The sequence below is a fragment of the Vipera berus genome (assembly GCF_964194415.1).
Source record: "Vipera berus genome assembly, chromosome: 3".
NCBI lineage: Eukaryota > Metazoa > Chordata > Lepidosauria > Squamata > Viperidae > Vipera > Vipera berus.
In genome coordinates, this window is record NC_138204.1 from 43,916,018 (window position 1) to 44,204,375 (window position 288,358).

General features: G+C 39.5%; 3 protein-coding genes across 3 annotated transcripts in view; 2 read left to right on the forward strand and 1 right to left on the reverse strand.

Annotated features, from left to right (window-relative positions):
* Positions 1-11,171: 11,171 nt before the first annotated feature.
* On the reverse strand, positions 11,172-239,896 carry SRGAP2 (SLIT-ROBO Rho GTPase activating protein 2). Its single transcript, XM_081324575.1, has 23 exons — positions 239,835-239,896; positions 237,352-237,921; positions 154,952-155,144; positions 128,441-128,603; positions 96,961-97,023; positions 85,297-85,512; positions 82,606-82,734; positions 77,872-78,096; positions 76,983-77,084; positions 75,648-75,845; positions 59,491-59,575; positions 56,451-56,478; positions 51,840-51,867; positions 44,718-44,778; positions 42,027-42,104; positions 39,705-39,839; positions 32,795-32,900; positions 29,391-29,615; positions 21,071-21,150; positions 19,900-20,080; positions 19,411-19,557; positions 17,244-17,577; positions 11,172-13,128 (listed from the first exon to the last, which is right to left on the reverse strand). The coding sequence occupies exons 2-23, from the start codon at positions 237,416-237,418 to the stop codon at positions 12,748-12,750; spliced, it is 3,225 nt and encodes a 1,074-aa protein (XP_081180701.1). The 5' UTR covers positions 237,419-237,921; positions 239,835-239,896; the 3' UTR covers positions 11,172-12,747.
* Positions 239,897-240,906: 1,010 nt separating this feature from the next.
* Positions 240,907-254,376, forward strand: FAM72A (family with sequence similarity 72 member A). Its single transcript, XM_081322541.1, has 4 exons — positions 240,907-241,257; positions 245,972-246,049; positions 247,553-247,677; positions 250,374-254,376. Exons 1-4 carry the CDS (start codon positions 241,106-241,108, stop codon positions 250,466-250,468), a joined length of 450 nt encoding a protein of 149 aa, XP_081178667.1. The 5' UTR covers positions 240,907-241,105; the 3' UTR covers positions 250,469-254,376.
* A 32,727-nt stretch (positions 254,377-287,103) lies between these two features.
* The window catches only part of AVPR1B (arginine vasopressin receptor 1B), a gene marked incomplete at both ends in the record, with an annotated part of 5,354 nt that continues 4,099 nt past the window's right edge, over positions 287,104-288,358 (forward strand). Inside the window, one exon of the mRNA XM_081325362.1 lies at positions 287,104-288,055. Within this exon, the coding sequence (XP_081181488.1) occupies positions 287,104-288,055 (952 nt within the window). The remainder of the gene's footprint in view (positions 288,056-288,358) is intronic.

A 288,358-nucleotide genomic window follows, 5' to 3' on the forward strand; every position in this document is an offset into this window, starting at 1 on the left:
GTGGTAAAGCGGCTGACGGCGAACGGCGAAGGAGGGCAAACTCTCGTCAGCTTCTGGGGCGGCTACTGCAGCTGCCGCCGTTGCTCTCTCTAGGACTGGCCATGCTAGCGCCTCCAATGCTGGCCGTCAGGTCCCCGATGAGAGGAGGGGCAGGCAGTCCCCAGAGGCGCCCCGCTCGACCATAGGAAGGGAGCACCTTTGCTCCCGCCGAGGCACCACCTGACTCGCGCTGACCAGAATTGCTTGCCCGGTCACGCCTCGGCTTCGCGCACTGCCGCTGCCTGTGAATTGTCTCCAGCGCGCGCGGCGCTCTTTTCAGCATGGTGAGTCTGCCAATCAATCTTCGGGTTTTGGGCGGCGGGAGGGTGGGGGGAAAGAGAGATGGAGCGCCTCTTGTCTGCAGCCACTTGGTGCCCCTTGCCCGGAACTGAGAGCAGCAGCGCACCAGGCGAGAGAGCTCAGAGAAAAGAAGGCGAGGCGCCCATTTGGCGGGGAAGGAGCAAAGCTGGGCAAATCACAGAGCAGGCGGAGCAGAGAAACGTTACAGGGGAAAAGGGGGTGGGGTTTAAAAGGCAAGGCGGGCAGGACGTGGAGACGTTCTGCAGTTAGAAGTAATGAAGGAGCCTCCGGGTGCTTTCTGGATTGGATTGTGCAAACTGAGCGTGCCGCTACAGTCCTCGTGTTTCCCAGGGTTGCCTGTCATGCCAGAGGTATTCCCCGTAGCCCCACATTCTTTAGCTCCCCACTTTCCTTAATTCGGGCGAATTTTGTGCTCCGTGGAGAAACATTAATACGCAAATGCCGTTTGTTTAACAGCGCAAAACTCGGGGGAAACCTTGGTATTTGGGAACAGAAAGGCTTAAGCCTTTTATTTTATTTTATTTTATTTATTTATTTTATTTTAATTCCATTTATATCCCGCCCTTCTCCGAAGACTCAGGGCGGCTTACAAGCTTAGCAGTAGGTTTTCATTTCTGTTTTATGCACGGGCTGGGAGGGTCACGAAGTTTACCTCTTTTATTTATTAACGAGTTGTTAATATGCAGATTGTGTGCCAGGAAGTGAAATATTGAGTTATTAGCCCAAACCCTATAATTTAACATGAAAAGTAGGGGGTCGTCTTATACGCCGGGTCGCCTTCGTTCGGGCCAGGCTGCTGAGAGAAGGGAGCGGCAGAGCCTTGCAGAGCTGCTCCCTTCGGCTCCTCTTTGTTCAGGCCAGGCAGCGGAGAGAAGGGGCGGCAGAGGCTTGCAGAGCTGGTAGAGGTGGCGGCAGTCCAGCGTTGTTTCTCCCCCTCGTGCGTGCGTGTGTGTGTCAGACCCATGGGAATGGCTGGTAGGGAAGCGGCATTCCGGCATTCCCCCCCTTCCTGTGTGTCGGGCCCACGGGGCTCGACACACAAAAAAATGCAAACGCCGGACTGCCGCCACCTCTACCAGCCGTTCCCGCAGGTCTCTCTCTCTCTCACACACACACACACACGCATGAGGAGGGAAACAACACTTGACTGCCGCCTCCCTAGCAGACCTTCCCTGCGGGATGTGCTGCCAGGAAGCCTGGCAGCCTGATGAGCGGACCCTGCGAACCGCGGCCCGAGCCAGCTCCGGGATGCTGCCAGAGTCAACGAGCGGCTCGGCGTGGCACAGAATATAGATGTGTTGCTAAGAAGGGGCCAAGCTTATACTTATACTCGGCTTATACTCGAGTCACTAACTTTTTCCAGTTTTTTGGGTAAAATTAGGGGTCTCGGCTTATACTCGAGTCGGCTTATACTCAAGTATATACGGTATCTTGGTTTTCAGTACCTTACATTTCAGTTTCATATGCCTGTGTCAATACACATCCTCGAATGGAAGCAAACACGAGTCTCCAGCAGGAACGTGTGAAAAAAGAGAGGTTGCTTTATTCAGCTCCAATGCACATAAAGTGAAAACAAAGTCAGCGATGGTAGCACATCGCTCCCAACGTTTACATAGCTATCAGGTACAGGGCTCCATCCTCAAGCTACAGACCAACATCTGCCCCCGTGTCCATATAATCCCTCCTCCCCCTACAGCTCTGTTTGCTGTTGTCTCCAGATGCCAACCTCACGCATGTTCGTCAGCCCGTCTCCCCCCTGTCCAGTAGCCCATCCCCAACCAGGTAAGGAGACCAGGTAACCCCCACCTATATTCCTAAATGCCCAGCCCCACCGTGCCCAGCTACACAAGGCATGCCACAGCACACACTACCCTCTGCAAATCCAAGGATGCCTGTATTTGGGCTCTTCTGTACAGCCGCGCCTCCTAGCATTTCTGGAAGCAGCTGGCAGTCGGCCCAAGAGGCAAGAAGCAGTTGGCAGTCGGCCGAAGAAGCGGGACACCCAGGAAGGCCGCCGGTGTCTGTAGAGCAGGGAGATGGACACGTCCGCCTGGCGGTAGGCCTCACAGGGAGGCAGTCAGAGGCAGGACCTGGGGGAGAAGGGCCGGTGTGAGAGGCCGCCTTCCCCACTGAATGTCGGGCCCACGGGGCTCGACAGCCTGGTTGCATCATCTGCCTATTATTTATTTATTTATTTATTTAATATTAAGCTATTAAGTTATAAATATATTAATGTCCCCAATTAATATAGCTCTATGATCACAAGCTCTCATTATTTATTAATAAATCAATCAAGGCAAGAGTATGACACAAGCTTTTCTTACTCCCTGCTCCAAGGTGAATGATATGCTAAGCATGCTATTCTAAAAACTGTTTCACTTCTATTTTGTAACACTGTTATTACACTCTGCAACCAATCAACTGAAGACATCACACACACACACACACACACACACACATGTATATTTGCCCGTTGTTATAGCTTCCAACTGAAATAAGATATAGAAGGAGTAGGAGGAAGTGTTCTGAAAACCACACATGTGAGTCAATGTACAAACAGTTCCAGATCTTCACATCACAAATCACACATTCACACATCACAATTGATTTGCAACGTGTGGAGTTTTGTTTTTTTACTCACTTTTGGTATAGTTGGTGCCTGAACCAATTATGTTATAGCACTACTATTTGTGTACCAAATCATTGTGTGTTATTTAAAGCATGATTTAATTGAACCATGGCTTAGTAATACAGCTTAGCATTTTATGTAAACCTAATATCTAATTTTGTTGCCCACTCTTTCCTTCTGTCTTCATTTTGCCTGCATGTCATCAGCATAAAGGGATGGCTATTCTATGGCTATTCTGCTGTTTGAAAAATTAGGTTGGTCCACTATTATTCTAAAAACTATCTTCCCAGAAGTAGATGATCATTTTTATATACATCTTGGAGTAATGCATACTATGAAGTACCTAAAAAATATTGTATGTTACTGTTTTATGTTTAGAGATGGCTTCTCTTATTGTTCAGACTAAACAACCAGTTGGATTGGACTAAAAGGAATGCTATATATTCACATTAACTTCTCAGTATGTGGGTTGATTGACATTCAAAGATTTTGAATGTCAGTGTCCGGATTTTTCCCCCACAAAAATGAGACTCGCATATTCTACCATTTATCTCAGATGGTCTTCCTAAAATGTCTTCTTATAACAGCATTGGAAGTGGATAATTGACAGAGGTTGCTGAAATCAGGGAAAGTCCTGGTGATGATTTAATATCCCCTGATATAATTAAGGATGATATAAAGTGGGAGGCTGTGTTGAAAATGCATTCATTCACCCAGAGTCCTTCTGGATTGAGGATGTTAATAAATCATATAAATAAGCAACCAACTGTTGAAATCCTCCAGTCCTCACTGATTTTAACTTGCCTTTTGATTTAATCCCACATTCAAGGCTTTGGAGGAAATGAATAAATTAAACTTTCATAGCCAAATATTTACTCCCACTTATTGTAGGTGGAAATAGCATGAAAATGTATAAGAATTTTATATTCTCAACAAGAGCCTTTTATAGAAGTGGTTCAAATGCAGAGAGGAATGAAACAGGATTATATTTTGACATGCTTTTTATTTATTAGGGCTATGCAATGATTTGAATTTGATTTGGAACCATGCGCTGGAACAAGTGGGAACATGAACACAGCATGTATCTGTGACTCATTAAAACAGCTGCCTCTTTTCCAAGGAACACGTGTCTGCTGCAGAGACTTTCTGAACTTCTTTACTCGATCTGCATGCATTGCACTATCACAGTATACAGACCTATCATGTCACTTCTCTATACTTGGTAAGTTGTTGTCCTATCCACAAGTGATGTGGAAAATCTCTCTCATCTGATAAATTGAGAAGAATTTTATTAGAAAGTGAAAGTAAAGGAAGGGGGAAATTATTATTTTTGGTGGAAAAGGAATAATAATGACTGAATAAGTGGGCATCTATAAGTATCTTGAGTTTTCTTTTTTCAGCATCACAAAAAGGAGACACATACATTGTTTAGTTGAAAATTCCATAGGAAGGTAACACTACTAGGACCAAAAATACATTAGTTTGTGGTCCTTAATGAGAAAGTTTCACGGTGGAATATTGAATTATATTTATAAATCAGCTCCATTTATTTTTAAATATATATGTACATTTGGGGTGCAGTTCAAAATAGTCTGTAGCTTTAATATTTCCTGGTAACATCCCATGAAATACTAAACTGAAAGGTATTTAACTTCTGAGCCTTGAGAAAGTTAACCAGATGCTACAACCCACTTTAGCTTTGGAGAGCAGGGAAGATAATGACCTAGCTCTAAATGTCCAGTCTAAGTCAGCAAGGAATCTTAATTGTTAAGATAGGGAGTCATTTTTATTATGATTTGCAGGATAGTCAGAGGTAATAATCCATTTTTTACCGATTGGGCGCGTAAAAGAGCTTCTTGTCTCTTTAAGCATTAAAAGATGCGGCTAGTAATGTGTTAATTAATTGAAAAGAGATTGCTGTACCAACTGCTCTCCATAATCGTGGGGAAAAATATGTGCTATGGGAGGGAATCTATTGCAGTTTTATTAGTCAATAGAAAGGCAGACTCTCTCACATCATTACCCCAGAACTTTAATCTTCCCCTTTCTATAAGTATATTTTTCTCCTAGAGAGTATATTTGTTTCTTTTTTGTTATTTTAAGAAAAGTACATGTAAGACCTGTTAACTGGGAAATTCTGGTGCTGGCATCCATGTATTTTAAAGTTGCTGAGGTTGAGAAACATTGTTATAAAAATACCAGTGATAAGTTGGCATCATATATTCACCCTGCGGGGAAATCAAACAGAAGGCGAAATTTGTATTATGTGAAATTTGTATTATTTGTTTTAACAGTTGATATGTCCTCCATTGGCCAAGGGTGCAACAATAGTTTCCATTTTGACCACTATGGCCAATTGTTATATAGAGGTTATGCTCTGTGCTACCAGGCCTTGTATTTTCAGCTTTTCCTTTTTCTTGGAGGACTAAGTAGGAAAACCTAAGGCAACAGACTGGGAGTTAGCATTCCCAAAGGACAACTATTACAAGGAACTTATAGCCAGCATTTTCAAGCATTTTTCATGCATAGGGGTTACCTTTTATTCTACTAGTATAGCATTGTGGAATATGTGGCTTTCCCACAGGATTTGGTGCTCCTGTTTAACATCTACATGAAACTACTGGATGAGATTATCCGTAGCCACAGGGTGAGGAATCATCAATATCGTTGATGATATTCAACTCTACTTCTTCACCCCTCCACCAAGATGAGCCTTGATGAGATGTTGATGTCGTGCCCTGCTGCCTGGAGACTGTAAAGAAAGGTATGAATGGGGAACAACAGGTTTCCATGAACTCTGGAAAGACTGAATGACTTTGGTTTTTATGGCTTCTTGAATCTGAGCTTTTACTATCTTTGGCACTACCACCTATAGACTAGGGTGCAACTTGGGGGTCCTCCTGAATTCATGAGTCTTGGTTGATGAGCAGGTGGCAAACATGGCAATGAGGGCCTTTGTGTTGTGCATCAGCTGCCCCCATTCCTGGATGGTGAGGCTCTGCTCAGGTACTCTCACTCTGATCAGCTCCTGAACAGACTACTGAAATGTGCTCTACATGGAGTTGCCCTTCAAGAGTATCCAGAAGCTCCAGCTGGTGCAAAATGCCTCTAGGACATGTTACACTTCTGTTCTGTGAGTTACATTAGTTACCAATTTACTTCATGGTCCAATTTAAAGTGGTTTTAAAGTCCTACGTGGCATGTCGCTGGGTTATCTGAGGGAGCCATCTCTCCCATATTACATCTACCCATTTCATCAGGCATGTTGTGGAGCTTGTCTACTAAAGATACTATCTGATGGGACCAAGAGGAGCCTTTTCCGTAGCAGCACCCACCCGTTGGGACATCATCCTTCTTGAGATGAGGCTAGCCTCAAACCTTATAGAAAGCTTTTAAAATATTATCAAACCTTGGGATCTTCTGGTAGCAGGGAACCCACACAATGGCTACATCATGCATAACATTCTGATTTTGACCCTCTCATCACCTTACTTTTAACCATTTGTTTGAATTGGTTTTTATTTGATTGAAAATGTACCAGAGGGAACAATTAGCAAAGTTTGTGAAGTGCAATGTGGCTTTTTGCCAGGCAGTGTGCAAAGAAAATTGTCTTCCACAGCTTATGGAGAAATGTATAAATACAAGAAGGGTAATAATATAGTGCACCCTGCCATCCTCTGCAATGTGGGAAAAACCACCAAGTTTTTCTTTTACTTCTATTCTCCCCCCCCCCCCCGAATTAAAACCGCTGAGAAATAATGTCCTTTCCATTTTAGATTGCAGGAAGGATGTTGCCTATTTCAGCAATCCTGTATGCAATTCAGAACTCAGAAGGCTGGCATGTGAAGGGGGTAAAGTAGGCTATTGCATTCTACTTTCCTATCAGTATGGAATTGATAGCTCTGTAGTAGTTGGATACTATTTTGAAATAGCTGTGAATAAACTCATTCAACCCCAGTTGAATCTATCAAAGTTTTACATATAAAAATATTTGTTGTTTCTTCCTTTTGCCTTTCCATTTTTTTTTTTAAAAAAAACACTTTCCACACAGAAAGTTTTACAAATTGCTCATATTTCCAGTAATATGGATTTCAAAACAGAAATCTTCTGTGCTTACAATATTTTATTTCCATGATTTAAAAAATGGCAGATTTGGCACAGTTTGCAGGGACCTACTTAGAATATAGTAGCAATTCTCAATGACAAACAGCTTACTCTCTGTATCTTTTGCAGAAATTAGACATCACACAATTTTATCTGTAGGCCAGCACTTCCACCATACCCAAACATTTATTTCTCCAAAAACTATTGCTAATGACGACAAATATTTGTTTTACTTCAGGAAGGATTTAACAGTTCCAACACATTTACTCTTCTAATACTGTACCAAAAGAAAGAAGAGATGTACCTCCAATATTGTACATAATAGTATATACAAAGTACAGGCTTCTTGTTTTGCTTTTTGACAGGAAAATATATACACCGCATGTAGAGATTGGTGTAGAACAGCGTTTCCCAACCTTAGGAACTTGAAGATGCGTGGACTTCAACTCCCAGAATTCCCCAGCCAGCTATGCTGGCTGGGGAATTCTGGGAGTTGAAGTCCACGCATCTTCAAGTTCCTAAGGTTGGGAAACGCTGGTGTAGAAGATACAGAACAATTGAAAATGGCTTTTAAAATAAAAAAAATATTTCATTCCAAACCCATTATAGCTGCAATTAATTAAAAATGCATTGCGTGTACTCAAACCTGACTTCACAGGATTAGATTTTAACACAAAAACTGAAAATTGCTTCACTGTGCAACTGAACTGTGTTACATACAGTAGAATAAACAGTGCTGCCCTTCTTTTTTAAAATACATTTGCTTCAGCATTTGCTGGGTTTTGGCTACATGGATTTCAGTCTGTCTTTTCCATTACCTGTTTGTATTTTAAATATATTGCTCTAACATTTTGGCACTCACAGAGCCCAATCCATGAGGCTCTCTCTGGGCAGATTACGCCCTCCTACTTCCAGAGACAGTGTGATTGAGCAGCAAAAGTCCTTTTAAAAATTATTAGAATGCTGCTACAATAATGAAGCTAATTTTCACTTCACTTGTTTAGAAGCAAAAATGGCCCCAAAGATACATATATAGATAGATAGATAGATATTTAAATATACAATCTGTTCTTGCAGTGTTAGTTTTAAAAAACTATCTCAAAAGTTTAAATGTTTTTCCACCCCATGCTTGCATGATCACCTAAGATGGAAACACTGATTAAATATTTTTTTCCTTTCCATTTAAGCAGGTGAATTGGAAGAGTTGTTAACATTTTTAAAAGCAGCTACTGCTCATGCATAGTTATTTGTGTGCTACGCTACAGAGAAAAAGTAGGTTATTTCTCCATGCCTTGTGCAGTCTGAGCAGAATTTCAGATTGGCTGACATTGGAAACATTTCGGAGAACTGTAAAGTTGTAAGCAATATAGAATGCTTGCTGTGAATAGTTGTGGGAGATTATTTAGCACCATGTTCATGCCAACACTGGGAAAATAACTCCCCAAATTCTCTTTGAGAAATTACAGCCTAAGGCCACCTCTTGATATTTTGTAGGTTGCAAATCTGACTGAGGGCTCATAATCAGGCCAACTAGCTTCTTTTCTTCCTGCTTCTTAAAAATGTTTATTAAACTTATATACGGTAGTTACTGAAAGCCATCTTAAACTGTACATTGCTTTCTAGAAAAGGTTCAGTGGAAATCAATTTTAGCCTTGGAAGGTTTTCAATCCTTTTGGGCTATGGTCTATTTAGAAAATAAGCAAATTGGCTATTAAGGAGTTTGCTTGCATCTATCATGCTGAGATGCTTTCTGGAATCAAGAACAAATCAGAACTTGGAAACTGGCGACTTCAGAATTTATTGTTTTTTAAGTTAGTGACAGTCCTCAGCAATCAAGCCTTTCTCTTGAAACTATTCAGAAAACTGGGGATACCCACCAAAGCAAAAGTAATATAAAAGTAGAGCTTTGCCTTTCTGGTATAATCCAAAAAGGAGAATAAAATTCAAGCATATACACTAATCCTTCCTCAACTCCCTTCCTCAGATAGCAGAGAAAAGTAGGATGATGGTAATTAAGGAGTGGGCTTGGCTGTCTTCCACTACATTCTGATTAGCCTAGAGAAGATAATCCTGGCTAGCTGGGACAAGGAAGGATTAAGATCAGTTGTGGAATAAAAACTCTTCTCAAGTTAGAAGAGTTTCAAGTAGGCAGGTAAAAGTTTTTGCAGCTCTGAATCTGACATGCAGCCATGATCCCATAGGAAAAATCAGTCTTTTAGTGAGTCAACAATTATTTTAGGGGCTCATTGTAAGTTGCCTATTGTTGAAGGGTCAAAACTGGAAAAGTTCCTGCCTGTTCTCTCCATGTCAGGGGAAAGTCTATTATCTCAACAGAACAATGTTCAAATGAAGAACTGTAGAGTAGTAAGAAAAATTATGTTTCATGCTCACAATACCAGCATTTTCCAGGATTTTCCACATTATCAGTGGCAAAGAGAGTATTAATTTAGTGTTCAGAATTCTGCTCAGAAAACTAACAGCTGTCTTTCTTTCAAATGTCCGCTTAGATTACTTTCATATATTTATCAAGTGATATTTTCATATTTCATACAAGACATTACTTAAAAAGCATGGTTCCAGTTATCAACTTTTGGCTTTAAAATCAGGAAGATTTTAACAAAAAAAGGGCAAACCTATGAATAAAATTCCAGTTCCATGAAACATTTTACGGGCAACTTGTGTTGCAAAAACTGGATAATCTTATGTTTACTTTGCAGGGAATCTTACTAAACTTATGGGACTTGTTTTCTAATTTTAACTGAATTTGGCTACAAAATATGATAAATGTAATGCATTTGTGGACATCTTATATTGAGAATGATTTGTTACATATTACACAGATTAATTACAGTAGCTAAAAGGGTTATTAATACGTCTAGTTATAAAGGTTTCTGTATCACTGCTTAATTTAGATTACATTGCTTATTGCATGACTTTGTTCATAGTAGCAGCCAAGAACAATGAAAGTTCTTGGCTGAAAGTTCTGCACTTCATCTGTTCCTGCTAGTAAAAGACCTTACAGATATAAGTTGCCACTAAATATACTGATGGATACAGATAAAAGAAACATTAATGTGCCATCCTAATCCTTTCTGGCCATTAGCATCGAAGTTAGAATTGTTCCAATTTCTTTTAAGAAGTCTTCTCTTCTATCCTCTGAATGACATCAGTACTTTCTTCTGTGTGTAAGTAGAAATAGGAACTTTTAAGTATCTTAAACTTTTCACTAAAGTAGAATGATAGAAATCCATGGCTATTAATTAACAATCAATGAAGGTTTGTCATGTCAATGTGGCCCAACTTAATTATATCTCTTTCTGCAATACTTTGCTCAGCACTTATCTGGGGAAAGCACTTTACTTTTGAAAATGCAGCAGAAGCTGTTCCCATGTCACCCACAGATTTTAAGATAGGTGATTTAAGTATTTATATATGCAATATAAATCTCCATGTACACTTAAGATTCCAGCTGAGGGACACTTAATTGCATGTAAGATGAGAATTCTGCCAATGGGGGGGAGGGGGAGCGGGAAAACATATACCCAAAGGATAGTGAAATAGACAAAAATTGCCAACTACTACCTGCATTAAAAACATTCTTAATGCACACACACATTCACACAACCCTGTTGGGCAACTTGAAGCTTTCCAGGGGTACAAAGCAGGGTATAAAACTAGGAAAAATGAAGCGTTATATAATTGAGTTATTTTGATTAACAAGGTTGCCCATCACTTTGCAAAAAAATATATGCCTATTCACAACATGTGCCAAGGCTTTTCATGTGCTCTTAATGAAAGGGACACGTTCAGTAGGCATTGGGATTTATTAATATCAGTGCTCTAGGAGAGACATAATGCTGATCCTCCCTCTGGCCACCACAGGCAAAAAACCCTTCTGTCTTAAAAATTGGCAGCAATAGTGTAAGCTTTAAAAAAAGTACTCTAAAATATCCAGTAGCTTTGCCTGAGTGAAACATAATAGGAAGAAAGGAGTTCTGACTAATCCTGAGAGTTAATTATCAGACTGCAGTACTCAAGTCTAAAAATTCAAGATGTAGAGGAAATATGCACACACACAAACAGGGAGAAAATGATCTCCCAAATCCATATGATTTAATTTTATCACTGAGATTGTGAGGCCTTTTATAGGCAATTAAATATCCAAGCATTTGAAAAAAGTAGGAAAATCAAAAGAAAAGATCAGTTTAAATAATAGCCATAATCTGAAAAGAACAGTCAATTTGTGCACAGAATTTTTTTTTTTAAAAAACCATAACTATTATCATAAGAAATACAGGCTGGAATTTGAAACCTAGAGCATAAAACAAACACATTTCAGTTTGTTATCTCAGCATCAGTTGACAAGAAGTGTGATAAAATCAACTTTAATTCAGAATCCCTTTGGAGAAAATAAATCGGCACATAAACTCATCCTGATGCTTTTCAGTGTGCAGTCTCTTTTGTTTTTAGGACGATCCTATCTGGAATAGGAGTTTATTTTCCAATAAATGAAAACAAAAGTCTGTGTCATTTGTTGGAATTTGGAACCACTATAATCCAACATATAAAATATCATATTAAGCTGATTCATTGGATCGTCTGTGGAATACTTGAAGAAAGGGTAATTTATCCCAGAAATATGGTACATACTGGACTTATATCTAACTCAAGACAGTTTTGATTTTCTTAAATTTAGGCTGCAAATTATATCTCAAACACTTAGCAGACTATGAATCAAAAAGAAGGATAGGAAGGGTGAGAGAGAGTGAGAAAACCAGAAAATGAACTGTAATAGCTTGTTTTAAATTTTTAACTTATTTTTTCAGTTTGTCTGCTGAGTCCCCATGAAAAAGGGCTATTTAATTGAAATCTCATTCTGAAATATTTGGGTTCCCTTATTTCTGGAAGCACCATGAAAGTATATACAGTAAATAAGAAGTGTTTTATATGTGTGAGATCACATACTTTTTCTCTCTCTCCCATAAGATTAGTTTAACTATAAATGAACATATAGGTCTGTATATAAATATGCCTGAATCAGCCCAGGACTAGGCTTTCCAGGCACATTTCATAAGGATTTTCAACCTAAGACTGAAAATACGGAACCTAGTGTTTGAGAATGGGTATGCCTGAAAAGAGATGGAAGAGAGTGGAAAGTTAATAAATCTTGTAGCACTACTGAGGACTGTAGTCATGCGCAAAACCCACTTAGTCCGTGGCAACAAAAACATCCAAAATAACAAACACCTTATTGTTTTCCCTGTAGTGGTTGAAGCAAGAAAATCCTTTCTACCAATTTCCAAGTCATGTGGTCATTGAAATGTCTCCCAGTGACCAGACACTTGAACAAGGCGTTGATTAGTTACCAGTAATAAGCTAATTAATTGTGCCTTTCCCTCATTGATTTCACAAGGATCTCAGGCTTTCTGTCTCAGGTTACACAGACTTTTGACATCCTAGTAAATGCCAATGGTGGTGTAATGCGAGGCTTAATTAGCTGGATCTTTCTTGGCGGGAACATTCCTGGCACCAGTAACTTATGAACTAATCTTTAGTAGAAATTCAATACTAATTAAATAGAAATTGTAAGGTCTCCTTAACAGAGTTCCCTAAGCTGAAACAAAAATGCTGTATTCACAGTAGGGTTTTCAGTTTTACACAGTACAAGACTTGTCAGTAGACTGTTGAGAAGCTGAGGCAACTGCAGCGCTTGAGGAATTTGTTTTGGGGAAAACTGCTGGCTTTGGCCTGGTGGCTGGAGGTTTGACCTGGGCAGCCGTTTTGACAGATTTTGCTGGCCTGAAGGCACAGGGAATGTCGCTTGCCATGCTGGCACTCCGCTGAAAGGCTGGTTCTGGGTCCTTGAGGATTTGAGTATGCAAAGGGCTGGAAGGCTCAGAGGTGGGTGCAACTACAGGGGACATTTTCAATGGCTCCAGCGTATCAAGAACAACATCTGGTGTGTGTTTCACATTGCTTTGCCTTTCCAGCTCTCGCAACTCATTCAGAGCAGAATTCATAGTAGCTTCAATATCCTGCAAAAAAAGAAGTTGGATATGACTGTTAAAAGCTGGGTTGATCAATTATCTATACTGAATAAGAAATATGAAGCAAAATGGACAGTGGTAGACTCAAAGGCATGGAAGGACTTGGAGCCAAAATTGATCTCCTTGGCAAGACTAGTATCATCCTTGCCTTGAACTAGAAAACTGCTAATATCTAAAAACCTGTCGCTAGCGTTTTAGATGGCAGACAGCTTAGATGTCAAAACGGCTGCAAGTTTTCATATAATTTATATAAGTGAGCTGTAGCTATTTTCTCTGAACTTCATCAACATTCGCAGTCTCATTTTTTTAATCCTTGAAACTAAAGCTCAGAAAATCAGTGAATTCCATGGTTTTATTCTGATTCTAAAGGATGATGATTTTTAAATGGAAGCTTTTTTAAAAAAGCTCTTGATTGGTAAACCTACTGCAGCAAAAAATCTCGAGCAGATTATAACAGAAGTTAGAAGGGCATACTGATTTATATTTTCCTCAAATCTGTTTCCTCAATCTATGAAACAGGAGAAATTACCCACATTTTGAGTATTTTTATCCATTCCTTTGATATACCAAGCTGAACCTTGAGAGTGGTGAGATTCCTGAAAAGAATGGAAACATGCTTAGCTGCATGCTAGCTTCATGGTTAATGAGTGGTATTCCACTTTGCATCTGGAGCGTGGCATATCTCAGCATCTCCTCATTGATGCTACATATTTTATGGTATTTTAAACATCCATAAGCTCTGGAGATGAATGAAAAATGTTGCTCCTATGACACTTGTCTGTTTATGTGGATAATGCAAGAGACAAGTAGGGAAATGTGTCAGGCCAATCTCTTGTTTCATTTTTAATTCTAAAAATTTACTTAGCATTTCAGCTATGGATGTGGGCTTCATTGGCATAATAGATTTTTGGACAGCTGAAATGATTTAACATTTCCATGACTCACAGTTTGGCTACAACATTTAAGTTTCCTCATAGATATTTTAAAAGGCACTAGGGAAGGTAAATCAGTCCAGGAGGAGAAAGAGGAGGAAGCAAAGACAGTAACCCAATGCCTTTGACTTTAGTCTGAAAAGATTTTAAAGCAAAATACAGATCTCTGAGAGATAGTGGTGTCAGATGAAAGATGAGTATCTTGCAGAGTTTGAAATCAGACCTGGGAGGATATGAAAGGGCAATTATAATTTAATGTAACCCTTTTTAGTTTTATTGATCGGATTCCCTTATAGAAACGATGAATTACATTTTGGCAGAAAGAGGATAAAAGCAGATTTTAATTGAAAGCAAAAAGATATAAGCCATTACAAACTTTGTAAAGAGATATCAAAGCCATGATATCCAAGTAAATGGCAAGGATAAAACACATTAGTAAAGAAGAGAACCATAACAGGTATTACCAATTAGACTACAAAACAGGAAATATAGACTCTTGTCCAGGTTGGTAAAAACCCAGCCATAACATCTACCTATTTTTTGGACAACATCATAGAATCGGAAACGATGTTAATATTAATTTAAGCCTGCAATTACATGTTTTTGAAATAAGTAATATAAGAATACATGATTAGTATAAGGTTATATCCCACTGGTCATCTGTTTATATCTTTTGCATTTCAACATAACTGGATAAGAATAACAAGTAAGACCTTCTTATATTTATATTCTATCCCTTGAGAATGGCACAAGACTCTACTTGCATTTAGCTAATCTAAAAAAAAAAAGCTAAGGTCAGAACTGTTTAGCACTTGGATGAGAGACCTCAAGGAAAGCCCATGGTTGTTGGCCATATTGGGAAGTTGGGAAAACATCCTGAAAGAATGGTAAGCCACTTTTGTACTGTTGCAAAGAAATTATATGAATATCCTTCAAAATTTGCTTGAAGCTACGAAATTAGTCAGGAAAAACAATGACATGAATTAGCTACAGAGGGAGTTAAAGGCTATGGCTTAGCCAATTAAATAGAAGAACTGCTACCATCCTAAAACCTTCTTTTCGGTGTGCTGCCATTTAGAATATGACAACATTATGACGTTTTCCCTTGATTCCAGTATAATTTCAGTTTTGGAATGCCTTGCTTTGTACTGTAATATTCTCAGTTTTTTTACAGACCTATCACATATTGGAAAAGGAAAAACTGGCCAAAAATCCAAGCATAACTGAAGAACAAACAATAGTGAAAACCTATTGTTTATGTGTAGTACACTGTTGTTGATGGAAGGGTTTTTTTTAAAAAAAAAAATTCCATCTGCTTTAGTATGGCTTATTTCTAATGTCTTTAAAATGTGGGCAGAGCTGCTAAAAAGAGCTAATCAAACAAAATTGCATACAAGGCCCTCCTGCTGAACTTAAGATTTTAAAGCATATTTATATTGGCTTGTATCTCATGCTGAACTACTTTAACCAGAATGCCGGACTATCGACCTTTTAATGAAAGCAATACATCAACAGTGAAGAGATGGAGAGCCCCATGTTTGTGCATGTTTTAAGGCAGGCTTCACCATTCAGCTTGGGAGAAACTTCCAGCTAAGAGACAAGATATTTCCCTGTGTGGGCTTGGTTTAAATGTCTCAGCATCCATATCCGGTCACAGCTGTGTATACACACATGCAGGGAATACCAGCCCATATTTCTGCCAACAGAAACAAAGAGAGCCGCTTTGTTCAAAGGATAGCTTCTTATCACAGACAGACACTGAGAAACACAAAAAAAGAATTAGGAAAGTCCTAAAAAACAAGGCAGGTGGCTGTTCTTCTTGATGTGTTCTCTTGTGACTCTTCAACATCTAACCAGTTAGGCACACACAGAATTGACTACAGTTTGAAAACAATGACAAAGAAAGCCCTGTTTTTCTAACATTTTGTGCTCAAGAGATTCAAATGCTGTTGGTAGAAAAGATGCTGGAATCTTAAAAAGCATCTTTTTAAAGAAGTGGCTCAGATTCCATAAGGTTCTTGCAAATATTTTCCCAGATGATTTATGAGAAGTAAAATGACATAGTAAAGCTTTATGAATAATAACAGTGGTCAGAAAGCCACAGATTGAAGAAATAAATCAAATCTTAATTCAGATAGCTATTCTGCAAAATAAGAGGAACTATACTGGTGAGCGTGATTATGATGCTAATATAGATTTTGTTCCCTTTCTGTTGGTCTAATTAGGACTTTCCTTTATTAGCTGCAGAAAACTAAAAGGATGTAAACATTTTCAGATCTATTTACATATAAGGTAGATTATATAAGACGTGATAAGAGATGGTCTTTGATTATATAGGGTAAAATGCAATTAACAAACATACGCTATGTAAGCATAAGATTTCCTGAATCTGTTTATAGGTAACTACAATTCTATGCTGTCAAATGTTTGAGCAATGCAAAGAGAAAAAATTGATTTTCTATTTATTGGTGCTACTTTAGTTAAAGGGAACATGAAAATCTGGCCAATTCCCTCAACAGTATTGACTATGAAAAGTTTTTCTGTTATATTACTTATAATAGAGAACATATTTTTAGCATTTGGGTTCACCTCCAGAAACAAAATAAGCTTCTCCCAAAGTTTAGGAAGTTACAAAGTTCTCAATAAAATATGTATGTCTCTATTTAGTGGAGATGCTTTTCGGCACAGGATATGGGTCTTTTCCGGCCTCCTTGAACCTGTGAATATTGATCCTACACAGACAAAATGTAGTAATTGTTTCATGCTTTGGGGACTGATTAAACATGCAGCAATCACAAACTGAGCTGATGTTTTAGAACTGAAAAGCAGACTTTCAAGGTTTTAAAAAATTGTAAAATATTCAGATTTGAATTTGAAATTCAAAATCAAAGGTTACCTCATAATTCAAAACTTGACTTGTTTTGATCACCTCTAAGGGGACGCTTCCTGATCTGAAGCAAATACTGAAGCAAAATATACATTATTGACATCAAATAACACTTGTTGCCCACATCAAAATATTCAGAGAATATCTGGAAAATATTTTGAGTATTCTATGAATGTAATGGATATCAACATCAAACTCACGCAAGAGATTTTTAAACGATTGCAGGAGATGAAAGAATCAATTTGCACCCCTTTGAAGGTTACCCTGGCCTAGAATTTCATTACCTGTGCAATGACTTCAGGATCCATGGGCCGGTGGTTGTTAAAGCTCTTTGATCTTCCTGCAGTCACGTTCTTCCGGATATGGGGGCTATCTATCCTGTTCTTCAGGGAGGCATGCCTACTGAGAGAATTGAGACTCCCATGGCCACTGATGGAGCATGCATCTGGGACTGGTGCATCCTTTGGGAGGCTTTGGCTCATAATGGGCTGTGAGGAAGGACGAGCGCTGGCTATAGCTCCAGGTGCTGTGGGTTCCCCCAGTGAGCTGGGTAATCCATGGCTGTCACTCTGACGGAATGCTCTTCGTATACTCCCTGACTCAGGCTTCTTTCTTTGTCTGTCATTATAAAAGCAACACAAAAACATATTTTTCAAACAACATGGATAGAAATAACTTCTGGACAAAGGAAATTTCAGAAAGGAAAGAAAGTTGCTCAGTAAGCATTCTGCAGAAACAACTACTCTAATTGTTAAGACACAACGTCCAGCCAGTGTGTGTATTAATTAGAATGGAATATGAACTAAAGTAGCTGGGGCCACAGGCACCGGCTATTGGCAGTAATATATGGAGGCCATGGATTCTTAAAATGTTAAATTAGTGTTTCACCACTGAGTTTGGTGTGTGATTTAGGATCTGTAAGCTTCCCTTCTTTGAAATAAGGAGGAAAAGAGTAATTATACATTCTGCTCTGATTTCTTTGAAATGATGAGTTACAAATGGGCAGCATTATAATTGTAGCAAATATTTGTAAACAAAATGTGGATTTCAACAGCAGATTTCAGCATTGGTGGCAATTTAAAGTATTCATCGCAGTAGAATACCTTGATGACAAATGCTGAAATAACAAATGGGCAAAAGATAAATTGGGATTCCTTCAAGATCTGAATGTGATGCTCCATCAGCTCAACAAATCAAGGCAGTTCAGGAATTCTTCAATTTTTAAAAACATTGTATGAACAAGATGGATATTCACAAGGTGAGAATAGATTATGTCAAAAGCATGTGTAAGTATTTAAATTTCCAATTATTCAGACTTTGGAACTTTCCATTTGGAGAGTGAAACAGTTGTTCTGAGTGTAAAAAGAAAATATTTCACTGTTGTTGAAGTAATTTAAATTCAAAACAGTTCCATTCTTAGTTCAAAACACTTTTTTCCAATCTATACATTTCTGGAATGCTTTCAAAATCTTTGCATTTCAAACACCTGCTTCACATTCAAACTCGGGCATTTCAAAATGGATGGAGTATATTTCACTCGCAGAACAGGTTGAACGTGCAACTTTTGCAGATCCATATTGTGTTGCACATAGTAAGAAACAGAAACTTTATCTAACCAAAACCTATTTTTATATTTTGGTATTTAAATAAAAAGCAATACTAGATACGAACTGCTATATCATATAATCATGTGAACTGCGCTAAAGAGAGCATCTTCCCTATGTGGAGCCCTTATAATAAATCAAAGATTTTATTTCTCTGCATGTGAGTTTACAGAAGCTAACCCTGGGAAAGTTATATAAATGGAAATCAAAGAACACAAGCCATGAAGAAAATAATGTGAATCCTTCTTTGACCCTGATGGGAGACAGTGAGAACACAGAATCAAGCAAGTGGCACGGTAAACTTTCCAGTGCTAAAAAGTGTAACCTAAATACTTGAAAAATTAATAACTCTCATCAACATTATAGATTTGGAGATCATAATAAAGGTAAAGGTAAAGGTTCCCCCGCACATGCGTGCTAGTCGTTTCCGACTCTAGGGGCCGGTGCTCATCTCTGTTTCAAAGCCGAAGAGCCAGCACTTGTCCAAGGACGTCTCCGTGGTCATGTGGCCGGCATGACTAGACGCCAAAGGCGCACGGAATGCTGTTACCTTCCCACTGTAGTGGTCCCTATTTTTCTACTTGCATTTTTACGTGCTTTCGAACTGCTAGGTTGGCAGAAGCTGGGACGAGTAACAGGCGCTCACTCTGTTACGCGGCACTCGGGATTCGACCCGCCAAACTGCCGACCTTCTGATCAACAAGCTCAGCGTCCTAACCCACTGAGCCACCGCGTCCCTTAGGGAGATCATAATAGCACCTGATTATTTTCAGTTCACAAAAAATAGTACTTTCTTCCTAACCAATGGACCATTTTTATGCTATAAAGAAATGCTGATATAGCTTACTTATTGATATTTGCAAGATAAATATCAGCCACATGGCTGCCGCTTGGACAATTTGAACCAGCTCTGGCTGTCACTTTTTCTTCAGGTGGCTCAGAGTTTATTTCTACTTCAGATTTTGGGCTTGATCTTTCAGACATCCCATCCTCACTAGGAAAGAAAGAAAGAAAAAAAGAACATACAACAACTCTGTTTTATCCTCAAGCTGCACTATTAGGGTATAAAACATAGGTGCCACAGACATTTTTTGCAACACAATTCTTTTGCTTCCCATTATCTCCTTTTACTCCCTTGCTTAAAGGGATCCTTCCTTAGAGGAGCCAAAAAGCAGTTTGAAAAACTATCAAGGAAGATTTTATTGATAAATTCAGAAACATAAAACATAGAACCAATGTTCACAAGACACTACATGAATGAATGAAAAACGTTTCAATGAATCATCTTCAAAAATAATGTTAAATTGATTCCTGCACAGCAGTAAAAATAACATACGTGTCCTGGACAACAATGTACTGATGAGGGATCAAACCATCAATGCCATTGTGACGGCCTTCCCACCAGTCGTCAGAAGCCCGGTGATAAAGCAGGAGGGACGCCCCCTTTTTAAAAGACAGCTCACGTGCGGTTCTGCCCGAGTAATCAAATTTGGCTATTGCTTCAATGGGTTCACATTCTACAACAAAATGAGAACATTTGAATTTGTATACAGTATGTGTGTATGCTCTCAGACTTGTTTATTTGGAGGCTGTAGGACATTGTGCATAAAGACATTAACAGAAGCACAATTTTATAACCCAGTGACCATTTTATAATCAGCTAGGTACCATCCACCTTAAAAAAGGGAAAGGTAATATAAATCAGCAAAATTAACATTGGCAACTAACAGAGTGACATCAGATTTTGAGGGCAGGTACAGCAAAGGTAATGCATGTCACCCCTTCTCTCCACTTCTTTCAGCAGCTTTCCATTGTGGCCTTTCCCACAGGCCACCCAATTTCCCAAACTTGGAAGCACCTTCCCTTCCTTCTATGTCCTCAAACACTGCTTCCACCAATGTGCTGGTCTATGCTTCTCTCTTTATTGCAATGATCTAAGGAGACTCAGTGTAACAATGGCCCATGAGCCCCTCTCCCCATAAAAGTCTTGCAGGATTTCCCTTTCTTTCCAATACATTTGCCAATATCCTTGGCTTTTCCTCTTCTTACCCTCCTGAACAATTTCTGTTCACTACCTTCCCTACAACAAAATACTCCTCATTTTGTTCCATCACATCCAAAATGTCTGTTTTGATTAAGGTGCAAACCATCCCAAAACAGTTGTTTCATGCACAAAAACACTGTGCACAGAAGGTTCTGCACATCTTTAACTAAAACACTTATAAATTTAATACCAATGTCCAGTGTGTTAAATATGCTGCCATCAGATAAAATGTGTGAATCTAAAAATATTGCTAATTGCCCAATAGCAGTGGAAGGAAAAGAGCTTTATTGCAAAAGGAATATAATGAAATCAATTTCCCTTATAGCTTATTTTTCAGAATTCATAATGCTGTTTTTCAGGTTTTGTGCAATATCCACAACAATGTTCTTCCAAGATATTTCACTATTTCATTCCAAATATGAGAAAAAATGGGACTGTGAAGAATCTATCAGACACAACTTACCATCATCACTTGTATGGTGTTCAATAGTTATATCCTGAGTGGCATCTTCTGTGGAGACACTCTCTCCATGGGGGCTTTCACTGCAGAAAAAGAAATACACAGAAAATTAGACTTATGGCTGCAATCTTTATAGTAACCACATCATTAAAATGATATGTGGTACTTCAGGTATCACCTTTTCACCTAACATTATCTTATCTTTACTTAATTCTGGTTTGAAAAGCAATGTTGAATAAAGCTACCGTATATACTTGAGTATAAGCCGACTCGAATATAAGCCGAGACCCCTAATTTTACCCCCCAAAAATGGAAAAAGTTAGTGACTCGAGTATAAGCCGAGGCTGGGAAATGCAGCAGCTCACCTTATGCTCCTCTCCAGAGATCTTCCCTCAGCAGCGGCCGGCAAAGTAGCTCGCACGCGAAACAAGCCTGGCAGAGGAGCCGGAGCAGCGAGCAGAGGTGCCCGGCCCAGATCCTGTAAGGCCCGGCCGAGATGCGCCCCCAGCAGCGGAGCTGCTCCGGCTCCTCTGCCGGGCTTGTTTTGCATGTGAGCTACTTTGCCTGACGCTGCTGGGGTCGCGTCTCGGCCGGGGCCTTTCAGGATCCGGCCCGGGCGCCTCTGCTCGCCCTCAGCAGCACCTGGCCCGGAATCACATGCGAAACAAGCCCGGCAGAGGAGCCGGAGCGGCGAGCAAAGACGCCCGCCCGGATCCTGCAAGGCCCCGGCCGAGACGCACCCCCAGCAACGGAGCCGCTCCGGCTCCTCTGCCGGGCTTGTTTCGCATGTGATTCCGGGCCAGGTGCTGCTGAGGGCGAGCAGAGGCGCCCGGGCGACCCCAGCAGCGTCAGGCAAAGTAGCTCGGCCGCGCGCAAGTCCTCGGTAAGTTCTTTTTTTTTGTTCACTGGAGTATAAGCCGAAGTGGATTTTTCAGCCCAAAAAGTGGGCTGAAAAATTCGGCTTATACTCAAGTATATACGGTATATATTATCAAGTACTTCAAACTAAATATGCTCATAGTTGAGGGAGTGATCATTTTTCTCTTTGATTTTATTTCTGAATGGGAAAAGAAGCTCCTTCATGACACCAGAGGATAGAGATGAAATGCTTCAGATAGCATGTGATATCCTGAAATAAGTGAGGTATGGTGAAAAATATCTACACTAGCAATAATGATCATGTGAATTTGTCTTAATCTGAGCCAAATCATTGATCCAAGTATCTCAGCATGATCTATTTTTTATGGCTGGTGGAAAAGGTTTTTCTCTATCAATGATGCCTGATAATTTTAAATCTAAATCTGTGGCATATGAGCTCTGTTAGTAAATTTTAACTTCTCTAACATTTTGCTGAAACATGCCTCGAATATGAAATGTTGGAGGCAAGGATCTTCAGTTCAGTATTGCTTTAACTCAGAAAAAAATACTTGTTAACCTAAGGTTCTGATAATCCTGAGGATCCAACTATTTCAGGGAGTGCTCCCCCATCTCCTCGTTGAATTCTTTTGTAGTTAATGGAAGGTGATTTTGTTGTTGTTGTTAGCTGCGAAGTCGTGTCCGACCCATCGCGACCCTATGGACAACATTCCTCCAGGCCTTCCTGTCCTCTACCATCTTCTGGAGTCCATTTAAGCTCACGCCTACTGCTTCAGTGACTCCATCCAGCCACCTCATTCTCTGTCGTCCCCTTCTTCTATTGCCCTCGATCTTTCCCAGCATTAGGCTCTTCTCCAGTGAGTCCTTCCTTCTCATTAGGTGGCCAAAGTACTTGAGTTTTAGCTTCAGGATCTGGCCTTCTAAAGAGCAGTCAGGATTGATCTCCTCTAGGACTGACCGGTTTGATCGCCTTGCGGTCCAAGGGACTCGCAGGAGTCTTCTCCAGCACCACAGTTCAAAGGCCTCAATTCTTTGGCGCTCAGCCTTTCTTATGGTCCAACTTTCACTGCCATACGTTGCAACTGGGAAGACCATAGCCTTGACTATACGCACTTTTGTTGACAGGGTGATGTCTCTGCTTTTTAGTGTGCTGTCTAGATTTGCCATGGCTTTCCTCCCCAGGAGCAAGCGTCTTTTAATTTCTTGGCTACAGTCCCCATCTGCAGTGATCTTGGAGCCCAGGAAAATAAAATCTGTCACTACCTCCATTTCTTCCCCATCTATTTGCCAGGAATTGAGAGGGCCAGATGCCATGATCTTGGTTTTCTTAATGTTAAGTTTCAACCCAAGTTTTGCACTCTTCTTCTTCACCTGCAACAAGAGGCTCTTTAGTTCTTCTTCACTTTCTGCCATTAGAGTGGTATCATCTGCGTATCTTAGGTTGTTGATATTTCTTCCGGCAATCTTAATTCCAACTTTTGATTCATCTAGCCCTGCCTTTCTCATGATGTGCTCTGCATATAAGTTAAATAGGCAGGGCGACAGTATACAGCCTTGCCGGACTCCTTTCCCAATTTTGAACCAATCAGTGGTTCCGTGTCCAGTTCTCACTGTTGCTTCTTGACCCGCATATAGGTTTCTCAAGAGACAAATAAGATGGTCTGGTACTCCCATCTCTTTAAGAACTTGCCACAGTTTGTTATGATCCACACAATCAAAGGCTTTAGCATAGTCAATGAAGCAGAAGTAGATGTTTTTCTGGAACTCCCTAGCTTTCTCCATGATCCAGCGTATGTTGGCAATTTGATCTCTAGTTCCTCTGCCTCTTCGAAATCCTGCCTGCACTTCTGGTAGTTCTCGATCCACATACTGCTGAAGTCTAGCTTGTAGGATTTTAAGCATGACTTTACTAGCATGAGAAATGAGTGCAATGGTGCGATAGTTTGAACATTCTTTGGCACTGCCTTTCTTTGGAATTGGAATGTAAACTGATCTTTTCCAATCCTGTGGCCATTGTTGAGTTTTCCAAATTTGCTGGCAAATTGAGTGTAGCACTTTTACTGCATTGTCTTTTAAGATTTTGAATAGCTCAGCTGGAATACTGTCACTTCCACTAGCTTTGTTGTTGCTCAGCTTTTCTAAGGCCCACTTCACTTCACATTCTAGGATGTCTGGCTCGAGGTCAGTGACCACCTCATTGTGATTATCAGGGACGTTAAGCTCATTCTTGTATAGTTCTTCTGTGTAATTTTGCCACCTCTTCTTAATCTCTTCTGCCTCTGTTAGGTCCCTGCCATTTTGGTCCTTTATCATGCCCATTTTTGCATTAAACGTTCCCTTCATATCTCCAATTTTCTTGAAAAGATCTCTGGTCCTCCCTATTCTATTATTTTCTTCTATTTCTTTGCACTGTTCATTTAAGAAGGCATTCTTATCTCTTCTAGCTATTCTCTGGAATTCTGCATTCATGGAAGGTGATAGAGAAAATCAAATGCAGAGGTCCCATGGCAAAATGCCACTTGAACTTGGAGATTCCACATTCCTGCTGTTATAATACAAAAGATTTTTCTAAAATGTATGATGGAAGTATCTTGTAGGTTTTGTTGCAACATGAAAGAGTTTAATTAAAAAAGGGACATCTATCTGTCTTGCAATGATTTTGCTATATAGTAAATATAGATTTCTTTCTATATTCTTTCTATATTTCTTTCTATATTCTATAAGTCCAAGGGCTCAGAAATAATTTGCTATGGAAAGGCATGTAAATACTTCAATTATGTTGGCTCACCTATCAATCTCTCTCCCCAAAACATAATAAAAAAATGTCTGTTTTCAAACCGCCTGGTATGTATGTATGTATGCATGCATGCTGTGTTGCATTGTATTTCATTTTTTAACCATCCATCTCTCTCAGAATAGCTTTCACCTTCTATTTTTCAGCAGGCTATTAAAAAACCCAAAAACCTAAAGTCCTAAAATCACATGTGAATATAGAGGAGACTTGGTACAAATTTGAAAAAGAGAGAGGTTAAAAGGATAATAAAAGTGAAATAGATGCCATCAGTATGATTCAAGATTCTGTTAGTACTGAGGTAGAAAACCAAATCTGAACCAAAGGCCCTTTTTTCCATACTGGGGTGGAGTAGATATTATCACAGTCAAAGCTTTGGTGATCAGTGTTTCTCATCCAACTGAGCAGACAAAGGCAGAAGTACTCAATCTTTTCCAGTACATTCCCTGTCTTAGTACTAAGGCGGAAAAACAAGCTTGTTGTTAATCAATCATAGATAACAAAGACCAGCCCTTTTCCACCGTGCAATGTCCTGTATTTCTTGTGATTGACTCACATGCTGGCATGTGGGTCTTTCTTGGTTAAGCAGTTATGAAGATGGGGAGGCTTAGGCATTCCTCCCACATTTCATTCCAACTCCCTTCTCTTTGTGAAGGAGCTCGTTTGTGTTGTTCTAGTGATGTGCAGCAGAAATAGGGGCAGAAGCATGCTATGGTGAATGTCTGTATTTGCAGAGGAAAAAAAAGACAGGACTCTGATATGGGAATGTTTCTCTGTGTTGACACTATTCCTACGGTGGAACAGATCAACTTTAAATTTTACAAGGATAAACAGAAACAAGAATGTGAAAACTGATATTTTCAATAATCTCAATAAATAGTAGATATAAGTTCATGATCTAGTATCAAAATACGTTCTTATACTTTATGCAAATGTCAAAATAATAGTTAAGGTCACTCAATTCCAAGAAGAGGTCTGTGTGGTCTAGAATAAGTCCAATACATAAATTAAAAACACATTAAAAACCACATATTGCCTAGACAATTCCTTTTTTCATTTTTTACAAAACCTAAATGGATATATTTAAATCTCCCCAAATCTTATGCACCAATATCTCCTTTAATCTTTCTAAAATTAAGCTGATTTTCTCTGTTTTTAAGAGGTTTAAAGGGCAAGGCTACTTAGAGTTGATTGATTGGAGTGATCTCTAAGCCATATAACAATAAAAAAAGGATGGCTTAAGATTTTGCAGTATTTCAGGCACCTATTTTGCCCCTTTGCTGTGGGAATCAAAAATGTTGGTCTCCATACTTTATTTCTGGGTGACTTCACCAATCATGTACCTTGGGAGGTAAAAGCAAAATCAAAAGATACCATCATTATAAATTGATTTTTTTCATCAATCAACTTATAGTAACATACTCCCTACAGTACTGTTAGACATTTTTGTTAGCTATTTTTAATAAAAGTGTATTTATTAGTGTTTGTACACACATTTAATAAAATTTAATCGCAATTACTGCATAGAAACTCACAAAATATTAGCTGCCCTAAAAATCTGCACCTTAAATTATGTTAATTATGAATACAAAATACATACATATGTTTCTGTATTTTCCAAGGAAGAATAAAATATATAAAACTAGTAACTGAAATTTCATAATTAATTTTAAATAAAGTATATAATTAAAATGTAATGACATGCAGTGGAGAAAAAAATTATACTTCCAAGTTAACATTTTACTGAAAAACGCTCCCTTTCTCTAAAAATATATTTTCTTTCTTACATGACCATTTATTTATATGCTGATATGGGAGATATGGAAGAATAACAAACAGAAATTACCGTACAAATGGAAAAATGTCTTTTTTTTTGTTTAAAGCAAATTTGTTTAGCTATTACCAGACTCCTGCTGCAAAGCTATGAAATCCAAGCAGTGCTGTAATTACGAGGTATCACAGATGGTGACCAGTTACTAAAGTTGATGATTCTCCAAATTCAATTACTTTGCACAGAAGAAATTTCCTGAATTTCTTAATCTTTGAAGAAAGAATTGTAGAATGTGTTGACATAGTAGTCTTTCCTCTTATCTTAAAGCTGTGTTGGGTAACTGCACACTTGTATCCTGGTATTATGGACATTACAACTTCCTCAGACTAATAAACCCACAATTTTCAGATGATTTTCAGAATCAAAATGTTCAGTACAATTTGTGTTGAGTAAGTGGATAAAGTTGTCATGTTTATGGATATCTGTGCCACCTGGAAAAATGGCTAAGTGATATTAGTACTACCCTCCAAGTGACAGAAACTAATGCTATGTAATCTAAAATGCAGGAAAAAAGGCAAAACTACAGTGTGAAAAGATCTTTCATAATCAGAATTAAAATACTGCTTGTGAACTGGCTTAATTTAGCTGCCTGTCTTCAGTAATTACTTTTTGTGCATCTAGCTTAAGAAGTTTTGATAAAGAATTTGCTCAAACTTTGTATTTTTCACTTAGGGATCATATATAACGTTGCTTTTAATCTTCAGTTAAAACTGGTGGATTTAGCAGGGCCATAATTATGAATTCAGCAAACTACTAATCTGAAAAATCTCTAGAAATACTCCTTGCTGTTCTTTCCGTACTCTTCCCTCACCTGAGGATTAGACACAAACCTCAGATTCTACACTATTTCTAAATCTTCTTATCATATGGAAAAATAAACACTGAATATAAGAAGCTCTCTTCTACTTCAAGTAGCATCAAACCTAGTGGTGCCAGCTGGATGCTTTGGTCTACTTAATGATTCAGCATATACTGTATAGAGGCAAAAGAATTAGAGCTCAAAAATGGTAACCCTGCTGTGAGTGCTAATCACTTCATGATTTAGAGAAGACCAAAGAAATTTAGAATCCACAAACATATCAGCAGCAATATAATTGCAAGGTAGTGGCCTGGGAGTTGGAGAAAACATGTTTCATCAGCAAGCAGGAGAAGCTAAAGGTTTGTTTTAGCTCCTTAAAATAAGCACTCCTGCATTTGGCAGCCAGTAAGTCTCACTGTAAGAAGATGGGTCTTCCTTAACATTAATTTCATGATCCCAAGAAGCACATTGCTTCTCAAGAACTCCTTGATCTACTGTTGAAAAAGAGTTATTCAGGGAAGGTTTGGAAAGATCTCTCAATGATTTGGACTTGTGATTCATCCAATTCTGAGCTGTTACTTCTTTTGGATAACTGTTACTTCTTTTTTGTGGGGAGCAAACATATTACATCCACGATCTTACAAATGTAAATTAACATAAATGATGGAGAATAATGGAAATTAAATTGCTTTTGAAACTACCAATTAGAGAGACTCAGTTTGCAAAAAACACACAAAAATATTAAACATTTTATATTGGCCTCCAATATTTTTTTTTCAAAATTGTATTTTATTTTCTTAAAATAGTATATACAGGTAAATGTCAAGCCAGAAACAACATTACAACTAAGCAAATGTATTTACACAACATTTAGAATGTCTTGGCAAACCTCTTTGGAAGATTTAATTCTATTCCAATGCAATGAGAAGTGTCTTCAACTGTCCATAGTTATAGATAAACTATTTACCCAAAGGAAAATTTCAAGCCAATTTTTCACAGTAGGTACTTCTGTTTCTTTTACTGTTTATCATAATTTAGAAGCTTTGTTAAAACTTGAACAGCTGAAGCAGTAGAAACCCATTTTCCAGGCCTTGTTCCCCTGCTGAGGATGCATGTTGTCCCTACAGGTTCCAAATAAAGACATTACCAGAAGCTCATTTTTATAGCTCTGTGACCATTTTATAATCAACTTAGGAACATTAATCTTTAAAGAAAGGGAAAGGCAATATAAAGAAAATTAAGACTGGCAGCTAATAGAGTGGCTTCAGCTTGGTGGAGAAAATGTGAAAATAAAATTTTTGGCTGATTGGGATGGCACTTCAGAAAAAGAAAAGTGAAACCAACCTAATTGATTGCCCAAAGGTGCAACTAAATCAGTTGGGGGGGGATCATTTTAACAGTCTTTCTTTCAATGAATGGAACAAACAAATCCCTTCCTGTTTCTAACTTCTTGTATCCCCCTCGGCATCACCAACCCTGATGAAAAAGGTTATTCCTGCTGAATTGTTTGCAAATGTTGGCTTCAGAATGAAGACACAAACAGGCCTCTTGTGTGTGGTATTAGAGAGAAAAGAAGGCTTTCTCCCTTGTTAATGCTACTCTGAAATTAAACCATTCTGAGCTTTCTTGGCTCACTTGCTATCAACTTTGCCTCTGAAGGAAAGCTGCTTGAGACATGCTGAGAAAAGTGATGGATGTCAATGATGGATCCAGGCAGTGTGCCGGTACAATATTTCCACAATCTGGCTATGGCGATTACCATAATATCATTAGACAGTTCCATGAACAAGACTGACTGGATTACTTTTCTATAATATAATAATAATGTGTAATCATGCCAGATACCTTCTGCCACTACAAGAGGTCTATATTTTAAGTGTGGGAAACCTGGTTGCATTTAAGTCTCTCAGCTCCAGCCATTTTGTCTTTACACAAATACAGATAACAAAAAGAGGATAAATCCTGGAACCAGCACTGAAGTAGCATACTGCTCCCTTCACTTCTCTCCGTTTACATCCTACCGTACCAGTAATCCTCAGTGCTTCCACCCCTGGTGTATACAGGTCCCTCCAGCTCTCTTGGTCCTGGGAAGACATTCTCATGTTGTATGATTATAGTTTTGATGAGCTCATTAACATGAGCTTGGCAGGAGACCTGATCATGGCCTTCAGGCACTGACATCAGTGTGGGTCCAAAGCAGATGGCTAAATTATAGGGGTCCATCATGTTCTCTTCACTGAACTGAGATAAACTGTAGGAAAAAAGAGAGAGAAGAGTGGCAATAGGGAACATTATCCCAAAGTCCCAGAAGTAGAGTAACTTTCTAAAATGGAAATCCGATCTAAAGTAGCAAGAATGTCTTGAGACTACTTAACTAAAGTTATGCTTAAAATCGACTACGTACAGCAGACAAGATGGAGCTTTTCTGCATTTGATACCTTACAAGAAGTTTAATTTTCTTTGTATGGATGATATTTCTCTAGCAGAAGACATTCAGAACGTTTTTTCTACTGGATAGCACATGGATTTCTTTATTTAACAGGAGGAACAATTTTCACTTTATGTTCAATTAACACAGAGAACATTTGTTAAAAGTATATGTGTGCGACTGTATGTAATGAGGAATGGAAGACTCATCATCTAGTTTCCTTTTAGTGCAGACTGCGCATTTTTGCCAGCATTTTTTTGGCATTTGTTCCATGCACCCTGCCTAGAGAACAGCTGCATCAGCCACACCTCATAAACAGCCAAGAGGCAGATGAAAGTGTGATTGAATATGATGCTGCATGGTTCACAGCACAACACCGTAAAGATTCTAACACACCCCTTTGATTCCCCCCCCCTATTTGCATCCATTCTTCACAGCTAAAATATATTTCTTTTTCAAAGAGAACACTAAAAGCTTCATGCCAATGTTCAACACGGAATGTCAATCGCAGGCATTTGAAACATTGGTGTGACACACTGAACATTCCTGAAGATAAACAAAAAGGCTCAGAAGAACAACTTTGCTTTAAAGATTGGGAAAGCTCACCCCTACATTCTCCATATTCCACTACCGTCATTTATAAAATAGTGCTTTCAACTGCCCAGGACACAGTTCAGTTGCTGATGTTTCACCTTTCAAACTCCAAAAAACAAAGGGAGATGCACTCTTACACTTAGGCAGCAATCTTTGAGTCTCACTTGAAAGCATTTCATAACCTTTCAATAAGAACTGGGTTTGACCACCTGAAATCAGGACTTAGCTGAGAAAAAATTGTTCCGTGTAAAAAAGTATTTTACTTGAATAATTTTTTCTTTTGTTTTTAACTGTAACTCTCCCTACAAAACTTGCAGAGGAAGCATGCCATAAATCCAGTACATTACTATTTATTTATCCATAAAAATAAAATAAACTTGGCTAGCCAACAAAATTCAGTATCTAGCACTTGTCCTTCAGCTTCTCTCATGCATATTTAACATTTTATGACATTCAAACTATAACATTCACTCCATGTCCTTTAATTAGAATATTTGCAGAATATTTTAAAGGCAGAATGACACAGTGGTTTTTGAAGAACAAAATGATTCTGCCTTCTGAAATTGAGGGGATGGACTCGGACTCAGGTCTTTTTCATGGTGACCCAGTCCCTAGGGAATATACTATCCCAACAACTGTAGGGTCCCCCACAGTTCTATCTTCTGATAAACTTAGAAAGATATAGATTTTTAGTGCAAGCTCTATTTTTTTATCTCGTGGATTTAATAAACAATATAAACATTAGGGGATAGAACTAAAAGAGAAATCCCTTTGCTGTACCCCTGGATTATATACCAGCAGCCACCTGTCTGTGTTTAAGAAAATATCTTTCCCAGCAGATTGCTTAGGGTATTTATTTGCTTAAAGATGAAACATCCTTTGAGTTGAGATCACCTCCTGATGATTTTATAAATATATTCATTTTGTTTCTTGGCAACAATAAAGAAATAGTTTGTCTCTGCCTATTTTGAAGATATTTGGCACTTTCTAATCTTGTATTTCCTAATGGTCTGCCATTCAAGGAATCCTATTTGTTTGTTTCTTCAAAATTAATCCAGATCGGTTAGATGCTGCCTTCTATCTAGGCATCGATTTATTTACTTACACAAATTACTCCAGTAAAAACATCTAGCATTAGCTGTCTAGAAATATATAAATTCACCAATGATAGCCTAAAAATGTATAAATAGCTTTATTAAAGAAATATTTTTGGATGTTCTCCCCTCTGTCATTTTAGAAGCATTACATGCTTCTAAACCATGTCATAACATGTATTGTCAACATCAACACCCCCAAAATTTGTAGCAGAGCACAAATGATAGCAAAGACAATGACAGTATTTGAATAGCCTATTTTTGGAGAAAGAGTACAGAAATACCCTTTATGAAAGCTTTTATTGAAATCATTTAATATCTATGGTAGACTGAGGAAGGTGCTCATTATATTTTAAGCACAAATTCCAATATTATGTCTCACTTACGTATATACTCTTAAAAAGACTGCATAAATGCACAGAAGTATCTCTGTGTAGGTGAGACACATGAAACAAGCATACAATATTCCAAATACAAAATACTGCCTACCAACAGCAGAAACGTACATTCCCTATATATCTGACAGAAAACTGGTTAATGGATACATACATCAGAATGTCAGTCTGCCCTTTTCTCTTAAAATAAGTCTGTTAGCTGTAAAAGCAGAATTAAAATCACATGCATCTGGCTAGTGAAATCTCAGGAATTAAAAAGTCAAACATGGGTGCATTTGTACTGTCTGCAACATTCTTTTCTCCTGTTACTAGTACTAGAAGGAAAATACTTGCTGCAACATGAGAAAATATACTTTTGTAATTTAAGCAGGACACAAAATTCTGTTGAAATTTCTGAGAATGATTTAAAGGGGGTTGGACTAGAAGACCTCCAAGATCCCTTCCAACTACTACTACTACTTCTCCTTCTTCTTCAACATCATCATCATCATCATCATCATCATCATCATCATCATCATCATCATCATCATCATCATCAATACCATAACAGTGAAATGGGCATTACACTTTCTTATATATTGCATTTCTAATATTCATATAGTTAGGTTCCTGAGGCCAATTAAATGGGAATGTTTGAAATTCAACAAAACAATTCTAAGGGACCATATTTATGACAGTTAACTTTTCAGATTATCTTGCAGCCTTATAAATGAAAATTTTAATGCAATGCATTAAGTTCTGATAGAAAGAATTTTAGCTGAAACAACTTTCTGATGGAGATGCTTTAGCTATAAACTTCATGCAAGAGGTAGGTGTGAGATTAGACAGTCCCCAAAGTGTCCTTCAACTTTAAGATTCTAATATTTCCCTCCAGAATACCAATGTAATAGCTACAGTATTCAATTACTCGAACACTTACTGGCTGAGGAATGCGAAGAGGTATCTCATTACAATCAATGTGGGTTTTGGCAAAGTCAGCAGGACTTTTCGGATGTGTAGAGCTCTCTCTTGCAGGTTGTCCATTGCTAAAGAAAAAGAGAACAGCTTCATAGACATGATAGGATAAAACTGAATAATGTGGTCACACTTTAACTTACTACTCTAAGTTCTGGTTGACATTTTCACAGATATAAGAATAATCTGGTTTTTAAATATTTTTATGTTTGAATGTGTGTAAATCTTATTTTATCACATGCAGAGACATTGGGAATTCACAGCATAGCAGAAGTGTGTATGTATACAGGTTGGTGGGTTATCTATCTATCTATCTATCTATCTATCTATCTATCTATCTATCTATCTATCTATCATCCATCTATCTATCTATCTATCTATCTATCTATCTATCTATCTATCTATCTATCTATCTATCTATCTATCTATCTATCTATCTATCTGCATCTCAGCAATGTGATTATGAAGGTCAAAAAAGAGACTCTCACATAAACTTATAAAACCAGGCAGGACACAAACTAGCTCTCAATAAAAATGTTGGTTATCATCAAGATGCTTTACAAAAATGAATGTTGTTTCTTAGCTGATCATTAGTGTGCTCTTATTTATTATGCATTTTCTATTTCTTATACTCTAACTTCCTCTTATCTGGTACCTATCCTAGAATTTGGTCCTATACAATAGCATGACTTTACTGCATTTCCCAAATTTGTTACACTAATCTTAATTCTAATCATTTGCAATTTCTTGGTCTTACAATCCAGGTCTATTCTTTGCTTGTAAATCTCCAGCTGGTCTAAGCAATACCCAAATGGTGTTAACCATTTCGTTTCTATCTCTCTTTGATCATTTACTGCTATATTTGGTTCTATATTCTCCTTTCTATCCATTCTTTTTATACCTGTATGCCACTGGGTCACTGTTTCAAAGATACTTTCTTACTTAAGGAAGGAAATTAGATAGCTAATCCTTCCTTTTATATTGCTTTCTGGAATTCCTTCCTTCCTTCCAACATCACATGGGGGGGGGCAAGATGTTCCAGAGGACAGGAACAACAGCAGAAAAGTCCCTCCTCCTGGACCCCACCAGCAGGAATAATCGGGCTGATGGGACCTGCAGCATGCCTCCTCTGCTGGCACGAGTGGTATGGGCCAATTTCAGTGGGTGAGAGGGTTCCTCAAGTAACCTGAACCCATGCCAGGAAGGGCTTTAAAGGTGCACCTGGAAGCAGACTGGTAACCAATGCAGCTCACAGAGCAGTGGTGTTACAGGGGGCATTTGGGGGGGGATAACTACCTGTGCTGCTGCACTCTGCACCAGCTGTAGCTTCCGAATGCTCTTCAAGGGAGCCCCATGTAGAGCACATTACAATAGTCCAGCCGTGAGAAGATTAGGGACTGAACGACTGAGTGCAGGGAATCCTAGTCCAGGAAAGGCCGCAACTGGTGCACAACTAGCTGAAGTATGGACCTCTCCCTAGCAATATCAGTTGGGACTGGCCAAAGAGAAAGAAGATGAACCAACACAGAACTATGCCATCTAGCCCCAGCCCCTATAGCCGGCCCAAAATGATAACATGGCCGATGGTATTGAAGCCGCCGAGAAGTCAAGGAGAGTGAGGATGGTTGCACTACCCCCATCTCACTCTCACCAGAGATCACTGACAAGCGCGACCAATGCCATTTCCATCCCATAACCAGGCCTGAATCCTGATTGAAAGGGGTCCATATAATTTGTTTCATCCAGGATCCTTTGCAGCTGCCAGGCCTTTTCCACAACCTTCCCTAAGAATGGGAGTTTGGAAACTGGATGAAAATTGTCCAGGCAGGTGGGATCCAGTCACGGTTTTAAAAGGAGGGGGTGAACTAGGGCTTGCTTAAAACCATCCGGAACTGTCCCTTTCTCTAGAGATGTATTAATCACTATTTGGACCCACCCGCTACTCATTATTCTGGAGGTTTTCTCCATCCAGGAGGGATAAGGATCTAAGTGACAGGTGGTGCCACTGACAGCATTAAGAGCCCTGTCCACTTCATCAGGGTCAACCGGATCAAACTGTTCCCAGATAATAGGGCAAGACCTCTCTCTGGGCATCTCACACAGACTATCTCTATGAATGGGGGCCAACAAATCCGAGCGACTTTGTCCATCAGGTGTTGAACAAACTCCCCTGCCTGGCTCCAAATCCTGACTTTAAAAGGAATTCAACAAGTTTAACTGGTGCAGAGTAGAACGTGGTTGTCCCAAAGATATTGTTGAAGTTGAATCGGGATGTACACAATGCTAACTGCACCAAGCCCATTTTAATGTGCTGGTTTAAATTTTAAAACTAATATTTGGAACCAAGTTATATGATGTAATCCATGCCTCCTTATCAACCTGCCTGTACTTTAAGGAGATCAACTGAAAATTCCTGTTACATGTCTGCTTGCTCAAAGAAATTAGAATTGTAGGTAGAAGGAAAGAACTTCTGCAATGGCTCCTACATCTCAAGAATGCATTGCCAGGAATATCTGCCATAGGCTTTTTGAAAAACATCAAAGAACTGTTTGTTTTTGGTGGCTTTTCTTAAATTTTTATTGGATTGCCCAATGCATTATATGATTTTTGATGGTATTTGGGGAGTGGAGATATTTTTGTTCCACTCAGCCCATTATTTTCCTACTGTTTAACTTTGCAGTGTCTTTTATTTATTTTGGAGAGTTCCTTGCTTCTGCTGTTACGCTTAGTGGTAGTCTATAAGTATTTTTTAAATAGAAAAATAAATATAAAATGCAGAATATGGTTGAGTGATATCAATATGTAACCCCTCCTTCACTCCTTCCCTTATGGGCACTTGCCCTCCTCCATCAGGCTTCACACCCATGCAGAATGTTTATTTTTAAATTTGTTTATTATTAATTTTAGAGAACAAGCTACAATGCCTCATGTGGTCATCTCAAGCATAACTTTTACTTCCAAAAATGTTTTGGGGGTTCCATATATGCTGTAGAAGCAGTTTTTTTGGGGGGAGAAGCTGATTAGGGCTTACAGTCTACTGCTTTCTATGGAAATATCTCAGCCAGAACAGGAAGACAGGGAAGATAGAGATAAAAATGGATCACCAGTCCCAATTTGCTATTAATGAGGCAATGCATTCACTTTTAAATCCTTACCATCTACAACGTTAAAATTGCTTAAAGTATGGAATGCTACATAATTTAAAACCAGAGAACTCTCTTCAATTTCACACCCAAACAGGCTCTCTTAAAAATTTTCTTGGCCCTCTTTAAGGTACTGTAATGATATAAGAGAATGATCTTGAGGAACAGGAAGAGTTGCAACCCAGAAAACAGTCAGAAGAGAAATCTGAGTCGAAAATAGAAATGTAATTTGAAGAAGTGTCTCAGATTCAACCCTCCCCACACCCTCTCCTTATTCAGTGACCATAGTTCATTCACTAAATCAGAAACAAAATGGTTGCTAAGCAAACACGATAGAGAAAAAGAGAGAGAGATGCTACTAAGAACACTAGTTGTTGCCATTTTGTTCAGGTAAAGTTCTCATGAAATCTACATCAGCATTAGTCTCCTTCTGGCACATGCTGTTGTCAGGGGCACACATCTGGATGTTAAGTGTGCATGTTGGTCAGAAAAGGATTTTTAAAAAAATACTGTATTTGTTCACTAAAGGAAGCCAGTAAACAGTGAGTGATTATAGTTCTCTTGAAAATAGAGGCAAGAAGAGGAGAGGCACTTTCAGACTTGCAAGATTCTGCTACAGTAATCTTATAATAAAAGTAGTACTAGCATTTATAACTTTGAACTCCTGTTTCTAGACTGAGTTTAAAGGACTATAATTAAATTGGTAGATATTAACATCTTTGGAACAGTGTCCATTTTGACAGAAAGTTTTGAGAATCTGAAATAATTGCACATTAGCCTTTAGTAATTAATATTAGTATGGCTTTCATGATCTTGTAAATATTGTTTCTTAGGATATACAAAATAAAGCAACACAAGAAATTAATGAAATATTTCTTATTAGTTGGCAAGGGACGCGGTGGCTCAGTGGGTTAGGACGCTGAGCTTGTCGATCAGAAGGTCGGCAGTTTGGCAGGTCGAATCCCGAGTGCCACGTAACAGAGTGAGCGCCTGTTACTCGTCCCAGCTTCTGCCAACCTAGCAGTTCGAAAGCACATAAAAATGCAAGTAGAAAAATAGGGACCACTATGGTGGGAAGGTAACAGCGTTCCATGTGCCTTTGGCGTCTAATCATGCCGGCCACATGACCACAGAGACGTCCTCGGACAAGCGCTGGCTCTTCGGCTTTGAAACGGAGATGAGCACCGGCCCTTAGAGTTGGAAACGACTAGCACGCACGTGCGGGGGAACCTTTACCTTTACCTTTACTTAACTATAGCAAAATATTTGAACATTAAAGGGCATATTTCTATGGTTCACTTGTATTTTTTAAGAATTGAATAAAAATCAATATAGCAGTAAATTCTTAAAGAATTCCCAATTGCTCTCCAAGTTTTTTGTAAAATCAAGAGGATATTCTTAATAAATCACCTTCATCTATACCAGAGGTTGGCAACCTTAAACACTCAAAGAGCCACTTGGACCTGTTTCCCAAAGGAAAAAAAACACTGGGAGCTGCAAAATGCACGTACACACGCAAGGGGGGGGGACCTTGATTGAAGAATTTAATTAAAAAGAAATAGAGGCTGCTGTGCATGAGTTCTCTCTCTCTCTCTCTCTCTCTCTCTCTCTCTCTCTCTCTCTCTCTCTCTCTCTCCCTCCCTCCCTCCCTCCCTCCGATCTTCTGCTCACCTGGCAAGCTGGCTTCACACTGTTCTTGGACAAGCTGACACACATTCTTATTGGGCTGCCTCTCCTGCCCTGCTTTTTGCTGCTTCCTGTGGAGACGCAGCAAAGGCAGGAGCTCTGCCCAATAAGCTTGTCAGTTTCTTGGAGAACAGCATGAGTTACACACACACACACACACACAGGGGGGGGGGGAGAAGGGAAGCACAAGTGCCTCTCTCCATCTCTCTCTTCAAACTGGGAGCCGCAGGAGGCTGAAAGAGCCGCATGCGGCTCCAGAGCCACGGGTTGCCGACCCGTGATCTATATAGATGAATATGGATATGGAAAAATATCCAAATCCATAACTTCATTAGAATTATAATTAAAAATGTAATGCCTTAATATTAATCCCATGTGAGACAAATCACATATTTGTTTTATGCTTCTGCTTTTATGTATTATTTATTTATTTATTTTATTGGATTTGTATACCGCCCTATTCCCGTAGGACTCACTCTTTACTGATCACTGTATGGTGGTTTTATTTTTTAAAAAGGCAGGCTGAGATAGTAGTAAGCATTCTGGTATGCAAGGGGTAGCAGGAGAGAGCAACCTCAGAATTTTGCTTTTGGTAGTTGGACATTTTTCTCTCCAAATTTCAGAATGGAACTACTGAGAATTATAGTTTTACAATGATTCATGCTTGTGTGGATGCATGTAATGTTTAATTATATTCTGGTTTAACAGAACACGACTTGAAAATCTGAAGCTGGTCAAGTGTGGAAGTACTGAATACTATCCATTGTAGCAATTACATCAGATAGTCTATTACACTTAGTTTCTTAAGGTGGGTGTTTCAAAAGAAATCTTTAGCTTAATATTCCACAGGCAGATTAGCATTCCTGAATGATGAGACAAAGAGCTATGTCTACAGCAATATAATGGGGAAAAAGTGGGCAGCACAAAGCCTTGGCTCTAGAAGTTTAGAATTATTTGGCAACAAGCTGCTCTTTTCATCTAACAGATGAAAAGTCTACTGAGTAGACTCATTTCTTGTGAAAATGAAACTGCAGATCTTTTTAAGAGGAGCTCTCCTATATCTCACTTCAAAGGCTTTTTCCAGCATGGTCCTTCTTATGCTTTGACAATGAATTCACTGTTTGCAATAGAAGTGAGTCAGCACCAAGAGGTTTACTATAAACCTATCAGTCCCAGGGAAAATATTAATACCCTTGAAACGATAAGGTGTAAATTACTAGCTTAATTTGTTTCCTACATGCTGCAGAAAAATACTGTGAGGAATGTCTATTATCTTTAAGGAAGATGCCCACCAACAGACAACTGTTGGCTGTCTTTCTGTCTCTCAAATAAATAATTAACTAAATGATGAAGCCATATTGATCCTATATTGCCTTCAAATGATAAAGATAAAAAAGGACAAAACAATTGCCTAAAGCACTCCCTTTAAAGTAAAAATATTCTGTATTGGATTATTTTCAGTTTACTAATTTACCTAGTCATCACTTTTCTTTAGTATAATCAAATGAAATGGCATTGGGAAGAATAAGCTAATAATATGGTGGGATGGGGAAGTCAAGAAAGACTGGATCAAACCCCAAAATAGAGAAATGTTTCAATTTTTTTTTTAAAAAACCCCTTTGTTTAAAAAGAAGGAAATAGATCTTTATGTCTTAAAATCTATATTGTTAATCCTATTCTGTCCGCATTAGGCTTACAAGCTATAATTATCACATTACAGTCTACTGGGGAAGCACACAGAATCACCTTTTTAATCAGTTAATCAAAAGGAAAGGCACAGATTAACAGAAATATGTGGTGGGATTCAGATGAACATTAAGATAAATACATATTGTTGAACTAATTTATGACCCAGTGAGAGGCAAATAATAATCTTTTATTCTGATTTTGTATATTTACTATCTCAGAAGCAAACTGACATGTTTCAGATCTCTAGTCTCCTGTGAGATACTGTCAGGATTAAGGAATGTTCTGAGAAGCCAGTGGTAAGGTTTCTAAAAGATAGCATTAAGTCCTAACTGGCTTGTGCATTTTTGTGCTACTTACTGACACAGGCAATCAGGTCATGAAAGATTTCCTTGGGGAAGAGGGGATGTTCTAGCCCACGAAAATAGAGCTTTAGGACACCCGCAATTGAATCCATATCATGGTCATTTTGGTCTCCAGCCAGTGGATCCTCTCCTGGTAACCACAAAACAAAGACAATAGCAACAGAGTAAATAGGATATTTGCATATTTAAAAAGAACAAACTGCAAAATATGGAAGGAAAGTCAAGTAAGATTTTGTTTTGAAAATAAAAACAAAAAACCTCCAACCCCCCCAAAATTAAATTCAGTAAAAAAATTAACTCCCATTCTTAAAAGTGACATTCAGCATAAGGCTAACACTACTGTAGTATTATTGTTATCTTTTTCATTTTCTCTACTACCCCTTCTTATTGGTATTATTGTTATGATACCCTGTAGCTTTGCATATACACTGAGAGCTTCTGCACTGTAGAAAAAAGACTTGTGTGTCCAATCGCACTTGGTCAAATAAAGCTATTCTATTCTATTCTATTCTATTCTATTCTATTCTATTCTATTCTATTCTATTCTATTCTATTCTATTCTATTCTATTCTATTCTATTCTATTCTATTCTATTCTATTCTATTCTATTCTATTCTATTATTCTATTCTATTGCACTCTACTTTACTTTACTCTACTTTACTCTACCCTAGTCTACTCTAATTATTATTCTATTCATAGCAACATAGTTCTAGCCAGTAGATGTTATAGGGCTACAACACAGGCAATCTGTACTCTGACTAAGGGGATAAACACTGTAATCTAATGCAAAGGCAAAGAGTTTAAAATGGAACATGTGAAAGTTCTACTTTGCAATGTTCTGGTTTCAGAATGATTGCAAAAATCTCACATAAACAATGTTAATAATCAGCCATGCCTAAAAAGCAGGAGCACATAGTTCTCCAGCCTACGGGAATCCATCTATTGCTATCATAAGAGCTAAAGAAAGAAAGTATTCCTATTAAGTTGGAAATAATTAATTTTGATTATTGGGTAAACTGTTAGTTATATATTTTTTCATGTAACTGAAACCATTGCAACTCAGCTGATATCAAAATAATTCTCATCAAGAGCCTTTTGATAGAACAACAAACATTAATAACAAGCATTGTTTTAGTATTGCATGTGCTTTGAAAAGACCATGAGAAATGGATGTAGAAAATTTAGTGTTTTGTACTGTACTGACATCAAAGATCTGGATCTGGAATTTAGAGCAACCCTTCACTGAAAGGTCAGACAGAAGAAGAATTGCTCCCATGACTGTATTGTCAGTAAATATAAGAAGGGTCTTCCGTTCTATAGGTAAACTATTTACCTTCTTTTTAGTTAAATATAATATTTACATAATAATGCTAGAACAATTTGATGTGTCTCTTAGAAACTTTTCATATGGCACCTGTAGACTTTCAGCTGTTGCTGAACACTAGTTCTCAGCAGTCCTTATCCTTGGCTATGCTAACTGAGGATGTTGAGAGGTATAAGGTACCAAGGTCCCTTGTTCTGTAAAATGCAGTATTTATAATTTGCATACGTTTACTTTGTCTCACAGACAAAAATGTTCCATCTTTCCACAACCATATTTATTAAGAAAAATCTCAAATTCAATTAATTTCAGTGATGTTACCCAATTTATCAAACAGCCAGCATACAAATGATTAAAAACAAAATAAGGTAAGCAATATATATATATAATCACAACATCAATACAAATAGAACTCCAAAGCCCAGCATATTCAAAATCCTAAACCAATTTTTCAAACCGGTTCATTTATTCTTCTCCCCTCCTGAAACTACTTGTGTTTAAAGAAAGGTGCAACCATGGAACGGAAGGATATTCTTTCCATTGTAGGATGAAATATGAGAATTTTCTGTGAGAGTTTTGCAGGACAAAATATGTGAGGAAACCTATGCCAGATTTGAAGAGTTCTCCCTTCAATCACTTCCATTGAACTGTCCTCCCATGAACTTCCTGCTGTCACTATCGCATTTACTTATGAAAATGTCACAACTTAAAGGAATTTAAAATAATTTATAAGGCCTTTTAGAAATTCCACACACCTTCAGTCTGAAATGTTTATATAGCGATGTGACAAGAAGCAGAAACCTAAGGGATTTAGATACCAAAGATTACTGAGCATTGGGGGATGGAGGTGGGGTAAGGATGTGAAATATATACTCATTACAGCAGCATGAGAACCATGGAAAAGAAGATCTTGTCCTCTTTTGCAACTTCAGTCTTAGCATCTCTTAAATCCTGAAGCACAAAGCAAATGCAGAGGCAAACATAATTGCTCTTACCTCTCTCAAATGCATTTTTTATATCATTCACTTCAACCTGAGATCCAGACACCCTGAATATTCCTTCATGCTGAAGTCCTGGGAAGAAAATAGGAAGCATACATGAAAACTGAAGGAACTACACAAATGATATCCTTCCACCTTTTTTTGATAAAGGAACCTAAGATACAGTCACTTGAAGTCAAAATTGTGGCATTATTATAGAACTTTCTAGGGTCCAATTACAGCATTCAATGATTTTGTACCTTAAATACATTGAAACAAAATGTCTTCCAGAAAAGATTGAGAGAATTGTTACACATATATTGTACAGAAATGCTACACATAAGTATATATATATGTATATTTGTATTTGTCAACACACACAATATATATATATACTGAATTTTTCAATCACTTCCAAACTTGAAACAATTGAAATTTTTTTACATCAACTAAGCCATAGTGAGTAATAAATACAGTCCAAAAACATTCTTAGGATCTCATGATTCCTATGCCCGTTTTATACAGTGTGAGTCCTCAACTTCTATGGAGGTTCTCCGTCATCCAGGTCATGGTTGTCCCAAAGGTGCTTTTTCAAAGGCAATTGCACTTTGATTTTCCTTGAAGATGTTTCGCTTCTCATCCAAGAAACTTCTTCAGTTCTAACTGAATGGTGGAGGATGGAAAGATTTAAATTCCTTGCAGTCATCTAGTCATTAGCATTCTTTCTGAGAGTTGCTGAGGTGACTTGGAGGTTTATCTGTGTCCTCAGGGTCACCTGAAGAGTGCAAATGGATGTGGAACCTTCTTGGAACTGCTGAAAGGACTGTGTTGTAAACAGGAGGTAGGTGGGATCATATCCGTCCCCCTCTGTTGAGAGACAGCTGTTCCCTCTTTCAAACCAGCACTCCTCTCTGTCCAGAATGTGGACTTTGCTGTCCTCAAAAGAGTGACCTTTGTGTTTCAAATGCAGATGGACTGCTAAATCCTGTCCTGATGAGTTTGTTCTCCTATGTTGTGCCATGCGTTTGTAAAATGGTTGTTTTGTTCCCCCAATGTACAGATCCGTACATGTCTTACTGCATTGTACTGCATATATTTGGGTCCTCAACATGTCTCTCAACACACGTGCCTCAGTTTTTAGATCTGTCAGACATTGTTATTTGTAACTAATTATGAGGATTTGCACATTATACATAGACACAAGATACATAATTTGGTTCTCTGATTGTGATGATCTCTCTATGTGAAGGCCAAGCTTGTACCAATGTTTATTTTGTTATGGTTAGGGTGCTATTCATCTAAGGTTCGTGGTTTCTGTGACAGTCTAGCCTCTATGGCTTTTTATCACAGTTGTTTTTCTTGCTTGGCTTTTATTTTTTTTCCTATCAGTTGAATCCTGTCAGATATCTAATTATTATAAGGTGAGTTTTAAAATAAATAATATTTGAACAGAAAACAGGTTAAATGTTGGTGTTCAGTTGTATATGGGATATTGATCCAATTTGTAGCGCACAGAATGATTAAATTATTACACTAATTACAAAATTGCTTGAATTTAGTACTCAATCCCTGGTGGAGGCTTTCAAGCTAGAGTAATCAGAAAACTTTTGAAAGTAAATCAGTCAAATCTTCTTTAAAGCAGCAGCCTGTATATATGCAATCCAGTTTCTAGAGAATGAGATACATGGGATATTATTTGGTTTATATTATACATGATTTAGATCTAAAATCTTTGTTTTTTTTAAATGAAAGAATCCTTTGATATGAAATAGAGAGTTTCTATTTATAATATGAATACTCTGGACACAGAAAAATCCAAGTCTCCCATAAAGGGTTTTTCGTAATGGAAGTTGTACCACAATCAATTAATTATTTTTAAACTGTTACTTCAAATGACTTCAGAGAAAATCTGTTATTTATTATCCAAGAGCAAAACATCTTCTATGGATATAATGGCATGCTTGCATTGGCCAGAAGGAAATTAGGTAAAAAATCTCTATATAAAACGTACAGCTTTGATCGGAGGCCATTTATTTTAACATTGGATTATCTATGAATTTATTATATTTCTCTTTTCCTCCACTGTTTTTCAATTATGTGAAAGGATACCTTATTTCCTGTGAATTAGTGTTTGTTCCATGCATCATTTAACTTGTCACAGCCTACAGATTTAAACAAACAGTCCTTTATTATGTAGATAAATGCATACTTCCCACTCTGATTGGAGCAAGTATACAGCAATGTGTGGGTAATGCCTAATGAAACCTTACAACTGGAAGGAGCTTCTTATATGTCATTAAGTGACAAAGAGGCATTTCTTTCACAGTAACATTACTTCTTGATTATTACAAATTACATTTGATATAAGAACTTTGATGCAAAACTGAATTATGTTGGCAAACATAACAGCTGATAATTAGCTCAACAGTCAAATGCCCATCTAAATAGGAATGTTTTTATTGGCCAATAAAGGCTAAAGAAGGGAAAAGCCCAGGCATAACCACTGCAAACTGCCTTTTTGAGCTGCATTTGGCAGAGATGTTAGGTCAAAAAAATCCTAAAACTTAACAGAGGAAGTTATGAATAAAAAAGTGATAACACTGTCCCTCTTGCAGACATTTGTTTTTAAATACCTTGAAACTGTCACTTTAGACATCCTCAACAATAAAGTAAAATCTTGGGATTTTTTTTTCTTTTCACACTTACCATGTCTGCTAATGAAACGAATACAGCTCTCTACCACCAAAGGAATTGCGTGGCTGGAATCCTGAATGACAAAATAGACAAAATGTGATGAAAACAACAGCTTGTCAGAAAGGAAGGGAGGGGGGGAGAGGGAGAGGAAATATATAAATTTCTGAACTTCACATACTTTGAAATAGTCTATCAAGGGACATCTATTTCCAAATGTAAGATTGCTATACAGTGAGCATCGTGCAAAAGAGATTATTAAATAAATATACACACTGGGAAGCTTGGAATAGATGCAGTATTTATATATGGTTAATGATGCATAATGACCCTATTAACACCCAAAAGAAAAATGTGTTTATAGAAAAAAACCTGCAATATACTACTAAATGAAATTAAGGCAGAATTTTAAGATTTTTTCCCTTAACATTAAGAAATTAACACAATATTAAGAAATGTTGTGATAGCCTTCAGAATATTTAAATACATTTTGTTTCTATTTCAATATACAGGTAGCCCTTGGTTTATGACCCCAATTGAGCCCAAAATTTGTATTTTTAAGTGAGACACATGTTAAGTGAGCTTTTACAACCTTTTTTGCCTCAGTTATTAAGTGAATCACTATAGTAACCTGGTTGTTAACTGAATCTGATTTCTCCATTGACTTTGCTTGGCAGAAGGTTGCAAAAGGTGATCACATGATCTTGGGACACAGCAGCCGTTATAAATATGAATCAGTTGCCAAGCACCTGAATTTTGATCATATGATCATGAGAATGCTGGAAAGGTCGTAACAGTGAAAAACGGTCATAAGTCACTTTTTTCAATGTTGTTGTAACTTTGAACAGTCACCACACAAACTGTGGTAAGTTGACGACTACCTGTATAGTCAGTTCCTTTAATAGTATCTCTTTGCCCACTCTCTCAAGATCTTTCCATGTATCATTACACCTTTTGTCTTACAGATCTGATGTCATCAATCCAGGAAAGATATGTCTCAATGGCTGCTTCTTTTTCCATTTTTTAGTCTGCTGGAGATAATAGAATCCCCATTTTGGAAAAGAGCTCCTAATGCTTTTCACAAACTGAGAGATATTTTGCTATTTTAAAATTACCAGTATTGTCATTAGTAAAAAAAAATAATCAAATAGTTACTTATCATTGCTTATATTACAGAACTGACTTGGGAATAGAAAAATAGAAATTTCTGGAAAAAATTATATATATATATATATATATGTAGGTCTAGAGTCTCGGGTTTCTTCCCGCGTTCCTTTCATCTTCAGAAAGTTGTGGCGACGTTTCGACGAAATCCCATCCGTCATCATCAGGCCGGAGTATTCCTCCTGCTGCTTTCAGGAGCAATGCGTGGTCTGTCTGTTCCTTTCCTTCCAACTGCCGGTGGGGCTGTGTTCCGACTGGGTGGAGGCGTGGCTGCTTTCTGATTGGGTGGGGGTGTCCTCCGACTGGGTGGAGGCGTGGTTGTCTTCTGATTGAGTGGAGGCGTGGCTGTCTTCTGATTGGGTGGATGTGTGGTTGTCTTCCGATTGGTTGGAGGCGTGGCTGTCTTCTGATTGGGTGGGGTGTGTTCTGAATGGGTGGGGTTTTTTGTTGTGTCGTAATATCCTGAGTGTTGTGATTTGGTGTCTTGAGGAGTGGGCTGTGTAGTGGCCTCCAGAGCTTTGGCTTGGCTCCGAGTTCGAGGACCCGCCATGCATCTCTGGTATGGGTCAGTCAGGTTCGTGTGTGCGTTCTTCTGCTTGGGTGATAGCACTTTTGCTTGACTTGTTGATGGAATCCCACTAAGACCCATAGTAAGTTCTATAGGCTCATCACTACAAAACTTAGCTAAATACCTAGCAAAACAATTACAACCTCTAGCAGAAATGGCAGCTTCATATGTCCAAAACTCATACCACTTTATAGAATTAGTGAAAAATCTACAGATAGACCAAAAAGACTTGCTAGTCAGCTTCGATGTGGTATCACTATTCACCCAGGTGCCAGTCCAAGAAGCTCTATCAACAAGAAGCAAATACCAACCACCAAACCATATTATAGAACTAGCAGAACACTGCTTATCAAACACATACTTCATACACAGAGGCCAGAGATACAAACAAATAGAAGGCACACCAATGGGATCCCCTCTATCACCAGTTATCGCCAACCTTTTCATGGAAGAATTTGAAACTAACGCTCTAGAAAAGACTACAAACAAACCAAAACTGTGGCTCAGATATGTGGATGACACCTTCGTGATCTGGCCCCACGGAAGAAAGGAGCTAGAAAACTTCCTAACACACCTGAATAGCCTACATCCCAAAATAAAATTCACCATGGAGATTGAAACAAACAACCAGTTACCTTTCCTGGATGTACTTATATACAAAAAACAAAACGGAACCCTAGGACACACAGTCTACCGAAAGAAAACACACACCAACCGTTACCTCAATGCGCAATCACATCATCACCCAGCACAAATAAATTCAGTAGCCAAAACACTAATAACAAGAACCAGACGCCTTGCAGATGAAACACATATACAAACAGAACTACACACCCTGACAGACATATTGACAGCAAACAAGTTCCAAAAAAACAAAATCACCAATATAATTCAGCAGCGGACTCCGAAACAGAAAAACATCCAAGAAGAAGAACAGAACAACGGACGAGCCATCTTGCCCTACATAAAAGGAACAACCGACAAAATCAGTAAAGTACTACGCAAACATAACATCAAAACCGCATTTAACACTGACAGAAAGATATCAACCATCCTGAGAAATCCCAAAGACAAAATAGAACTGGAAAACCAGGGCATATACCAAATCCCATGCGCCTCCTGTCCAGCAACATACATCGGACAGACTAACAGAAGAATAGAGGTACGTGTAGAAGAACATAAGAACTCAGTACAGAAGAAAGATCACACATCTTCACTAGTACAACACATAAACACTACGGGACACAACATCAATTTTGAAGGTACAAAAACAATCGCCAAAATAGAACATCTCAATATCAGAATAATCAGAGAAGCCATTGAAATAGAAAAACACCCAGACAGTATGAACAAGCGAGATGACACCTCCCGCCTACATGCCATTTGGAAACCAGCATTGATAGACAAACGAATTTCAGCAAACAAGGATTTAAAAAACCAACAAACAACCCCAAATGCCACCAGCCCCAGCAAGACTCATCCACACCCAGAACAAAAACTCTCCCACACAGAAGACAGAACAAGTCAAGCAAAAGTGCTATCACCCAAGCAGAAGAACGCACACACGAACCTGACTGACCCATACCAGAGATGCATGGCGGGTCCTCGAACTCGGAGCCAAGCCAAAGCTCTGGAGGCCACTACACAGCCCACTCCTCAAGACACCAAATCACAACACTCAGGATATTACGACACAACAAAAAACCCCACCCATTCAGAACACACCCCACCCAATCAGAAGACAGCCACGCCTCCACCCAGTCGGAGGACACCCCCACCCAATCAGAAAGCAGCCACGCCTCCACCCAGTCGGAACACAGCCCCACCGGCAGTTGGAAGGAAAGGAACAGACAGACCACGCATTGCTCCTGAAAGCAGCAGGAGGAATACTCTGGCCTGATGATGACGGATGGGATTTCGTCGAAACGTTGCCACAACTTTCTGAAGATGAAAGGAACGCGGGAAGAAACCCCAGACTCTAGACCTACATATATATATATATATATATATATATATATATATATATATATATATATATATATATATATATATATATATATATATATATATATATATATATTTGTTTTCTGAGGTTTTCGCGGGTGTTCGTATGTGGATCTTTGGTTATTCGGGTTTTTCCCCGCGTAGAACTAAAGGTGTAGGGGCGACGTTTCGACGGAATCCCATCCGTCATCATCAGGCTGGTGGCTTCTGCTTCCTTCTTCTGGGAGAAGCATGTGGCTGTTTGTTCCTCTTTTTTAAACTGCCAGAGGGGGTGTGTTCTGTGGGTGGAGGTGTGCTCTGATTGGGTGGGGGAGTAAGTGTGTTCTGATTGGGTGGGAGTGTGTTTTGAATGGTGGGTGTGTTCTGATTGGGTGGGGGTGTGTTTTGAGTGGATGGGCTGGTCTCAGCTGCCAGCCTTAGACCTGAGCTGGTCTAGGAACAGCCACATGCTTCTCCCAAAAGGAACAAACAGCCACATGCTTCTCCCAGAAGAAGGAAGCAGAAGCCACCAGCCTGATGATGACGGATGGGATTCCGTCGAAACGTCGCCCCTACACCTTTAGTTCTACGCGGGGAAAAACCCGAATAACCAAAGATCCATATATATATATATATATATATATATATATATATATATATATATATATATATATATATATATATATATATATATATATATATATATATATATATATATATATATATATATATATATATATATATATATATATATATATATGTTAAATGTTTGTTAAGTATTTAGAATGCACTTGCTTAGGCCCCAAACACGGGACAAATCTTATTTCCTGTTTCAGCCTAGCCCAAGGCCATCTACAGGCAGTAGCCACAGCAGTGGCAGCTCATATTTGTGTAAATTTTTTGGCTTGCTAACAAAGAATAAAGGGAGACAGATATAGATAGTGTACACTATCTATATCTGTCTCCTTTTATTCTTTGTTAGCAAGCCAAAAAAATTACACACACACACGTGTGTACACATATGTATGTATGTATATCTACATGTACACAGACACACACACACACACACTTTACAGTAAGTTAATAATTAAAACACAACAAACTACAATTGAAGCCTCAAATCAAAGCTGTTCTGGAAGGGGGGGGGAAAAGAAACCTCAATTTTTCACTTTACTGTGAACATATGTTATAGCTTCTAGTGCTCTATAAAGCATGCCGAGAGGTCTTTTACAAAGTATGACAGCATGCAGCATTAAAGCTGTTCCTCCTCTGGAAGGATCAGTATTGCTGCTTTGAATATTGTCCTTAGTGGTTTGTGTGCATGTACACATAACACTTCTGTTGTGACCATCAATGAACAAACCGCTGTATATGTACACACAGGGACAAAGAACCAGAATAGCTTCCTTTAACCCTGCAAATAAGGGATATTTTGTGCTAATAAGCATTGTAAACCAGCTCTTCTGAATGCAATTTTTACAGCCTAGTAGCTTTTCTAACATTATGTTAAAAATTAGCATGCTGTAAGTCATAGTGGATAGGGTCAAAAAGACACTAGAATTTCTCTTACGGGCACAGCACATCTCCCTCCCCCCTACAAAAACACACACACACACACACACACACACACACACACACACACACACACGCACACACCTACATAACAAACCAGAAAATAATGCAAGAGGTGCTGACAGTAGTGCTGAAATACACAATTACAGTGAAATGGAATAGTTAAAGAGTTATAAAAGTGAACCGAAGTGGAAGAGAACAAACTGCTCGAGTAAGTTCCAGCCATTAGAGGGCAACAGCTTCAAGTTCAAAAATTCCAAGCAGAAGAGATAAGAGAACAATGTGTATGGGTCCATTCACAGATAGAGAAACCTGGTCTTTTTTGTCTGATGCAAATTTTTTTAAAAAATCAACTATAGCACTATAGATAAATGATGGCCTCAAATGAAGTTCAGCAAATTCCAGCCTCAAAACAAATCAACAGATAATTTGCAAGGGCCTTTCATTTGCCTGAGTATTCACCTCCCTCCACGTCCTCTATGATTCAATGTTATATGCACAGCAACAACTGAACACAGTGCAGTCCTTTTCACATACTACAATTCAGTTGATATATTACTTCTAACCGGCAATTCACTCTAAATTGCTCCCTGGTCATCCAAAAGGTAACTGAACTTCATTCATAAATGTCTGGTCACCAATTAAGCTTAGAGAACAGGAGGTAGGAAAAATGGTATAAAACACAGATTCTGAGCTATTCTCCGACAAGTGATATTGGTGATCCTGATGAAACCTGATCTCAAAATAGGTTTCAATATTGTTGCTAATAATTCGTGAGATAAATTCTAACATAGAATAAGCATTAGTTGATTTCTCAGGAATCTAGTATCAGGTTATGCCTCATCCCCACAAATGTCCAAAAGAGGAGACAAATGCCCCTTTTACCTTCTATGTAGCAGCTTTTTTTATAATTAGAGAAGGGATTATTGATCTGCAAACTCCACTGAGTAGTTTTGACTGAGCTGCAAGGTATAAATGCTTTAAATAAATGAGTAATGTAAAGACTCTGTTGATTGCTATATATTCTGATAGTACTATACATTCTATCACTTGTTAAAATAAATTTGGCTTTGGTTTTTTTTCCATCTTAATCTCCCATTAAACTCTTGTACATTTATACAATATATGCTGATGATTATATATCTCTCTTTTAAGTTTTGCACTTATCCACTTTCTGGGTTTTTAAACGGTCCTTTTACCTTCTACTATAAAATCACAGAATCATAATGTTGTAAGGAACTATAGAGATTATCTAATTCAGCCGCTTTGCAATGCAGGAGAAATTAAAAATTTTTGTTTCAAGACCTCTAGAAAAGGAGAATTTGTCACAACATATGGCAGCCTGTTGTACTACTGATAGCTCAAACATTTAGCAAGTGCTGAAATACCTTTCTTCTAGTTTTAACTCAATGTTTCTGGCCCTACTCTCCATGGAAATGGAAAATAAATCATCTTCTGTGTGACAACCCTTCAGATATTTGAAGACTGCTTTCATATTTCACCTTAATTGTCCTTCTTATAAGATCCTTGTCCTTTAACTACTCTGGGTTTAGTTTCTAGATCCTTCATTCACTATCTTGGTTGTGCTCTGCTGAACTTAGTCAAATTGCTATACAGCCATTATTCTTTCAGATATGCAGTGTCCAGAACCAGACAGAATATTCCATGTGGGGTCTGACCAAGGCAAAGGAGATTTACTAATTAACAATTACTTTCCATGATCTGGACTCTCTGCTCCTTTTAAAGCATCCCATAAAATATTGCTGCAAAAGAAATCAGTCCAGAAACTACGGACAGCAACAGCTGACAACTATAGAATTATTTTATTGTCATTTAAGTAACTTCCTTACCTGCTTTCTTATGGCAGAACTGCGTCTGCTGTTGATCCAAGAATTCACACGAACCATTATCAATAGACGAGAGAGAACAGGAAGAGAAAACATGTTTCAAATAAATCATTTACAGTCAAAGTATCAATTTATTTGAAATATATAGAGTTCAGGGGGGTGGGGTTTGTAGAGAAGAATCAAATACAAGACATATTTCGATTAATTTACTTCTAAGTTTTAAAATCTAATTTAAAATAAAAGTACTGTAATGGTCAGGCACAGCGGGGACTTATTGCTAACAGATGGCTATACTTAACCTTTTACTTCCAATCTTAGAGAGCATCACTATAAAGCCCTTTCTTTCTGTAATATCATTTTGAAATTATTTAAAGGCAGCACCGTGCTAAGAAAGGCATGCTCTGCTGGGTGATTTACAGCCACAAGGGTGAGAAAATTCAAATTATTTTCTCTGAGACAAATTCAAACTTAATGTACTTTAATAAAACATGTCTTCAATAAAACAAAGGTAACAGGACTGAAATAACAAGAACAATTACAAACCATCTCATAAATATGTTTGTGATTTCTTATATATTACTAGGAGACTCAGAGTAGAATGACCATTTAAACATTTGTTTAGGTGTTCTCATGTGGAACACCTTGTCACTCATTTTAAATATAATGGAGTACCATCATATCTGCTCAGAACGTCACTTGAGGCAGAGGATTAATGGGTTTCTCTGATCATAGAGAAATGACTAAGGAATGTAGTGATATTAGAAGTTAGCTAGAAGATTTATGCAGTGTATCTATGGTGGCAGCTAACCTAATGATATTTCTCAGGAGTCCTTAAGACGAACAGAAATTTAGTTTGCCTTTATAACTTATCTACAGATCCAAGGCACTTAAATTTAATCATTTGGATGGCTCTCCTGAGGACCTGTGGAACTATACCTTGAACTGATGTGATTGAAATCCTTCCTATGGGAAAACAGAGTTGTCTCTAGACTGACTTATGACTTCTAAAATAACTTTGAAGAAAAAAAAAACCTGGAGTACATGACACATTCACTCCAAACAATTTTTTGGATGAGATAGCACGTAATGCTAGTATTTGTTGTATATAGAAAGTCTAATTTCAAGCAGTAACTTTTCCAGGTGAACTATCACAGACAGAGTCACTACTAGCTGAAGTAAACACCTCCAGATAATATCGAGCAGTAGTCTGTGAAAGAATAAGGTAGTTTTCCATTTCCATTTTCTTCTTGTTTGTTTATTGCTCTGGTGTCCTATCAACCTTAGTATATAAATACAATCCACACATTTTAAATCTTAACACTCAATTTTCTTACTCTGACAACAGATCCATAGTGGTTAACAATAAATAACCTGATGTTATTGCCCCAAATCAATGGTGAATGATACAAAAAATGATTGATCTTAATTACTGCCTATATGTATATACTATTATATGCTTATTTGCACTTACAATGGACAAATAGATGCTTGCAATCACAATGTGATGCCCAGTTGTTTTTCTTGAAGTTTAGTTAGAACCCCAGGGGGTTATGCTCACTTTTCCCTATTATCCATAACTGAAAGCAAGTTAATAGAGGCTGCTTTCCTGCTGTTTATGTTGTCAAATAAACATAAATCTTGATAAAGAAGATTGGAAGGGATGGACAAAAATATAAGGATTAAATCTTGTTTCCTTCTTAGTCTCCTCTTTGAGACATCAATGAAAAGTGTCATTAGGGTGCGAGATAACATAAGTGATAGTTTATATATTATGGTTAGCCAGAATATGATTGATTTGCTTTGCTCATAACCTCCTGTGTTGTCAATCTATTATGCATTGGCAAACAAACTATGCTTTAAATATAATGGTCTAGTGAAAAGTGGGAACTCAGTCAAAATACAAACACAGAGAACACAAAAGTCCCTGTTCTTCCAACCCAATTCAGAATATTGATCCATTTAGCTTAGAATGGTCTATGCTGGCTGGCAGAAGCCATCTATTCAGATTCAACCAGAAGTTTTTCCAAACTCTCTTTAAAATGAAGCAATTTTCCGATAGCAGTGCACCATTGGTAGACGGCAACACCAACCAAGGATTAGTAGTTAAAAGACTTCATCTCAAACAGATAATATAAATGGATTCTCTCAAAATGATAACAACTTTCTCTTAAAATGTGAACAACTACCATACAACCTTGTCTTAGAACTGGAGAACTTGAAATGACAAATATGGAGCATCGTGGCAATATACTATTGAGATAATTTGGCTAGATATGAACCATCAGCCTGCCATACATTTATCATCTTGCTCATTGTTCCTTGATTTTATAACTAAAATCATTTCAGCTGTCCATGTTCAACTCAATTTAAAAGTAATGGAAGCAGCTGGTGATAGGTCAAACTGACTTGTGTGTTGTTTACAGGTTTGTTTCAGTGTATGGTTTTATTACTTTATGAGTGTAATCCATCTAGAATCATGAGGGGGTGGCAAACAAATGGCTGCATCAATAAATAATTGCAAAAAGGAATACCCCATTTTATCTTTTTGGAAGTCAGCTCCGATAGCCTCCCCCCTGCTTTTACTTCCAAGTTGGTTAATCCCGTTCTGACAAATGAATTGCTGGAAATAAAGGTTACTGGAAAAAATCCCTTATATAATTCAATTCCTTGCCAAAACAGATGGATGATAAATTTGAAAGAAAAGCAACTTCTCTTGTGCTTAAGATACATATTTTTAATTTTGTGGTATTTTTTAAAAATAATAAAGACAAGAATCAAGAAAGAATCTAGATGATTCCTCTGTTGTTCTTCTGTCTTGTGCTGTTTTTGTCTGTTTTTCCCCCAGTCTTCGTTTTTAAATGTTTTAAAAATTATAAGCCATGAGAAGTTGCTGGGTGTTGAGTGGTGTATAAATTTAATGAATTATTATTACCGGTATTAACACATTGCAAGGATTGGGATAGCAATGGAATTCCAATGTAGTCCCAATAATAGATTAATTATTATTAATAAGGATTAAATGAAAATGGTGGCGATGCAGGTTCTTCTCACAGGCAATCTAAGGTATTTTCAAATTTTGGTCTCAATACTACTGTTATATTTAATACTGTACCACAATGAATCGTATCAGCTGAACTTCATTTTTTATTTTATTTATTTATTTACTTGATGTATATCCTATCGTTCTTTCCACAGGGATATGTAAATCAAAGTAATTATTCTAGACCAGTTAACCTTTTTTAAAAAAAATATAGTCATGGACATACATCTTGGCTTCTAGGCCAACAATAATAGCAATTTGGAGTTTTGTAACATTCCACAGACCACCTATAAAAAGTCATTTTTTTCAATTATTATTTCCACATCTGCAGTGACATTTATGATAGAATGATTGATGTTGGGCCCAGTTATAACAAAACGTTTATTCTCTTCACTGATTTAATCCAATTCTTTGTCAGACCAGATGAGGTCAGTGGGGCAAAATGGAAGAAAACCTCTGTATGATTGATCTCTCCCCTCCTCCGTTAGGCAATCAAAAGCACTTCAATAATTTTTTTTAGGGCTTTTTATCCTACTGGATAGAGATGAATCTACCAGAGCACAGTGCCAGCCTGAGAAAATCTAGAGAACCTATAATATACTATTAGCTAAATAGTCAAATCACAATAAGCTCACAATGAGCTAAGCCAGAATCAAATCAATCAACAATTAGGGTTTATAAGATTCATGGCTTAGCATGATGTGAGAATGCAGCCAGTTAAAAAATGCAGCACAGTAAAATGTATTAATTTGGATCTCTTTCTTGTTCATTTTCTCAAGTGCATTTGGTAATTAGAGCATGATGACAGGCTTAATGTGGGGCTCTCCCAAGTTAAATTTTGCTTTTCATTTAATTTGAAATTCGGTACCTGTGTTTCCTTCTAAGAAAGGCTATGGCATACCACTTCTATATCTTAGACAAGAAAATGTACAGACATATCCATTATGTGTCTAAGTCAATCAGAAGAGGACTTTATCTTTTACCTGTATGTCCCCATTTTCTACTTGCAAAAAAGTTCTGGATTTTAGGTGAGGAAGTGCATGGTATTATGGCCCTGAAATACTTATACAAGTGTCACAAACTTGTGTGGCTAGCTGAACAATTGAACAAAGGCATTATAAAGTATAATAGCTACTTCTGCCCTTAGACTGACAGTCAAACGATATGATCAATACTATGCAAATCTCTGTAATGACCTAGTTGTAATCCTTCAAAATTGCAGTGGATCCAAATTCCCCAATGCACACCAGAGGGAATAAATGGCATGATAACAATTTTTCACTGTGTACCAAAGCTAATACTTTTGTTTTTGATGAATATTCTAGTTTATAAATGGACTCATTTCCTAACATCATGTTTTTTTTTGTGGGGGGGGGAGAGAATAAACTACTCAAAGATTTCTAAACAAAACCAACATTTCCATGAACATTTTATAAAAGAGCATTGAAATCCTGTGGTGCCATCAAAACAATGATTGTTTGGAAGTGAATTAGTTAACATTTGGTTTGCAGGAAACTCCTGCTTTGCCTGTTGGAAGATATTCAAATAAGGAAGCTGCTTGCTGCCACACCTACCTCGCAAGAGAGCAGTCAGTCCTTTGACCTGTGATGAGAAAAATGAAAACAAATTATGTTTTTAAACAGGAAAAAAATATGAAGAAGGCATGTGAAAAAATGTGAAAGGGAACTGGAATAAACTATTATGGGAGGGAGGGAAGAAGGCTCAGTGGCTGATTCCCCTCCAGAACAATCATTTTGATCAAGATGATCAGCAGCAAATTAGGAAATATGGAGGTGCTCCGAACTTGCTCTACCAGTTTTAGTGGAGATGTGATAGAGTAAATAGGACAAATTACTACATATAAATAGGCAGCAAACCTCACACTCACTTACTTTGATGTTACCTAGCTGAATATTGAAAGGCAAGCAAACAACCAAACTTGGAGAATACCAAAATCTCAATAGTTCAACCCCGAGCTACAAATATTCTCTCCTACTAGATCAGGAAAGGCACAAAACAGTTTTAGCTGCCTGAGGACTTACCTTGCTCTTTAGACATTGACTTGCTATAGCTGCTAGAATGGTTGAAGTGTAATAAAAAGGCATGGCAGGAAGCATGGCATTTCTTTCTCTATCTCAGCAAGAGATTACTATTTTTCAGAAATTGCTCAGAAAATGTACACAACATTTTCAGATTTATTAGCGTGGAATGTTTTGTCCAATCTGGTCATGCTGGCTGTGGATTAACTGATCTTTCATGCCATACCTCTGGAGAGCTGCTGGTTGCTCTACAAGTTACAATGCACTAGCACACTAGCTAGTTCAGAAGTCCATGGTTTTATTATTTCCTGTCTTTTTATTATTTTTTAAAAATCCACAAGTATTTCAAATGAGGAAAAAGACACCAAACAGCAATGCCTGGGGGCATTATGGGCAATATTTAAAAGGAGCTCAATTTACAGTAACAGAGAAGACACACATTATCGGACAGATAACAAAACTAAGATAGCTTTCTCTATTGGAATGGTATTGATTTATATCAGCAACAGTTTTTCCCCCAAGATCAGAAATGAAATGAATCAAATATTGTTAATTATTAACCATGGGCAATAAATAACACATTTTAAACAATCACTTTTTCCCCCCCACTCACAGCAAAAAATCTCAATTATTCAAAACAGTTCATATTTTATAATAACATTATACTAAACCAGAGTTTCTTACCATCTGCCCAATTTCCATTACAGAATATTAACATAACATGGCTTTAACAACATCAAAAGGCTTTAGTATTAAATTAACATATACAGGTAAAAGATAGGAAATAATTATTCTGTACCAAAAGACCTATTTTCTATTAATGGAATCTGCCATGTCCAGAGTAAAATCATTTACAAGTCGGAAATAGAATGGGACAGAGAAAACAAATCAATACTGTTTCCCCACAAAACTAGATAACCAGTTGAATCGTGCATTCTGCCAAGCAATCTCTAACAAAGAAACAATTCCAAAGACTTCAAGCATGCAGTTTTTGGTCCAACAACATTTATCGATAGTGGTTAAGATTAACATCTAAACCCATTTCAATTTATAGCATTTTGCTTTGGGTTAGAAAGCAATGTATTCTTCTAACATTCTTGCTCAGCCAGATAACTGCATTTATCTCTTTTTAAATAGCTTAGATTTGGGACTGGGATCTTTGTGAGCAATGTGAATTTCACAAAAGCATCACTAACTAACTACCAGAAAAAAGAGGTTTTCTGATTTTATGAAATCAGGCAAAAAATACCTTAAGTGTTTCTGATGCTCCCCCAGCAGGGAGTCAGTTAAAGGAGCAAGTAGGTTAAGAGAAGCGGTATGCTGGAATGCAGAAATCAGCAATAACTCAAGAATGTGGTTTGTCGTAGGATCAGCTTGAGTATTGTATGATGATACTCAAAGGGAGGGAAAATGCTCAAAGGAAATAACCTTTCTGACTTGTTTTACTTTACATGATAGCTGAATAATTTCTTTAACTGAAAAATCTAAAAAAAAATTATGCATACTGCTTCATTTGACTTCCAGTGGGATGAAGAATAACAATTTTGGCTATGTTTTTGGTTTCAAATAACAAATAATTTCATCCACATTCATTTGTATATTCTGGCCAGAGCATTTTCCAAGTCATTTGCATTACTTCTTTTAGACTTCTTCACAGTATGAAGAAATAAAAATGTCAGGTCTCTATAATAATTCCCCAAATATAAAATATATACTCAAAGCTACTTGTTCTTGGCCAGAGGAACCCAGCCATATGGTTCAGGATAAGATTTTATAAGAATCAAAGAAAGTTCTGTAAAATATTGGTTCATTGCATATTGCAGTTTAGAAAAAATTCTGTGGTTTACATTCTCTCTCCAAAGACTTCAATCCTGTAGGTGCAACACAGATCAATATGAAGAGCTACTTTATTGTCTGGAGTTGATTCTTGCAGTTAAATTAAAAGTGAAAGCTATTCTGCTAACTTATTTAGATTACCTGTCCTTGCTCTTCCCAGATTCTGGAATGGGTTTTTCATGAGTGTTCATATCCATCATTTCTGATGACATCTTTGATTTGGTCACTGGCACCAGACAATTAATTCCAGCAATAACCACTGGCAATCCATTCATTTTATTAAAGTGCCAACAGGCTATATGCATGCCAGAGTGCATTTTAATTCTACTTGAAAACACCCAGTTTTCCTGTGTGACTAAAAAATCCATACAGACATGGGAAGCAACCTAGTTCAACAATAAAAGTGCTTCCCTAATGATAGAATATTTGCAGACCATGAGAAAAAAATGATTAATTGCAAAAATTAACCTAATTTGATTCTGTAGATATGCTGAAATGGGAGGGGAGTGGAGAGAAAATGGTTTCACTTAAACAAATAGATGTTGCACATTATTGGCTCATTAAGCACTTCCCTTTTGCCATTACTTAAGCTGCACTGCAGGGATGGAATAATAAATCCATAAAACATGACTTTGTCCACTTAGCATTGATAATCCAAGATTGTTATGCTCAGTCAGCTGCCTAATTTAGTAATTACAAAGGCTGGGCTGATATAGTGACAAGCAATTCTCATGCTTACTTTCTCCCAGAGTCTTCTGGAGGAGGTCATGCTTGGCCTGGAGCTTGGTGATGAGATTTCTCCCTTCCAGATATTCCTTCAATTTCTAAAAGAAGAAAGAAAGAAAAATATATTTGAAGAATTAAAATATATTTCTCAAATATCTGAGAGTAATAAACCAAGGAATCAGAGAGACTCAAAAAGTCAACATTCTGCCATGTTGCATTTGAACACTATTTTGTGAGAACGAATTTGGAACAAATCAACCACTGGGTTTGCTGTTTAATAACTAAAACCAATATAATTAAATGCTTTCAATCAGAGATCCCTTAATGGCACAGTAGTATAAGCAAACCTTCATGGATCAGATTAGAGATGGCAGTGTTGCTTCATATAAGAACCAATCAACACTAGTAACCTTAATTTCTTTGCTTCATTGAATGATTTCATATTCTACTCTATGGCTTTTAAAATAGGATTAACAATATATTCAGACTAAGAATGGTAAAGTGTACATGTGTAACCCCATTAATAATGACGCAAAAATATTTGTATGCTGACTGAATTTCTTTTTTTAAAAAAGAGCTCCATGTAATCCAAATAAAACATACAATGCTTTAAAAGAAACTACATATAATCCCTGGAATATTTGAGGTTAAAAGCCCTCTCAGATCATTGAACATTCATCTAGTCATTCAATTAGGACTCAATTGTTTCTGGAGGAACATAAACTGTAATTGCTATTCAATAATTAAAGATATGTTGCCCATAAATATGAGGTTGCCCCAAAGGGGCAGAGCTTCCAGTGTGACATTGCAACATTACTTTTGTCATTTGGTGAAAGTAGTGAATTCCTGTGGATGCCCTCTCTTTGCATTTTGTGTAATTTGTGTGATGATATTATTAATAAGTAACATAAATGGACACAAGTGATTTTATTTACTTATTATATTTGTACACTGCCAAAACGTGCTGTTCAAACAGATACAACAATAAAAACATAAAAGAACAAATTACATGAAAAGAGAAACCAATTATGAATATAATAATAACCTCAGTCACCATTACTTCGACAGTTAATGAAATAGTTAATATGTAAAATATATTTATTTTAACAATTTATTGAAGGATGTCTGGGTTGGCTATACAGGGAGAGGCAGTTCCAGAAACTGAGGTCCATCACAGATAAATGTTGCCTACAGTTTCCATCATTCTCACCTCTGATGCATATGGGATACTCAGCACCACAGCTAGGGCAATTATATTTGGCAGGTGTGTATATGTAAAGAAGGTCTTTAAGATATGTAGGGCTTTAAAAACTAAAGCCAATACTTGAAATTATAAATATTGCTATAATTCAGTAAACTACAAAATGAGTGTGAACATAAAGTTGTATGCATACATTAATATCACATCAGAATTGGTAAAGCACTGAATATTTGGATATCCACCAACTTTTGGGAGATGGGAGGTTAGCTTTTTGAGAGGTTTTTCTCTCTTTTTTTAAAAATATAAATCTTTATTAACATTTTGTGTTAAAACACACCATACACCAACAAAGACAAAAAAACCATTTACAATAAACAAAAAACAAAATCAAAAAATTGAAAACCATTTCAAAAATTTCACATTATATCTACTTCTAAACTAACAATTATATTCTACTCATTAAGTCTTTTATAACCATCCAACTCCAAAGCTTATTCATTAACAAAGACTATATCACTTCATTTTTGACCAACCTCCAAGCCACCCTCATTTCTTTAATCTTTTATCCATCCAAATATACCATTTATTCCATGATAGAAATGCTGGTGTCTCTTCTTTACCCTTCAACTTCTTGGTCAATGTGTCTGCTTCTGCACAATCAAGTATTCTCCTAATTATAACTTCATCCGGCGGGTTATGATTTGCCTTCCAAAATTGAGCATACCCCATCCTTGCTGCCGTTAAGATATGTAAAACCAAATACCATATATCCTTCTTAGTATTTCCAGGCCTGGAGCCAAGCAGATACGTCTCTGGTTTAAGATCAACTAAACACCCTGTGATTTCCTCTATCCATTTTTGGATCCTCATCCAATATCTAACCACTTCCGGACATGTCCACCATAAGTGATAGTATGTGCCAATCCCTTTACCACACTTCCAACAATCGGCCGACAATCCGGGGAACATTTTGGAAAGTCTGGCCGGAGGGAGATGCCATGTATAAAGCATTTTGTATATGTTCTCCTTATATGACGTGGAAACCACCAGCCTCATATTAGTCCACCAAATCTCTTCCCATTTCTCAAGTGGAAATGCATAACCAAAATTCTTCCCCCAGGCAATCATCGGATCTTTTACCACCTCCTCCCCTACTACCCTAGTTAGCAGCAGTTTATAGCACTTAGATATCATCCCTTTCTCCGGACCCAGCAGAATCTTATCTAATTCCTGCAGATTCAGATAAATACCCCTTCCTTCCTTATCCTTCTTATACCTTGACTGGATCTGCAGGTAGGCCCACCACTCCAATTGAAACCCTTGCTGAGCCAGATCTTGTTGTGTTTTGAGTTCTCCCCCGCTATCTAAAAGTTCTTTGTAAGTTGGTCTTCTTCCCTTCTTGAGTAGGGTCGGATGGGTCAAGGCTTCCAAGGTTGATAACCAACACGGAATTTGCGCATAGTACTTAGCCCTTATCTTATCCCAATTCCGAATCAGTATATCCCTTATGTAGTGGCAAGTAAACTGTTTGCTTGGAGGAGTACCTTCCCGCCAAAGAGCTGCATGCCATCCCTGCAGCAAATAAAATCCTTCCAGACTCAACAATCGATTATTCCTTAAACTTATCCATTCCTTGCCCCAAACTAAGAGGGCAGCCTGATAGTAAAGTTCCCAGTTCGGTAGGCCAAGGCCCCCTCTTTCCTTAATTTCTTGCATCATTTTTTCCCCAATCTTGGGCCGTTTCCCCTGCCATACGAATCTAGAAACTACCCCCTCTAACTCTTTTAAAAATGTCAGCAAAAGTTTAACTGGTGCTGTCTGGAAAAGAAAATTCCATTTCGGCAAAACATAAGATTTCACCGTGGCTACCCTTCCTATTAATGACAACTGTATCCTACCCCATTTCCCCAGGTCCATTTTTGTTTGTATCAGTAATTTAGAATAATTATCCTCCCTAATACTTGAACATCTTCCCGTCAACCAGATTCCTAAATATTTCACCTTCTTCACGATTTTAAACCCTGTAGTGTCCTCTAGCATCTGTTTACTTCTATTTGAAAGATTTTTCGTATATATTCGTCTTATCTTTATTTACTTGTAGACCAGCCACGTTTCCAAATTCCTCAATCCTTTTTAGTAATTCCGTGCTGGATTCCAGAGGGTTTTCCAAAACGAAGACCATATCATCTGCAAACGCCTGCAATTTATAAATTTGGTCTCTTATCTGAAGCCCAGTAATCTCCTCATCTTTCCTTATTATTCTCAATAGGGGTTCTAAGGTTAGGATAAATAAAAGTGGGGAGAGTGGACAACCCTGCCTAGTGCCCTTACAGATATCAAATTTGTCAGTTAAATTCCCATTTATCCACAGTCTCGCTTCCTGCTTAGTATAGATTGCTTTAATCATATTACGGAATTTAGCCCCAAACTCCATATGTTCCAACTGACACATTAGGAAATCCCAATTAACCCTATCGAATGCTTTTAGAGCATCGATAAATATTAAAGCTAATTGTTTATCTGGTCGGCTTTCATAATACTCCAGAACATTTAATATAATTCTGAGATTATCTTTTATTTGTCTAGTGGGAAGGAACCCATTCTGGTCTGTATGTATGAATTGGTTTAAGTAAATTTTTAATCTATCCGCAATTATTTTTATTTATTTATTTATTTTATTTTAATTCCATTTATATCCCGCCCTTCTCCGAAGACTCAGGACGCAAATATTATTGTCGCAAATATTTTATAATCTGAATTAAGAAGGGATATTGGCCTATAATTTTTAATATGCTTCGAAGGGAAGTCATCCTTAGGAATCAAACTAATATTTGCCTCCAACCAAGTTTGCGGGACTATAGCCTCATCCAAAATTTCATTAAATAGATCTTTCATATGTTTTCCCAATGCTTCCACTAATACCTTATACAATTCTGCAGGAATTCCGTCAGTGCCTGGGTTTTTTTGACATTTCTGTTGTCTGACCACTTTTTCAATTTCTGCTATTGTTATCTCCTGATCTAAAGCCTCTTTCTCATTAGGAAATAACTTAGGAAGGTCTGACTCCGTCAGGTATTGTTTAATCCTCTCCTCAGGAACCTTTTCTTCCTGACATAATTCTGTAAAAAACTCAATCGCTATCTTTTCTATCCCTTCTTTATCCCCTATCAGTGTCCCCCTCTTATCCTCTAACTGCTCAATTCTTCTACTTTCCTTCTCTTTCCTTATTCTATAGCTAAGCCATCTCCCTGGCTTATTGGCATATTCAAAATAGTTCTGCCTCACCACCCTAATTTGACGTGCTATTTTCTCTTGGTCCACAAGGTTGAGTTTATGACTCCAAAAATCCACCTGCTCCTTCCCATACACTTTCTGTGGGTTTACCTGGAGAGCCTTCTCTGCCTTAGTAAGTTGCTCAGCAATTTCCCCCCCTACTTTCCTCCTCCTTCCTATGTTTAACTGCCATCTGTTTTATTATCAAGCCTCTCAAATAAGCTTTAGCCGTATCCCAAACTATTTTTTTTAAGCTGGAGTCCGAGATGGCGCTGCCTTGGGAGGAGAGGCGATAGACGGCCGAGCCTCTTGTTGTTTTTCAGGCCTCCTGCGGCGATATTCTGCCGTTTCCAGCCCTGGAGAGGCTGGGAGAAGCTGAGGGGGCATCTTTGGAGGCGAGGTGTGATGCAATCACTTCGCTGGAAAAAGGAAAGCACCCCGAGGATCCGGAGGCTTGAAAGAGGGCCGCGGTTTGGCAGCCCAGAAGCCAATGACTCGCCAGTTTGAGAAGAAGCAGGGAAGTGAGAAAGAGTGGAAGAGAATTTAAAGACTTTCTGAGTGAGCGCGCCGGTGGGGTGCTAAGCAGATGTGAAAGGAGCAGCAGCCAGTTATCGGGGGTGGTTTTGGCAACAAATATTTTTCTTTCTTTCTTTTCTTTTCTCTTTTTTTTGTTACCCCTTTTGTCTTTTGCTGCCATGAATGCTGATTAGAGGCTTAAATGGACTTGTCTACAAATATGACATGATTGGTGGAAGCTTTCTCTTCCCTGAAAAAGTTAGTGTATTGATTTGCGGACTTATAGAAACTGACGGATATTGATAGACAGACTACCAAATCTAAGGCCCCATGTAAGTAAGGATGTGTCAAGGGGTGAATTTTTTGACACTCAATGTTAATGGTCTCAATGCTCCTGTTAAGAGAAAAAATATCTTAACCAGATTAAGGAAATGTGGAGCTGATGTATTATGCCTTCAGGAAACTCATATTAAGAAAAGCCAAATTAATTTGTTGAGTTACCTTAAAGTAGGGAAATTATTTGTAGCATCTGCTGAGGAGAAAAAGAAAGGTGTAACAATGTATGTTAAGGAGTACTTGTGTCCTAAAGAATTATGGGTGGACCCGGAGGGGAGAAGCCTGATGCTGGAGATAGAAATGGTGGGAAGCAAAGTGTTACTGGTAGGCATATATGCACCTAATAATAATCAGGGAGACTTTTTCCAGAAAATATATCGGAAAATATTAGATCTGGAGTATGAGCAGATGTGTCTCTTGGGGGACTTTAATGCGGTGGTAGATAGGGCTAAGGATAATAAAACAGGGAGGGTTGATTTGAAGAAGAAAAAAAGGAAAGATAGGAGGGTCTTACCCAAAGTATTTAGGGATATGTGTGAAGAATTTGGCCTTAGGGATATATGGCGTGTGATTAACCCAGCCTCTCAACGTTATACCTACTACTCCCCCAGGCATAACTCATGGTCTAGGTTGGATATGGTATGGTTGTCGGATGGGCTGATACCTTATGCAAAAGATGCCATGATTTTGACGAACGAATGGGCGGACCACAACCCGGTGGCTATTACATTGATAAGGGGGAGTAGAGTGAGGAGTAGATGGATGATGAGCCTGGAGACCCTGAAGGATACGGTTTTTGTACAAAGAATTAAACAAGAGATGAGTCTGGTTTTTTTTTAGAAAATAGGATGGAAGGGATGCCCCTATGAATAGAGAGGTTTTTCTCAATTGCTTTGTTTAGGTTTATCCTTGGCAACCACTGTATGCTTTTACCTTATTATTTTTAACATGTTAGGTTCCCAGAGTCAAATTTGTGAAATCCACAGCCATATAAATTGATTTAATACATGTATACATTTAGGGCCCACTGGTCAAACTGAAATTTCAATTAATCCCCAAGTGAAAAGAAGCTGACACAATGGCAATGGAGTGGGTGCGTTTTCGCTATGATGCATCCAACCCGCGGGACGGCAGTTTGACACCCTGGGTTATAAGAACAAATAGGTTCATTTGACTAACTTTAAATATTTGGAATTACTTTGCTGAACTTCAAGGTTACAGCTCTTTTCTTCTTACAATATGTATGAAAAAGTTATGTGAATTTCAAAAGAACATAAAAGCTTTATTCAAGTACACTTTTCTTGAAAAGCGCTCAGCGGAAACTCCTTAATCTTCTTAACTGACACAGAGTTCATTAAATATCAGAGGTGTCTAAGTATCTATACTATTGACATTTTGATGTGTGTATTCCTTATTCAGTATTAATTTAAATGTTTTATATTTCAGTGAACTGATTAATTACAGAATTACAGGTGATGGCTTGTCAAAGTTTAAATAAATAGGATTAACCCCACTGCTTTAAAGTGCAAATCAGAGCAATTAGGTTTTTAAAAGGCAGTAGGAACACATTTTGAATGGGAAAAAAAACACACCAAAATTTCTATATTGTGTAATGCAAAATTAAATAACTCTCAAGATAAGGATAAATGAACACTAAAGCTATCTGTACTTCCCTGAGAGATTCAGGAAACAGTATGCCAAAGCAGTGATTGGAGCACCTTTCAGCACTGATATGTTCACAGTTCAGTGGCTTACTCCCTGCTGTCAGTCAAGACTCCCTTAAAATAAATAACCACCTGATAATAAGGCAGGACAATTGCCTGCCTGGAGCCAATTTAAATTGAAAGTGATATTCTGAACCCTAAACTATTAGGTCACCTTATGAAGATATTTTTAAAAGTCCACAATGGACTCCTATTATTCCAAGCACTTTGCTTCCAAATAACGCATAACCTGATGCTGGTTTATAAGTAAATGTGGCCTGAGAAAAAATAAATCATACTTTGCCCCATTTGGGGACAGCAACAAATTAAGATTGAAACCTAACTAGAAAGATAGTGTTTTCTCATTCTTTCATCACCCACAAAGGAAAACCTTTATCTGTTGCTGATTTCCAATCTAAGATGTTACGATCAAATAATAAGAATAAGAACAACAACAACAATAATAAGTTGGAGGGGACCTTGGAGGTCATATAGTCCAACCACCTGCTCAGGCAGGAAACCTTATACCATTTCAGACAAATGGCTGTCTAGTCTCTTCTTAAAAACTTCCAGTGTTGGAGCATTCACAGCTTCTGGAGGCACTGATAATAATCCACTGATTAATTGTTCTAACTGTCAGAAAATTTCTCCTTAATTCTAGGTTGCTTGTCTCTTTGATTAGTTTCCATCCGTTGCTTCTTGTCCTGCCTTCAGGTGCTTAAGAGAATAGCTTGACTCCCTCTTCTTTGGGGCAGCCGCTGAGATATTGGAACACTGCTATTATGTCATCACTCGTCCTTCTCTTCATTAGACTAGACATACCCAATTCCAACAACCGTTCCTTATATGTTTTAGCTTCCAGTCCCCTGATCATCTTTGTTGCTCTTCTCTGTACTCTTTCTAGAGTCTCAACATCTTTTTTACATCATGGTGACCAAATCTGATTGCAGCCACTGTCATTCAGAAATCAACACTTCTGTCCCTTTAAAATGTGACTGATCAATGTTTTACAATGAAAAGGTCTATTATATTCACTTTGAAGGACAGGACAAGACAAGCAGTTGAAGCTGGTCAGCAGGAATTTTTGATTCTATAGCCAAAGACAGAAATTTTATAAACAAGGGACAAAAAGCAGAAACAAGGCTTGGAAATGAGTAACCAAATGGTTGTTGATTCAAAAAGGAAGATTGGCAAGATTCACACCTTAGGACTTGCAATATATAAAGGGGGAGGAGCCTACTACTAGGTAATGTGCAGAGAAAGAAATTTAGATTCACTCAAATTATTCAGGCAATAAAAAAAGATGACGGGAGAGTTATGCTTTCAGACTTGCAAGATTACCTGTTACTGTAGTCTTACAATAAAGGAGACTTCACTTGTCTTTTTTTTTCTTGTTTGGTCTATCTGGGAGGTTGACAAGGGCAAAATTCCTGGGTCTGGTTAGACAGCAAATTACCTGAATATATGGCTTCCTAATTCTCTGCAATAAATCTACTTACCTAACATTTTAAGTCTGCTTTCTAATGTGGAGCCGGGAGGGAGCCTAACTGCCATTCCTGCTATGAAGCCTTGCAGTATGTTTTGCCTCTCTGGCCCCTGACTAGAGAAGGACAGCCTGACTTCACCCCAGAGATTAAAAAACCCACAGACTATGATTTAGATCACCAGTGGCCTTATTCCAGTATGAGAATGAAGTTGCAATGCAAATGGACCAATTAATCCAGACAATGAAACAAGAGGTAGTGCCACTAGTATTACCTCAAGGCCTTCAGTTTCTGCTTTCGAAACCCTCCAATGCCTTCCCTTCCTGACTAGCATAATAGAAATGTACACAAATTTATTAACTTCCTCACTCATTGTGACTTATATGTATCTCTCTAAGACTTGAAGATTTTCTAACCAATTGCCCTCGTATAGGATTTAAAATCAATCTGATGGACCAAAAAAAGCTGCAGAATGAAGAGTTTGCTTTCTGAGATAGAATGCCCTGGACTTGGACAACAATTTCATGACACTCTTTAGGACTAACATTTGGCAATTCTATTAAACAGATGACTACCAACTGTGAAATGTGCTGCCTATAACACAATAGATATTCTCAGTGTGGCAATACCTTACAGACTTTGGCTGCATTAATACACAATCTGTTTGAGATTGATGGAAGACTTGTATAGGAGGGAGAGGAAGACTCCACTAATTTCTTTCTTATCTTCCTCCCTTCCACCCTGACTTCAGAATCTGCAGAAGCAGAAGCAGTTTAGCAAAGCTGTATTTTCCGCCATGAAAACCTGTACCAATACCTGAGCTCTCATCTGCTAAATATCATAGTTGTGAAGGAAGGGGATACTTTGCAAGCAGGTGCCCAGATTGCTCCAAATATAAATTTAATCAAATCAAATCAAATCTAAAAGCCTAGCCTGGTCTTTGCCTTCAGTAGAGGACTCTGTGAAAGTTGCCAGGAATGATTACAGGAGTGATTAAGTGACTGAATCCTGTAATGCTACTGACCTAGAAGGGCTCAGAAATAAAACTGCATGTCCTAATAGCAGTGCCAGTCTGGTGCCCCTGGCAACTTACAGAGTTCTCTACTGAAGGCAAATATGCTCTTGGTAGGCTTAATTAATTCCTGAAGCTCAGGCCTATGAACACTTAAAGATGTCAGTTGATGAAACAATGAAAGGACGGACATAACACCTTTTAATCCTTCCTAACTGGATGGAGAAGGCATGTTCAGGTCCAAAGGAGGAGAAGATGGAGGGGGCAGTATAAGGAGATTCCCATATCCCCCCCCCACACACAAAACCCACATTTTGTAAACTAGGGACAAACATCAGAAATCTTCAAGCTGAGAAACAAGTAGCCAAATGGCCATTGCCTCAAAAAGATAGAAGAAAGAGAGACAGGATGTAAACCTTAAGACTAGCATATATACAGGGTGGGGTTCTTGGTTATTAATAGATGATTCTTATTTCTCTACAATGAATTAACTTTGTTGAGTTTGTTTGGGAATTGGGAATAGGAAGACCATCTAAGAGCTGTACCCTGTATGAAGCAAGACAATAAGGGACTGTAACACTGTCTCCCTGGTGCAGTATTACAGATAAAATTACATACGAACCTAGGCATTAAAATGCTGACACAGGAGACGCCAAAATTGAGAAGTATGCCATTTATTCAAAATGCACCGGATGAAACATTAATCTCAATTGTTGGATGCCAATTTGGTATCAATTACATTTTATGTCCTCCTTATGCCGGTATATACAAGCAACATTTTGAAATATGCATTTTGAACTCCAAATGATAACAATGCTAATCCAGCTACAACCTGTTCAAAGTCAAGTGAAAGGAGTTTAAATTATAGTGCGGTTTATCTGCTAGCAAGTTCTCTGATTAAAAAAAATGTGTTATCCTATACCATGGGAATCTTGCAGTGGTCTTCCTCTATAACTGCAGAGCTATGAATATCATCCTCCTACTTTGGTATTCACTTGTAGGAAGCAGCTGTCAGGAAGAATAAATAATAGGTTAATGTGTAAACCAGTGTAGGTCTTCCTGCTGGGCTTTTAAAACTACCGGTAAATGGAAATACTACCTTATGTCCCATATTCCTCTCACTTTGGTTTACAAACATATATACATAAGATATATTTCTGGAATCAAGAAAGCCACTTCCTTTTTAAAATAAAGCAACATGAACACTAAAATAGATATTCTGCTTCAGCAGAGATATTCCTAGAATGCAATGGGAGAAGACTAGAGTATCACAAAGCTGCACTGTTGTCAGTGAGTAAACAAGGGAGAGATAATTGCATGCTGATAAAAAGCAGCACGGAACTGATTACAGTCATGGTTACAAATACCGGTACTTCCATAAATTTTGTGGCTCTCGTGAAGACTAACAAAATAAATTAAATTTGTTAATTAATGTATTAGTTATTTCAAATTCTTTAAAATATTCCTCATTTATTTCATTTTATTTTCTTCATTATTCTGTAAGAACACTGAATAAAGGTTTGGTGCATACTTTTTGATTTTTTTTATTAAGGTTTATTATAGCATAAAATACAATGAAAATGCAGATTAAATAAAGGGACTATGCAGAATGAAGAATAAAGGACAGAAGGAAAAAAGGGTAGACTTTTGACTTTCCAACATGACACCATACTAATACAATTATGACCTTATTTTTTACAGTACCTATAATTATTAAAAGCCAGTTCTATAAGTACACAATCATTAAATCTTCAAACTAAATTCTGAATTTCATTTTTTCTATTTCAAACAAAAACCAGAAGCAATATCCCAACAGAAACAAGATCAAATAATATCTCTATTTAAAACAGTTTATATCACCAAAAATCCATTTTTTTCTCCCCCCTCTCTTGTCAGAAGTGATATATATTTCTATTTACACATTAATCTTTCTAAGTTATCTTCATTTATATTAACAAAAATCATTATATGCTTTCAAATTCTTTAACTTTAAAGGGAAAACTCTATTATATTCATTTTAAGACTCTAAACATTTCTTTAAAAGTTTCATCTTTATAATTTAAATCAATTAATTCTAATGCATCTTTTAAAACTTTCTTTTAACACACATACTTTCAAATTCACTTTCAATAATATTTTGCAAACTGTAGGAATTACTCAAAATTATAAATGATATAAATAGTTGATAGATAAGAAAGAGAGAGGTGATATAGAAACAACTCACTTTATAAGCACAAAACAAAGCACTGGGAATATTACGTATGAAGAATCAGGACCACATGTTAAGTTCCAGTTTAACTGATTAATTGCTGATGCCTATACGTAGAAATCTAATCAATTAATGGCGAGCACCAAATTGGCACTAGATAAGAGTTAACAGAATTCAAGAAGACTAGGATTGCTTGTAGTAATATAACGATTCCAGGTTGATTCCTCTTTTAACTCTTCCCCAGAGTCTGCCTCTCCTTCTCCTACAGGAACTTTCTTTTAATTTCATATGTCAAATAAATAGAAAACCCGTCCTAATTCCAATTAGTTTATTAAATTTAAGTAACACCCTCCATCTTGTCCTAATAAAATAAAATATTTTTCTTCTTTGGAAACCTATTAAATAAATACCAAGTTCTCTTTTTCTCAAGAGATCCTCCAATATGATTTTTTAAACCAATATGGATTTTTGGTGCCATCTTGAATAGCTACTATTAAAGTATAAAGAAAGAAATACTCTTCTTTGTCGCTTATACTTAAAAGCTGAGGTTGCTTACATTATTCAGTTTCAAAGACCTGCCTGGCCATTTCAAATTCATTTGTAAATATATATTTTATGCTACTTCAATTGGCAAGTTGCTTCTTCTGAACATTATAGAGTTCAGATGATTCAAATAGTTTTTAAAAGGTCTCTTAAAATTCAACAGCACCCATAACTGTAACTATCTCCCTCATAATCAATATTCAAAATATGATGCTGACTGCATGAGAAGATCTAAGTCACACATTGGAAAATATTGCTGCAGCTGCATGTTAAAACAGATCCCAATCTCATACATCTAGAAATAAACCCTGCCGGCTTCAAAAAGAAACCTAAGTCGCCAGTACATCTGTTTTGGATTATATCTTAAATTTGGAATTCACAATATAGACTCATTACCAGAAACATTAATGCAAACCAAATTAAGAAGATATGCATTTCCAAGATGGCAGATGCTATACTTTGGTTTATTTATTAAACTTGCTTATAATGCCTCAATCTAATAATTGTAGGCAATATGCACAATACATTATCAAAAATAATATGATAACCATCTTAGCTGCCATACTCTGCACCAATCACAGCCCTCTTCAAAGGCATTCCCATATAGTTTGTTGCAAAGCGAACCTATCCAGAATGTCAACTGAAAACAATGTTTCAAGGGGTGAAGATAGGAGGGCAATTCGGAAATAAAACTCCGTTTGGTTTTCAAAGACAGACACTCGCAGATACAAACTTGTATTATACACATTAGAAAACTGAATAGCAGCTCCACAGTGAGGAATTTAGTCTGAGTTTTCTTTGTTCCCTGTGAACTCCTGACACCAATTCAAAACCTCACAGGATCTCAGGTCTGGCTGAGTATTATGAACATGCTGATGATACTTTATCTGAAAACAACAGTGCTAGGCTGCATTAACAGAGGGATACAATCAAGATCACACGAAGTATTAATACCACTTTACAATGGCTTGGTAAGGCCAAACTTGGAATACTGCATCCAGTTTTGGTCACCACGATGTAAAAAAGATGTTGAGACCCTAGACAGAGCACAGAGAAGAGCAACGAAGATGATTAGGGGACTGGAGGCTAAAACACATAAGGAACAGTTGATGGAACTGGCTATGTCTAGTTTAATGAAGAGAAGGACAAGGGGGGACATGATAGCAGTGTTCCAATATCTCAGGGGCTGCCACAAAGAAGAGGGAGTCAAGCTATTCTCCAAAGCACCTGAAAGCAGGACAAGAAACAACAGATGGAAACTAATCAAGGAGAGAAACAACCTAGAACTAAAGGGAAACTTTCTGACAGTTAGAACAATTAACCAGTGGAACGACCTGCCTCCAGAAGCTGTGAATGCTCCAACACTGAAAGTTTTTAAAAAGAGACTGGACAGCCATTTGTCTGAAATGATATAGGGTTTCCTGCCTGAGCAGGGGGTTGGACTAGATGACCTCCAAGGTCCTTTCCAACTTATCATCATCATCATCTTAGAGGCTTAGTTTATATAGATATTAAATAACATCAGAAAGAGTACTGAGCCCTGTAGTCTCCACAATGAAGTGTTTCCCTCATGACTACAGACTGGAACTCGGATAAAAGTGGGCCCACCATAAAATTTGCCTCTAACCCCAGAAGCAGGAATCCAAAGTAGCATAGAAATATACATGTGTTGATATTTTACTGCCATTATGTAAGCTGAAATTCAAGCATGTATCAGTGCTTGGTTGTGTTTGTTCATAGTTTTCAATATTGTATTTTATTTATTAATAAAAAATTATTAAATTTGTTTGCCACCTATTTCGCTACAATTTTACTTCATTTGCATTTCCTTGGAGGACTAATGATCCACTTGGTATTCTTGAGTAGAAAGTAGCCTGTGAGAAAAAGATCACTGGTTGCCTTCACAATCATTGGGCAATACCCAAAGTACCCTCTAGAAAACCTCAGGATCCATTAAGCTCTGGGGTGAATTATCCTAATAGGTCTATTGCCCCAAGGGGTCCTGTTTGCTCATATGATTCTGAGCTTCAGAGGATATTTTGAAATACTAAAAGCATTCTAAGCCCTCTAATTCTGTCAGATTCCCCAAAGCATAGAAAAATTGATAATGGGCCAGATCAACTAATCCGATGAGCTGACAGAACAGGCTTGTATAATGCAATATCTTTCTTGTTCAGACCTAACATAAAACCCACCTAGGAACATTGCAAACCTAGGTAGACTGCCTTTTACCTTGCTCACAAAAGTGTATCTTATTAAAATGCACAGTAATGTAATAGTTCATGTTCTTGTTTCCTTGCATTTATTTTCTCCCACCATTATTGCTCAGTCACAACTATTTTCAGGTTGCACAAATCATATGATACTTTTAACTAAAGCCTGAAATTCATATTAAGGGTACCTGTAAGCTGGAAGATCATATGGAAGTTTATTTATCCTGAATATATGAATATGACATGATTAATGGCATATGCATTTCCTAGAGGCAGAAGGTTAATGTCACTGCCATTGGTTGAGAGCAAGAATACGGTAGTTACACAATGTGAAGAAAAAAAGCACTGATAAAATTCATATTTATTTGAAAAGGATTGAGTTTTTTTCCTAAAAACAACAACATGGAAGCTCATTTAATAACCATTGACAATCAGGAGACCTCAACTGCTTGTTAATTGAATCAATTCTTTTTTTTTTTGCTTACATTCATCTTCCATTCAAACCTTTTAATTTAATAAGGCTTTTGAAGCATTTTTATTTCTTATCTAAAAGAATGATATACTCTCCAATAAATCTATTACTAAACCAAATCCAGCATAAACCACTTTATCTGCTTAAGTAATATGCAGAGTAGGCAGCACTTTTTAAAAAAGTCCCATGATCCCTATAAGAGGAACATAGCAATTTAAAACATGCAGCCACAAAGCAATGAAGCAAAGCTTCTTTACATATGTGCCAATTCACATGGGGCCACATTCCACCAGTTGGCTGGGGGAAAATTAAGAAGGGAGATGAAGCAAGTCTAAACAATAGGCCACAGGCCACATCACAGAGGCAACAACTGAGGGAGTGTCACTTTCTGTCTTGCTGACTGGTTGAAATGTATACAAGAAATGAAACACATCAAGGATTAGAAGCTGTGTATCCGGAATGAATAAGCAGAATGACAAGATTGATACTGACAGTATTCTAATCACTCTCTGTTCTCAAATGAAGGTTTTTCTGTTACCTCCAGAGTTTCAACCCAACATCAGCTGCTGCTTAAAAGTTGGCTGTAAATTGATCAATTATTTCCAAGGATCCCTTCCTAGGGACAGAGCACGTCTGCCTCTCTCTAAATCTTGAGACATGAGCATTCTCAGGGATTTAGTTAATATTTGGCTGCCTCAATCCAAGTTGTCTTAGAAGATGGGCCCAGCACAGCCTCCCCTGCAGGTCCCGAGGTTTGTGCTTGTGGAACTCTACCCTTGTCTTTGAATGTAGACAATTCCAGTGGAATACGATAAATAGACTTACATTTTCTTTAGCAAACATCCAGTCTTTCAGAAGTTTTAAGTACAGAATTAAGAAGAAACATTTCCATTATACTCAGCTGCATGTGCATTTTTTTTCTAGAAGTCTGCTGATGATTGCTTTCATTTGCTCTGTTGTACTATCTAAATTAGGCATGGCATTTTACCAGTTTTTAGTAAAGTTTTAAGAAAATATGTATCAAAATAATCTTTGAATATATTTTAAAATAATATTGATTTCAGCAAAATTGTAAAATTCAGTATTACCAGCTTTAGATTTTTTTTTCCTCACCAGCCAAATTCATTTGACTGAACTTTGAATATATTCCAACTCTAAAATATTACGGTTTTAACACATGAAAGATGAAGAAAATTCAGGGCTCTTACTGTGAAGTAGAACTGTTCAGTCTCCTGTTGATTGGCCCGTCTCTTGGCAATGCTTGGCTTACTCATGAAGGTTTCAGAAACTGTGGATTTTACAGACTCCATAGAATTGCTATACTGGAAGCAATCAGATACATCAAAATCTTCAATAGTGACAATATCTTGAATAGTCTGTAGTGTGGCTTCCATTGTTTTTTTAACCTGGCATAGAAAATGAAGAAGGAAAAAAAATATAAAAAGTGAGGCTGAAGCATAACTAATCATATATTAGATACTGTTTCAATACAAAGACCTTTTGTAGAGATGCTGAGAAAGAACAAATCTAATTATGTACCTTATATGCCATGAGAGGGATCACGTCCTATTTCTAGGACATGATTTCTAGATCTAGAGCAACTCCTTTTTAAGAGGGATTTCAATACATCATCTTTAGGGCAGGTGACATGTGCCTAACCCCAAAGAAGCATTGGCAATCTCCTGCTTCCAGTCACTTGCGCCTGACTTTGCAGCCCACAGAAGACAAGAAGAGATTGAATTAAACAGGTTGTTTAATTGTTGGCTTAGTATTAATCTTGATATTAATGTCTGCTTATCTGGGTATTGATTGTGGGCAAGTAGATGTTCTGATCTTTCAGCTTTTTGATTTTCTCTTTTGAATGTATGTTGATGTTGCTTGTCTCTGTGTGCCTGTTGATGGCTGATTTGTCTGAGTGTATCTGGACTTAACTTGGTCTGGGATGTTCACAGTTTCACATCTGAAACTATGGCTGTGTCTATCCATCTGTTGTATAATTAAGGACTTTTCATGATGTCCTGTGACTGCTAATTGGTGTTGCTTGTTTTGAAAAAGTAAGGTGGTATTAAAGCATTTTTTATATGTGATTTAGCCAATTTAGCTGTTCTAGGTCCTGGGTGTCCATCCTTTTGGCTTGCATGAGCTGAATTGATTGAAGAGGAAATTTCTTGGGCGGCATATAAAATATTTAATATAGTTAATATAAATAAATCACATAATATTATAATGTTGAGATCTTGTGGGACAGCATGATTAGCTATCCAGGGCCACATGTGGCCTGTTGGGTTGGACATACCTGTTTTAGATGTTTAGGTGGGCAAGGACCTCATAGCTAAACTACATCTACTCTAACTTCATATAGTCATCTCTAACACTGGAAGGTTGATAGAGATCTTACCCTGCCCACCAAGGTGGGTGTTGGTCCACTGATGTCCAACCGAGAATGGGTACTAAATTCATGCAGTCAGGCTTTAGGCTAAATGTCATGGAGAAACAGGAATATGGAGATATATCAACGAAAAGAGGGAAATTCTTATTCTTACCTCTTCATTTTCAATCTTCAGAGTGGATAGCCTAGACTGCAGCTGCTGACATCTTTGTACCAACTCACTCTGCACTGGTTGCTGGGCACAAAGCTGGAATACCTAGAAAAGAATAGGCTGTTTTTCAACTTTCCAGATACTTGCTTCTAGTTCTTCACTTTTGTTAAAACTCATAATCAGGTATGAGATATCTACACTGGGCCATAGAACAAAGGATTGCTAAACAAACCAGGAAACAAATTATTTTTAATTCAAATTCAATAAACAACAATTGCCTGGATGTTCACAACTAGTCATAAACCACAGTTTACCTTATACAATGGTTAGGCTCACACACTGGAATAAACCAAAAGGGCAGAGGACGGAGGGGAGTTAAGTGTGTGTGGAGAATCCCTTTCCTTACAGAGGAAAAGGGAGTCCCTTTCCTTAGAGGTTTGTGGCTAGAATGGACCAAACCAGGAATGACCTTGGTTCATTCATTGCCTAATGATCAGTGGGGTTTGGTTAATTGTGGTAATGGGGACTTGCCATTGCAGAAACAATGCAGTCAGGTTACATTGCGCTTTATGACTACACCGCTTAGTGACATAAATTTTGGTCCCAATCACTTTTGTTAACCAAGGGCTACCTGTATATATACAGAAATGTCCACAGTGAATATGGAATAGATGTTTGTTTGGAAACTGGAAGAGCACTGCATCACAATGAGCACAGCTAGGTTAATTGGGCTTATAGCATGCATTCAGTATTGAAGAATTGTTCATATTGCTGTAGAATCCTTGGCCAATCATGATTATAGTTTTTTTCTGTTTCTTATACAGACTTTTTTAATTATGTCTGGAGTGAAGTTTGCAATGAAAACAGAAAATGGGGGTGGGGGGAAACTAACCATGTCACCCATGTGGGGCTGAAACTCAAACTTCATGGGTGGACAGAAGACACTGTTACACATTTCCATCAGACGCTGCTTGTCACTGTTGGCATCTAGATTTTCAACGGCATTCTCAATGGCATCCAGGCCTTCGTGCTTTGATTGTTCTAGATTCAGCTCTGCTGACAGGAATGTTCTAAGTGCCCTACCAAGGCTGGCATGATATCCTAGGTCACAGCACTGCTGGAAAAAAAATAGGAAAGTAAAAACCATGTAAAATTCAAAATGTTGAAAGAAAAATTATAAATGATACAATATACAGATAAATAAAATAGACAAATATTCATCTCAAAGGATTTATTGTTTTCTGGAAATCAATGGTGTTTACACCAAAACATAAATTTATTTAATAAATATAGAGGCTTCCCAGGTTGTAGGAGATCTGATTTATATAAATTCAACTTTACACAAATGTTTTTATAAGCCACATTTAAGGTGAGAAAAAAAGTGTTACACTGGTAGTGCAAAGTAGAACAGCTCACAGTTGAATATCTTATTTACACAGTTTGAATTTGTAAAGCTTTCCATAACTGATCAGATATGAAAGTCAGGAAGCACATGCAATAAGCACAATTTGAATTGTGCCAGACTGGTCAATCAATTGCTTAAATTCCAGAAGTGGTGAATGCTCCAACACTGGAAGTTTTTAAGAAGAGACTGGACAGCCATTTGCCTGAAACGGTATAGGGTTTCCTGCCTGAGCAGGGGGTTGGACTAGATGACCTCCAAGGTCCCTTCCAACTACTTCTTCTTCTTCTTCTTCTTCTTCTTCTTCTTCTTCTTCATTATTATTATTATTATTATTATTATTATTATTATTATTATTATTATTATTATTATTATTATTATTATTATTATTATTTATAGATGGTGGAATTATAAAACACAGTTCAATCTGATGTAACAGAATCTCCTGCTTCAGACTGATTTATCCACTGATCCAGCCCACAATAACGTATCCTCTTAGATCTATATATCTATATGAAATGGGACCATTCTCTGCTCTTTCGCTCCCAGTCTCTCACCTCTGGTATTGTATTGTATGGTATTGTATGAATAAATGATGTGGGCAGGGTATCAAAATAAATATATTTTATCACATGAGCATGTGGTCCTTGCTCATGCTGGCTAATTATATCAAGAGGTTGCTAACTGGGTCTATAAAATAATAAATACACTTCTGCAAAAAAGGGCTTTAAGGTACTTCAAAAGAGGAGCCTACAAAGCCTCTCTTGAAGAAATCAGTCCTGCAATTCAAAAATGCTTTTCCCACTATGGAAGAAACACAAATATTCTTCTGTCTGCTTCCAGAGAAAGATGCCTATTATAGGATGCTCTGATGCCAATGTAGGAGCATGTAAAAGAGCATAAACTTGTTAAATAAGATATGTAATCAAGTAGCTGCTGATAAAGAAACAGATACTTACTACAACATCCAAACCAGAAATCTGAAGTATTTTCTACATTATATGTAGAATACATATAATAACAACAACAAATCTGCCAAAGCCAAATCATATGAAAATAAACTCCTGCCATCACTTGATGAGAAAAAAAACTATATATCAATAGAAGAGGAACAATGGTTTCAGCTGGTGAGAGGAAAGGAGGGAGGGAGGGAGGGAGGGAGGGAGGGAGGGAAGGAAGGAAGGAAGGAAGGAAGGAAGGAAGGAAGGAAGGGAGGGAGGGAGGGAGGGAGGGAGGGAGGGAGGGAGGAAGGAAGGAAGGAAGGAAGGAAGGAAGGAAGGAAGGAAGGAAGGAAGGAAGGAAGGAAGGAAGGAAGGAAGGAAGGAAATCTTCTGAATGGACAAGTATCCATTTGTTTGACAGAAGTCACAAGCTTACATCTGCCCTACTAGACAAGTATTGCACATAATGGTGGAACAGAAATGCCATGAATGAAATGAACATGTGCCACAGAGAGGAACAGGAAAGACAGGAGAGAAACATAAATGAATGCAGTCCTGAGTCCTGCAATAACCTGCTCACTGTCATATGACTGGGTACAGTGCCAAAAGTCTGGGGCAGGTGTGGACAGTCTGCTTTGTAAAGCAGCAATTGTTGGTTTTACTGGAAGCAGGCAATGAAAGAACAATAAATTTAGTCAAGAAGCATAAAAACTAAATAGGGGTTAAAACAAAAACAAAAAATGGTTGATTGAGAATCTGCATATGTCAAGGCTATTTTAATTCATAAATATTCAGTAGTTTCAGCTTTGCAACCAAATTAACATTCCGTGTTTTTCACAGATCATGGAAGAGAAATCACGAGAATCTTGCCAATGAGGGAAGTCACCAGAAATTTCAAAATGACTGATATTCATCTGTATTAATATATGTTTTACTCTGTCAGAGTTGGAGCCTTATGAATGTAGCTTTCTCAGGTGCAGGTTTCTCTTTCATAGAATAGTTTCCCACCATTGCATTCCTCTGTATAAAACCAGCACTCCTTATTTTTTTGCATTTTAAAATATCCCTTAAATTACATGTACAAGTATATCAGTCTCACTCATGTTTCTTGGTTATATAAATACTTGATCCATGCTTTTTCCAAAGATTTCTTTTTTAAAAAAAATAAGAATTCAAATAAATTAAATTCTCAACATGACAAATTAACGCTTCATCCACTAAAATAATCTTGAAATACAAAGCTGGTAGTATAAGAAAATGTCCAACAAGCCAAAATTCAGCTTAAAAATATGTTTGTCCACACTTTTACAGGTTGCACGTTTATTGTGTAAAAGTACATTGATGAATATAAAGATACAAATTCAGTAAATGAAGTTTACTGCCTATAAAAGTGTCAAGATATTTAAATTTATAACCGGAAAAGTGAGGGTTGTGTAAAGAGTTAGAACACACAGTTATAGCTGATTGCTTGGACAGATGTCTCCTTGCACGAGGCAATCTAAGCTGTGATTGCTTGCTTTGAGTAAAAAGGGGGAGTCTCCTTGATTCCCACCTTTTTGCCCTGTGTGTCCTGTATGCTCTCTGTTGATTTACCTGATGATGTTGCTGCTGCGTTGATTTACCTGACTATGCTCCTGGTTTGCCTCTCTTATTTACTGTAAATATATTTATTTACATAAAACCCCAAGTAAAGGTAAAGGTAAAGGTTCCCCCGCAGATGCGTGCTAGTCGTTTCCGACTCTAGGGGCCGGTGCTCATCTCCGTTTCAAAGCCGAAGAGCCAGCGCTTGTCTGAGGACGTCTCCGTGGTCATGTGGCCGGCATGACTAGACGCCAAAGGCGCACAGAACGCTGTTACCTTCCCACCGTAGTGGTCCCTATTTTTCTACTTGCATTTTTACGTGCTTTCGAACTGCTAGGTTGGCAGAAGCTGGGACGAGTAGCAGGCGCTCACTCTGCTACGCAGCACTCGGGATTCGACCCGTCAAACTGCCGACCTGATCGACAAGCTCAGCACCCTAACCCACTGAGCCACCGCGTCCCCAAGTACTTGTCAGCATTCTCTGAGTCCATTTGGACACTGGCTGCACAATTCCCTGACAAAGAGATTCCTCCTTTTTTTGTTTTGATTGCTCTTTATAATTAATCTTGCATTATTTTCTTCATTTTATCATATAGATGGTTTAAAGTAAAGCATTGTAATTTATACTTTTGGGGACCGATGCAAAAATAAAACACAGATCAGAATTCTGGAATACTCAAATACTTCATCCAAAAATGGATAAAACAGTTAATAAAAAGTTGAAAATTAGAAAAAGTTGTATATGAAGTACATTTGAATTTTTATGAATCATATAGATATTATCAATATAGATTTAGCCCAACCCAGACTTAAATTCAATAAATGCTAGCCTGACAAAACTAGAAAAGATGGATGTGTCTGTCCCTACTACTAGCCTTCTATGGGCACTGTAGTGAAGGAGGAGGCCAATGATTTGTTTGTTTGAACATGTATTTCACATACCTTCCTTAATGTGTTGAATTGGGACTAAAAAGACAAATTATACTTATGAACATTTTCTGTTTCTCAGCTCAATCTTATAGGACTGACTGCTATGGTGAAAAACGACAGTAAGGCATGTTAAATATGCCAGCATGTGTATCCTAGAAGAAAGACCAGCTGTAGATCCATTGAATAAGGAGAAATGTTGATATATTCTTTGTGTAAACTTCATGCATTCCTATATAACCTTAAGAAAATTCACCATTCATCTCAACAAATTGAGTTGGTTTCAAGATCATTTGGATAAATGAGGTTGTCTAAATCTTTCAGACATTTAAGATGAACTGCAAACTATTTTACGCATTCTGTTGTAATTCCTGGAAATCATTCAAGCAGTAAGTCAACACATAAAATAAGAAGAAAACGTAAGGTATTTATAAAAAAAACCTATGAGATGAAGATGTATTTTATAGTATGTCCCACTGGTGCATGCAAATTAAGATTGTTCCCAAAGCTTTCTAGAAAAGTTGAGGAGTGTGCACACTGCAAATATTAAAATAATGAAAATACCTGACAATTGTAGAATTTGGTTTGGCTATTTAATTAGTGCTGTGTTTAAATGCTGTTGTCCTTCAATAATTAAATGAAACACAGATGGAACACAGATAAAAGATAAAATCTCCATATGGACTTCTGTCACTGAAGAAATTAACTGAGGAGAACAACATAATGAGGCTTGAAGCAGAAACATTCTGGAAATACACCACCAAAGTACACTTACATCAATGAGGTCTGACAGGTCATGGATATAATACTTGAATACAGATGCATTGGTGGCTTCCAGAGCCAACAGATATTCATTTCTTGCCTTAATAGCCTTCAGTTTATTTTCTGTGTATTTTGCTTGGCGCTGAAAAATATACAAATGGATTTTTATTATAAAATAATTAAAATGAAGAAAGCAGTCACCTTGAAAGAAGGAAAAAATATTTTGCAAAATCAAGAAATTATTTCACTTTCTTTTTAACTCGGACTAAGAAATCTTAACACTTTCAGGCAAAACAAATGCATCATCATATAACAACGATTCAAGGAATTGTTGAGTCCTGAAGAGACAGGAAGGTGATCTAATCCATAGATGGCTAAAAAGTGGCTCACAGGAACACATAAAGTTAATATATCCAATCCGAGAAGCATGTTTGCAACCTGAAGATCCCTGCAGAATTTTATTTGGCTCTGATATGGACACACAGGACTGACATCAGCAGAAGGCACTAAAGAGCCAAGTGTAAACAAAGGTCTGATACCCAAATCCTCCAAATTATAGGGACCGATCATGTATCACTAGAATTTAATATATCGTCTGCACTAGGCAGCTGGAAACCTAGGCCCACACACATTCCTGTGCCCAGAAGAATAGGAAACAGGCCTTCCTGACCTAATCCAATCAATATGTGAATACTGTATATATGGAACATTAATAATTTAAACTTTCATCATAAAGTTAAAACTAATTCAATATTTATTGACTGATTTCATTATTTGAAAAAATTCAAAGTGGGTAACATTTAAAAATATTTTACAATAAATTAGAATAATTAGAATTAAGCTCTATGGCTCTAATTATTTATTAAAAATTGAAATCCTAAATACAATGCAGTATAATCCAGAACCAGATGGGAAGGCACAGCAGCACCTGTCTACCCAAATATTTGATGAAGAGGTCTTAAACTGTCACCAAAGGTTTACGATGGTAACTGTCAACAGCATCTAAAACAAAAGGAAATTCCACAGCTGAGACTGTGGAATCAAGACTCTCATTCACAACTCACTGCATAGCAAATAGCCAGTGGATGCAATAACCCAGTATGTCACCTCCAATAAATCTTCCTATAAGGGCAAATTACATGTAGTCCTTGAGTTATTGGGACCAGGACTGCTATTGTTAAGCGATGAGATCGTAATGTGTGAAGTCATGTGACCACATCATTTAGTGATGATGATCCAGGCAGTCCCAGTTGCTGTCATAATCTCAAGATGTGTGGGTCATTAAGCAGGCAGGAAATAACAGGAGCCACAGGTAATGAGAGCAACAGTGCCACACAGGGACGGGGAAGATCCACCCTGTGCAAGCTGCATGCAAGATGAAGAAGGGAGTGCTACAGTGTGGCACAAGAGCAGGAAGGCTGGAAAAGGAGGGCACAGAGTGCATGTGAGAATAGAGGCTCAAGGAAGGAGAATGCTGGTGGCTGAAAATGTAGGGAAGTCCAGGTGAACGCTGATGGGGGCATGCTTGCAAGAGCAGGTCTGGGAAAGGAAGATGCTGGTGTGTGTGTGTGTGTGTGTGTGAGAGAGAGAGAGAGAGAGAGAGAGAGAGAGAGAGAATGGGGAAAGGAGGACACTGGTGGGTGTGTGCATGCGAGTGCAGGGGAAAGAGATGTAGTGTGTGCAAATGAGCAAAGAGGGAGGAAGGGGGGGGGTAGGACACCACACTGCATGCAAGTAAAGAAAGGCAGGGGTGGGGGAGACTTACCCAAGCAATTTGTGACCTTCCCTGCAGGTTTCCCCATTGACTTTGCTCTTGGTAAGTCAGCAGGGAAGGTTGCAAATGGCAATCAAGTGACCATGGAACACTGGAATTGGTCACATAGTAAGTGTAAGTGGTTTTCAAGTGTTCAAATGTTATTCATGTAATTGTAGGGGTGCTACAAAGGCTGGAACTTTAAGGGCCAGTTGTAAGTCCCTTTGTTCAGTGTCACTCCATCTTTGAAAATCAATGGTCAGTCACTGAACGAATGGTCATAACTCGAGAACTATCTGTATACTATATTGAGGAACAAAAGAGGGGGAAAAACCATTGGCTGTACTTATTTTACTTGCTTCGTGCATGATCCTATCCAAAGTGTGCTTGTATTTCTGTATCTCAGTACAATGAACATTTCCAATTAAGAATATCACTTCTTAAAACAACATATCCAAGGTAGCCTTCTGCAAATATTAAGCCTTTTCCCCAACTTTTTAAATAGTCTCTCTGCCTATGCCACTATGTTACATTACCTCTTCAAGTTTTAACTTGAATTTAATTTAAGATTTAAATATCAAATTGCTAACTGTTTGATACACAGTATCTTTATGTACCATGCAAATCAGTTTCAATTCGAACACATTTACATAGTTGACTAGGGATAAGAAGAAATGGATCAGTGCCAAAACAACCTCCTTGCACTTTTGATTCCTGTACCTCCTCATTCCATCTCATGAATACTCATACCTAAATATAGTTTCTAGACCTCAGGATAATCCCTGAGCCATTAGGTCAGTATTTCTGCTATTTCCCCATTAAATAGCTCTTCTCCCTTAACGCCCTGATAGATATTCTATTGTGTATTAGATTCCCAGCAAACACTCAGCAGCTGCTCTTGGTAAAGAGAGCTTTGCAATTACCTAGCAGTTAACCCTGTTGCGCACTCACCTTCTCTTTCATTTTCTCAATCTTCTTGACTGAGCTCCGACGGACATGCTTTTCTTCAAACTTGACACTGGAGGCTGAATCAGGGGAGCGTGGAGTTTGCTTTTCCTCCTGCTTCACAGACTTACCAATCTGTTTTTCTTCTTGCTTCTCTGCCTCTTTCAGCTTGCTTTGGGCACTGATGCTGTCAGCATTGTACATATGGTAGGTCTTCATTACCTGCAAAGGAAATTCTCACTTAAAAACACCTTACTTTTTTTTAAAAAAAAATCCCACTTGGAAACACCTGAACATTAATCAACCAGTGCCTTCAAAGTAAACTTAACCTATAACTATTCTACACACCTACTATACAGGCAGTCCCTAACTTATGATGGCAACTGGGACCAGAACTTCCACTGCTAAATGACGTAAAGCGTGACCGCATTGCTTAGCAACAGAAATCCCTGCAGTCCCAATTGCCATCTTTAATCAAATCCCATCGTTGTTAGGCAAGGCAACCTCTTGCCAGTTCCCACAATCAAGTCAGTGGGGAAGCTGGCAGGACTTTGTAAGTCCCAGGTGACTTACGAGCAGGCTGGGAGGCAGGTTAAATGGCTACTGCAGGGTGGGGGAAAGGCACGAGGGGGTACACAAAGGTGTGAGGAAGGTGTGGCAAGGCTTGGGAAAAGTGGAAAGGAGGCGAGATACGACTCGTGGAGAGTGTGCAAGAGTACGAGGGAGGCATAGCAAGGGTTAAGGTGGGTCCACGAGGGTGCAATGAAGATGCAAGGGGGTGAAAAGGGGAGCAAGGAAGGTGTGGTTACGGGCAGGAAAGGTATGTAAGAGGTGAAGCAAGGGTCAGTGAAGGTACGCAAGGGAGGCCCAAGGGAGGACCGGTGAGGCTCAGGAGGGGGCACGATTAGTTGGTGCAGTATGAGCAGATGGGCTAAGGGAGGATATGTGGATGGGGAAGACTTATCCCAGTGAATTTGATCACGGGGTGCTGCAACTGGTCTTGAGTGCGAACTGCTTGCTAAGCACCAGATCATAATCATGTGACCATGGGATTTATGGGATGGCCTGAACCCTCAAGGATCAGCCATAACCAATGCTCGTTCAGCACCATCGTAACTCTGAATGGTTGCTGAAAGAATGGTCACAAGAAATACCTATAAAACTCAAAATGATCAGCAAAGGTATGGAACATTTTAAAACTCTCATGTGATTCTGATGGCTAAACCAGGGCCTCCACTACTTTATTCTAACTCTGCTTGTCAAGGTTTGCTGGGATTTTTCTTTCTTATTAACATATAATTTTTATTAAAGAAAAAGTTTTAAAAGAAAAAGAACAATACCAACTTTGGGAAAAAAAAACCTGAAGTAATAAGTGAAAAAGTGCAAAGAAATAGAGAAGGAAAGGGGAAAAAAGTTATAAAGAAGCAGATTTTGATATTGGAAACAGAAGTACATTTATATTTTACTCTCTCTTTCTAAGGTTACAGTATAATCTTCTTTTCATATTCTACCTTTTTAAATCATCAAACACATAAATCACGTTCATTTTTTAGCAAAAAGTCCATAAGGAGTTTCTAGTCAGTAATAAATATGGGTTTTGTTCTTAGTCAGACAAGTCAACCTTGCATCTTTGCTAATTGCATCATCTTCAGCAGCTGTTCCTCCATTGTGGTTATTTCAGATTCTTTCCACTTTTGTGCATGAAATAATCTAGCAGTTATTACATATAAAATAGCTTTCCATAATGCTTTTCTAACTGTTTATCCATTAGTTATAAAAAGAAAATTTCTGCTTTCAAATGAATATTAATCTTTAAAATTCTTTATTTGTTAACACTACTTGAACCCCATTTTTTGCCATAATAAAATGACCCTTCATGTTTTCCGCATTTCCAACATAAATTGAAAATACCTTTATACATCCTAAACAATTTTTCTGGAGCCTGCACCTCTTTATAAAATTCTCTTTTAAAGTATAACATAATGTAAATTTCAGTCCCTTCAGCCATGTATTTCCTACTGTTCCCTCAATACATTATGTCCAAATTTCTTAGGAACGTTTCTGATATTTGTTTGAATATCAGTAGATGTGGGTCATTATGCATAGTGCAAATCTCTATTGTAGTCCATACAACAGAGCTCCAATGATGTTAACTTCTACTGCATGAAGTGAAACACCCTATTGGCACAAGGCTATAAAAGGCCAGATGAAAATAGGAAAGAGAGATGAACAGATAAGAAAGAAGTACAAGAATAATTCTATTTTCAACTGGAATGTGACAATGTGGGGATAAGGACAAGGAGAAAAAGGTCATTAAATAGTATTCCTTTGTTTCCCCCAGGAAGTTGATATCTTTACTTTAAAAAGCAATTACTAGAAGAGAGACCACTTTTTAACTGACCGCATAGCACTCCATGCCCTATCAGTGCTAATCCTGCTCAGCAATACAAAAGGCAACATAGACAGCAGAGGCTGACTCTGCTAACAATCAGCCTTTCTTTTTGTTTCTCTACAGTCCCTCCATTGTTTCGGATCAATACTGACTTTTCCCTTTCTCACTGGCATTTGTTACAAATAAATGAGCTCTAATAGTTGAACCACATATTTTGATTCCTGTCCTTCTTTGTATTTTGGCCCTCCTGATAACCTTTTGAACTTGGCAAAGATCAAATATCAAAAGTTTAAGAATCTCTAATTTGTCTCATTAGGCTAATTAACACATCATCTAGACAGGTTTAAAACAACATACATAGATAGGTAGGTAGGTAGATAGATAGATAGATAGATAGATAGATAGATAGATAGATAGATAGATAGATAGATAGATAGATAGGAAGGAAGGAAGGAAGGAAGATAGGAAGGAAGGAAGGAAGGAAGGAAGGAAGGAAGGAAGGAAGGAAGGAAGGAAGGAAGGAAGGTGATAGGGATTTATTTACTGAAAATCAGTTTTATCCTCTCTTTCCCACAGATTCTGATCAAGGTAGCTTACATAATAAAATTTAAAAACTGACTTGAAAAAATGGTATGCACTCTTCCAATTACATCATAGACCTTCATGAAATATTAATAACTATAATAACTGCTTTGTAAATGTGTGCTCAAACAGAGAAGAGATCTATGTTCCAATTTTAAAATCCTGCTGCAAGCCAACTCTGGCCTCAAATCCTTCCAGTTTGCAAGCACCAAGCCCCTGAGTCTTCTTTCACCTCAATTTGAACTTGACCGTAATTTTTGTTAGGTGGAATATATGCTCTCATTTTGTTACTCCTTCTGGAGCAATTAAATCAACACTCCTTAGTTACAGGAAAAAGTAACAGTTAAAAATGCTAACCCACTTAGTATTAAAGGAAGCATAATTTATGTATATGATAACTCTGAATTATTATCAATGAACAGAATTAAAGGTGACATTTGGAATTGCCTTAAACAGGAAGTAGAGGTATTCTTTCCATGTACCCGTATTCCCATTACATCTACTGAAAGACATCTGGCACAAGGCATCAAAATCATGTAAGTCCCAGTTTTAATGGTTTCATATATTTAAGGATGTGTCAACATGGTCGATCCATATCTTTCTGCCAAGACTGACATCAAGGTCCAGGGTCAAAGCAATTACATAAGGATTCAGTCCGGAAGTCTAAGTATTATAAATACCACACGCTATTCCCATCAAGGGATTATATTAAGATGCTAGATGAGCATATATTTTGTTAGTCCTGCCTTGTCTTTCCCCCCATCTCTCTTTTAATTAGAACTCTCACACCTACCTATAGGAATGAGCAAAGGAGTTTGTTTTGAGTAGCCCAACTGAATAAAGAAAATAAAACTCATAATTTTTTTAAAAAAACCTCCACTCTTGATTATCCTATAATTAACACTGTTTAGAAAACAGGAACTTGATCAATTGCCTCCTTAACAGAAAAACTTGCCTCTGACCATGACACAGCCCTGCCTATTTTGCAATACTGTACCACTTCAGATTTTGTCCTTGAAAAGTTGCTCGGGTATGATGTAAAACCAGGATTCATGGAGGAACTTCACTTTGTTGGTATTTTAAGAAAATAACTGCTAAGAATTTGTACACAGATTTGGAGATACTGGACGTAAGACCTTATCAGTATGACACTCAGATAGAAGGATTATCTGAAGGAGACTCTTCAAAATGTTAAACAAGAATGCACAAAAATGATACCAACATTTTGGAATGGACTACTTCCTTCTATTTTTTTCTTCTGTTCAGTCATTGTCTGATTTTCAGAGACTGCCTGGACAAGTCCTTTTTTGGCAAGTTTTTCATAAGTGGCTTGCCACTGTCTCCTTTCTAGGGCTGACAAAAAGTGACTGGCCCAAGATCACTCAGCTGGTTTTGTGACTAAACAGTTTCCTGGTTTCAAGCCTAATGCCTTAACCACTATACCAAATTGCCTTTACTTCCCTATATATTATTTGCCTATAGAGAAGTGTCATAGGCATTTAGGGGATTCAGTCCTTTTGATCTGCTACACGGAAAAAAAGGGGATTCAGTCCTTTTGATCTGCTACACGGAAAAAAACAAGAGGAGTCCTGGATCAAATGAACTTCCAGGACCAAAGATTCTGATTATGTTCTCTCTCTCTCTCTCTCTCTCTCTCTCTCTCTCTCTCTCTCTCTCTCTCTCTCTCTCTCTCTCTCTCTCTCTCTCCCTCCCTCTCCCTCTCTCTCCCTCTCCCTCTCTCTCTCTCTCTCTCTCACACACACACACACACACACACACCACACACAAAGGGCAAAAAATTCAATGGCATATTTCAGGAACACCTGCACAATAAGACTGTTATCATATAAGGCTCTCAAGAAAAAGAGTTGCTTTTTGTTGCCTACTCAAGAATGCAAGTTTAAGCGAGGTGGCAAAGCTCACTTTTGATGATCAAAAATGGAGTCCATAAGTCACAAAGTAGACTTGGAAATGGAAAAACCATCTAGTCATAAAATTTTAAGAACGTGCATTGCTTCATTAGGAGTATATAGATTAAAAGATCTAGCGAAACAAATTTATAGCTATTTGCCAGATGCACAGAAAGTATGAAGAGACACATATCTTATCTTTGTAACAAAAGCAAACTTAGAACCACCATGTCAAGTAAATATTTACAATCAATCCAGGTGCTGCTACATTAGTACAACACAAAAATGCTACCAGAGATGCAAGCACAATAAAGCAGAAACATCTATTCTAGAACAGGGGTCCCCAAACCCCAGTTCATGGACTGGGACTGGTCCGCAGCATGCCAAAAACCAGGCCACACAGAGATGCAGGCAGCATACGAAACCGCACCACCTCCAATTTGTGGAAAAACCTCTCTCCATGGAACCGATCCCTGGTGTCCAAAAGGTTGGGGCCACTGTTCTAGAGTTAGAGATACACTGAAGAAAGAAATACAAAACATGCTAGAATTAAGTTTTATTGCACTTTCATACTGTGAATTCAGTGAATATAGCTATAGTGATTTCTCCTAAGTCAAATGGAAAAGTAAATTTTTGTGCAGACCTAAGATATTTTAACCAAGTTTGATTAGTACTTTATAATAAGAAAAAATGACCAACTAGAAGAGTTAAGTAAGGCAAAATACTTATCTACTTTAGTCTAAAGCAAGGACTATTAGCAAACGCCTTTCTTGGAAATCTTCAAAGAGAAACCAGGCTTTATTATAGTTCAAGGACTGTCCCAATTTTTTAAGAATGTTTTTCATCTGAAATGGAGCGCCAATGACCTGACTCATGGGCAAAAAATTTTACAGACTGGGGAAAAAGTATCTGAAATAAATCTGAACAACATTATCATTTCAACAGTATCTGGGAAGAATACATGCAACATTTAAATGATGTTATTTCCACTCTTGAGGTGGCAGGCATAAACATCAATGCAGTGGAATGTTATCAAAGATTTTCTGAATTAGATTATATTTTTGGTGTCAGAAAGAAGTTAGCCAGAAGAGAAGAAGATGCAGATTATTTAATAGATGCAGCCGTCAACTACCAAGAAAAACTAAGATCATTACAGGAGTTGTGGGATACCATGGGAAGGGGTCTATAACTCATTTTTAAAATCAAAACTAAAGCCCTCGCAGTCTTAATCAACAAGAGCTTGCCTAACAAAGCTTAATGGACTCCTGAGTATAAAGAAACTTCTTAAGAATTAAAAATTACTTTGTATAATCTTCCCATATATAAGACTAACAGATTTCAGTCTTCTTTCTGCTTTGAACATAGATGCCTTTGATGTATAATTGAGTGATAACACAAAACTCTGAAAGAGGAAACATGTAATTCTTTATATTTCTGAAAAACTTTTATCAATAGAAAATAAATAAATTGAAGACTGGGAATCTGAATGGGAGAAAATCCACTCAACACAAATGGCCTTCAATGGAATTGAAGGGATGACAATCCAATATGTTATATATAACATAGAGAAAAGCCAGCTGCTAACCTGACTGAGAGAAAATTGACACAGGACTTTGTAATCAATTCCTTAACTCTTAATTTAGGAAATAGGTAGACTGAGAAATAGAGCAGGACACACATAAATCAAATTCACATCATGATCCTAAAATATGCAGGCTTAGATTTGTTTTTTGCTGTCTTTAATACAGGAAAAAAAATCCTTGGCTGTTTAAAATTGCTAATCAAACAAGGTTTGAAAATTCATGGAGGAATGCAGTGCAATTAATTTGCTTGCCAGCTAAGGCTAAAAAACCAAAACTGCTTATGCAACATAGTTTAATATGCATCTTAATTAGAGGGGGGAAAAGCTATCTGTTCAATGTATCATTCCAACTCCTAAAAATCCAGAAAACAGTCTTTGTCCTTGAAAAGTTGCTCAGATCTGATTTAGGACATGCTTGTTTGGATTTCTCATTTCGCTTTTCTGGAAGATTAAAAGTGATAGCCAGAAATCCTTGCTTATCTCCTGTAAATAAGCCAGAGATTCATTAGTAGAATGAGATATACATTCTGCCTATTCCATGTTTTCTTGTTGTCATCCACAAGGATGAGCAATGTAGATCTTACTGAACCTTAATTCCCAACACAAATCAGCATAATCATGGCTAATTGATGCTGTGAGTTATAATCCAGCAACACCTAGAAAACCACAGACTTCTGACTTTATATGAACTCTATGCTAGCATATTTAATTTGCTGTAAAAATTTAAATAGATAAATAAGGATACTGCAAATGTTACTGCCTTCCAGAATGTGGTTAACAATCAGCCCTTCTTGCAGGCACAGCACAAGAATGAGAGTTGAGCCCAGCACAAGTAGTTTTGCAATAGGAATGTAACAGCAATTTGATTGTGTGAAATGAATTAATGGTCATTAAGCAAGGACTACTGTATGTTGTTGATCAGAGTTATGCTGCATAAGGTAGGTGAGAATACATAGCTAATCAATCAATAAAGAAAGAATTATCCAGATTAATAAATCTGTGCCATACCCCCATCATTGTTTCAACTTGTTTTGGAATTAATCTTCCTATTCTCAAAAGGCAACAAGTAAGTAAAGCTTTCTATTTGGTCAAGGGTTATTATTCTTTCACAGTACAAATCTAGATTTTTTTAAAAAGATCATTTGTAATGACATGTGCGGATGACTTTATGGAAAGAGGTGAAGAGATGCTGCCTAGGAAACAATCAGGCAAGAGAGGCATAAGCCCCAGGGGCTTAGTGGTCAGAGAAAGAAACTTAGGAAGGAAGTGCCGTGAAGGATCAAGCAGTTAAAAGTGATAGTGGGAACTTTGTACTTTCAGACTTGTAAGATTGTTGTCAGTCTTCCCAGGTAAACCAGACAGGAAACACAAACTAATAGTGAATTAATTCTACTTTATTATAATTATTATAATGCTATATTAACAGAAAGTACAAATTTCCGACCATCCATTGAAAAATATAATTGATTTCTATAGGTTTCTTTCTCCCATACTTACAAACGTACTCAGCGTGGCACCTTTATATAAAGTTATCTCTGCTCTGGATACACCACTAAAATTTGGCAATCCTCAGTTTACCATTATTTTCAATAACTTGCATAGCTTTCCCCCAGATGTTCATTAGTATTACTCATTCTCACGTAAAAGTATCTCACAGTCAAAATTGACAGGTGATATGTATATATCTATGTACATTCATAAAGGGAAAAAACAAATCAATATTCTTAAAATTCCTAGCAGTCACACTCACTGGACCCTAGCAATTACATTCCTTCAATGAATTTGTTACAAACAGTATAAAATCCTTCCAACAGGAATTCTCTAGTGCAGGGGTGTCAAACTGCCAGCCATAGGCTGGATGCATCACAGCAAAACTGTGCCCACCCCATTGCCGGCAATGGAAAAAAAAGTCACGATATGTCGCGAAATGTCACGTGAGGTTGCGAGTTTGACACCACTGCTCTAGTGGCCTTATTAGGTTAACTATTCCTTTTTTTGTAAAAAGCAAGGTTGAAAGCCACAAACAAGGCACACCCTCTATTCATTTTTAGAGCATTTCTACAATGTCACCAAACCAGTTGTTATGTTCAAAATGATGAACATCTGCAGCTGGAATTCAGTTGAATAATAATAATAAAAAACACCATATAAAGGTTTTAGGCTTTGCAGCTGCCAGAAGGCAGTTCCCAACATTTGCCTATAATAAGATATAAACTTTATCCCTGTGTGATTTGCTGATTCATATAAATTAGACAAAATTGCAAAATCAGCCTGTATCTATGCCATCTTGATTACTAGTTCTACTTCATGGCAGGGTCTCATTGCGTTTGCCTCAAGAGTTTCTGTGAAACATCTTTTCATGTGGCAACTGGGTGTGGAGAAAAGTATTTGCCAATGCAATCACCCTAGCTGACCAAACAAAATCCAGAAACCTTCTGCTGTTTGGGGAAATGCCACAAAGAAAACATTCAAAGAGCCTAAATTTCAAAATAGAAGTAATTTGCTCTAAGTTGCAAAGTTTAACAAACCTGAAACAGGTTTAATAAACATTAAACGTTTCCAATTCTAGCATGAAAGAAGAGATGCCCAGAATTTTTACGAGCACATGCCTCCTTTTGTGCCAGTCAGATTCTTCCCTGAGGTTTGTGTCATCTAAATTACAGAAAAGAAATTCTTCACAAGTGAAAACAAATACAACACCTAAGAACTGCTCTCCCCAACTACCGTATTTTCCAGCGTATAAGACGACTTTTGAACCCCTGAAAATCTTCTCAAAAGTTGGGGGGTCGTCTTATACGCCCAGTCGCCTTATACGCCGGAAAATCAGTGGGTGGCGTCTGGCGGGAGCCCGGCAGGTCAGTCCTGCGCACGCGCGCACTCCCCGGCTGCTCCTTAGCAGCTGGGGAGTGCGCGTGTGTGCAGGACTGCCCTGCCGACTCCCGTCCGACGCTCTTCGCTCTTGAGGCAGCTGCTGCCTCAAGAGGGAAGAGCCGGCTCGCTCTTCCCTCTTGAGGCAGCAGCTGCCTCAAGAGCGAAGAGCGTGGAGCCGGCAGGGCAGTCCTGCGCACGTGCGCACTCCCCGGCTGCTCCTTAGCAGCTGGGGAGTGCGCGCGTGTGCAGGACTGCCCTGCCGACTCCCGTCCGACGCTCTTCGCTCTTGAGGCAGCTGCTGCCTCAAGAGCGAAGAGCGTGGAGCCCGCAGGGAAGTCCTGCGTGCGCGTGCGTTTGCAGGACTTCCCTGCCGGCTCGCTCTTCCCTAAGAGCGTTGGACGGGAGCCGGCAGGGAAGTCCTGCTCCTGTCCGACGCTGCGCTTCCGCCGGGCGGTGCTGGCCGAGACGAGCCAGCAGGCAGCCGCCGTGAGCGTGGCGCTGAGGGGCAGCAGCCCCACGCGCAGCAGCCGGCTCAGCAACAGGTCCGAGCGCAGGAGCCGCACCGCCAGGCTGCCCAGGAAAAGCAGCCACACCGAGAGGCTGCACGCCCAGTCCAGCTCCATGAGGGGCAGGGCGGGAAGCCGGTCGGGAAGAGGGACCGGGAGCCCGGGCCGAGCGCGCCTCGGCCGACGGTGAGAGGGAAGCGGCACATGAAAAGGAGGCTGCGGGCGGAGCTGCCCCGCCCTGCGCCGAATGGGAGAAGTTCAAGGCCTGGGGGGGAAAGCAGGAGGGGCGCTGGCCGTGGCGGGTGGCGGCTGCCCTCCGGCGCTGCCTGCCGCCCGGGAAACGCTGCGTCTCGGGGGCCAGAAGAAGCGCGGGAGCAGTGGGAGGGCCGGCGGGGCCAGTCGGGCCTTCGCCTCCTCTGCGACGGACAGGGAGGGCAGGGCATGTAAGTATTTTCCGGCGTATAAGACAAAAAACCTTGAAAAACTTCTTAAAAGTAGGGGGTCGTCTTATACGCCGGTTCGTCTTATACGCCGGAAAATACGGTACTGATGTCCAGAGAGGATGAAAATAAATCACCATAATTTCCATAATTTCCTAACTGTAAACTGAAAAAAAACCCCAATAAACACAATTAGAACCTTACCTTAATTATTAGCTCACTAGAGGGTGATTTTAAATAACTAGCAAGATAAGAGATAACTAGCAAGAAAATTAACCAACAATTGTTAAAAGAAAATAATATGAATGAGTCTAGATGATGAGTAAACAAATGAACTTTAGATAATGTGCCTGATATGTGGCACATGCAACCATCTTATTAGACCTGAAATTTCAGATCTCAGAGGAAGGGAAAAAAGGACAGCAATGGAAAGCAAGTGGAATGTTGTGGAATGTTTTATGTAGCAATGCATTATTTTAATTAGCAAAATAAATAAAAGAATGCTTCATGTCATTTTATATAGTTTCCCTTGCTATTTCCTTTAATGCTTCATTCAATGCTACTTATCAATTAGTAAACAACATCTTTGAAAAATAAAGACAATATGATTCAAAATGTTACTCTGAGAATTAAAAACGGCACAACACTTGTGTAACTTGTAATCCTCTTTATTTATGATGCAGTAGTCATACTCAGTAAAAATAAGCTGCCTTTTTACTGGCTTTGTACTAGTATTCTAAGGCTGGAGCATTTCTGAATATTCAGTTGACAAAAGGCTGGGTCTCAACAGACTCTCTTAACTTTCTTCCCTGGGGACCAGGGCTGGGCTGTAGATAATATGCTTGTTTTTACTTATTGTGTGACTGATAGAGGCAGGTTTAAATATGTTCCTAGCTTTGGGGCTCCCATTTATGCTGTAAAGTTTGCTAAATCAAAACCTAGTTTTCTAAATCAAAACTTACTGCTACCAGCCTTCTAAAAAGCCAAATTAAAAAAAGTTATACAAGCATCTAATGCAAATAATTATTGCATGTGTATTGCAGGACAAAAGCTTGTGCTTCATGCATTCCTACATTTGTGATGAAAGAAACCATTGTATTTTGGTCCATTTGCAGCCAAAACTGACCTCAAAGCTGATACTATCTTTCAATAAAGAGCCCAGTGATTTAACTAAACACTCACCAATGTTCACTCAATGTAGAAAGTAATCCCACACCAGCAGCAAAGGCAACAGAGATGAAACCAGAGAATTAAAATGAAACAATAGAAGAAAATAATTTCTGGTGCTTTATTGCCATTTTTGTAACACAGAGAGGAAAGTCAAACTTTTTAATTTGTCACTACTTTCTAAAAAGAGCAAAAGAAAAAAAAAGGCAAATGGATTTACCGTGTAGAGCTCATTCAGGACTTTCATCAGGTCTTCTTGGAGCTGCTGTCCAACTTCTTTACTCTGCAATGCAAAAGGAACAACAGAAAGTTAGCTGGAAAAAAGATATGCTGGCTACACGCATGTTACAACATTCACAAATTAACTGTTGAGAGTGAAGTGTTTGTTCTCCAAGCTTGTGGGTTGGTTTCTGAACGTTTCATTATCAGGCTAGTTAACATCTTCAGTGGAGTCTCCTAAATTCAGCTGAAGATGTTATCTAGCCTGGTAACGAAATGTTTGGAAACCAATACACAAGCTCGGAGAATGAAGCTTCACCCTCATCAGACACCTGAGCTACAGATATTCACCACTATTTTCAAATTGGCACAGACATTTAGCTCCTATTATGCCCAAATTAAAGAAACATTTTTAATAAAGTGAAATGGGCTGTGTCCAAAACCAGCCAAATATTGGTACTGTTTTGGCAAAGGAAAGCAATCTTTTCTACAGAAAACTAGTTCTACTGTTTCTTGAATGTTGAACCATGGTAATTGAATTTTATCAGGCAGGAAGAAAGGAGTTTGTGGGACCGAGTAACGTGCATCTAAGAGAATGCAGTGATCTTCACAGCTATGAACTAAGCTGAAACAACCTTACGTGCTCCCAAAATATCTGTGGTGCCTCTGTAATTCTAGGTATATTTTAGCACAAGGCAGCCCCTGTAAGTCATAGCTTTACAGCATAAATGGGAGCCTCCAAGGAACATATTTAAACCTGCTTCTATCAGTCACACAGTAAGAACAAGCATATTACAACACATTCCCATGTCTTCTAGACTCTAAGAATCCTCCTTCACTCTACTTCTTAGAGCTAAAAGTGCAAGCAGTTATATTACTTGATTTGGCCAGAGGAGATTGCCCAGATGGGTGACACTTATATGCTGAAACAAACAGTTCAGTGTCTATTATTTGATAAACTTTTGCTCTATAGGCATTCATTATCAAAAAAAAATCTAATTTTGAAGGAAACACATATGTATGTGGTATTTTAATACAAGGTTAATTCCAAATGCAAAGTTTTCACTATGTTTTGCAATAAAGCCAGTTTATCAATCCAGCTAAGTAAAATAAAAAGTTTTATAAGATAAATGTTCTGGTTGCTCCATGGAGATAGCCAATAGGTATTAGAATTCCACTGCTTTCTTCCAGAATGGTTTTCTATTTCACAATCTAGCTTATTCTTCTGAAATGTCCTAGTATAGTCCCACCTGTGTGAGATCAGATAGGTAATTTAGGTGCTGTCATCATTTGGGCATCCATTCAAGCATCAAATTATGAATCAGATTGCATCAACACTTCATTTTGCAATAAAGGGGGATTAACAACAACCTAATGAGATGAAATCATACTATTTAAGCCAAAATCTGTCTGGTTCTGCTGTTCTGCTCTGGGTGATACCAGAAAAAAAAAAGGTTTCAGTTAAACATGGGTGGAATTCACAATATGAAATCATTCCAGCAGTTAAAAATTTGGGCATGCTTTATATGTACTGTACGGATGCAGAGTTCTTGAACGAGAGTATCCAGTATTGGGATCTGAAATCTATACTTTAAAATGATACTTAGATTAGGGAAGGTGTTTTAGGTTAATGTAAGCATGCAGCCCTGGGATTCCAGATTCCCTACTGTTACCCAGGCTTGTTCCACCTGTTAGAGGTAACTCTACTGAGGACAAAAGGCATTCCATTCAAGGTTATGGGACTGACGAGGAACAAATTTAAATGTTTCTCCTGTTTTTGCTTTACATGAGAGAGAAAAACAGCTTGTGATAAATTACATTTTTTCTGTGGCTCGATTAATACCCATAGAGACAATTTTAATTCTAAACTCTTCTGACTGTGTCCATTAGAACCTGAAGAGGAAGTCTTGCTTTTTTACAATCCTTGCTGAATGTACATTGTGCAGTTTACAAGACCTGCTACTTTGCCTTATTTTAGACTACAGTTTCATTGCCAAGATTCAACACAAAAGAAACCCCACCCAGTGTACTTCATATTCATACACAGTCAACTCTCAGCATGCCTTCCAAGACTCAGATGTGTCATTGTCTTCACTTCACAATACTGTCATCTATTTTTATCAGCAAATAATCATAATACAGTTATGTTTGTACAAATACACAACATTCCATAGTTAGGAGAGCCTGGACTTCTGAACTACCATGTTAAATCCGAGGCATCATGACTCATGCATTTGTTTGCTTTAGTAAGAATTATTAATGTAATAAACTAATCAAATAAAATTCTTCCCAATATGGATTTTACATGGAATTTTTACATGGACTATAAAACAGATCTGCCTAAAATATACTTTAAGAACGATTTTTCAACTTAATCAGGTATTAATAAACTATTCTTTACTTGCTTTAATTGGTCATATAATCCAAGGCTTTTCACCCTTTTCATCCATTGTAGCACATTTAGGATACGGCAACATCCAAGTTCCACCAGTTGCCTAGCAAGGTGTCAAAAACTTGACGACCAAAAAAAAAAAAAAAAGGAAAAAAGTGATGAAGTGCAGGTAGTCCTCGACTTACAACAGTTCACTTAGTGACTGTTCGAAGTTACAATTGCACTGAAAAAATGCCCCCCAAGCCACAGCCGAGCAAGACACCTGCCCGGCAGCGCTCTTCCTCCTGTCCGAGGTTTTCATTGTTGAGAGCATTTCTGTTGAGGATTGACAGCGGGGATGGGGTGGGGGGTGTTTGGTTTTTATTCCCCCCTGTCTGCTGGGTGGTTGCAGCAGGTTTTGGTCACTTCACATGACCCTGGGACACTGAGACTGTCATAAATATGAATCAGTTGCCAAGCATCTGAATGTAAATCACAAGACCCTGGAGATGCTGCAATATTCCAGCTGATCGGCACTTCTTCTGGGCTCAGAAGTGCCAGGATCAGCGCCAAGCTCCAGCTGGAGCCTGGCGCTGATCCTGGCACTTCCACTGAGCCCTTACAGCTCCAGCCATCTCTCGCTCAGGCTTGTGTGGTACTGCCACCGGTTCAGCTCATTCCCCTCCCCCGCTGCCACTTTTCTAGGATGGTCGCGTACCACCTGCCAGGTGCCAATGTACCACAGGTGGTACCCGTACCACTGGTTGAAAAGCCCTGATATAATCCACACTCAGAACTGCTAAATAAAAGAACATCTTTATCCAATTTTTATAGCAGCAGCAATACATTCAGAATCAACATTACTAAAATCTATTCAGAAATTTCCTTCTACGTAAAAGGCTAAAACCATGGACCGAGGCACGATAACCTCTGAAGCCTACTCATTAAGCATGGAGATGTTTATTTATGAAATGTACAAACTGCTTTAACCCCAAGGGATTCTAAACTCTGAATAAGAGGAACAGCGCTGCAGACAGTGCAGAATAGTACAATAAAACACAATATAAAATCTAATAATAATATTTAGACGAAGTGAAGAATAGAAAAAAGAGACATGGTAAGGCAAAGTATTACATGACTAGTATCTTTAAAAAGTAGCAGGCAAATCAGATTACAAGACCCAGCAGTGGCTAAGAACAGGGAAGCTGAAGAAACAGAGGGACTAATTCTGGCTGCACAAGGCCAAGCATTAAAAACAAATGTGCACAAAGACAGCATTGAGAAGACAGCAACAGACAACTAACGCCGCCTCTTCAAATAAGCTGAAGAAACAGTGGACCACCTAGTTAGCTGCTGCAAGATCAGTTAGTTGCTGCAAGATCACACAAACTGACTACAAACGGAAGGCATGACAAAGTAATAACAGTGGTGCATTGGAAGAGCTACAAGAAATGCCACTTGCCTGCAAGCAAGAATGGTGGGACCACGAAATAAAGTAATAGAAAATGAAGAAGCTAAAGTAGGACTGGGACTTTAGAATTCAAACAGACAAGCACCTGCTACATAATACAGTACTCCAGAAAGAAAAGTCTGGACAGTGAATGTGGCACTACCTGGAGACAGCAGAAGAGAAGAGAAAGAAAATCACAAAAATGCAAAGACCTGCAAATAGAAGTAGAATGACTGTGGCAAAAGAAAGCAAAGACAGTAGCAATAATAATAGGTGGCCTGAGTGTCATCCCAAAACATCTGGAGTAGCACTTGAACACTACTGGCATTGCCAAAATCATCACAAGTCAATCACAAAAGGCAGCTTTATTTGGACCAGCATACCTGCCTGGCTAATACATCTAGCAACATTTGTCTATCCCAGCTTCTTGGGAAGGACTTGTTAGGTTGCTAATAATGTCAAATCCATCTAAACATCTGATTAACAAAGCAACAGACCATAATGCTAATTGCATCTGGAATCATTAGGGCTACAACAACCAGATCTTATAAACAGACTGGAATTATATATTGTATTTCCATTGTATTTACTGTTTCCATAATCTGTTCTTTGTGGAAGAAAAAATATGAATAAACTTTAGGTTCATATCTTCTCTTTTCATATGAATTCTAATACTCTGATTTTAGTAGCCTTTGACTTATTTGCAGCTGTCTGTTCACCTAATAGAAAATGATGCATATGATATACACATATACGCAGTACACCAATGTGTACACATGAGCGTGTGTGTGCGTGTGTGTGCGCGCGCACACACACACACACACGGCTCTGATTGGACATTTTTTTACTATTCTGAAACGTCTTCACTTTCTAAAGCACCAAATTAGTGGTATCAAAGACCAAGAGAAATCTCTTTATATTTATTGAATAGTTTATAATACTTGCACAATGATGCAATCCCACCATTGAATGAATGACACTAGGAAGACAATGAAACCAGTAAAAGAACAATTAATGCAAGCAGATGTTTCCTCCTAATAACAGTTCTGAGAAGGGATGTAACATGCATTATCCCTGTTTATTTCAGCAGCCTGCTGAATTGAGTGTGACTTACTCCTTTAGTCCTGGTTCCCTATGGAAATTTGTATTGTGCTTTACAAAGGAGCATGAAACTTTATGTTGTTTAAAGTAAAAAAGAGATCTGTGGAAATCCAAAGCTTTACCTACACCAAATCACAATCCACAATCACTGAATAAAAAAAAAATCCAGGAATAGGTTAATAACAATGAGCTCAACTGCAGACAAAAATATATATAAAAAACAAATCCTATGGTATGGATTGTTAGGAAAGGGACTGAAAATAAACATGCAAAATTTTGTAATGATCACATCAAAGCAAAACAAAATACAACCATACAATTTTAAAAAGATATTTTACAATTGGAAAGAAAGCAGATTGGATCACTACAAGTAAAGGTTTAAAAAATGTTCAATGTTTTTATTTTAAGGAATTAAGCAGATTATAAAAGCAACAGAAATTTAAGATTTATGAAATTATGCATTTTGCAAATCTGGAATAGTTAGGCCATTCTACAAAAATGACTAGATCAGAAAAAAAGAAAATACTTGACTCTACAATTCTGTTAATTTTTTTGGAATTCATTGATTGTAAAATATGGTCTTGTTTATGAAGAACTGAATATTCAGTACACTGCAATGAAAAGTTGCTACAGCTAGCATGACTGCTGAAAGATCTGTTTTCCATAAACAAGAGATTAAAGCTATTTAATCATTAGATGACAAAGAAGGAAAAGGGGATGCTCAAAGAGGATATGGAGAATGCATAATGAATTCTTTGCCTAAGTCTGCTCTGATTTGTAACAACTAAAGACAATGGAGGGGGACAACAGAACACATTATAGGATATTTTCAGAAAATACAAAGTTAACAAATCTCTGGATCCTGATGGCATCCACCTGGGAATTCTTAAGTTCTCAAATCAAAAACTGATGACCACTTAGCAAAAATATCTAACCTCTCAGGCATAGTATTAACAGACTGGAAAGGAAAATGTAGTCAAATCCAACATTTAATATATAAGGTCAGAAGCAAGTTTTTAGGAAAACTTATTACTCCACAGTAGAGCCTAATATTTGTCTCCCAGAAGAATATAAATGCTTCCTTCTAATAATCAACTCAGGAGTCTAAGTCTCTGGGAATGTATTGGGACAATTCTGTGAGCTACCTAAGAATGCTTTATCTTTTATATTTGTCAGTTACAAGTATTGTCATACAGCGTCCAAGACTCACAGAATGTTGACAATTAAATAGACAGAACCAGATTTTTAAAATAATCCCTTTGGCAATAAACAGAATGTTATGTTTCTTGATGTTTTTCTGGGCTGAACATGCATTGCAACACTCACATATAAGCTAGAGCAGGGATCCCCAACCCCGTCTGTGGACCAACACTGGGCCACATCATGCCAGCAACTGGGCCGCACAAACAAGTGAAGCCCCATCCGTGGGATGCAGGCGGCATACGAAACCACGCCCCCTCTGGTCCCTGGAAAAATCTTTCTCCATAGAACCGGTCCCTGGTGCCCAAAAGGTTGGGGGCCTCTGAGCTAGAGCCTTGATTTTCTTTTAAAAAAGGAAATAATTGGGTGGGGTGGGGGATGGATTTAAAGTATTAAAGATTTAAAGGCTGAGAGGTTTAAAGAATTTACCTGCTCAAGAGTCTTAAAATTATACTGGGATTCTTGGGAAAGATTGTATGTGGGTAGTTGTGTACCTATTACAGATATAACATCTTCCCTCTTTATACTACCCAAGACATGTATGAAAGAAATTGGTCGATGTTTTATAAATTAATAGGGAAATACAAATGACAAACCAAGACAGTGACCTAGATAGTTTTTCTTACTGAATTTACAAAAGAGGTTGTTAATGTATCACTTAAGGAATATCCAGTTAAAAATTCTAGAATAAAATAATAAAAGATAAAATCAATATTAAAATCACATCCCCTTTGTCAGTTACAGATAAGCAAAACACAGCATGGCCAACTATACTATAATATCAATCTTTAAACTGTGAGCCCCATAGTCATTAAATACTAAAATGCAAAAGAGTAGTAATGCAAAAGGGTTTGCTGCATTAATTTGTGAAAAATAGCTATGATGGATTAATCACGTGTTTCAACTTGACTTGATTTGACTCTGAAAAAGGTACTTATGACCCAGATTCCTCTCAGGTTATATGACAAATATTTTGTTCAGTTATGCCTTGTTCAGATGCTTCAAAATGCCTTAATTCTTTAACTTTGCCTTTCTATTTTTTTCCCAACCCAACAGAATGTCACATAGGAATTACATAACATAAGAATTACATAAAGGGGTTCAGGACTGTCAATCTATTTGTCTATCAGCAAGATCATTTTCTAAAAACAAGATGTTTGCATAGTTGGAGAAGCCAACAAAAGATAATTTTGAGTTCAAAATTGGGTTGGATTTGGCTGGGGTTGTAGAAGGGGGGGGAATCCTCCAATGCATTCCTACAGTCTGGGAGACACTTGAATAGTGGTTGAGAATGCCTATGGCTGCTGTATTCCTAAGGCCCAGTCCTCATGATACAAATGATACAAAGCAGAGCTACTACAAATCTAAAAGCCATTCTCTTTATGTTCTCCATACCTTGCTTCTCTCCCCACTCCCCCCCACAGCCGGCGTTCTTTCTGTTTCTTAAATACTTCAAAGTCCTTCACTGTGCCAGCCTTTTTTGTCTGCAGACTGGAGTAGGCTTCCTTATTTGATATTACTATGGATTGAAAACTATGATTACACACCACTCCTAGTTAGGGAAAATGAACAGTGCAGGTATATTTCTTTTAATTGTTGATCATGCCTAGGAGGTCAGACTGAATCATATCTACTCAGGGAAAATGTGGACACAATGCATAATCCATGGGGAGCAGGGCAAAATTTCCTTACAGCACAATTTAGCTCAGGTTAATAATACTGAGGAACAGTGGAGGAAGAAAACATAATATAACTCTAAATATTTTTTCCTAATTGATCATCTATTTATAAAAGAGGCAGGAGAAAAACCTCTATGAAATTGGCTACTTTTGTTTCAAAAGAATAATCTTAACAAAAATAGTAATCCTGCTGTTTATTAATCTGTATTTAACAAAAGTTACTCTCAGTCACACAAAGAAATGTGTGTCAGTTCTTTTATGTGCAGTCATGAGGTTTATTTTATTTTAATTTATTTTGCTGTCATATAAGACTGATAACTCGTCCAACCAATATAAAATTCTCTTATTACTGAACACTGGGCTATCATTTAGTAAATGGCTGGAGAATGAATATGCCTAAAGAAACTAATACTAGAAACAGTATGGACTGGGAGGTCATTCACTAGGTCATGCTTTCCTCTTTCAATGAGCCTATTAATTATGATTTTGCTCTAAGTGTTCATTCCAACAAGATATGCAGCTTTGGGGGAAAATATGTAATCTGATGTGATCTGTTGCCTGTGTCCAGATAAGTTATAAACTTTTCACAGTTTATGATTAGCTGAATTGACTCTCTAAACTCTTCACCAAATATAAAAATAAGCAGGAGAATCAGAATGTTGAAATGATTTAAATTTTTACATTCAATTTTAATATATGCCCTCAGGTCCCACATAACCATCCATAGGTGGCCAGATTAATTGCTAAGTAAATAAATCAAAGCTGGAAATTGACAAAGGAAACCTTTTATGAAAGAGAAAAAAACTACTGTATAGTGCCCCAGTAAATAAGAAATTCTGCAACTATATTCAAAAAAAACAAGGAAATTAGAACTGTTTTAACCATTGCTACTATGAAAGATGCCCAAAATATGTCATAGATGTAATTTCCTTAATAGGAATTATTTTAAAAAACCAAATGACATTCAAAGCATCCCAGAGCTTTAATTTTTAACCAAAATATTCCGTGTTGGTGCTCAGCTTCATGACTATATGGTCATTTACTGTCCAAGCTGTTCATTTTTTAGAATGTGGCTGATTTTACACTCTTTTATTCCACATTGACAGCTTATGCACTCATGCAAAAATGCTCAAGTGGAACTTTTTAAATAACTGTGGAAAAGATGCTTTTGAAATGCTGAAGTATGCTGGTTCAGGGAAAAGAGGAAAGATATGCACAAAAGGAAATCAGGCTAGCTGTTAACCTGGGCTACACTGAAATTAATGCATATACAGCATTAAACAGGAAATGTCATGGTTACAAAGTCAATTTTGTAATCTATAGATCTGAATTATGGAATTAGGAGTCAGTGCATATGGTGGCAAAAACACTAGCTAAAATGGTCAGAAGGGAGATTTCACTGAATATGAAGAGATAGTAAAAACAGACAATATCCAAAGTTTTCCAAACAGTCACACACATACAGTTCTATAAGTAAAAGTGGTGTTCTTGGATTCACAGGAAGCAGTCAAATAAAGATACCTTTTGCCAATAGTGCAAACATAAAAGAGAGACTTACACTGAGTAAATAATGGAAAGACAAAGAAGAGTGCCACACTAAAAAAATAAAACCCTTTTAAAAAACAAAATGAATCTACCTTTTTTAGTGGTAGACTATAATTCATATACATAGCATTTACAAAAAGTCTGAAGGATAAGCTGACATTCTTGACCTAAGATCAAAATCTTGCTTAATTGAATAACTTTTTTCAGAACAAAACAAGAATGTTAAAAGAAGCCACGAGTATGTGTGTGTGCGTGCACACACACACACACATAAGTCTTGTACACATACTCACACTCAGTCTTCTCCCACTGTCTTAAAGCTTTGGTCTGTACATGATTCATGGACAGAACTGTAGGTCATTACCACAACTGACTGGAACGTTAACTCTCAGAAGCTAGTCAAGGCTCTCTTTGTTCACCCAACCCTGCCTGCATTTAATTTAATCATTATTTTGGGGGAGGTAGGGAATCCTGGGCAATGGTTGCTTGACTGTTCCACATTCCACTGAAAATTACAGCAGCAGCTTCAAAATATTTAGAAGAATGAAGAAGGCAAGTTAGATTATATTGTCCAGATTTTACAGCCTAAATAAAACATACTTTTAAAGCATCATAATGTATGGTAGAAAAACAAATTTAGCTTCAGTAGCCTTTACCCTATTTCAAAAATCAAAAGGATTTTTCCACACTATTTGGTCATTATGAGGGCAATTAAGTGTCCCATTAGCTGAAGCTCTGATTACTTTCACTTGTTTGATTTTTAAAAAAGATCAATAGTCCCAAATTATCAACTGCAGTTATAAACTGTGCATTACACAGACAATTAGAATTAGATTTTAGGATTCAAGGCAAGACTTGTGAAAGTTTAAATAACAGAATAAAAATCAAATGGATGATGAAACAAAACCAAAATAATATCTACTGATCAGTATGCATTTTCCTCCATTGTTAAAAAAATCTCCACCTCTTTTTAACATTTTCTATTAGAATCTATTTAGAGTATTAAGACTTAAGGACTTAAGAGAGCATGCCCAAGATGGCGGACGTGCAGGGCTGAGCTCCGTTAGGAGCTTCGGCAATTTTAGCAATGTGGCGACCCTGGGGAGCTTCACAGTGATATTTGGGTCCTGTGAAGGTTTCGGGTGAGGAGGAGGAGGACGAGGGAGCTGAGCTTTGGTATCTGCCTTAAGAACGCCTACATGGTTTGCCTGGCTCTGGGAGCCTGGACTCACCGAGGGCTCCGAGGACTCCGAGGACTCTCTGAGGACTTTCTGAGGATTGCCAGCTGAGCCCGGAGGAGCCTGGCGGAGCCCGGGGGAGTTTCGGGAGTTTCTGGACGGCTTGGTGGACGTGGAGGAGCTGAACAGAGCCCCGTGTTGTGTGGCGCCGATCAGCTGTTTATCGGTGCCGCAGGGACCCGGCGAACTCCGATGGAGGCTGTTGGAGGCGGAGGAGCTGGGCGGAGCCCCGAGGGAGACTGCGGAGGCTGCTGAGGCGCCTGGAAAGACCTTGATTTTTTGCTGAAGCTCCGCTCAGTGTGGCTCCGACCGGCTGACCGTTTGTGCATCGGAGGTCCCGAGACCCCTTCCACGGAGCCTGGTGGTGTTCCTGAGATCTGTGACGCCCGGATTAATTGTTTACAGCTCGGTGATGCTCCGGAACGCCTTCCTGCTGCTTGGGAAGCTGCGTGTTGTTAGAATGACTATGAATCGCGGCTTGGAGCGGCGGGGGCGCGAAAATGCTGGAGTGGTGGAGACGTCGTTTAGCTGGTTTCCGAGATGGCTGACAGTGAAGGGAGCGGGCCTCTCTGATATGGTGACCTGGCCTGGTGGTGGAACGCGGACGCTGTTGCCTCGGACATTTGTGAGGCAAAACTTAATTTCTGCGCCGCCAGAAAATCATTGGACCATGTTGTGGTTTCCCTCCTTGACTGACTATCATCCAGTCTTTTTTGCAACATGGAAGTGACTTATGTAACCAGAATCCCTCCTACCATTTTGTGACCATGCCGGCTTATTAATCCTGATATATTTCATAGATTCTTTGCTCTAACTCCCTCCCCTTCTCCCCCCTCCCCTATAATAGAAGGCCCGGGTTGTAACCACTGTGGGAGAGTGGTTAAGTTTTTACATCTGCTGCCTCCCAGAGGTGAGAGCTCTGGGGGGTATTGCTCCCCCGGTTTGTATGTACCAGGTTGCCCCCCGGCTTTGACCGCCGTGAGAGGGCGGGATTCGATCTATCCCGGGATTTCCCAGCTCCAGTGGCAGTGGAGCTGGGCTGGCTCTCTGGACACTTGCCTTCGATTTATTTATTTTGAGATCCTCCCATGTTGAGTTGATCTGGTCTGCCTTGCTGTTTTTTTTGTCGGACTTGTTAAGATCATGCGTCTGACTTATTCGAGCACGACCTTATACGCTCTCAGGGGGCCCCCCCCCATCCTGGGAGCGACCCGCCTTACTTTTTACACCTCCTCTTGATGAAGGGCCCGAGTGTTGGGACCCTGAGAGATGGCTGGGCATGGGTAGGGGCCTCCGATATAAGCCAAATAGGAGGCCCCTGGTTAGTTTTTTGGTTAAATTTTTTAGGAGGTTAGGGAGGGGGGTGGGAACTTCTTTTGGTTGTTCGGATATGGGGGGCAGTCCAGCAACCACTGTTCAGGCCAGGGCCGGGATTGATCACGGAGGGGAGGAGCGGAGGTCGGTCGCCCCCGGGGCTCCAGGGCAAGTCGTGGGAATGCCTATTCCCACGACGTTAGGGAATGGCAGCAGGTGCAGGAACAGAGGGCCGTATCGACTCCAGGGAAGGCCTCTCCGCTACTTGCAAGCGGTGAGGCGTTCCGACCCTCTTGTTCTACCCCGAGGCCCCGGGAGTGAGGATGTGCAGCCTCCTGAGCTCCGGCTGGTGTACCTGAATGCCAGGTCTGTCGTTAATAAAGCTCCTCTCGTCCGTGACTTGGTCGAGGGTGAGCAGGCGGACCTGGCTTGCATCACGGAGACTTGGTTGGGCCCAGAGGGCGGTATTCCTCTGGCTGATCTCTGCCCACCAGGTTTCCGGGTGCTACACCGGCCTCGGGGTAGGGGTGGGGGAGTGGCTGTTGTTATGAGGGAGACCTTAGCTCCGCGGGAGGCCACCGTTCCGCAGATAGTCGGTTGTGAGTCTCTCTTTTTGAGATGCGGCCCTGGTGCGCAGTTGGGCTTGCTGCTGGTGTACCTTTCGCCTAGTCACGCAGCAGCAGCCCTGCCTGAGCTTCTCGATGTCCTCTCTGGGTTGGTGGTTGAGTTCCCGAAACTTATAGTTTTGGGGGACTTCAATCTACCATCTCTGGGAGGATCATCTGAGTTGGCTCGGGAGTTCATGGCTTCCATGACGGCCATGGACCTGACGCAAGTAATTTCAGGGCCGACTCATGAGGGAGGCCACACCCTTGACCTAGTTTTCTTATCTGGGCGGTGGTTAGATGATCTTGGTGGGGGCTCCCCAATTATTATGCCCCTGTCATGGACCGATCATCATCTCCTGCGGCTGGTCTTCCGTTTTGCCACCCCCCGCCGTGGGTGTGTGGAACCAGTTAGATGGTACCGCCCCAGACGCTTAATGGATTCCGCGAGATTCCAGGCAGCGCTGGGGTCCCCACCTGCCTCCCCCACTCACAGCTCGGCAGATGCCTTAGTGGAAGCTTGGGAAAGGGCAGCCACTGAGGCTCTTGACCGAGTTGTACCCTTGCGGCCCCTGACCCGATGCAGATCCCGTCGAGCTCCATGGTTCTCCGCGGAGCTCCGGGAGATGAAGCGCCGGAGACGGGGCCTAGAGAGCGGTTGGAGGTCCAGCCGATCCGAATCCGACCGATTGCGACTAAGAACCCATATTAGGTCTTATCTCGCTGCGATAAGGGTGGCGAGGTCTAATCACTTCGCTACCCTTATCGCGTCCGCAGATAATCGCCCGGCCGCTCTGTTTAGGGTGACTCGCTCCCTCCTTAATCAGGAGGTGAGGGAGGAACCCTTGCAGGGTCGTGCCGAGGAGTTTAACAATTATCTGTCGGACAAAATCACTCGGATTCGGACCGGTCTGGACTCCGACTGGGCAGAGTCTGGCGATCAGGACGCGGGTGGTCTTGTCGATATCACTTGGGAGGAGTTTGATTCTGTGACTCCGGAGGAAGTGGACAGGATTATGGGGAGACTGAGCTCCACCACATGTTTATTGGACCCGTGCCCTTCCTGGCTGATTTATGCAGCCCGGGAGAGGACACGCAGCTGGTTCCAGGCAGTTATATCAGCTTCTTTGAGTGAGGGTAGCTTCCCTGCCGTCTTGAAAGAGGCGGTGGTGAGGCCCCTCCTCAAGAAGCCTGCCTTGGACCCAGCTGTATTGAACAACTTTCGTCCGGTCTCCAACCTTCGCTTTCTTGCGAAGGTTGTTGAGAGTGTGGTGGCGCATCAGCTCCCTTTGGTCCTGGATGAAGCGGATTATCTAGACCCGTACCAATCGGGTTTCAGGCCCGGGCACAGCACGGAGACGGCATTGGTCGCGCTGGTGAATGATCTCTGGAGGGCTCGGGACAGGGGTCATTCCTCTGTTCTAGTCCTATTGGACCTCTCAGCGGCTTTCGATACCATCGACCATGGTATCCTGCTGCGGCGTCTCAGGGGATTGGGAGTGGGAGGCACGGTTTTACAGTGGTTCTCCTCCTATCTCCAGGGACGCTCGCAGTCGGTGTTGACAGGAGGGCAGAGGTCGACCGCGAGGTCTCTCGTTTGTGGAGTTCCTCAGGGGTCGGTCCTCTCGCCTCTCCTGTTCAACATCTATATGAAACCGCTGGGTGAGATCATTCGTGGCTTTGGAGTTGGGTATCATCAGTACGCTGATGATACCCAGCTTTTTCTTTCTACCCCAAACCACCCCAGTGATGCCCTCAACGTGATGTCCCGTTGCCTGGAGGCGGTTCGGGTCTGGATGGGGAGGAACAGACTTCAACTCAACCCCGACAAGACCGAGTGGCTTTGCATACCTTCATCCCGGGTCTATTCGGATATTCCATCTCTTTCTATGGGGGGTGAATTATTACCCCCCGTAGATAGGGCTCGCAACTTGGGAGTCCTCCTAGATTCGCGGCTTACCTTGGAAGATCACATGGTGGCCGTGACTAGGGGGGCTTTCGCCCAGGTTCGCCTGGTGCGCCAGTTGCGGCCCTATCTAAGCCGGGATGATTTATGCACGGTCACTCACGCGCTCGTGACCTCTCGTCTAGACTACTGCAACGCCCTCTACATGGGGCTTCCCTTGAGGACCACCCGGAGGCTCCAACTGGTACAGAATGCAGCCGCGAGAGTTGTGTTGGGAGTTTCCCGATACTCCCACGTGACACCTCTGCTCCGTGAGCTGCATTGGTTGCCAGTTGTCTTCCGGGTGAGATTCAAGGTGCTAGTAATGGTGTTCAAAGCCCTCCATGGCATGGGGCCGGAGTACCTCAGGGAACATCTGCTGCCGGCATCAAGCTCCCTGCGCCCTGTGCGTTCCCACAGAGAGGGCCTCCTCAGGGTGCCACCGATCAGAGAATGTCGATTGGTGGCCCCCAGGGGGAGATCCTTCTCTGTGGGCGCTCCGGAGTTATGGAACCAGTTACCGGTTGAGCTCCGGACGGCGCCCGATCTGCGCTCCTTTCGCCGCGATCTGAAAACATACTTGTTCGAGCAAGCCGGCCTGGCCTGAGGGGGGATTGGTGGGGTTTTTTATCATTCTTATTGGGGTTTTTACTATGTATTTATTGTATTTTAATCGGGCATGTATTTAATTATCTTTTAATTTTTGTAAATTTCTGTGTTTTATTCTTGCCCTGTACACCGCCCTGAGTCCTTCGGGAGAAGGGCGGTATAGAAATGATAATAAATTAAATTAAATTAAATTAAATTAAATTATTTTCTTAGCCCCCTTTGCATGAAATGCTTCACATATATCCTGTACCTTTATAATATATCACAACATCGAGGCATCATAGGATCGAGAACCATTTAGATTACTTTGGCAAGTAATTTATCTCCATTTTCCAGGCAACAATGAAGTATATTTCCCTACATTGCATGATTCTACCTCTTTCTTCTCTCTTACTTACTCTGTCTCCACCTTCCCCTGCCAATATCTTTATGTTTATATCTATTCCCAGGTACTCCTGTGTATATATAGAAGCAAAACTACTGTTCTACAGTGAGTGTCCAGTTAGGTCAAAAATTGCCAGACAACCAAGTACCTTTATTTGTGAAGCCTGCTTATGAGTAACAACCACGCACAGGTCAATTTAATTCTTTATATTTTTCTTTGAGAAATATAATGAAGGGCCATTTCTTAATGATGTTCATTGAAGATGATGGTAAACCACTGAGAGTCAATGACAGCCACTGGTATCATAAATAGATATTGTTTCCACAGTTTCATTAGTTTTAATTTAAATGTGTTATTGACTCTGACAATTTAATTTACCTCTATAAAAGATTAATTCAGTATAAAATAATCATAGCTTTGCTGTTTATTTCTTTGACTCATAAAGTTGGCTCCAAATATTGCCTTAAATGCTGTGAAACATACAATGTTTCATCATCCATATGAATGAAATGAACCATGAAGACTGTTTCAAGAGGTGGCATACTTTACCAGCTGCCTGGAATACTAGCAGAACACCAGATATTATGTCCTGTAATTTATCTTGCACAATTCCAATTCTCCTTACAAGATACCCTTGCACTCTACCTTCACTGATGCCCTTTTTCAAACTGCTAAGCAGAATGTATGTTGACCGACTTGTCACTTAGAGTGCTGCTGCCAATCCTTTAGCTGATCTGAAACTAAACAGGCAAAAGCAAATTGCTCCAAAAAGGTCAATACAGATTCTCAGTAAGTCCATAAGTTTCCCCCCCTCTAAATAAATTATACAACATACTTCTGCTGTTCATAACTTTGCAGCAGCTATTCTCAGCAGCTATTTTTCCCCTCATCTATGTCGTCTTTCACAGCATTCCACAAAGCATTCTTGGATCTCCACACCATTCTGTGGCACTCCATAAAATAATTACTTTCTCATTCCAAACATTTTCCGCAACTACTTTTCATTTATTCTGTTAATGGGATTGATCTATATTTCTCTTGCTGCAGTAATTCTTTTTATATTTCACTTGCTTTCAACATACATTTTAATGCTTTCATTCATAATAAAATTTACACCTTCATTTTTCTACATGTATTTGTTAATGGTATCTAAGATCAGACCACTTTCATTCAGCTCTATTTCAGACTTCTCCTTTCTCTTAGTTTCACAGACAGATAACAAACACATTCTAATTTGAGGGGTCTTTGGTACTGTCTGAGCTTGCTTGTTTTCTTGCAGATGTTTCATTACCCAAACTAGGTAACAATATCAGTGTTAGTCTGATGATTTAATGTCTGCAAGAAAACAGCCAAGCTTCTCCTTGGCATCCTATTTTTCTTACTTTCAACTTTATTTTGTAAAAATGTTGCCTTATAGCGAGTGACTTTTGTTTAATTAAACAACCTTTGGTTGACTGATTGTTAGGAAAAGCCTCTTACACTTCCTGATTTACAGTTTTATATAACAATTCATGATCAAATCTGCTATACTCTAGTAATCAAGCAAGAAAGGACTGAAGTAAATGAACAGAGGCATTTTTAAAAATGAACAAATTTTAAAGCAGAGATTAGGCTAAAAAATACAAAAATATTTATGAACAGGTTTTTAAATGTCTCAGTCTATACATGCATATATTATAATATCAATGACGATATTATATTTTTCAATCTTTTACTGTTACTGTTACATGACATCAAGAAGATTTTAAAGGAAAGGAAAGAGAATTAGCTTATTAGAGTTGAGATATTTTTGGTTGCAAAGCTAAATGGCCCATACAGGCAACCTTCTTGCTACCAAGAGAGAATCATAATATGTCAGTTTATTTGAGAAGGAAACTCGACACTTGGTTTCTCTTTCTCAGAGAGCCATCTTGAAATCTGGAAAGAGACTAAAGATAACTGTAGGATTCAGATAGAAATTTTTGGACGAAATAGCATTTTAATATAACCCAGGCTCAACTTATTTACAGCATAAAACCAACACCGAACTGGATTTAAAAACAGATTGACAAGTGCAGATTAGAAGACACTGAATTTTGTAACTTATTTATTTATTTACTGAACTGAATTAACCAGTCTCAGTGAATAATCTTGCCAAACTATTTTGGGCCAGCTGAAACGTCCAGCTTGCTTGAAAGGATAGCTGCACAAACAATGTGCTGCACTGATCCAATCTCTAAGTTACTGGAGCGTGGACTATTTCTGCCCAGGTACTGCTGCAATTGGTATAACAACTCAAACTAATGAAAATGGCTTTATGCCACTAAAGCCACTTGCTGTTTCAGTGACCGTAAAACATCAGAAAGACCCTAAAACTACAAAAGTGACCCTTTAGTTTGAGTGCAAATTGCATCAGAACAGAATGAAAATTGTTCCATGATGGAACTTCATTTCCAGTATTGGAAGACTAACTGTCCTCCATTTTCTCTGTGTATATGTGTGTTTGTATATGCAGTCTCTCTGTCTCTCTCTCTCTCTCTCTCTGTCTCTCTCTGTCTCTCTCTGTCTCTCTCTCTGTCTCTCTCTCTGTCTCTCTCTCTCTCTCTCTCTCTCTCTCTCTCTCTCTCTCTCTCTCTCTCTCTCTCTCTGTGTGTGTGTGTGTGTGTGTGTGTGTTAGGAAAGAAATCGAACACCAGGATAAAAATATAAGCAAAACTGTTTAATATACAAATCTACTTAGCTTTTCTCGGCTAACTGCCAACGTCGTCAGAGTGAAAACAACAGTTCTGGGAATTTGCTTATGTAGCCGGTTGCTTTTGCGCCCTGCTCATTGAGCGGGTCACCAGTCTACCCGCCCCAATCGACCGTAACATTTCTAATCGTCCCGCATCCATCTGCTTGTTTGTGGAATCGCGAGTTGTTTTCTCGCTTGTAGTCACTCTCCTGGCACGTGTACGAACACCCAAGGGCTGGCTCCCTGGCTGCTCTTGTTCCATGCCTCCCCTTTTTTGCTGGGTCTGAGAGCCTGTCCCTAGATCTTGTTCAGGACGCGCTGGGGATTCTTCCTGAAGACCACAGTTGTTTCACATGTAGCCACGCCATTCCGATCCTGCAAGGGACAAACTCATTGCGCCCGTTGTGAGTCGTAGCACTGTTCCTCCCACCCCGAGTGCCTGATAAGCAGGCAATAGGTCTATGTGACGATTGATCAAATTTTCATCAGACAACAAGGCCTCCTTGAGCAATCGGCCGCCGTTGGTGGCATCTCGGGCTATGGCCTCAGCGTTTGCAAGATCAAACATATGGTCATGGCTGGCCATATGTGCCCATACTTGTGAGAGTTGCTCTTGTCTTCTGATCGCCAGCTCATGCTCGTGGATCCTAGTTTTCAGCCTTTTGGTTGTTTCCCCAACGTAACTGCATTCGCAATTCTTACACTTAATTTTGCATATTATTGAAGATCTTTCCTCATTGGGGAGTGGCTCTTTAGGATGCATTATCATGGTACGCAGCGTTTGATCTGGTTTGTGGGCAACATTGATGTTGAAAGGAGCTAGCAACCGTGCCGTTGCCTCGGACATACCATTAATATATGGGAGCGTCGTTCGTGTTGTAAGCGTTGTGGACATGCTAATGTGTGGGCTACCACGGGGTTCGTATGGTCTGTTGTACTTCCTAACGAACTCCATTGGATAGCCATTGTGTCTGCAGATACAGTAAAGATGGTTCTTCTCAACTCTGGCCCTATCCATATTGCTGTGAGAGCTGAATCGCTTAAACAATGTCCTGATGCAGCTGATCTTTTTTTTATTGAAAAGTTTTACAATACATTTTTAAATACAAAAAAGCCCCCCCTCCTCCCCAACCCCTCCCTCCCCTCCCCCTCCCCGACTTCCCAGAGCTGAATACAGGGTATAAAAATACAAACAAACATAATCTAAAATATGCTAACAACAATAAAACATTAAGTTCTATCGCACTTTAACTCTCCATCGTCAAATTATTAATAAAATAACTATTAACTAATTATACATCATATAGATCCACTACTTATTCAAATGCTAAATGAAACTTTTTAGTCCCATATTTATTCTGAATATATTCAATCCATCTCCTCCATTCCACAATGTATCTCTGTTGCGATTGGTCTTTCAAATACGCTGAAATCTTTGCCATTTCCTGATGCAGCTGATCTTATGTGCCACGGGATGGTTGCTCCTATAATGTAGGATCCTATCAGTGTGAGTTGGCTTGCAGTGGACGGTCGTATGGAGGGTGCTGTTAGGTTGGCGGCTGACTAGTACATCCAAGAAGGCAAAAGTACCCTTGGTCTCCTCCTCCGCTGTAAAACGAATGTCAGGATAGACCGAGTTCAGCTCGTCCATAAAACTGCCACTATCTTGTTTCTTAATGACTACAAATGTGTCGTCCACGTATCTAGCCCAGAACTTGGGGCGGTGCTTGGTCATCACCACAGCCTCTAACTGATGTAGGACCGCCTCCGCAATGATTCCCAAAATAGGGGATCCCATTGGTGTACATTTTCTTTGTTCATAAATAGCGTCCTGGAAGGTGAAATACATTATGAGGCACAAAGTCGTAAGTTGTATGAGATCTTCAATATGGAGTGAGTCCTGGTGCTGTCCTTGCTCTTGTTATAAGCGGCTCCTTATGACCGCAACCCGCCAGATTTTGTGGGACAGAGGTGAAGAGTGAGGTGACATCAAAGGATACCATTATCTCATCATCCTCTATCCTTAGGGGTTTTATCCTTTCCAGGAACTCCTCTGCTGACTTCACTGTAGTCTTATTGTTTTTGACCAAATATCCAATATGACCGCTCAACCATTTGGCCAATCCCGAGGTTGGTGTACCTCTAAATGACACAATAGGACGCAGAGGAATCCACCCTCCTTGTGGATTTTCGGAAGTCCATAAAATCTGGCCATGGCTGAATATCCAGGGTGTATTGTCCTCAATGTGTCATCACTGATCTTCCCCTGCCATTTGAGATTGTGTGCCACACATGGGAAGACTTTATAATTTTACCTTGTATTTTTATATAGCACGAGTAAATTCCATAACAATTATCAAGCAACAATGTAATAGTTCACTAGCATCAATGAACTAGTGAACATAAAAAGGACCCCATATCATATATTCACATTATCTGTCAAGAGGCATGCTGGGGTTTATGAAATGGAAGTCCAACTGTTTGAATAAAACTGCACTCTCCACTTCCCTTTCTTGAGCCCAGGCAGCTTTCATTCTCACCAGCCTTAAAATTAGACTGAAACTTATCTAGACCAGGGTTTTTCAATCAGTGGTACAGGTACCACCTGTGGTACATTGGCACCTGGCAGGTGGTACGCAACCATCCTAGAAAGGTGGAGGGGAATGGCAGTACCACACAAGCCTGAGTGAGAGATGGCTGGAGCTGCAGGGCTGTCAGGGCTCAGTGGAAGTGCCAGGATCAGCGCTTCTTTGGGGCTCAGTGGAAGTGTCAGGATCAGCGCCAGGCTCCAGCTGGAGTTCGGTGCTGATCATGGCACTTCTGAGTCCAGAAGAAGCACCGATCAGCTGGAATGTTGCAGCATCTCCAGGGTCTTGTGATTTACATTCAGATGCTTGGCAACTGATTCATATTTATGACGGTCACAGTGTCCCAGGGTCATGTGAAGTGACCAAAACCTGCTGCAACCATCCAGCAGACGGGGGAATAAAAACCAAACACCACCCCACCCCACCACTGCTGCCAATCCTCAACAGAAATGCTCACAACAATGAAAACCTCGGACAGGAGGAAGAGCACCGCTGGGCAGTCAGGCAGGAGACTTGCTCGGCTGTGGCTTGGGGGCACTTTTTTCAGTGCCATTGTAACTTCGAAAAGTCACTAAGTGAACTATTGTAGATCGAGGACTACCTGTACTTCATCACTTTTTCCCTTTTTTTTTGGTCATCAAGTTTTTGACACCTTGCTATGTGACTGGTGGTACTCGGATGTTGCCATATCCTAAAAGTGGTACAATGGGTGAAAAGGTTGAAAAGCCCTGATCTAGACAATTTATTTCATCTAAGAATGTAACTGGATGTAACTATAACTGAATTCTGAACCCAAATATTACACGGCTGTGCATCTAATCATGCTGACAGTAAATAAAATAAGAGATGATTCTGTGATTTTTGTCTTTAGCAAGTACTATTCTCCAAAGTGCCTGAAGGCAGGACAAGAAGCAATAGATGGAAACTAACCAAGGAGAGAAGCAACCTAGAACTAAGGAGAAACTTCCAGACAGAACAATTAATCAGTGGAACAACTGCCTCCAGAAGCTGTGAATGCTCCAACACTGGAAGTTTTTAAGAAGAGACTAGACAGTCATTTGTCTGAAATAGTATAGGGTTTCCTGCCTGAGCAGTGGGGTTGGACTAGATGAACTCCAAGGTCCCTTCCAACTTCTTCTTCTTCTTCTTCTTCTTCTTCTTCTTCTTCTTCTTCTTCTTCTTCTTCTTCTTCTTCTTCTTCTTCTTCTTCTTATTATTATTATTATTATTATTATTATTATTATTATTATTATTATTATTATTTATTAGTTGATAGGCTTGAGACAAGGACAATATTTTGAATTAGAACTTTGGACCTGTATATAATTTCCTGATAATAAAGGAGTTCAGTCTTAGAAAGAATGCCAGTCTCAGAGATTCATGCAACAGAATTGCAGCAAACTTTTATAACACAATTGGAACTCAGCCACTAGCTGAGCATATGGAGGAAACAGTGTTATGGGAAGTGAGATTCTGGTGACCCAGAAGACTCCAGTGGAGAAACAGAAGTAAAGCCAGACACACTGAGAAGATTATCCCAGCTTCCTTCTAGATATAGTATTGCTGAGATGGTAGTTACATGTTAATGTACCTTTTTAGTTGTTTTTCAACAAAAATAAAATGTACATGGCCCAGAAGTAGGAAATTTAAACTGACGTCACTTTTCAGTTTTGTCTGTTATGATGCATGTTATAGTTGGTCAATTAATAAAAAAAAATCTACAGAAGATGTATCTCATCAATAACAGGAAAGAATAGAAAAAAAGATAATTGTTGACAGTTTAAACACAAACTGCTGTCCTTCAGCAAGGCCTTAAAAACCTGATTCTTCCAGAAGAATTTTTGTATCTCCTAGATCAGGGGTAGGCAACCTCGGCTCTTTTATGACTCATGGACTTCAACTCCCAGAATTCCTGAGTCAGCTAGCTGACTCAGGAATTCTGGGAGTTGAAGTCCATGAGTCATAAAAGAGCCGAGGTTGCCTACCCCTGTCCTAGATGATTGTCTATTATTTTGTGTTTCTCATATTCCACCTTGAGTTGTTGTATGACAATTAAATGGCTTTAAAAATCGAGTAAGTTGATTAAAAAGACCAAAAGCACAGCAATTTTTTCTTTAAAAGTCAATGTGTAAAAAAACAACAAAAAACAAAAACAGAAGAAGTGGTTCAACATCCAATTTTGGATCCATGTAGAGTTACTTCAGGCCCACATTAAAAAAAGACAACAGGAGAGTTGGAATGAGAAGTGAAGAATTTTCTTTCCCAAACTAGGCTTCATTTAAATGCCTTACCTTCAAATTTTACAGAGTTTAAAAAAGAGCACTTCATTTACAAAAGAAAAAAGAAACATTACCAATGCTTGAAAAGGTGCTCACATCTCTCTCAGCGAGATGCATTAAGATCTGTGGGATCCAGAAGGAATACAGGGCAAGTAATTACCCTTTTAAGTCCTTTACACCTCTAAATATTTAACCATTCTTACAATAATGGCCTCTTCATCTCATTTCAATCTCACTATACTTCAGTCATAACTTCTGTCATTATTCTTATAATTTCATCTGTTGTACAGCAGAAGTGTGTGTGTCTGTGTGCACGTCCGTGTGTGCATGCACATACACCCAATATGCACACATAAACAACTGAAAGAAGCAACATCCCTGTTCAAAGTTTACACATAAAGAATGCCAACCCTACATTTATTAGAATTTGAACACTGATACAGAACAGAATTATCAGAACACATTCTGATGGCAGAATTTATAATTTATATTCAATTAATATAATATACAGTTAGTCCTCAACTTACTAGTAGTAGTTTAGTGTCTGTTTGAAAATATGACGGACCTCTCATGGCTACATGGACCCAGATTTGAAGTCCTCATGGCTGCCCCCACCCCATGGTCATGGGATTACATTATGAGCACTTGGTAACTGGCCCACATTTACAGACATTTGCAGCATCCTAAGGTCACATGACTGAGATTTATAACTTTTTTTCCTCTGGAAACTGGTATTTACTTCCAGGTTCCACCCAAGAATACCCATTGTGGAAAATGGGTATTGTGGAAAATGGATTCACTTAACTGTTGTGCTTAACTATTGTAACATTTGCTTAATGACAGCCACAAAAAATCAGAAAATAGGGGATAGTGTTGTTGGGACCCACTTAACAATCCACATGACTTACTACTATAATTCTAAGTTCAATTAGGGTCATTTGTTCAAGGACTATCTCTATTTGGAAACATCTCTTGGCTGGAAAAAATTGAATAATGGAATGTCACCCCTATAAAACCTTATATTTTGTTCTTTATTCATTGCTTTTCTCCCTTATAATATTCCAAGACCAGTCCCACATTCAACAGCAAACACTAGTGTTCCAACTCATTAAATAAACTTGCTATGATGAAAAAAATCTTAACCAGCAAACAGCATTTTGAGTAAATTAAAAGCACTGACAGTACATTCTACATACCACCCAATTTTTAGCTTTGGCAGTCAACCTGACTTCCTTTATCATTAGAGATACTTTTGAAGTGGTTGGCAGCCTTCCATCCATAGCTCAAATAAATAAGTCCCTTCTTCTTATCATAGTCTTGAAAAGAATCTCTTCATCATGTTATACATATATAAATCCTTAATCGGATTATATTAAACCATCTTGCAAGCTGTTTCTAATAGCAAACAAATTTAACAACAGAGGCTGAAAACTGTCTTCTGAAAAGCTTCACAAGACCTAAATATATAAATTGCTTCTGGAAGTTTGGAAGTTAATCATGTAAAACAGGGTGTAAAACAGGGGTGTCAAACTGCCGGTCCACGGGCTGGACACGTCATCCGGAAGCCATGCCCACCCCATTGCCGGCAATGGCAAAACCGTCCTGATATGTTGCGCAATGTCACGTGACGTTGTGGGTTTGACATGTCTGATGTAAAAGGAAACTGATGACAAAGGATGACAGGCAGAATCCATGAACTATCTTTATGACATCTTCATTTTAAAGCAAGAAAGATCTTTCAGTAAACTACAAGAGAATTTGTTGTGGCCTGCTAAAGGCTAAATTATCCATTTATTTTGCATTTGTTCTACAGAAAATTTAAACTATTCTTTGATGCATTGTTGAAAGAATCAAGAGGCGGCCACTTTTCCTCATGGAATCCATGACTATGTCAGGGTTCATTAACTGTCAATAACTGTGACAGGATGCATCTTTCCTTCTCTGCGATAAGCGTTAAGGCACAACTGTGTCTCACACATACCTTATCACACTCACAGGCCCATGTAGCCGGAAGGCCGGATTATAGTGGCAGGCATGTCTTAGAACTATCCTTGAAAGGGAGTTGCTTCATCTAGCACACTAGCAGTTCATCTCTTCAGCTTCTCAGTTTATCATGACCATGCTTCACATTTAGTATTAGCAATTCTCTAAACATGTTGGTGTGATCTGAATCAAAATGAACTTTTGGAACTTGTAAACCAGGCGTAATTGTAAACTTCTTTTCTCAGGCTTTACTAGGCTCCTGTAATAAGCCACTTATTCATGCTTATTTGTTTATTAACAATGATTTGCATATATGTACATTAAGTATCTTTCATTTATTAATGTTTGTGCTTATTAGATGCAAGCTCTACATTATATATGCATTTACCCTCCAGATGCAAACTCTCATAAATTATCTCATAAACGAAGCATAGCACAGAGGCAATAAAGTTTTGCTTCTACATGCTTACATTGTCTGTTTATTTTTATTGTCCCTACTTTTTAAATGTAAGCAGCTCAGAGTCACATAAAGTTGGATGACCTCTAAATTGTAGTAAATAAATAAATAAATAAGAAAAGAACTACAAGGAAACTCAAAGGAAACAGTATTGTCTTTCTAGCTCTGACAAGTTATTTAACAATGTTATAAACATCCTTATAATGCTCTTAGGCAACATAGCTTTAAAGCTTATTCAGGATAAAACATGGATGAGAAGATGAATAGCCAATGAACGTATAAATATTCATAGCTCTACACAAATGTTTTCTAGTAGTATGAGCATTTTTTCATTCAGCGCAGATAGACTAGGTTATTGCAAACACGCATGCAAAAGTGACTTTAATTTGTGTAACATGAGATTTCGTATATCTTCCCCTAAGGACAGCATTAATAGAAAAGGACTATCCTTCACAAACAAATAAATTTCAGTTACCTCACATACCATATAACATATCTGCATCTAAATGAGATACAAAAATCCATGCACTTGGAAACTATCCAAATAAGACAGTATTGGTGGAGCAGTGGGCTAATGCCTCCTTAAGTAATACCAGCTGCCTGCAATTATTGCAGGTTCGCATCCCACCAGGCTCAAGGTTGACTCAGCCTTCCATCCTTCCAAGGTAGGTAAAATGAGGACCCAGATTGTTGGGGGCAATAGGCTGACTTTGTAATAATGCCACTTGGGGGGGGGGGGCGCGAAAGCCCTAATAAGCAGGCATATACATAGAATGAAGGCTATTGCTAAGCACATTGATTTGTGCTTTAGATTGTAAGCCGCCCTGAGTCTTCGGAGAAGGGCGGGATATAAATGAGATTAAAATTAAAAATTAAAAAAAATTATTATAAAACTACATAAAATCATGAACAACCATCATAAATTTACACTATAAAACAATGAACCAAAAAGCCTACAATTATTTTATTTATTTTTATTTTATTTTAATTCCATTTATATCCCGCCCTTCTCCGAAGACTCAGGGCGGCTTACAAGCTTAGCAGTAGCCTTCATTCTATGTATATGCCTGCTTATTAGGGCTTTCACACACACCCCAAGCAGCATTATTACAAAGTCAGCTTATTGCCCCCAACAATCTGGGTCCTCATTTTACCTACCTCGGAAGGATGGAAGGCTGAGTCAACCTTGAGCCTGGTGGGATGCGAACCTGCACTAATTACAGGCAGCTGGTGTTACTTAAGGAGGCATTAGCCCACTGCTCCACCAAGGCTCTTGGTGGATACATAAATACATAAAAGATACATGGCATCAGCCATTAAAATCCAACAGCAAATTAAGTACTATTTGAGAAGGCTAAGGAATAAAAATATTTCTGAAAGGTTTCTTGTAGAGCTTGACAAAGAAAAGATTCTCCAAACTAACAATCAACAGCATATTTCATTCAGCAGAGCAGGATTTCATGCATACAAAATCTAAAGAGACCCTTGAGTCAAGCTCAGTTTCTGGTGCTTGTATTCATGCTGTTTTCTTGGCAGTGTTGTCTTACATTGTCCAAAACACACAGTGGGGACCAATCTGATCTCTGTGGGAAAAATGTTCCACAGGAAGGGAGCCACCACAGAGAAGTTTCTTCCTCTTGTTGTTGTTGTTGTTGTTGTTGTTAGTTGCGAAGTCGTGTCCGACCCATCGCGACCCTATGGACAATGTTCCTCCAGGCCTTCCTGTCCTCTACCATCTTCTGGAGTCCATTTAAGCTCACGCCTACTGCTTCAGTGACTCCATCCAGCCACCTCATTCTCTGTCGTCCCCTTCTTCTATTGCCCTCAATCTTTCCCAGCATTAGGCTCTTCTCCAGTGAGTCCTTCCTTCTCATTAGGTGGCCAAAGTATTTGAGTTTTAGCTTCTGGCCTTCTAAAGAGCAGTCAGGGTTGATCTCCTCTAGGACTGACCGGTTTGATCGCCTTGCAGTCCAAGGGACTCGCAGGAGTCTTCTCCAGCACCATAGTTCAAAGGCTTTAATTCTTTGGCGCTCAGCCTTTCTTATGGTCCAGCTTTCACTGCCATACATTGCAACTGGGAAGACCATAGCCTTGACTATACGCAAGGCTCTTGGTCCTGCTAAATGGGCCTCCTTAAAGAGACGGGATCTTTAGCACACTACCTCCCTGGTCTGGTAGGTCAGGTAGATGTAACTGGAGAAAAGATAGTCCTTCAAATAATCTGGCCCCCAAGGTTTCCCTTCCCTACCTTTATCATCATGAGAACTACGTAGGATCATGTACCTGAGATGCTTACTCAAATTATGTTTTTGCCGCAGCCTCATTTGTCTTTTACCCGATAATTTCTTTGGTTAAAGTTCTTTCTCTTGTTCCTCAAGACTATTCCCACTGCCCATTACATACATAGCCTTACAACTGAGCTGAATGAACCTTCCCCTCCTAATTTTCAAAGAACCGATGTCTCATTATTCATGGTTTGTTTATTCTTGGTTTTATATTAGAACAGAACCTCCAAGGGCTGCTAGCATATATTCTTGTACGTCTGCATTCCTCAAATTAAAGTACAGATGGTTACAATTTTGGAAAAAAGTTATTATTTGATCGGCAAGTGCTAATTTAGCCTTACACAAGTAACCAACGTTAATTTGCAGGCCAAACTCCAGGAGAAATTTCAATAATTTTCACTGCAACAACAGATTTCTTATTTTATAAAATTACAATGGTAATATGTTTTGAATGGAAATTATTAGCAAAGAACCAAATAAAGTGATGAAACTAGAATATTCTTAATTGTTGGATCACTTGTAGCTAATCATCTATGATGTAGGTTGACACAATTACTTCAAAGGGTTTTCCCCTGATTTGACAATTATTTTTACACAGCTAATGTTTGTTATTACTATTATAAGCCCAAATTAATCCACTGTAGGATGAAGATTCCTTCACTAAAGCTTATGGATCATAACCTACTATGCTGTTCCAGTGAGGTTAATAGATAGACGCTTTTCAACTTTCCAGCCAAGGGCTGAGAGAAATTGACTAGGTCAAAGTCACCCAGCCAGGTTTCCTACATAACACTTGGGTCTCTAGTGCAGGGGTGTCAAACTCAATTTCATTGAGGGCCACATCAGCATTGCGGTTGCCCTCAGGGGGCCGGGGTGGGTGTGGCCTGGGTGGGTGTGGCCTACTGGGTGGACGTGGCCAGCTCTACATCGTTTGCATCAAGGGTGCCAATGGGGGCCTGGGCAGGAGTGGGACAGATCTGAGGGTCTCTGGCAGGAGGAGGGTCTCTGGGCCAGGGCCAAGACAGTGGGGGCCGTTCCCTCACTGTTTCCAGGATGGCTTCACGGGCCACATGAAACCACTTCGCGGGCCGCATCCGGCCCCCGGGCCTTGTGTTTGACATGTCTGCTCTAGTGTCACTTCTTTTTATAATTTGTTCTGTGGTTAAACAGGTTAGCTACTTGCTTGTTAACAAATCTGCCACTTATGAGCTTTGATACTCGGCCTTTATCAGTTGCCTTGTGCTAGTTCACACTTTTCAGATTGATCGTAACACTAAAGGAAGTTTCCAGCAAAGAAGACAATCAGGAGAGGTTATGGGTACAGTCACATAGCATTTCCATTTCACATATCATATGTCACTTGAGGAAAGATTCCCCAGGAGAGAATGATACAAAGAGCGATAGACTAGCGACACACAACAAGCCGAAAGTGAGTTTATATATGAAACTGTCTTGGCATTTGACCAAGTTGGCAGGGTTGTTACTTAGATACTAAACTTATGCTTTTTGTTTCCTGACAAGTAACAGCTCCTGCCTAGGCATATTTGAGCAGGGAGGGGGAAGAGAGAAAGAAAATGTATTATTAGTTAGAAGATAAATAATGAAATAGTTATACCTATATTTAAATTTTCATTGTAGCTACTCTAAAATTTAATGAAGATAGCAAACTTATTTTAAATCCCCATGATAAGTTACTGTACTTTTATGTTTTTATAGCAATTTCATTGTTACTTCAATTAACAAATTAAGGTACTGTGATCCTTCTGGGTTTTACTGAACTCTGACATTGGCCAAATTGGCCCAGAAAAACTGACAATTTTAGTAAAGGTTTTTAAAAAAAAACACTCAACCACCAGTTACTGCACATTTGCTTATAAGCAAGCCCCATTGATCTTATTCTCAAGAACAAACATATTAGTTTTCAGCCTCCTTTGAATCTTCCCAATGTCTAGTACAGGGCTTTTCAACCTTTTCACCCATTGTACCACTTTTAGGACATGGCAACATCCGAGTACCACCAGTCACATAGCAAGGTGTCAAAAATTTGATGACCAAAAAAAGGGGGGGGGGAAAGTGATGAAGTACAGGTAGTCCTCGATTTACAATAGTTTGCTTAGTGACTTTTCGAAGTTACAATGGCACTGAAAAAAGTGCCCCCAAGCCGCAGCTGAGCAAGACTCCTGCCTGACTGCCCGGCAGCGCTCTTCCTCTTGTCTGAGGTTTTCATTGTTGTGAGCATTTCTGTTGAGGATTGGCGGCGGTGGTGGGGTGTTTGGTTTTTATTTCCCCGTCTGCTGGGTGGTTGCAGCAGGTTTTGGTCACTTCACATGACCCTGGGACACTGTGACCATCATAAATATGAATCAGTTGCCAAGCATCTGAATGTAAATCACAAGACCCTGGAGATGCTGCAACATTCCAGCTGATCGGTGCTTCTTCTGGACTCAGAAGTGCCATGATCAGCACCGAACTCCAGCTGGAGCCTGGCGCTGATCCTGACGCTTCCACTGAGCTCTGACAGCCCCAAAGAAGCGCTGATCCTGGCGCTTCTGCTGAGCCCTGACAGCCCTGCAGCTCCAGCCATCTCTCACTCAGGCTTGTGTGGTACTGCCATTCCCCTCCCCCGCTACCTTTCTAGGATGGTTGTGTACCACCTGCCAGGTGCCAATGTACCAAAGGTGGTACCTGTACCACTGGTTGAAAAGCCCTAGTCTAGTAGAACGAAATTTCAAAATAGCACCTTATTTTCCTAAATACAGGTAGTTCTCGACTTAGGACCACAATTGAGCCCAACATTTCTGTTGCTAAGTGAATCACTGGTTAAGTGACTTTTGCCCCATTTTACAACATTTCTTTCCCCAGTTTTTAAGTGAATCACTGCAGTTAGATTCTTTGAAAACACACTCTGTGTCAGATGCCATTGCTGTCCCTACATTTGTTAGCGCTAGTGCTGATTATAGCAAAAATGAATTGTTTTGCTTATAAATAAACAAGGTCATAAAATGCTACTTTAGATTTGGCCCCAACATGAAAAGTGAGTATGTTCAATTCTTCATTGTTTATGTATTTTTATTAAGTAAAAAAAATGAAATCAGAGCATAAAAGAATAAATAGGGAATGAAAGGTCTCATTAAAAGAAAACAAGCAATGCAACTTGCTAAATCAGCAACAACAAACTCAAAATTGTCACTGTGCCTTGGAACAATTATGACTAGCTCAGACTACTAATAATTAGCTCAAAACAGTGAAAATTGTTTCTCTAATGTTTCTCTGGAAAAAATATGTTTTCACCAGCCATTGAATATAGCAAGCACAGAGAGAGCCAATGGACCTTCCTTAGGAAGTTATTCCACAACCTTGATGCCAGGATAGAAAAGACCTCTGCAGACATCCCTCTGGTTAGATAAGATAGAGAAAAAGAAGGGAAGACTCCATGTTAAAAGATAGTAACTTTTAAAATTTCTAACCCTGCCACATTATGAGTTTAACATTCTTCAAATCAACACTATAAACTGAGCCAGAAGCAAATTGGCAGCTAAATGAAAAATAACATGACATCAGAGTGACATGTTCCAACCTGCATGCTCCGATCAGCAGCCAGGCAGCTGCCTTTTGAACCAAGTTATGCATTAAACACAACTAGACAAGAAACAATAGTGGCCAGATGCCCATCTACATTTGCTTCAGCCATGTCTGGAGCCATAAAGAAGTGCACGCCACAATAAAATCATTACCTTTTTGAAAAGTCGTCCAGAGTCTTCACTGACTTGAACAAACCGAGGGATTATATTGTTCAGATAGATGTCACTCAAAGTAGTGTGGTCCCTGCTCTCTCTCTTCACCTGATTTAATAGGAGGTTCCAGCAATTGACCGGAGAAAGAACATTTTGATCCTTCCTACAGGAGAAACAAAACCATAATATGACTTTTCACCCACTGTATTATTTTACACAGTGAAGTTTTCAAATACAAACATTGTTGCAGTTATCAGGGAAGGGAAGGAAAATGTTGGTAAACTATCATTCTGTAATCAAGACATGAATAGACAATCTACAAGAACTGTAAAAAAAACCAACCCTGTAGTCCCCTTGGTATTCATTATTTTTTACGCAAAACATATCAAATTAGCTCCTTCCCAGCTTATGTGAAGTCATAACAAAAAAACTGCTAATCACCAAGCTTTCGAAAATAAAAAAAATAAAACTGTAATGTAAGAAAGAATATGATTAAATGCTGCCACGTCCTATAGGATAATGACCTTTACACAGAAGTATCATCAGAGTTTTGTTTGGGTTTGTCACTATGTAAAATCAAAAGGTTTCTCACTCAGTGAAGAAACATTGAATGACACGAAAGGAGGAAGTTAAAGCCTGCAAGCTGATGACCTTGTGAACTGTAGTTTTCCAGAAAGTGAACACTCAGGGAACAGAAAATAGCATTGTACTCTTCTCGGAACATAGCCATGCCCCATTCCCATCACAGTAACCATGAGAATTATCTCATGACAGGATATTACACAAATATTCACCCAATCATCATTTATCTCAACAAAAAAGAAACAATATTACAAGAAACTTTTAAAGAGAGGAAGCTTCCAGCATAACCATCTCTGACCAGCATAAACAACTGTCCTGTGAGCTTTTAGGGCATATGTTAATGGATGATGATGATGATGATGATTACTAGGCCATGAGGGTAAAGCAGAAGTCCCCAACCTTTCTGGGTTGGCAACCCAGTGGGAAAGAGAGGGACAGGCACCTTTATGCATGCATATGCACACACGCTAATGTGGATGCGTGCATGTGTACACGAACAGGGCTGCAAGCACATGTGCTCCGCAAATGGGGCTGCTAGCATCGGTGCACGGCTCAGCTAGTGCCAGTGCGATGTGCGCAGCTTGAGTCTCACAGCTCAACTAGCACTGGCATGAGTCTCACAGCTCGGCTAACATCGGCGCGAGACTTGTGGCTCGCAGCTTGGCTAGCACTCGGCTAGTGCTGGCACAAGGCTCAGCTGGTGCCGACACGAGGCTCATAGCTTGCTGCTCCACTAGCACCAGTGCAAGGGTTGAGCGTGCGCGCGCACTTGCCAGCCACTCAAGAGGCCACGGCCTGGGAGTGGGCTGCGGCCCATAGGTTGGGGACCTCTGGGGTAAAGTATTTATATGGCACATTTTTCAGATGTAATAGCCTCACTCAACCTGATGTGATGGACTGTAATTCTGATAATTCCAGGTTTACATAATTTTTAGCTAACAGTTGTAAGAGATGGAGAAGGTGGGAGGAAAGTTCGGCAAAAATAAATGAATAAATAAATCTAAAGTTTTAAATGTCTTTAATTGTCTTTAAATGTCTTGTATATGCCCCAAAATATTTAATTTGAAGTTAATCAATTTAAATCCAATTTTTGTCCTTCAAAGATCAAGAAAGATCTTTACTATCCTCCAAGACTGCATAATACTGCTATAAAGAGTAGTAAAAGTTTTCACGTCTTCAGAAATCTCTCTCTTTCTCTCTCTCTCACTCACACTTTCTGAAACACCAGTTATTCTACTTTCATGACTAATATTCAATTCCTTACTTAATTATATTTTATATCACATTTCAGTTGACACATTTTTCCACTGCAGTGCAAATTGAATCCCATCCTCCTAAACAAGTAAAGCACATTCACACACACATTTCCACCAGGCTTCTCCTTCAGGGTAAGCAATGCAATCCCAATAAATAAATGCCACTGTACAGTGAATAAATAACAGAGGTTTCCTACCACAATACTCCTGGAAATATCAGAAATATAAATGAAATTTGATTTCCACAGTAAGCAAGACTGGATCTGCAGTAAGATGCAGGTTAATTTAATTTAAACAAAACAGCAAAATACAAGAATCCCATTTTCAAAGCAGGTGATTTGACAGTTTATTGATGAAAAATGCCACGGGAAGTTTGCAATCTGGATTGCTTCAGGAATTCATATATAAAGGAAGTGAGACAGTTTGACTGATTCAAAGCAACCATTAGTTCTAATTGCCAAAAAGAAGTAGTGTGCTCAAGGAGAAATACTTTTATTCTGTGGTCTTGTGTTTGTATGCTGCTACTGCACAGAAAAGTTTGAGACAAAGATCAAAAGGCAGCACCACGGAATGTAACAATGAGCTGGCCGCGGAACAAACACTCTCTCTTGCATACAAATATAAAAATAGTAAAAGGTCTGCAGAGCTGTATTTATGCTCTTCCATAAAAGACAGCATATGCTAAGCCTAACCTGTGGCTCCCTAGATGCGTAATACCATATCTCAAGTCAGTGCAATCAGGAGAAGGAATGATGGGGGATGTAGTTCCATTGCATATGCTGAGTTTCAATTTTGATTAGTGGATCCTACAGGCTTTGCAATTCTTAAGACATCATGCTACAAAATTTCAAATGACATTGCATTGATACAAAATGATACAATATTGCTTCTTGGGGCAAATGATTGATTGGTTCCTCCACAGCAAAAGGCAGGATCTATTTTAGTTGCTGTAATAGCACAGGCTTAGGCAGCCTAGGGCAATACAATAGTCAAATACTAAGGGGCAACGTGGGGACCTTACAAATTGCCTACAGGCTATGGATTTTAAACACCAGCTTTTCTGTTATAAAGACTAGGTGCAGCCTTTTGTTTATGAATAGCAGGCAATATCTGCTTGTTTGTTTGTGACCAAGTAATTCTTTTCAGCAATCCAAATATAATCAAATTGGCCACACGGGAAAAAAAAATCTAACCACACCATAAAGTCAAAAACTCTGAATGGAAAAATAGAATGAAATGCATTCTATTATTAGAATTGTAGGATTACAGAACTGTATACCCCTGAACATTAAAGAGAATGCATGTTCTGCTCTTTGCCTCCTCCTCCTCCTTCTGAAAGGGCTAGAATTTGACAAGTATGCACATTTTTCTAGCTATTCAACCAAAGTGATAAATTGAATAAGGTAATGATTTTAGCTCCAGGGGACTGAGATTGAGGATGGCTTATTTGTACTTTTGGACTATTATTGCATACATTTCTTATTAGAATTACCTAACATTTAGCATTCTCCAATCCCCCCAAACAAGTCTTACTGTGCTAACTCACTGTGGCAGCAGTTACAATAACTCATATTGGGTAGCAGTGAAGTAGGAAGATGCTGGAGGCAGATAATCACTTCAGTGCATTGGCATCAATTCATACTGTGTAGGAAAAAGCAGTAGTAAATCATTCCTATGTATTACAACCAAGAAAATCACCTAGACAATATGAAATGGTTGACGATATATTATTGGACAATGGCTCCTCAGATCGGATGGCCCTCAACATTCCAGGATTACAGTCTTCAAGATATTCAGTTGTTGATATTGCCATACAGAAAAAGAAAATCCAAAACTGCAAAAACAGAATTTACAGTGGGAACCCGAAACTTGAGAAGATAAATTCAGGAAAACTCAACACCATGGGAGATGAAGTAAAATGAGCACAGATTTAACTTCCTAGGCAGTAGCAAAGCAAGATGGACTGAAATTGGACACCTTCAGTCAGAAGATTGTACTGTTTACTACTCAGGACATAAAAACCAAAAGGGAATGGCACTGTTTTTATACATGGGAAAAGTATAGCAAGAAGAGTACCGGTATTTGGCTACAATGAAATCAATGACCAAATAATATCAATTAGACTTTATGGACCTGACCCTGTAATATGATGATCGTCCATGTTTATGCTCCAATCACTGATGCAGAAGAAGATCAAGCTGATGAGCTTAATGCTCAAGTTGAATTTGAAATAACGAAGCATTCAAGCAAGATGTGCTGCTTATGACTAGAGTCTGGAATGCCAAAGTTGAATACATTAGGGATGAAACTGAGGTTGAATTGTATAGAATTGAAACAAAGTAGGAGACCAAGTTAGTAAGTTTTGCCCTCCAATTATTTCTTCACAGCATACACTGTCCTCAAACAACTAACACAACACCTGTATAAATAGACATCACTAGATGGTGTATACAGAAATCAAATTGATTATATTATTAAAAGGAGGTGGAATACCTCAACTGCAGCATCAAAGTCTAGGTATAGAACACAAGCTGTTCAAGTGCAAGTTCCAAGTCAAGATAAAGAAGAAAGCCATCAGTTTCCATAATATGATCTTGAACATATATCCACCACTTTCAAGGGGAATATGAGGAGTCACTTTGAAGTCCTGAACATCATCAGTAAAGAACCAGAGGAGCAGGGAAGGAACAAGTCATTAAGATGAATGTGACATACAGGCCAGGAAGTCACAGTGTGAACAGAATGGGGCAAAACAGGTTGACTGCAGGTTGGCAAAGGAGTCTTTATAGGCTGTAGAACTTCCACTTATGTACTCAAACCTACAATAAATGTTGAATATATATTAAGAGAAGCTGAATGTGGCTTTAAAACTGGAGAAAGAAACATTGATAACTTGCAGTATACTGATGACATTACTCTAACAGTTGAAAATGAAAGGATCTGAAAACTCTAATAATAGAGGTCAAGAAGCACGGTTAAAAAAAGGGAGTACATTTAAAGATAAAGATAACAACAGGTTTAACAGCCTAGCTTTACAACGGAAGATATTACAGAGGTAGATGGCTTCTGCCTTTTAGGATCAACAGTATAGATCAGAAGTCCCCAGCCTTTCAAGCTTGGCAGCCTGGAGTGGGTGGGGCGGAAGGCAGGGGATGGTTCTGTGCGAGGGTCAGGACTACGCACAAGTGGACCTGTGCTCATGCACCACTTGCACAGCCCAATTCCGAATGAGCCACAGCCCAGCATTGGGCCACGGCCCCGGGGTAGGGAATAGATGACAGTATAGATGACAGTACTATAGTACATGTGTGGTGTTTTTTAATTAAAAAGAACAGAGGGCATCTTTCCCATGTATAAAATCCCAGTGTAGTTCGCTGACAGTTTTAATTTCAGCACAGGTGCATTTTAGACTAAATACTGTACTTGCCTTTTGAATGGAATGTGCAGGGCTAATTGAGGACCTCTCTATAGCAAAGGAAGGGACGCGGTGGCTCAGTGGGTTAGGACGCTGAGCTTGTTGATCAGAAGGTCGGCAGTTTGGTGGGTCGAATCCCGAGTGCCGCGTAACAGAGTGAGTGCCTGTTACTCGTCCCAGCTTCTGCCAACCTAGCAGTTCGAAAGCACGTAAAAATGCAAGTAGAAAAATAGGGACCACTACGGTGGGAAGGTAACAGCATTCCGTGCGCCTTTGGCGTCTAGTCATGCCGGCCACATGACCACGGAGACATCCTTGGACAAGTGCTGGCTCTTTGGCTTTGAAACGGAGATGAGCACTGGCCCCTAGAGTTGGAAACGACTAGCATGCATGTGCGGGGGAACCTTTACCTTTACCTTACCTATAGCAAAGGAAGCCTATATGTCTAAAGTCTTAGAAATAACTAAAAAGTTAGGTGTCATCTATTTTGTATGAACCTGTAAACCAGACACCTGGCTTTGAAAACCTAATTCCAAAGCTGTGAGAGCAGCGTCATTGCCAGGAGGCTGAGGAAGATGAAGAACCATTCACACCCACACACAAACACAAGCTTTATATAGCAAGACTCTTTGTTATTCTTTGTGAATAAAAAGTATTTGGAGTCAGAAATTCCTCCATGGAAACTAATTAGTCCTGGGTGAATTTAGGTGGAGTTCTCAACTGTTTCTGAATGTAAACAATGAATTTTGGAAGAAATGTCCAAAGGCGAGAGAATATAAGATTTCAGGCAAGTGTTACAAACCTGCCTGGCCATACCAGAAAGGTTCCAACAACTTTATCCTGTGCATATTCCCTACTCTCACGCTCATCATATGCAGACCCTAGAGCATATGCCCAAAGTTTATTTAGTTCTTAGCTCAAAGTAAAATCTTCATCCCTAACTAAAACTATTCTAAAATGCATAATACATTTTAGTTGTGTAAGATTCAGCCACATATGTTTCTTGGATGAACTAAACTAGGCAGTAAGAATTTTATATACAAGGTATAAAGTAAGAAGTTGTTTAAGAGATAAATAGACAGACAGACAGACATTCCACTCTGAATATCAGAACTGAGAATGAGCATACTTAAAATTACTGCTCAAGGGCAGCTAAACGCTCTAGTAAGGATATCTAAATTATTGAACACTGAACTTTTTAGGGAAGATGGTCCAGACGGTCTTGGATAAAACAGTTTATCTGGACTCTTTCCAGTGGGGCTTCAGGCCCTGATACAGGACAGCAATGGTACTGGTTGTATTTTTGGATGATCTCTGGTAGGAGTGGGAGTTAATACACACATCTTGGCTCTCCTTGACCTCTCCGCAGTCTTCAGTACATCAATCATGGTATTCTTTTGTGTGGGGTTCTGGGAGTCACCTCTTTCTTCTGTGATCAGTCCCAATCAATATTGATAGGAAGCGAGAGATCCAGTCCATGTCCCCCACTTTGCAGGGTGCTGCAGGGCTCAGGGCTCTCTCTGCTCCTTTTCAACATCTACATGAAACCACTGAATGAGATCCTATATAGCCATGGAAGGAGCGACCATTAGTATGCAAATGATATGCAATTGTATATAACTAAGCAATGCTATTGATGTTCTTTTGTTGTGCCTGGTGGCTGTAGGGTTCAGGATGGGGAACAGGCTTCAACTGAACCTTGGTAAGATAGAGAGGCTATAGGTGGTGGGCTCTTACCATTGTTGGTTATGGATAAAGTTGTACTACCCCAGATGGACTCGGTGTATAATCTGGGCATCCGCCTAGATTCATCATTCTTGCTTGAGGAGCAGGTGGCAATTGTGGCTAGGAAGATCTTTGCTTCTTTCATGTTATACGCTAGTTGTGTCCCTTCCTAGTCAGGAAGCCCTTCTCTCCGTCACTGGTAAACTCTCATATGGATTAATGCAACATGCTCTTCAGAGGCAGCAGCTGGTGCAGAATGCCATGGGATAAGCAGAGAGCATTCCAAAAAAGCTCTGCTCCGACCAACTTCTGGTAGTCCAACAGTGTTTAGGCAAACCATATTTTCTATAGAATGCTATTCTACAAAGTTGGGTATGTGTGCAATATTATACTTGCTTCCTCACATGGAACTTCCACAGACTGAGCTACAGAGGGAAGGTGTGTGATAATATTAGCCAATAGCAATAGAGTCAGCTCAGCATCTTCCCATACCAAACAAGATTTCCTTTAACAATAAGAAAGCAGATAAGGCCCTCCAATAGAAATGCATATGCCCTTTGTTCTGCATCCACTGACATTTCAGAAACAGATTTGAAATGGTATCATAACTTGTCGACAGTAAATTCTATTGGACTTCCCAAAGTCTTTCGTTCAAACCTTTTATCTGAAATAGTAAGGTACTGGGATTTATTTCAGAAGTAGACGGGTTTTTTCAAGATAGCTTGCACTAATCTTAAAAACTCATTTTAATTGAATTTGAACTGAAATTGGAAATCATGTGAATAACAATAAAACTGTAAATTAAATAAATAAGTTACACTAATTAAAACAGCTTCAGATAAAACAATTAAAAATACATAGACATAATAACAAAGCAACCTTAAAAGAGATGAAAGAATTTTCTCTGGAAAGGCATTCTAAAGTCAAGGGGTCACCATGGGCTATTTTCTATGGTTATTCTTTCTATAATGATCAAGAAAAATAATCAGTCGAGGGTACTGTTTTTATTTTATATTATGAACATGTTTACAGCAGATGGCATACTTACATACATACCATCACACTATTTCCTTTCATAGTAAGCAATACTATATATGCATGGCTGTTCATGCTACAATGGATCTCTAGGAAACTAAGAATAACATACTAGGATGCTATTCCTATGGCAGCTTAGCAAAAGAAAAAAAAATAAGTTTCTCAAGCAATTTGACCCAAATCTTACATAGTCTAGTTTACCCAATTACTTTCAAACTTTGTTTCAAATTGTCATTTAGCAGAACTTGGTATTTCAAATCACTGGTGATCGACAGATGGCAGGTGACACAAACAGCTGAGATTGAAAGCATGGCTCTCTGAAGTATAACAGCCTTATCTTGAGATGAGAAAAAAACAATGCCAGCATATTTTAAAAGATCATGTCTGACTGCTGCAAATATGTCAAAATTAGAAATAGTTGCTACTGCCACAACTAAGAGGATTCTGAACTTAAATTCCCAACCTACAGGAACTAATTCTCTGTAGAACCAGCACATGCTACAAACTGGCTTCTTTATATCCTCTCTAAAGAAATTTAAAATTCCACTGAAAATCAAAGAGTTTATGAATTTTGCAGAAACTCCTGATTGATATGTCAGTCAGTTCTTTCCAAGAAAGAAATATGCCTTGCTCGCCATACCACAATACGCTAAGGAGAATGCTAAGGAGTGTATGTTCCATTGTGGCACTTAATATGTGAAATGATTTTCATACCAAGTTTAGATGATTTTTCTGCTGACAAAAATTTATTTCTCTGGGCATTTCCCTTTCAACATAACTACAGTCATTTTCAATTGCTTCAAGAATCATACATGGAACACAGATTACAACAAAATAGATTTACATAGAGTAACCTGGTAGATTCTTAATTAAAAGGCATATAACATTTTTAAATGCATAAAATGTTCAATTACAAGAGACACCTAAATAATTTTTAAATGGAAAATTCTGCATGGTTTTTTGTTGTTGTTTGTTTTGCTAATAGCAAAGTGGGGGGGGGGAGAAAAAGTAATAAAATTCTCATTATACCTCTTCTTGACATGAAGCTGATGAAGAAGAAGCTTTTCTTTTCTGGCCGTAGGAAAGATCCTGACATTTGCTTTGAGCCAACTCAAAATCCCATGCTATCATCTAATAGCAGCCAGTCAATCTGCCACAGCAGAAGGCGAGATGGAAGTCAGGGCCCACTATCAAGTTGGTTGAGAGACTGTCTTCAGTTGGCTTTTTTCCCCTCCTTTAACCATCACCCAAACAGAAGTTACAGCAGAGGGTGAGCTGGTGAAAAAAAGCTACAGAAATGGCACTGCTCAAAGACCAGCTGAATTGCTTCCCATTCCCAGAGATAACAATAAGAACTGCTTTCTCTTCCTCCTTGAATACATTTTTAGTTTTGTATTATGGAGGGCAAGGAGGGTTTCTCTTATGTAAGCTGGTCTGATACTTTTCAAATGAACACACTGAGGTTAAAAGAAAATTAAAATAAAGAAATCGTGAATAAATAAATTTGCTACTTCTTGTACTACTGAGTGCACAGAATTAAAAAAAACATTCATATTCCTTTCTAAATGCTAATAAACTTTAATAAATCATATGCTTTTATCTCTATAGCAGGCCTATAATTCCAAAGCATCTTAGCCTATAGCATGGGTGTCAAACTTGCTGTGTCACGTGACCTGTCGCAACGTATCGCGACTTTTTTCGCACTGCCGGAGCTGGGGTGGGCGCGGCCTCCGCATGATGCAACCAGCCCACGAGCCGGCAGTTTGACACTTGTGGCCTATAGCCTCTAGTAAGCCAATAATATTCACCTGACTGAATCAGTTGAGTGTTGAGATTTTTTTAAGCAAAACTATACTGAACAGTCAGATATTTAGCCTCACAGAACAAATAAATAATTAAAATAATCTAAGAACAATGGACCTATATGACAATTTCAGTTCAACTACCTAACTTATTTAACAGTACAGTCCTATAATGATGCAAACAAAGGTTACAAATATGCACTTATCTGCTTCCTTCAGAAAGGTTATACTTTTTTTTAAAAAAAAGACCAAAGTTCTCAACTTAAAATACATGTAAAAGTATTAAAAATTACTGAGCGGTTAGTACAACTAAAAGTTTCAAATAAAAAGTTTACAACAGTTTCTAAAATTAAAGGGGAAGAAAACGAAGACAAAGTGATGCTGGAAGTAATTTTGCATTTCGGAAGACAAAGCCTCTAAGACACGAGTATCAAACTCGCCACGTCACATGACATGTCATGACTTTTTTTGCATTGTCAGAGCTAGGGTGGCCGCAGCCTCTGTAAGATGCAACTGGCCCGTGGGCCGGCAGTTTGACACCCCCACTCTAAGATGACATAAGTTGCAATTAACTAAGAAAGGGCTTCTTGGTCAAGGTGCTGGAAAATTGTTCTACTTTATCTCTCTCTCTCTCTCTCTCTCTCTCTCTCTCTCTCTCTCTCTCTCTCTCTCTGTGTGTGTGTGTGTGTGTGTGTTGTTGTTGTTGTTGTTGTTTTTTAACTCAAGGGAGGTCTACATTGTTCTGGAAGATATCAGGATTTTCACAATTAATTGTCTCTTTCCCTGGGTACTCTGCTATGTTATTGTTTTCTGCTAATTTGCAGGTTTTGCTTTCACCTAATTGAAAACAGATGTTGATCAACTTCTTAGCACATAGTCTCTGTTGTTGCTTTTAATATGGAATTGTTATCCGTATGAAAGATCTTTTAGAATAACCAAAAATGCTTAAGCAAATGAACTAAAACACAGTTCAATTTTCCTAGTGTAATTGGGAAAAGAGAGAGAAGGAATGTGGCCTCTTATAATAACGAGTTTTCATATATGCAATATTGGCCAAATATGGGTTTCTAAAATATATATTTTCTCATTCTAATGTGAATATGGGGAAACAGTTACAAACAGTAGATACAGATAACCTTGTTTCAGCTTTCTGACTTTTTTACTGCCTCTCCTTCTGGAAATAAGCTAAGATAGAGGGAGGAAATGATATCCTGCCTAAATTATTTAATTAGAAAAGTTACAATCTACTTACTTCTATCTTGGTCACCTCAGATATATCACTGAATATATCCTTCAACTGTTTTTCCTCTACACCCCTGCTCATTTTCTTCAGGAGCATGTTCCAAATCCGTGTTTACTGGGGCAATAGTTTGAAACAATGAGGGGTAAAGAAGGTGTTTTTACAAAAGAATTTTAAGAAAAAAATGCATTTTCCTGCCCATTGTTTTTCACATTAATCATATTACCCTTGCTAAGGAAAAGTGGAAGGAATGGTTAAATCCCTAAGATACTTCCTGAACCTCTCAAATGCCTAAATATGGCTTCACAATTAGCATTATCTTGTTGGGTTTTATGCTTCTTAAATAAAATGTCTTGGAATCCATATCTTGGATTCTTCAAACTGGATGAAAGCTTTACACAGAGAAATCCAAACATGAAATAAGGAGGAACTTACTGATGGTGAAAGTGAGTGACCAATGGAACCATGTGGAATTGTGGGTTCTCCATTACTGGAGATTTTCAAGCAAGGCTGAAAATCAGTGAATTAGGCTAGAAGACCTCCAAGGTCCTTTCCAATTCTGTGATTCTCTGACACTGGAGAGGTAGCATTCAATGGGGAAGAAGACAAGGAAATGGAATGGGACAACTTGCTGTGGTCAACTTGCCACAGCCGATGTGCCACAGCCAATTCATCATAGCCAACTAGGCACGGGACAACTCGCCCCTGGAAAATTCAACAATTCAATTTAATTATTTAAAATAATTTTTAAAAAAATATTTTAATTTTTGTCATTCACATTTCTTTCTTCATTTTGCATTCTTTCTTTAATGATTCTATTCCATCATTTCTTCGATACTTTATTATTTACTTATTTATTTATTTTATTAAATTTATATACCGCCCTATTCCCATAGGACTCAGGGCGGTTTACAGGGAGAGTTAAAAACAGAGATACAAAAATTAAAATCAGATTAAAATTAATTAAATCAAGTCCCCAATATTTAAACTAAACCCAATAAAATTAAAACCCCTCAGCCTGGGCCAGACAGCTCGAAGAGCCAAGTTTTCAGGTCCCAGCGAAATGAGCGAAGGTCGGGGGCAGTCCTAAGTTCCATGGGGAGTTGGTTCCAAAGTGCCGGCGCACCCACAGAGAACGCCCTTCCCCTGGGAGTAACCCGCCGGCATTCCCTAACCGGTGGTACCCTGAGAAGGCCCTCCCTGTGGGAGCGCACTGGATGAAGGGAGCTTGATGCCGGCAGCAGGTGTCCCCTCAGATAACCCAGACCCAAGCCATTTAGGGCTTTATAGGTCATCACCAGCACCTTGAATCTCACCCGAACGGCAACCAGAAGCCAATGCAGCTCGTGGAGTAGAGGTGTTACATGGGAGTATCGGGAAACCCCCATCACAACTTGCGCGGCCGCATTCTGCACCAGTTGAAGCCTCCGAGTGGTCCTCAAGGGCAGCCCCATGTAGAGAGCGTTGCAGTAGTCTAAACGGGAGGTCACGAGCGCATGAGTGACTGTGCGTAGGGCATCTCGGTCCAGATAGGGTCGCAACTGGCGCACCAGGCGAACCTGGGCAAAAGCCCCCCTGGTCACAGCTCCTATATGATCTTCAAAATTGAGCTGTGAATCCAGGAGGACGCCCAGGTTGCGAGCCCTATCAACGGGGGGGGGTAACACCTCACCCCCCCCATCGTTAAAGATGGAATAGTCTGGTTGATCCGAGATGCCGGTATGCACAGCCACTCAGTCTTGGCAGGATTGAGACGAAGCCTGTTTCTCCCCATCCAGACCCGGACCGCTTCCAGGCAACGGGACATCACGGCGAGGGCATCAATGGGTTGGTTCAGGGTGGAGAAAATAAGTTGGGTATTATCAGCATACTGATGATACCCCACTGAAACCATGAATGATCTCGCCCAGCAGCTTCATATAGATGTTGAACAGGAGGGGAGAGAGAACCGACCCCTGAGGAACTCCACAAACGAGAGGCCTCGGGGCAGACCTCTGCCCTCCCGTCAACACCGACTGCGAGCGGCCCAGGAGATAGGAGAACCACTGCAAAACAGTGCCTCCCACTCCCAACCCCCTGAGACGCCGCAGTAGGATACCATGGTCGTTGGTATTGGTGTTACTCTTGTTCTGTGGTGAATTGCTGACTTGCCCATGGCAAGTTGTCCCACAGCAAACTGGCCACAATGAGTGGCCTGTGGCAAGTTGTCTTAGACACCAAAGAAAAGCACTTGGTAAGAAGTTTATATCTGGTAGGGCAAATTTCTAGACCTTCTCACTTTCTAGGAGGAAAAAGAAGTCTAAGCATTTTGAGAAACTGGCCTTGGTAGTGATGGTGAGTATAGGAAGTTTTGAAGGTAAAAGAATCACAGTTGTGTTCAATTTCTGAAAATGTGGATTTGCCACATCTGACTCCAGAGATGCTGTATATCCATCCTTAGGGCTAGCGATCACATGTGGATTTTTAAAAAGTGTACTCTGACAAATGGGTGAGAGAGTAGCTTAACAGACAAATATCCACTTAACAGACATAAATTTGTAATTTTACTGGCTGCCATCACTCCCTAACATTTTCTCTATCCACCCACCCGCCCAGGTTTTGGGAGCAGTTCGGTATACTCTTCAGCAATCACTTTTGTTTCTTTTTTTTTCACTGAAGGGACAACTAATGGAGCTTATATGTTGAAAATAAAGATGCTGGGACCTAGTGCTTTGTTTGTAGAATGAAAGCTCATTATTTTATTTAAAAGAATCTAAAAATCTTTGTGGTACAGCACTAAAAGCCTAAACAATTGCTCAAAACATAATGAGGGTTTCTGAACACAAAGGGAGGATGGAAAACAATAGGGATGAGAATAAATATTAGTAAACGGCAAAACCATTTGCAAATTAAAAGGCTATACATTCCAAATTCAAGCTGCTGAGAATTGCAACTCCATAATTCTTTTGCTATCACTGACATTTGAAGTTAGCTTATATAAGATAGGAGTAGCCAATTAATCCCCACAAAACACATCAATCATATAAGGTAGTACATATTTCTTTTGCCGTTATCTGTCTGTTTTTGTTTCCTGGTTACAATCAGTTTTGCAACAAGTCCCCAATGCTACTTTCTTACTTTTAGGGACCTCCAATCTCCCTGTTCAACATATGTCTGAATTAAAAGTTGTTGCTAGAACGACAATTTCCTTTGTCTCTGTTTCCTGTTATTTGCCAAAATTTGGCAGCAAAGTTAAGTAATAATGAGAGCATCTGGGAGAACATATTTTTCCATCACCCACCTCCTGTTCACTCTGCTTTTCCCACCTCAAGATTTACCATAGAATCGAAAGCTTTACACACACACACACACACACACACACACACACACACACACACACACACACACACAAATAAAAATCCTGCAATAAAATAAGATAGAGAAAGCCTGCACACAGCAGACCTTCTGGAATTCTTTCCAGCACTTTATCAGAACTGGGTATAGGAAGCATCAGTATCACTTTTTGTGTAATGAAATAACATGTTGTGTCTTTGTATGGCTGTTTCTCTTCTCTTGTCATGCTGCCTAGTGTGTGTTTGTGTGTATAAGTGTACAGGAAAACACACGGTAGTCTGCATATGTTCTACTATTGATCACAGGACTAAAATGAAGGAGAGTCTGTCTGAATGAAACAGTTGGCAATACAGTATGTCTCTCCCATAGGAATACACTGGGGAAAAGGTTTGTTTGGAATATTTTCTCTGAAGCCCCAGACTGATTTCAAACATGGTCTTTCTTTTTCCAGTATTTCTTTCTTGATTAAATCTTCTTCCATTATAGACATGGCTAGTTTATACTATGTAAAAGCAAAAAGTTGAAGTTTGATGTTAGCTTATTCTACTGCACCAAAGGGAGTCGGAAGTCAACGGCTTTCCCCCCCCCCATTTTTCTACACTTTTCCCTTCCCTTTTCCTTCCCCTATTTTTCCTAACATTTTCTTTTGTATTTTTGTATTTTATATTATAAAATACTAAAAAGGAAGAGGTAGATTAAATCTTGTTCCATTCTGCCCAGTTTAATTTATTTAATACAATTTGAAGGCCACCCGATTCTCCATAATTATGGGTGGCTTACACTTTGAAAAATTATGAACAATTAAAAAGAAGCCACTCATAAGTATTCAGAAGGCCAATTCTGTGACAAACAGTTAATCCGCTGATAGACAACATCGATGAACAGGCAGGCAGGTGGAACGACAAAAGGAATCCTACATCCCTCTGCACAATTTCTTTCTAACATGCCATGAGGTTGGAAAGATTGAAAACATCCCTTCTATTTCCTGTTTATTTTTCACGAACACTCTAGCTTTATTCTCTGCTACCAGAGTTGCAGCATTCTCTGATCTGCAGAAGGGTCCTTTCTCTATGCACTGTCTATGAAAGCAGGCAGAACTTGCTGCCAAGAGGAAGATGAGGCGACTTCTTAAAAAAAACAACAGGAAAAGACTATTAGGGAGTGATGGAATGACTGTAATAACAACAGAAATTAGCGAGAGTCTGCAAAAAAAAAAAAAAAAAAGCATGTGAACAATACTATCTGCATTTGTTTCCCTAGCCCTTTTGCTTGCTCTTGCCCTCTTTTGAAAATTTAGTCCATGAACTGATGGCCCACTCACAGTATATATAATTACTTAAGAGTCTGTGGAGTCTTTGATGCTCTCAAAGCTTGGTTGTTTGTTTGCTGATGTTTCATTATCCAACCAGGTAACATCACTTATGCCATTACCTAGTTCACGGGTCGGCAACCCGCGGCTCTGGAGCCGCATGCGGCTCTTTGAGCCATCTCCTGCGGCTCCCAGTCGCCCGGTGTGCGCGCACCTCTTTGAACGGGCAGTGGTGCGCGCGCACCTCTTCAAATGGAGAGTGACACCGCCCGTTTGCACAGCTGCTGCGTTCGTCCATGTTTGACGAACGCGGCAGGTCTCCGAAAGGGACGGCGGCAGCTTGGGAGAGGTGCGCGCACACCTCTCCCAAGCCGCCGCCATCCCGTTTGCACAGCTGCCGCGTTCGTCCATGTTTGACGAACGCGGCAGGTCTCCGAAAGGGACGGCACGCACCTCTCCAAAGGGGAGACCCGTCGCCATGCAGGTGCCTCCCATTTTGCGCATGCGCAAAATGTTTTTTGCGCATGCACGTGAGTGGACGCACGCGCACACACTTTTTGCGGTTCCCACTTTTTTGTTTGTGTGATGGAACCAGTTCTGACTGGCTCTTTTCCTTTTTCCGGTTGCCGACCCCTGACCTAGTTGGATAATGAAACATCTGCAAGCCATTAACCATGCTCAGAGAATACCAAGGACTCCAAAGTTCAACCTTGAGCTATGTATACTGTCTTCTATGGGACCTTAAGACTTTGTTTTAAAAACCAGTAATCTCACTCTTTTCAGTGATATACCTTGCAGCATCAATCAAAATCTTGCTAGGTCGCTTAGGTCATTTCCATGTCAACGCTGCTAACATCGAATGTTATTGCTTGACAAGAGATGAAGAAGTAGCTATTTCAATGTTAAACTTGTGTATTGCTTTAAGAGTTGTGTATTGTTTTAGTTTAAAATTGGGGGAAGAGTAGGAATGCACTTTCAAGGCCATTTGTCTCTCTAAAGAAGATAAGATTTTGGCAGTTCTTCTAACGGAAGAGAAACTGATTCTTTAAATTAATTGGAGAATATGATTAATGACAAAATTAGAAAGGTGGAGAATTGTGTTTTAATATATTGTGCAAGGGGCGGAGATTTCAGATTCCAGCTTCCTTCGAGCAAGCATTTGCCGGTGTATTAGGCTAATAAAGGACTTTTAAGGTAAACAATGCCTCAGAGTCACTTGAAAAGCCCATAGGTTGGAAACTTGACATCCCATACTGATATTCAGTTGAACATTTCAGAAAGAAAGCAGAAATTTAAGTTATGGTTGTAATGAGAGGGATTTATATTAATGAAATTTAATGGCATCATGAAATGGAAGCTCATTCTTTGTTAGGGGGAAAAATGAATTCCTAATTACAGAAACACCTTTTGCTTTCTTTGTTTTCTGTCCTATATAACAAAGTCAGATCTGGCCAATACTTGGATAGGACAACTCCAGGGAACAGCAGTGCTGCAGTCCAGACAGGGAAGAAGAAAAGAGAAAACATTCCAGAAGAAGGTAAAGACAAATCACTGTTGTATTACAGCCAAGGAAACTACATGGACATATAATCAATCAATAACTTGAAGGTGAATTTACTTTTCCGTATTCTGTAGCAAACTTGGTATTAATATATTTGACAGACTGGTAACAGATCCTGGGGGAAAAGTCTTTCTAAAGGTATTTCAAAAGCAGAAAAGTTTAGAATTACACATGAGAGTTTGACTCACCTTGCCAATTATCTGTTTCTGTTATTTTAAGGTGTAATCGGCCATCATATTAAAAAAGCTGAAGGTCAGAAATATTTTAAGGTGAACATATATTTTCTAGGATTTTGATAAGAATCCTACATTCCATAAAAGCAACTCTATAGTAATAAAGCTAGTTTTTGTTTCCTATAAAACCCAGCAATTCTGTTCCAATTTTTTTTCCTTATGTACAATAAAAAACTGCAGCCCTGTAAAAGTCCATATTTGGTATTTTAACATACTGTAGATATGGTCAAAGGAAAAGAAGACTCACCCCTTTGCACAAGTTATCTCATCATCCTAAAAGTCTGGAAAGTAAACATAAACACCAAGCCTTAACAGGACAGCAAGGATAATTTAAATATCCTTTTTTTCAAACAATAATTAAATTTACATTGGGTCCTGCATTTTGATTCCATGATCACATACCATATTATAAACAGCATTAAAGAATACAAATCATTTACTGTACATTAGGTTTGATGAAAGAAAAAATAAAAAGGTAAAGACTGGCATATACGACTTAAATTGTAATTGAGAGACAATTTCCTTTTTAAGACATCCATTTTCAAACATCCAATGATGCTTAAATGTTTGTGAGCTTTTTTCAATTTTCAGTATTTCTGCATAAATATGACCTAAAACATGATTTATTCTTTACACAAGTCCTAAAAACTAGATAGGGAACCCAATTAAATTAATGAGTGAAAAATAGTAGTTCACCTTTAGTTGTCACAAATGGAATCGGTACCTCAATCATTAAGTGTGTGAAGAACAAATCACATTTTAGGTCACATTTATGCAGAAATGGGGCGTTGTCTTACCTGAATGCCTTTTCTCAGCATGATGATGGAGAATCCACGAATCAACTCTGTCTTCCCACCCAATTAGACTATGTCAGTCAAACTTGCCACGCCTCTCCTGGGCCAGGACACCTCTCAGTCACAACAAAGGCAAAGCAAATGATGACAGTCCGACGTGTTGGCTCCCATACCCCTGACACAGGACCTGACGGACACTAAGGGGTGGGTGTGGATTCTCCATCATCATGCTAAGAAAAGACGTTCAGGTAAGACAACGCCCCTTCTCCAGCATGATAGATGGAGAATCCACGAATGGGACATACCAAAGCTGCCCTGTCCCTATGGGAGGGAATCAGTCTGGGCCTGTGTCCCACCCTGTGGCACTACCTGTTGTAGCACTCTCCGGCCAAATGAGGCGTCTGCGGAGGCAAACCTATCCAGTTTATAATGCCTCACGAAAGGGGAAGGCGAGGACCATGTCGCCGACCTACAATCTAAATAATAAATAAATAATAAAATGTCCTCAATGAACGCCTGTGTCACCCAAGCCGCAGAAGTTGCAGCACTAAGAGTGGAGTGAGCAGTGATACGCCTGGGAACTGACAGGGAATGAGATTGGTACGCCCTGCAATACAAGCCCTGATCCACCTGCCTATAGTGGAGTCAGAAACTTTCCGCCCCATAGTAGAGGGTTGAAAGGAAACAAAGAGGGCTTCTGATTTGCGAAAAGACGCTGTCCGCTTAATATAGTGGCGCAAAGCCCTGCGGACGTCCACAGTGTGCCATTGCCGTTCCAAGGCAAGAGATGGATGAGGACAAAAATCTGGCAAAATGACTTCCTGCGCTCTATGAAACAAGGTATTGACCTTAGGAATAAAGGAGGGATCCAAACGAAGGACCACCCTGTCAGCATGAAAAACGCATTAAGTCCTCTCTGACAGAGAGAGCTGCCAATTCAGAAATGTGTCTAGCCGACATGACGGCTATCAAGAAGGCCACCTTAATTGTCAAGAACCGCATAGTACAGGTCCTGATGGGTTTAAATGGAGGAGAGGTAAGGGCCTGCAAGACCCGTGACAAATCCCAAGAGGGATACTAGTGAACCACTGGAGGTTTGGTGTTGGTCGCTCCTTTGAGAAATGAGCGTACCATAGGATGTTGAGCCAATGCCTCTGAATTGCCCCAAGTAAATATGGTGGAGAGAGCTGCTACTTGTCAGTGGATGGTATTGGGCGCCAAGCCCTTGTTAAGCCCCTCCAATAAATAGTCCAAGATCCTCGGGATAGTAATAGCTGAAAGATCTAACTGGCTCTTATCACACCAACTACAGAAACTCTTCCAAGTGGAGTCATAGATCCTGTTTGTTGTAGGCCATCTGGAGGCCTGAATCATTGTAATTACCTCCGATGAATAAGACCCATGTGTCAGGAGCCGCCGTTCAAGTGCCAGGTGGTCAACTGGAACCACTGGGGTTCTAGATGATGCAGAGCTCCCTGGATGAGTGAAATGCAATCTGAAGGAATCCTCCATGGGGGAGAGATTGACAGACTCACGAGGTCAGCAAACCATGGCCGTCTTGGCCAGTGTGGTACAACAAGTATCACCTCTGTCCGCTCTTGCAGTAACTTGCGGATGACTGCCAGGATCAGAGGGAGAGGCAGAAAGGTATACAGCAAGCCCCTGGGCCAAGGGCTGTGGAGGGCATCCATCCCCACTGCCCCCAGAGAGGGGAACCCGGAGGAAAACCTTGGGAGCTGGGAATTCATCGGAGAAGCGAACAGATCCAGTACTGGCCGACCTAACCTCTCTGATATCTCCTCGAAGAGACCGGGATGCAGGCGCCATTCGGAATGATCCACTGTCGACCTGTTGAGAAAGTCCGCCTGCTGATTTGCCTCTCCCGAGATGTGCTTGGCCCTGAGTAATGAGAGGTTGGTCTCTGCCCAAGAGCCCAACAGTTGGGCCTTGGCCATAAAGGACCTGGAACCCTAACCCCCTTGCCGGTTCACATGGGCTTTTGCCACTACATTGTCTGTGAGGACCAGGACATATTGTCTTGCCACCTTGTTGAGGAAGTGGCATAGGACCAGATGTATGGCTCTGAGCTCCAACCAATTTATGTTGTGCTTCAGGCCCTAAGCCAACTGAGACCCTAGATGCGTCCCCCAGCCAAACAGGCTGGCGTCCATAGTCAGGGTGATCCGAATGGGTTCCTGGAACAAAGAGCCCCTGGCTACCGTGGCGAGGTCCACCACTGGAGGGAATTTAGGGTCCAAGATGGAACCCTTACCCTTTGGTTGGAGGAGCTGGTGCCCAGTCTCTGAAACGGGAGCAAAAACCATTGCAGGTCCCTGGAATGTAGTCTGGCCCATGGGACTATTCCCATGCAGGAAACCAACTTCCCTAACAGTTGGGAAAGAATGGCCAGGGTGACTACACGCTCCCTCTGGACCTGAAGGACCAGGGCTCTGATTCTGTCCTGAGATAAATAGACCCTGCACAGTTTGGTGTCTATGACCATGCCCAAATGAAGAAGGCGGGTTGAGGGAACTGTCTGGCTCTTTTGAAAGTTCACCGAGAACCCGTGGTCCTGGAGAGTCTTGAGAGACAAAGCCAGGTCCGATTGAGCCGCCTGGACCAATAGGGACTGGATGAGAATGTCGTCCAGATAGCACTGGATGTGTACGGGGACGGACCTCAAATGTGCGGTCAGCACCGCCAAGATCTTGGTAAACGCTCTTGGGGTCTACTAAAGGCCGAACGGTAAGACTCTGTACTGATAATGGTGAGTCTTGTAGCAAAACATGAGGAACCTCCGGTGGGCAGGAAGGATGGGAATGTGAAGGTATGCTTTCGTGAGGTCGATGGACGTCAGGAAGTCTCCCCTCCTGATGCTGACCAAGATGGACTGTAGTGTTTGCATCTTGAACTTCTTCTTCTTCTTCTTCTTCTTCTTCTTCTTCTTCTTCTTCTTCTTCTTCATAATAATAATAATAATAATTATTATTATTATTATTATTATTATTATTATTATTATTATTATTATTATTATTATTATTATTATTATTATTATTATTATTATTAATTTTATTTGTATACCGCCCTTCTCCCGAAGGACTCAGGGCGGTGAACAGGGCAATACATGTTAAAAAACAAGAATACAAATATTAAAAGAGATTAAACAAGATGCCCAAAAACTACAGCAATAAGTTAAAATACATTAAACAACAGTAAAACCCAAACCCATCACCCATCAGGCCAGGCCGGCTTGTTCGAACTTCTTGTATGCGAGATGAGTGTTCAGCCCCTTTAAATCGAGTATTGCCCCCCATCCTCCAGACGTCTTCAGAATGATGAAGAGGATGGAATAGAACCCCCTTCCTAGATGCCCATCCAGGACTGGTTCTATGGCCCTTATTTCTAAGAGGTGCTGAATAGCCTCTGACATGAGAGCCTTCCTGACCACATTTTTTGATAGCGGACAAGGAATGAAGCGCTCTGGGGGGACGGACATGAATTCTAGGGACAGACCACTCCTGATAGTGTTGAGGACCCAAGCATCTGTGGTGGTGGTCTCCCATTTTTGAACAAACAACGTCAGTCTGCCACCAATTGGGGAGACCGCCCTGAAGTCATTTAGACTTTCTGAAGGGACAGCCCCCGTGCATCGAAATGGCTGCTTTGCTTGGAATTGTGACCTGGGTCTGTCTCTGGTTCCCGGTTGTTTGAATTGATGGTAAGGCCTGGGAGGGAAGGAACGGGGGGGAGCTGAGCAAACTCCGATCCTGACCCTGACCGGAAAAATTGTCTGCAGACGTACGGGGTAGGCTGTCTATCTGCCCGTCTAAGAAGATGAGACATCACCTTACGCTTGTCCTTGTTTTCCAACAAATAAGGTGTCAAAGCCTCCCCCAAAAGCTGACCACCATGGTAAGGGGCAGCCGCCAAGCGCCACTTAGATTTAACATCCTCTCGCCAGTGTTTGAGCCACAGGAGTCTGCGAGCAGTAATATTGGAGGCTATGGCCCTAGAAGAGAACCTGGCAGCATGTAGAGATGCGTCCGCCATGTACTCCGAAGCAGCCACTAACTTGGCTAAGTCCTGGTGCATTCGGACCTCCTCCAGGGGTACTCTGGCCTGAAGTTGACGGAGCCAGAGAAGGGAGGTTCTGGCAAAGAAAGAGGTGCATGTGGCCACCCTCACTGACCATGCTGAGGCCTGGTGGGTCCTGCGGAAGGAAAGTTCAGATTTCCTGACCTCCACCTTCAAGGTCTCAGCCATATCACTGGACACCGTGGAGAAGAGTGGAGTCAGAGGTTCATCCACAGAAGGAACCTCTAGCACTTCCAACAAGGCCGGGTCAACATTAAAGAGATTCTTCTCTGTCCCCCCTGGAGAGGGAAAGGTGCCAGGTGGTTCCCATTGCTTCTGTACCATGTTGAGAAAGAGAGGGGGACAGGGGATGTGATGCTCAGTGACCACATGCTCTGAAAATACCGGCCTTGTGTCTTGGCTGGTGGATGGACCAGGATGGGGAACCTGGTCAGGACCAATCTTAGCAGTAGCGCTGGCCTTATGAAGCAGAGATTTAAAGAGCACCGGATTGAATAGACCAACAAAGGGAGGAGGGTTCGGAGTAAGATCCTCATCCTCTGAGAGCAGCATGTCCATCAGGTCGTACTCCTCAGAAAAAGATACTCCGCTGTGAGGAGACCAGGCGGGAGAAATAGGGCCAGAATATTCTGGTGCTTCCAACTGGGGGAGATAAGGTGGTGTCACTGAGGCCACCGATTCAAGTGCATATCTTTGTTGACGTTGTAAGGCCAATCCCTGGGCGACCGCCTGGGAGATCAGAGATCAGAGCCTGAAACTGCTCTGGCGACCACACTCCTTGCGCCTCTGCACAAGCCCGGCTGCTATGGACGTAAAGGTGGCCTCGGGCCTGGACTGTGTTGCTCTTGGGACTGGAGGCGTCAGTCAGATACCTGGTCCCTGGGTAAAGGAAACCATCTGCTCCTGCTCAGCCCTGGGAAGATAAGGTTGGTCATCATCATCCCCCTCCGGAGACCAGACCCTCTGGGCAGATGAGGGAGAAGGAGCAAGCTGCGCCCCAAATATAGATTCCTCTGCCAGGGGAGAAGAGACCTATTCAGCACCCATCATGTCCTGTTTCTGGGCCTTGGCAAACTGCCTTTCTAAGGCCTGGTGCCTCCTGCTGGCCTCTTTCTCTGCCGCCTTGGAGGACCTTTTGCCAGAGATGGCCTTGGCTTTGGCCTTGAGCTTTCCAGCAGTTTTGAGGACTTATGCTTTGATTGCGCAGGAGTGTTGGAGCACCGTGTGAAGCCTGAGGTGCGGTGTTGTCTATCATCACAATTGGGAGATATCTCTGTGCAATGCTAAGAGGGATCTCAAACAGAGCAGAGTACTGATCTGAGGCTGTGTGCCACTCCCAGGGATCGATAAGTACTCTATGGCAATGGTGGCTGCAGGACCAACTTAATGGACAACTGGCACACCTGCAAAGCTCCTGATGGACGTAAGACCAGTTGAAGCACCTTTGGAGCACAGGCCAAGTCTACTGTGGTGGCAGATCACCTCGGTGATAACAGCCAGCTCACATGTAGAAACCTAGTGGCGACAGATCACCTCGGTGATAACAGCCAGCTCACTAGTCCTAGTTGGTGGTGGCGAGGCGAAGAATGGCATGGCCAGCACACATCTTCTGTTGGAATGGACAATGAGACAGCTAGGTTGAGGCCTACAGCTACAGTTGAAGCCTCCTGTACTTGACCATCCACTTTGAAAGGTTTCAGGCAAGGCAAACAATGATTGTGCTACAGTCAGAAGGGATTTGAACTCAGAACCCTCTGCAATGATTGGGAGAGGAGGAGCCTGAAAAAGGACCCCTGCGAACTGACCAGAGGCTCAGGGACCAACTTCCCTGAGCTGGAAGGCAAGGTAAGCACTTTTGAAGTCTGTGGGGTTTTGGGGGGGGGCTGAAATCTCCCCCGCCATTCTCAGAAGCTAGCAAAGAAGGCTGCACAAGCCTTTTCAAAGGAAAAGCAATGTGATCGTGGCACCCAAAATGGCGGCCGCTACTGCTGGTAGTAAAAAAAGAGAAGCAACCTGTCCTTCCCCCTTAATTCAGGAGAGAAGGCAGGCAGTTCTGAGAGTCTTCGCATGCCTCTGATGCTATCAGCATGCTTAAAAAGGCTTTCTGACAAAGAGCCTCCTTTTGGCCAGCTGCTGGTAAGCTGGAATTCAAAATGGTGGCCACAACTAGTGTGCCGTGAAAGAACCGCCTGGGGCTTCTGAGAGAAAGATAAGATCCTGAAAAGAACTACAGCGAAAGCTATCTAATTGAGAAACCTTCCCCATGGACTTGCAACAGTGAAACAGTTGTCTGGAAGGCTGAAGCTCAATCAGAGCTACAACTCAATCATAGCTACAGCTGGAAGGAGAAAAGCAAACTCCGTATCCTGAGAAGAATGCTATCTAATTGAAGATCCACAAAGGGGGAAAATATATATATATATATACATACGACCTGCTTAATTACTCAGAAGAGATGACTCAGCAAGATTCTGGGAGCCAAAATTACCACGTCTATTCTGGGCACAGACTAAGTCGTGACTGGGAGGTGTCCTGGCCCAGGAGAGGCATGGCAAGTTTGACTGACTTAAGTCTAATTGGGCAGGAAGACAGAGTTAACCCATTCGTGGATTCTCCATCTATCATGCTGGAGAAATTCAAAATGCAAAAGGATTAAAAATGTTTAAGCAGATAGCTTTAAAAGTGTATAAATAACTCCAAAAATAGCCATCACTGAGAGTACAACGTGAATTACATCCTAGATATGCTTGTTTTTATCCTTAAGAGAATAATATATTATGTCTATAGAATATTTTAAGAGAATCTAATATCCTTCAAACATTTGGAATACAAATTTCTTGGGAACAGATGACTATCTTCATACTGTTGTTTCAATATAAGCCTCGGGCAAATTTAAATATCTATGTGTGTGTACAACCAAGTCAGCTGAATCTCAAATACTTTGGCCACCAAATGAGAAGAGAGGACTCATTGGAAAAGAACCTGATGTTGGGGGAAGATTGAAGGCAAAAGGAGAAAGTGACAGAAGAGGTTGAAATGGTTAGTGTCATCAATGCAATGAGCATGAATTTCGACAAACTGCAGGAGATAGTGGAGGATGGGGGGGACTGGCATAGTATGGTCCATAGGGTTGCGAAGAATTGGATACAACTCAGTGACTGAACAACAACAACGACAAATACAACAATGACACAATTAAGTCTCCACTTGTTTAGAGCCAAGGGAATAACCTTGAGGGACTGCATTAAGAGCACTATCAAAATAAGGTGCCTGAATCCAGAGCAAAAAATGTACTGCAACATGAGTAGTCCCTAGTTCTCATGAACATAAATGAAAGGAGAGAGAAGCATATTCAGACTTACAAAATTCTGTACTATAGCTTTACAATAAAAGCATAACTGACTTACACGGCACTAGTTTCTTGGTCTGATCTAACTTGAAATCTACCCAAAACTGAGCCTCTACAGTGATCTAGAGCAACATTTCCTCTCAGTTTCAAAAGAGTCACAATAACTGACTCAGCCACACCATCTTCCTACAGAGAGAAGCTTATTTCCAGTTCCTCCTTTACAGCAGACAACCATCATCCATATATTTGCATATTATAGTTGAAAAGGACAGAAGTTGTGTGTTTAAAATTCTTCTTGGGTGTCAAAGCCAAACTATTTCAAACTGACAATAACTAGAAATAGTCATGATTAACAACAAAATGCAGTTGTAAAGTTTAAAAAACATTGTTTAATCGTGTCTTCTATAGAAGGATGCGAGTTATGTCTACAATCTGGATCAGAACTTTCTGCATTTTCAGGTCAAACCTTATTTTATTGCACCAGTTACAGAAAGCTGTTCACATAGAAACACTAGATTTCACAGGATCTTCTAATCTTTCCATTATGCAAGCCATCAAGACCTGAGCACAAATGCTGACCCCTGCACTTTAGCTAACACTGGAATTGAGGGAAAATGGAACTCTCTGATATTTGCATTGTAAATGAAATATAAACCAACAATAACCTGACTATGACATTCATAAAGCAATGTGATTTGCATGCTGATAACTGGCATCTTCCCAGTTTTATGGCTTCCCCCTCGCTCCCCAGATCCCATTTCCTCCAAGAAGAAATGATTTACTTGAATTGCTGGTCTTTGGTGCTCCTTGTTTTTGCCAGAAATCGTTCAGCCAGCTTCTCCAAGTTCCTGGAGTAATCCATTTCAATTTCAGCTTTCTTGCGAAAAAAATCCTGCAAATCCTGGAGTAGTTGGACTCTTAGTTCACATTGCTGGTCAAGACATTTCAGTTGTTCAATAAGCTGGGCTCGAATCTCTGCAAAATAGGGGAGGGAGGGACTTATTCATGAAAATAGCATTAACACAGAAAATGCTATGAACGACCTGAATATATTTGCTGCCTGTAATTGTTAAAACTAAATCTCTCTAAAGTCAAATAGCAACCAGAATAACCATTCTGAGCTTCCTAAAGAAAAAAACAACTAAATATATATAGTGGTGTGAGAGACATAAATTCTAAGTTGTTAAAGGTAAAGGTTCCCCCGCACATGCGTGCTAGTCGTTTCCAACTCTAGGGGCCGGTGCTCATCTCCGTTTCAAAGCCGAAGAGCCAGCGCTTGTCCGAGGACATCTCCGTGGTCATGTGGCCGGCATGACTAGACACCAAAGGCGCACGGAACGCTGTTACCTTCCCACCGTAGTGGTCCCTATTTTTCTACTTGCATTTTTACGTGCTTTCGAACTGCTAGGTTGGCAGAAGCTGGGACGAGTAACAGGCGCTCACTCTGTTACGCGGCACTCGGGATTCGACCCGCCAAACTGCCGACCTTCCGATCGACAAGTTGTTACATAGGTTTAAACTCAATCAGTTTCTGAAGCACATAGAATGATCAAGATTTCTAACATTGTAAGGTTCTGAAGATAAACTGGAATAACCTCATAGTCACTACTCTCAACTCTTTGGAGAAAGGGCAAAATATAAGTTAAAAAAAGGATATTAAAAACAATTTTTAAAATGAAAGTTAAAGTTCCTCTTGATCTTCATATCCCAATGGAGCTTAATTAAATATTAACTAAAAATCCCCTTTCCTCACTTGCTCAGCTGATTTTTTTTAAAAAAATCCACCAATTACTATTGTGCATTAGACACAGTAGCCAATGAATAACAAAACAACCTGATTCCAATGCAATCTACTTATAAGGATGATTTTCACTGGTAAAGATTCTATTAATAAGATATGTCAAGGATACATTAGCAGTCATTTTCCAAATATGCACTGAATCTCAATCTAGATAAAGGCCACAGGGTTGGATAATGCTCCAATTCTCCACTCTTAGCTCAAATTTCCTCTAGAGACACTATTAAATTCCTTTGCAGACTACTCCTACGGCAAAACCAAAGCACTGATCATGCCATACATTTCCCAGAAGATACCAATTTGGGACTATTCACGCTGAGTCTCCAACTGCGACATTGCAATTAAGCACAGCACATCAAATTGTGAATGGTTTGCCTTTGAAAAGTCCAACAAATTTGCATGCCCAGTTGGGAAAGGTCACAAGAAAGACAGTTTCATTTTTCATGGAAAGAATGCCTTTGAGCAAAATTTGCAAGCAGATTATTTTTAACTGCATGCAGGGTGTTTTGAGTGCAGATGATGCTGGTGGTTAACACACCATTTTTTAAAAATCTAGCCTTAAAATATTTCAAAAAGATCACCCAATGTTTGCAGTATAATTTCAGAATTTACCCTGACACATTCCCAGTATATGGAAAAACTAATTTTGCTAACTATGTGGTACTGAATCTCAAAATTCACAGCATTTTTCTTGGACTCTACAATGAAATTCTACATATTATTGCTTTTTGCTAAGGAATGCTAAGTTTTTCCATGCCATGAATATCTCCATATTATTCTCCAATCCCTCTTCTTCAAATTATCAAATGATATCATTTCTTTTTCACATCCCTGAGCTCAGAAATGCTAATCAAAGATGCCTGATATTGCTGGATGTTTGCTGCAATCTTTCTGAGCTTGTTCAAAATTGAATTTATATTAAATACAAGTAGTCCTTGACTTACGACCACAATTGGGAGTAGAATTTCCATTGCTAAGCAAGGCAGTGGTTAAATGAGTCACACCCAATTTTACAACGTTTTTGTCACAGTTGTTAAGCGGATCACTGCATTAGATAAGTGAATCAAACAAATTTGGCTTCTCCCATTGGCTTTGCTTGTCAGAAGCTGGCTGGGAAGATAGCAAATAGTGATCATATGACCCCGGGACTCTGCAACCTTATAAATACATGCCAGTTGCCAAGTGCCTGAATTTCGTTCATATGGCCATGGGGAAGCTACATCCGTAGTAAGTGCAAGGACCGATTATAAGTAATCTTTTTCAGTGCCATTGTAACTTTGAACAGTTGCTAAAAGAATGGTTGTAAATTGAGTTCTATCTGTAGTACAAGTAACACAACATTTAACATTCAGTATATTTCTGCCTTTTTTATAGATACAGATCATCTATGTAAAAAACTTGATGGAAATTGTTCCATTCAGGAAAAGATGTGTTTTCCAAATATTTTACTTTATAAACTGTCTCTCTTTTTTTCCTTTCTTGTACTCAAGAAACACACAAATTATAAATTTTATCCAGATGAGACATAATTACTGACAAAGAGCCTACAGCAGCATTTCTTAACTTGTTGCTTTTCACATAAAACACCTGGTCAGGAATTGCATCAGGCCTCTTAGTAAAGAAATCCACATTGCACACCAATTTTCTGAGTCCTGGATTGTAATTTCGCTTGGAAGGACAGTTTGAAAAGATAAACTGTCTTTCTTTGGGACAAGGATCAAGTGTTAAAGCCAATCCAGGAAGAAAATGCACTTCATCCATCAATTCTTTTAAAAACTGATCAGAACAAATGAATTTAGCTGCTCAAAATTTCTCATATTATAGATACAGCTTCATAGTTATCCATTATCAAAATCACATGAGAAAAAGTTGTAACTCCATCAAATCTTAATGTGTCAATACAATAATCCAACGTAAACAGATTCAAAATTCACATTTGACCGAATTGTAACATGCTCTTTATTTATCCTTTTATCTTGTGGGCTTGTTGTTTATAAGAAAATCAAAATCCAACGTATAACACATCTGAAGTTAAAGCATGAACTACTAATGTCAGATCAATGATATACCCCAACCAATGAGCTATTTTAAGTATTCCAATTTATTTTAGATCCAGCCATCTATTTTCTCCTAAGTATGTTTAGACATGAGTTTCAAAAGAGAGCCAGTTTCATCTAATGGTTAAGGCACCAGGCTAAGCACATTTGCTGCCTTGAGTTATTTATAGGAAAAAAAAATGCAGGAAATAAATCAATAACTATATCACAAGGTATACATGACACATGCAGAGATCCCATACATAGCTTCTCATACACAGTTTGTCCTTCCTTTGCTTTTCACTGATTTTCTCATAAAATTAGTAATTCATCAAGCACAATAATTTCAATAGTTAAATAACAAGTATGTATCTGCTGCACATTTGTATTTGGGCACTACTAGAGAAGTGATAAGGGACGCGGTGGCTCAGTGGGTTAGGACGCTGAGCTTGTCGATCAGATGGTCGGCAGTTTGGCGGGTCGAATCCCGAGTGCCGCGAAGCAGAGTGAGCGCCTGTTACTCATCCCAGCTTCTGCCAACCTAGCAGTTCAAAAGCATGTAAAAATGCAAGTAGAAAAATAGGGACCGCTACGGTGGGAAGGTAACAGCGTTCCGTGCGCCTTTGGCGTCTAGTCATGCCGGCCACATGACCACGGAGACGTCCTCGGACAAGCGCTGGCTCTTCGGCTTTGAAACAGAGATGAGCACCGGCCCCTAGAGTCGGAAACGACTAGCACGCATGTGCGGGGGAACCTTTACCTTTACCTTACCTTTTAGAGAAGTGATTAAGAGATCTGATTCTTGGGCAACCAGATCCAATGGAAATGCTGAAGTGTTAGATTTTACTACTTATAGTATGAATAAATGAGATCTTTTATCTTTTGAAGCCCAAGCAGAATATAAACAGCTAATTACACTATTTAATTAAGTTTGTTTAGAAGTTTTTTCTGCTAATTAATATGCTATCCAAAACATTCCAATTGTTAGCTCTAGAAAGAATTCACTGTAATATTCAGCACTAACCTCTATCTTCAGTGGACTATGTTTCAGATAATAATAAACATCGTAATAATGATATTATATATATTATTAATCATAATAATAAAGAACATCCAATAATAATTTCAATGACTTTCAAATTAAATATTCAATCATAATTTGCCAAGGCAAGAGAAATCATTTTGAAAAAGTTTACAATACATTTAATACAATATATTTCAGAAGAATCTACTATATTACAAAGCAGCATGTATTAAGAAGAATGTTATTTCAAGAGCCCACGCCTTACTCACTCCACAATGTGTCCTCTGAATTATTAACAAGTCTTGATTATGTAAACTAACATGTGTAGCTAATCTGACATGCATATACAAGAGCAAAGTTCTAAATGAAGCAGATAAGCTCTTTTGCTTCTTCAGATATCTATTATGTCAAGACACGTACTTTACAATAATCAACACTGTATTACTGTTTGCATAAATCCACCCGATCCGAATCTGACCGATTGCAGTTAAGAACCTTTATAAGGTCTTATCTTGCGGCGATGAGGACGGCGAAGGCTAATTACTTCGCTGCCCTTATTGCGTCCGCAGATAATCGCCCGGCCGCCCTGTTTAGGGTGACTCGCTCCCTTCTTAACCAGGAGGTGAGGGAGGATCCCTTGCAGGGGTGGGCCGAGGAGTTTAGTCATCATCTGACGGACAAAATCGCTCAGATCCGGGCCGGTTTGGACTCTGACTGGGCAGAGTCTGACGTGGAGGAATCGGACGGTCTTGAGCATGTTATCTGGACTGAGTTCGATCCTGTTTCCCCTGATGATGTGGACAGGATGAGGAGGAGGCTGAGCTCCACCACCTGTTTGTTGGACCCGTGCCCCTCCTGGCTGGTTTATGCGGCTCGGGAAGAGACACGAGGCTGGTTCCAGGCAGTAATAACTGCTTCCTTGAAGGAGGGTGTCTTCCCCACCTCCCTGAAGGAGGCGGTGGTGAGACCCCTCCTCAAGAAGCCTGCCCTGGACCCAGCTGTTTTAAATAACTATCGTCCGGTCTGCAACCTCCGCTTTCTGGCGAAGGTTGTTGAGAGTGTGGTGGCTCATCAGCTTCCTCTGTTCCTGGATGAAACTGATTATCTGGACCCGTACCAATCGGGTTTCAGGCCTGGGCACAGCACGGAGACGGCATTGGTCATGCTGGTGAATGATCTCTGGCGGGCTCGGGACAGGGGTTGTTCCTCTGTCCTAGTCCTATTAGATCTCTCAGCAGCTTTCGATACCATCGACCATGGTATCCTACTGCGGCGTCTCAGGGGGTTGGGAGTGGGAGGCACTGTTTTGCGGTGGTTCTCCTATCTCCTGGGCCGCTCGCAGTCGGTGTTGACGGGAGGGCAGAGGTCCGCCCCGAGGCCTCTCGTTTGTGGAGTTCCTCAGGGGTCGGTTCTCTCGCCCCTCCTGTTCAACATCTATATGAAGCCGCTGGGCGAGATCATTCGTGGTTTCGGGGTGGGGTATCATCAGTACGCTGATGATACCCAACTTTTTTTTCTCCACCCCAAACCAACCCAGTGATGCACTCGACGTGATGTCCCGTTGCCTGGAAGCAGCCCGGGTCTGGATGGGGAGAAACAGGCTTCGTCTCAATCCTACCAAGACTGAGTGGCTGTGCATACCGGCATCTCGGGTCAACCAGACTATTCCATCTCTAACGATGGGGGGTGAGGTGTTACCCCCCATTGATAGGGCTCGCAACTTGGGCGTCCTCCTGGATTCGCGGCTCAATTTTGAAGATCATATAGGAGCCGTGACCAGGGGGGCTTTTGCCCAGGTTCGCCTGGTGCGCCAGTTGCGACCCTACCTGGACCGAGATGCCCTACGCAGTCACTCATGCGCTCATGACCTCCCGTTTAGACTACTGCAACGCTCTCTACATGGGGCTGCCCTTGAGGACCACCCGGAGGCTTCAGCTGGTGCAAAATGCGGCCGCGTGAGTCGTGATGGGGGTCTCCCGATACTCCCATGTAACACCTCTACTCCGTGAGCTGCATTGGCTTCCGGTTGCCCTTCGGGTGAGATTCAAGGTGCTAGTGATGACCTATAAAGCCCTAAATGGCGAGGGTCCGGGATATTTGAGGGAACACCTGCTGCCAGCATCAAGCTCCCTTCATCCAGTGCGCTCCCACAGGGAGGGTCTTCTCAGGGTGCCGCCGGTTAAAGATTGCCGGCGGGTAACACCCAGGGGTAGGGCCTTCTCAGTGGGCGCGCCTGCCCTTTGGAACCAGCTGCCTGCGGAGCTTAGGACTGCCCCCGACCTCCGTTCATTCCGCCGGGACCTGAAGACCTGGCTCTTCGAGCTCTCTGGCCCAGGCTGAGAATTTTTTAATTTTTAATTTTAACTGGGTTTTTATTTTTTCTCAGGGTTTCATTTAATCTTTTTTAATTTGTTTTAACTTTTGTATTGATTTTCTTTTAAATACCCTGTAAACCGCCCTGAGTCCTTCGGGAAAGGGCGGTATATAAATCTAAATAAATAAATAAATAAATAAATAAATAAATAAATAAATAAATAAATAAATAAATAAATAAATAAATAAATAAATAAATAAATAAATAAATGGGAAAGTAACGGCTGACAGTTCGTGGCAGTGGCATATAAGAGTTCATTGAAAATCTATATATCCTACTACAGAAATATGAAGTATAGAACACTGGGTCTTGTTCATAACTTTCTCTTTTTCAGCAATGTTTTGTTCTGGTTCCACATAAAGAATATCAAGAGTGTCGGTATTTCCTGAAACTCAGGTAACTTCTAGGGATATATAATGTCTTTTTGTAATTCTTTCACTTATGTAAACAAGAGGGATATCCAGTCTACTGTTAGAACAAACTGCAGCTAGTGGATCACAATACAGTTTGCAGAAAAAAATGCCCTTGCAAGTTCAATATGAAGACTCAAAAAACTTGGAACTTGAACTATTAGAGGCAATTTAAATTAAATTGGAATGGACTGTATCTCTATTTTTTAAGAATTCTGAATCCATTTATGAAGATGATATTTTAACACCTACCATAAATTACAGAGAACAAATAAGGAAAAGACCTAATTTCAAGCATGAAGTTTAATAATATAAATAACAACTTAGCCTAGAACACACATAATAAGCCTTTCCTGGTGATACTGAAAAACTTTCCTATCTATTTACATTTAGGGAGATTATGGACAAGTTGCAAAAGGGCAGGGCTGGGGTTATTCTCCATGAATATATATTGATAGTTTGCAATGGAGAACCTCTTCTACTCATTTGGTTTCTCCATGCAGTAGAAGACGTAGAGAACTAAGGGTTTTGCAAACAAACCTCTTGTGCACTGAATCAAGAACTTCCATAGTTCAAATCAGTCATAGGGAACTTCCTGCCTATGACCTAATGCAAGTCATCTCTTGCATTTAATAAATAAAATATAGCAGGAGTGTATTTTTTTCTTTTTCTTTTTTTGTAAACATAAACAATCGTTTGAATACTGAGGGAAAATTAAGTTTAAATAAAAATTTTGAAAATAGGACACATACTGACCTAACAAGATGATTTTTACAAATACAATTGAAACATAAATTAATTAGAAAATATGTTATATATGGATGTTATTGTTATTTGTATAAACACAAAAATGTTTTTATCCAACCTTGTATGTATAGAAAATATTATTATATTTATCTAATGTTGGCAAGGGAGAATAACATTGGAAGAAGGGAAGATCAAGGAATTATAGAAATTATTATTGATTTTTTTTCAAATATATCAACCCAGACAACACAGTTTACTAAGCACTAAAGATTGTTATTGCAAAAAAATCAATAAAATATATTTTTTTAAAAACTTCCATAGTTCAGATTAGTCATAGGGTACTTCCTGCCTATGACCTAATGCAAGTCATCTATTGCATTTAATAAATAAAATATAGCAGGAGTGTATTTTTTCTTTTTCTTTTTTTAATAAACAAAGAATTATAGGTGAAAGGGAAAAAAACAGCAAATAAGTCTTCTTCCCTCATTCCACCAGTAAAAAAGAGCTATGCTGGATCAAAAGTCTCTCAATGTCAAAAGGGGCCTTTTCATCTGAAGAATGACAGCTCTAGATCTAAAGGAGAGGGGAGGGAGACAGCATAGCTTGTATCTGATATTTTTAAAAAAAGAAGCAAAAAGAAAAGGACTCAAGGTGCCAACTATGAGGAGAGAACTCAGAGGCAGTCTAACACAGAGTGGTAGGGTTAAGAAGCAAGCAGGAACAACATAGCCTGAATCGCACAATCAAGTACCTGGCATTGTGTACAGAAACATCTGTACAGAATATGGGCTAACTAGACCTTCCTAACTCTAGATGGGAGAGCTCACAGAAGGTTGTGGCTAAGGTCCTGTGGGATTTTCAGATCCAGACAGACAGGCAGGAAGTGGCCCATCAACCAGACATTATGGCAAGAGACAAAGACCAGTGACAACTGTGGTGATAGACATAGCGGTGCCAAGTGACAACAGTATCAGGAAGGAGTATGAAAAACTGTTGAAGTACAAGGATGTGGAAAGTAAAGGCCGAAGTGATCCCAGTAATGGTAGGAGCACTCAGGGCTGTGACTCCTAAGCTGAGAAGAATGGCTCCAACAGATCCCAGAACATCACAGCTCTCTATCCAGAAGAGTGGGCAGTGCTAGGAACACAGTGCAGAACCCTCAAACTCCCAGGTTTCTGATAGAGAAGCCAGGATTGAGGAAGACACAGACCACCCATAAAGGGAGGGAGGGAAGGAGGGAGGGAGAGAGAGAGAGAGAATGAATACATATACATATATGTGTGTGTGTGTGTGTGCGCGCACACACACACACACACAGATACCAATCTCCAGAGGAAGGTATTAATATGTAATAACAACTTTTTTTTTTATTGATTAGCCCTTGGGCCATATCAAAGTACAAAGTTCCAGCAACAAACCATCACCAAAACTAGATAAAAGCAATCCGAAATGGAATTTGATAAAATACAATTTAAAATGGAATTAAAACACAATTTAAGTTAAAATAGTAATAAAATGCAAATTTAAGATATAGATAAAATATGGAAACATTATATTTCGGAGTCGCCCTTACAATCTACCCCAATCAGTCCCACATATGCAGATCTTAACTGGATCATTTTGTTCAAATACTGTGCTACGTTGGATGTTATTTTCAAGTTCTGGCCGGACATAAGCTAAGTTATTTTGATATGGGGATCCCAATGGGTCATTCGTTTGGTATATAGACCAAGATACCTGTCTCTCACCCTCTTATACAAACAACAGTCAAATAGGATGTGAGCCAGGTCCTCTACCTCTGCCGCTCCGCAAATGCAGAGACGCTCATTGTACGGTATAGCATGAAATCTCCCATATCTGACCATTGTGTCCAGCTGTTCAAATCTTGCTCTCGTAAATATCTCCCTAAGATGTTTTGGGAGTTGTGACTTCAAATAACTGTCCACTTGAAAAGTACATTTGTATTTACTCAGCCATTTCAAGTTACCCACCTTACTAAGGATAGCTATATCAGTTTGTGCTTCTATATCCTTAATTCTTTGGGCAACTCTTTTTTTAGATTGTTCTCCTGTTACGCAAGAAACAGGAAGGCCACAGCTTCTTACAAAATTTGTTAGTTTGGTGATCCAGGAGATTTGTGATTGTAGTTTTATTTGCTCTAGTAGGCATAATTTGGGGAGTCTATCAGTCTCCATTTCATTAACTTTGCACCAGTAGTTATAAGCTCTAATTTTAGATAATGCCTGAATTGTATGAATTCCCAATTCAGCTCTAACTGCTGCAGCAGATGTTCTTGGATCTACACCCAAAATGCATCTCAGATGCTGGGACTGTGTTCGTTCTAAAGCTGTGGTTGAATAAAGACCCCAAATTTCTGCTCCATACAAGAGCATTGTCGTAACCTTAGCCTTATAAACTTTGAGTAGTGGAGCTAGGGACCCTGGGTAACTATGATTCTTTAGTTTGAGCAATAAATTCAAACGGGCTTTTGCTCTAAATGTACTTCGTTGATGATGGCAGGCCCAAGATCCAGTCTTGGAAAAAGTTACTCCCAAATATACAAAGGTATTAACCTGTTCAATTGGTTCACCGTCTAATTGCCACTTATGTCTCTGATGGTTTCTTCCAAACACCATTATTTTCGATTTGGATTTACTAATAATTAGGGAGTTATCCTGGCAATAAGAGCTGAATCTTCTTAATAGCCTACGTAATCCTACTTGTGAGTATGATAATAAAATCATATCATCAGCATAAAGCAAGCTGTTACAGTAAGTATTTAGGATCATCGGCATGTGTACCATGGTATCCTTCATTAACCCTGGCAAATCATTGATGTATAAATTAAATAATAATGGGGCCAGGATACACCCTTGCCTTATCCCTTTATTTGTGTGAATCCTATTAGTCAGGGCCCCATTAACCCCATACCGCACCCTCAAACAGGTACTTGTGTAAAGGGCTTTAATCAAAGCCAGAAGTCTGGGTTCTATTTTAAGAGATATCAATTTACTCCATAGTACGTCTCTATTTACCATATCAAATGCTGCTGTAAGGTCTATAAAAGCAGCAAACAGGGGTCTCCTCTTATAGGCATATTTGGCAATTAGATGGTTCAAAACAAAGCAGTTATCAATAGTAGATCTGTTCTGTCTAAAACCTGCTTGTTCTTCTGTGAGGATGTTGTTTTCCTCTACCCAGATTTCAATTCTGTTCAAAAGGTACCTAGCATATATTTTTGCTACAATGTCAATCAGGCTGATGGGCCTATAATTACTAGGATCCTTTTTATTCCCTTTTTTATATATAGGGACAACCATTGCCATCTTCCACCCATCTGGTATATGGCAGGTGTTATTTATGTGTGTAAAAAGACCTGCTAATACAGGGCCCCACCAGTTGGGAAATTTCTTAAATAATTCTGCTGGTAAAAAATCCTCGCCTGGGGCTTTATTGCTCTTTAAGCTTTTAATGATGGACTGTATCTCCTTTTCTGAAACTGGTGGCCAAGGGGGGAGGGTTCTAGGATTTACCAAATCACTGTTTAAAAATAATTTCTTTACCGGTTCAGTGGGGGCAAACAAGCACTGATAATAATTCTCCCAGTCCGCAGCAGAGATTGGTATGTCAAATGCAAATCTCCGTTCCTTCAGAATACCTGCTACTGAGTGCCAAAATAATACTGAATTATGACTTCTGGCAGCCAACTCAAGTTCTGACCAGATTGAAATGGCAAAACGTTTTTTCTTTAATGTTATAGTTTTTTTATATTCCCTTCTTGTGTGCAGCATCTTAGCTTGTATATGGGCAGTAGGATTCCTCTGGGCAAGCCTCATGGCTGCCTTCAATTTCTTTTTCTGTCGCTGGCAATCAGGATCAAACCAGCGAGGTCTACCCACTTGGGCTCTTTTTGTAGTAGGTTTAGCTGTTAGGTGTTTCTTCAGTATGTTACACAGATTGGAGAATGCATTGAAGGCTGACATCCAGTCAGTAGTAGATGACTGTATTGTTCTAGCCCACTTAGTAGCATTCTCTGTTTTAAGGCATTCTAATATTGCCTTAGTATCAACTTTGGCCCAAATTAACCTTTTATTTTGGGTCACCTCTACCTTTTTGGTGAGCCATCTGTCAGCCATGTTATATGGTCTTAAATCTGAGCGGCCTCGCAATGTCACACTTACAGGCTGATGGTCGCTATTGTCGCTAAGGTGTACTGTGACCTCTGAGAAGAGGTCAGCCTTATCTCTAGACACACAAAAGAGATCCAGTACACTACTTGAATTGGCTGAATGGTATGTATAAGGGTATGTATAATCCTTGTCCTTACCTCCCAAAATTTGGAGATTACCCTTAAAAATTAAGGAGACTAGGAGCAGGCCAGCGGCATTACTTTTACAGTCTCTTGAGAGCCACTGATTAATATGTAAAACTAGTACCTCCATCTTATTTTCAAAACATTTCAGCAAATTCTCACAAGACTCAATACTATGTGAGTATATGAATTTTTTTAAACAGAAGAAACAGAACTAACTCTGCTTTATATAAATTAATAAAATAATCATGTTACTTGTTTTTGCTTAGTTTGATATGCAAACCAGACACTTGTGACTTTTGTCCTGCTTCATTTGTTCAAACCATAGCTTACTGCTGACTATAGATGGATTCAAATATCAGGTTTAACCTAATCAAAAACAAACCAACCACATAATATTATTTTTCAAGATTGCATCTTAAAATATCCTTAGGTTAGTAAAATCCTGCCTTATAAAAGCAATGCATGCAATTTGAGAAAAAAATGAGATCATTTGTAATTCTGATATTTAAATGAGTAATATTAATATATTAATTTTTTGAGTTAGACTTTTTCACTTGATTCTTGTTTCAAACAGATTTTTTAATTCCATTACTTTATAATTTACAGTTTCAGTGGTTTCAAAGAAGCTAACAAGGATGGGTGCAAAGAACGTCTGTGTCCTTAACATAAGCTCAGCATGTAGTGAATTTAAAATCTTCAATCCCTGCTGAGCCTATTTCACGTAGGTAGAACTGGAAGCTGCCTTATACAATTGAAAATTCTGTAGCATTTTAGTAATCCATTGTCTATGAACATACATGTTCCATTTAACAAATATTAAGACAGTCAGCTATACTGAACTTTTTACTCCTCTCTTGGAATTCAACCTCTCGCTCCATGATAACAATTAGTTGCACTTACCCATGTTTCCCCCCCAAATAAGACCCGTTTTTCATACTTCTTCCAGATACTGTTGTTACTTGGCACCGCTACGACTATCACCACAGTTGTCTCTGGTCTTTGTCTCCTGCCATAATGTCTGGTTGATGTGCCACTTCCTGCCTGTCTGTCTGCATCTGAAAATCCCACAGGACCTTAGCACTTTTATTTTCTACAACCTTCTGTGAGCTCTCCCATCTAGAGGCACTAGGTTTTATTTTCAGGGGATGTCTTATTTTTCCCACCATGGCCTCCACCCTACTTCTGCGGCCACTTTGGCCCACTCGCAGGACGGTGCCACTGCCATGAGGGTTGGCAGGTGACGGGGGGAAATGGGCTCCATGCGTCCTGCTTACTGTGCCATAGGCTCCCATAGCCAGGTCTCTCACGCCGCCCCATTTATTCGTGTAGCCACTTTTGGCTGCTTGCAGCAGGACGTTGTGTGTCACGCGCATCAATGCTGCTGCCATGAGGCATGGCAGATCCCAGCCCATCTGCTCTGCATGCCACCTGCTTTCCAGCTCTGTCACACTTCTCTGCCACCACGGAGCTGGAGAGCTTGTGCACTACCGCCCAAATGCCCTTGATTCCCCCAAACATTTCTTTGCTAATCTAATTTCCAGCTCTGTCACGTTTCTCTGTCAGTTTCTCCATCACATTTCTCTGCCACCACATGCAGTGAAGTAAAACAAGTTTGTGGAACTAAAAAAAAAAGTTCAGATCTTCAGATCTTCCAACTGGAAAGCAGGTGGCAAGGCAACCCCCCCCCCCAGTGCTGAAATGGGCCCTTCTCTCCCTAGCAGCTGCCCAGACCCGCTGGAGAGAAGGCCGGCATCTATTGAAATGCAGCAGCATTCCGGCTCTGGCAGGGAAGAGGTAGCTGGCATGGGCACTGCAGGCAGGATGTCCAATTGCTTCACCACCCTCCCTGACCCGCTGGGGCTCTGCCTGCCACTTTGGTGGCTGTGTTGGCTCAGCTGCAAAGGGGGCCAGGGGGCCAAAAATATCTGCAATCTGGCTCAGAAGGGGAGTGAAGGGGAAGAGGCAGGTGGGTTGGCGGAGTCTTAAATAGGGCTTATTTTGGGGTAGGGCTTATATTAGGCCCACCCCCCAAAAAAATCAAGGTAGGGCTTATTTTCAGGGTAAGTTTTATTTTTGGGGAAACACGGTAGTTCTGTCTTAAAAAATGGTCACTACTGTATTTTTACCCAGCTATGTGGATGCTAACAAAAATTCAAGAAGAAATGAAATACACTTGCCTGTCTTTTACTGGAAAATACAATTTTTTAAGTCCTTGTGCTTTTCTTCTCTTATTTTTCATATCTTTTATCTCATCTTTTATATTTCATATCTTTAATCTGTTTTACTATGTTCAAATAACTGGACATCTGGTTTAATCATTCTCAAAAAGGCACAGAGTGTTTTAGAATTTTACATATAGATCATCTATTTTGCATGGAGATATAGTTCTACTGTTTCCCCACTGCTGCATTCATTAAATACCAGTTGGAGAGAAGTTTAAAAACATGCTTTATGAATAAAAAGCTCATTAAATTTAGATTCATGTATTTATCAGGAGCACAAAGGTGCCTGTGCTGGCTCTAAGAAAGAATCCATAGAAGAAAAATATCCATGATAGATTTTTCTTAGAATAGTCAGAAAGAGCCATTTTGGTCACTGAGTTCAGCTCCATGCTCAATGTAGGGATCCTAATCAAAACATTAACAGTCTCTGCAGCATAGAGAGACTCCTCACCTCTCTGGATTATGGTACCCCCAGGCAAGAAGAATTTTTTCCTACATTCAAACAGAACCTGCCTTAAATCCATTATCCCATCAACTGTACTCTAAAAAGTAGATCATGGTCTTCTTCTATATGATTCCTTTCAGATATTTGAAGCACCCCAATGTGTGTTTTCTCAAGATTAAACATACACAGCTCCTTTAATCTCCTCAATGATCACTGCATTTCTCTGAACAAAAGTTTAGCATCCAGGATTACGTATTGTACTTCAGGTGTGGTTTTAGCAAGGACAGAATGAAGTTATAACTTCCCTTAATTTGGAAATTCTATTTCTGTTGATGCAGAATAAAACTGGATTTGTCTTCTTCGTAGCCACATCCTTCTGTTAGTTCGTATTCAATTTACAATCAACTGCTATTTAAAACCAGTTACCAAACTAAGTTTATGCACATGTACTTTGGAAATTTGCTTTTGCTTTCTAAATGAAGAACTCTGTTGACCACTGTGCTACTTTTGGTTGATTTTTCCAAACTAGTAAAACAGCTTTGAATTCTTGGTATTAACTATACACCCAATTTTGTAAAGCCTGAAAATAAAACAACAACAAAATAATTAAATTTAAAAATTTAAAAACTCTCTTCATCCAAATCACTAATAAAAAGCATTAAAAATACAGGACCTAGAATTGATTTTGGTGGCATCCCACTTGATACCTCTGAAGGTTCCCCAGACTTGCTAATCAACATGTAATGGAATACTTTGTCTTTGATGAAGCTGAATTTCAGCAAATGATTTGCTGAAGTAGAGGCACAGCAGGCAACATAAAAATGCCGAATGAATGAATGAATGAATGAATGAATGAATGAATGAATGAATGAATGAATGAATGTCTAAAGCTCTTCCCAAACTGATCAACAAATGAGAAAGATTACTCTCACAAGATTTGTTGACATTAATCCATGCTAATTTCTGGCCAGTTCCCTGCATCCAGTTTTGGTCACCACAATATAAAAAAGATGTTGAGACTATGGAAAGAGTGCAGAGAAGAGCAACAAGAATAATTAGGGGGCTGGAGGTTAAAATATATGAAGAATGGTTGCTGGAATTGGGGATATCTGGACTAATGAAAAGAAGAATTAGGGGCAACATGATAGCAGTGTTCTAATATTTGAGAGTCTGCCATAAAGAAAAGGGGGGTCAATGTATTTTGCAAAGCACCAGAAAGCACAAGACAAGAAGCAACGGATGGAAACTAATCAAGGAGAGAAGCAACCTAAAACAATAAACTAATGGAACAGCTTGCCTTCAGAAGCTGTGGGTGCTTCATCACTGGAAGCTTTTAAAAAGAGACTGGACAGCCAATTGTCGAAATACTATATACTGCTTGAACCCTAACCCTTTGTTTTTGTTGGAGAAAACTGGTCTCAATTGGAGTTGAATTGTCTGTAAGTTCTTTATTACCCATTATCAAAGAAATCAAACTTTAATTGTTGAAAAGCAACAGTGGAAAATTTACTTCTGAAAGGAAAAGGACAATAGGAACTATGACACAGAGGATACAAATCTGTCACTCCCCTGGTTTCATGAATCTATAAATTCCTTACCTGTCTGCTTTAGCCATAACATTGCTAAAGAAATACACTAGGTGAATCTAGGGTTTTAGTGTCCCAGCAGCATTCTAAGCCCTTTCAACTGAGTAATTAAAAGTAAAAAAATACATTTTTCCCCAGCTCAAACTATAATTTAAGCTAGAATAGTAACACATTTTAGTATGTGCATTTACTATATGAATACACCAATCATTCTTCAATGTAGTAATTTCAAAACTCAAAAATCATACCAATGCAGTATACAGTTTATGAGAAACATGGCTTCTCTTGTTGCACCTAAAATATATGCAACCTGCCATAATTAACACAAAATAAAATTCTTTCAAAAGTCTTAAGAATGCTGATTTGCCAAAAGGATTCTGGGTGAGATTTTACTTCATATGTCAGGGATGAGGTCTGGAACTTGTTTTCTTTTTTTAAAAAAATCAATTTTTGGAGCCACCAAGCCATTGCATAATGGTAGCTAGGATTTTAAGGATTAATACTGGTAAGAAAGCAGAACTTTTCTTATGGGAATTTATGGATAATGAATTTAAAAAGACTCATAGTAAATTGACACTGATAATAGCAACAAGATTATTGTGTACACCAGAGATCCCCAGCTTTTGGGCACCAGGGACCGGTTCCGTGGAGAGGTTTTTCCGTGGACCAGAGAGTGCGTGGTTTTGTGTGCTGCCTGGATCTCGCAGATGGGGCTTTGCTTGTTTGTGCGGACCAATTGCTGACATGCCACGGAGCGGGGGTTGGGGACCCTTGGTGTACACAACAGTAAAAAATAATGGAATGAATTGTAAAAATGTCAGAATTTGCAGAAATTGTGAAGCTAACAAGTTTGGTCAGAGAACAAACAACAAACACTTGTTTGAAAGACTGGAAGCCTTATAAAAACATTTCTCTGAAAAGAAGAAAAAAATAAAGATGAATTCTGGATTTGAACTAAGAAAGATGAGGACTAAATGAAGAGGTGACAGGACTTGTTAATATATTTAAGAAGAAGGAGGGACAATAAGAATGTAATTATCTGTTGAAAAGAAGACTGGAAGTTATCTATATGTTTCTTAACTTTGGTTTTCTTTTTTTCTTGCACTTCTGTTTTTTTCCTTTCGTTTATTATTATATACAAATTTTCAATAATTTTGTTATTATTATATACAAATTTTCAATAATGATAGCTGGGATCTAAAAAGTTGCCTGTGCAATTGTTTATTCAATAAAAAAATACGTGTTTCTACTATTTTTCTTAAAAATCCTTTTTAATACCTGTGCTGCATCAAGAAAATAAACAATAAAACATGATATATATTTACTAGATGTAGCACAGGCATTAAGAAGCAAATAAGTCTTAGCTTACTATAGCACAGTGCATCTAAACAATTGTAAAGCAAAATGCTTGGGAAGAAAGAATTCCTTGACACCAATTTATCTTACCACAAGAGAGGAATTACAAGATGTTTTTATTTTAATCCCAACATTTATAACTGAGATAAAAATAATTTACTCCATGTCTTGGCCCTTCTCACAATGAAGAAGAGCAACAGCAAACATTGTTCTTCCTTCCAGCCACCACAATGGCTCATAACACATAATTTGTGGTATGGGTGAGCTGTGGCTGAGCTGCTAACGTTTCTCTCTCAAGTGTCTCAGCAGCAGGTCAAAATGTTCCAGAATGAATAGCAAGCCATATTTATAGTTAGCTGAAGTAGCAATTTTAGATACTAGCTTTCATTGGCAATTAGCATCTAAAGTAAAACAGAAACTTATGTCTCATAAAACTATAAATAACTTACACTCAGGATTTCACAATCTGGACAGTTTAAGATTTATGCTTTAGTCTAAAAATGAATTTAAACTCATCATTTAAGAACACATCCAAACAAAAATCTGAGGCAAATAAAATTTTAAAAAATAAACTATCATATTTGGGAAGATCAGTTGGATTTCCAAATGTCTATGGACACTCTCAACAATCCAGGTCACGGTTGTGCCAAAGGTGCTTCTTCTGAAAGGAAACTGGGCTTTCATGGGTTTTTTTTTCTCTGAAAAGGTTTCACTTAGCTTCTTGGATGCAAGGTGAAATGATTTCAAAAGAAAAAACAGAGGAAGTCCAGTTGCCTTTTGGAAAAAGCACTGTTGGCACGTTAGGTTTCCAAGTTAATCAGATTTAGGTGTTCTAGGACAGGGCTTTTCAACCAGTGGTACGGGTACCACCTGTGGTACATTGGCACCTGGCAGGTGGTACGTGACCATCCTAGAAAAGTAGCAGGGGAAGGGAATGGCAGTACCACACAAGCCTGAGCAAGAGATGGCTGGAGCTGCAGGGCTGTCAGGGCTCAGCGGAAGTGCCAGGATCAGCGCTTCTTTGGGGCTGTCAGGGCTCAGTGGAAGCGTCAGGATCTTCGCCAGGCTCCAGCTGGAGTTCGGTGCTGATCATGGCACTTCTGAGTCCAGAAGAAGCACCGATCAGCTGGAATGTTGCAGCATCTCCAGGGTCTTGTGATTTACATTCAGATGCTTGGCAACTGATTCTGTTTATGATAGTCACAGTGTCCCAGGGTCATGTGAAGTGACCAAAACCTGCTGCAACCACCCAGCAGAGGGGGGGGGAAATAAAAACCAAACACCCCCCCACCCCACCACTGCTGCCAATCCTCAACAGAAACGCTCACAACAATGAAAACCTCGGACAAGAGGAAGAGCGTCGCCAGGCGGGTAGGCAGGAGTCTTGCTCGGCTGCGGCTTGGGGGCACTTTTTCCAGTGCCAGTGTAACTTTGAAAAGTCACTAAGCGAACTGTTGTAAGCCGAGGACTACCTGCACTTCATCACTTTTTTCCTTTTTTTTTGGTCATCAAGTTTTTGACACCTTGCTAGGTGACTGGTGGTACTTGGATGTTGCCATATCCTAAAAGTGGTACAATGGGTGAAAAGGTTGAAAACCCCTATTCTAGGAATCAATGTAGTTTTCCTAGTAACATTATGGACAGGTTTGCCACAGCCTTCTTTTGGATATTTTCCCATCCCCTCAGTTCATCATTCTACGTTAGTTCTCATCCAATTTTAGTCACACAAGGGAATCCTTAAGTTTTCAAAATCAGCCAAGGTCAGATAAGAGCTGCCATTCAGAGTAGGTTACGCTGAAATGGAAAGCTCTTCATTGCTACTAGTAACCAATCCACATTGGTGAACGTGAACAAAACTGAAATTGGCAAATGGGAGAAATATTTCTGAGAAATGATGAAGGTACTTGAAGCCCAAGATTTATAGAAGTATTAAGAAAACTATCATAAAAATCAGAAAAAAGCAATGTTCCATAAACTCAAAGAGCTCAATTAGGGTCGACATGTTAATTCATCACAGAACATTAAGTGCTAGAGAAAATAATGGAAAACTGGGGAGAGAACAGTATGTAGTAGAAGAACCCTTTTGCTATTCTGCTCTCTGAAATAAGAGCTCATTGAAACAATAAAATTATTCTGATGAAATGTATTCAATCAGTTTTTCCTTTTTCCCATCTTGATAATAGGTTACTGCCAGAGCTAACACTGAAAAAAACTTTCTGAAAAGAAGTATCATTAGATTTATATATACAGTAACAAAAACATTCACAACCCAACTTTGGGGAAAGTCAGTCAATTGCTTGTATTTGTATTAAGTTACGTACAATGGATTCATCCTCACCAAGTAAAAAAATTGTTGTTGTTAGTTGCGAAGTCGTGTCCGACCCATCGCGACCCTATGGACAATGTTCCTCCAGGCCTTCCTGTCCTCTACCATCTTCTGGAGTCCATCTAAGCTCACGCCTACCGCTTCGGTGACTCCATCCAGCCACCTCATTCTCTGTCGTCCCCTTCTTCTATTGCCCTCAATCTTTCCCAGCATTAGGCTCTTCTCCAGTGAGTCCTTCCTTCTCATTAGGTGGCCAAAGTATTTGAGTTTTAGCTTCAGGATCTGGCCTTCTAAAGAGCAGTCAGGGTTGATCTCCTCTAGGACTGACCGGTTTGATCGCCTTGCAGTCCAAGGGACTCGCAGGAGTCTTCTCCAGCACCATAGTTCAAAGGCTTCAATGCTTTGGCGCTCAGCCTTTCTTGTGGTCCAGCTTTCACTGCCATACATTGCAAAAGTAAAAAAATACCTTTCATATTTAATAGAACTTAAATTTCTAATAAATTGTACCAGCCAGGGACATTGCATATGGACATTGCAAATCTGCAATCTACAAAAATATCCCCTTCATATTTTCCTCCTCACATTATTTTATTCATTTAAAACATTTATATGGTTGCCAATTTTTCAACCAATTCTGGGTGGCTCGCAATCAAAAACTAAAAGTCACATAAAATCATTTTTAAAAACTGTAAAACAGCCACTTAAAACTTAAAGCATTAAAGCAACAAAGTCCTGGCACCAATCCATGTTAATGTGCCATCATCTAATCCAGGGATCCCCAATCTGTGGGCTGTGGGCCGCTGGCCACCAGGCCACGGTACAAGCTAGCCAGTGAGTGCACGTGTGCATGCACACACACACACTTGCACCGCAGCTGCGAAAATAGGCCGATGCCATGCCACAGGGTGCGAAAATGGGATGCCACCGCACCTCGATGTGTGAAAACGGGCCAATGCCAAGCCTCAGGGCAAGAAAACAGGATGATGCTGTGCCTCATGACATGAAAATGAGACTCCTCTCTGGGGCGTGAAAACGAGATGCTGTGCCACCGCGCTGCATGAAAACGGGCCAACGCTGCACCTGAGGGCACAAAAATTGGGTGCCGCTGTACCTTGGTGTGCAAAAATGGGCCAATGCCTCGCCTTGGGGCGCAGAAACAGGACCCTGTGCACAAAAACAGGGCAGGGCTAGTGAGTATCATACAAGTACTAGCCCTGCCCCGTTTGCATCACGCGCATGCTTATGGCACCCTGTGCGTATAATGCTTCTCCTTCCCTTTCCCTCCAGTCCGCCAACCATGAAAGGTTGGTAACCTCTGGTCTAATCCACTCCTAACACCTGAGGGAGAAAGGGCAGGTCTTTAGATCCTTACAAAAGGCTAAAAGGATGGAATCCTGGCAAACCTCAGGCCAGACAAAGTGTTCAATAGGGCAGGGATTATTATGGAAAAGGCATGTTTATTTTTGGGTGAGGGAACCAGTAGCATGCCTACCCTGTTTACTAAGATGTTCTTAGTAAAAGGCAATCATACAGCCTGGCCCATATAGGGCTTTCATATTGATGGCCAGAAACTTCATATTGAATATATGAAGTAACAGTAGTAAGTGGCTCCAATATAGGAAACATTGTGAATCATTTTTATTAGTTTGATAGGATGTACCTAGAAGTCCCATGTAAAATTTCTAAAGTAGATATAAGGCTCATCTATAGATAGGCTAAAATCTAAATTACACTTAATGCAATCTTTCAAATGTGCATTTGAATACCAACATATTAGTATCAAAACTTTCAGATTCACTCAAATAGGAAAGCACATGTTACATATCCCCAAATTATTCTGTTCTTGTTTAAAACTCTAGAAAACAACATAAAACCACATTTAACCACAGTTAGTGTAGGACAGTGTCTCCCCATAGCTTTTCAAGATAGAACAATACATATACACGCATATTCAGACAGAATTCCCACCCCATGCTGATTTTCTGATTGTTTTTGATTTGGGTTCACAACAACTTCCAGAGCCACATTATATTTGAAATACATGAGGCTCCAGTAAAATAAGAATTTGAATATAGTTTTGCTATTTTTGCATTAGCATTTGACTTGATTGTACATTCTGAACATTAATTTTAACACCCACTAACATCACACTGTGAATGGCCTGGACTACTCGTTCTCAATTTCTTGGTTAATTAATGAAACATGTTAAAAGAAAATAATTCATCTTCAATCTATGCATTTCCAGGAAACATGAAGAGATTCTTTTAAAAGTCTTCAGCACATAGATCATCTTTATAACTCTATAACCACTACTTCAGTCTACAAATAAAACTATTTTTGATTTTCTCTTACTGTAAAAAGTGAGTGCTATTTATAAATAAAAACAGAACACACCGAGACACACACTCAAAAAAAGAATTGGAGCTACACAGTGCATTTTTTCCCCATTACCAGACCACTTCAGGTGTTCAGAATCAAGGATACCTCCTGCAGAAGAAAATTCTACGACAAGATTGCATCCTACTCTTACCATCCTTGCTGACACAATTCTTAACAGAAGAATGAAGTGTCAGAGAGAATGAACTTTCACCCCTCCACTTCAATATACGGTTAAGGACACAATGCTGAAAAAGGCTGCATTCAAGCCAGCAGAGCTCTATCTTTTTTAAAATTCTCTTTGATAAAAGGCTTCAGTGTTCAAGAATGTCAATCTGGTATCTTTCAGACAGATTTTAGTCCCTTAAAAGAAATATAAATAAAAGGTTACAGAGGGATTGATGTCAGGTGTAAGAAGCTGAAAGACATTCTCATAGAGACAGCTCCCACTATGTTTCATTGATGAACCCACAAAGGAATGAATATCTGATCTTGTCTTTAGTTGTCTTGACACACTGTGCTCAGATAACAACCAGAACCTGATTAAGATTATATTCAGGTTTCTTTGGAGAGAAGGGGAAGGAAAAAGAAGGTAGTGTACCATACAGTCTATGCCAAAATATTTGCAGACACAAAGATACTTGTGTTTCCCCATTTACATATTCAAATATACATGATGCAACATTGATATGGGACACATTTATCTGTACATATAAAAATATAAATATAGAATACTGGCCATATCCTGCTGCATAGTATGTCAAAATTTGTGAATATGAAAACAACAGATGTCTAAATATCACTACTTTAACGGTCATAAATCTGCAAACTCTGGCTAGCTGATGAAGACTTGAGTCCCTCCCTCAGTATCTGACCTTAAGGAATGTTTCCAAGATGAATGTCGCTGCAATGTAAGTCTCGGTCCTTTCTTTTTCCCAAATTCTGGGAATGCACTTCCTTATTTTACGTAGAGTCTGACACCACAAGTTGTCTTAGTGGCTTAATAATATAAACGCAACATTAAAACACGTAAAGGAAGATAAAATAGTAATTCAGGTAAATTTAAAATGTGAGATTCAAATAATTCTTTGCTTAAAATGCTGGGTTGAATAAAAAGGGGTTTACCACACATTAAATAGTAAATAATAATAATAATAATAATAATAATAATAATAATAATAATAATAATAATAATAATAATAATAATAATAATAATAATAATAATAATTTAATTTTTATACCGCCCTTCTCCCGAAGGACTCAGGGCGGTGTACAGGGCAATACAATAAAATACAATATATAAAAATTAAAAGAAATATTAAATACAGTAGCCCAATTAAATAAATTAATACAAAATGTTAAAATATCCCTAAACCCATCAGACCAGGCCAATAAAGACAATAACAGGCTAGCCATCTCATTAAAAAAAATTCTTTGGAATTCCACTTCTAAAAGCAAGTTACCTGCTCTCCTTCTTTTGATGGGATTATTCAAGAGTTAAAATCAACCCTTTTAATTTGATGTAGAAATGAACCGGGAGCTGACAAAGCACAGATGGGAAGTGGTCAAAACACTATATACCAACCCATTTGTAATCTTTCCATACTAATCTAAGTCAATTGCAATTTTTAAACAACAGAAAAGGCAGCCACATTTCCAATGAACTGCCAAGGTTAAATCACTAGAACATGAACAATTATGACTAGGCTATCAACTAAGCTACTAAAAGGAAGGATAGAAGTCATTCAAATATAGAATAACACCAGATCAGTAAAACAAGATCCAGGATGAGAACTGGATCTTATGGGACAGAGGGATTTAAGCTAAAATCCAGTGCTATAAAGAGTATACACAACCTCAGATTCAGCCTCTTCAAAAACTGTACTTTTTAGTGTGTTACCTTAAATTCATCAAGAATAATCATATGGATTGCATTTTTAAGTTAATGCAGTTTTCCATTAAATCAGATTTTATTTCTGGATGCATTCACTTCTTTGTCTTGGCTTAACCTACTTTTTGAAGTGCCTCCTCCCAGCATGCCATCCAAAGTATAGTTCTGGGATGGAAAAAAACCCAGGCTACCCTGTGTTAGGGAGAGTACAAATCCATCTAGTTACTAAGATGGATAGTCTTCATTATGGCTTAGTCCAAGCTGGGAATAAACAATATGGTGACTGCTTTAGAAAGAAGGTTGCAGTTTATTGAAGAGGAGAGCCAGACAGAAAGATGGCTATGGAAGAAAGAGAGTGAGCAGATGTAGGGAGTGGGTTTTTATACCCTCTGGAACCTTTTGTTTGGAGTTGTTTCCTGTTCTTGTTTGAGGCTTTGTATTTCCTGTGTCATGTATTTTGACCTGAGTCTGAGTGTGCCCCTTTGGCATCTGTGAGTTAATGCTATTATGTTGTCTTCTTAATCTTCTAGCTTCAACTTTCCTGAATGGTTTATAGAGCTGGTTTCTGCTTGGGGGAGGGAGACTTGGGGCTGTTAAGAAAAACTGGGCATGCTTTTCTGCCTCTTTAAGATCCTTTGAGGAAATATATTTTTCTGCCGTTTTAATATTTCCTTCTCTGGGGGGCTGACTTCCCACAATAGAATTTCAGTGTATTTGTTCCCACCATATCTATGAAACTGATTCAGAATAGCTGCAAACTCTATGTAAGCATTCGGCCTGTTCATCTGAGATCTAAAAATGTAAGGATGCAAATCTCTCTTCCAAAATCTTCCCATGCTCAGGATATCCTTTTAGCGTTCAGCCTTTTGCCTGTTTCATTTTTAAGTGTCCAAATAAAATATATTCCAAAGAGTGACATATTCACCTATGTCAAATAAAAAAAGACAAAATTGGGATACCAGTGTCCATATCCCCACAATCAAAAGGGCAGAAATTTGTTCTTAAACTTGCAGTGAACAATGTAAGGATTCAAGACATTCATAGTGATAAACTTCTAGTATTCTCCAAGATACGAGTTTAGCAGAAGGTAAGAGCCCATCCTACTTTCATGCTGATGGAGACACTTGGAAGCTGTGATACCATGCTACCTCCAAACCTCAGCAAGGAACTTAAAGCTGAGCCTCTGTTAATCATTGACAACTTAGTTATTAAAATAATCTAGATGAATTTGGAGTCCAATGTTCATGTTATGTGTGTTGTCTCTGGCTTGCCTATTCTTTAAAAGTGTGAGAATAAAATATTCATTCTATTAGGACCACTGCCACAACCTAGAGATATCAATGCATATATGCCCCATTTCTTCCTACTGAATTGTCTAGGCTTGAAAAAAATATTCTTAAGGCAGTTCCAAACAAGTGAACTGTCAGATTTTTTTTTACTCCTTTTCATCATACTTTGCCTGCTGCAATACATGTAATCATATAGAAAATATTTAGTGTCTTAAAAGAGACACAGCCTGCAACCATTTCTGTCACTGCCATAGCTGCTAACATATTACGGTAATTCAGCATTTGGAAAAAGCTATGTAAGAGTTTGATATATGATTTTTGGGGATATCTGTCAATATTTTATTTAAATATTGTTTTATTGGAGGTAGCATTTTTTCTCTAAGAGAAAAGCATAGAGATTGCATCAAAAGTCACCTATAAGCAAATGCAAAAAATCAGGATATTTACCCCTAGTTATGATTCACTTGTTTTTGCCCATGGCTAACCAATCATCTCTTAAAAATTTAAACAAACAAAAGCGAAGGCAGGAAGTACCTTTCTCTCCTTTCAATACAAAATCAATCATGCTTGAAGGCCAGGACACTACCAGAAACTCTATTAATTTATACCAGATTTATTGTGCTTAAAATCATTCAAAAGTCTTCAGAATAAATTTCATTCTTCTCTCATTTTCAAGTCATTCCATAGAGAAATCATTCTCATGTATCCAAGGAAAATGTAACCCCTTATTTCAAGAATCTTCAGCCAAATCAGGGCCCTAAGTCTCCTGAGAAATGATAAACATGTTGCATTAATGGATATTGAACTATTCTGCATTCTAGCCAGAAATTCAATACCTTCAATTCCTACAAAAAGTGCTTTCATAATGCTAAAAACTGTTCTAGTGTTAGAGAAGGAAAGATATGGAAGGGTGGAAAAGAAAAAAAAATCTATTATTTTACAATGAGGCGATTCACTCTATAAAGCAAATAAAATCTGAAAATCACTTCACAACCCAGTAAATAACTAAAAGAACTTTTCCTAGCATTTCTTTTTACATTCCAAAAAGTAAAATGTATTCCTTATGAATTGTTCATTTTCAGCTTTTTCTTATGCTTCCCATTTTACTTCCAAACTGTAAATATGGCTGAGAAACAAACATCTTAACTCTTTAGTCTTAGTCTGTCAAATTCTATGTGCTGAATAAATGCTTTTTACAAATCTTTCCTATCACATCCTTCACTTCTATTGAGATCTAACTTTGAAAGTGTGTGATACTGCTGGGGGAGAACTCATCCTACAGTAGAAAAAGTACAAAGGGAAGCTTCTGGGGAATGCAATCTAACAGAAACAATTGTTTTCATAAGGTAATTTATAAAATATTAAAAATGGAGTAAATGTTAATCCAATTTGCAAAATCATTTTCCTGAAATCAATTGTTAAATCTCATATTTCTAAAACTCTAAGAAAAGAGACCAACAAGCTAAGCAGTCTCCCACTTATATGCTGCTTGAATAAGTGAATGCTTTTTCTGGCTTAACAATTGCAATGATTTACTTAACAAATGTGGCAAGAAAAGTGATATAGTGGGGGCAAAACTCATTTAATAAATTTCTCACCCCTTCTCCTTTTATATCCTCTCTTCTCTTTCCTCTCCATCTTTTATATCCTCTCTTCTCTCCCCCCTCCTTTTTTAATATCCTCTCCTCTTCCCCCCCCCCTTTTTCTTCGCTGCACCTCCAGCTGATTTCTCTCCTCAAGGCTGCGCTTCTCCCTCTTTCACTTCTCCCTCTTTCACCATCCCCTTCTTCCCCCCATTGTCTTTTTTTCTCTCCCTCTTCTGTCAAAACCTGCTCCTTTTATAACCTCTCCTCTCTCCCTCCTCCTCCTAGTCTCTTCTGGGTGTACCAGAAGCGCCAATCCTGGAGCCTCTTGTCTCGCCCCTGCAGCCTGCAGAAGCGCGCACCGATCCTAGGGCTTCTGCCGAGCCCTGCAGAAGCGCCGATCAGCATATAGCTGTGCACACCAATCCTGGGGCTTCTGTCAAACCCTGCAGCTCCAGCTGACTTTCCCTCAGGCTTCTGTGGTGCTGTCGCTGCTTCAGCTCATTTCCCTCCCCAGCTACACTTGTCTAGGACGGTCATGTACTACCTGCCAGGTGCCAAAGTACCATCAGTGGTACGTGTACCACCGGTTGAAAAGCCCTGTTCTAGTGATCTCAGCTGGGCAAAGAAGAAAGAAAGAAACATAACAGTAAAACAGAAATAATGACACTGCCTGCACAAATGAAAATATTGGACAATTCACTTTTCTGGCTCTCCTTTGAGCATTCCTTAGTAAATGGGAGAAAAAATCTTGCTATTAAGCCATTAGATATAAACACTGCTATTACATTTGGTTTGTGATTCCATAGCATCCTGAGAGCCTTTCTTTTTAAATAAGTAATTATTAAATAAACATAAAGCATTTTTAAAATGTACATGCAGCAAGATAAAATGCTAATAGTTTAAAAGTATCTGAAAAGCATGGCATCAAAGGCTGCAATCAATTAGATCAAATAGGTGTATTGATTGCCATACAAAGGAAAGAGAACAAAAAGGCAATGTGCCAAATCTATCACAACTTATGTCAGCAATTAAAAGAGCTTACATTCGCATAAGAACTTTTCCCTCATTTTGGACATTGTTTATTCAGCCTGAACACAACACTCCTAATCATATTCCCAATAGATAACTGGAACCATAATAGGGTTCTTTTCAGTGAAGTAGTTATGGTTGTCTATGGAAAGATAACCGCACACTACCAAAACTCTGTTCTTGTTGCCATGGCAACTTACACTTTTTTCCCTTGAGTCTGTTCAGGTTTCCTACAGCCACAGAATCTACTTTGATTTAATAAAATTGTGCACTTCTTGGTGCTCTCTGAGCTGGTTGTTTGCTTGTAGACATTTCATTAGCCGACTAGGTAACATCATTAGTGATAGTGAGTGTAGATTTGCTCCCTGCTTACGTATAGTAGCTTGCCCTGCCAGTGTAGGTGGGGTATGGTTTTCTTCTTGGTGGTTCCTTGATTAGGGTATTGTTTGCTGCTTGACTGATTGTCTAGCATTAATCCCTGATTATCTGGGTGTAATTGCTGGAGAAGGGTGTGTTCTGGTTTATCCACGTGTTGTGAAATTAAGAAGTTTTATCATATCTTCTGATTACTAGTTGGTGTTCATGGATGCATTCCGTTTTGTTTTTTGCTTGTTCTACGTAACGGTAGTAGCTGTTACAGTCCTTATGCTATATGTTGTAGATGAGTCCTTTTTTTTCTTCTTGGACTACTGGGTCTTTTGGTTTACTTAAGATGTTCTGGAGGGCTTTAGTTGGTTTGCGTTCTATGGTGATGGCGTGTGCTTGTAATGTAGTCTGTTGGTTATTTCTGAAATGTTTTTGATGTATGGTAGTGTTATCCTTTTCATAGCTTGTGTTGGTTGTGCTGTAGTGGACTGAGTGATAAGACCTGCTTGATAAAGTTTCATAGGTATCCATTTTGTTGGAAGATGTTGTACAGGAAGTCTGACTCCTTTTTGTGAAGTTTGGGTTACTGCAGTATGTTTAAACTTGTCTGACTGTGTTCTTACATAGTTTCCATATAGGAAGTTGGGTTGTCCTTTAAGATGCTGTTCGTTTCATGTGTCTTTAATTGTTCTTTTTTATTATGATAAAGGTATGCTCTATATACCCCACCATACATCCACCAATACTGCCTGGCTTAGCCATGGTATATAAAGAGGAGGAAACCCACATTGACTAGCACTGATATTACCTATGGTAGTCAAGTAGTGAAATATATGCTAGCAAACAGCAAAGTTCAAGGAGCATCAAGGACTCCACAGTTCAACCCCGAGGTATATGTATTTTCTTCTATTTAATAACTACTCAAGGTATGCTGAACCTATATCCTTTCTTAGATCTCATCCTAACCAGACCAAATTTTACTCTGCCCATTCCCTTTACAAAAATATTCTACATCACTTCAGAATTTTTTTTTTAATCCTATTAAAATCGCTTAACACTTTTTAGTAAATTACAGAAAGATTACCAGGCTTGGTTATACTATTATCTATAAAATATAAAATGCAAGTAGAAAAATAGGGGCCACTACAGTGGGAAGGTAACAGCGTTCCGTGCGCCTTTGGCGTCTAGTCATGCCGGCCACATGACCACGGAGATGTCCTCGGACAAACGCTGGCTCTTTGGCTTTGAAACAGAGATGAGCACTGGCCCCTAGAGTTGGAAATGACTAGCACGCATGTGCGGGGGAACCTTTACCTTTACCTTTTATAAAATATGCAGCATTTCTTGAAAACTGGTATGCTGAACCTATATCCTTTCTTAGATCTCATCCTAACCAGACCAAATTTTACTCTGCCCATTCCCTTTACAAAAATATTCTACATCACTTCAGAATTTTTTTTTAATCCTATTAAAATCGCTTAACACTTTTTAGTAAATTACAGAAAGATTACCAGGCTTGGTTATACTATTATCTATAAAATATAAAATGCAAGTAGAAAAATAGGGGCCACTACAGTGGGAAGGTAACAGCGTTCCGTGCGCCTTTGGCGTCTAGTCATGCCGGCCACATGACCACGGAGATGTCCTCGGACAAACGCTGGCTCTTTGGCTTTGAAACAGAGATGAGCACTGGCCCCTAGAGTTGGAAATGACTAGCACGCATGTGCGGGGGAACCTTTACCTTTACCTTTTATAAAATATGCAGCATTTCTTGAAAACTGTAATTATTTATTATTTGGTTATTTTTGAGCATATCTGTCCGGTATGGCTGAAATGCAACCAAAGATCAGTTTTATTCCAACAATTTTAACATATTATTCAATGCAAGGCAGAGTCTCTGAGTCCACTATGCCGGCCAATTTAATGTTGGCTACAATTAAGAGGCATGTGTAGTATACCAATTAAATCAGAATACCAATTAAAATAAGTTTTAAAGTATTCAACATTTAAAATAGTAAATACAGCGGGAGGAATCAGTAGCTTTAGATCTCAGAAACAATGCTAATGAGAACAGGAAGTCCTTATCCAGGCTTGCAGGTAAAATGAAGTTTTGTGTGTGTGTGTGTGTGTGTGTGTGTGTGTAATATAATTCACTGCAGGAGTAAAGGAATAGAGACTCTACAGGCATTAGAGAAATCAAAATACTTAACAAAAGTAATGTCAATACTGGAAAAACTGTCCCAGTATTATTGCAAAGAATACTATAAGGACATTGGTACAACAGTTAGATGATCTACAAACTACATCTCTACATCTGCTAGAGGTGGCCTAACCCTTTGATTTTGCCAAAGAAGCAATTGGCTGTTCCCCATTTTCTGGAAGTTGGGGAGGGGAGGAAGTCCAAAAATGTTTTTCTGTGATGACTTTCCTTTGGAGGTTCAATGAGTTCCAAAATTATCTATTGACAACAAGTTGTTAAAAGATTTTCTGGAGACCTTTTGGGGTATTTATACTCTGTATTGTTATATTTTGTTATTGTAAGCCACCAACTGTTTTTCATGATTGTGGCAGGATATAAATTATAGATGATAGACAGTTGGATGGATGGACTTGGAGAGACTATTCCAATTACTCAGGAAGAATGTCAAATTTTCACAAAGATTTTAGCAAGGAAGGCTGGCCACTGATGGTACCAGTACTGATGGTGCCAGTTTTTGGAATCTAGAAAGTGAAAAGCATGAAGCAAAAAAAGATTGTCAAACTAAAAATTCAATGTACTAAGTAATGTATCAGTTAATTACATGATATACTATTTGGGTCAGGAGATATAGGAAGCAACAGAGTGGCAATGATACTCAGAAAAGGACACTTCTAAACATGTCTTTGTTTATAATCCAATGCTAGATGCATATCTATCAGAATTAGTAAATATCAGTGTTACAAAAACTACAAGAATTATTAAAATATAACAGCTCACATATAGTGTTACTAAAGGGTGACTAGAATACAAAGCTGGAGAAATGAAGGAATCACAGAAAGCTTTGGATTGGACAAATGCAATTATATAAGTTATATTAAGTTATATGGAGTTTTGTCAAGAAAATTATTTGCCAATTGTTAATATCTGCGCCAAGCAACATAAACAAACTTTATAAAGGAACATCACCAAGTGGACAATACTGAATCAAACTGAATATAAAACAGGAAACAGAAAATGGAGAAGTGCCATTTGGTCAATCAGGAAACTTCCTGGTACATATAGTGGAACAGACCATGAATTATTAATGTCAAATATGCAAGTTAAACAAGAAAAATAGTTGTGCCAGCAAGATCTGACCTAGAGGGCATACAGTTAGAATACATATTCAATAAAAGGAACAAGATATTTAACAAGGAATACATTGGTTTTACTAACTAAAGCAAGGTCTTTAATTCTGTTGATCATACCAGAATGTAATAAATTATATTAAAGCTACTGGGTGTGCCAGAATAGTTTATTATTCTTCTGAGGAACTTTTTCTAATGAACAAAAAGCTACTCTAAATGTGTTGAGTTTAGAATAACATAGTTCTACAGAATAGGCAGCGAGACCAGGATATATATTCTTTCACTGTTCAACTTATACATAAATCTATTATAAGAATGAAAGAACTAGAAAACAGCTGGAATCAAAATTGGGAGCTGAAACACTAACAACATGAAATACACAGATGATAAAACTTTGTTAGGCAAAGTAAAAAAAAGACTTCAATGATCTTGTTATGAAAGTAAGAAACAAAAGGTAAATTCTGCTTGTCTTACATGTAGTCTTTGATTTAAGACCACAATTGACCCCCAAAATTCTGTTGCTAAGCAAGACATTTATTAAAGTGAGTTTTGCTCTATTTTACAACACTTCTTGCCACAGTTGTTAAGTGAATCATTGCAGTTGTTAAGTCAGTAACATGAATCTGACTTAGCCATTGACTTTGCTTGTCAGAAGGTCGCAAAAGATAATCACAAGCAAAAAGTGATCATAAGACCCCGGGGTACTGCAACCATCATAAATATGAGTCAGTCGCCAAGCGTCTAAATTTTGATCACATGGTCATGGGAACACAGCAATGGTCATAAGTATAAAAAATGGTCATAAACAGTGGTGGGATTCAAATATGTGAACAACTGGTTTTCTGTGTGGATGCCGCTTCTGGAAGTCCATTCTGGGCCTGGACAACAAAAAATTAGCTACCGGTTCTGCCGAACTGATGCAAACTGGCTGAATCCCACCACTGGTCTTGTATGATAAAGTGGGCACAAAATATTCAGGAACCAATTTCGCTGGATACTTGGGAGGTAATTTGGGTTAGAAATGTTAAATTTACTCAGGCTCAAAATTTAAGAGAAAATTTTTATAAAATGTTTTATAGATGGCATCTGGATCCCAAAAAGTTGTCTAACATGTATCCTAACTTACAGTCTAAATGTTGGAGATGTGGTAGTTTAGAAGCCACCTATTTTCATATGTGGTGGACTTGCAGAAATATAAAAGCTTTTTGGGTTAAAATTTGGTGCAACATTCAAAAGATTTTTAAGAGAAAGATAAAGTTTTCTCCGCAATTGCTTCTATTGGGTATGGTTCTAGATTGTGATGTTAAAGAAACCAATTTGATGTTGAATTTGATAACAGCAGCACGGTTACTGGTGGGACAATATTGGAAGAAGGATAGTTTGCCTACAATAGAAGAATGGGTGTTTAAAGTTTCAAATCTTGCAGAAATGTCTAAGATTTCTGCTTATTTGAAGGATCATTCACAAGAAAGATATATTTCAGTTTGGAGGAGATGGATAGATTATATTCAGAATAAATATGGGACTAAAAAGTTCCATCTAGCTTATGAGTAGATTTTAGAGGGATATTGTTATTAATTTTAGTGTTAGTACTTTGTATGTATTTATGTTAAAGGGGAGTTAAAGCACATTATGAATTTGGTTAATTTTATATTATGGATAATCTTTAGCTAGAATATGATTATTATAACTATACCCTGTATTTAGCTCTGGGAAGTGGGGGGGAAGGGGGGTGGTTTGGGGTGGGTGGGATTTCGGGATGTATTGTAAAATTTTGTTTTTGTAAAACTCTTTAATAAAAAAAATCCCACCACTGGTCATAAATCACTGTTTTTAGGACTGTTATAACTTTGAATGGTCACTAAACAAACTGTTGTAAGTTAAGGACTAACAGTATTTCGTTGCAGCTAGTTGCACTATCTTTCCTTTCTTTCAACCGGAATGATTTTCATGTAATTTAAGAACATAACTCCATTTCCTGCAGCCTGGTATAGGCCTTTACTTCTTCAGTATGACATTCTTTCAGGTACTTTGAAAATGCTAACAGTTACCTTTTCTCAAGACTAATGTAACAAAGAAAAATTAAAGGAACTGGGTAAGATTGAGTTTCCAGACTGCCCATTGTTTTCTTCATATTTATTTTAATGAATGCTAATCTTTACAGAGTATATGACAAAATATGCCAACCTAAATTTTGCTGCTTTCAGTACTTTCTCATTAGAACTATTAAAGAATTCTATAATGTGGAAATTCCTGCTTAGCATTAGTTAACTGGATGAAACACAACAGGAAGAGTGGGCGGACACACCTCTTGTCCATAGCTTATGGACAAACCCATCATTGAAATAATTATAACTTACTCAAGCTATAAAGTTATTAGGTGTTATTAGATGTTGGAGCAAATTATTTGCCTTCCTGCTGCAATGTTGTGCTTAAGGCAAAACCAATACCAGATCATCAAAGTTGTTGCAATAGTGATATACCACACTTTATGTTTAAGAATAGGAGAAGACATCAGTGCTATCCCTAATAGCTAACACAATCCAGGTGTGCCTAATTAGTAGCATTTTGATACCACTTTCTGCTAAAAAGCTATTAAATTGTTTAAATTGTTAAAAGCTATTTATCATTTTAATTTAAAAATAATTTGAGTAAAAATATGCCATAGCTATTTATAAAAACATGATCTTATTTAATAAAATTAATTCATGTATATATAAAATAAATAGTAAAATAAATTTAGTTATGCAGTACAAAAAAGAGTACACCACACAATCTGGAAATTGTACATGAGAAAATATTTTCCTTTCTGTGAGGAAATCAGATTGGTGCCTGCCTATACAGTCGTGGGTGTGTGCTCTGTTGCAGATCAAATGAACAAAACAGACTCAGAATTAGATAGCAAATCCCTTAAACAGCCAAGTTCTAAGCCAGGGATATGGACAAATTGAGCCAACATGACTCCCAAATGCTTTGGGCACAGCCCCAGAATCCTTCAAAATGGTTCAAGTCAGCTTAGTAACTACACAGTTTCTTATAAACAATCTGATAATTTTTTGTACTCTAAGACAGTCTCAGCAGATAGTAGCAGCTAGCCAACCTTGACTGATTGTGAAAACAAGAAACAGGGTCAGACACAATTACTTCTTGAATGGGAAACCAAACCTACTTCTAAAGTGAAGAGCTAGACTAAGAAGTTGAAAAACATCCCGAAAAAAAAATCAGCATCAGGCCGCGACATGCCAGAAACTAGTCCACACTAACAAGCAAAGACCCATCCATGAGATGACGGCAGCACACAAAACCACACACCCTCTGGTCCACGGAAAAACCTCTCTCCACAGAACCGGTCCCTGGTGCCCAAAAGGTTGAGGACCTCTGATCTAGGGAGTTGTAATCTTTTCTGCTTAACCAATTTTGGCAATGTATATTTTAAGGAGGGAAACACTTTTTTTCCTGCTCTGACAATCAGTTGTCCCTATTTGCTCCTTATACCTCCATTATCATCCCCTCTCAAAGGGTATTTCTTTAATATGTCCTCTTTTAAGTATATATTCATTTTTCTTAATGCATTGAATGTGTATAATTTTTTTACCATAGGTTCTAGTTTACATGAATGTCATACAGTAGTTCTGCTGATTTGCTTTTTCTCAGCTGAGTTCCTAAAAGAGCCAGCCAAAGTTCTGAACATTGATCAGTGTGCCATCAGGCATCTTTCCAGGAAACAGTTATGTGGTTTTCTTTTGAAGCAGTACAGCTGTATAGCATGGTTGTGTTATGCTTCAGATCCAATTCTGGAAAAAATATTTCTGAATGCACAAAACTATAAATACTCTACCTATCTGCAACCCTTTAAAGCAGTTACATCTTTTCTTGGGATCATGCAGAATCTACAAAGGACTATCCCGGTACTTATTTGGAATCAAATCTGAGGAACTGAGAGGTCCCATTATATACTAGCATTACATAGCAAATTGCACTGCATTTAAATTTGTAGGAAATATTTAATTATTTTTATTGGCAGATTATGCTCTTTATTTTGGTATATTATGCTCTTATTCGTTTCCCAGTAAATTAAAATATAGATTTTAATAGAAATTCAAATTTCATCCTTGACAAGTTTACTATATACATAAAACATTTCCTCAGCCCTGGCAATGAATTCACAGTGATTGTTCCCAGTGAATAAAGTTCCTCTGTTTAATCAAGAGTTTTTAAATATATAATTATTTCACTAGTTTTAATCAAGAGAAGAGCCATATCTTACTTTAATACATGAACTTACTATTACTGAAAGCTATTTCATATCTAAAATTATTTTAAAATATGATCCCCATAATGAAAACAGATTTTCTATCAATCTTATGAAAGGCCAGAGTTGTCTGCAGCTTCCCATTACTAATTTTGCATTGATTATTCTCAGAAAAGTTCATAGAATAGTTGTTCCTACGGTAATGTACACTTCACTAATTAGACACAGACACCATTCACTTGTTTCAATGTAGGCAAATCAAAACATAACTGAATTAACTTGTGGAAGACTCAAGCACTGACAAGAATTTAATGGAAAAGAACAAAAACAAAAAAGTGACAATCAATCAATCAATCCTCTTAAAGGAATACTTTGAATTCTAAACCAAAAGCTCTTTATCTTCATCAGACACATTAGGTTTTCTAAAAGCTTTTGAATTCCATTTCATATTTCCAATAGGTTTTTAATTCCTTTTTCTTTTATTACTGTCTTGAGGAAATTAAAGGTGGAAGTGATTCTAAGAAAGAGAAATAAAATGTATGCCACAAGCTCTCATACTGTAATCTCCACAGGTATGAGTCAGGAACCATTTAAGACATGGGTCCCTAACCTGTGGGCCATGGGACAGCCTGGCCAGTGTGCACACGTATGCACGTGCACACACCCCCATTTGTGTTAGCACCATGGCCACAGGGTGCAAAAACAGGTCGCCGCACTGTTCTGTGCAAAAACAGGCTGGTGCCGTGCCTCGGGGCACAAAAATGTACATGCAACCATTTTTCAGCAGCATTAGGGAGGCATGATGCCAGGAGGTACTTTCAACATGGACAATCCCATTATAAAGTTATATGTTGACACAGGCAGTCCTCGACTTATGACAACAATTGAGCCCAAAATTTCCATTGCTAAGCAAAATAGTTTTAAAATGAGTTTTACCCCATTTTATGACCCTTTTTTGCCAAAGTTGTTAAGTGAATCATTGCAGTTAAGTGAATCATGAGGTTATTAAGCAAATCCAGCTTCTGCCATTGACTTTGCCTATCAGAAGCCAGCTGCAATAGTGCAACTGTCATAAATAAATGCCAGTTGCCAAGCACCTAAATTCTGATCATGTGACCGAGATGCTGCAATGATCTTAAGTGTGAAAAACACTCATAAGTCATTTTTCAATGCTGTTGTAACTTACTTGGTATTTACCATGAACTGCTTTGGAAACCATGGAAACATAAAAACAAACAAAATGGCAAAAACTGGAATTTTAGCATTCCCAAAGAGAGATACCTGCTTGCAGTTCTCCAAGAATTTTCTCTGTAAAATATTTCTTCACCTAGAAGACAGCATATCCTTTTACTTTATGCAGCAACATAAAGCCAAAGTATCCACAATCATCTGACTACCACAAATAATTCTTGCCTATCAAGCTCATAAAAATATATGGTTCCCTGATGGGTAAAGATAATCTCCAGATAAAAATACCAGGCTTTTTTGTGGGATGCAAGGGAGGAATTAATTCCAAAAACAAGTTGGTGGTTCTTTACTTTCATGAGATCATATATCACAACTGACTGTCAGCCAAAGAGCAAGAATTGCTCTTTGTATCTCACAAAAGACAACATGAGATGTTCAATCAAGTCCCTCCCTGTATTCTCATTAAAAAAATACTTTTCAATAGCAAATCCTGGTTTCTCCTTTTCTCATCTTTCAAGAACATTTTTAAAAAGATTCTTCACAAGACATTATTGGCATAAAATTTTGATCACAATTTTTAAGAGCTTCACATATAATGTTTTTGTTTTCCTGTCTTAACTATACAATTACATCCCAGGACCACAATGTAAAGTATGCATCCTTACAATTGACTATGTAATATTTTTAAAGCAATCAGTTTGAATAATCAAAGAATCAGAAATATAAAAGGGGGTTGCTATGAAGGGTAAAAAATAAATCAAGTTTGCCCTTATTGAACAGGAAGAAGAAAATGAATCAGAATTAGGCCTAAACATGCTCATAATTTTTCTCCATTTAGTACAAGAGAAAGCATGATTCTGCTTTCTTCTCTTCTCCATTCAGTACAAGCATGCATGATTCTGCTTACAACTAATTTTAAAAATGGTATATTACAACATGACTCAGATTATTACCATCTGGAAGAAACATTGGGGCCCAAGAGGTTTATTTTAAAGGCTTTAAAGAGACTATTTTCTAGACAGTCTCAAATTAAAAAGAGAGGTGGGGAGGAGTGATCCACATAGCTTCTGTGAGGTGGTCAGAAAAATCTTTAAAGCAGACAAAATATAGGAATTGTGTATCCCTAAGGATGAACCGTTAACCAATTTTTAGAAATTTCAGCATTTTCAGACATGAAGTCTTTAGAAAATAATGGCTATGGAGTTACCTAAAGCCCTATGGTACATCTCTCAGACAGAATGCCTATTAAGCCAAAAAAAAGGGAATGTAATTTATATGGAAGAATGTAACCACAGAGAGAGAGAAAAAGGTACAGGGGATGGAGAGAGAAAGGCATTCAGCCGGATGTAGCTTCAAGTCTATTTGTAATAAAAATACAAAATGACCAGGGACTTACATTTTCCAAATAGACCTTCTTACCTTACTGTATTTTAGAGAGAGAGAAATTTTAGGCCGCCAAAAAGTAGTAACTTTTCTTTTACTGTAAAGTCCTTATACATAGTAAGTTGTATTTTTCTTTGTTTTGATCTGACTGCAATTCCAGAGAATATATGAAGAAGTTTATCTTGTCCAATGTGATAGAAGAAATTGAAACTGATAAGGATTTCATACAATCAATATTTACTATAAATATTCTCCTCTAGTTTTATTTTACTTTTATCCTAGCAGTGGGGTCCTAAGCAGTGGGATTTACTCTGTACTACAGTACTGCTGGTTCAGAAGTGAGGTCTTTTGCTTCAGGCTCAAAATCAGAAATCATTCCATCTTCAAAAGCGAGACATAATTTGTACCCAACTCATTTATATTATCTGAAGCATTCCAGCTGGTTGACTAATGAAAAAGTTATTAAAATAATTAGGCAATGTTCTTCATAGCCGCCTCATCACCATTGCATAAGTGATGACCTCATTTGATTTGTCTCTGTTACCCAGTTCTCTCTTTCCTAGAATTTCAGACATTTTTTTAAACAAATGCTGAATTTCACAAATTTTTCACACTGCCCTTTATCCCACAATTCTCCTGTTCTCTTTCATTGTTCCAAAATTTCATGATGGCTTGTCTAGCCAAGAAAAAAAATGCAGAGAAATGAGCTAGCAGGCCAACCATTCTTTGCCAGTTATTCTAAATGTTTCAATTTCTATACGATAAGCAAAAAACCAAATTCTTCTGAATTCAGGAAAAATATTCCAACCTGCCCTGATTCTAAGAGAGAGAAAAAGATGATTAAAATAAATGACCCTATAAGATTATAGTCACTCTGCACAAAGGTGTGGTATTGTTCCAAGTTAAAAATATTTAGATTGCATTTGTAAGTTTTACTTTGGAATGTTAATAATAAAAAAGTACTAATCTTCTGAGACATCTGCTCCATTAACACTTCTATGCCCCTCAAATGTCCTGTTCATGAAGTATTTGGTCTGCATTCATTGATCCAAAGTTAATGTTTAGTCTAATCAATAACTAAGAACATAGAGTACAGACTGTTAGATTTTCTCACATCTAGCCGTTTTTTTAATTTGTCTTACATAAAAGATTCAATGCAAGAAAAATCTACAGGTATCCTTGATTTATAATCACAATTGGGATTGGAATCTTGGTTGTTGAGCAAAGTGGTTGTTAAGCAAGATGCCATGATTGTTTCACTCAATGACCACAATCCCAGATCTCCCAGTTGCAGTCATTAAGTGACCATATGGGTTGTTAATTGGGTGGAGCAAATCAGCTGCCTGCCAAAGTAGGGCAGGCAGCTCCCCTCCATGTGCCGAAGGGAACACATGCAAAAACTTCTTCAGGATCCAAGCTTCACTTCCAAAGACTCTATACATGGAAGGGAATCTCTGCAGTGGGCTGAAGAAACAAAGGTTGGATCCCAAAATTCCAAACTTAATTTCTGCAGTACTTCAGAGAAATTCCTTTCCCCTGGATCTGTGAAACAGAACTTTAGGAATGGAGCTGAAATCTTCAGGATCTTTGCTGTTTCACCACATCTGGAGGTGGGAGAGGGAAACTAATTTGGAATGCTGTAGAAACAGAGCTCAGATCTTTGGGAGCTGACCTCCATTTCTGCAGCCCTTCCAAGAAGTTCCCCTTCCTTTGGCAGGAAGCTCTTTCACTTTCAAAGGTGGGATCTCACCTTCATGCTCAGTTGAAATTCCCTCCAAGTAGGGCAGCCCTTTTGCTCTCTCTTGCAACTTTCTTGCCAATTTCCTCGTGAATTTTCTAGAGAAGTTAGCAGGGAAGATTGAAAATGGCAATCACAAGACTATGGGGTGCTTGGTAATTGGTCATAAGTGCAAAAAGATTGCCAAGCACCTAGATCACAATCAAGGGGACTGCAACATTTTACATTGAGTAAAAGTGCTTTACAGACCATAAAACACTCTTTCCAAGGCCACTGTACTTTCAAATAGTTGCTAAACTAGTCATAAGTTGAGGACTATCTGTTCACACTGCCATGTTTCATGAAACAAGAGCGAGCATTGGCTATGCTGCTGTGGCTATGGTGCTGTCAAAACAACATAAAAATCAACTTGTTTCCATCAGTAGATACTTCAAACAAGAATCATGTAATTATTAGCCAAGCTCAACAAGTTCATTAGTAAGCGTATTCATCAGATGGAAATGAAATAGCAAAGCTGATAATGTGGATTCTCAATGGCCAGAAAGTTTCTAAAACCAAAGGAATAAAGTCATATACATGTAATAAGAGCCCAGTCAAGAAAAACTGGCTTGCAAGTACAACAGGAATAATAATAGCAGCATGGTCAATTTATGGAGAAGTTAATGAATGGTTACAGTTTTAACAAAATGAATGGAGTAATTTTAACACAATTCAGGAAACACAGAAATATCTCCTTTTTTACTTTAAGTCAGTACTGCCTCCAGGTTTTTTTTTAATCAACCAATTCCTTGGTGGGGTTAAGCACCACTTCTAGCATAACATTATACTTAGCCCACATTTAGAGATATTTTAAACTTTCAAAATTGAATTCTCAGCACAATAGGGTTGGAAGACAGAAAAGAGAATGGATGCAGTATAATTTGTTTTTACCCTATTCTCCAATTAACAAACTAATGTTGAATTTCAATTCCAAAAATTTATCTTGACATATATAATCCACCTGTCAAATGATTTCTAAATGCAAATAATTTAACTATTCAGATATATACTTTCCTTCATTCTATTCAAATTTTCTTGTTTACATAAATCATAGTTTGCTCATTTAAATATAAAGGCAACTTAGTTTGTATGAGAAAATTAATGAGTAAAACAACTGGAGCATATAAAACCTGGAGGAGTTTCTGATGTGAATAGTCAAATTGATCACCGTATGTAAATCCAGATATGTCTACAATTACAGGATTGGAATTTTGAGTTGTGTTACTGAAATTTTCCAGAGCCACATTCTGCTGAAACATAGACAGGAAGAAAAACTTGTTTACCAGACCAAGCTGAAGTCACCAGACCAATAGGTATCACTGGCTAGATAATTAAGTCAATTAGAGTAGCTAAATTCCTATAACAGAAAATGAAAGGAAAAAAATAACTTCTATAACATGATTCTGAGAACCAATTTGGTGTAGTGGTTAAAACTTCAGGCTAGAAAACAGGAGTTGTGAATTCTAGTCCCACTTTAGGGCCCAAAAGCAAGCTGGGTGATCTTGGGCCAGTCACTTTATCTTGGCCCTAGGAAAAAAGCAATAGCAAACCTCTTCTGAAAAAACTTGCCAAGAAAACTGCAGGGACTTGTCCAGACAGTCTCCATGAATTGGATACAACTGAATAGAAAAGAAAAAAAGATGATTCCAGGAGACTATTATCAGCTGCTCAGAGTTGCCTGAAGTGTGAGATGGATGGCAAATAAATTTAATAAAAATAAGCAAAATAAATTATGTTATTATGCCTGGTAGCAAATGGTATTAGGAAAATATTTGGCATATGATCTCCAATGAAAAATGTAAAAAAAATAATTCAAAATGGTTTCTTATTGATCCTTCCATTTAATAATCAATTGTATCTATTTCAAACCTTATTTAGAAATTCAATTTCAGGACTAAGTGTCAGAAACTAAACAATTTTTGAAACTAAAAACCAGGAATTTATGTTAAGCCTCAAAGAGTGTAAAAAGAAAGTAAAAAGTTCATAGAGGAATAGTTTTGTTCCAGAATAATGTTGTAATCACAGTTTTAGCGCAACCAATAACCAATATATTACTCTATTTGCACTTTTTATATCCTGCATCTGTATAATAGCAGAATTTCAATGGAACTTGTTTACTTGCTTGTTTACTTACTGTACTTCTGTTTCTGTGATTTTAAACAGTCTGGTCCAGTTATCTGCCTTTACAGTCCACTGCTCTAAAGGAGGCGAAGAATAATTTTAGCTATAGGAAGCACTTGACCCCAATATATGATGAATCAGTCTGGCTATTGTAATAGGAGATCAAGAGGATTTAAGTTTTCCCTTGACTTCCACATTGCATTCCTATTTTAAATCTAGGCATCTGTGGATTAATATGTAGCAGATATCAAATCAACCTCCTCATCACCTGTTATTAGTGAAACCATGACTGTTGAAGAGATCTGGATCTTAATACCTGAAAACAGATTTTAATAAATGTACTGCCTAATTGTGGACTTTGAAACAAGAAAAAATGTGTTATACAATTCATTGTATTGATAGAGAAGTGTGCTGTAATATACAGTAACTATGAATATATTTTTATTTTTAAAAGGCAAGTGTTCAAGGCTGCTTTATAACAATTATTCTGTTGCTCTGCCTTTTCACAACTTTCTTTATAATCCAAGGTTATAATAAAATAAACTAGATCTAAATAACAGGTAGCAGACTAGGGCCCTGAGTTAAACATATCTTCTCCCTAATGGTTTCAGAGTGCAATGCAGTCAGTAGCTACACATTTGATGCTCATTACTGTGATCTAATAATAGAACTGCAGAACCAACAAAATTAAGCTATATCTGCAGTACTGCTTTCTCACTATGCATATTGCTATCTGAGGACTATTTTAACCTGTATGACCGGCAAGGTAATCTTTCAGTTTCACTACAGAAGGCTAGCCAAATTGCTAACTTTGAGAATGATTCCAACAAATTTGCAACAGATACAAACAAAAGTAATGCTACCTTTTGGAAACCAGCCAGACTTTGTAGACAATGCTTCATTTGCATATAAAGATCACCAAATGCATAATCTTAAATCAGAAATAATAACCAAAAGTCCCAGAATTTTAAGTGGTCTCCAAACCTCTTCCAATTGCTGAAAATCAACAGTATTACTTCCAAGCGGAGCGGAGCGGAACGGAACAGAACAGAACAGAACAGTTCTTTATTGGCCAAGTGTGATTGGACAGAAGAAATTTGTCTCTGGTGCATCAGCTCTCAGTATACACACCAACAACAAAGTGATGTAATTATAAAATACCAATAGGAGATGATAATAGAAAAGATGGGGAGGATATTGAAGCAGAAAACATATAAACATTACTATAGTCCTTTAAAGAGACTTAGTGCAGTTTTTTTTTAAAAAAATCTCCCTTGCCCACCTCAGGCCTGAAAAATTCAGAAACAAACCAAATTTCCTGGGCTTGATACTTTTATATCATTGTTCTGCCAACTAAGGCACTTTCAAAAAAATGATGTCATAGCACCAAAAAATTCCCCTATTTTAGATTTAGTAAACCTCATCCAAATTCGTGGACAACTACATTACAGTTAGTCCTCGACTTACAACCATTCATTAGTGACCATTCAAAGTTACAAAGGCAGTGAAAAAAGTGACTTATGACTGTTTTTCACACTTACAACTATTGCCGCATCTTCATGGTCACGTGATCAAAATTAGGATACTTGCAACGGTTCATATTTATGACAGTTGCAGTGTCACAGGATCATGTGATCCCTTTTTGCGACCTTTGACAAGCAAAGTCAATGAGGAGCCAGATTCACTTAATAACCGTGTTACTAACTTAACAACTGCAGTGATTCAATTAACAACTGGGGTAAGAAAGGTCATAAAACGGGGCAAAATTCAATTAACAAATTTTGCACTTAGCAACAGAAATGTTGGGGTCAATTATGGTCGTAATTGTATATCTTATGAAATTAATGGTCTTGGATAACATCATCATCATCAACTTAACTTTCACAGTTCTAAACACAGCAGGTTCCAAGTACAACAAAACTTGCATCCAAATCAGTTTTGCACTAGTGAGATATAACAAAACATAAGATGATGCAATTTTTAAAATACCCATTGAGCAGTTTCTATAATTTCATCCTAATTCACAACTTCTGAACTCTGTAACAAATAGAAGAGCCACAAATTAGACATGGTAAATAATTTTAAAAATCCTATCAACAGATCCAAAAATTGGAGTTGTGATACAGCTTGGAAAATACACAGAAACACAAGAATACCTGGCTACCACCATATATAGCATATATTTAATTTTTCAATATATTTTTGACCTCACCAAAATGGAAAAAAAACAGTAAATTCCCACAGTTAGGCATTTAAAAATAAAGGAAATGTAGATATCTTGAAAAAAACCACTTAGATTTATATGCTATTATGGTCCTCTATTATCACAGCATAAATAGTTAGGAAGGATTAGGTTACCCAGCCCACAATCAACTTTTCTTTTTTATTTAAAGCATTTACTCTCCTTTTCTGCCAAGAAGGCACTCAAGAGCGGCTTACATAAGATCAATAACAGGAGACAATCTCTGCACACAGGCTTAAAAACATAACACAAAGGGGGGAAAGGGGTTAAAACAGCAACAATATTTAAAACTACACTGTAATTCAAAATGACCGGCCATGATGGGAATGCATAATACTAGAGAAAAATGATCCTGTTTTGCAGGTCTTACATTAATTCCTCCAACAAGAAAGGCAGAGGAGATAATTGCATACCGAGGCTAAGTTCCTAACTGATATGAAGAAATGCTCCATTCACATGTAGAAGGTTTAAGTCCATTCCTTCAGAGTGCATTTCCCACTTTCTCTTATCCAAAGCTCATCCCATCCCAACATTAGGGGGTCTTTGGAACCTTCATCACAAATGTCCTGCAGAAGGAAATTTTGCACCTCCCCAGAAAAAGAAATGACCTGCAGAATCACCTCTAGATGTAAGATAACGCTGGATATGTTTACCTAACTAATCAAAGTCTAGTGATTTTGCTGTCCTAATAATGTAATTTATTTATTTATTTATTTGTTTTTATAAACCGCCCTTCTCCCGAGGGACTCTGGGCGGTGTACAGAATAAGGTAGGCATACAGAATGAACAATAGTGAAAAAACAATAGTAAAATACAAACTGGGACCCCAATTAGAGCTATCAGGCCAGGCCGGACTGCTGGAACAGGTAAGTTTTTAATTCGCGCCGGAAGGTGCGGAGGTCGGGGGCCATCCGGATTTCGGTTGGTAAGCTGTTCCAGAGGGCTGGCGCACCCACTGAGAATGCCCTCCCCCTGGGGGCCACCAGCCGACATTCCTTGAGCGGTGGCACCCTGAGGAGTCCCTCTCTGTGGGAGCGCACAGGACGGTGGGGTGCTGACATTGGCAGAAGGTGCTCCCGTAGGTAGTCCGGACCCATGCCATGTAGGGCTTTGTATGTCATTGTTAGCACCTTGAACTTCACACGGAAGGCAACTGGAAGCCAGTGCAGCGCACGGAGGAGAGGTGTGATATGGGAGTATCGGGAGGCTCCCAAGAGTGTCCGTGCCGCTGCACTTTGCACCAGTTGAAGCTTCCGAGTGGATCTCAAGGGCAGCCCCATGTAGAGAGCGTTACAATAGTCTAGGCGAGAGGTCACAAGAGCATGGGTGACTGTACGTAAGGCATCCAGGTCCAGATAAGGCCGTAATTGGCGAACTAGTCGAACCCGGGAGAAGGCCCCCTTGGTCACAGCTCCTATGTGATCTTCCAGGGAGAGCTGCGAGTCAAGGAGGACACCCAGGTTGCGGGCCCTATCAACAGGGGGTAGTAACTTGTCCCCGATGTTAAGGGATGGGATGTTCTGAGTATCCTGGCTTGCCGGTACGTACAGCCATTCAGTCTTGTCCGGGTTCAGTTGAAGCCTGTTCCTCCCCATCCATTCCCGGACCGCTTTCAGGCAGCGGGACATCACGTCGAGGGCATCACTGATGTTGTTTGGAGTTGAGATGAAAAGCTGGGTGTCATCAGCATACTGATGGTACCCTACTCCAAAGCTGCGAATGATCTCGCCCAGCGGTTTCATGTAGATGTTGAACAGGAGAGGCGAGAGGACCGACCCCTGAGGGACTCCGCAAGCGAGAGGCCTCGGGGTCGACCTCTGTCCCCCTGCCAACACCGACTGCGAGGGACCCTGGAGAAAGGAGGAGAACCAACGCAGAACCGTGCCTCCCACTCCCAGTCCCCTGAGGCGTCGCAGCAAGATACCATGGTCGATGGTATCGAAAGCCGCCGAGAGGTCTAATAAGACTAGGACAGAGGAATGGCCCCTGTCCCGGGCTCTCCAGAGATCATTTATCAGAGCGACCAATGCCGTCTCCGTGCTGTAGCCCGGCCTGAAGCCCGATTGGTACGGGTCTAGATAAACCGCTTCATCCAGGATCTGAGGGAGTTGGTGCGCCACCACGCTCTCAACAACCTTCGCAAGGAAGCGAAGATTGGAGACTGGACGAAAATTATTCAATGAGGATGGGTCCAAGGTGGGCTTCTTGAGGAGGGGTCTCACCACCGCCTCCTTCAAGGCGGTGGGGAAGTGACCCTCACTCAGAGAAGCGGAGATGACCGCCAGGAACCAGCCTCGTGTCCCCTCTCGAGCTGCATATGCCAGCCAGGAAGGGCACGGGTCCAGTAAGCATGTGGAGGAGCTCAACCTCCTCATAATCCTGTCCACTTCCTTAGGAGTCACAGGATCAAATTCCTCCCAGATGACGTCGACAAGACTGTCCATGCCTTGTTCTTCCAGCTCAGCCCAGTTGGAGTCCAGGCCGGTTCGGATCCGAGCAATTTTATCCAGCAGATATTGACCGAATTCCTCGGCTCGACCCTGCAAGGGTTCCTCCCTCACCTCTTGGTTCAGTAGGGAGCGAGTCACCCTGAACAAGGCAGCCGGGCGATTATCTGCTGACGCGATGAGGGTGGAAAAGTAGTTGGATTTTGCCACCCTTATCGCAGCGAGATAAGACCTGGTGAGGATTCTTAATCGCAATCGGTCGGATTCGGATCGACTGGATCTCCAACGGCTCTCTAGGCCCCGTCTCCGACGCTTCATCTCCCGGAGCTCCGCGGTGAACCATGGGGCTCGCTGGGATCTGCGCCGGGTCAGAGGCCGCAAGGGTACAACTCGGTCCAGAGCCTCCGTGGCTGCCTTTTCCCAGGCTTCCACTAAGGCATCCGCCGAGCTGTGAGCAGGGAGTGCATGTGCGTCCCCAAGCGCTGCCTGGAACCTATCAGGGTCCATTAGGCGCCTAGGGCGGTACCATCTGGTTGGCACCGTGCACCCACGGCGGGGGGTGGCAAAGGGGAAGTCTAGCCGCACGAGGTGATGGTCGGTCCATGACAGGGGCATAACAGTCGTGGCACCCCCACCGATATCATCGCGCCACCGTCCAGACAAGAACACCAAGTCTGGGGTGTGGCCTCTCTCATGAGACGGTCCAGAAATTATTTGCAACAGGTCCATGGCCGCCATGGAAGCCATGAACTCCCGAGCCAGATCGGACGATCCTCCCAGGGACGGTAGGTTAAAGTCGCCCAAGACCATGAGTCTTGGGAATTCAACCACCAACCCTGAGAGGACATCGAGTAGCTCGGGCAGGGCTGCCGCTGCACGATTAGGAGGTAGGTATGCCAGCAGCAGGCCCAACTGCGCCCCCGGGCCGTATCTCAGTAGGAGAGACTCACACCCGACCATCTGAGGGACGGTGATCTCTCGCGGGCTAAGGGATTCCCTGATGATAACTGCCACTCCCCCGCCCCTCCCATGGGTCCGAGGCTGGTGCAGCACCTGGAAACCTGGCGGGCAGAGGTCAACCAGAGGGACACCACCCTCTTGGCCCAGCCAGGTTTCCGTGATGCAAGCCAGGTCCGCGTGCTCGCTCTCCACTAGGTCACGAACAAGGTGTGCCTTGTTAGCTACGGACCTGGCATTCAGGTAGACCAGCCTTAGCATAGGAGGCTGCACACCTTCGCTCCCGGGTCCTCCGGGGAAGTACAGAGGGTCGGAGCGTCTCACCGCTTGTACAGAGCGGAGATGACACTCCCGGTGACGATACGGCCCTCTGTTTGTGCACCTTCTGCCGTTCCCCACCATCCTGGGAATAGGATGTTCGTCAGTACGCCATTGGTTATTGTCGGCGACTGGTCCTCGTTTCTCACCATCGCGAATGGTCGTAGGCCTGGCCTGCGTTATGGTACCCGGAAGGCCTGCCTTCCCCGAGCAGCCATACTCTTTTCCCGCCCCCCTCCCTAACCCGACAAAAAACTTAACAAGAAACTTAACCAGGGGCCTCTTGTTGGTCTTGTGATGGAGGCCCCTGACCCTGCCTGGCCATCTCTCAGAGGCCCAATGGTCGGGCCCGTCATCGAGGTTTGATGTATTGAAGGCAGGACGAACCCAGGAGAGGGGGGAACTCCTGAGGGCGAGTAGATCTATGCAAGAATATTGAAGACGCATAGGGAGCATTGGGGAGCATTGGGAAGGCGGTCCCCTGGGTGGAGCATTAGAAGGAGGGTCTAGTTGGGTAGGTGGGTATCTGGACCGTCACCCAGCCACTGCCACTTGGTTGGGTGAACCCCAGAGCAGGCCACTCCCCATCCTCTCACGATGGGTTGTGATTCTGCTTCTGGGGGTGGTCCAGGACCCACTCTGGGTGAAGCATACCCCATAGAGCTCTCACCTCTATGGGGCTGCAGGTGTAGGACAGGCCACTCTGCCACCGTGGCTTGCACCCAGGCCCATCATGTCCTGTGGGGCGAGGGAGGGCAGGGGGGTTCGGAGCTGGTGGAGGCCAGATGTTGACGGCCTCGGTGGTCTAGTCGCCGTCATCTCCAACGGTCAGCTGCATCCTGGCGTCTTTAGGGGTGTTGATCGGTACGGAGATACCGTCGGCACCTAGGGTGCGGGCCGGGAACGCCACGCCGCATCTAGTGGTGCTGCCGTCGAGGGGTTTTCGGTGAGTTGGTTGACCGGGGCCTGGAGAAGTTTAGCGCCGCTGTCAAAGGCCCCTCGGTGGTGGTTGATCAGGTCCGCATAGCCGGTCTGCGGCATCTCCTTGATCCCAGGGAGATGCCGCCGTTGTTCAGGAGCAGGCCAGGAGGTCGAAGCAGGGCAACGACTCCGGTCCTGCTCAGGGCGGTTGCTGTGGCTGTCTCTTCCACCGCCTAGCTGATCCATTTGATCCGCGGGGTCTTTCCTGATCATCCCTGGCGCCGCTGTTGCCCAGGGAGGCATAATAGGGAGCCGAGGGTGGAGGCACCGGCCCCACTCCGGATGGCTGCAGCAGTTGCAGCGGCTCGGGGGCGGGTTAGAGGCGCCCCATCACCACTGCCCCCGCCGGTGTTCGGGCCCGTGGGGAGATGACAGGCTAGGGCCCCGCGGGGTACTCGCCGTCGCCGCTGCCGACGATGCCGCCGCCTCCGCTACCCAGCTGGTCCGCAGCGCCTCCATTGGTCGCTTGGGGACTCCGCCGGAGTCGAACAGGTGGGGGGGTTGGGGCAGGGCAGAGATGTTGCCGCCGTCGCCCGGGAGCCGGTCAGGGGGCTGGGGCAGAGCAGAGCCTCCGGCCCCCCCTGGATGGCTGCGATGGTTGTCGTGGTCCAGGGGCGGGCTTGGAGAGGGCCTGCCGCCACCGACACCGTCGCTGCCGGTTCCCTGAATAGGCGACCAGACTGGGAGAGAAGAGTCGTCGCCGCCGCCGCTGTCATCCTCGCCGCCGGCGCCTCCGCCGCACAGCTGATCCGCGGAGACACCGCTGCCGCCCGGGAGCCGATCAGGGGGTCGGGGCAGAGCAGAGCCTCCGGCCCCTCCTGGATGCGTGCCCAGGGCCAGGGGGCGGGCCTGGGGAAGCCCTGCCGCCACTGCCATCGTGGCTGCCGGCTCCCAGACTAGGCGACCGAACTGGAGCTGGGGAGTCGTCGCCATCGCCGCTGTAGTCGCCGCTGTAGTCCTCGCCGCCGGCGCCTCCGCCGCACAGCTGATCCGCGGAGACGCCGCTGCCGCCCGGGAGCCGATCAGGAGCCGATCAGGGGGCCGGGGCAGAGCAGAGCCTCCGGCCCCTCCTGGATGCCTGCCAAGGGCTATGCTGTCAGAGTTCACTCTTAAAGTAGGAGAGTACTTGCATGCTACATGAAATCCCCCTCACAAATATAATTGTAATATGAATGAAAGCAAATATACCTGGCCCAGAATAATGTTGGAGGTTCCAATCCGGGTCAGTTATTGGGACCAGATGTTTAGTCTTCTGAGCTTTTGGACTCGCACTGGAGCCCATTGTCAGGGAACTTCTCTATACCATAATGTGTGCTTTGGACTATTCTATGCATACTATTTATAAATATACGCACAGAAAATCCCAAAGCACACATTCTGGGACAGAGAGGTTCACTGACAATGAGCTCCAGCATGAGTCCAAAAGTTTGGAATACTAAACCTCTGGTCCCGCTGACTGATCCAGATTGGATCCTGCATAATTTTGTTAGGCAGTTTTCTGGCATATTGGACTGACTGCCATAGGCTGGTAGAAGGGCTTAACAGGGCAGTATATGGACACAATATTCATAACCTTCATAGTAGTAAAGTTGGAAGGGACCTTGGAGGTCATCTAGTCCAACCCCCTGCTCAGGCAGGAAACCCTATACCATTTCAGACAAACGGCTGTCCAGTCTCTTCTTAAAAATTTCCAGTGTTGGAGCATTCACAGCTTCTGGAGGCAGGTTGTTCCACTGGTTAATTGTTCTAACTGTCAGCAAGTTTCTCCTTAGTGCTAGATTGCTTCTCTCCTTGATTAGTTTCCATCTGTTGCTTTTTGTCCTGCCTTCGGGTGCTTTGGAGAATAGCTTGACTCCCTCTTCTTTGTGGCAGCCCCTAAGATATTGGAACACTGCTATCATGTCACCCCTAGTCCTTCTCTTCATTAAACTGGACATACCCAATTCCAGCAGCCGTTCCTTATATGTTTTAGCCTCCAGACCTCTAATCATCTTTGTTCCTCTTCTCTGTACTCTTTCCAGAGTCTCAACATCTTTTTTACATCGTGGTGACCAAAACTGGATGCAGTATTCCAAGTGTGGCCTTACCAAGGCATTGTAAAGTGGTATTAATACTTCACGTGATCTTGATTCTATCCCTCTGTTAATGCATTCTAGCACTGCATTGGCTTTTTTGGCAGCGACAACACACTGCTGGCTCATATTTAAGTGATTGTCTACTAGACTCTGAGATCCCTCTCACAGTTACTACTATTGAGCAAGGTAACCCCTATACCACAAGTCTGCAACCCGCGGCTCCGGAGCCACATGCGGCTCTTTCAGCCATCTCCTGCGGCTCCCAGTCCTCTGCCATGTGCAGTCCAAAAAAAAAGTGGGACTAAAAAAGTTCAACCAATCAATTCAAATATGCAGGGTAGGTGCATATCTTGCCTTGGCTCCACTCTTCAGTCAAACCCTGTTCTCCGCATGCGTGCATGTACGCACATGCACACATACTTTTTGCGGCTCCCAGTTTTTCCTTTTGTGAGGGAACCGGTTCCGAGTGGCTCTTTCACTGTTTCAGGTTGCTGACCCCTGCCCTATACTATACCTGTACATTTGGTTTTTCTTGCCTAAATGTAGAACCTTACTTTTTTCACCATTGAATTTCATTTTGTTAGATAGCACCGAGTGTTTAAGTCTGTGCAGTTCCTCCTGTATCTTAAGTCTGTCTTCTGGAGTGTTGGCTATTCCTGCCAGCTTGGTGTCGTCTGCAAATTTGATGAGTTCCCCATCTATCCCCTCATCCAAATCATTGATGAAGATGTTGAAGAGCACTGGGCCCAGAACAGAGCCCTGGGGCACCCCACTACACACTTCCCTCCATGTAGATGCGGTTCCATTGAGGACCACACACTGAGTACGGCCAGTCAGCCAGCTACGAATCCATCTGGTGGTGATGCTGTCTAACCCACATTTTCTATCTTATCAAGTAGTACTTTGTGATCTACTTTATGAAATGCCTTACTGAAGTCCAAGTAAATTATACCCACAGCATTCCTCTGATCCACTAATTTTGTCACTTGGCCAAAGAATGCAATAAGATTTGTCTGGCATGATCTGTTTCTGACAAACCCATGTTAGCTTTTAGTAATGATTTTGTTTGCCTCTAGGTGCTTGCTGATTCGTTGTTTGATTATCTTTTCCAGAATCTTTTCAAGAGGAAGCCCACTACAACATTCCACTACAACATTCTTTCCTTGCAAATAACCATTCTCGAAAAGCAACTTGGTTGGCTGAGGTAGTCATATTTCTTTGGACAGGATTGAAGAGGAATGTATATATCTGAATGCCATGCATGACTAATAGCAAAAAGGATTTGGGTAGAGCGGTCTATGTGCAATTTAAGAGTCAAATTCATCTATATTAACAATAGAAAGATTCCATCTGAACCCAAGGCAAACTTAAGTACAGGTTTGCGCACTAAAACAAATAATAATTTCAAATTTCAATCACTTATTGTGAAGGATGCACAGGCTTTTGCAGAAATCTCTAGGTTAATAAATAACCAGTGGTAAGTAGAGTAATACCTACAGTGGAAGCAAATGAAATGCCTGCCTTTGATTTCTGGATTTTCCAGAAATAAGACTGGACAGGAGATGATCTTCAGGATGCTTATGAGAATGAGAAGCCAATGGGGAAGAGAAAGGAAAGACAATTACAGCATACAACACCTCTCCACTTTTAGGACAAAACTAGGAGTTGCATTTAATATTTTGTAGATACACAGTGGCTTTAGTGAGAGAGAAGACTACAAAAGTTCTTTTCCATGGGTTAGCTGTGTTAAGCTTGTGCTTGCAAATTTAAAATCTGTATTTGTCAGGAAGGGCACAAAATCAAATTTCCTCCATTTTGAGCATCTTCCCAAGATAAATATATTCAAGGGAAGGGAGGAAAAATACAAGCAAATTAAAACTCAATCTTATTAAAGAAACTCATTCTTCTATTTGTTCTGGCATCAATATCTTTGCCTATATCCACATTTAAACCAAACCATCAAGCCTCATTTAACAAGCATACTCAAACAAATGAAGAGCACTTAAATAAAGAGGACACAATAGAAATCCTCAAGTGCTTTGATTCTGATATTTCTTGTTCAGTTAGAATTCCATAAAACCTTTTCCCTCACTTTGAATGAAAAGATGCATTAAGTCTCACACTTCTGTGAGAAGCCCAAGGTAAACATCCTAGTCCAGGTTTTGAAAGGTGGTGGGCAGGCCACTAAATAACACCCACAACTGATACCACACTATGGTGATGGCCTATAGTGCTTTTAAAATGAAAGGCGCTTTCTATTTTTAGTTTGGTACATCACACAGAATACGAAGCCAGAATTCTAGGATAACATTAGCATTCATGAATAAATATGTTGAGGTACTTGGTCTACAGCAAGGGTGTCAAACTGAATTTCATTGAGGGCCGCATCAGCATTGCGGTTGCCCTCAAGGGGCCGGGTGGGTATGGCCAGGGTGGGCGTGGCCTATTGGGTGGGCGTGGCTGGAGTGTGTGTGGCCTACTGGGTGGGCATGGCCAGCTCTATATTGTTCGCATCAAGGGTGCCTATGGGGGCCTGGGCAGGAGTGGGACAGATCTGAGGGTCTCTGGCAGAAGGAGATGGGACAGGGGCAAGTGCCAAGGCATGGTTCACTGGAGGAGCCTCACTGTTCCTCTCAGGCCATGCGGGGAGGGGGGGCTGGACAGTGGCACAGAGGTCAAATGCCCAACCCAGCCCTCAAGCACCCGGGGCACTAACCCCAGCCCCACTAACCCCAGCCCCACTTCAGCTGCACTTACCTCCTCCTCAAGGCGGCTGCTGCTGTGCTTCCTCTCCTTAGCCAGGTTGCTCATGATGGGTACGAGGGCAAAGTCAAGAGGGAGGCCCACTCCCCTCACCATGTGAGGACACCTGGCTTTGTATCCAAAGCTCCCTTAGCAATAGGATGGAACACTCCCCAGGATAGGCCAAGAGGAAGGGGCAAGGGGATGGTGAAAGGGCAGCAGGGAAGGACTAAGGCAGGACTTCCTTCCTTCCTTCCTTCCTTCCTTCCTTCCTTCCTTCCTTCCTTCCTTCCTTCCTTCCTTCGAGTGTTGGGAAAATATTTGAGATGAGGGAGGGAGAAAAACAGGCAAGAAACGCAGCTGGGGAAGTGCCATCCTTCCTGAGGAATGAAGAAATGCGCCATCTCCTGGAAGTGGCCAGCACATGGTCCTCGCCTACTTCACATATCCAACTTGGTGGGGTCTGGGGGAGGAGATGCCATGAGCAGCATGAGTTGATATTACCTGCGCAATGCTGCCCAGCCCCCAGCCTGCCCGGTTTTGGCAGGCAGTGGGGAGCTCTCCTCACAGTGCCAAGAGGCTGAGCCAGGTGGCATGAATCTGAAGAAAAGTGCAACGCTGACCAGCCCCTAGCCTGCCCGAAGCAGGCAGGGCCATGTGCTGGCCACTTCCAGGCAATTGTGCATTTCTTCATTCCTCACAAAGGGTGATACCTCCCTAGTGCGCTCCCAGGAGGTGGGACCGATGCAGCAGGGGCTGGTCCCTCACTGTTTCCTGATGGCCTTGTGGAGCTAAGACTAAATGCGTTTCAGCATAGATGGCCACCATGAAATTGTATATTGGCTCCTGGCCGGCCTGGGCAAGTGCCAAGGTAGCGGGGGCTGTTCCCTCACTCTTTCCAGGATGGCTTCGTGGGCCAAATGAAACCACTTCGTGGGCTGGATCCGGCCCCCGGGCCTTGTGTTTGACATGTCTAGTCTATAGTATTTGTTTCTGCTCCTGCCCCCACCCCCACCCCGCCATACCTCTTTAAGAAGGAACAACAAAGCCAACTAAGAACAAAAACTTAAGGGTTAAGTCTACTCTGGGACTCTTGTCTTTAAATCTGAACCAGGAATCTGGAATAGAAGATTTAGGATTTAGGATTTTTACTCTTTATGGGCTTATTTATATCTAAGCACAGTTCAAGACCCAGTTGTTGATTTCCAGGTGAAATTGTGCTAGATAAAAATCACAAGTACAACCCTATCCTTTTCTATCAATGTAAGTTCACGAAAGTGTTTGTTCAATCGTCCCTCAAATAAAACTCAGTTTGAATGCAATAATTTTCTTCCTCTGCCCTTTTTCAATCTCTGTTATTTCATCCGTGGTGGCGCAGTGGTTAGAATGCAGTACTGCAGGCTAATTCAATTCTCATCCGCTAAAAGTTGACTCAGCCTTCCAAGGTTAGTAAAATGAGGACCCAGATTGTTTGGGGGCAATATGCTGACTCTGTAAACTGCTTAGACAGGGCTGTAGTGTAAAGCACTGTGAAGTGGTATATAAATCTATTTATTTATTTATTTATTAATGGGATTTATATCCCGCCCTATCTCCCGAGGGACTCAGGGCAGCTAACAACATCAAAACTTAAAGGTCTCTGTACAGTAAATTAAAAAATAAAATTTGAAATAAATTAAAATAAATTAAAGAATAAAGTTAGAATTGTAAATATAATTAAAATCCCTGTCAGTCTAGGTCAGCCAGGTGGAAAAGGAGTGTTTTGAGGCCGTGGCGAAAGGACTGGAGATCTTGGGCCATCCGAAGCTCAGGGGGGAGCTGGTTCCACAGGGCTGGCGCTCCCACAGAGAAGGCTCTTCCCCTGGGGGTCGCAAGCCGACATTGTCTAGCCGACGGTACCCTGAGGAGGCCTTCTCTATGTGAGCGTACTGGGCGATGGGAATTCGTTCCCGGCAGCAGATGGTCCTGCAAGTATCCTGGGCCTAAGCCATGTAGGGCTTTAAATAATAAGCTTTAAATAATAAGCTTCACTCTATTACTTCACACTATCACTTCACTCTTTACCCATCTATTTTTGCTGTTTATAACACCCCCTTCCTATGATCTCTGCTCCTCCAACTTTACTATCAAGTTAAAATCTATCTCTTGGTCTATGCATTCTTTCTTGTTGCACTGTTTACATGGAATTCCCCCTGTAAGAAAATACATTCTTAAAAGTACTTTTACTGGTGTACTTGTGTCCTGAAATCAAGTTCAATATAAAGGAGTCTCTGTCTTAAATCCACTCAAATCTGACTTTTTTACATGTTTCATCTTAAATTTTATTATAAGTGACAACTAAACTTTATATAACAAACTTTTTAAAACAAAACAAAATGTAAAGCTTACTAAAACATGTTTAGAATATGCATACAGTGCAAAAATGATTTAGTAAAGCAGAAGTATTTAATAAAGCACTTTACACTGGAAAGATATGCAAAAATGAACTTTCTTCTATCTCCAATTCTGTAGTATTTCATGAAACGTAACAGTCATTCAGTGAACAATGGCCACTCAAATTAATATGCTGCAAGTTTTGTGGTCTTTTCAGATTTATTTACCAGTTTGTGGTCAATTCTAAGTCACAATTTTGGTATCTTACATTTTCAATCAGTCATTTATTTTTTTGCAAACACTGAAATTCATTTAACCTTTTACCTTCTTAAAATAAACATTTAATAGGAACTTCTTTACAACTTTATTCCTACAGGTATGAAAGTACTGTCTATGCAGGAAATATTTTTTTAAAAATGTTTACATAGATCTGACATGAAGAATGAAAAGGTTTATTAATGAAACCTCCACATTTGTGGACCTAGGTACAAGAGATCAACATAGAATTTTTAAAATGCATTTGGCTCTATCTAATTTACTCTGAGAAGGATGACTACCAGACAATTTTATAAAAGGAAGTCAATTTCAAATCCAAAGTCAACAAATAGACCACAATTCTAAATCTTGCCATCAGCATGATCCCACAACTAATGGTAAGCTTCTGAAAGACTCTAGTATTTTCTTTACTGAATTTCAATGAACCTGCAGTGTTCAGACAAGCTTGTACATGGGCCTTCATTTATTCCCGTGGAAAAGCTGTTTGGGCTTTTTTAACAAACAAAAACATTTGGTTTTGAATGGGATTAATTCTCCATATTAGAAAACAAGATTAAAACCCTGTAGTTTAATACAATGTTGAACTGTCTTCATCTTCTACATATCAGCTAACTCAGGTCTAATAATAGATTAATTTTTGAAAGTTCAATTTGGGGATAAAATTTGCTGACAAATCTTATTCTTTCTTCAGAGTTTACTGAAATGGGAAAAAGAAAACAATAGAATAATATTCTTAGTACAATGAAAGGAAACCTTTTTTGCAGAACTTCCTCAATACGAGACAAAAAGTTCTTTAAGTGATTAATGAAAATACATACTTGAGATAACTAACAAATATATAGGGACTGTAGATTACAATTTATTTTAGAAACAAAAACAAATTTACCATAATATATGTTAAAGCACCGTAAACCACGGCCTTCATAGCTGCACACCATGGTCCATCACTTAAAACATGGTTCCTGACACCTTGTTCTTTACTCTTTGACTACAATTTCTCCCTGAAAATGAAAGATCTTTCATTTAAGAATTTTAAGAATTGTTTGTTTTACTATACTGGATTATAATGATTATTCAGGCTACCTGGCAGATAAAATTGCTCAGATCCACTCTGACTTGGAATCTGACTAGGTGCCTAGACACATGGCTTGTGTAATGTGAGCTGTCCTGAGGAAGTGGACTATGTGCTCTGTGCAATCACCTTGGCTACCTGTTTATTGGATCTGGGCCCTTCTTGGGTTATAAAAGTGGCCAGGGATACGATTTGCAGTTGGGTCCATGTTGTGGTATTGGCCTCCATGACAGAGGGGTAGAACCCCTACTCTGAAAGAGGCAATATGCCTCCTCCTCAAAAGTCCGTGCTTGGATCCAAGAGTTCTCAATAACTATCATCCAGTTTAGGCAAGGTTGTTGAGAAAGTGGCCAGCCTGCAAATGATGAGAACCCTGAAGGAAGCAGATTACCAGTTTAAGTCAGTTTTCAGATTAGGACTGAGTCTTGGTCACCTTGTAGATGACTGTGGAAGACCAGGAGAGAGGTGATGCATCTATACTAACATCTACATGAAACCACTGAGTGAGGTTATCCCTTAATCCAGGGGTCAGCAACCTGAAACAGTGAAAGAGCCACTCGGAACCAGTTCCCTCACAAAAGGAAAAACTGGGAGCCACAAAAAATGTGTGCGCATGCGTGTACATGCGCGCATGCGCAGAACAGGGTTTGACTGAAGAGTGGAGCCAAGGTGAGATATGCACCTACCCTGCATATTTGAATTGATTGACTGAACTTTTTTAGTCCCACTTTTTTTTGGGGGGGACTGCGCATGTCAGAGGACTGGGAGCCGCAGGAGACGGCTGAAAGAGCCGCATGCGGCTCTGGAGCCGCGGGTTGCAGACCTGTGCCCTAATCCCTCCATATGGTAATACTATTATCTTTTCATCATGAACCAGCCAAGTGAGACTGTCAAGGTTCTGTTCCAGTGACAGGGGGCTCTGCAGGTTTGGATGGGAAGAAACTGCCTCTGACTCAGTCTCAGTCTGCTTGAGGAGGGTGTGGCAGCTGTTGTCAGGAAGGCCTTTGGATCTGATGTCCCAGTTTCATCCTTTCCTAAATCGGGAGTCCCTTCAGACAGTCACTTGTGTCTCTCAGCTTTCACTACACCATGTGGAGCTTGGACTGGTCTAGAACAGGGCTTTTCAACCAGTACTTTTCAACCAGTGGTACGGGTACCACCTGTGGTACATTGGCACCTGGCAGGTGGTACGCGACCATCCTACAAAAGTGGTAGTGGGGGAAGGGAATGAGCTGAACCAGTGGCAGCACCGCACAAGCCTGAGTGAGAGACAGCTGGAGCTGCAGGGCTGTCAAGACTCAGCGGAAGCACCAGGATCAGCACTTCTTTGGGGCTGTCCGGGCTCAGTGGAAGTGCCAGGATCAGTGCCAAGCTCCAGCTGGAGCTCGATGCTGATCCTGGCGCTTCTGCTGAGCCCAGAAGAAGCGCCGATCAGCTGGAATGTTGCAGCATCTCCAGGGTCTTGTGATTTACATTCAGATGCTTGGCAACTGATTCATATTTATGGGTCATGTGAAGTGACCAAACCCTGCTGCAACAGCCAGCAGACGGGGGAAATAAAAACCAAACACCCCCCCCCACCCCACCTCCACTGCCAATCCTCAACAGAATTGCTCACAATAATGAAAACCTCGGCCTGGAGGAAGAGCGCCGCCGGGCGGGCAGGCAGGCGTCCTGCTCGGCTGTGGCTTGGGGGGCACTTTTTTCAGTGCCATTGTAACTTTGAACAGTCACTAAGTGAACTGTTGTAAGTCGAGGACTACATGTACTTCACTTTTTTCCTTTTTTTTGGTCATCAAGTTTTTTGCACCTTGCTAGGCGACTGGTGGTACTCGGATGCTGCCATATCCTAAAAGTGGTACAATGAGTGAAAAAGTTGAAAAGCCCTGGTCTAGAATGTAGCGGCAAGGGCAGTGATGGGCATGCCTTGATATGCCCATGTAACATCCTTGCTTCATCAATCATACTAGTTGCCAGTTGGCTTATGGATATGATTCAAGATGGCCATTATTTATAAAATCCTATTAGGCATAGGAGCTGCCTATCTCCTACAATATCTGCCTAATTAACTCGACAGGGGTTGGCACGCTCTGGGTTTCCTTCGATTAAACACTGGACCCAGGAGTGCACCTTTGGGTAGCAGCTCCTACTTTTTGGAATGAGGTTCCTCCTAAGATCCAAATGGTCCACTTTGGTAGTATTTCAGACATCCGTAAAGACCTGGCTCTTTGTCTAGGTCAGGGGTCGGCAACCTCGGCTCTTTTATGACTCGCGGACTTCAACTCCCAGAATTCCTGAGCCAGCATAGCTGGCTCAGGAATTCTGGGAGTTGAAGTCCGCGAGTCATAAAAGAGCCGAGGTTGCCGACCCCTGGTCTAGGTCTTTGGTATAAGATTGATTGAAACCCCCTCCTGACTAATGTAGGTTTCCTTAGGTTGTTGCCCAGTTGGTGCCATTCTTTGTTCCTTGTTTTTATTATGGTATTATTCTACATTTCTATATTGTATCATTCTGTTCTCTGTGTTTTTAATTTGTGAATGAAATTCATTGTTCTCAAGACTAATTAATTACTTAACTCTGATTCATTGGGTTTATATTAATTCAACCTTTAGAAATGCCTTTTTAAGAACACTCAGTATCTGTATTAGATTCCCAAGGCAACTATCATTGTCTGTACCTGACCTCTGACATCTCTTTTTATTATTCTCCTCCCCCACCCTAAGTGTGTATTAGAGCTGTGCAGTGGAATTCAAAGATGCTCAAACAAAGCATCTCTCTTTGAATTATTACAGCATTCAGTATTTTGCAAGGTTTGCATCCCTGCTTTGAAAACTGTTTCTACCTATCTCTGCAAGCATATGGACCCAAAAGAAAATGCTGTGAAGATAGCCACAAGCAACTTTTGAAACAGCTATGCAGGCTTGCAAAAAATGTAGATAATTTAACTGTTCAAATTGTGCTCCTGCCTATGCATATTCCAATTTCCAAACACTTGGCACAGCTAATATACATACAGATTGTCTTCGTAAAATTGTCTCACAAGTTGCATTATGGTCATGTGTTGAAGATTACCTATATATCCCTCTCTAAAATAATGCTCCGTTCTAGGGCTACGCAACATTTTGGATTTGATTTCCTAAAAGCTCTTTGGAGCATGCAGGAGTACAAATATTGCCTCTGACTGAAACAACTAAAGTACCCATGGGAGAGTAAATCTGAATCATTGCACAAAAATCTAACAAAATAGACTTCAATCCACAAACATATATTGGTCTTTTAAGGTTCAAAAGACATTAATTTTGGTTGCAATAGATTTGATGAACTACCCTGCAGGAAATTGGTATTGTGTCCAATCCCCCTCCTGGCATTTTCTGAAGATTAGAATCTCAATTCTGATAAATAAAATCTACTACTGCTGTTACAGAGCATGCCAAATCATAAAAAAAGAACGGTATCCTTGGAGATTATTTATAATACCAAGTTAAACCTGAATTAAAGCATTCTGACAGATAGCTATACCATCTGTGCTTGAAGCATCTACCCCAAAGAACCTACAGCCTCCACAGTTGGTTTTCTTGATGAATTATTTTTGCCATTAGAATGTTTTCTGTAACATTACATGAAATGGAATCCCTGTTTCTGAATTTAAGACTGTACTTTATCCTATATTGGGAGGCAGTGGTGAAGACAAAGATAATAGAGAAAAGGGAAGAAAAAGGAAGGGACGGGGAAGGGAGAGGGGAGAAGAGGGGAAAGAAGGAACAGCTTTGCTTACTGCCATATCTCCTTAGCTCATTTTGCACTCCATATCGAGGGTGTAGATTTTGACCATCACCACTGCACTTGGAACCCCTCTCCCCCAGATGTGCAGACAGTCTCTAGGATTTGCAACCCAGTTTGAGAACACTGAATTATGCAAAATGAAGGATCTTCATTCATCCCATTAAAAACATGATTTTAAATTTGATCATTATTACCAATAAAGATGTTTTATTTTATAAAGTTTAGAAAGCCAACAAGATGCTGAATAGATTTAATGACCTAAATTATAAATAAACAAATGTATAATGTTTTATTTGATACATGTATTAAAATTTAATTATTAAAAGTATTATACTGATTTATTACCTAATTCAACCCCAATGAAACTAGTTTTATTTAGACTGTAAAGGAGTCACAGAAATATAGCATGGCACCACAAAGTTTGGGAATCCAGCACTAAGGAAATCTTTAATTAATATATAGGAGAATACTGGACTAGCAAAATATCTTATTAAGAGATCCAGTTAGTCAGGGAACATCAAATTCATCATAAGCATCTCTCAGTTAAAGATCTCGGTTATACCCCATCAAAAATCACCTAGTGTTTTTCAAATGGTTTGAACTGCAGCTGTCATAATTCTGGAATTTCTGCAGCTTAGAGCTCAGGAAAGCTGTACAACCATTTTTATTTATTTATTAAATTTATCTAGCTTCCCATCTTATCTGGGAGACACAAAACAATAAAACAAAAAATATAAAAACAGCAAATTCAAATATAAATAGTCCTCAACTTACAATAGTTCATTTACTGACCGTTCAAAGTTACAATGGCACTGAAACAAAATGATAATAATAAATAATAATAATAAACCTTTATTGTCAAAGTACAACATGTGTACATTGAGATTAGCTGAGCCTCCCCCCCCTGCTCTCTCCCCCCAACACACAGTGACAACAAACCCTCCATCCCACCACACTATGTGAACCAACTACACCACACACCGGCCTCCCAAGTCAATTCTGCATAAGATTATGTCCCATTTAAAAGCCTAACAGCCCACGGATAAAAGCTATTTTTCAGCCTGTTGGTACGGCTGGCTATACTCCTATATCTCCTACCGGATGGTAGGAGAGTAAAGAGATACCGTCCAGGGTGTGAGTCATCCCTAAGAATCTTCCTCACTCTTCCAAGGCAACGAGCCCTGGCGATGTCATCCAGTGGTGTCAGGGAACAGCCCACAATGTCTTGTGCTGTGCTCACTACCCTCTGTAATACTTTCCTGTCCGCGGCTGTCAGACCAGCATACCAAACCACAATACCATACGAGAGGACGCTCTCTATGGTAGACCGGTAAAAGAGGGTCATTAGCTGTTGTTCTACCCTGTTCTTCCGCAAGACCCTAAGAAAGTGAAGCTTCTGTTGGGCCTTTCTAGCCACCTGGGTTGTGTTAACTTTCCAGGTCAGATCTTCACAGAGGTAGACTCCCAGAAATTTAAAGGAGGAAACTCTCTCTACACAGTTCTCTCCAATGTAAAGTGGGGCAGGTTCCTCCTTTTTTCTCCGGAAGCCTAACACCATCTCTTTCGTCTTGCCGATGTTTAGGTGCAAGTTGTTGTTACTACACCATATGGATAGTACCTCCGCCCTATATGCTGTCTCATCCCCACCTGTAATAAGACCCACCACAGTTGTATCATCTGCGAACTTGATTATCGCAGTGGATGGGTCAGATGATACACAATCATAAGTGTATAAAGAGTACAGGTAGGGGCTAAGCACACAGCCCTGTGGCGTGCCGGTGCAAAGCTTCAGGGGGGTGGACAAAGCAGAGCCGACCCTCACTGTTTGTAACCGATCCCTAAGAAAGTCTTGAATCCAATTGCAAATGGCGGGGGAGAATTTCAAGTCAGTCAGCTTCTCGATGAGAATGCTCGGCAAAATGGTGTTGAAAGCCAAGCTTTGTGTATAATTTCATGACTCTAGGCATCAATAGCCCTTCAGATGCCTCCCTCAGCACCTGCAGGCTCTTTCCAATGTCTGATTGAGGAATTGCTTTGGCTTATTTCAATAAAAAATAATTAAAAAGGAAAATGGCATATCACAAAGCCACAGTCCAAGATAATTATAGTGTGTTTCTAGAAATTAAGAATGATAGTTAGCTACAGTCATACTTTGGAAGTATGCCCATCTCTTTTTTTCTACCTAGAAAAAAGACAATTGTTTGCTGCTGTTAGGGACGTGGTAGCTCAGTGGGTTAGGACGCTGAGCTTGTCGATCAGAAGTTCGGCAGTTTGGCAGGTCAAATCCCAAGTGCCACGTAACAGAGTGAGCGCCTGTTACTCGTCCCAGCTTCTGCCAACCTAGCAGTTTGAAAGCACGTAAAAATGCAAGTAGAAAAATAGGGACCACTATAGTGGGAAGGTAACAGCGTTCCGTGCGCCTTTGGCGTCTAGTCATTCCGGCCACATGACCACAGAGACGTCCTCGGACAAGCGCTGGCTCTTCGGCTTTGAAACAGAGATGAGCACTGGCCCCTAGAGTTGGAAACGACTAGCACGCTTGTGCAGGGGAACCTTTACCTTTACCTTTACCTTGCTGCTGTTAGAAGAAAATTTTGGTTTGGTCCAGGTTGGGTCAAAGAGCACAGGACAACTATTTGAAGCAGAGTTGGAATTTATTTGACAGAGAAATGGACAGCTTAGTAATCAAAGAAAGGAAAGATAAGAAATATTTACAGAAAAGTTTGATCTTTGCTTTAGAAAGCACATGAATGTAGTTCACTTGCAGAGGGGGGGGGGAACTGTTGAGCTGAATCCAGTAGGAAGAAAATGCAGATTTCTCACCTTGCAGGGTTGATAATCATCCCCTTTGTGTGCCCACATATTGACTCTGGGTATGGAGAATCTTATTGTGTATGTAAAGATTTTCATATCTTGAGTGAATTTCTTATAGTTTTGATTGAGTTGCTGGTGCTGGCCAATTTCCTAGTGAGAACACACGTACTCAGTTTTCAGTTCCAAGTATCAATATGGGCAGAAAAGCGATAAAACAAAATACCGCTTAAGCTTAACTGACAGGTCAGAGAAGGTCAGAGTTGGCAAGTAGTCCGGGCAAAAATGTTGGCAACAATGGTGGTGTGGGAAGTCAGCTCCACAGAGAAGGAAATATTAAAAGGGCAGAAAAATATATTTCCTAAAAGATATTGAAGAACCAGGAAAGCATGCCCAGATTTCTTAATAATCCCAGGTCTCCTCTCCCCAAGCAGAAAAACCAGTTCTATTGATATGCAAATGTGAACCATCAGGAAGGTTGGAGCTAGAACATTAAGAAGACAAAAGACACCTAAAATCTACATACCCCAGCCCCAAGGAAGCAGGACATGACCTTTGGACATAATAGGATCAGCCTATCACCATCAGAATGCCAGAAGAGCACACTCAGACTCAGGTCCAAAGTTCATGACACAGGAAATAGCTTCAAACAGGAACAGGAAGCAACTCTAAACAAAAGGATCCAGAGGGTATAAAAACCTACTCCTTACATGTGGTCAGCCCTTCTTTTCTGATAGAACCATTTTTCTGTCTGGCTTTCCTCTCTAATAAACTACAACCTTCCCAAAGCAGTTGCCGTGTTTATTCCCAGCTTGGATGAACCATAATGAAGACTTTTCTTCCAACAGTGGCAATGAGGGTTTTGCCTTCTCACATTATAGGGAATATAATATACCATCAGGTAACAGAAGAGCAGTTTCATAAACTATAGCTACCCCAGCAACTGTCTCCAGATTTGCTTAATCCATGAAAATTTTGGAAATTGAATTCTCAGCACCCTGGAAGGCACTTTGTTGAAGGTTACACTGGATCTTTCTCATCTGCAAGGATCATTTAGATTAGATCCTTCCTGCCATATCAATAAATAATTGTGAATATCAATAAATAATTGTGAATTGCAGATTATATCTAATTTACCCTATTTAGTCCATGACTTGCAAAATTTCTTAGTATATCCAGTGAAGTATTATGATGCATATGCATAAAGAGAACTTCAAAATGTGCTCCCTTTAGTTGGCTGGTGAGACATTCTATGCACTCTTTGTATATAACTATGCAAGGATAACTGACAGCAGTTTTGCATATATAATCAAGAAGGCCATTAAATGTATTAATCGCTTTGTCAATACTACTCTCCCTTTCATGAAATGTCTACTACTCATATCTCCTTCTTTACAACAGGTTAGACACTACATACTGGGAAATCTATAGTAAAAGCCCATTCCTGCTCAATATAACTCCAACATACATAATAGTATCTTAGACAAAGATTAAAAAAACCCTCTAAACAATATTAAATTCACAGATTTATTTTTATCCAGCAAAAAGAAGTTCAGCAAAGGCATGAAGTCCACAGTGCAGAAAAACGGTATGAAAACAAGCTCTTGTGCCCTTTATAAATCAGCTCCATGGGGAAATGCAAGTGCACATTTTTATTCACAGCAGAGTTGTTTCCATACAAACATAATTCCTATATCCTGTGGCCTTTATAACACATTAATTGTCCTTCCCTTCATTCAAAGAACGTTGCCCCACCTACTCCAGATGTACAGTATGCCTGTTTAAAAAATCTTTTGTCCATATTACAGCTTCTTCTTGCAATCCTCTGAAACCAGCCTTACTGAGGCATAAGATAGATAATAGCAGCTTGATTGCACAAAAGCCTGCTCCCTTAAAAAAATAAGAAAGAAAAGACAAATTATCAGGAAGACTGATTGGGGAAATCACCCCCTTTTTATCAGCTTAAAAGTAATGATTATGGGGCAATGAACAATTTGCTTTAAATGAAAGGGAAGTATCTGCATTTCAAAACCATTTGAAGTTCAAAAGGAACAAGGATTTACTGAATGCCTGGGAGGGGGAAGGAAGGGAAGAATGATTCTGCTAAAAACACAAGATGTCTAAGTTACAGGAATAAACACCCATAGCAACATACCACTTTTAAATCTGGTGAACACATTAACTGAAGGGGGAAGGAAGAGACACATAATATAAATGAACACTATTTCCGATTCTGCAATAAATACTGTAAGGTGCCAGTCTATTTCTACTCAATTAAACCATTATGCTTAATATTTTTAACTATAAACTTTGAATAATTATAATAAATAACAAGGTAGCTAAACAAGAAAGATAGAGATTTCCTCTAGCTGTCTTGTTTAGCTATCTTAACTTGTTACTGAATCATCAAACAGGAATGTAGAATTAAAATCTTTGCCCTATAAAAACAGCGTTTTCTACTCCCCCAAATCTTGTGTTAAGAAACAATATGATACATTTTTCAACCAAGTTGTATTGTTCCCGGTTCAATTATGCCTGCCATACGCTGCCATATGACTAGTTTATACATAAAATTAGTTTACAAAAACTCATATCTATATAGTACATTCTTTAACTTGATATTCTCCAGATGTGTTGGAATTGCAATCCCCAAGAGGCAAGACTTGGGAATTTGCAAACTCTTATCCCAACATAACTGGAAGGTCCCAAATTGAGGAAGACTATTATATACTGTAGTTCTGTTATATAGTGATCTTCTGATCTAGTTATCCAAAGTGTATGGTTCTACAATGGGGCAACTTTACACTTCCAGGTAAAGATTATAAAATGAAAATCACTTTTACATGCAGCTCAGACAAACTTAATATGCTACTTCATAATACTCGAAGCTGACACACCACCTCAGTCTTAACATACCCTAATCCAGTGGTGGCGAACCTTTTTGAGACCGAGTGCCCAAACTGCGACCCGAAACCCACTTATGCATCACTGGGTGCCAGGGGTGTGGCCACCGGGTGGGCGATGCTCCAGCGACCCGATCTGGGCGTCGGAGGCCTGCAAAATCGGCCATGTGGGGGGGAGCAAAATCGCTCTGCAGCCCAAGATCTGGGCAGCAGAAGCATTTTGCAGGCCTCCGATGCCTGGATCGGGCCGCTGAAGCATCATAAAATGATCAGCTGGGGGGGGGCATGAAATCGCTCCGGAGGCCTACCTGGACTTGTGCTGCAGCTGCCTCCACCATCCAGCCGGGATCTGCCTAGCTCTTGCAGCTGCTCCCTGACTCTCAATGCAGAGAGAGAGAGAGAGCAAGAGCGCAGGAACACGTGGAGAGGGGGCAGGGCAGTTTGGTCCCGCCTCCCTCTTGGGTGATGGCGCGCGTGCCCACAGGGACGGCTCCATGTGCCACCTGTGGCACGCATGCCATAGGTTCGCCACCCCTGCCCTAATCAATATTTGCAGAATGCAGAATAACAAAGTTGAAGGTCTTCTGATCCTCTGCTCAAACAGGAGACCCTATACCATTATGGACAAATGGCTCTCCAAACTTTTCTTAAAGACCTCCAGTGATATAGCACCCACAACTTTTGGAGGCAAACCATTTTGGGAGGTGGAAGTGAGAAAGAAATGTGGTCAAGAAACCACCAGTGTTTAAACAATTTAACTGTGCCTCACTTGGCTCACACAGAAAATTATACAGGATTGATTCCCATCACCAAGAACAGTAATAATCACTCTATTTTTAGAAGATGGGAATCAACTAGATTTTCCAGGCCCTCCCACTTTCATTTTTTACATATAACTATCCTGTAGGCAACAACACTGACTAATGTACATGATGATGGCTATGGTTTCCCAGAAACTATTGAAAAGACAATATCACTTTCCAGCATAAAAACCACCCAAAGATTTATGGAGCCTTATGTTGTGCAGTTAAAGACTTTCATTTAACAGTTTTACTGCTACAAACCTGCCTCTGATCTAGGCCTCCATAGCTGTCTTCACTCCTTCCACTGCTTCAGTTTGGGACAGTAAAAGGAAGAAATAGTACATAACACAGGGCAACTAAGCAACATAAATAAACATTAGTAAATAAGTTCTATTATATAAAGCAGCTATTTAGCAAATGAGAAATTTACTCGTCATCAGAGTATAGGATTACTAGGTTATTTAATATAACAATCTATTAATGTATTATGAAACTATCTGTAAAGGCTGTACCCAAATATAAAGCAAATTGATTTCTACATTAGAGGTGAGAAACAGATGGCTCAAACAAATGCTGTTTGACTAACCGTCTCAGAATTCCTCAGCAGTAACATATTGGCTGGAGTTCCTTGGAGCTGTAATTCAGAAACATCCAACAAGTGTCAGGCTGTCCAGCTTTATCTGAATCAGTATCACTTCCCAAGCAATTCCCATTATTACATGCTGGTTATTATGCTGGTTATATGCTGGTTATAATCATACTGAGCTAAGATGTAAGCTACAATTTACAAACCACAATGATTAGGTTCACACAATATACATAGTCCTTAACTTACGATAGTTTGCTTAGTGAGTGTTCGAAGTTACAATGGCACTGAAAAAAATGACTTATGACTCTTTTTCATACTTACAACCGCTGCAGTATCCCCATGGTCATGTGGCCAAAATTCAGATGCTCAGCAACTGATTCATATTTATGACAGTTACAGTGTCCCAGGGTCATGTGATCACCTTTTACCACCTTCTGACAAGCAAAGTCAATGGGGAAGCCAGTAACTGTGTTACTAACTTAACAACTGCAGTGATTCACTTAACAACTGTGGCATTTTGGGCTCAATTGTGGCTGTAAGTCGAGGACAACCTGTACTAAGCCAAAGCTATGTAAATCACAATATGTCTTAATAATGATGAATGAATCCAATAAGCAGCTAATATAGCATGGAATGCTTATGGTATCTTTGCTCACACATAGCCCAAAGGAATGAACTATCAAGAGGCTGGAATATATATGTATTTCCCCTTTACAGACTATCTCAGATTGTTAGAATAACAGCAAAAGAAAATATTTTTTCCTCCCAGGGAAGTGGGTGTTCTTTCAATCACAATTGGTTTGCTTAGGCTTCCTCTAAAGAATAGTAAGAAACTGACATACTCTTTGGAAGGTAGAACACACAACAAAGAACCATACAAGAGCATTTCCAAGGCCTTTGTAAACATCCATTTTCACTAGGACAAAGTCCTACCACAACATAAAATTAACTTACTTATCAAGATACACATGGGACATTTGAAATAACTCATTAAAATTATTTTAGAAGCTTAACATTCAATTCATAAATGCTATTTTACTGACAGAAAGGGACCTACATTAACATATGCTTTGATACCTATATTGGCAATCATCAAACACTGTAGCAGATTGCTGAGAGAACAGAAAAAGACAAAGAAATAATTTGCTAGTGAAGCTTGTAAACTATAGAATACAGAACAAAATTGAAACAAGGCATGTTGTACCTGTATTTCTGGAACAGATAGAGGCTGAATAGTATGATCAAATAACTAATGCTATCATCAAGTGTTTCTAAAGCTCTATATGTAAGGAAGAGAGCATCCTTTTTTAGACCATTGTTTTCACATGGTATGACCACAATAGGGCCATCTGGGAAGGGGCGTCAATTCAAGCCCACCTATTCACCCATATTCAGATGCTGTTTACTTGGTTTTGGCAAAGCACAATGAGCAAAGCCATCTTTTTATGGCCAAGGGATATGTGAGAACATGGCCACTATCACTTGCTCAATAAACTATCGTTAAAGGAATCTGACTTAGCATCCTGATGAAATGATAGGATATCTATGGTTCATAAATTGAGAAGGGAAGATCAGACACAGAAACAGTTACCTAATAAGAAGAGATGCTAACATTTTTATTTCCAATGCAAAAAAAGTGTTACCTTTAAAAGTTTTGTATGTTACCAATTATGACTCTAAGCAGTATTTCCCATTACTACAGAAGTACAAAAGCGGTCAAGTCCATGGATAAGATCCTCAGTTTCAGAGTTCTGTGCTTTCTACATTAACCAACTAATCAATGTAAAAACAAACAAATAAGAAAAAGTCTATGGAAGCCTGGATTCTGGTTTCCCTCATAATCCAAATGGTCCTGCAAAACAGGCACTGAGCTCAGGAAATGAAGTCACAGCAGATTTAATAAGTCAATGAAATCTGAAATCACCGCCCCTGAAAGCATCACCTCAATCTTCCACAAATCGATTATCCCAAGGAAAACACTATTTTCATGCTGGATCTGTTGGCTAAGCTTCAGCTTGTCTTAGTAATGGGCTAACTTCAAGATGGACACTTCGTTGTGTAGGAAGAAAAGTCTTCATCATGGTTCCATCCAAACCGGGGATAAACAACATGGCGACTGCTTTGGGAAGAGGGCTACAGTTTATTGCTACAGTTTATTGCAGAGGAAAGCCAGACAGCAAGATGGATCCAGGAAAAAAGGCCGAACACATGTGGGTAGTGGGTTTTTATACCCCTGGACTCTATTGTTTGGAGTTATTTCCGGTTCCTGTTTGAGGCTATTTCCTGTGTGACGTATCCTGACCTGAGTCTAGGTGTGTCCTATGATTATTGATGGTTGTGGGTATGACCCATCCCCTGCTTCCCTGGGACTGGAGTATGTAGATGTTAGGCCTTTGTCTTACTAAGCTTCTAGCTTAGACTTTCTTGATGGCTCACATTTGCATGTCTATAGAACTGGTTTTCTGCTTGGGGGGGGGGGAAGGAGACCTGAGACCATTAAGAAAACTGGGCATGCTTTCCTGGTTCTTCAATTTCTTTTTAGGAAATATATTTTTCTGCCCTTTTAATATTTCCTTCTCTGGGGAGCTGACTTCCCTCAGTTGTAAAGATGTTCCTCAATAAACTGTGAGGCACTTGAAGGCCATTTTCATGAGCTTTATGACTGACTTACAAAAGCATGTCCTTCCCACAAAAAACAGTGTCCATATATGCATATATTTTCACAATCAATTACAGAAGTAGATCTCATAAGTTTTTTTTCTCTTTCATTATGTTGCTTATCACCTAAGTTTCTATAAAGCAGAGAGATGAATCCCTCTAATACACAAGCATCAAACTCGATCGCATCACGTGACGTATCGTGACTTTTTTGCCTTTGCGGAGCGGGGGTGGGCATGGCCTGTACATAACCATCCGGCCCATGATCCGCCAGTTTGACACCCCTGCTCTAATATGTTCCTGAAGATATCCACATATTTTTCTCTTCTGGCAGACATCTGCTTAAGAAATAACATTTTGTAAGCCATTTTACCAAGATGAAACTGATCCCACTCAAGTATTCTTATCTAGACATACCATATAGAAGCATACAGGCAGTAGAACATTATGATATCAGAGTTTTCAGAAGTCTTTTAAACCCAGTATCATTTTACACTGAGCCTCAAGATCCTTTGCATTAAAAAAACTAATTGTTTAGAATGATAAAGAACAATATAACGGTAGCTACATGGTAAGGAATGAAAGGAATGGCTAGGTAAAAGGATATTTTTCAGCTGCTCTAACACCTTTCTGATGCTTCACAAGTTCAGACCTCAGTAAGCTATTAAAAGCCAATTGCACTTTCTAGTATCGTAGATGTCTAATTCCTGCAGGTTACACCTAAGATTGTTTTAGGAGTTAGGTGACTGTGAAGTGAATGGTTTGCAGCTATTAACATGAGTAAGCATGGAAGAATAGATCAAAAGGGCAGAGTGGGATGCAGAATAACACAAGGCACTTGGGACAGAACAAGTAATTTTATTTAATCAAGCTTTTTGGAATGAGATTTAATTTTAAAAGATTTCAGATGTAAAATCATTTGTAGGCATGAAGTTGCCAAAAACGTATCTTATAGAATGACTGAAGATTATAGAAGAGTCAGATGATCTTACAGTAGAAAAATCCCATTAATTTAAAGGAAACCACTTACAAACTCACTTCTTCTGAAAAAGTGCACACAAGGATATTACTAAACACAACAATCATTAATCAACTGAAACTTATCACTTGAACTAAATAAATAGCAAATAAAACTAAATGTGCCCTTAATCACAGCAGGTTCTTATTAAAAAACAAATCAGAAAATAAGCATGTTTTTTTCCCCTGAACATGAAATCAAATATCAGCTTTTAGTTCAGTTTGGATATTTTAAAACTGAACATCTGGGAGCCTTCAGTCAATATTTAATATAACTTTATAAAAACAATTGTTATATTTTATATCCATCCAAGAAATTATTTTTACCTGAAGCATTAATGCTTTTAAATTTGATTGAAAGCTAGCAATTATCGTTACGAAAATTAGATCTGACAAAACAGTCAGCTCTATTCAGATATAACTTGAGGAAGAAAGCAACACAAACTCAGTGGGAATCTCATTTTCAAAGGGATACAGTTCTTGATAAGTTGAGAGATAAATTCTGTAGTTCTCATTCCCCAAGGTTCTCATGCTCGTGATATGTAGAATAATATAAATTGCCTCTTGCTCTCATAATTAAACAACCACACAGCATTAAACAACCGTGCTGTTTTGGTCTGTACTGTACCAATGTATATATGCATGCCTGGGCTATTCAATGCATTCAAAAGAGATGTTTTGGAAAGAGTATATTAGTATGAATGAAGATTGTTCTTCAAATGAATAAAGCAGTTGTATTATAAAGAGCTGCAAGGTTGCTACAAAAGCTGTCCCAGCTCTTTCTCCATATGCATGCATGTACAACTGCTTAATTTTGCTTGCTTTCTTCCCAATGAAACTAAGGAGCCATGCATGCACATTCATGCAGAGACAGCAATAGAAAGTTTCAAAGCAGTCATATGGGCATTATAATACTTGCAGCTGCTGTAGTAATGCAAAGAGGAATGTTTCATACATGCCAATGGGCCCAAAACAGATCTTTAGCATATTTTAAACAGACATAGCATGCACATGTTTGTTTGCATGCATCCCATATGCAAATTACATCCATTTTCCCAACTGCCCTACTAAATCCCAAAATACATAAGCTATGTTTCATCAGAGAGCTGAGACTAATTCATCATATTATCAGCTACCTACAGTTTCCTCAAACCCATACTTTGGAAATCTCTTTTAGCTGGAATGCAAAATATGCAGACAACCAGGACAGTAAATTAGTTATTTATGGTCAAAGACCCAAATATTAAATATAGTACAGATATTCTTCATTTGATCAGCTACTTAGTGACTGTTCAAAGTTAAGACTGACCCCCCCCCTCCCCAGATGCCTATAACCCAAATTCAAAGTTTAGATAGCCAGTCCGCCACCCGTGATCGCATTATTCCATTTTGGGCCCCCAGCACCTGGCCCGCATTTACAGCTGTTTGCAGCAGCTACAACTTACTAAGAGAAAAAAAATAAAAAGGATTTAGTGCTTTGTCTCTAAAGTAGCTCTTCAAGTCCCAGCATAATCAAGAAATAAATGCAAAACGCAGACTGGATCTAACTTTGTTTAGCATTCTGCTCTGATATAGCTGTTTGCAAACCATGGTAGCATTACAGCTTATAGAAAAAGGAAGAAAAATAAAAGCTGTTACTATATTCTCAATCACTACATCAAGGAAGGCAATCAGGAACACACCGGATATGCTTGATTTCAAATTCCACAATAACGAGGCCCATCAAAGTAAAAGTTAATAAAATACAGGCAGTCCTCAGCTTACAACAACTGAGCCCAAAATTTCTGCAGTTAAGTGAGAAATTTGTTAATGAATTTTGCCCTATTTTGCCACAGTTGTTAAGTGAATCACTGCAGTTAATTAAGTTAGTAATCCGTTTAAGTGAATCTGCCTTCCCCATTAATTTTGCTTGTCAGCAGGTCGCAAAACATGATCACATGACCTTGGGACATAGCAATGGTCATAAATATGAACCAGATGCCAACTATCTGAATTTTGATGCTACAATGGTTGTAAGTATGAAAAATGGTAATATCACTTTTTCCAGTGTCGTTATAACTTTGAATGGTCATTAAATGAGCTGTTGTAAGTCGTGAATTACCTGTATATGTCGAGCAGGAAGTTGTCTCTGCCCCAGCCTACACTCATAATACCAGTCTCCCCAACAAAGTTTCAATTTGTAAGCAGACTGGAATTGATAAAAAGGTTTATTAGGCACACTTTCTTCCCACCTCCTGTGTGTATTAATTTGGTCTGCCTTGTCTCATACAAATGACATGCTATACCAGGGGTAGGCAACCTTGGCTCTTTTATGACTCATGGACTTCAACTCCCAGAATTCCTGAGTCAGCTGACTCAGAAATTCTGGGAGTTGAAATCCATGAGACATAAAAGAGCCGAGGTTGCCTACCCCTGTACTATACCATTCCAAACAGAAAATGCTTTCTTCTCCTAGCTTTATCAGAAACCGTTATTTAATGAAAAAAATAAATCTAAATAATCCCTGCATAATAAAATTTCAGTTAGTGATGTGGGTGCGTTTTTAAAAAAAACTAAGTATAACATTCCACCAGAATGGGAAGCAAAAAAAAAAAGCTCCAGTATTAATATCTTGGTCCATCATCTTTAAATCCAATGTATCTAGATTTGAGCTTTGAATGAGCGGAGCCAGCTTAAGCCAATCCAAGCAGCATCTTCCATAGCCAGTCATTGAAAGAAAGCAGTTTGGCATAAATTAGCTTAGTGTTATATAAGAAACAGAGCACTCCTTTCAGTCAAAGTGCAGAACTTGTGTTACTGGAAACTCCATATGGAAATCTCTACTTATGAAGGTTATCTGAGTTTTCATAACATTTCACAGTAGACGTCTGAACTGATGGTCGAATCACGCTCCGTGAACTTTACTAGCAGTACTTCTTTGGCATCTTCACATTTGCTGGGATTTTCTATGACATCACTTCCGGTGTGGTGTTGGTTCATGATAATGCTTGCCTGCACACCACTAGACGCACCCAAAAACGTTTGAAGCAGTTCCGTTGGTATATTTTTGATCACCCCACCATAGCCTAGATTTGGCACCAAGCGACTACTACTAAGGAATTTCAAACTTTGTCAGACGTTATGACAAGTGCCTTAATTTGAATGGCAATTATGTCAAAAAGTAATGTAATGTAGTTTTCTAATGTGTATGCGACTGTCTGTCATTGATAACCAAACAGAGGCTTATTTCCGAATTGCCCTTGTAATAGAGGTGGAAGGGACCTTGGAGGTCTTCTAGTTAAACCCTCTACTCAAGCAGGAAACCCTATACCATTTCAGACAAATTACTGTCCAGTCTCTTCTTAAAAATTTCCATTGTTGGAGTATTCACAACTTCTGAAAGCAGGTTATTCCACTGATTAATTTTTCTAACTGTCAGGAAATTTCTCCTTAGTTCTAGGTTGCTTCTCTTTTTGATTAGTTTCCATCCATTGCTTTTTGTCCTGCCTTCAGGTGCTTTGGAGAATAGCCTGACTCCCTCTTGTTTAGTTAGTAACATGGTTGTTAAGTGAATTTGGCTTCCCCATTGACTTTGCTTGTCAGAAGGTTGCAAAAGGGGACCGCATGATTTTCGGACATTGTAATTGTCATAAATATGAATCCGTTACCAAGCATCTGAATTTTTATCATATGGCCATGAGGTTGCTACAATGGTTGTAAGTGTGAAAACAGTCATAGGTCATTTTTTCAGTGCTGTTGTAACTTCAACCAGCTACTAAGTGAACTGTTGTGAAGTCGAGGATACCTGCATATTCTTATTTCTGAAAACGTATACTTATAAAATAATAAACAGAAACTGGATGGAGGGGATAAAGCTGTTTTGTCTGTGCCACCAATCAGAAGAATTAAAAATCAAGGATCTATCAACAATTAAATGATTAAGTTGGTAGTTAAGCTTTCAAAGAGGAAGGGCACCTCATCTTCCCAGCTAAGTAACTACAAGTAGAAATCTCTCACTTGGGGAAAGGCCTTCCCAAAAGCTTAAGCTACGGCAACTCTCCATTAAGCACTGCCAAGAAAGGGACCAATAAAAATAGAATCCTTTTTGTCCCCTAGTGCCCACACAGAATATCTAGCTGATATTCAGTAAGAGTAACAGAGTTGGAAGCACCTTGGAGATCTAGTCCAATCCCCTGTTCTCGCAGGAGACCTATACTATTTCTGATAAGAGACTTACGAAGAGACTGGACAGTCATTTAAGTTTGATGCCTGCTGCCGGCATCAAACGCCCTTCGCCCAGTGCGCTCCCACAGGGAGGGTCTGCTCAGGGTGCCGCCGGTGAGAGATTGCCGGCGGGTGACACCCAGGGATAGGGCCTTCTCAGTGGGAGCGCCTGCCCTCTGGAACCAGCTGCCGGTGGAGCTGAGGACTGCCCCCGACCTCCGATCATTCCGCCGGGGCCTGAAGACCTGGCTCTTTGAGCTCTCGGGCCCAGGCTGAGGAGAAATTTTTAATTGGGGTTTTAAGTATACAGGGTCAATTTAATATTTTTTAATTTGGTTTTTTTAACTTTTGTATGGTGGATTTTTTAATTTCCTGTAAACCGCCCTGAGTCCTCAGGGAATAGGGCGGTATATAAATGTAACTAAATAAATAAATAAACTAAATAAAGTCTCTTCTTATTTCCTAACAGTTAGAACAATTAATCAGTAGAACAACTTGCCTCCAGAAGTTGTGAATGCTCCCAAAATTGGAAGTTTTAAAGAAGAAATTGGACAATGATTTGTCTGAAATGCTATAGGGTTTCCTGCCTAAGCAGGAGATTGGACTAGAAGGGTACAAGGTCCCTTCTAACTCTATTCTATTCCTATTCCTATTTCTATTCACCTTCAGTGATGGGGAACCCACAACCTCTGAAGGCATTTTGTTGCACTTGTTAATTGTTCTCACTATTTGTTAAAAACAGATCATGCCAAACCAATCTTATCTCATTCTTCGATAAAGTGACTAAACTAGCAGACCAGCGAAACGCAATGGACATAGTATACTTAGATTTCAGTAAGGCATTTGACACAACCTACTCCTTGGTAAGCTAGAAAAAGGTGGAATAGACAACATCACCACCAGATACATCTGTAGCTGGCTGACAAACTGTACTCAACGACTAGTCCTCAATGGCACTACATCCACATGGAGATAAGTAAGCAGTGGGGTACCACAAGGTTCCGTCTTCAATATCTTCACAAATTACTTAGATGAGGGAATGGAAGGGGAACTCATCAAATTTGCAGATGACACCAAACTGACAGGAGTAGCCAACACCCCAGAAGACAAACTCAGGATCCAAAAAGATCTTGACAAACTTGAACAATGGGCCCTATCCAACAAAATTAGTTTCAATGTGGAGAAAAGAAAAGTCTTACATTTAGGCAGGAAAAACCAAAGATACAAATACAGATTGGGCAAGACCTGGCTTAAAAACAGTAACTGTGAGAAGGACCCTGGAGTCCTAGTGGACGATCACTTGACTATGAGCCAGCAGTGTGCAGCATCAACCAAAAAAGCTAATACAATCCTGGGTTGTATAAACAGAGGCATAGAATCAAGATCACACAAAGTATTAGTACCGCTTTATAAAGTCCTAGTAAGACCACACCTGGAATACTGCAGCCAATTTTGGTCACTATATCACAAAAAAGATGTTGAGAGTTTGGAAAAAAATCAGAGAAGAGCAACTATGATGATCAAAGGCCTGGAGACTAAAACATATGAAGAACAGCTGCAGGACTTGGGTTTGGCTAGCTAGTCTAAAGAAAAGAAGAAATAGGGGAGACATGATAGCAGTGTTCCAGTATCTGAGGGGCTGCCACAAGGCAGAGGGGGTCAGGTTGTTCACCAAAGCACCAGAGGGAAGGATGAAAAATAATGGTTGAAAGCTGATCAAAGAGAGAAGCAACCTGGAATTAAGGAGAAATATTCTGACAGTGAGGACAATCAACCAGTGGAACAGCTTACCCCCAATAAACGTGTGTGCTCCATCATTGGAGATTTTTAAGAAAAAACTAGATATTCACTTGTCTGAGATGGTATAGGTTCTCTTGCTTGAGCAGGAGGCTGGACTAGAAGACCTCTAAGGTCCCTTCCAACTCTATTCTATTCTATTCTAGTTCCAAATTTACACTGTTTGGAAACACAAATTAGAAAATTAGGATTACTGATATTTAGCAGTTCTCTTAACTTCAACCAGGAAGTAATAATACAAAGGAAATCATATTTTCAAAAATTAGTTTCTTTTACCCATTGATTTATTTTACTGGTATTGACTTAATAAACTCATTCCATGCAAAGAGTGAGATGGAATCAGAGCCATAAGTGGGTGAAACAATCTTTTGCTTTTTGGCATACAGCATCTGCAGGAAAAGATCAGATCACTGTACCAGAATTAATCTCTTGCCAAGTCTTTTGAAATCAGGTAATAGCAATAGCACTTAGACTTATACACCCCTTCTTTTCTTCTTTATAGCCCTCTCAAAGTGGTTTACAGAGTCAGACATTGCCCCCAATAATCTGGGTTCTCATTTTACCGACCTCGGAAGGATGAAAGACTGAGTCAACCTTGAGCCGGTCACAATCGAACTCCTGGCAATGAGCTGTGAGTTAGCATACTGTATTCTAACCACTGTATCATCACAGTTCTTACGATACAATTTTGATAGAAACATATAGATCAAAGACCACAAGGTACCCACTTTGATGCAAGCATAGAAGATAAGAGAATGGACAACCAAAAATAGCATAAGGATCAGTTTAATTCAAGAGCCAAAATCAGCAAGAGCCAAGGTTTCTAGAAGAGCAACCCTACATAGTTCCACACATCAGCACTTAATGCAATTTGACATTCTTAAATTCTTTGCAACCTTGATATGCAGGTTAAATACCCATATCCATTTCTGGGTTATGGGATCAGATAGTAATGGTAGAAATCACTTTGTTGAAGGAAAGAACTAAGAAGATCTACCATTATTCTTCAGGTAAAAAGGTAAAGAAAGGTAAAGGTTCCCCCACACATGCATGCTAGTCATTTCCGACTCTAGGGGCCGGTGCTCATCTCCGTTTCAAAGCCGAAGAGCCAGCGCTTGTCCGAGGACGTCTCCGTGGTCATGTGGCCGGCATGACTAGACGCCAAAGGCGCATGGAACGCTGTTACCTTCCCACTGTAGTGGTCCCTATTTTTCCACTTGCATTTTTACGTGCTTTCGAACTGCTAGGTTGGCAGAAGCCGGGACGAGTAACAGGCGCTCACTGTTACACGGCACTCAGGATTCGACCCACCAAACTGCCAACCTTCTGATCGACAAGCTCAGCGTCCTAACCCACTGAGCCACCGTGTCCCTTATTCTTCAGGTAAAAGAACCTATATCCCAAAGCACCAATAAAGAATATAGTAGAATAAAAGATACCAGTGAAACAAGTAGGAACAGAAAAGCAACTTCTCCTTGCTCTGCATAGGATACTTCTTTTGAAGTTGCTACTCTGATGCAAAGAAGCTTTACAGTAATGAAAAGGGAGAAGAAAAATGTATAAATAATAAATATGCTACAGGAACTAATTAAGACTGTGCTACCATTTCGCTTTCATATATCCTATGAACAGGACAGGGGCAGAATTAAGTATTCAAAATATCTGCACCTGTCATTCAAGAATGTGAAACTTGGCAACACTCCCAGAATCAAACAAAGTTGAAAACAAACTTTCTAGGATTCTCTAGTTATTATCTCCTTGAGGTCAATTAAAAGTCACAACACTATTTTATTTAAAAACTCAATAACTAATCAAAGCCATTTACATTAATACTTTTTTTAAAAAAACTCTTTAATCTAGCAACCTTTCAACTGAAATTATAAATCCAAGAAACCGCTGTTACATTTATCCATAAGAATTGTGGAAATCATAGTTTCAATATATCTGGAAACTCCCCCAAACTTTAATCAAATGTTTCTTTTACTTCCAAATAGAATCAGAGTCTCATAGGCTTGTAGAAAGAGGATAGATAACCATATTACCATTCAGCAGAGGTTTTACTGTACCTAATCTTGAGTTTTGCATCCTGTATGATCATAGACAATCATGAATTCCATGCAGTGAATGAATGGAGCAATAACAACAAATAACAGTTCCTCCAACACCACCTATTTTGTTTCCCACACAAGTTGCAAACCTGGAAAATCTCTTGTCTCTGTGCACATAGCTGGAATCTGCAGCATGACCACAAAGAACAGCAACTAATATGGAAGTAGATATAGTCAAGCTGGATAAAATACACACTAGTATCTTTTGGGGAATTACCTACAAGAGTGCAAAAGTTTTTAAAACATCCAAATATATTCTATTTTATTATTCTGGCTTCAAGTATAAACTTTGCATTGTTCTTTGTGAAGAAGTTGGATATTTTTGCAACAAAGCATAGAGTTCTGTTTCTGACTGCTGAATCAATCATGCCTCCATTTAGAATGGTGGCTATAACATTTGAGCAGTCACTGCGAACATAACAAATGCCTTTTGCATTGTTTCAAAAGCTGGAGGAGGGAACCCTCCCTTCTGTATCCTGGAACAAAGGAAATCCAAGTTACTTATGCATTTATTTTGAAACTGCATTTGAGGGCCACCTAAACACCTAGTCCAAACAGCAATTCCCTGATGAGACCATGCTTTACTGAATTAATACCTCCTGATGGCCATTGGAATTCCACTTCTCACTGCTAGCTCACCAATCAAAGGATGATATTAACATTGGAAAAAAGAGGAGGAGACAGCAAAAATGTTTTGACTGCCTCCAACCTGGGAATCCCAAAACAGTTTTTAAAATGCCCCTTATGACCTAATCTTCATAACTTCCTTTCCAAAAAAGGAAAGGAAAATCCTCTCCTGTGTAATGCAGAAAATCAGAATATAAGAAAGTGATATAATTCTGAGTATGTCAAATATCAATATTTATTTAAAAGACAACAGACCTAGACATAGAATACATTTAGTTTACAATTAGAGCCAAGTTAATTTCCCAGAAACTCAAAGCCACTCAGTTGCATCCTCTTACATACATCCAAAGTGTCTCATTCAAAGTTCCTGAATAAGCAGCATTTTGTAAGGCTGTATGGATGCAGGTTTCGTACTCCACATGTATGAAGTAATGCTGAAAACTTGCAGACACAAAAGGATTAGGGAACCATCTCTTTAATGTGTCACATAAGACATATGGTGATGTGAAGCCAAGCCCACTTGTTTAATGCCACCTAGATATTGTTGCATGAAGCTTGTCCATCAAGTTGTTGCAGCAAATGCAACACAACCTTTAATAGCCATCTTGCCAAAAAGAGCAGAGAATTACTGAAACAGTTTATCATTATCCCTATGCAGTTTAAATTGAAGGGCATTGCAGCCAGCTGCCAAGGGTGTGTGCATACACAGCAGGCATTTATGAAGAGTGAAAGCCTTTTGGTGCATACAGCTGTAAAAAGCTCCTACAAGCTGAATCCATAATATTGCCAAACCACAAAGCTTCTTAAGCTATTATAGACATTTCTCAGAGGACAAGTACCATTTATCATCAAAATAAAATTGTATGCCACATTTATTAAAAAACATGTTTTGTGTTGCATTGGTGTGTTTTTGTATGTGCACATGTGAAGACAAAATAAAGGCTTCATAAAATAAAAGATATTTGAAAATATAGTAGTTACTAAGAACCCAGCCCACAAAGCAGCAATCACTGTCAGCCTTTCTAACATACTACTGACAAACCTCTGCAAATTCCTGATGATCCACAAATGCTTTGCCTTTCCACACCCAAATATGTAGTATGAATGCATGCACTAGCAAATTAAGGCTGAAACACAAATACACAGAGATGTACATCAGATTTATTTAATTCTTACCTTTGACTTGAGTGTCATATTCAGCTATGATCTCCTTATCCTTTTTTAATTTAGCTGGCGACGTCATGTTTCCTCCCCCAAAAAAGGTTATCCTCTGAACAGATCCTCCAGAATATCACAAATAAATATAATTTGTGTTCCTCCCAAAGGAGGGGGAGCAAAACAATCAGTTGGGCAGGCTTGTCTTTCCTCCACAGCAGTCAGTCCATGGAGAGAGGGCGTGAGATGGTGCGTTTGCAAGCAGCAGAGACATGCAGATGTGAAGGGCTTAGCGGACAGAGAAGGCAGCAGTTTGAATTTCCTGCACCAAAATCCTGAGCAGCAGTGGTGGTAGCAGCAGCATCAGACTAGAGAGAATCTGCAGCCCCCAAAGGCTTTTCCCGATTGCTAACATTAATAACGCAGCCAGGGAGTGGAAGTCCTTCTGCGCAACAACATGTTGTGTGTGAGTCTGATTCTCGGTTGCTGCTTTTCTTTCTTTTTTTAAAGGACAGAGTCAGAGATGATGAAATTAAATTCCCAATGGTAGAAGTGGAAAAAGCTCCGAACCACTTTCTTCTATTACACTGCCTGTAAATTCAAATATGTATTTCGTTGGCAAATGCTTACATAAATATGCTACCAATGTGATTTCAAGATAAAAATGTAGTTCTAATCAAATGGTAATTGTAATGTGTCACATTAAAGAAAAATGCAAAATAAGTATATCGAGAGGGCAGATTGTGAAAGGTTATAATCATCAGGACACATGAAACCCATGAAAATGAAGAAATGGAGAGACAAAGAAAAATCAACCACTAAAGAAAGCAATTAAGTAAATAAGAGAGAAAACAACCATAGACATAGAAATATGGAAAGCTAAAAAGGGAAGCCAGGGCCAAATCTTCATATTATTTGAGCCATAACAGCTCATAAATTCATCCAAAGCCATTGTATAAGCATGGCTAATCCCCTTTGGTACAGTAAAACTGCAGCCATAGTCCAGCCAATAGATCAGAATTAAGTATTTTTATTATTGTTAATTTTGCAGATTTGTCCTCCACTGGACCATATCAGCAAAAAAAAACTGTACTTGACACAAGACATTAAAGCCTATTTGGACTTAGGAAATGCAGCTCAAAGACAGATGTGAGTCTCTCAGCAGGGGGAACTTTTGCTTTAGGATCACAAGCTACTGTTCGCCATAAATGTTAAGAAAGGGTTACAAAGTGGGGGGGGGGGAAGATCCACTACAAAAAGACAAACAATGTGGCCAACAGAGACAGGAAATGGTAAGGCTAAAGGGACTAAGGGCAAACAAACAAAAGAGAAAGTGTGGCTAACTGCAAAAAAGTGTGACATACTTTTTTGTATACTTCTGCCACATCAACCATCTGTGAAGTAACTCTCAAAAAATATATTAACCGCTCCCCATCCCATCTACAGTGCTCTTCTCCACACAGATTCAAGCCAGAGTCTTTCCTCATTAGAACCTGGTTATTCAGAAGTCAATATACAATGAAACATGACAGAGTCTATTTATATAGACACCCCCCTTTATTTCCATCTCCACCCAAGCATATAGATTTCCACAACTGTTAGCCCACCAAGCTGAAGACATGTTTTCTAGCTGATCTAGTAAGTGACATTCTGTTTTACCAGTGATATTCTGTTTTATCAGGCCATTGTATATAGCTGGTGGGCTACATTTAGCCTAGTGGATCAACAGAATATTCAGATAAGGCTCATTTTTGTTCCTCGTTACTAAATGTATATTAGGATATAAGAAAGGAAAACACCAGACTGGGGAGGGAAAAGAAGGCAGCTTTGTTATTGGGCAAATAAAACCAGGGAGCTGTTGGCTATGCATAGCTATTCAAAAGCTGTTTATTTAATAAATGAGAAATCGTTAGAATCTTTCAGAAAAAGAGATATTGTATAGAATGCTATAATTCTACTGGTCTGGAAGCATTACTCCTACGGGCTATTTTAACCGATTATCCCAAAAGACTAACTAGAACACAGGAAGTTGCACTCGAAATAGGTTTCTTGAAGCAGTTTTAGGGGAATAGTTTTACAAGATCGGGACTCTAACCTGAAAGAGCTACTTACTGTATGTCACAGGGGAGCAGTTTGTAGGGGAATCTTCTTCTCGCAGGGGAATATGGCAATCCAGCTCCCGGTTTGTCGCAATAGGAAGTATTATGGGATAGAAGCTCGATCCTATTAAAATCTGTTGATTTCTCAAGGCGTGGGGGCAAGTCTGGAATATTACGGGCGGGGAACGCGTTCAAAAAAAAAGCACCTCCTTTCAAAAAAAGAATTATATCGAAGTGGACTTTCAGATGGCACAGGGCGACAATTATACTAATTACGATCAATTATAATCAAGTTCGGGAAGGCGGACGGGAGGGTGGACCCCTCGCAAAGGAAAATTATGGGATAGGGTGAAACTGAAGTCAGAACACGACTGCAAATTCCAACATCGTAGACGCGATTATTACCTGCACTTCTGGCACAGACCGAGCCGCCTTCCACGCCTCGCGTTCTTCGGGATACTCCCGCGATCCGTTCCCTCCGCAGTCCCACTCCTGCAACTCCGCCCATTCAATTTCGCGACACCAATCAGAATCGAAAGCTACGAAAACTGCCAACGACGCGAGCCAATGGCCACATCCTACCGTCTCTTCTCCACACCCTCGATCCCGCCAGTTTTCCGTATCGGCACCGCCCACCAAAGACCGAAGAAGACCATTCAGGATGCTCGCACGGCAGAAGTTCAGCCCAGTTGGTTCGCGTCCATAAGAGGAAGGGATATGTAAATATGAGTTCTAAGCAAGCCAATCCAAAGTAAGGGGTGTAGCTTCATTCCCCGTACGTTAGGAGAGAGGCGGGATAATGTCCTAGCTCCTCCAATGGTTAAGGTCGATCTCTTTTTGCTCGTCACTCTCCGGAGGCGGGACAAGAATTTTCCAATGAGATGCGAAATTGTCGATTCAAACTGACAGCCAAAGGGAAAGGCTGCCTACGTTTGGGGCTTTAAGCAGCTCGGGGAGCGGGAGAAGCATCCACCAATTGGGAGGTGCTGACGAGAATCCGGGAGATTCGGATCGACAGGTTCATTCAGTGAGTAACTGAGAAACCAAGAATGAGTTTGAGAGCCTTAAAAGTTGGGAATAGTTACGAGAGGCGCTTGCAGGTTATGCACACGAGGGATTCATAATAGGGGATTATGTCGAAAGAGGGATAATTAATAAAGAAAAATAATCGAGAGCTTGGAGAAAATTCCTGTCGAATCCCGATGGGTTTCTATTGAGTGTTTTATATTGCCTGCAATTAAAGCCAGCCTTTACCTCTAGAAGCTCAAACCAGCCAACGTAGCATTGCACCCTCCTCCCGTTTTATCCTCGCCACAGCCCTGTGAGGCCACCTGGAAAGAAGGTTTAGCGAGTTGGACTAATTCGGGGTGATCAATACATTTCATGGCAGAAATTGAACCTGTCTCTTGCTGGCTCATTCAGTCAGGTTGGGAAGAAAAAAAAAGGGGGGGCGGGGAAGGGCTGAGTTGCAACTCAGCATCGGTATTTGTGAATATCGCATTAAACGGAATCGGTGGTCACAGATTTCCTGAGAAAACAGGAGCAGCAAAGTCCTGCGAGTAAGGAGTGAGAAGAGAGAAGGACTGATTTCCACCCAGAAAGCAAACACCTTATCCGACCTACTGAAAAAGCCAAGGGACACGCTGGAGCCCCCACCAATACAGACTGACCTTAGTATGTCTGACGGCAGTTGGAGTTTTGCAGATCGATGTGTGTCTCTGTTGTTCTGCAAGTTCTGCCAACAAGTGCTTAGTTCACGGGGCATGAAAGCCGTGCTTCTGGCTGATACAGAGACCGATCTCTATTCCACAGACGTGCCTCCCATCAGGTAAGTTAATGCATCATAAGATTGGAGTTAACTCTCTTATCTTCCCCCTTGTCTAGTTTGAATAGCTTCTACATAGGAGAGATTGGAAGAATATTATATATTCTTCTTGAATCACAGTGACTGCTCTTAATTTAAATTGAGGTTCCATTTCTTGTTCTCTTTTACTACCCTTGCAGGGTAGTTAAGGTGAGTTGACCGGTTAAGTGCTCTTGGTGGAAACACAAATTTTCAAATTCACATTTTGATTCGTGGTCCCCTAAAGGGTGAGATGGAGGATGACACAGGCCATGAATATGTTAAAACTGGATTTCTGCTGCTTAGCCTTGTCTGTCTGTCCTGATGTTTTATAAAATCTTTATGTGTTATAAATGGAAACATTTGATTTATTAAAAAATAACCAAAAGCACTGGAGAAATGTAAGATTTTCTGTAGTAAGCATGTTCAATTTGTGATCAGTTAAATATAAACCTTGAGCCATGTAATGTTGAACCTTGTTGTGTACTTTTAACATCTTACCTTTTTATATTCCCTGCAGAATGCAATCTGCTTCCATTGCTCTCTTTAGCAAACTGCAAGTTGATAAGACCTTTTAAAAATGTTTCGCAATTTAAGTAAGAGAAACAAATAGTTTTAATGTTAGAATTGCACTATCACTGCTGCGACAGGATGTTGGAACGGTCACTTTCACTTCCCCTTATGTTTAGTATGTGATCTAGCTATTGTGGTAACAACCAAAAGAACCAAGTGGAGGGTTGCATAAACCACAGGAAGAGATAATCTCTGTTTCTGACAGCTTCAATAGTTGTGAATCAAAATATAACTGCTGAAATGTGTGGAAATGAAGAACCTCACTGGGATACAATATTTTATCTATACTATTTATTTATCGAAGACAGTATTTTTAACATGAGTAACCATTAAATTATTTGCTCTAATGGGATCAAAACCAAAACTTGCTAATGTGATCTCCCATATCTACACAATCTTGCAAAATACATGAGTATAATTGCATCCACATTGATTTCAAAAAAGATATTCGACTGCTATGAAATTATTTCCAAGATTGCTTACAATATCTATTCTGTGGAGAGAATCAGGATTCCAGATTAATAACTACATCCAACTAAATGTAGTTATTATTCAGTACTTTTCATGTTAACTAATGGCAAGAGATTTATAGAGGTGAGTGGACAGGAGCAGGGAGATCTCAGCCTTACCAATAATACATTTTCATGCAATCTGTATGCCGCATTATTGAACAGCAGGCTCCCCGCTCCTCCTGTGTACTTTCTGTTGAGCTCATACATGGCCCAAAAGTCAGTTAGCACTTCAGCAGCTTTTGGATTTCAAAAGATCAAATATGCAAACACAGCATAAACTAACTTTTAAACTTCCTAAAATGATTCAAAGACAGCTGAAAATACTCCAGAACAGCCTACATGAAAAGAACTCCTATTATAGCCATTTTATAAAGGCCAAGTCTTTGTGGAATTATACAATTGTTGTTGGTTTTTTTGTTAAATTTATGGCATAAGTTATACGTACCTGGTAAACATTAGCTGAAATCGTATCATGAGACTTTGGCACTGTTGTTGAACAATTTAACAGTGTGGCTATTGTTACCACAGGAATGTATTAAATTTAGAAACCTGGATTTCAGGCTGAGACATTAAAAAGGAAAATTTGTTACAGTGCTCCAGGAAATATTTTACTGCTTTTTGTTTCTTTTGCTCTGCGGTATTAATAGCTTAGCATCATAGCTATTGATGTTCTGATGCAACTAAGTGGTTAAATATAAAACATAGACCCAATAAGTGGGAAAACTGGGAGTTTTTAAATGGCAAATACACCCGATAAATACTACCTGCCATCTGATTGTTTTCTATCATGTCAAAAACCCAAAAGATTAAAAAATAAATTGAAAATATGCATTGGGGATTTAAAATGTTATACCCTTATTAGGATTTTTTTTCTTCCTAGCATTTTCCCAGAAATGTAGAATCCATTGCCACTGAGTTTGGAAGAAGACATTGAGGACTTTGTGTTTCTACCTATGTTAACCCTGCTTGGGTGTGTGGGTGTGTGGGTGTGTGTGTGAAGTACAACTATCAATAGTGTTATGTATGAATCCAATCAATGAATAGAGATTTAAGCAATCCCTTGCTTTTTACAATATCCTCTTGCTACAATTTCTATCTAGGCCTAGAGCAGAGCTGAAGAAAGTGTTGCCAAAGGATCATAGATGATTCAGAGAACTCCATTCCAAAGTGAGCAGGTCCTAAATACTTAAGAATTAATTCACAACTGAAAACTTCCCTTCTACCCTTACTCCAACAGATCTTGGTTCCACGTGCTTCTAAGGGTGTAGCCCTTGACATGCCACAAACCAGAGGATTGTAAAACATATGATTGCATTGGCAGTATCATCTATATCCCCTCTGCTTCATACCAAGAACTGGAAATTATTTTGGCGTTTAATATAATAGAAACAGACACAATACAGCACTGTAATAGCTAATACATCTTCAGTCAGTATATTCTACCAAAATGCACAGCCACAGGGCTTGGAATACTGTAAGCAGTGAAGCAATCCTCATTGTCTTAGAAAATGGCAATATTCTAATCTGAAATAATTATGGAAATATAGCACATTGTTTGGAACTTAATATTTTAGGAGCTTAAGCAGTAGTTTTCTAAAAGCTAGACTAATAAAGCTAATAATAAGGTCTTTTGTTAATTATGTTCTTCTAAATAAAAACTAAATAAGTAATGCAAATGTGCCACTTCTTTATCTTAATAACTATCAAATAAATATTTTCTATTTTTTCCCTTCCATTCGCAGTGCACATTACAAATCTATAAAGGTACAGTCTAAAAACTAGATCAGTGGAATTCTCAGCTCAGCTTTTCCGCAAAACAATTTGGACCCCACTGGATTGATTCAGAAGTAACATCCCCACCTGTGGTCAATGGATAGCTCTGAAAATGAGTTGATGTAAATTTATTGTAGCAGTATTGCCAGCTAATCCAGCCAATAATCTCACCTGCATTAATGAAAACCTGAGACTCTTAGTTAAAATTCTGAATGAATTAACCTAGCTGCATTGCTTGAATGTTGGCAAAGCAGCTACTTAGTTTTTTAAATCCTATATTGATAGCTAGAAATATGATGGAATGTTCTGTTATACTGTAATAACAGTAACAATATCCTTTGACCATTCAGAATTGGTGTTCTTCTAGTTAACAGCTGTATGGAAGGTAGGATTGCTTCAGAAGTTTGATTTTGAAAAATCTGACACCAATGGACCTGCTTTTCAATTCTGAGCTATAAGTACATTAACATCTTTTGAATTTTATACATCTAAATGTTGCAATGCAGTTCTCTACTCAAAAGTATCTATAAAATGTATTTTAGAATATATTAGAAAAGGCAAAATATCTTAAAACTATTATCTTAATTAGTTACATGTGTGTTTTCAAATTTTGTACATTTTTTAGACTGAAGATTCAAAACCAAGACCAAAAAAAGAGTTAAAATAAATATACCTGAAAAAGATACTAAGAAATTGACTAACATCTCTATCCATGTTGCTGTTGACCTTTGACTACAATAAAACATGTCTAAGCACAGTTGAAAACAGCTACAATGTTTACACCATGAGATTGCATTACAAAAAAAATGTTTTAGATTTAGGAATATTTCAGAATAGAATTTTTTACTTGCAAGTTAGTTGTAGGCATGTTATGTGGAAGTGAATATTCTTAAAGTTGTTGGTAGCTGTTATCTATGAAGGTTAATAGGATTATAGCCATATAGCCCCACCTAATGACAGTAGAATTTGTCTCTATGGGACTTACTCTGCATTTAGTAAATGGGATTACAGTCTTAAAGAGCACAGTGGCTGAGTTTCTGCAACACATTAAAGTCCAAACAAATCAGACTATTTATGCTTAGTGATTTGCTGAGATACAGTCATACATATTTTCTATGTAGTCACTGTCTTAGAAAGTAAAACAAAATCACTGCATTGGTTCCAATTTAAAGAGAAATGCTGATTCTTAATTTTTCATTAAAATGTCTTTCTTTCCAAACTTAGGATCATAATAGAAATGTTCATTTTCTTACAATGAGCTACAATAATATTTCCTAAGCCACGGGTGTGAAACTTGCTGCATCACGTGATGTGACATATCGCAACTTTTTTCACATTGCCGGAGCTGGGGTGAGGGCAGCCTCCGCATGACGCAACTGGCCCACAGGCTGGCAGTTTGACACCCCTGTCCTAAGCCATTATACTGATCATCCTGGTTTGAGATAATAGGCAGTGTTACACCAGTACATCTGGAGTACATCAAGCTGGGGAAGGCAATACTATAGAAACCAGAATTGTCTTAATTCTAGCATGAAAAAGCCACCTATAGATCAAAGTTCCTTTCACAACCCAGCTTAGTTTCTTCATTTTTGGAGAGTCCTGACAAGAAAAGGACTTCTTGTCAAAACTTCAGAAAGTTGAATTTATTTCCCAGCTAAGATGGTTTTACTGTACTTCCTTGACAGTGGAGAGGTTTATGATTTTGGAAAGAGATCTGTAAATGAAAAAATAAAGGGAATAGCTCTCTGTTAGAATTTCAATTAATACTATATTTCATGGTTAAGCAATGATCAAGTTTATTTTAATCATCTCCAATATCTTTCCTTTCTAATCACTACCAGTACAGTTGACTTCATTGGAAACTGCTATTACACAGAGATGTGCAAATGTAAACTGATGAATGTTGCTTGTTTGAAATGGTGAGTAATATTACAGTATTACTATTATTATATATTCTTTAATATATAAAAATATTATTAATAGCTATGTCTATTGCTTATTTCTATGCAAGATTTAAAAGCTACATGATTACTGATAATTTATCTAAGTAAATGCTAAATAATCATGGAAGTGTTGAATTAAAAATCTGTTGGATTAGTTTCAGTAATAAATGGGATGGTATATGGTGATCTAATACGTGTTTTGGGTTTCTATACCAAAATAAGATATTCAAGGTTTCCAAATTTCCATTTACAAAATTGGTTTTCATTTTTAATGGCTTTTTATATAAAAAAAAGTAATGGCAGAGATAAGGTAGATGAAATTTGTCTTAGCATGGATATAGGAAATATTGAACCTTTTGAATTTCTGTACATTTTGTATTGTTGATTGCAGTTTTAAAAAGTTAGCAGTTATGTATTAATAGTTGAAAATGAAGGTGCAAATGATTTTGATCATAAAAAATGGGGAGGAGTTATCTTTTTTTCCCCCCTGGGTTTTCACTGTTTGTAAGCTGCTCAGAATCACTGTGAGTGAGTGGGCGGCCATGTAAATCTTCCAAATAAATAAATGAAATCTGTGTGTATAAGTTAGATGTCTCTGCATCTGTTTCAAGCCCTCTCTTATTTTAACTATTTCTCTCAGAGCTCGTCAAAAATTCGTGCCTTTGCACGATAAATTGATAGCTAAAGTAAAATAGAATAATGTGTTGGTAAATGTCACCAACTGGGATGGGGTGTGCTGCATCAGATGAGCCCGCTATTGCAGCGTAGAAAGAAAGCTTTGGTTAGAAAACTGCGAGGCCAATTTCAACCAAACTCGCCTGAAGCTGCTATGAAAACACATGGGAGTGGTGGCAGTAATGGCACCAAGAAATGTAAACAAAATGAACTGGCAGGGTTTGGATTCCAGTAGTGAATCCACTGTTCAGGTCCTCCTTGGCACCATTCTGAATTATATTTTAATTATTTTGCTGTTTCACAAAACAGTACTCCAAATACAAATAAAAAACGTTGCCAAATTATAGAACTTTACTATAATATATTCATATTTTTTTCATTTAAGAAAACAGAAAGCAGATAACTATTTGTCCTTCTGTGTGTGTATGTTGCCTATTGGATGTGAATCTGACACAGAATCAGTAAGCAATAGAGTTCACAATTTCCAGATCTATTCAGTTTGGGAAGAAAAATTAAGCTTCCATTTTAAAGTTATGCTTTGTTTTCTGTTGGAATTGAAATTAATTTAACTTATTTTATTAACACAGTAGTACATTTGGAGGCTAGAGGTACAGATTATTTCTCCATTTTGCTCATTACTTTGTCCATTGCTGCATTATTTTTGGTAGATGAAAGAATTTTATTTTTATTAATTTGATATGTAAGTAGGATACATTTGCATGTCTATCATTTGTATAGTTCATTTTTTTCTACATAGTCTTTGATTTAAAATTTGCATGTCATATATTTTGTTTGCTTTCCCAGCGGTAATGTTGTAGGCTACCATGTGATTGCTCCATGCAAACCTTGTTTATTCTCTTGCAACAATGGACACTTCTGGATGTTTCACAGTAAAGCCGTTTTTGGAATTGACAGATTTGATTCATCTGGTATGAAACTTCTATTTTTGCACATGAAGTTAATTGTTATTATATAAATGAACCTTTATTGTTAAAGTACAACCATGTATACATTGAGATTGGCTGAGCCTCCCTTCGTGCCCCACCACCACAACTCACAGTGAGAACAAATCCACCATCTTGTTACACCATGTGAGGTAATTGCATAACACACTGGCCTCGCAAGTCAATCATACATAAAGTTATTTCCTGTTCAAGAGCCTGACAGCCCATGGATAGAAGCTGTTCTTCAGCCTGTTGGTACAGCTGGCTATACTCCTGTATCTCCTACTCGATGGTAGGAGAGTAAAGAGGTACCACCAGGGAGTGAGTCATCCCTGAGAATTGTTCTCTCTCAGCGAGCTCTGGCGATGTCATCCAGTGGTGTCAGGGGACAGCCCACAATGTTTTGTGCTGTGCTCACCACCCTCTGTAGTACTTTCCTATCCGCAGCTGTCAGGCCAGCATACCATACCACAATACAATATGAGAGGATGCTTTCTGTAGTAGACCGGTAAAAGAAGATCATTAGCCGTTGTTCTACCCTGTTCTTCCACAAGACCCTGAGGAAGTGGAGTCTCTGTTGGGCCTTTCTGGCCACCTGGGTTGTATTGACTTTGCAGGTAAAATCTTCACAGAGGTAGACTCCCAAGAATTTAAAGGAGGAAATTCTCTCCACACAGCCCCCCCCCGATGTAAAGTGGGGCAGGTTCCTCTCTTTTCCTCTGGAAGTCTAGCACCATCTCCTTTGTCTTGCCGATGTTCAGGTGCAAGTTGTTCTCTAAACACCATATGGATAGTTTTTGTACCTCCCCCCTGTACGCTGTTTCATCTTCACCTGTAATAAGACCCACTACGGTGGTATCCTCTGCGAACTTAATTATCACAATAGATAGGTAGATATTTCAGATCTGTTGGATCTATTTTATTTTTCATTGGAAATTCCATAGTCCATCAATCAGAACCAGTACAAAACAGCTGCTTAAGGAAGTGAACATATTCTTAGTGTTGAAATACAGTATTTTAATCATGTATTTTGCTTAGGTCATGTGTGATTATTAGCCAATAATTTTGCCAAGAAAATGCTGCATGTAAATTAAATTCTCCAATCACTTAAATCATCAGACTGGAGCGAATTGGTCAGCAAATTTCATGCAAATTTAAGGTGATATGTGTTGGATGTTACTTAATGCAAATGCCAGATGGTAGTGCAATCAAGTCATTGTAAAACCATATGCTATGGTTACATGCTATTAAGCAAATCTCTTCATGAGCAACTACACTCGGGGATGAACAGTTTATAAAGCAGTCGTGGTAGTACAGAAGTTGCATTTGCAGTCTTTCTCCACCACACCACCATATCTCTTTCCCAGATTTATCAATATCAACACTCCATCTGTCTGTATACCATACCGAGCTATACTCTGTATAATGTTCCCATCCGTCATATGTGCATTTCCTTCACTGAGAATCCAATTATCCATTTGACCGCTGATTGCTATGTTTTTATAACACATGCTTTACTTCCATCATATTCCACTTTTCACCACATTCAGCAACTCCATTCATTCAAAACATTCCCTATATTGAGTCTATACAGTATCATAAGCTTTCTCTAAATCAATGGACAGAAAGTAAATTTGTCACATTCTTTTGCTTCACAGTGATTTGCTGAAGGATTTGCACACCTCCAACTATAAAACTTGCCAAATTTTACTTATTGTCACCCTTGTGTCTGCCAGCTACCTTTCCAGAATCTTTAACAATCTAATGCCCATCCAGTTTGTGTTTATATTTCTCTTGCATAGGAATATAATGGCATTACTTTTTCTGTATTTTCTCCTGTCATTCCCACTCATCCTTCCATTCATATCACACTAATAAAATGCCTTTTCCTTTAAATTAGATTTATTCAAGATGTTGTACAGCACTTCCCCTACCCCCAACTCCAAAAATCAAGCCTGATTCTTGCATTGTTACTATTCTAGGTAACACACAACTATTATGTAACCAAATTATGACTGCTACCTTCATAGACACGCAGATCAACATCAATGTACCAGTTCATATTTTCTGACATATATTTAGTTGTTTCATTCTTAAATAAATCTACACAAATCCTATTTATCAACTCTACTCCATCAGATCAGACTACTTATCCCACCCTTCCTATCTCTTACACAAATAGACAACAAAATTATTTGCTTTACTTCCATTTAATCTGTTAATTCACTGTTAATTCTTTGTCATCTTATCCTTTTATATTCTATTTCTCTATCTTCCATACGGGCTCACAGATATTAATATCTTCTGTCCGTCATGCCTTTGGTCAGTCAGGGCTTTCATATAATGCGGTTGGTCTACATAAGTCAATAAAGAAGCATTAGTTGTATCTGCATCACATGCAGCAATTCTCGCTAACATGAGGGCACAGTGAAGTTGGTTTGGACATATATTGTCATAGGTTAATTTTATCTCAAACTTGCTTTGGTTGGTCTGTAAACTAGATCTATCTATCTTTTGCAAGTTAACCCTGCTAACTAACACACTGTTGCCCATATCCTACCAACTGAGAGGTATATCAATGTATTGATACTCTCAGGATATGTTTTCTTTGATATTGTGCTTTATTAAGTTAACTTCAGATTCTGACCACAAAAAATATAAACTGATTTACATTTTTTTAGGTACAGATTTCTTGCTTTGGGGCAACTTACCAGATTTACATGAAAGCACGGATGAAGATGTATCCAGCACCTCTGAGGAGGAATATATCAGATGAATATTATCTGCACTGCATCACGTGATGTGTTTCTTGTATTTACAAGAAGTATAATGCACTGATCCTAGGAAGATAGTACAAAAGGAAGGGAAAAAATCCTTCAAAGGCTGATACCTGTCACCCAAAACTATCTGATCTAGTAAGCATCCTGCTACATAATGTGACTAGTATATAAAGATAAGAATGCAGTTCTTGTTCACTTTCTAAAAGGACAAAATCCATATATGTGCATATTTGGCTTCTGGAATCACTTGATTTTATCTGTTTCCAAATTATAACAAACAAAAATCAAATATGTTCCACACGCCTATCAATTATTGTTACATTAGGATAGATCTAATGGCCACATAAGAAAATAAACTCTGTAGTGCTTGATAAGTGAGTGTTATCATTTTTCTGGCCAGAAGCTAGGTCAGACCTCACTTTAGTGGCTACATTTAATGTTGCCCAGAGAGCAGGCAGCGCAGATTGTCCTATTGGCAGCCTTCTAATTTCAGGCAATTGTATTAGAGAGGGCTAATAGAGAGCTCTTAAACATATTTTTTTTTGCATATATTGGATGAGTGTTGAGCACTGCTAGAAGGTTAGCTTTCAAGGAAGCTGGTAGTAATTTTTAATTGCTAGTGCACACTGGTCTTCCCAGTTGCAATGTATGGCAGTGAAAGCTGGACCATAAGAAAGGCTGAACGCCAAAGAATTGAAGCCTTTGAACTCTGGTGCTGGAGAAGACTCCTGCGAGTCCCTTGGACCGCAAGGCGATCAAACCGGTCAGTCCTAGAGGAGATCAACCCTGACTGCTCTTTAGAAGGCCAGATCCTGAAGCTAAAACTCAAATACTTTGGCCACCTAATGAGGAGGAAGGACTCACTGGAGAAGAGCCTAATGCTGGGAAAGATTGAGGGCAAGAGAAGAAGGGGACGAGAGAGAATGAGGTGGCTGGATGGAGTCACTGAAGCAGTAGGCGTGAGCTTAAATGGACTCCAGAAGATGGTAGAGGACAGGAAGGCCTGGAGGAACGTTGTCCATAGGGTCGCGATGGGTCGGACACGACTTCGCAACTAACAACAACAAGTGCACACAAGACCAACAAAATGGAGATCTAGTATGGGAACTGGCATATTTTCCTGCTTCTAGTGGAAAGAAAAGTTGCAAAGAAACAGTAACAAACTGGAACTTCCTACTTTTCTGTATGGGGAATATAATGAAGCATGTGATCAAATAACAAAGTGATTTAAAATTAATACCAAGAGGCATCATTTCTAGCTGAGTTCAGATATTTTTATAGTTCTTTGCAAGGAGGGAAAACCAGGGAATACAATGCTGGAAAGAAAGTTATACATGCAGGGTCAGCTTCAGTAAAATATTATTCTGGCTTCTTTATTGTTGGCACAAGAGCATACCTAGTGTGAGTCTCACTTGTATTCCAAAGTCAAAAGCAGCAGCAGCTAAATAGCTACAATTAGAACAGCCTATTCTGTCCAAATTAATGAAATATCATCTGGATTTTTTTTAAAGAGAACTAATGTGCTTTTGGCAAGAAAAATACTATATAATTATGTACAAGCTGCTTTGGGACTTTCATTGGTCTTGTTACAGGTTATTTTATGAACCTAGATAGGTCCAGTTTCATTTCTAGGAACTGAGTCAATAAGTTTAAATCAACTTTTATTTACTTGAATGGGATAATCCAAATTCAAAGGGGGCAGATTATACAAGAGGAATAACTGCTTGTTTTTATTGTTATTTACGTTTGATTGCTCTTAGGAAAAAATGGAACTAAATACATTATTTGAAATCTATCCTTCTAAACCCTGAAAAAGACACATACTTCATCTTTGGCCACTCTGCAGCTACTTACCAGTTGCAATACCCTGTATTCTGTGTGCTATGTGTATCTCATGTACAGAATTCAGAAACTGGAGAGCATTAGATTTTGTTTTTTGTTTTTTAAAAAAATAATTTTAACTAATGAAGTTTCAAAGCCAAACATAAAGTCATGAGTGGAATTATTTCTTATTTGGTTCAGTCTGGTTGTGTGTTGGCCTTGGATTTCTGCTGGAAAAGAAGGTGTGAGGTGAACATCACCCATTATAGCCAGCTCCATTTTCCAGTTACTATTCTAACCTTCTGGAATTAATTCTATATTTTCCTACGGAAAACAGCTTCCGGGCTTCAATTACATCTCCTGTTTGTCTCAGGGATTGAGATACAACTCAATCATTATAGTGATACCTGTCTTTATCCCATCACCTCTCCCAGTGTCGAAAGAGGAATGAGAGAGTTTGGCCCTGTAATACCCCTACCACCAACTAGAGAAAAAAAATCATACTGTTCTCCACTCCCATCCTTCAAAGATGAGACAATATCATCAACGGTACCAAAGGCAGCTGAAAGATCTAGCAGGAGCAGATCACACTCAATCTCGGTTCCACCACAAGTAATACACAAAAGCAATCAAAGGAGTTTCAGTTCCATATCCGGACCTAAAATCCAACTTTAAAAGTCCAGATAATTTGCTTTATCCAGGGTTTTCTGCAACTGTGGACACATTAACTCCTTGTAGAACCATCTAGATATTGTCTAGAAATAAAACTCAGACAATTATTTTTTTCTTCATCAAATTCAGTAGGGATTCATTCCCAATAAAGATATTGGATAGCGCTTTTAGAATAGTTTTACAGAGGGAAAGAGAACCTATACAGTCCAATTTACATCAGGGGCACAAAAGCATTTACGTCAGTTGTCTCCTTGGTATTCAGCTTTGCCTCATTTGACCTTCTAGGAATCACCAAACTCTTTATTACGTTTCACAAGATTTGATAATCATAGAACAATATAATGTAAATTCATGTAAGGATAGCAACAGGCTATAATATGACTCTTCCTACAGAAAGGCAATTTTACTTCTATTTTCCAGCAAATCATTAAAATAGTTCTCTGTAAACGCAACATAATTTGTATTGTATTTATGAAATAGAACATAGAAGAAACCAAATAAGTAAAAGGTAGCTACAGGAATCGGTAATTATATGCCATAACAAGTTTAATATTCTTCATCTTTTTTGATAGTTTAAAGATGAAATATTTAAGCTGATTGCAAATGTATACATATTCGTGCATGTGTGTGTGCACCAAAGAGATCACAAGACCCATACTCACATGCTTATTCTGAAAAATAGGTTGAAGGCAATCCTTGAACAAAGGAACTAGGTGGATGAGTGTTACACATCCAATTATAAGAAATATGTGTGTGGTACTGTAAAAGACAGATATTGAAAGAACCACATAAAATCTGCATTCCAGTAAACTGTGAGCCTTAACTTCTCTCTATATTTGTCCATATAATGATATGTTGTATTTATCAGAAAGAAGTGTTAACTGCCAAAAAAGGTAGAGACAGAAAGAAATTATTACATTTCTCTTGTTTTTGCAAATTTAAAAGAGGACAGTTCTTTTTAAACAAATCAATATTTTCTGAGCAGGTTATTCTGAACAACGCAGACTTTTAAAGGTGGGTTTCATGGAACAATGAATATGTGGACATCAATATCGCTTTTCAGGGTAACATTTCATTCACGTGTACAGTTCCCATTTAACTCTCTTTTGTTTTTAAGGCAGAGTAAAATAGAAGGATAGAATGTGTACTTTTTTCGCTACTTTTGGCAAACTGCTCCATCAGTTTGGCAAAAGCAGCAGCCACAGTTCTTTGATTTCTTGTCTATCTGCCTTTTATCAACTATTTCCCTACCTTTAACCCTTTTGTGAAAATGTAAATTTTGACTAAAAGCTTTTAAACTTCTTACTGACTGTAGATCCCAAATCTGGTTCCTTTTGGACAGATGTAAAATAAAGCAAGTTATTTAACTCTGAGTTCATTGGAGTAACATATCATGGAAAATAACTGCATAATTCTGATTTCCTTTTGTACATCAATTTATACTGTATAGCAGGGGTGTTAAACTGCCGGCCCATGGGCCGGATGCGTAATGCTGAAATCACACCCACTCCATTGCCAGCAATGGAAAAAAAGTTGTGATACATCGCGACACATCACATAACGTTGCAAGTTTGATAGGCCTGCTTTATAGGAACATATATTCCTGCTTGTAAAGCCACAGTAACTGCAGGTGATCATATTGCAACTCTCCAGTGTAGGAGTATCTGGGCTTTTAATTGCTTAGTAAAGTACTGAAGACTCTTACAATCTCCTGAATTTGTAATCATGTAAATATTCTTGCTATGTTTCATCTAGACAAGAGATGGGTAACACATCTGAAAATCAGGCAAATATTTTCTTGCAGTTATTTCAATATGTTCTCTTGTTCATGTCAGTATCTAGCTAGGCAATGCATTGGAAAGTATAGATTTTCAGACATTTGAGCTGGGAATATGGTAAATTAAAGCCATAATCAGTCTCTCAGTTTAAAAAGTAGACAATAAAATTATTTGAAGTAAGGGTTCATCTACATTTAAAATCAGATTATTTACATAATTGTTGTGTTTCAATGTACAGTAATTGGTTGCAGTAGTAAAAATATATTTGGACAGTCTGCCTGTCTATTTTGAACTCTGCTTTGCTTTTAGGAAGGGTACTGATGGCTATTCAAGAAAGGGAAAGAAGTATTAGTCTTTAGTTAGGGATGAAAATTTGTATAGGCAAGAGGGATCTGCTCCAAATGTTCCCTTCTAAACTTACTCTGTCTCAAGGAGCCATTAGTTTCTTGAGGTCTTTTTAGCAGTCATGTTGTCTATTTGCAGATCTAGCAACCTAGATACCATACATTAAAACAAAAGATCTATTGCAAGTAACATCAAGAATAAAGATTACTGTACTTGTGGCGGAGTTCAGCTATAACTTCTGTTTTAAGTCCAAAGCCTATGAAGCTTGAAATCTACGAGGAAAGAGGCAATCTTACCATTTCCTTCACCTATAAAAGTACTCTTCATGGTTTTCAAAAATGTTATCCATGGCACCTTCTTCCCTTTTGTCACTGATCCTTCTAACTCCGGCAGAAAGAACTGAAGGGAAATTTTAACCAATTTTCATCTAGAGCCCTCATTAAGGTAAAAAAGTAAAGGTAAAGGTTCCCCCGCACATGTGTGCTAGTTGTTTCCGACTCTAGGGGCCGGTGCTCATCTCCGTTTCAAAGCCGAAGAGCCAGCGTTTGTCCGAGGATGTCTCTGTGGTCATGTGGCCGGCATGACTAGACGCCAAAGGCTCACGGAATGCTGTTACCTTCCCACCATAGTGGTCCCTATTTTTCTACTTGCATTTTTACGTGCTTTCGAACTGCTAGGTTGGCAGAAGCTGGGACGAGTAACAGGCGCTCACTCTGTTACGCAGCACTCGGGATTCGACCCGCCAAACTGCTGACCTGATTGACAAGCTCATCGTCTTAACCCACTGAGCGTCCCTGCCCTCATTAAAGCCCTCTTAATGGATGGGGATGTCATGATCCTATGGTATTCCTAATTACAGGAAAAAATAATGGCACTCATACAGCTACAATTTCTTAAGATCTTACTGAATCAGGGATAGAGGAGGCAGAGTAAGTATCTGTATGTGACTCTTGAACCTCAGTGCAGATACAGTTTACAGCAGCTCAATAGATTTATATAGAAGGACCCTAAGTGCATCAGCAGGAGGGATTCAAGAGGGGAAGTTTCCATTTTATGACTTAATTCACCCCACACACACTAATGTGGATCTCTTTTTTAAGAAATAGTACTGATCACATTTGTAGTTCTGTCTATGAAACCAAGATGCCTTGTTACTAACAAGCTTTTAACATTTGGTATATAGATGTTTTGCTAATAAAATTAATTCCAGGGTTTTTTTGTACTGGTTAAGAAGAGCAGTCAGAGATTCAGATACACCTAACGTTGATGATGTGATTGAAAAGAAAGAGTCATAACATTTAAGATTCTCGGACTCAATGTATTAGAGATCCGGAAACCCCCTGTGGCTTTATTCTAAGAACATCAAAGAAGCAAAGGGCATTTCTCATTGATTTGCTAAAGAGGTAGAAAAGAAAATCTTTCAAAAGCTAGTCAAACTCGTAAAAGCAAGACATCCCATATCAGAAAGAAGGTAGGCTTTATTATCAAGAAGCTGCCTGAAAAAGATTATGTAAGGAGAAGAGGGAAATATGCCTGGAGAATGAAAAAAATACCCCCACTGATATTGTGAACAATTCACCTTTAGATTAGCAACAGCATATTGTAGATTGGAACATACATGGTATCCTTGGGAACCAAGAAGTAGATAATAAATCAGTACTGTCAATGTTATCAGAAATCTCAGCTAACAAAAAAAAATGCAGCTATTGTTGCAACAAAATATGGCTCATTCCTGCAGCCTATAAAAGTGAATTTATTCTGGGTAAGGAAGGGGTGTCCTTTTATAATAGACATTTGCCTATGATGATATTTCAAGAAAACCAGTATTTTCATCAGAGGAAAAATACATCCCAGAGTTAAATACAAAAATTCCCAATTTTGTTTATTTGATATCATGGGCACCCATTATGATAATGGGGGGAATTAATCACATATCTCATAATATCATTGCACAAATTGTTGAAATAATCTAATAACATAATTTGCTTTATTTCCATAATGATGTCCTGACACAACGTCATTGAGGCTTAAATCTGAATATTTGTGATTATCAAGCACTAATCCCAAAGTGAGCAAGTATTCCAACACACAATGGCCTAGAATAGTCTTTTACAAGAAAAGATTAGCAATAAAGTAACCTTTTTGATGATATTGGTCATTTGAACAAGAAAAGATTGAAGTATATTATTTAAAACTCAGCAACATTAGTTCTTCATAGAAGGAATTAATTCTCAGCATAGCAACTTTCTAACGGATAGAAAATTCCTAACACAGTTAACGAGAGTAACACATAGCAAAGAAGTGTCTTGGCTTCAGATTAGCAATTTTAACTGAAAAGCTAGCTCAGGAGATGCTAGTAAATACTTCACACTAAAGCAGTAAACAAGCATAACTTAAAATAGTATCCATTGAATGGTTTATTTTATATATTGGTCAAATTTTACATAAAATATTAAAGAAAATTATCAGTTTGGGGGGCTGATATCACAGTAGTTGCAACTTCCTATCTCAATTTTCACCCATATTTTCTCAAAATTAAATATTAAAATTTTTCATTGTTTTCAGTCACTTGTGTTACAGAATGCCACATGTCAAATAAAAATAAACTGCTAATTTGAAATTTGGTATCTTTTTGATTGGCTAACATTTCACAGTTTCATAAATAATGAAATATATCAATCTTATCAAATGATACTGAATATTCACATGACTTTGCACAGATCATCCCTCGTTATAGATTCTTGCTACAATGGCTACAAAAGTAGGGAAGAACTGATACCAGAAAACCCATTAAAAATAATGGAGAATGAGAATTTATACTTTAGGGCTCTAATGAGGAAGTTAAATCCCATTAGTACAGTTTCAAAAATTGGTTGCCAATTTAGTTGAGGCAGATGAAATTTGCAGTTCAACAATATCAGAAGAGACAACGATTCTCTCCAGCACCACCAACAGTATGGCCTATATTAATCTATATTGTGACTGAAAGCTGGAGAACTCAGCTTGTGGGGGAAGAAAACACAACTTCTTATGAAGATCAAACTGTACATATCTGTTCTTCTCGGAGGGTATTTTTGGCATCATTGTTCAAGACAATAGGATGCATTTGCTTTATGGAAAAAAAGGGGGGGGAGTGGGTGGTTTTTCCAGGTCTGATGTAAATTTTTCCATAAATAATGTCTTTTATAGGAAAATATTCAAAGCACAGCAAAAATTTGCTTCTGCAGAAGAAGATTGCATTGCATAAAAGCCATTTTGGGGGAGAACTGGCAAAACACTTTTTATCTGCATATCTTTCACATCGTTAAAATAAGAATCAAGCATTTCTAGGCATAGACACTTAACTTTTCTGCATTTAATGAGGGCATTGATTATTACAGCCTTCCTCAACCTGATGCCTGAGACTGTCCCAGTATATTTAGAGGACACTAGATTAGAGAAAACAGGATTAATGCTAGGGCACAGATATACACAATATAATTATATCATATCCTGTTCAAAGTATACAAGTTGTCTTGACAGAAAGTGCCTTTTAAAGGCACAGAATAATCTCGCGCCATTTTATCAGTCAAAATCACTGAAGAAGTTTTTCATTGAAATGTATGGATCATAATCTACCGTGCTACATGCTTTTCAACTTCTTAGTCTAGGGCTGACAGAGAAACTCGGCCATCCTGAAGTTCCTGTGCCTAAGGAAGTACTGGAATCTGGGGCTCCCTGTGGAGTTCCCTATTGTATATACTTAGTCCTCAATTTACAACAGTTCATTTAGTGATTGTTCAAAGTTACAAAGGCAATGAAAAAAGTGACATGACCATTTTTCACACTTCTGTCCATTGCAGTATCCCCATGGTCACGTGATTTACATTTGGCTACTTGACAGCTGGTTCATATTTATGACGGTTGCAGTGTCCTGGGGTCATGTGATCACCTTTTACAACCTTCTGACAAGTTGTCCTGATAGAAAAACTTGACAAGACAATGGGGAAGCCAGATTTACATAACAACCATGTTACTAATTTAACAACTTCAGTGATTCACTTAACAAATGTGGCAAGAAAAGTTATAAAATGGGGCAAAACTCACTTAACAAATTTCACACATAACAACATAAATTTTGGGCTCAATTGTGGTAAGTTGAGGACTACCTGTATACAGTATAAGCTCACTAAGTTAGATAGTGATTCCTTTGTAAAATAACATGTTTCATTTTCTAGGACCATACTCCCTCTATTAATTATTGACATATTCTTCCAGTTTAGGATAAATTAGCTATTATTAGTAACCTAGATGAGTTAAAGTTATGGAGTTGTGAGAGCTGAGGTTGGGAGGCAAGAATCAAATTCTTTTTCAACATTACCAAACAACATGCCAAGTATCTCTTGATTCAAAAAGATGGGAGGAAAAGCCCACAAGTCTGAAATGTATAAAAGTCAGTTCCGACTGACAAACAAAATGAAATAAGCATAGCTGAGACGATCCAATCTCTAATGAAAAACTTTATTGAATGAATCGATTTGGCACAGATGAAATAAAAACCAGCTCTGGTTATTTTGCGCCTAAATTGCTATATTAAAAGTATAGCAAGATTCCCTCCCCTCATTAGGGCAAATTACATTATCCAATTATAAGTCAAAAAATTATTATGAGAGAATGTCTTGAAAGTCCTTGGTTCTTATGAACTGGCCTCTCAATATCAGTGGTTTGAATTCCATTCTCCCCTCCCTTCCCCCCAAGTTCGTAGGCAAGCTAAGAAGCAATAATGGCTAGCACAGCATCAGCATTCTTCGAGGCTTGACTGTACATCAGTAAGTAGTCAGCTACTGTATTTGACTGCATTCTTGTTGGCAACAAAGATTCTGATTTAGCTGAACCATTTCTGAGAGTCTTCAACCAAGTCACATCAAGAATTAGATGCACCATGAAGTCTCAGAAGATCTGTAATTTATATCCATGTTTGGGATAGAAATCACCATAACAGGAATATTTTCTCCATCATTAAAAAAAAACCAACCCAAATCCTGGCCATTAGAACTATCTTTTATACACTAGAGCCTTCCATATGCTTTGGACTGAAATGTTCCTGCCCATTGGCATCCATTGTAAGTGTAAAGATTAAAATATACCCCTTTCTTATAATCATCCAGATGCTTCTATTCAAAGTGGGTTGATTTCAAGATTCAGCAGGCATTTTAAAAATAACTTTAAAAAAGATCTTAAATAGCTTTTGATTATATTTTATAGCACAATTTCCCAGTCTGGTGCTTTCAGATGTGCTTGGGATAGCAAACACATAGTCTCGCCCAATATTACCTAAGGACTGTGAGCTGAGGTTTTTTTCTAAAACAAGTGGGGGCTGTCATATTGTTTTAAAGCCGATGTAAAAATAATGAAAACATATTTAGACACAATAAAAAGCCAAAATTAAAGTAGTTACTATTGGATCGTGTACAATAAGAGGAAAAAAGACATCATTTCTTTTGCATTAATGATTGAGAAACCAAAAGATTTTTTTCCTAAATATGTAGTCCCTTCTATAGTTTCTGTTCTATTGATCAGTCGAAACACTAGAGTCAGGAGTAGATTTTTCTGCTTCTTGCATTTTTGAAATGTTTAGAAGGATTAACTCTTCAGAGTCTGCAAAATTATAGAGATCAACTGTCAGTTTGGGGTTCAGAATCATCAATACACTGATAATACTCAGCTATACATCTTGACTCCCCCAGGTCACCACATAATGCTGTCAAAATATTGTCCTAGTATCTAAGTGGCTGTGTGAGTGTAAAGAGGGATAAAGGTAAAGGTAAAGATTCCCCCGCACATGCATGCTAATCATTTCCGACTCTAGGGGCCGGTGCTCATCTCCGTTTCAAAGCCGAAGAGCCAGCGCTTGTCCGAGGACGTCTCCGTGGTCATGTGGCCGGCATGACTAGACGCCAAAGGCGCATGGAACGCTGTTACCTTCCCACCGGAGTGGTCCCTATTTTTCTACTTGCATTTTTACGTGCTTTTGAACTGCTAGGTTGGCAGAAGCTGGGACGAGTAACAGGCACTCACTCTGCTACGTGGCACTCGGGATTCGACCCGCCAAACTGCCGACCTTCTGATCGACAAGCTCAGCATCCCAACCCACTGAGCCACCGCATCCCTTTAAAGAGGGATAGGCCCAGTCTAACAAGACTGAATGGCTGTGGATGCTTTATCTTCCTGAGTCAAGAGTAGTTCCATCCTTAGTGCTGAATGGGGTTGCACTTTCCCTTTCAGGAGTGGTGCATAATTGGGGGGTTCTTAGGCTTACAGTTCATACTCAAGCAGCAGGTGGCAGCTGTGGCCAGAAAGGTCTTTGTGGAAATTCATTGTGCCAATTGCAACCATAACTGGACTGGGAAGCCACTAAGAAAGGCACTCAAGCTTTGGTCACCTTGTGGTTAGACTACTGCAAAGCATTGTACATGGGGTTGCTATTGAAGACCATGCAAAAGCTGCAGCTGGATAAGATTGCAGTGGCACAGCTCATTATGGGCGTGCAATTCTACTGAATGCTCATGTAACACTTCTCCTTTTGAACACTGCTGATTACCAGCAAGCTTCCAGGTATAATGTAAAGTCCTGCTTATTACCTATAAAGCCATTCATAGCAAAAGGCCTGGTTATCAATAGTTTCTGCCTGTCCTACATGCTCCAGGTCCCCTTAATTAAATAGCAATGGAAGCAATTCTGTTTCTGGAACAATATTTCCCATGAGATTTGAAGGCTCCCACTTTGACCTTATTTAAATAAGCCCTTAAAACCTGGTTCTTCCCCCAAGCCCTGGACTAGAGTGGTAGCAGACCTCTTGTTGATGTTTCGACTATTTGTGTTAGTTTTCCTACATTTTTCTTTTTTACGCTATGTATATCTTTGTTGCTTACTGTTTTATTATGTAAGCTGCCCAATGCTATGACAAATTGGGGTGGCCTACAAATGTCATAAATAATTAAGGTCTGATCTAAAAACAGCATCACTGGCATTTGATTTATTGTTGCAAGTATTGCATTGTGATGTTCAATTAGAAAGTTTGCAAGTTTTTGATTCAATGGGATTTTTCCCCAGACATTGCCAACAAAGCATTCTTGAAACTTTGAGTAAAGTTTTAAACCAATTGATTTATTGTTGGGGGATGTCATCCTGATGTTATAAATCCAATTATGTTCTTTTTTAGATGTATCTGAAACTGTTCAGCTACAAACTGTTAACCATTGTGGTTTCTTATTGTTTGGTAACATCTCTTCCTGCAAAGAGCTGCTGTTGAAGACATTAGAAACACTTCTAGCCACTTGTGTCTACCCTGTGTAGAAAGCCCTCCAAAGTTTAAATGAATTCTTTGCTATAGCAAGACAGACCATTACTATGCATGCATTGGTGCTATTTTTGGTATATTTTGGACACATTAGCATTAAACATTGTTCAGTTTTGGTCTCTTCTCAGCCACTAAACAAACGTATGAGTTAACATCTTGATTATTATAAGATGCCCCACAGATAATTCCTACAATAGTTAATTTGTCAACTTGGATGATATGATGATGGCAGTAGAAGAGAATACTTGTAGCTCAGGGTTGAACCAGAATGTTCTTGGTGGTCTCTAAGTTTGATTGACACTCGGTGGATATTTCATTACCCAGTGTCAATTCCCCTGCTGATTTTAACTTAGTTGGCTAATGAAATGTCTGCAAACAAGTTCAGAGACCACCAAGAACTCCATGGTATGATGATTCTCCATCCCCACACAATTCAACAAAAGTCAAGTTTAAACTCATCATGGCACTGATAAAATGCTATAAACAGATTTCCAGCAAAAGAAATTCCAACCATTCTGAGTGTTCTATAGCCTTGAAACAATGTTAATTCCCCTAGTTCATCTTTAAATCACTTCAGTTGTCAAAGAAATCTCAATCTCATGTGGATTTTTCAGATTGTTTACCTTGTAGAGGTAAAGTAGAGCATCCATTTGCATTTACATGATTGTGTCTCTTTGAGTTAAACATAGCTGTGCCTTCTAAAGAAGAAAGCTGATGCTGAATACAAACAGCTGCTGCAAGTGGAATCTCCTTTTTGTGAACTGAAAAATGACAGTAATGACTGTCATTACTGATGAGGGTAAACACTCTCCAGTGCAAGCATTAGTAGAAGCGTTTAACTTCCCAAAGTAAATTCAGTCTTCTTGGCTAATTGTGTACATTTTTTCACTGCAGCTGGGAGTATTCATGATGCAAAGATCGGGCATCCCACCATCTCTTAGGATATGTGACAAATTGTGCCAATTCTATATTGGATCAGAAGTCAAATTCACTGATAAGAATGGATTATTATAATGTGTCATCATAGTATTTAATTATTTGCTATTCACAGTTGTGTTCAGTGCCCCAGCCTCCCTTCACGTTCAATTGGTGGAGCATGGTAGATACACAGATAGTCTCTGACTTATGACTGCAGTTGAGCCGAATCTTTATGTTGCTAAGTGAGACAATTGTGAGTTTTGCTCCATTTTACAACCTTTCTTGCCACACTTGTTAAGTGAAACTCTGCAGTTGTTAAGTTAATTCTTAAATGAATCTAGCTTCCCCATTGACTGCTTGTCAGAAGGTCGTAAAAAGTGATCACATGACCCTGGGACATTGTAACCATCATAAATGTGAGTCAATTGCCAAGCGGCTGAATTTTGATCATGTGACCATGGAGAAACTTCCACATGTGAAAAGTGGTCATAAATTATTTTTTCAGTGCCCTTGTAGCTTCAAACAGTCTCTAAATAAACTGTTGTATAGGTTATCTGTAAGTCCTGACAAGGATTGTAGCTGTATAAATTCATGACTGCTTGAACATTCTTTCCATACTTGTTGCTTTTCATATGAATAGTGTGACTATAATATCTAATACTGGATTTAAAGAACTTAAATTTGTCACATTCCACTTGATAGACAAAGTCTGCTAGTCTCTGCAACAATGTCCTGAGTCCTCACATTTTTCTTTTGTGACAATGATGCTAAATAGCATTGGGTAGCATTTAATCCCTGCTACTTAAAAAAGCAAGCCTCTTCTAATGATATTGACTCAGCCTTCCATCCTTTCCAGGTAGGTAAAATGAGGACCCAGATTGTTGGGGGCAATTAAGCTGACTTTGTAATAATGCCGCTGGGGTGTGTGTGAAAGCCCTAATAAGCAGGCATATACATAGAATGAAGGCTACTGCTAAGCTTGTAAGCCGCCCTGAGTCTTCGGAGAAGGGCAGGATATAAATGGAATTAAAATAAAATAAATAAATAAAATAAATATATTTATTTGTGTATATCTAGGTGATCCTGATAGTTCTATTATTTTTATTTATACCAGAACAAGAGGTCTAACCCATGGGGTCCAATCAACTTTTGAAAGAACTGCTTCAGTTTCCATTCAATCCAGTTCCGTTTTAACTTTTTTGTGTATGACAAATATAACTGATCATGCTTTGTGAAACTTGGTTGTAGCCTTCTCCAATTATATTATTTTGACTTTGATGTCATCACAATGTCATCTCTCAACATAGGAAGAGTATCACAAAGTTACTCTTGGTAGTTTTCAAGATAGTAAGTTAAGTATGGAGGTTATTGATGGGACTCTAATACAATGGCAACTTCCTGACACCAGAATCCTAGTCCACTTGTTTACACAACAAGTAGGTCCAATGTTCTGTGATGGTTCATATGTTTTCAGAAATCATTCCAATTAGAAGTCAAATTCACACTGTGATATAATTGTTATATATTGCAGATATAATGTCTAATTGTATTGATAATAATTTGGTTTTCATCTTTGGTATGACCTGTATTCCTTGTTTCAATTCACCTTCTGTGCTATAGATTTTCAAGTTAGCAATCCCTGATTCATTTTCATTGTCACCTTCTTCAACTAATGCAGGTCCCACACTGTTTTTTGTTTTTTACAGTAAGAGCTTATCTTTAGCAAACAGTTTGCTTTTTCCTGAAAACAGGCTCTCTGAATATTACTAATTTTATTGCATTTTTGCAGGCTTTGAGCTGGTGTGTGTGAATCTCTGCCACAACATTTTGACTTATAGTTCTAATACAGGTAGTCCTCAACCTATGGCCACAATTGATCCCAAAAGTTTTCTTGCTAAGCGAGACATTTGTTAAGTGAGTTTTGTAATTTTGAACAGCAATTAAATGAACTGTTGTAAGTCAAGGACTACCTGTGCCTGTAGTATTAGTATGAGAAGGCAAAATCACAAAACTTACAAACGTGAAACGGAAATTTTTGCCTCCAAACACTACATCAAAACTTCAACCTCTTGACCAAGGCATAATCAAAACATTCAAAATGCACTACCCAGCCCAGCTTCTGCAGTGGGTCATTGCTATAACGCAAGCCTATGGTCCATTTGCAGAAGCAAAACCCTGAACCTAACCCTGACCCAGAAGCAATTTTCCAGTCAGTATTGACCGAGGTACAACCCAGCAGAAAAGTGCTGGAAGCAACAGATGAAGCAGAAGAATTAAGTGAGGAGGACACAGAAATTGCAGACAGTGATTTGCTGTGGAAAAATGCCCAGGTTTGCTGAGTGATATAGCCAGCGTTGAGAGTGCTTTCTCCACTTACCTTCATAAAAAGAATAAGAGACAGACTAAAACTGATTCATTTTTCAGTAAGAATGATCACGCTTTGATTTTGTATGATGCAGTGTTGTAGGAATGATTTTCCTGTGTTTTCACTATGTGTGTTTCTGTATGACATCCTCTAATAAAAGCTGTACAATAAAATGAGACATATGTACGTATCAGTACAGTTGTTCCATATGTTGACCACTTTCATTTAGTCCTTTGGATGGTCAACGTTCAGAGGTTTTATTGTAGGTTGATATGCTCACTCTCTTTGTTTATGCTTATAAAACTTACAATTGCTCTGCAATCAATAATGGGTTTGATCTCAAACATTTCTGCATTGTTTTTATTGCCTCCTATAATGCTTACTAAAACAGGCAGCTTCTTTTCAGCAACTACTGTACTTTTTGGCTTTAAAAAATTTTCAACTGTGAATATAAGTTCTCAAACACAGGCAACTATCTATTAAAGCTCATCACATTGTCAGGTACTTTTTCCATATGTGTTTGTTTGATTGTTTTTATGCCTTTGAGGGAGCACCTGCTGCCAGCGTCAATTTCCCATCGTCCTGTGCGCTCCCACAGGGAGGGCCTCCTCAGGGTACCGCCGGTCAAGGATTGCCAACGGGCGATCCCCAGGGGGAGGGCGTTCTCTGTGGGCACGCCTGCCCTATGGAATCAACTGCCAACAGAACTCCGGACTGCCCCCGACCTTCGTTCATTTCGCCGGGACCTAAAAACCTGGCTCTTTGAGCTATCTGGTCTGGTCTGAAGGGTTTTAATGTTTTTAAATTGTGATTTAAATTTTTTTGGGGCTAGACTTAATTTAATTTAATTTTAATTTTATATTGTATTGTTTTTAAATTTTGCCTTGTAAACCGCCCTGAGTCCTTCGGGAGTAGGGCAGTATATAAACTGAATTAATAAAATAAATAAATAAATAAATAAATAAATACTCCAGTCAAAGCCTGAGAGGCTTTTTATTATTACTGCTATAACTATTGCTATTATTTTATAATCCCACTTTTGTTGATATTGGCATGTGTTTTCTGCTGATCAAGCAATAGATACCAAACTTAAGGGCAGGTTTGCCTGCCACTGGCTTTCGTGATCCTTCTACAAGAATTAACACACACACAGGCAGGCCAAGCCAACATATCAAATCCCGGCATTCTTAATTAACCAATAACAATAAATAACACTTTCCAATGACCAACCTGTCTAAATATTATCAACCATAACAACATTTCATTTTTAAGTATGCATCACAATTTTTCAGGCACTTGAAAATGTCAAATGTGAAAGTGGTAGATTTATATTTGCATGACTTATAATACCTTCACTTGTCAGAAAGCGCCAACCAGTGGCATTGTCCAGTTAAGTGCAAAGTTTATTGCAAAAATTATTTTCCAGTCATGTTTATTATGTGTGGAATAGCTTTTCCAATCCAATCCTTGTATATTTACTCAGAAGTAAGTTTCTTATTCCTAAATAAATACACTTAAAAGAAATATAAGAATGCAATCATCAAAGACTACTGTAAAAATCCGAGTCCCAGGTACATTTTTTGCACTGCTAACATTATCAAATTGTAAGCTAACATCGGAGAAACATTGCTTCTTAAAGGGCTATAAAAAGCAATATTTCTCCAATGTTAGCTTACACTTTGATAATGTTAGCAGTTGCTAACAAAAGCTTAGTGCATAATAAAATTCTCTGTTCCGGAGATCAGTATGTCTTTTTTTACAAATGAATGCAATCATCACTTCTACAAGGTGGATGATTTGATGTCTTATTCTGTTTTTTCTAAGAAAGGTTCAAAACATTCTTTCACATTTTGTTTTCTTTTTCCTTTTGCTGCTGCATCATCATGATTTTCTTTACCAAATCAACACTGCATGATTTCTTTGTTTCTGAAATCTGGTAAAGTCATTTTCAAACACCAGCATTTCTGACAACGGTTACAGCCATTCAAAGAGATTTTCTCTTTCAAGAGAATTTTGGTCATTAACGGTGGAAATGAAAGATCCAATGGATCTGGAATAGATCATAAATATATAAAACTGGAAAAATTAAGCGGTCTCTTCATTTAATATTCTCCACTCATGCTTGTTTATTTCCTAGTTGAATCTGCCTATAATTCATGAATGATTGTTTTAACTTTATCTATATCCTATAATGTTTAATGAATAGAAATTCATAGGAATAGATATCTTTTACTGAGGTCCATTCTTTGTCGGAAGAAGCTCTCTGACTAAAAGTTTTAAAAACAATCTTCTATTGGTGGGTGGTGCAGGTTAGGCCCCATTTAAATATAAAGGACTACTATGGTTTGGAAGTTGCCCATCAAAATTAAGCCTCCTGACAGCCAACTGAATGTGCACATAGGTTGCTGATCTCAATCCTGTCCATTATTAATGGACTGTATTTTTAACTATATGTTTTGTAGTTTTGTTCACTGCACAGAGTCCATTGGAGTTGGGCAGCCAATATATTTATAATAATAATAATTAATAATAATAATAATAATAATAATAATAATAATAATAATAACAACAACGACAATAATAATAGTAGTAGTAGTAGTAGTAGTAGTAGTAGTAAAATTGCTAGACCTGAACACCTTAATTTTACAAAAAAGCACACCCTGCTTAGAACCACCTATATTGTTAGATGCTAACTGTCACAACTCGTCCTGCAACAAGCAGGGCTGGTGCCGAACACAGGAACGAGAGACTTCTGCTGCAGTCTAGAAGCACTTTATTCTTCAGAGCAATAGCCGCAACGAGAAACAAAGCCAGCGTTGGCTGCTATCTGCAACCAACGCTGCTATATACACATCCAAAAACCCCACCCAAACTCCACCCAAACAGGCCTCCGCCCTCCCATCTTCTATAACTCCCCCACCCCTCCCCTACAAGGCCTTTCGCCCGTCGCTCAGGCAGGTAAGGCCCCCCCAACGTGTCGCCACCACCGTGCCCTTTTCCCTCACCCACTCCCTGCTGCACCCACCCCCGAAGCCCCTTATCACCCAGCCACCCGGACACCGTAGGGGGGAGGGACCCATCCACACAGTCCCGCGCAGGCATGGCGTCGGAGTCAGACGCAGTCCACCGTGAGGCCGCTGCTCCCGAATCCTCCCCGGCCGCAGAGCCATTGGGCCGGCTAAGGCCTCCACCGGGCAGGCCGCAGGCCGGGGTCCGTTGCTCAAGCTTGCCGCCGGCCGAGCACAGCAGCCGCGGCGCGTTCCGAGGGAGCAGAAGCCGCGGCGCAGATCCCGGAGCCGTCCGAGCCGGGGAGCCGCGCACAGACGCGTCGCCAGGCGAGGGCTGCAGCTGTGGCGCGTCCGGAAGCGCCAGAAGAGAAGGCTCGGGACTCGGAGCCTTCCACGCTGGGGAGCCGCTTAACGATGCGCCGCCGGGCGAAGAAAGCAGCCGCGGCGCGTCCGGAGGCGGCGGGAGGGGCGTCGCGGGCCTCCGGCTTCTCCGGGCCGCGCTGGAACCAGGTGGGGTCGGTGGGAGGGAAGCCGGGTGTGCCGGGGGGGTGGAGGGGCCCCCCCTCGTGTGCCGGGCTGCCGAGGCCCGACATGCTGCCCCCTCTACCAGGGGCCCACCTGGAATGCAAGGAGAGAGAGGTGAGCAATCCGTAACATGATCAACTGTCCCCCCCGGGGTCTCCCCCGGCTTCCCCGGGTGTTTCCGGTGGAAAGCACGGAGAAGGCGTGGTGCACACACATCCTCATCCCGTACCCAGGTGGCCTCCTCCATGGGGTACCCCTTCCAGAGCACCAAGTATTGCACCCGCTCCCTTCGTTTCCGGGAGTCCAGGATCTCCTGTACCTCATAGTGACTGCCCTGTACAGGTCCTGGGCCGCCCTCCCCTGCCGCCGCAGAGGCGGTCGTAGCAGGCTTCAGCAGGCTGCTGTGGAATACGGGGTGTATCTTTCCAAGTAGGGGAGGTAGCCGGAGTCTGACGGTGACGGGATTTACTACCTGTATAACTCGGAAGGGTCCGAGATATTTGGGTCCTAGCTTTCTACATGGCACCTGCAGCCGCAGGTATTTTGTAGAGAGGTAGACGAGATCACCTACTTTGGGAGGTGCAAACGGCCGTCTTTTCCTGTCCGCCTGCTCTTTGTATGACTCTGCTGCTCGCTCTAACGCCTTCTTAGCTACCCCCCACGCCTCCTCCAACCGGTGCATCCACGCCCCAGGTGTGCAGGATGCCGGGGCCCCCTGATCGCACCCTGCAATAGGAACGAACTCGTAACCAGATACCACTTTAAAGGGGGAGAACCCAGTGCTGCTATGCACTGCGTTGTTGTAGGCTACTTCCGCGAAGGATAACAAGTCCACCCATTCGGACTGTTGGTATGACACATAACAACGCAGGTATCGCTCCACCGCCGCGTTCGCACGTTCCGCGGCTCCATTCGTGCTTGGGTGGTACGCCGAGCTCAGACCCTGTGTTGCTCCAATATAACGCACGAACTCCCGCCAGAACCGGGCCGTGAACTGTACCCCACGGTCGGAGATGATACGTCGTGGCACCCCGTGGAGACGATAGATATGTTGGACAAACAGTCATGCCAGCCGACGGGCCGAGGGCAATCCCTTACAGGGAATGAAGTGGGCTTGTTTCGAGAACAAGTCTACTACTGTCCACAAAACGTTATATCCCCTGCTTTCCGGTAGCTCAACCACGAAGTCCATTGCAATGTCCTGCCAAGGTCGTACGGGGTCTGCCACCTGTTGCAGGAGGCCTGCCGGTTTCTTGGTAGAGGGCTTAGTGGTGGCGCAAACGCGGCACTTCTGCACATAGCTTTCAATGTCCCGTCTCATGGTTGGCGGCGGGAGGGGCGTCGCGGGCCTCCGGCTTCTCCGGGCCGCGCTGGAACCAGGTGGGGTCGGTGGGAGGGAAGCCGGGTGTGCCGGGGGGGTGGAGGGGCCCCCCCTCGTGTGCCGGGCTGCCGAGGCCCGACACTAACTTAATAATGCTTAGGTCCTTGGTTGGGACTTGAATTATTAAGTTTCCACCATTCTGATATCATGAATCTAATCAGTGACAATGAATTATGCCCTTCATCCATTCTATTACTTTGTCTATTTTGTGGTATCACCAGTTATTTCTGCAAAGAACCTGAAGAAACAATGGACCACCTAGTTAACTGGTGCAAGAAGATTGCAAGGGTTGGCCAGAAACAACAACATGACAAAATAGTAACAATAGTGCACTGGAATATTCACAACATATACCACTTTCTTGCAAGCAAGAATGGGTGATACCACAAAATAGGCAAAGTAATAGAAAATGAAGAACTGAAGTGCTCTGGGCCTTTAGAATTCAAACAGACAAAAACACCTGCCACATAATACTCCAGACTTAACAATTGTGGATAAGAAAGACAAAAATGTCTGGATAATGGATGTTGCAGTACTTGGAGACAGTAGAAAAGAGAAAGATCGGGGGGGGGGGGAATCACAAAATACAAAGAACGACAAGTTGACGTAGAACAAATGTGGCCAAAATAGCAAACATAGTACCAATACTACTAGTACTACTAATCATCATCATCATCATCACCACTTTGGGGTCAATCCCAAAATATCTGGAACACAAATTGAACACCATCACCATTGACCAAAATCACCATCAATCAATTGCAAAAGGCAGCTTTACAGTTTACATCCTGCGACGACACCTTTAACACCATCAAAGAACATCTGCCTATCCCAGGTCCTTGGGAAGTATTTGAAAGGTTGATAAAAATGCTGAATCCAGTCTAAGCATCTCATTTATTACCTTAATAAACATCTAGTTTATATGCTTGTACAACTAACCATAATAATAATCCAGTCTAAACATCTGTTTGACTGTATGATCAGGAATAATAATGTAACTTCTCATAAATATCAACATAAAGATACATATGAATTGGCACGGGCACATTTCAATATGACTATACACCCAATTTTGTTGATGATGACGATGATGACTCATGAATGGCTATCCTGACAGTGAGTCAGCCTTATTTCAAAAATAAAGAATATTAAATGTTAAACCCACCCTTTAATATTTGCCCCGGACATCATTCATCTTCTTCCTTTCTTATACCCTGATTTTGAAATCAACCCCAAACCACCCCAGTGATGCCCTCACCATGATGTCCCGTTGCCTGGAGGCGGTTCGGGTCTGGATGGGGAGGAACAGACTTCAACTCAACCCCGACAAGACTGAGTGGCTTTGCATACCTGCATCCCGGGTTAATTCGGATATTCCATCTCTCTCTATGGGGGGTGAATTATTACCCCCCCCGTAGATAGGGCTCACAACTTGGGAGTCCTCCTAGATTCACGGCTCACTCTGGAAGATCACATAGTGGCTGTGACTAGGGGGGCTTTCGCCCAGGTTCGCCTGGTGCGCCAGTTGCGGCCCTATCTAGGCCGGGATGACTTATGCACGGTCACTCATGCGCTCGTGACCTCTCGTCTGGACTACTGCAACGCTCTCTACATGGGGCTGCCCTTGAGGACTACCCGGAGGCTCCAACTGGTACAGAATGCAGCCGCGAGAGTTGTGTTGGGAGTCTCCCGATACTCCCATGTTACACCTCTGCTCCGTGAGCTGCATTGGTTGCCAGTTGTCTTCCGGGTGAGATTCAAGGTACTAGTAATGGTGTTTAAGGCCCTACATGGCAGGGGTCCGGACTACCTTAGGGAACACCTGCTGCCGGCATCAACTTCCCTTCGCCCTGTGCGTTCCCACAGAGAGGGCCTCCTCAGGGTGCCACCGATCAGAGAATGTCGATTGGTGGCCCCCAGGGGGAGATCCTTCTCTGTGGGCGCCCCGGAGCTATGGAATCAGTTACCGGTTGAGCTCCGGATGGCGCCCGATCTTCGCTCCTTTCGCCGCGATCTAAAAACATTCTTATTCGAACAAGCCGGCCTGGCCTGATGGGGGATTGGTGGGGTTTTGTATTGTTGTTTTATTGGGGTTTTAATATTGTATTGACTGTTTTTAGTGGGCATATATTTAATCCTTTTTTAATTTTTGTAATTTTGTATTTTTATTCTTGCCCTGTTCACTGCCCTGAGTCCTTCGGGAGAAGGGCGGTATATAAATATTATTAAAAAAAATCATCTGCTGCTATACATGAAGACTACAGCGTAGCTAAAAAGGTAATAGGTGAGGAGGGGGATTGAATGCTATTCCAAGGTAAATATTGCTGTTTGAATATTCTATATCTGTTCATTGATTTAAGGCTGTTTTAACCAGAAAGTGAATCATATTTAAATGTATTTCTGTTCCAATATGTGCAGTGCATTAAATATTGTAAAAGGGAAATAAAAAATCAGTCCAAAAACCCCCCACCACATATTCATCTTGCTAAAGGAGGACAGTGTGGTACTCTTAAGTAAATTTTTATTCATGGCAAATCCTAAATAAGGTTTAGTATATTTTAAGAATGCACCTAATATCTAGTTCCTCCTCCCACTTCATGCAAAAGTTTTGATAAAGGGCTATAGAGAACTCTGATAAAAATTATAGAGAATCTGCACAATTTCTTTTTTTAAAAAATTGAATAAATTTAAATTACCAGCCTGCTATGGTTTTGAATATATTTTTATAGTCACTTAGAATGGCTAGGCTAAATGGTTATTGCTAAAAATGAGAAAGCAGAACATCTGGTACAATTTTTAATAATTGGAAAGTTTCAGGTGGGAATAAGGTGATTTAATGGTGTCCACATTCTACAAAGAAATTTGCTCATTAAATTAATGTTAATTCTGTAGAACGAGCTTCTTCCACCAGAGGGCAATGGTATACTTTGAAGGTTGATTTTTCAATTAATAAGAACATGCTTTTTTTTTCTTTACAAGAAATCTAAATCCAGCACAATCTATTAGCAGCCAAATTTTGATTTTTGTCAATTATTTCAAGAACTAATGATTTTCTAAGCATTATTAATAAATGCAAACCTTATATATAAAACAAAACACAGTTTTCTACAACATATTATGGGTCTGAACTACTAATGGTTGTAAAACTACAAGTAATTAGACTGAGTGGACTCATTATGATGCTATCTTGTTCCCTAGCCACTAGGAATCCTGTCCTACTGGCTCCTGGATTTTACCAAATATAACCCTCATACATTTAGTTTAACTTAGTTTAGTTTCTTTGATTTAGGTAAGCTGGTCCTCAACTTGCAACCATTCATTTAGTGACCTTTCAAAGTTACAAAGTTTGTTTAGTGACCAGAGTTACAACAGCACTGAAAAAAGGGACTTATGACCATTTTTCACACTTATGTTCGTTGCAGCATCCTCATCATGTGATCAAAATTCGGATCCTTGTTAACTGGTTCATACTTACAATGGTTGCAGTGTTCCAGGATCATGTGATCACCTTTCGTGACCTTCTAACCAGAAGTCAAATTCATTTAACAACTGTTTTACTAACTTAACAACTGCAGTGATACACTTAACAAGTGTGACCAAAAAGGTTGTAAAATGCGGCAAAATTCATTTAACAAATGTCTCACTTAGCAAGATAAATTTTGGGCTTAACTGTGGTCATAAGTCAAGGACTAACTGTACTGCCCAACTCTAGAATGACTCTGGGTAATTCACAAGAAAATAAAATATGAATTAAAATACCAAGATCAATAAAAAAACAAGTAACAATAAAGAACAAGAGGAAGAATTTGAAAAACAACATAGAAAACATATACAAATCTTTCCTTTATTTCTGCAGTTATAAAAAAAAAGCTTTTTGAGCTCAGAATTACAGTAGATTAAAAACGTAAGAACTGCCCTGCTGGATCCACCCAATTTCTTATTCTTGTCCCTCAGCAACTATTATCAAATTTCAGTTTCACACAGAACTGCAGAATATCGAGAGAACCCAGTATTGAAGATTGCCATAGTAACCCTTTTATTTCTTACCTTCAATTCCTTTTAGCATAAGGAATACTTTAAATATTAAAGTTTTTTTTTTAAAAAAAAAAAACAACTCATGCACTTCAACAATTCCTGTTATTTCAAAAATAAGCATTGGTGTCAGGAGGAAGATAGTAAATTTTTATTTAGATATTAACGGGTTTGTTGTTTTATTCAAATGTTTGGAAGAGAGCAGTGACATTCTCTTGCTTGGATCTGCTTCTCTGATCCTGCAATGCTGCTACTGTTTGCAAGATATCACTTTAAATAACAACTCATGCTTCAGTCTCATGGTAACATTAGTATACAGTACATTCTGTCTGAAATCCCTTCATATAGAAATGTGGGGAGCAGACAAACAGTTGCAAATGCTGCACAATAACAAAATTAATTCAGATTCATTAATCTATTTACTACTTTAAGCTCTCAGAACAGATTACAAATACATAAATAAATCATAAATAGTCTCCTCTGAAGCATGTCTATCAAACTATTAATCAAATTATAAAGTCCAACTAAAGAGATTAGCCATATTGGCAGCAGCAATTCTCTTCAACCATGCTGTTGTCTTCCATTCAAAGTTCACCAACCAACTAGATTTCTGATGATGGAAGATCCACAGTGACTCATCCCAAAGCAGCCAATTAGTTTAGGAGATATAGTGCATTCTCTTTCTTGTAATACTTGCTACAACTGCATCTGCTGCCTGGCTTCATGGCTTCACTGTCTCCAACAGTAAGGCAAGCCCTGAGTGTTACACATCAACAATGCTCCTATTATAGCCATTTTGGAAGGAAACAATTATTGAATGTCAGTCAATCCAGAATGATCTCATAGTGGTACCATTTATGAGTGCTGTCTATAATCTCGTAGAAGGGAATTCCTATAGCTCAGAACTGAACTGTGGAGTTTTTGGTGCTCTCTGAGTTTGATTGTTTGTTTGCAGATGTTTCATTATCCAACAAGATAATATCATCAGTCCCTTTCCAGAATATTATCTAACACTTGAAAATGCAGACTGGAAGAAAAGAATGAGCATACTGCCTAGGAATTGTGGGAGCTGAAGTCCAATCTATTTAGAAGGCACTGGCATACAAGGATTGTTTTATCAATTTCAGAAATTCATCCCAGCATTACCTCTTTTGTTGCCTTCATTAACACAATTATGCCATCAACAAAAGGGCATGGATAGCACGAAAAGATATCTGGAAAGACTAGCTTTCCAACTTGTGGTTGTAAGAAAACAGAAAAGAAAACTGGCATGTGAAGATAACAAATTTAGGCTGAGGTTTTTAAAAGTTAGATAGTCCTAGTTTTACAATGACTTCTCAGTTCCCAGGATCTGAGGCAACATCTTCTCATCCAGGACTCTTAATAACTTCAACAAGGAGACTCTGGAATGCTGAAGTTGGAGAATAAGAACTTTTTTTTCGTTGGCTTTTCCGATAGATTCTTCTAACTGTGTCCTCCTGCCTGGCTTTCTTTAGAAAAGAGGTTTGGCTTTAGAGAAAGAAGGCCAGGCCTCTTCTTTATTTTCCTTTTTTTTGTGTGTGTTCTATACCAGCCTGCTACCGGCCCTGCAGAAAAAGCAGGGACAACCCCTTTACAAACGGCAAGAGGCTGGAATTACGCCTGCCAAATTTATTCACATAAAACAGAGCAAGACAAGACACCAACCATAAAACACGAGCTAAGAAGCAGGAACAATCCAAGCGGTTGCCTTCAGCAAACCAGCCCTCCCACACATTCCCCTTAAATACAGTTCAGGGCGTGGCCTCTCTGTGCCTCCTTCCGAGGTGCCCCATTGCCTTCCTCTGTTTACTCCTGACTGACTGCCTCCTGCGTCGGGCGTCCTTGAACAGGGCCAGCCGTGGGTCATCTTCATCCACGCTGTCAGGCTCACACAGCTGGGTCTGCATCGTGACCAGATGAGAGGGGCCTTGCTGGGGGCTCTCATCAAGCTGTCCAATCCCCTCAGCAAGCTCTTCAACACCCCCCTCCTCCTCCTCCTCTGAGTCGTCCGACCCAACTGCCGAACCCACAGGCTGACCCTGAATCACAACAGTGTGACACTCATGGAATCAGTGATTATTGGTTAATTAGGAAATCAGGCTCAAGAAAAAGCCTCTAGCTCTTAGGGAGCATGGGAATTGACAATTTCCTGGATTCCAGGGGAATATATTATTTAAATTCAGCATTAAATTAACATGTCCCTGGAGGTATAACTGAGTGAAAATTATCTCTTTTAGGAGATGTTTACATTTCAAATTTGTGAAGTCCAGAGAGAGGAAACACCAACTGATATTTATAATTTATAGTGTTGTATTGTAACCAAATATTATAAGTATTAGTTAAGACAAAGTAAGGAAAATTAATCAACTGTTAATTACTGTTGAATTCTATAAACTGACATAGACAAATCAAGCTAATTTTAAGATCAGAAGGTAGGGGAGCGAGTGGCTACTTTGAAGGGAATATGGGAATAAAGTATGTTCCCTCTTCAAGTGGCCTTTCCTGGAGCCAGTCAGAATAGAATAGAATAGAATAGAATAGAATAGAATAGAATAGAATAGAATAGAATAGAATAGAATAGAATAGAATAGAATAGAATAGAATAGAATAGAAATGGAAGGGACCTTGGAGGTGTTCTAGTCCAGCCCCCCCCCCACCATTCAAGCAGGAGAAGCTATACTATCTCAGACAAGTCCAGTCTATTCTTAAAAACCTCCAGTGATGGAGCGCCCACGATTTCTGAAGGCAGGCTGTTCCACTGGTTAATTGTCCTCACTGTTAGGAACTTTCTCCTTAATTCCAGGTTGTTTCTCTTTGATCAGTTTCCAACCATTGTTTCTTGTCCTGCTCTCTGGTGCTTTGGAGAATTTGATCCCCTCTTCTTTGTGACAGCCTCTCAAATACTGGAATACTACTATCATGTCACCCCTATTTCTTCTTTTCTTTAGCCTAGCCAAACCCAAATCCTGCAGCCATTCTTCATATGTTTTATTCTCCAGGCCTTTGATCATCTTATTGCTCTTCTCTGAACTTTTTCTAAGGTCTCAACATCTTTTTTGTAGTATGGTGACCAAAATTGGTTGCAGTATTCCAGGTGTGGTCTTACTAGCATTTTATAAAGGGGTACTAATACTTTGTGTGATCTTGATTCTATGGCTTTGTTTATGCAACCCAGGTTTGTATTAGCTTTTTTGGCAGCTGCTGCACATTGCTGGCTCATTGTCTCTTTCTTGGGGAAGGTTGTGGTGGAGTGCCTGGTGGTAGACTTGTCAAATAAAAGATATTGAATAAAGCATTCCAGGAAAACATTGAATAAGGGTATTATTAACCTACCATAGGAATCTCTTTAGATAGAGCAATAATAGGAAATGAGCCAGCAATCCAACTTTTTTAACTCCACAAGGAGAGATTCCTATTAACATAAAGAATTTTCTTGAATCACCTTCTAAGACTGTTGTGATAAGTATAGTAATATCTTTAGATATGTTAAGCTAATCAAAATATCTAATAGGTTTAAGACTATTCAGCTGATTGTTTAGTCGATTTGAAGGTGAATTCTTTGGCAATGCCTTGGCCTTTTTGTAGACTAAGATCCAGAGTGACTCAAGAGAACACCAGTTTCATTATTTCAGTTTTGATTATATTTAGCAAAACCTTGCCCAAAGGTAGAGAAGGGAGAGTTAGTAAAAAAACATAATACGCACCTTTTGGGGAAGGTTATCTATGCTTTAACAGAGAATTTCAATTTGATATATTTTTATTGCAATGCAAACGCTACTTTACTTCTTTTGTAAATGTAAGAAAATCAGCTCCAAACTCAGAATACTCATTAACATGTATTATAGCCTTTATTTTTTGATCCTTTTCTCAAATTTTAATTATTTCTGTCTTCCTCCATCTTCTTTATTTTATTACGTATTATGTTGCTTAATGTGTATGTGGCAGCTTCTTCCAACCATGTTTTCATGAACTAATTGTATTTCTGACAGCAATCATATTTGATGAACAGAATTAAACTGGCAAGAACTAGAGAATTGAAGCGTGACCTGCTCAAGTTATGCCTTAACATTGAAAGGTCAGAGAAGTTTATTCTGACGTAGACATCATTCCACTTTAGTACTGTTAATGTGGATTAGCTTTGAACAATGTCTGTGTCTGCATTAATCAGCCAAGAGGACTTATAAAGAAGAGTATTTTAGTGAGTGATCCGAAAAAACCTGTTTGCTCTTAGAGTGAGCAGAGTCACTACTAGGACAAGTTCCTCCCCCACCACAAAGACCAGTTCTCAGCATTGCAGTCATCAGAAGTAATTAATATCACTTGCTGACAAATGGAGACTTTAGCATAAAAGCTTATAATTTGTCCACAGTTCCCGGTAAGCCACTGATCGGACCGTCTTCCGTTCAAGTCATTCATCTTTAAACACCTTGAAGAAGTTCTGCAAATCCAGTTGCTTTTGCTTTAGCACTATTGATTTCTGCCTTCCTATCCTATAAATGTCTGTGAAGCCTCAATATTACCATATATTTTAAGGTTCTAGCTCAGGATTTGACAATATTTGGTGACCAAGGTCACACTAGCAATGGTGGCCTAGACAAGCTGCTGGCAATTCCCCCCCCCCCTAAGGTAAATCATACAATTGGAACCCTTAACTCCAAACCACAACAGCAGATTTAGGCAATTTTCACAAGCTGAATGTTGAGATTGTTTCTCAAAATGGAAACATTCCAATTCTCTGAACCCATAATAAGGAAGGCTGCTTGACAAGCACCTTACAGCAATAACATCAGGGAAGGGAACCCTAAACAATTCTGATGGAGATAATGACTAGATTCACACTTTGCTTTAATCATTATTTTTTAGATAGATTCACACAGGACACCTAGGTCAGACGCTTGGATTTCTAAATCAAGGTGTGTGGGAATAGAATAGAATAGAATAGAATAGAATAGAATAGAATAGAATAGAATAGAATAGAATAGAATAGAATAGAATAGAATAGAATAGAATAGAATAGAATAGAATAGAATAATAGAATACTTACTTTATCTGGCCACGTGTGATTAGACACACAAAAAAATTGTTTCAGGCGCAGAAGCTCTCAGTATACATAGAAAGCAACAGAGTAATAATAATCATAATAATATCAATAAGATGGGATACTAAAGATGATAAAAAGAAGAATACTACAGCCATGCAACATGGACAAATGTAGATTGACATTAGACAGTACTGTGAGAATTAGGTGTTCAGCAGACTGATGGCACAGAAGAAGACACTTTGGCACGCAATGCCCTACAACCCTGTCCCAAGGGGAGGAGTTGAAACAGTTTATGTCCAGAATGTGAGGGGTCTGTAGATATTTTCTCAGTCCACCAGATAAGATGATGTTGGGGGCAATCAATGAACAGAGCATACTAAATCTCAGTTTCACATTCAGAAGTAGAGTTTGATCTGTTTTTGGTCTATTCGAAGCGAACGTTTTAACAAAACCCAGTTGTTTATGATAAAAGCTGGAGAGTGAAGGGCAATGAGGTGTTTTCTATGTTAGACAGATTATTGATTGGATCTTAAAAAAAATAAATGGAAGAAGAGAAAAGAAATGAAAGAAATTAGAGTAAAAGTAAGGTGACATCAGGAACAGAAAGGATGACTCTTGTACAAAACAGTATTTTTAACGATTGGGATTATTGTCACCATATAAACTAATTCTTTTATGTCTTCATTTACTTTCTATTACCATTTTATTATTTTTTAAGTTTTATTTCCTGTATGTTTAAAGTTTTAAAACAAATAAAAACTTTTTTTTAAAAAAAATTTTTTTTACTAAAGCAGAGGCTGATTTAAATTTGATATATTCAAAATATTCTTATATTTGATTCAGCGATTGACTTGGTTTACAGTTTTTCTAAGTTATGGCTTGTTTAACCGTGGTCTATGGTTTTGTTCATATAATGCACCAAATCAATCTTTTTGTGTTTAATGCTATACATCACTGTTTGGCTATATCCATGAATTTAGATATATCATCTATTATTTTCATGCATTGTACCAGAATTAAATTAATATTTTGCTTACCTGAACATATAATTATAAATTGCATCAACAGAGCCACTGAACTCAGAATACCTGGGAGCACAGAAGGTATAAGCAGAATCCTTTATTTTCCTGGCTTTGTTGCTTTGAAGGTGATGAAGGGCTTAAGTGTTGCTTGTTTGTATATTTGCCTCATCTAGCAGGTAACTGCAAATCTCCCCAGTGCTGCTTTCCACTCCTATACCAGATCATGAGATGTTCCATCAAGGGAATTTGATAGCTAACACAGGCCTATGAGCTCTATCTCATAAAACAAGGACTCTCTAAAAATGAATCCTGCTGTCTGTAATGAATCTTCATTCATTCAAGATAAGCCTTTAAATATAAAGAAGAGATTGTCGAGCAATTTTGGTTGAGGCTTATGATTCTGAAGAGGCAGTTGGGGATCCATTTAAGGATTAAGCCAGATAAAGTGTGATGGTGCATTGAAAAAAGCAACTTTTATGTTTTTTGTTTTTGTTTGCTTTTTTTTAAAAAAAGAAAGGTTTTGGATTTCTTAGGACTTACATCTTACCACTTTATAACTTGGAAATTTAAAAAAGCAGGGAAAATTTATCAGATTTTCTCATATAGCAAAAGAACACATTCACCACAGTCCAATATTCTCAAGGTCTTACAACCTTTGTGCTAAACTGATTCTGATAATAGTGGCTATGGATTTGGAATGGTGATTTTTTTCAAATAAATACCATTTCTAAAAAAACAATATGATCATTGCCTATTTAAATTTGAAATCTTATGTATGTCTATCAACCATTAGATATGGCTGGAGTGCTCTTTGATCATTAGGCATATGATTGTAGGCATGCATAACACACTGTACATCTAACCCTGCTAAATTGTTATTCCAAATGAATGTAGCAAAATAGAAATAGAAATATGAAATGGTTTTGTCAATAGTAAAAGTTACTGAATTCAGACACTCAGTAAAAAACAAGGCATTAGGAGTTACTTTATCCAAGCCCTCCATTACATATAAATTTATTGCTCATACTCAGATGTGATGCACAGATTGTAAAAGTTCATGGTTGTTTCCCTAATTAACTTACAGATATAGAAATTATGCCATTCTTTATAATATAATCACAATAGAAGCCTGTCCTTTCCTCAATACAAAAGGCCTTTGCAAAGAAACATAGGCATGGACAGAGTAGATCACAGTAACAAATAATCAGGACATCAAAAACTACAGGAAGTTTAATCTCTCTCAAACCCCACTTGGCTTGGCCCCAGGATGATAAAATTCAAACAGTCTTCTGATTTAATCTGGACTGAAATCTGGACTGAAAACTCAATTAACGACCAGATTTCAGCAAAGAGAGTTTTCTATACTGTACTTCCTTGTTGCCACCAACTGGATTTTTGAAGCCAAGATCTAATGGTTATACTCTGATCACTTATATGTCTATCAGAACTAAGAAGAAAGTTTATTCAAGAATGTAGATATCACTATTAAAAGCAAGCCAGAATATACAGCCCTTTCATCTTATTTAGCTCCTGATTTAATTAAGCTTCTAAGTAAAAACAGACCAAGGTAGATTAAAAGGCAAGAATTCTAAATGATTGGATATCATTCAATATAGGGACCTTCCTGGAGCTATAACAGATACTGTGCAGCTGACTGACAAATAAATAGATCGGTCTGAATGCACTTTCAGGAGTCCCACTGATTTCATTAAATTTGTTTTTGTCTCAGGTTCATCACCCACTGTTTTATAAGTAGTACAAATAAAACACATAGATACTTGCTGGTAGCTAACATGAAGGAAAAAGGAAAACATCTTACAGGCAGATATGATTGTATCAGCACAGTAATAGCTTCTTAATGCGGTAGTACATCATAGCAGCAGGGTATGAAGAAGGGCAGGGTACCAATCAGCATAGTCGTTCACTTAGTCATTGGAATTATTCAATTAACATGGGCCAATAAATATTTTATAAATAAATGTTTTATTAATCCAGGGTAAAAAGAGTCTATTTAACATCTGACAATAAAAACTCTCTCACTGAGTATGCTCTGCAATGCAGTATGGGTAACTCGGAACTCTTGACTAAACAAAGTAAAGCTATAGAGAAATTAATTCCTTAATCACCGAACACCTATAATTCAAATAGAGAATATCCACTAAATTTAGCAATGCCGTTGTTGAATTTTGGGAAAGTCAACCCAAGTGGAAGACAATCAGATGGTTAGAGCTGTAGTGGATTTTCTAATCAGAGAAAGGCTAAAGAACCAATGGCCTTAATCTATAGATGAACTACAACTGAATACAGTACCTACAAAGTTCAGAATTGTTCAGATGTTCTTTCCCCTCTATGGATGTGAAAGATTACTTTTGAAGAAGCAGGATAAAAAGGATTTTGAAGCTTTGGTACTAGAGAAGACCCTCAAGAATACCATGAACAGTAATAAAACCAAATAGATCATAACCAATCAGAATTTTCACTCAGGTCACTCAGCGAGGAAAGGTAGAAGGAAAGGCAGGAAGAGACTGACCAGAATGTAGGTAAATATAGTTGATTACACTGGCAATGGAAGACCTGAAGAGCCAGACTGGGGACAGATCATCCCGGAAAATATCTTTTAATGTGGCTGCTAAGAGTGAATACCATTGGGTATTAACTGAGTACTTAGTGGCACTCAGTCAATCAGTCAATCTTGAATGGAATAGGAAATTGGACAAGCCTTCATGTACAAGTAGTCCTTAACTTACAACAGTTTGTTTAGTGACCGTTCAAAGTTACAATAGCACTGAAAAAAGTGGTTTATGACCATTTTTCACAATTACAACCGTTGTAGCATCCCCATGGTCACGTGATCAAAATTCAGACACTTGGCAACTGACTCACATTTATGACAGTTGCAATGTCCAGAGTCATGTGATTCACTTTTGCAACCTTCTGACAAGCAAAGGCAATACGGAAGTCAGATTACTTAACAGGTGAGTTACTAACTTAACAACTGCAGTAGTTCACTTAACAACTTTGACAAGAAAGATAATAAAATGGGGCAAAACTCACTTAACAAATGTCTCACTTAACAACAGAAATGTTGGGCTCAATTGTGGTCGTAAGTTGAGGTTTACCTGTAGTTGTAGTTATATTTCTCTGAATAGGTCCTTCAAGTGAACAACAGGCTTAGAACTACAGGGATTAAAATAAAAATTCTTCATTTTAAAAAAAGAATGAGAAAGCTATGAATTGTCTAAATGAGAATTGAACGAGAGGGTGAATGCTTCCTCTCTGAAAATGAGATGCTTTGCTTGCTAGAATCATTTGCCATTTCCCCCATTTATGCAACAATTCTGCAATTTTAAAGGTTTGATATTAAGAGATTCAAAAATTTATTTCCACCTCTCTCAAAGGAAATTATCTTTTCTTCTGACACTTCTTACTGCCTTGATAGCATTATTAAATGATCTAGCTATTATGGAGAAGATTTTTGTGGAAGAGATAGTTAATGAAGGAACATAAGTAAAACTTTCAGTAGCCAAGTCCAACATTAAATCCTCATTATTATTTTACATATTTACATACTGCTATTGTATGACAGATACATACTTTGCACATTTCCAAAGATCATTTAGGAAAACCACGTTTCTCTTATTACTTTTGCTTGCCCCCACCATGAATAGTAGAGAGGGCATGCTCCAGGCCTCTTGCTCTCTAGTTGCCATCTTGTGGACACTGGAGTTGTGCCTTCTCAGTGGCAGTGCCTGTCTTGTGGAACAGCATCCCCAGAGAGATCTGGATGACCCATTCCTCTTAGCCTTTTACAAGGCATTGAAGACATTCGAATCTCAGAAGGGTATGGCTGACTGATGAGAACAAATAAGTTTGAAATGATCATATCAGTCTCCCTTTATTCTTTGTTAGCAAGCCAAAAAAAAATTTACACAAATATGAGCTGCCACTGCTGTGGCTACTGACTGTAGATGGCCTTGGGCTAGTCTGAAACAGGAAATAAGATTTGTCCCGTGTCTGGGACTATCTTTGGTCATTCGGGTTTTTCCCCACGTAGAATTGAAGGTGTAAGAGCAACGTTTCGACGAAACGTTCGTTCTCCCAGAAGAACGAAGCTGAAGCCACCAGCCTGAGGATGATGGATGAGATTTCGTCGAAACGTTGCTTTTACACCTTCAATTCTACGTGGGAAAAAACCCAAATGACCAAAGATCCACATACAAACACCCGCGAAAACCTCAGAAAACACACACACACACACACACACACACACACACACATATATATATATATATATATATCAGAAAACATATATATATATATATATATATATATATATATATATATATATATATATATATATATATATATATATATATATATATATATATATATATATATATATATATATATATATATATAATTTAAATGAATAAAATCAGAATGAGAACTTCTGGATAGAAAATACCATTAGCAATATGTAAAATAAGAGCCACGGTGGTGCAGTGATTAAAATGCTGTATTGCAAGCTAATCTAGCTCGATGCCAATCCTCACTGAGTCAAGATTGATTCAGCCTTCCAGCCATACAAGGTAGGTAAAATGAGGACCCAGATTTTTGGGGGAAATATGATGACTCCGTAAACTGCTTAGAGAGGGCTGTAAAGCACTATGAAGCAGTATATAAGTCTAAGTGCTATTGCTATTATAATCCTCGTGGCAAAGATGCAATTATAATCCTCATGGCAAAAGTCTGGTCACAGTAATATATATACTTGTCAGACCAATCATTATTGTAAAGATGTATATTACAAGGTTGTGTCCTTAGGAAAGTGCTCTACAGTTTCATAGGATATGGTAAAAAAAAAATCTAGATGACAGTCATGATTATGTGATTGAAGCTCCATCTGATTTTATGTCTGTGTTTTTATATGCAAACACATAAAACCAGGCAGAACTTCAATCACATCATTGCAGCTCCCATCTTAACTTTTTTATGCCACACCCTGCAGATACCCTTGGAAGAGTATTGCTAGTTACAAAAGGAAAGCTATTATTTTTCTCCCACGAGTCAAATTCTATTCCATATGGTTCTGATTCCGACGTTATCCTTCAGTGATATGAGAACTATAAGCCAGCCGCTTAACAGAATGGAGAAAAAGAGGACAAGGGGATTTCTCAAACTAATTTCAGTGACTTCCTTAAACATTTACAGCCTTCTGTCCTGTTCTGTTCATTTATCATCAAATTATGTGAAAAATGTGTATATAAAAATGAGCTGGGGAAGAAAGATTTGATTATAAAAATATTGAAGGCCATGAGGCACAAATAAAAAAAAGAAAAGAAACAACTTTCAGCATTGTCAGTTCCATGCTCCTGCATAATCTGCTGATATATATATTGCAAAACTCTTGAAGCTTAAAAAAGAAAAGGCTCTGTGCACTATTTACATACACAGCAATCAAAATATTCATCTGGAGGAAGAGATTGCAAAGTTGGGTGCCTAGCTGAATCTGTGTGTTTATTCATGAAAGAAAGGTACACTCACTCTAGTGACTGCATACAGGTGTGCACACCCATGGATTTGTATTCATGTAGATGAGCAGGAGACTTTCTTCAGACTTCATGCTCAACAACAGGGATGGCAGTCAAGCCAAACAGCAGGAACCAACCAGAGAGGACAGCTCCAGTCTATAAAACCCAGACCCAAGCAACAGACTCCATTTGAACAGCTTGAGCCAATTCATCAGCATACAGATTTGGCACCTGACTTCTGCCTGCATCCAAAAAGACATCCACCTTCTTTGACTTTGCATTTATACTCTGATGCTTATTTCAGGTTAATTTATACTAGGATTATTTTTTTTGCATTTTAAATATTTCTTTCTAGAAAGAGCTAATAATAAGGCTGCTTAGAGGGAAAGAATTTTGCCCTGAGACAAGGACAAGTGAGAAGTCAGTAAGGAATTAATGAAGAAGTGAAGAAAGGGAGAGAGGATATTATTTCAAGAAGAAACATATCTTAAAGGATGGATACCAAAGTTAAAAATGAAAATTAATCAAGATGTTTTGTATAGTCTGAGTATTGGAGGAGATTTGTAGATTTTCTACAACCATAAACATGCTGTTAAGAAATAACTGTGCTGCTAGTTAAATCTGAATAAAGAACAGAGCCAAATATGGTCAGTAAAAAAGAAAAAATGGACCAAATCCAAGATGGAGAATCAGATCTATGCAATTTAGCTCAAAATGCTTTATTGCTATTTAAACTACTAGTTTGTTCTAATTTCAGAAGAGAGAAAAATAGCTTCTCAGCTGCTTAGAGCATATATCAACGTATTTCTGCAAAATCACCAAACCTTAATTAATGGAGAGGAACGCTACATATTTTGGGAGCTTCTTGGAGAGCTCTCTGCTGGAAAATATCAAGCCACTGAATGGGGGCCTCAACAAGTCCATTCTCCATACCCGAGATGAAGAACTTGCTAAGGCTGAGATTGGGATTCTGGCTGCTATTCTGGCAGTGACTGTGGTGGGAAACCTGGGTATCCTTCTGGCCATGTATCGCCTTCGGAAGAAGATGAGCAGGATGCACCTTTTCATTCTTCACCTGGGATTGACAGACTTCGGGGTGGCCCTCTTCCAGGTATTTCCCCAGATGATTTGGGAAATGACCTATCGTTTCCAGGGTCCTGATCCACTCTGCAAGGTTGTCAAGTACCTGCAGGTACTAAGCATGTTTGCCTCTACATACATGCTCATTGCCATGACACTGGATCGCTACATGGCTGTGTGCCACCCACTGCGTACTCTACGGCAGCCAACCTGCCAGGCATATCTAATGATTGGAGTCACTTGGCTACTAAGTTGCTTGCTTAGCATACCTCAGCTCTTCATCTTCTCAGTAAGGGAGGTCCACCAAGGTTCTGGTCTGCTGGATTGCTGGGCAGAGTTCAAATACCCTTGGGGCGCAAAGGCGTACATTACATGGATGACTTTGTCTGTCTTTGTACTGCCGGTAGTCATCCTCTTGGTTTGTTATGGCCTGATCTGTCATAAGATCTGCAAGAATCTTAGAGGAAAGACACAAAGGTGTGGTCTCTCTGCAGCGGATGCCATCTCATACACAGCCACTGATCAAAATGGAGCAGAAGTGTGCCATTCTGGCTCCCGGGTTAGCAGCGTGCGTACCATTTCCCGTGCCAAGATCCGCACTGTAAAGATGACTTTTGTCATAGTGATGGCCTATGTTGCTTGTTGGGCACCTTTCTTCAGCGTACAGATGTGGTCAGTGTGGGATAAGAATGCACCAAATGATGGTGAGTCACTTTTAATTGGAGGGACGGGGTACCAGCTTGAGAAATTCAGTTTGATGCCAGAGTCATAGATTGGGTTTGTAGCCAATGCAATTACTGGATTTAAGTTAGGATTTCAGATGGAACAACTATGGTTTTTATTTCAATTCCATCTCAGTAGAAAAGGGAATTAGGGCAGATTTATTAAAAATACAGTACATGCAATGAATACTCTATCATGCTTGCTCATATATACATTTGTTCCATCTATTCTACTTTCATAAGCCGATGGAGAAATCTATCATCATTCACCATGCCTTGGCAAAA

Excerpts from the sequence above, each read along its gene's own strand:
- SRGAP2 (XM_081324575.1), bottom strand. The coding sequence starts at position 237,418 with ATGACGTCGCCAGCTAAATTAAAAAAGGATAAGGAGATCATAGCTGAA. Across the intron at positions 155,145-237,351 it reads ATATGACACTCAAGTCAAAG|AGATTCGAGCCCAGCTTATT; the intron begins GTAAGAATTAAA and ends CCTATTTTGCAG. Across the intron at positions 56,479-59,490 it reads CCAGAAGACTCTGGGAGAAA|GTCAAAGGACTGACTGCTCT; the intron begins GTAAGCATGAGA and ends TTCTCATCACAG.
- FAM72A (XM_081322541.1), top strand. The coding sequence starts at position 241,106 with ATGTCTGACGGCAGTTGGAGTTTTGCAGATCGATGTGTGTCTCTGTTG. Across the intron at positions 246,050-247,552 it reads AATGTTGCTTGTTTGAAATG|CGGTAATGTTGTAGGCTACC; the intron begins GTGAGTAATATT and ends TTGCTTTCCCAG. Across the intron at positions 247,678-250,373 it reads TGACAGATTTGATTCATCTG|GTACAGATTTCTTGCTTTGG; the intron begins GTATGAAACTTC and ends ACATTTTTTTAG.